Source organism: Myotis yumanensis, unplaced genomic scaffold, assembly GCF_028538775.1.
Source record: "Myotis yumanensis isolate MYYU_CA2020_CCGP unplaced genomic scaffold, mMyoYum1.0.hap1 SCAF_10, whole genome shotgun sequence".
In the NCBI taxonomy this organism is placed as follows: Eukaryota; Metazoa; Chordata; class Mammalia; order Chiroptera; family Vespertilionidae; genus Myotis; species Myotis yumanensis.
The window spans coordinates 54,649,015-54,937,372 of NW_027223761.1; the positions used below are offsets into that span (position 1 = coordinate 54,649,015).

At 44.4% G+C, this 288,358-nt stretch overlaps 2 protein-coding genes, 1 non-coding gene and 1 pseudogene across 3 annotated transcripts; 2 read left to right on the forward strand and 2 right to left on the reverse strand.

Annotated features, from left to right (window-relative positions):
* The first annotated feature begins 4,014 nt into the window (after nt 1-4,014).
* On the forward strand, nt 4,015-34,947 carry CCDC81 (coiled-coil domain containing 81). Its single transcript, XM_070425815.1, has 15 exons — nt 4,015-4,159; nt 8,360-8,421; nt 9,693-9,846; nt 11,899-12,155; nt 14,682-14,761; nt 16,391-16,512; nt 17,967-18,090; nt 21,127-21,220; nt 21,607-21,753; nt 22,603-22,707; nt 25,727-25,899; nt 26,508-26,586; nt 26,815-27,035; nt 32,847-32,972; nt 34,498-34,947. Exons 1-15 carry the CDS (start codon nt 4,081-4,083, stop codon nt 34,637-34,639), a joined length of 1,965 nt encoding a protein of 654 aa, XP_070281916.1. The 5' UTR covers nt 4,015-4,080; the 3' UTR covers nt 34,640-34,947.
* On the forward strand, nt 20,036-20,142 carry LOC139019203 (U6 spliceosomal RNA). Its single transcript, XR_011473081.1, has one exon. It is a non-coding gene; the product is annotated as a U6 spliceosomal RNA (small nuclear RNA).
* A 9,101-nt stretch (nt 34,948-44,048) lies between the features above and the next one.
* Nucleotides 44,049-219,271, reverse strand: ME3 (malic enzyme 3). Its single transcript, XM_070425814.1, has 14 exons — nt 219,053-219,271; nt 138,884-139,017; nt 135,921-136,070; nt 107,065-107,140; nt 96,383-96,544; nt 86,211-86,314; nt 65,817-65,926; nt 52,299-52,396; nt 51,655-51,768; nt 49,896-50,001; nt 49,157-49,299; nt 48,455-48,628; nt 47,088-47,186; nt 44,049-44,291 (listed from the first exon to the last, which is right to left on the reverse strand). Exons 1-14 carry the CDS (start codon nt 219,233-219,235, stop codon nt 44,130-44,132), a joined length of 1,815 nt encoding a protein of 604 aa, XP_070281915.1. The 5' UTR covers nt 219,236-219,271; the 3' UTR covers nt 44,049-44,129.
* A 57,134-nt stretch (nt 219,272-276,405) lies between these two features.
* LOC139018229 (large ribosomal subunit protein eL18 pseudogene) lies at nt 276,406-276,933 on the reverse strand (annotated as a pseudogene).
* Nucleotides 276,934-288,358: the final 11,425 nt, after the last annotated feature.

Here is a 288,358-nt window from a genome sequence, read left to right on the forward strand (position 1 = left end):
GGAACCCTTGAATCCGCAGGCTGACGCTCTATCCACTGAGCCAAACCGGTTAGGGCGAGAGTCTTCTTTCTTACTGCTGCATAGTATTCTATGGTACAAATGCACCACAGCTTTTTTATCCACCCGTGAACTGATGGGCACTTGGCCTGTTTCCAGATCTTAGCTATTGTACATTGTGCTGCTAGAACATAGGGGTGCATACATTTTTTTTATTGGTGTTTTGGGTTTCTTAGGATATACTCCTAGAAGTGGGATCACTGGGTCAAATGGCAGTTCCATATATAATTTTTTGAGGAAACTCCATGCAGTTTTCCATAATGGCTGCACCAATCTGCATTCCCACCAGCAGTGTACTAGGGTTTCCTTTTCTCCACATCCTCACCAGCACTTGTCATTTGTTGATTTGTTGATGGTAGCCATTCTGACAGGTGTGAGGTGATACCTCATTGTTGTTTTAATTTGCATCTCTTTGATGATCGATGACTGAGCATTTCTGTATAATGCTCATCTGTATGTCCCCTATGGAGAAGTGTCTATTTAGGTCTTTTGTCCATTTTGTAATTGGATTTTGGTCTTCCTTTTGTTAAGTTGCATGAGTTCCTTATATATGTTGGATATTAACCCTTTATCAGATGTATCATTGCCAAATATGTTCTCCCATACAGTGGGCTCCCTTTTCATTTTATTGATGGTTTCTTTTGCTGTGTAGAAGCTTTTTGTTTTGATGTAGTCCCATTTGTTTATTTTCTCCTTAAAAGAGGAGAAAATGTCTGTTTAGTTTCCTTTGCTCTAGGAGATGTATCTGTAAACATATTGCTACAAGACATGTCTGAGATTTTGCTGTCTATGGTTTCTTTTAGAATTTTTATGGTTTCCCGACTTACATTTAGATCTTTTATCTATTTTGAGTTTATTCTTGTATATGATGTAAGTTGGTGGTCTAGTTTCATTTTTTTTTTTTTTGCAGGTATCTGTTCAATTTTCCCAGCACCATTTATTGAAGAAACTATCTTGATTCCATTGTATGCTTTTGCCTCCTTTGTCAAATATTACTTGAGTGTAATGGCTTGGATCAATTTCTGGGGTCTGTGTTCTGTTCCTTTGATCTTTATGCCTGCTCCTGTCTCAGTGCCAGGCTGTTTTGATTATGGTGGCTTTGTAGTATAACTTGATATCTGGTATCATGATTCCTCTAACTTTGTTCTTTTCTCTCAAGATTGCTGTGGCTTTTGGGGGGTCTTTTTTAAGTCCATATAAAATTTTGGAGTATTTGTTCTAGGTCTGTGAAATATGCTGTTGGTATTTTAATAGGGATTGCATTGAATCTGTAGATTGCCTTGGGCAGTATGGACATTTTAATGATGTTAATTCTATCAATCCAGGAACACAGTATATTCTTCCACTTGTTTATTTCTTCCTCTATCTCTTTTGTCCTGTAGTTTTCTGAGTACAAGTCTTTTACCTCCTTGGTTAAATTTATTCCTAAGTATCTTAATTTTTTTGTTACATTGGTAAGTGGGATTGTTTAGTTTTTCTTTTTGAGAATTAATTATTGGTATATTAAAAAGCCATTGATTTTTGGGGTGTTTATTTTGTATCCTGCTATGTTGCAAAAATCATTTATTAAATGTAGTGGTTTTTTGGTGGAGTCTTTAGAGTTTTCTGTGTACAATATCATGTCATCTGCAAATAATGAGAGTTTTACTTCCTCCTTTCCAATTTGTATGCCTTTTATTTCTTCTTTTTATCTGATTGCTGTGGCTAGGACTTCCAGTACTATGTTGAATAAGAATGGTGACAGTGGGCATCCCTCTCTTGTTCCAGTTCTTAGGGGAAATGGTTTTAGTTTTTGCCCATTGAATATGATGCTCTTTGTAGGTTTGTCATATATGGCCTTTGTTATGTTGAGATACGCTCCTTCTATTCCCACTTTGCTGAGAGTTTTTATCAAAAATGGGTGTTGGATTTTGTTGAATGCTTTTTCTGCATTTATTGATATGGTCATGTGATTTTTGTCTTTTAATTTGTTTATGTGATATATCATGTTTATTGATTTGCAAATATTATACTAGCCTTACATCCCTGGAATAAATCCCATTTGGTCATGGTGTATGATCATTTTCATATATTGCTGGATGCGATTTGCTAATATTTTGCTGAGGATTTTAGCATTTATGTTCATCAGGGATATTGGCCTATTGGAATTCGGATAATGCTGGCCTCATACAAAGAGCTTGGAAGTGTTCCTTCCTCTTGGATTTTTGGGAATAGTTTGAGGAGTACAGGTGTTACTTCTTTGAATGTTTGGTAAAACTTGCCTGTGAAGCCATCCGGACCAGGGCTTTTGTTTGCTGGGAATTTTGTGATTACTGCTTCTATTTCCTCAGTTGTTATTGGCCTATTTAGATTTTCTGATTCTTTCTCATTCAGTTTTGGGAGGTTGTATTTTTTTAGGAATTTTTCCATTTCGTCCACATTGTCCAGCTTGTTGCCATATAGTTGTTCACAGTATTTTCTTACAATCCTTTGTATTTCTGTGGTGTCAGTTATTACTTCACCACTTTTGTTTTTGATTTTATTTATTTGGGTCCTCTTTGTTTCTTGATGAGTTTGGCTAAAAGTTCATCAATCTTGTTTATTTTTTCAAAGAACCATCTCTTGGTTTCATTGATTTTTTTTTTTGGTATTGACTTTTTAGTCTCTGTCATTTATTTCTGCTCTAATCTTTATTTCCTTCCTTCTACTTATTCTGGGCTTTTCTTGATGTTCTTGTTCTATTTTTAAAAAAATATATTTTTATTGATTTCAGAGAGGAAGGGAGAGGGAAAAAGAGAAACATCAGTGATGAGAGAGAATCAATGATTGGCTCCTCCTGCACACCCCCTACAGGGGATTGGGCTGCAACGCAGGCATGTACCCTTGAGTGGAATCGAACCCAGGACCCTTCAGTCCTCAGGCCAACGCTCTATCCACTGAGCCAAGCTAGCTAGGGCTCGTTCTAATTCTTTAGGTTGGTGACTACACAGCTAGGAATCCATGGAGGCGGGACGGTCTGCAGACATGCAGCCCACTGACCTTTCCACTGCATTAGGCTTTGGGAACATGGTTTTTGTTCATATTGCTTAATAATAATTTATTCTGTTTGTATGCCAGTATTTTGATTGAAGATGATCTTTTATAAAGTCAGGGAACTTATGTTTAATTGTTGATATTAATATCCATTTAAAGCATATATGTTATTCTATAATTTACACAGTGGGCACTTATCCCCTTTTATTATGACTATATATGAGCTACAGTATTCCTGCTACTTGGTATTGTATTTAAAATACGGTTTTGAGTGCACAGACTGTTTTGAATTTGAAGTCAAATAACTAAAAAAAAGTCAACTCCCTCCTCAATCCTCCAGCACTCCTTTTCCTCGGAGGAGGAGCCCAGGAAAAACCCAAACTGGGAAACAAATTCCAGCTCAAATTTAAACCCTCAAACAGATCCGGAGATTCAAATGTCCATCACTAGGGCAAAAGGTAGTCCCTGAGTTGTATAAGGTGATTACAAAAAGAACCAAGTTTCTTTGCTGCCCAGGGTAAGAGGGGAAGGAAACAACGTTAAAAATACATTCCCAACCTCGCTATCTGGAGCTCCTGAAATCACTGGGACAACCTGGGGGCTCATTTTAGGGGGCGGGGCCAAGACCCTAGCAATGGAGCGACCCTTTGTTGCATCCTAGCAACGCGCCCCTCCCTCCCCTAGGTTGCCCTGTCCCTCCGCGGCTGAGGCTCTCGCCTCTCTGTGGTGCAGAGTGCTAGCAAGGCTTTGCACGCGCTCATTCTGGTGCTTTTTAGCTCTGGTTTTCCTGCGGTGGAAGCCGCTCAAGGGAGAGCCAGGGCAGGGGGAGGGACAGCGAGGAAAGACATTTAAGAGAGAAAATTTTCAATATTTGGTAATTTGTATATTTAAGGATTATCCAAGGGTCTGGGAAGAGAGGACTGGCGGGTGGGAAAATCACTTTTGTATAAGTTCCAGAAGGAAGACAAAAGACCGGTTGAGGACCCAGCAAGAGCCGACTGAGGAGTGGAGATGCTGGACACCATCTTCCCTTGCCTGCAGGGCGTGGGCAAGAATGTGTTGCCCACACTGCCCTTGCTGAGCCAGGAGGGTAAGCGACTTGAGGTGGGGGCCCTGGGGCTAAACCTTTATCTGCTTGTTGGGGACCAAGTGAAATACCTCCTTCTCTATCCCCTAAAGTGGCCATGTCATCTTGGCAACCACCTTGGCATATCAGGCTCAGGCTGGATGCCCAAAACAATTGTATTGACTGCCTTAGTAAGGGACAGGGGTCAGTTAAGGCTTTTGATTGAATAAGACAATGTCTATACAGCACTTAGCTCCAGGACTAGGGCAAAGTAAATGCTCAATAAATGTTAGCTTATAACAACCACCCCACACCCACTCCTCAAAGTTCATGCAAAAATACAGCTACTTTTTTTGTTGCCCTTGATATCTTGGGGTTGTATTAAGGAAGTGAGATGATCGTAAGAAGAGCTGGGTGTTAGCAAGAGGACCCAGCAGCTTTCCATAGAAAACGTACTAGGCTTGGTTGAAAGCATAGTTTCTCAGAAGAGTCACCCTAAAGCGACACTGAGATCATTCTGTAAGAAATAGGAGCCCTTGGGAAGAAAGGTGCTCCAGCAATGGAATTTGGGGTTACTATCAGTTCATTGTAACTTAGTGATGTTGGCTAGGCTTGAACCAAATCATTTGAGGAGACAAATAGATGAGTAGATGCGTCTTCTTACTCTTTCCTCTGCTTCACTCCTATTTTTCCCTGTTAAAATAATTCTAAAAGAAGCATTAAATACTATGGTTTCAAAAATATTTGCCATATTTATAAGTTTATAGATAATTTATTCACCCAACTAATTGTTTATTTTTAAAAATACATATATTTGTATTGATTTCAGAGAGGAAGGGAAAGGGAGAGATAGAAACATCAATGATGAGAACCATTGATGGGCTGCCTCCTACATGCCCCCTACTGGGGATTGAGCCCTTCAGTTCACAGACGATGTTCTATCCACTGAGCCAAACCAGCTAGGGCAGCGGTTTTCAACCTGTGGATTGCGACCCCTTTGGGGGTCAAACGACCCTTTCACAGGGGCCACATAAGACCATCGGAAAACACATATATAATTACATACTGTTTTTGTGATTAATCACTATGCTTTAATTATGTTCAATTTGTAACAATGAAAATACATCCTGCATATCAGATATTTACATCACGATTAATAACAGTAGCAAAATTACATTTATGAAGTAGCAACGTAAATAATTTTATGGTTGGGGTCACCACAACATGAGGAACTGTATTAAAGGGCCGCGGCATTAGGAAGGTTGAGAACCACTGAGCTAGGGCCATTCAAGTAATTTTTAGAACATACTATGTGCTGGGTACTAGAGAACTGCTGGTGAACAGAAACCTTGGAATTCATAATCTACTGGAGAAAGATGCCTGTTAATCAAATATTCACAGAAAAATATAAATTTATACTTAGCAAGTGGTAACCAGTGTCAGAGATGACAGGAGTCAGAGAGGTGAAAATTAAACACGCCCATTGAGTTTGTTGACAAGGAGGCCATTTGTGACTTCAGCAAGAGCTTTATTGGTTGAATGACAGAAGCAAAAGTCAAATGACTACTTATTAACTTTCACAAATGCCCCGCCCTAATTTCAGCAAAACACATAAATTAACGTGTATGTATGAAGTCCTGCTGCTTCTGTATGTTTCACCGGTTTAATGTTATGCAATTATAGTACTTAGAAGGACAGAGGTGAGCTGGTGAAACTATTGGTGACTACACAGCTAGGAATCCATGCAGCCCACTCAGCTTTCCACTGCATTAGGCTCTGGGAACATGGTTTTTATTCAAATTGCTCAGTAATAATTTATTCTGTTCGTATGCCAGTATTTTAATTGAAGACGATCTTTTATAAAGTCAAGGAACTTATTTTTAATTGTTGATATTAATATCCATTTAAAGCATACTAGTATATGTTATTCTGTAATTTACACAGTGGGCACTTATTCTTTTTTATTATGACCATACTAGAGGCCCGGTGCATGGATTCACACACATTGAAAGGAAATTAATTAGAAGGTGGCCAGTGGGGCGGGATTGGGCAAGATAGGACGGACACACCCTGGAGCCAACCTCCCCCAGACCCCAACCTGGCTAGCCACACCTGGAGCAGCACTGGGATTTGAGACGCATCTGTGGAGTGAGCAGGGGTCCCTCTGGCAGGTGGGATCCCTTGGCCTGGTCTGCTGGGATCGGGCTGAAACCGGCAGTCCGACATTCCCCAAGGGGTCCTGGAGTGTGAGAGGGCACTCTGCAAAGTTGCTATCACTCGGCAGCTCCTGCATTGAGTGTCTGCCCCTTGGTGGTCAGTGCACATCATACCTACCGGTCAGTCAGCCGGTCGCTTAGCCTTTTATATATACAGATATGAGATACAGTATTTCTGCTACTTGGTACTGTATTTAAAATATGGTTTTGAGTGCACAAACTGTTTAGAATTTGAAGTCAAATGAAGGTTGAACTGAATATAGGGATTATTTCTTTATAATAGTGATTTTTGGTATTTTGGTGTTAAAATAACAGCTTTCCTTAAAATAACAAAGTAGCATATTATTTAATTTGCTTTTTAGATTGGATTAAAATTATTTTTGTTCTGATATTTGGGATATCAGAGAACTCAGAGTTAGAACTCACAGTCTGTAAAATTTCCAAATCTATTCCAATTGAATTGCAGGGGCCAAGAACTATCTAAAGAGGATGATTTGCATGTTTTCCTTTTTCTTCAATGAGAAATAGTAAATTTCAGTTTAGAATAATAAACTGCTCTTATATAAGCTTACCCATTGGATTTTATAGAGCAGCGGTTCTCAACCTGTGGGTCGAGACCCCTTTGGGGGTCGAACGACCCTTTCATAGGGGTCGCCTAAAGACCATCGGAAAACACATATACAATTACATATTGTTTTTGTGATTAATCACTATGCTTTAAATATGTTCAATTTGTAACAATGAAAATACATCCTGCATATCAGATATTACGATTCATAACAGTAGCAAAATTACAGTTATGAAGTAGCAACGAAAATAATTTTATAGTTGGGGATCACCACAACATGAGGAACTGTATTAAAGGGTCGAGGCATTAGGAAAGTTGAGAACCACTGTTATAGAGTAAAGCAACAAGGGTGGACTGAAATATCAGTCAAGTCTTTTCACTAGGGTTTGGTTGCAGGCGATAGAGTTTCTCCTGAGCCTAATCAAATCATTTCCCTTTGGTGTAGATTGTTTTCCTGAAATTTGAGCTGCATATCAGGAGTCTAGGTGAAAGACTTAACAGTTTTGACCTAATAACATTAAAAAAAACAACATTTTTATTGATTTCAGAGAGGAAGGGAGAGGGAGAGAGAGAGAGATAGAAACATCAATGATGAGAGAGAATCATCTATCAGTTGTCTCTTGCACGCCCCACCCTGGGGATCAAGCTGGCAACTGGGCTTGTGCCCTGACTGGGAATCAAAAGGTGACCTCCTGATTCATAGGTTGATGCCCAACCACTGATTCGTGCTGGCTGGGCTTGACCTAATAACTTTGAAAGGCCTCCATGAGACTGGATACAGAGATTCTGTATTATTAATGAATTGATGTTTTCGGTCACGATATTTTTAATTTAGTGTACAGTTGGGACTGGGTGAAATACCTTACTTCTTAGAAGCTGGCAGTAGACTTCTTTTGTCTATGGGTGTGGGGAGGAATGGGGAAAACAATAGTATGGGAAGAATAAAGGAAATACCTAATTATAGTATACTGTGTATCCATGATACAGATCGAAGGCGGCATCTTGACATATCGGGACGACACCCTTGGCTTTATTCCTGTGTTACAGAATGGTATAAGAATGAATGTTCACATGAATCAGATGGCACAGAGTCGACACTCAATTGTTTGTTGAATGGGTCAATAAGAAAAGGGTAGATTGTACTTGGTTAATTTTATCACATCAATAGAAATATGTGACAGAGTTCCCTTCATTCTGGAAAGATTTTCTTTAAAACTTCATTATACTTATTATATTTCTAATTACATTTTTGGAACTTCAAAGGGTTAGTTACCTGGAAAATTAATTTTGGGAAATAACCTTGTTTTCTGTTAATTTGAAATTAATTGGGAATCATGGTTATTTGATCTGCATTTAATATTTACATTTTTATTTATTAGCACTAAGGTACTACCACATGGGTACTTAAATAAATTATTTTTGGTTTCTTTTGAATTACAGATGTCTCTACTATTTGGGAGCATGTATCGGAATTTGTGGAACGGCAGCTATCCCTACACAAGGTAGGAGTCCAAAGAATCCCTCCACCTTAGTCCCATGTAATTTTGCTGGGAGCAGGATAGCAGACTTTAGAGCCACCCGGTTTAACTTTTGGTCTTGTGATTTTATGATGCTCACACTTGGGACTTGTGAATATTTGAAAGTTCTGCTCTTCTAGGATACACAGTATATCACTAATCAGCCTGTGTGTGTGGAGAGCAACTAAATGAATTCTGCTTATCTGTGATCCGATAGTTCCTGGCTTAGATCTAGAAGGATATAATAATGCTTCGTGTCTTTCCTCCTCGTAGGGATTGGATTTTAATTGCAATATAAGAAGGCAGGGACTGAACTCAACTTGCTAAAAATGAGAAACTTTTCTCAGGGCTGGATTAATTCTTCCTGACAGATACTTGGGGAGTTTGGAGGGAGCTTTGAGGTTGTGGAACTTTTATACCCTATGTGACAGCCCTTGGGCTGAATTCATCCTTCAACCTAATTTTGTTTGGTCTAATAATTTGAATTAGTCATCGCCACTTAAAATTGGGAGAGTGTATATAAAATTTTGGATTTTTTTTTCTCAAAAAATCAGATTTAACAATACCAGTTTTTCATTTGTGTGTGTGACAGTTGGCTGGAGCTGGCTATGGGCTTTCCCCTTTCAATGGGGCATGCTCTGTCTGTCCACCACATTCTCTGACTGCATAACTTCACTCACTCACTTGCATCCTTTCTTGGCCCCTGAGTTTGTAAACCTCGATGTATGATATTTCCAGAGAGACAGAGACCTAGTTTAAGAACCAGAGGTTGCCACACTGCACCATATGCCTTGGGCACTGGGTTGTCTGATTTTAAGGACAGGATATAACATTTCAAAGAAGGAACGGGAAAGCAGAAATTCTCAGGATCCCTTAAATTCTCTCCTTCCAATGACAAATGATTAAAATTTAAAATGTCCCACAGTTTAGGACAAGAATAATCTTAGATATACTAGTAGATTAAGAGCAGTTGTAGCACATGCAAGTTTTCTTAGTCCTCACAGCCTCTGAATGATAAGGAGATGAGGGATCTGATGTCAGAAAGGCATGATGGGTTGATATATTACATTTTATACTAAACTTATTTAAAGACATGGAGTCATAAAATGCTTTAGCTGTAAAGGATTGTAGGATCATTGAATTTTTAAGGGCTAAGGTTAAGTCTATTCATTTTTTAAAATAACAATACTATAGATTATATTTCTTCACTCCTTCAGTAAATTGTTGCTATGTTTTTTTCCTTTTTTTCCTTTCAGGGGGTTCAGATTCCAGGACTTGGAACTTTCACTTTCATGAGACAAAAATTTGATGTGGGAAACAAGTTTATTCTGTTTGAGAGGCCCGTATTTATCATGGCGAAGAAGTTAGTACAGCTCCATGGACTAAAACAAAACAAAGTATATACTCCTGGTAAATATATTTAATATTTAAGATTTTTCCAGAGGGTGACTAACCTGGGGATGAAAATGAAAGGGCAAAAATGTGGTCAGTTGGGGTTCACTTTTCACATGGTCCTTTTGGCAGAGGGGAGGGGCTAAAGTAGAAACATAATTTCCAGTCTTCCTGCAGGCCATTAACTGCCATAGGGAGTGAAGGAGAAAAGGCAGATCGTGGTGGCAAGTATAATACTGAGTTTGCTTTTGGACATGTTGAAATTGAGATTTTTGTAGGGATATTTAGGTAGAAATGATTCCAGAGTTCAGGAGCGGGGTGGAGACTAGAGATCAACATTTGGATAAGTTTACCCAGGAGAGAATATAAAGAAGAGGAGATAGCACAGGACAAAATCCTGTAAAGTAGACAAACCCCCATCTTATAAGAAATAGAAGAGGAAAAAAGCCAGCAAAGGAGACCCAGAAAGAGGAAACTGGAGAATCAAGAATGGCACCATGGATACTAGAAAAGAGAGGGCTTGGTTAACATGTTAAAGAGAGGTCATGACAATAAGATCTGCAGTGTATCCATTGGCTTGTTCATCATGAGGTGATAGGGCCCTTACTGAGACAAGTCCACCAGAGGACTGATTGCAGAGAGGCACTGGGTAAATGGGAGGGGGGAATCTAGAGGCAGGCAATATAGCTTCCTCTTTTAAGATACTTATTTTTAAAAATGAAATGGCGGGAGATGGTATAGAATTACCATTACATTGTGCAGGAGACAGTGGGCTAATATAGGGAAACTTTTAAAAACTAATATATTTTTATTGATTTCAGAGAGGAAGGGAAAGGGAGAGAAAGATAGAAACATCAATGATGAGCGTGAAACATCAATGGGCTGCCTCCTGCATGCTCCCTACTGGGAATTGAGCCCACAACCTGGGCATGTGCCCTGACTGGGAATCGAATCATGACCTCCTGGTTCATAGGTTGACGCTCAACCACTGAGCCACGCTGGCTGGGCTAGGGAAGCTTGTTAATCATTATCTAGCAGTATGGAGATAATGCTTGCTGAATGATTGTTTAGAATGTCGTCATCTTTTAAAAATGTTTTTCTAATTGATTTTAGAGAGAGGGGAAGGGAGAGGAGAGAGAGAAACATGGATGTGAGAGAGAAACATTGATCGGCTGCCTCCTATGTATGTACTCCAACCAAGTATTGAGTCCAAAACCTGGACATGTGCCCTGACCAAGAATTGAACTGGTCAGTGACCTTTCGGTACACAGGACAACACTCAACCAACTGAGCCACACTGGCCAGAGCTAATGTCATCTCTTTATCCCGTTCCTTTATCAGTGGACCTTTTTTGTTTATCATGTTGATCATTGCTATTTACCTCTTCTCTGACTTGTGGACCTTGCATAACTCTATATCTGTTCTAGTTGAAAGGACCCTGCTCTTCCTTCCAGCTAGGTATAGTCATATTCCTTTGCAATGTCATTTGTGGGACTCATTAGAGAGGAAAAGCTTTCTTCAAGTTATCCTCTGATAAGACCCAATATCATTTGAAAGGTAACTTCTAGTGAAGATGACTATCTTTCAAAATGCTTCATGTTTGTAGATATTTACAATCATTAAAAAATTATATCATAACTGAAGGAGAGAGAAATATTGCTGCAGCATGTTCTAAAAGATAAGGGAGCTGAAAAATTCAGAAACTGTCTGATGAAGAGAAACATTTATTACTATGTCTCTAAGAGGAAATCTAAATTGTGTCTAGAGTATTATTTAGAAAGCTAATTGTTTTTATTTTGAGCAAAAAAAAAAATTAAAAAAAACAAACCACACACACACTACATTTTTAGGGAAATTGTACTGATTTGTACTGATTAATATCTATTAATAACCAGTTGTTAGTTGTAGGAATAATGTTACATTGGGTACAACTAAAGGCTTCATAGTGACAATTTTATTTTCAAGTATTGAGAATCAGATGATTATATGTAAGTGTATATGATATGTCTTTGTTGTAATTTCCACTTCCTTCCCCCCCCCGCCACCCCCAACTGTCTTTTTCTCTTCTAGGTGACATCCCAGTTATTCCACTAAATTTTGTCATGATATCCCTGGAGGGTTCATTTAACAGGGATACAGTGGAAGGATGTGTGAAGGAGACGTTGCTTTTTTTATCACGATCCATTTCAATCAAACAAAATGTGGAGTTTACATTCAAAGGAATCGGAGTCCTCATGATCAAAGACGGCAGAGTGAAGATGAGGTTTTTGAAGGACTTCCTTTGTAAAATGGATGGGAGCGGGACTTTGGCAAAAGCCCTAGCAAATGTAAATTAACGTTTTCCTTCTCCTAATCCCCGTCCCCCCCCCCCCCCCAGCTCTGAATCATCTGTGTGTCATTATTAAGGAAAATTCAGGCTGACTGTACTTTAAAAAGCAGTTACCTCAAGTGCAAAACAGTGCTTATTTATAGATGATAACGTTGACAAAAAGGTTAGAAGGGTAAAAGAACTTTAAACCAAGTTTTGAGTCCATACCATTGGAAAAATATAGGTAGTAATAGAAACTCTTATAATTCTGAACGCTTTATAGTACCTTATAGCTTATAAAGTTCTTTCCCATGTATTATTTCATTTGCATCTCGAAATGTTATAAAACCAGCATTATCATCATCTGATTTTACAAATGAGAAAAATGGGAGCTCAAAGAGGTTGCTTGGGAAGCCTGAAGGCGGGGTGCTGGTAAGTGGTAGAACTGAAATTCAAGTCCAGACTTTCTAATCACTCTTTTTTTTTTTTTTTTTTTCCCCTTTCTGGTTATACTATTCTACAACAAAAACATCTACATAAAATCTATAACAAAATCATGGAGGTGGATCTTTAGTTTTTAATTTTCTGTGTTGTAGAAGAAATTTTTTAGTTGATCACTGTTCACGATGGTGACCGTTGTTCACCATGAGGTAGCTGGTGTGGCCTTCATGGAAAGTTGTACATAGAGTTTAAGGAGGCAATGAAAGGGTCATTCTGCAGGACTCCCTGAATACTTAGTGTGCTTTAGGGGCACCTCTGTGAACTAACATAGTTGGTGTGAATGAATTGGATGATCACAAATGTTATAAAATCCTGTGTCCCTTTAGAGAGCAAAAGCCTGACTTTTAAATGAAAAATCTATAAAATGAAAGGCTATCAATATGGTCTAAATTTGCCCTCTACGTTCTCCTCTCCTGGAGCTCTGGGGTGTGGATTTAGGTGATGGCATTGTGCATTATGTGTCTTTAGTGTCTTTCCCACAATCTGGCTTCCATACAGGATTGTTAAGAGGGATGCTGGGCCTGTGGGTGGAAAGTGGAAACATATACAGCTGTAACCCTCTCTTTTCCACAAAAATGTGAGGCAAGGTCTGCAAAATCAGAAGCAAGGCCAAAGCACTGGCCCATCTTGAACCTTCAGGGATTCTGCAGAACTTTGTGGTTTCGATAGATGTTTTCAAAGGGGGGATAATGTTGTAATTGGCCTGCTGCACGCTAAGACACGATTTTTAAGGGACATTTTCTAAAAGAACTAGTCCTGAGAGATGTCAGAGAAAAGGGTTTGGAGGCCATCGCAGATGGGGAACTGCTGCCTGTATCATCCTCAAGGACAGAGCATGGTGAAGGAGCTGAGAAGTCTGGACAGAAAGAAGCCGCTTTACCTGTCTGAACATATTTAATCATGGAACTTTAGGTTAATCCAATACTTGTTAACATCTCTAAAACACACTTTGGGAAATTGCTGTAAAGTGGCAAGATCCCCTCTCCCCCACCCGAAAATGTTCCTTGCTTAACCTGAGTGTTTTCCTGCCCATAATTCCCCTGGGAAGCAGCTGTCTGCTTGCTTCAGGTCAGGGATGCTGCTTTTGCTCAAAACATTTTTAAAACCTTTTCCTGGGAATTCCCTTTGGAGCCTTTTGTGAGCTATATCATTAATCCAAAGAAAATAATTGCATATATTATTCTATATTAGTATATGTGATAATGTGATGCTTTTATAATGTACTGATAATTATAATAGCTGCTGTTTCTTGTGTGCTTACTATGTGCTGGCCACTTTCATAAAGTGCCCATAAAAATCCTATAAATTAGACCCTATTATTATCCACAGATACCTGTGGTCTAAAGGCTACATAGTGGTTAGCAGTGTAGGGATTTGAATATGAGTCCACCTGAATCCAAACCCTTCATTTAAAATCCAGAGCTCACCCTGACTGGTTTGGCTCAATGGATAGAGCGTTGGCCTGGGGACTAAAGGGTCCCAGGTTCGATTCCGGTCAAGGGCATGTACCTTGGTTGCGGGCATATCCCCAGTGGGGGGTGTGCAGGAGGCAGCTGATCAATGTTTCTCTCTCATTGATGTTTCTGACTCTCTGTCCCTCTCCCTTTCTCTCTGTAAAAAAATCAATAAAATATATTTTTAAAAAAATAAATAAAATCCAGAGCTCGATTTTAGAATGACCTGGCTCAAGAGTGAATTCATCAGTTTGCTCATTTTCCTGACAGTTTCAATAAGTCGGCTATGCTCTTAAAGATGGGTCAAAGAAGCTGTCAATTCCAAAGGCCATTTCCAAAGAGGAAGTGGTTTGAGAAAAGGCAGCATCATTGGGACTGTTGTGTGACATTGTTTTGTGATTACCCAGGAAGACAATTTTGATAACTGAGATCCTTCCTCATTGGATTTTAAGCTCTAGACTTCGAGTACTAAATAAAAACAATAATAAAGATGATCATAGTAGCCTTGCCTCTGAGATGCCCTGTAGCTTTGCTTTGTCTGTGTCCTGGACCATAACTCAGGTGTAAGCCCTCTCTGCCCTGTCTTGCAGAGGCCTGGCACTGTGGACTCAGTGTTGTCTAGCAGAGAGTCCTTCAGGAAGCTGCCTAACAATGTGCTTGCATTTCCAAGGTGAGTGTTTTGGTCCACAAGCTCCTCCGGGCACCAGCAATCCTTGCTGCTCTGTTGACCTAACTGGGCAGTGTTTCTCAACCTTTTGTAGCTCATGCTCCTTTTAGTAATAGCCTTACCCCAGTGTTACTGGTGGCTGCTGCTGACAATGATTAAAATCATGATGATGACAATGAGTAAGACATCATCTATGAAGCCCTTACTGGATTCCAGGTACTATTAAGCACTTTCTAAATATTAATGTACTTAATCTTCACTACAACCCTTTCATATATGTATTATAATTTTATCTATTTTATAAGGGTGCAAAATTTTAATTTTAAATTAATCTTTATTATTGAAAGTATTACAGATGTCCCCCCTTTTTTCCATTGTCCCCCTCTATCCTAGTTTTAATTTTTTTAAACAAGTATAGCAACATGGTTCAATGCTGAGAACACTGAAGTAAGTAAGAGACTTGGGTTTTATTTCCATTTTGGTTACCACTCACTCGTGTGCTCTTAATCATGTTCTTAATTTCTGTGCCATAAACTACTATGCATTTCAGGTGGAGGAAGTTTGGGGAATAACAGCCAGCTCCCAAGAATATTATTTTCTTATGACTTGTTGAATCTGGGGCATCTTCTGTGTGTTGGTTTGGAACAGCTTCCTCTTGGAAGGACTGTATGACACACATCTCAGCAAAATCGGTGTGAAGGTCAGAACAGGCCCTAGAGAATAGTTGGTCCAACCCCATCATCTTCCAGATAAGATGGCCACACAACTAATTAGGGGCCACGCCAGGAATAAAACTATGACTCCTGACTGTTCCAGTGGTCTTCCCATTGCACCATGTTGCCTTACTCATTAAAAATCAATCAATGGGTTCAAAATAATTTTATGATTATATTTTGGAAGGCAAATTTGGGTGTCCCCTTGGACATATTTTCCAGGAGGGAAATAATTGCAGCGAGGCAAGGAAAATTAGAAATTCTAGAAATGGACACAAGGACTCAAATACTCAAAACAATTGCAGGTGTTTTACTGACTTGATGTTCGGCCCCTGATTTTACTGGAAGTTCCTTACCCCCGACACCCAAATTTTAATCCAACACTCTGTACCTGAGACCAAAGAAAATCTGCAATTACACACAGGAACTGAACAGACCCCTTCTCCCATTGTGCCATTGCAAGTCCCTCTGTTTTGCCTGAGGAAAGGATGGAGAAGTGGGGAGGAGAAAGAATAAGGGATATGATGGTTATTTCTGGGCATACTCTGCCTACCAGGCCCTGAACCCTTGCCTTCAAGCTTTTATTGGAGCATCCCTATGGCATCTGGTTACAGAACTAGAAAAGACAGACAAATTCAAACTAAAACCAAAATAAAAACTTAAATTCAGGCCTTCAAAGCATTTTCTATAAGACCAGCTTTTGAGTCCTCAGTATAGAATTGGAAGGTTTTGGTCAGCTCCCAGACTTAGCCTCAAAGAGTGTGAGTCAGTTTGTACTCAGCAAAGCAAATCACTCACCCCCTTGAGAGTCATGGGCTTATGACAGAATCAGCAAGCTAGCTGGGTTGCTTCTCAGATTGAGAGTTCACACAGTCACCTATTCAGGTCCAGAAGGACAAACATCTTGGCTCGTTCCTAGGATTGAGCTCAAGGAGATGGAGAACAAACCACCTATGGAGACCATTGTGGAAGAAGGTGAGAAGTATAAACCAAGGAAGTACAAGTTAAACAACTGGACAGACAAAGTAGAAGATGTCAGAGGTACGCCAATGGTATAATCTGTCACTCTTTACTGCTTAATGAGATCACCCATATTGCTTAGAACTCCTTTACCCAAAGCAAATAAAGTTAGATTCACGAATAATCACTGTATTCTTCTCTCAAACACCAATTCCTAGAATCTATATCTTAGTTTACTACTTTTATAACTCTTAGGTACTTAGACTGTGATCTCTTTGCTGGCTCCCCATTGCTTAAAGAGGTCAAAACTCAGATGACTTGTATGAATGCTTATAAGCCTAACCAATGGACACAGACACCAGGGGGGATGAGGGCATGAGTGGGGCGGGTGGGGGGGGGGGGGAGGCAATGGGGAGATAAGGATCCATATGTAATACCTTAATCAATACAGAAAAAAATGTGAAAAAAATAACTCAGATGCCTACAGGGTCTGGGCAGGTAACACACATGTATAAAGTGGGATGGTTATAATATGATAAGGAGACATGTTAGCATAAATAATAATTTTTATGAAAAATGGTACGTGTATATCTTTGATACCTGGCTTATAGAAGATAGTGGATTCTCATATCTGGGTCTTCATTTAATCTGTTGTGATAACATTGTTTTGGTTGAAGCATATGAAAGAAAACTAGAAAACTTCAAAGACTTTTCTAAAGGGGCTTAGGGATCCCCAGGGGTTGCCAGACTATAGAGGACTGTTCCTCTATCAGATTGTTGATTTGTGTAAATGTGAGCCAAGTGGTATCAAATTTTCTGATATTTTAAGAGAAGGAGAGATCCTGAAATCGATTGACTTTAAATATTGACAGCTACTTGACATTGATACAAAAAAGGATGATTGGACCAAACAAAACATATCAATGAGTAAACATTGGCTTGGACATGTTGGTTTTGTAATGTGGCCTATGGGATTACATATAGACTTTTAGTCTAAAATTCACATGTTTCATATTCTTAGCCTCATATGTCACTGCTCCCTACAGATTCCTTCTTTGAGCAAAATTGTCTATTCATGTTCTTCTAACATGTCTTACCCTCCCTTCCCTGACTTCATGCATTTGTTCACTTTTTTTCCTCCTGCCTTGAATGTCCTTCCTTTTCTTTCTTAAAGAAAATATTCTTATTGATTTCAGAGAGGAAAGGAGAGTGAGAGTGAGATAGTAACATCAATGATGATGAAAGCAAAAATATATACAAGGTGGGAAAAAAGTAGGTTTATAGTTGTTCATATGGAAAATAAGACAATAGTTAATAATACAAAAATAAACTCTGTTTCACTTACAACTATAAACCTACTTTTGCCTTAGCCTGTATTTTTAAACCACACTAGGGCAAGGGACAATAATTTAAAGGTAAGAAAATATATCTCATGTGAAAATTTTCCCTGGTAAAATTATGAGTTTAAAAATTTGTGTTAAGTACAAACCACCTATTTAAAGTTGAAAGGACACTTACTTTCATTTATTCTACAGATATCTTATCACCCAAGAAATGTCCAGACAGAAAAGCTTTCTACTCTGGCAAAGCGAAAGGCTTCAACTTGCCAAACAAGTTTGAGCAGAGTGGGGATAGGGAGAAGAATATGAGCTCTGAAAGGTAATGCATTGGTATTTTTTCTGTTACACTTTACTAAACATAGTTGTGTGTTTTTTATGGTTTTTGTTTTGTTTATTGATTTCAGAGAGGAAGGGAGAGGGAGAGAGAGAACTATAGATGAGAGAGAATCATTGATTAGCTGCCTCCTGCACTCCCCCTACTGGGGGATCCAGGCCACAACCCAGGCATGGGCCCTGACCAGGAATCGAACTGTGACCTCCTGGTTCATGGGTCTATGCTCAATCACTGAGCCACACTGACCAGGCTAAATATAGTTTTGAGTAATTTCTTGATGTAGGGAGTTTAAGTAAGTGTTCATTCATTCCTTCATCCAGTATTCTTGAGTACAGTTTATGTACTAGGTGACAGGGATAGTAGGGACAATCAGAGCTCACGATCTAGTGGGGAAGACAGATATACATAGAACAAAAATTCAGTAGGTAAAATGCTATGACACAGGTGGAAACAAAATAGCACAGAGGGGGAACATCTAACTTTTCTTGTGGATTTGGGAAAACTTCCCTTTTTGTTTTCTGAGTGCTTGGATATTATGACGTGACACAGTTTTATAGTGAGACCAAATTGGAAAGCAGTTTTGCCATACATGCTGACACTCAATAATTATGTTCTTTGAGTGAATGTATTGCAAGTTATGATGGCTGTGTCTTTTTCTTGTTATGTTATGTCAAAAAATTTCTACTTTCTTCTCCCTTTGAGTAGGATACTTTTCAAGACCACAAATCAGTCAACCATGTGCAAGTATTTATTGAGTACTTTTATGTGCCTTGTACTGTGCTGTCAACTTTCAATTTATTACTGTATCAGCTGTTACGAGTGCAATGTATACTTTTTGGGTTACTAAAGTCCTGTTCAAAACTCTAAGCATGCTTGTTTTGGATAACTTCACTGTTATTAAATATAATTGAGAGTTAAATGTCTAGGACTTGATAATTTAGTTCAATCCAACACATTGAGCACCATCCTGTGCTAGGAAGTTTTTAGACACTGAATATACAGAGCTATACGACATATAAAAGACATAAACCTGCTTTAATAAAACATATAGTCTTGTAGGAGGACTGACACTAAAGCAATAATGCATGTGATGAAAGTAACAAAAGAAGGTACAAAGGCTACAAGAGGGGAAAGTAATTGTTAGTGAAGGTTTCCTATAGAAATTGACCAACAAATGTTTTATGTACTGATTACTAAAATAATACATTCTTATCACAAAAATTTTGAAAGAATGAGAAAAGAGATATAAAAATTACCAATAATCCCAGTGTATTCTTCATTTTAACTCATATCTAATATATACATATATTTATATTTGCAACATATACACATATTTTAAATAAAACTGAGATTGTCTGAACCTTTGTTATACTTAACAGTAAGTGGTGAGGATCTCTATGGCTTTAAATATTACAAAACTTGAACAAATGATTGCACATCATCTCATTGATTAAACCTTTTGTTTAACCAATCTCTTATTGGATAATTTAGACAAGTTTCAATTTTTTAAATGATGTTGTGATAAATATAATTACACATAATTCCTTGCACACACCTGAGGATAAAAACTTTAAAGTGAAATTTCAGAGAGAAGGAAAGAGACCATTTTTTTATGCCTTTGTTGCACTTACTAATTATCCTCAAAAAGATTGTACCCAATTGCCTTCCTAGTAGCAATAACATGAGGGACTGCTGTCTTCTCTACAGCCTTGCTAATACTGGACATTGTATCCTTAGTGGCTTCCCATTCTCACCCAGGGCAAAAGCCAAAGGCATTACTATGGCCTGTGAGTCCTGCCTGATCTCTGACCTTCCTATAGCTGCACTGAACACAGGCATGCTCCCACTACAAGGACTTTGCATGCATTTGCTCTGCCTAGAATGCCCTCTTCATGAGATATCTGTATTACTTTTAAAAAATATATTTTTAGTGCTCGCTTCAACAGCACATATACTAAAATTGGAATGATCCAGAGAAGATTAACATGGCCCCTGCACAAGGATGACAAATATATATGTGTGTGTGTGTGTGTGTGTGTGTGTGTGTATGTATACATGCATACACATATATTGATTTCAGAGAGGAAAGGAGAAGGAGAGAGGTAGAAACATCAATGATGAGAGAGAATTGCCAATCGGCTGCCTTCTCTCCCCCCCCCTCACCCGCATGCCCCTATGGGGGGTCGAGCCCACAACCCAAGCATGTACCCCGACTGGTAATCAAACCGTGACTTCCCAGTTCATAGGTTGATGCTCAACCACTGAGACACACATTATTTTTTCCTCATTTCCTTCAGGTATTTACTCAATTGTCTCCTTGGTGAGAACTTTCCAGGCCATTCTAGTTATGGTTTAATACTCCATTCTTCCAGCACAATGTGGCACTTATCACCATAAAAAAACACTATATAGTTGCCCTGGTCAGGTAGTTCAATTGATTTGAGTGTTGTCCCAATATGCCAAGATTTCGGGTGCGATCCTCAGTCTGGGCACATATAAGAATCAACCAATGAATATAAGTGGTACAACAAATCGATGTTTTGCTCTCTCCCTCCCTTCCTCTCTCTCTCTAAATAAACATTAAAATACTATATAGTTCACTTATTTTTCTTGTTTATTTGCTATCTGCCTGTCCCCATCAGAATGTTAATTCCACAGGGATCTTGTGTGTGTGTTTTCTTCACTGCATCTTCCATGCCGAGAACAATGTACACAGTAAGCACTCAATACATTTTTTGTAGAATGAATAACTTTTATCCTCATTTGCAGAATTGGTAACTGAGATTTTATAAGACTACCCAGCTTGGCTAATGCTAGTCAGCTTGTAAGCAAAAAATCTGGTCAAGTCCACATTTATCTGACACAAAGCATAGGCTCTTAACCTCTATAGATACAGATGCTTTAAAGAAAACCACTGAGATATTTACTCTGTCTTTTATATTTACACTTTCCTCTAAAATTATCATTGCTCTCGATGTTGCACTGTGTTAAACATGGATTAATGTTGCGTTGTTTTTATAGCTTATCATCTTCAAGGTGTTGGAAAAGTGACAATGAAATGAAACCTAAAACTCCTCCAGCCAGTGCTTGCCACGATCATAATAAGGCAGGACAGGTACAGAGTTTCAAACAAAACTCAGTCAGAACTTTCTTCTGACTTCTGTTTCTCAGTGAGAGTTCCGGGAATCACTCTTTAACATGTGGATATGGCTCCAGTAGTCAGGACTCCAAATTGGACTGTCATCAATCTATCTACCAGTCAATCAACTAGTTAGAAATAGGGCTGGGAAACCTCTTACTAATTTTCAGTTGCTATTAAATGAGAGTTGAGTAAATCCTCTTGAATATTTGTGGGGCCCACTCTGCAAATCTCATTTTGCTAATTATCATTAACATATCCTTTTATAACGTCTGCTTTTTGATACACCTAACCTTTGGAGAGCTTGTGAAGGCAAAAAAGTAAAAGGTAAACTTAATTTGTCCTAAAACTTGGTATTGCAGGAGTTGTGTTACGTATGTTTGCAACGAGCACAACAAAATTCCCCATTGTACTACGGTGAGGAGAGGAGGAGGAGAGATATAGAAGAGGAGCGACTCATACAGCAGTATCAAATGTTGAAAGATCAAGATACTTTCTTCAAGCACCAGGTAATTCAATGCCTTGACGAAAGAGTGCTTAACATGGGACAGTAGACCATGATTATAAAAAGGCATTTAAAATGTCCTATCACATGCCTGTAATGGAACACATTTAATCACTTACGTACTGCAGGACTGCAACTTAGGTTTGTGTCCAAGTGTTCACTAATAATAAAGAACACTGGGATGAATATTCAAGCAGCTGATTTCTACCCCTTCCCTCATAAGGCCTGAGTTTTAAAGGTGGAATTCCTGGACTTATAATGGCTTTATTGTTCATTTCTGGTAAAACATAATCCTGGTCAATGCTTCCTTCAAATTCATGGCCTATGTCAAGAAGCAAAGACAGAATGGCACCTGTGCAGGTGCACTGTCAATAACTGGTCTGTGGTCACCAATAATTGACCCTTTCCTGCATTTGTGATATAAGGTAAGGAACCTTCCATTCCTTCTTATGTACCCTATAGAGGTGTTGCCTGAAGCCCAAGAACAGGGAATAAAAACTTTCCCCAACCATTGCCTCCAAAAGGCAGGTTCCTACCTTGGTTGGATTATTATTATTATTATTTATATATATATTTTTATTGATTTCAGAGAAGATGGGAGAGGGAGAGAGAGAGAGAAATATCAATGATGAGAAAGAATCATTGATTGCTGCCTCCTGTACACCCCACATTGGGGATCGAACCTGCAACCTGGGCATGTGCCCATGGCTAGGAATCAAATGGTGACCTTCTGGTTCATAGGTTGATGTTTAACCACTGAACCACATGGGCCGGGCTTGGGTGGATTATTTTAATGTAGTTGAATTAATTTTTTAAAGGCTATATTTTAATGTGTTTTTTCCCTCCTCTGAAGATGAGAAGTCTGGCTAATAGAGAACAGAATCAAAAAAATGCTGCCTATAATCTTGGAGTTGCTGAAGCTGTGCGAATCCACAAGAACGAGAAACCTGGATTTTATGTAAGGGTCTTTTTAGAATTTCTATTGTGAATACCTGCCCCCTCTGTGAATTTTGGGTTCTGTTGTCAACAAAGAATGTTCGGCCTATAGAAAAGTTTCATAAGAGTTTATTTGAGTCAAAAATTTGAGGCTATGCCCAGGAGCAAAATCTGAAAGGATTGAGAAAATGCTCCGGAGAATTGCAATTTTGTAGCTTATTTTACACTTTAGAATCAAAGGAGAGAGAACCTAAAGAAAGTTACATGAAATCCATTGGTAGTAAATTAAGGGGACAGGAAAGAAAAGCAAAGTGGGGAAATTTCTGGGATTAGATAAAAAAGCAAAAGAGAAAAACACATACTTCTTAGATTTGTGGGTAAAGGAGAGTTAATAATTAGCACAGCACATAGAGATGGTGTGTGGGGAACACGACAGCAATGTGGGGTTTGATGGTCTTGTGCTGTTGGTTGTGCCTTTGAAGAATAGGAAAAGAAAATTACTCTGACATTTCCTAGATGCATAAGAACAATAGAGTTCACAAGGTAAAGGGTGACCTTTGCTAAGGAAGCTATAGGCCTGGGATATGACCACCTGCTAGATGACCTGCCCAGGTGGAAATTTATAGTCAGAGCATCCTGTGTGGTTACTTTTGGTCACCGAGTCTGTAAGACCTGCCAGGTGGCTCCCCTGAGCATGTCAGGTTTAGTTTATGGCCACTTTTTCTTTCACACCGTATTGCAGGTTGTGCTGGTTTCTAACTGGCAGATGTGAAAAGTGGGCTGTGCCTCCACAGTGTTCACATTCAGCATACAGTCCTTATTTGTCGCTACAGTGCTTATTAATGATAGAAATTGTCAACCAGGAGCTGGGGTGGGTCACAGGGGACAGTTTACTAAAGTCCTGCCCCAGGAATAGCTGATTGAAAAGGAGAACCAGCGTTACCTGAGGGCTTGCTAGAAATGCAGAATCTAGGATCCCACCCTAGGCCTCCAGAATGGGAATCTACATTTGAATAAGATCCTTAGGTGATCTGTGGGTGCATTAAAGTTTGAGAAGCCCTGCTTCAAATGGAGGTGAGCCACCTGCTTTGTCGCTGATTTTAATATTTTCAATCATTATATGTCTACCTCTATTTCTGCCTGAATCTTTCTCCTTTCACTCACTATCTAAGTGGTAGGCTGACCCTCTAGACATCAATCTAATAAAATACATATTTTTTGTCCATTGTCAAACATTTATTAATGCATTTCTATGTGCTTACCACTTTGCTGGTGGCTAAGAATGCAAAGATGAATAAGACAAGGTTCCCTTTGAAAGAGGTCTGAAGAAGATAGTGGGAGAGACAGATTTAAAGAGTCAAGAGTGTGGTATGCCAAATGCTATGATAATCTTAGAATATGACACTATGTGGGCAAAGAGGAGAGTCACTTAACCCAGACCAGAGATCTGGGAAGACCTCCTGGCCTATAAGAGTTAGGAAAAGACCTGAATGGAAGAAGAACCTTCCAGGCAGGGATGGCGGGGAGGGAAGGAGGTAGAGCACAGTGCTTTTGAGACTTAGGCATGTTCTTTCTGTCCCCTTAGATATAAGTTGCGCATTATATGTATTACTGCCCACTTAGTATCTCCTATTTGATATGTCTGTAGACATCTTATACTTAGAAAGACCAAAACAAAATTTTTGATTCCCTTTCTCATCCTGTTCTCTCAGCTTTCCCATTTTAGTAAGTGGCATCACCAGGCAGACAGTTGCACACCCAGATTCCAGATTCCTCCTTCTCTGTCTCCCACACCCAACCATCTGCAAGTCCAGTTGCCTTTACTTCCAACATGGATCTAGCACAGTGATGGCGAACCTATGATACGCGTGTCAGAGGTGACACGCGAACTCATTTTTTTGGTTGATTTTTCTTTGTTAAATGGCATTTAAATGTATAAAATAAATATCAAAAATATAAGTCTTTGTTTTACTATGGTTGCAAATATCAAAAAATTTCTGTATATGACACGGCACCAGAGTTAAGTTAGGGTTTTTCAAAATGCTGACACGCTGAGCTCAAAAGGTTCGCCATCACTGATCTAGCATCTCTCCATCTTCAATGTTACCACCCTAGTCCAAGCCACATTATAAGGCCGAACTTCTGCAACACCCTCCCTAACTAGGCTTGCCTTTCTACAATCTATTGTCCACACAGCAGCCTCTCAGAATGATTAATCAAAACATATCTAATGGCTTCCCATTAAATTAAAATAAAATTTAAACTTACCTTGACCTGTCAGGTCCTACCCTGTTCTTTGAGCTCATCTACTTCTATTTTCCCTTGCTCACTATGCCTCTGCCACATGGACTTTTTTTTTGCTTATTAAACATGCCTAGCTCGTCTTCATAGTGTCTTTGCATTCGCTGTTCCTACTGTATGGGACACGGGTCTCCTCATCTCCACCGAAAAGCGTTCCCTAATAACCAACCAATTTAATCCTATTCCCATTCAGCCACTTGCCATGATAAGGGCTTCATAGCACTTACCACAACTGTAAATGATCTTTGTATTGTCTACTGATTCACTGTCTGTCTCCTGCTCCAGGGTGCCGGCTCAATGAGAGCAGGGTGGTTTGTGGGTCTCAGTTCTTGGTCACTGTTGAATCATTAGTGTTTAGAACAGCCAGGCCCAGAGCAAGGGTGCAGTTCTCCTGATTCCTGCAGTTCACCTCTTCACTGTCCTTGCTCATGCTTCTGCATTCTCAGAATTCCTTCTTATTTCCTTCTCTGTGTTGTATGCACCAGCTCTGGACCTACTCCATGAAGTCCTGTTTTATCTCAGACACTGGGCTTTGGTCTGTGCTGCTAGATTTATCCTTGAGTATATTCGTATTATTCTGTGCGTTACCTCAACACTAGCTGGCCAATGTGTTGAGGATTTATAAACATTATAAATTAATAACTACTTCCTGATTTATTTTAGCTTTCTGAATTATTACCTTTATTCTTTGTTGCTCTTTGGTATTCTAGAATAAATAAACTGCTTCTCTTTCATTCTAGAGATCCTTCCTATTTGATAAACGGCCATTCAGTCCTGAGATAAAGGCTTTAAAGCAAGAGGAACATATCCAAGGTCTCCTAAAACAAATTAATACTAGACGGGAAAAGGAAATAAAGCAAAGAGAAAACAAAGAGTTGATGGAACGCCTAGAACAAGTGCAACTCACAGAGGAGTGAGTCTAGCTAGATGCGCTCAGGAAAACAGAGCCGGAATTTTTAAAAAATATATTTTTATTGTTTTCAGAGAGGAAAAGAGAGGGAGAGAAAGATAGAAACAACAATCATTGGTCGGTTGCCTCCTGCACAACCCCTACTGGGGGTTGAGCCTGAAACCCAGGCATGTGCCCTGACCGGGAATCAAACTGTAACCTCCTGGTTCAACCACTGGGCCATGTAGGCCAGGCAAGATCACTTTTCTTAGAAAGGAATCTTATGATGAATCATTTTATAGATTATAGAGACACTTTTTGCTTTCCTATCTAGATTTTTTAAATGTACGGGGTGAGGAGCACTGCCTGCCCCCGTAGTAGTGCATTTGTATAATATGATCGGCATCTGCTTATTACCCTGTCCTGTCTGTCCAAGACATTGTCCACTAGGCTATGGATTTGAATGACTGTTTTCTTCCTTAAAATGAATGCTCCTTAAAGGAACGCTCACTTTTTACACACCAGGCTCTTGTTCCTAATAGTTATTAGACATGTTTTGATGATGCTAATCTGTATTACTAAATACTCAGTAACAAACTTTGCCCCCACCTTCCCTTATTCTTAACTGCCAGACTTGCTGCCCAACGAGCCAAATATATACAAGATAAGATGGAAGAAAAGGAGTGTTACAAGAGGGCTTTGGATGCACAGGTAGGGGAACAGTTATTAATTTAAGGATTGTACAGTGCTTCCGTAGCATTCTAAAATATGTCTAAATACTGTGATGTCATGAATCCCCTATGTGTTATCCATTTGGTGGTTTTGGGGCCCCCATTCCTTCCTGAAGGAATTGGTGTGTTACTACTGTGCTGAAGCCTCGTGCATGAAGTTTATTCCCTGGTGTAACTGTAATCTGCATTATGTGTGTCCCTGTTTCAGATAAAGAACAGATTCCCCCAGCTGCCTATATCTGAGCCCGACTCTTTTGAGCCCATCTTTGGCAGGGATGAGGCTGAGCTGATGGTAGAAACGCGAAAGCGAGAACAGAATTGCATGAGACAGCAGCAGGAGGCAGCTGCTAGCCACAAGAGGAAAGCCATCCTGAACCATCTGGTGAACCAAAAGCGGGATTTGCTGATGCTGCAGAAGACACAGCAACAGTAGGAGACCCCAGATCATTCTTCGTCTTCCTCCTCCCTACTTCCTCTCCCCTATCTTCCTTTCTCTCTCTCTCTCTTTCTCATACAACAGCAGAAAAGCAGTAAGAATAGTGATCACACTGAGGAGATACTATGTGCAAAATATTGTTCTAAGTTTATTGCATGCTTCATCCCCAAAATTCACCCTATAAAGAAAAGTTATCAAATTTTAAAAAAACACTCTAAACTCTCTTGATCCTATTTCTCTCTCCAGTTACCTCTTCATATTTTTCCTTCCCTTTCCAGTACAACTTCTTGAAAGACTTGTCCACATCAGCACTGCCATTGGAAATACAATGGGAGCCACAAATGTGCTGTTGTGCTCAAATAGACTCAGGCATGAAACTCGGGCCCTTTCTCAACCTCTGATAAACCCCTTCCTTCAAAGAACTGTGCGTGTAGTAGCTGTACTGATGATTGCTGGGGAGGGGGTGGTGAGGGTGACAGGGTAGGCAGAAGAGGACTTCATGCCATAGCAATGCAAGTACCTTTACATTCAAACACCAGACACCTAGTTCTTTAAAAGCCCTGATTTAGGCACCCTGCCAGTGGGGAGTTTTATGAAATCATCAAAGTGCTCAGGAGTTCCCAAAGGACTTTTCTTCAAAGGAATCTCCTCTTTTTAGAAGGCGGTTGTACTTAAAAAATAAAAAAGTTACTTTATTAACATTTTATAAATGGTCAGTGGGATGGTGCGAAGAAGTGTTAATGTTCTACACCAGGGAGGTGCACACATGAAAATATGAGTAGAACAGCAGGTTGAAGAAGGAGTATATTGTGATAAGGGCGGGGTTGTGTTATTAGGAGAGAGAGGTAGGAGTAGTTAAATGCTTGGCTTTTAGAGCCAAGTCACATGTGGGATAGTCTTGCATCTTCCCAGGGCAATATATATTTGTATGTCTATATTTGCTAAAATATTGAACTAGTCTTATACTTCTTGAAAACTAGCTGTTGCCTCAAACCCCACAAGTGCACCCCTGCTGCTCAGGCTGTCCAGCCCCTCCCTGGGGTTCCCCTCCTCCACCCCCCATGAAAGACCACTTCCAGTCCATTCTGATTGATCGATGTGGCTCTGCCATTTTACTGGTGGCATATTGGGCATGTTACACACCTCTGAGGGCATTGGGTTCCTTATCGGTTGTCAGGGATAATACCAGCATCTTCCTCCAGGGTGGTTGTGATTCTTGTAAAGAGGTTCTGTTTTGTAGCAAACAGCCGCCTGCTGTCCCATGGTGGCTCCGCCCTCCCATGCTGCTGTCCCAGCCAGCTCCGGCCCTTTGCATCTGTTGTAGAGGTTATTGCAGCTTCCTCCTCTGCTGCTAGCCCTCGGCCGCTCTGGCTGGTCTCCTAAACTTGGATTTAGGAGGAAAAGCTGTATGACGTGAGCCAAACCGCAGGTGAGGTCTTTGAGCCCCTTTCCTCCTGCAAAAGGACAACCCCACTTGCCCTCCTGTCCGGTCTGTGAGATTATGTGTGTGGAGGCTGTTGGAAACTGCAAGGCTCCGAACAAATACGAACTGTGGTCTGTATTTGATTATCTCTATGACCACAAAGTCATAGACCCGTTTTCTGTGTAAACCGGACCCTTGTTTTCCGGTTCTATATCCTTTAGTGGTTATTCCAGATTCTCCTACTTCTCTCATCTTTCCTAACTCCTCGCCCTCCGGGCCACCTCAGGATGTGATCTCAGGTCTTTGTGTGGCAAATAGAAGGTCATTTTCTTTCAGAGGGAATAGCTTTAACCTGTGCAATCCAAACAGGTCTGCTAAAGTATTGTTTTACTTTAAAAAAATCTTTTCTGTTTTTGTTTTTAAAGAAATGTAACAATTTATGCTGATTAAATGTTTATTGGTGGAGAGATTAAAATAAAAATGAATAATCTCCCCTGATCAAGTAGTCAGTGTCAAGGTTAATATGTAAACTTTTATATTTTCTCCTATTCTTTACAAATATATTAGAACAATGCACATTTATTTTCCCCTTCATTTTTGTAAATGAAAATAAGACCTATGAGCTCTTATACATTACTGCCCAACCTTTCTTGAACCTTCTAATGTGTCATTAATTTACAGTTATGTCAGTACATATATATAAAGTTCATTCTTCTAATTTAATAATATGGATTACTATAATTTAACTTCTGTGCCATTAATGAACATTCACTTTGTTTCCAGATATTTTGCTGTAACAAATTTGCAATAAACATTTTTAAAAAAATCCTCACATGAGGATATTTTTTCCATTGATTTTTAGAGAGAGTGGAAAAGAGGGAGAAGGGGGAGAAAGAGAGAGAGAAACATCAATGTAAGAGAGAGACATCGATTGGTTGCCTCCCACATGGTTCCCAACCAGGCTGGGGATTGAACCTGCAACTGAGGTACGTGCCCTTGACTGGGAATTGAACCCAAGACCCTTTAGTCCACAGGCTGATGCTACTGAGCACCGGCCAGGGCTGCATTAAACATTTTAAATATATACTGGTTTTACATATAATTTATATTTTTAAAAAATTTCTATTGGATAAATTCCTAAAACTGAAGTTGCTAGATCAAGCATATGGAACATTTTAAATATTACCAGGTGCTGACAGTTTGTTTTCTAGAAAGGTACCCTAGTTCGCTTCCACCAGCAGTCTTGTTGCCTCCCCTCTAACCCTACTTCATTCTCTTACTTTCTAGGCATTTAAATTAAACTGACTTTTTAATCTATATTTTCAAGGATAATATAAAAATGGCCATAAAGCATATGAAAAGTTGCTCATCATCATTAGTTATAAGGGAAATGCAAATGAAAACCACAATGAGATAGCTGCTCATTAACAAATGGTTTCCATATTCTGCGAAATGTGTGTGGTGAGCTTTATTCAACCACCAGCTATCATCATTTGCTCTGTTTGAAATAGAGGTCATTTAGCATTTAATTGTATTTTGCCTTTCCAAGATAAGAGATAGTTCATGACTTATTGAATATTTACTTATGTGAACCTGAGATACAGTGATTCTCTACTCCAGTGAGTAAAGATGGCAAGGTAGGAAGGTGAGATTTAAAATGTGTTTTATTTTTTTAAAACACATTTTTGTGACTTCAGAGAGGAGAGAAATAGAAACATCAATGATGAGAGAGAATCATTGATCAGCTGCCTCCTGCACGCTCCCTACGGGGGACTGAGCCTGTAACCCGGGCATGTGCCCTGACTGGGAATTGAACCAGTAACCTCTTGCTTCATGGGTTGACACTCCATCCACTGAGCCACACCAGCCAGGGCTGAACACAAGATCTTGAAGAGATATTTGCACACTCATGCTGATGTCAGCATTATTCACAATAGCTGAGCAATGGAAGCAATCCAAATGTTCACCCACAGATGAGTAGATAAACAAAATGTGGTATATACATACAATGGAATATTATACAGCTTTAGAAAGGAAGGAAATTCTGACACATGCTACAATATGGTAAACCTTGAGGGCATTATGAGAAGTGAAGTAAGTCAGTCACAAAAAGACAAATACTATATGATTTCAGTGTATGGTATTCAGAGAAGTCAGATTACGGAACAAAGTAGAAGGCGGTTGCCAGGGGCCAGAGGGAGGGAGAAATGGGGAGTAGTTTAATGAGTTTAGACTTTCATCTTTACTAGGTGAAAAGAGATCTGGATATTGATTATACAATGATGTTAATATACTTAACATCATATATCTGTACACTTAGAAGTGGCCAAGATGCTCAATTTTATGTTATGTGTTTTTGACTACAATGAAAAAAACTATAAAAAGAAAAAAAGGTTAATAAATTATGTATAATAGGTACCATTCAGTCATTGAGCTCCCATTATGTGATAGGCATTGATACTTTCTGTGTATTATTTCATTTAATCTTTATAATGACTGCTATGCTTGTTAGAGGAAAATGCTCTTAGAAGTGAATGAGCATAGCACATTACAGTGGGGCCTTGACTTACGAGTTTAATTCGTTCCGTGACGGAGCTCTTAACTCAAATTACTCGTATATCAAATCAAAAAGTGAACGAGTGAGACACGTGATGCTGGGCTGATGTTGTGGCGTTCAGCAAACTAACGGTGGAGTATCTGAAGCCGGCTCATAACCCAAATTTTAGCTCGCAACTCAAAGCAAAAAATAGGCCGAGAGACTGCTAGTATCTTGAAAAACTCGTTAGTTGGGACACTCCTAAGTCAAGGCCCCACTGTATTGCTTTTTATTGGTGGGTCCTGACACCTAGTGGTGGTTGCTATCTATAAGAAAGCCCTTCAGAGCTGGCTAAATCAATTGTCACATACCAGAGTGAAGTCTCTTCTAGACTTTATTGAGAGTTGATGGTAAGAGTTTGAGCTGGGCAAGAAATAGGCACATATAAAGAATTTTGTCTAAGGTGATTCATGACAAGCAATGACTATGCATTTGGAGACCAGTCATAGAAGCACTTAACATTAGGAATATTGGAACATTGTTCTTGAAGGAGACATTATACAGCAGTCACTTTGAAAATATGACCTTCATCAAACACTCCTTTTTTGTGTGTTTTACCTTCTTTACAATGTTAGATATTGTCTCGATCTCATTTTCTTTTGCCTAGTCACTTCTGTCTCTTTTCTCTTTTGCACACCTGGCTACTTTGTCTTGTAAAATGCCTGCAGCAACTGGGAGGCTGATTACTGACATCTGAGAGGCTGGAATAAAGGGAAAGAAGCATAAAGTATTGGAAATCCATTTGAGATGATTCTTCAGAGCAGTTAAATTAGCCTCAAATTGGGGGGGACGAAAAGAGATAAACCAAGGAATTTATATACTTACTAGTGACCCGGTGCACAGATTTGTGCACATTGAAAGGAAATTAGTTAGAAGGTGGCCGGCGGGGCAGGACTGGGCAAGATGGACCAGACACACCATGGAGCCAACCTCCCGTGGTCCCTCCCCAGCATCTACAGAATGAGCGGGGTCCCTCCAGCAGGTGGGGTCCCTCGGCCTGGCCTGCAGGAATCGGGCCGAAACCGGCTCTCCGACATTCCCTGAGGGGTCCTGGAGTGTGAGAGGGCACTCTGCAAAGTTGCTGTGGTACAGGGTGTAGAACACAAACACAAGTGTGCAGTAAACCAGATTCGGGGCCAATAGTGCCCCAGCAACAACATAACCCACAGCAAAGATGGAATCGTGCAGTGAGGAATCAGGCTCCCTCCTCTCTGGTTCCAGGGTGTATCACCTGAGAAACACTGCAGCTCGCAGCTCCTGCATTGAGCATCTGTCCCCTGGTGGTCAGTGTGCATCATAGCGACTGGTTGGACAGTTGGACACTTAGCATATTAGCCTCTTATATATATAGATATGCATAGCCCATGGACTTGGGCAATAGGGTAGTGAAGATCTGGGGGAGTGGGTAGGGGCTGGGAGGCAGGGGAGTAAAGGAGGAGGAATGGGAGATATCTGTAATACTACCAATACTAAAAATATATTTTAAAAATTAGCCTCAAAGGAAATTAATAGCTTTCAAGGCTGAATTTGCTAATTGGAAAACGGTTTCAATCCTGCTAACTTAAATAGGATTGAAGATGAAAGGTCCTAAACCCATACATTATTTGAGAGGTAGGAGTTTCACTGTGGTATTTTTGTACAGTGTTTATATCTTTCGGTACATTTCAAAGAAACAAAACAGAAGGTTTTTGTTTAATTTACCATAAAAGGAATGGGGCTCATGAGGTTGGTGTATATGCTTTCCCTGATATTGTGAACAGAATCAGACTATTCTGCTCTCCCCAGGCACTTGGCGGATAGAGATGCTGAGCTAGAGAGAGTGAACAAGATGAACCAAAGCTTACAGGAGGACTGGAAGCGGAGTGCTGAGATGAAGAGGCAGCGGGACTGGGAGCAGAAGGATTTTGAGCGGTAATACCTGACTGGAACCAGAAGTTCTGGGTTTGCAAAGAAAATCCCTTCTACTACTCGTTTACTTTCCTCTAATTGTGGGATGGCCAATAGATTTCAAGAGCCAACTCCAGTTGATCAGTAGTGGCTGCCTAGTGAACTTTATGGGGAAAAGAATTCTGGGTTCAGTGAGAAAAATAGCTTCAATGAATTAGAAACGTCTGCTGTGAATATGGGATTGGAGAATATTGTGCTATGTGTTATGTAGTTGCCATCTCTGCCCTAATCTTTGCCTCTGTACAGGGTGGCTCTATTTTCTTTTTTTGTGGAGGGTGGGGAGGCATGGAGGGAGAAGGGTGGGAATTATCTTTGGAAATAACTAGTTGGAAATAAGGAGACTGAGTTTCCATTGGAACACACCCAAGGCTTACAGAATGGTCATCAAAGAGCAGAGTCAAGGGGTTGTGGGCAAGATTGGCAACTGGAAAAATGAGAAACCCAGTATGGAACCAACCAAAAACATCTTCTTGGAATGTATCATTGTATCCCTGTTCCTCTCTGCAGCTACCTTTTTACATTCTAGAGTTAGGGAATCAAGCTTGGTTTTGAAAATTTAGCTCTCACTTTGCAGAGGCAGCTAATATGTTCTTATTTGTGAGATGGGGAAGTAAACACCTCCCTGGTGTTACTAACCCAAGAGTTTTGGGGTTCAAATAAGGAGGTGGAGAAGTACTCCTCTTAAAAATTAAAACACTTTACAAATGTAAGGTATGACTTCATAGAATGCTAAAAACTTGAAAAAACAGGTCAAGCCTATACAATCAAATGCTATAAAAAGTTGAACATACCCAAATAACATTTTAAATTGCGAATTATCAACTAATTGTTATCATGGGCAAAATTTGTCATAATGGATCTTGATCTGTAACTCTCCTTTTCATTTTAGATTTTCTTTTAAGGCATTTTTTTGGGCCTGTCTTTGTAATGTGCAAAACCCATATTTTGTGACAAGGAAAGTATGAGGGATGACATGGAAAATAGGTTCCCAAGTGGAAGTGGGGTGGTTTGATTGGTTGGAAGAGGAAGTAAAAGGGGAGTTGGAGATTTCAAGCCATTTTCTCAGTGTTGGGGGCAAGCAGATTAAGGCAGTGAGAGTAAGCACAGGGGGATTTGAGTTGGATTTTGGAAGCATGCTTGGCCAACATGGTGACCAAGGATAGAGGAGACACAGAAATGACCTTGAGTAGCAGGAGAACACAGCTGCTCCAAGGGCATGGCAGAGCAGACCTGTGTCCCGAAGACCTAGGCCAGGTGTGGGCAGGGACTCCAGCAGGCAGCAGGCAGGAAGAAGGAACTGGTTGGTTTGAAAGAGAAAACAAAGCCAAAGCAGGTGGGAGATGACAGGTGGGTGGTACGCTCCGGGAGGGCAGGGACCAGGGGTGACTTTCCTTTTGTATCCCTTCCACTGCCCTAGCTTCCTAGCGAGGCCCCCAGCAAGGACTCTGGGGACACCTGCTGATGGCTGCCTTTCCTCCCCTCTCCTCAGGGCCCCGGACAAGCTCTTCCTCCTGGACCAGTGTGACAAGTACCAGCGCTGCAAACAGTGCCAGCGCAGCACCTCCAACGGGGGCCACAGCCACCAGTGGCCGCTGAAGAAGCTCCTGCAGGGCTCCGGGCTGTTTGTGTGAAACTCAGAGTTTGGACCTGCACTTCCTGGTCAAAGTTCTTTTTTTTTAATGTCTGAAAAATTGTATTGTGCGGTTTCAGTGCTTTCAGGTAGCTTGCTTTTTAACCGCTTACCGAATTCACAAAGACAGGATCTCCCCTCCTGTCTTCCTCCCAGGCCCATAGAACCCTGCTGCCATTGGAGGGGGGATGGCACCCAGCTTTATTCTGGCTGTGAGGGTTCCGCTGACTCAGCCCCGCCACCCCCTCTGTGACTTTGTGTAAAACACGGTATCTTTCCTTCATATGTAATGAGTAATTTAGTCATAATAAATATTTTCTACATGCCTGACTGTGTCTAGCAATTCATATTGGTAAATTTAAAAATAATTGTCTTTATTGATTTTTAGAAAGAGAGGAAGGGAGAGAAAGAGGAGAGAGAGAGAGAGAGAGAGAGAGAGAGAAGCACCAATCAGCTCAGCCCGACGGGGAACTGAACTGGCAACCTTTTGGTGTACAGGACAATGGTCAACCAACTGAGCAACACTGGCCAGGGCTTAATAAACATTTTTAAAGGGTAGAGATGCTTTGTAGCTAAAACAATTTTAATTATAAAATTTCTGAAAATCTTGTTCTTTGCCATATCTGTTAGAAGCTGTTTATTAATTATTATTTTTATTTGAAGTGTGATATTTTTCCTTGTCTTCCTAACCAAAAAAGTGGGTTTCTACCAATGAATTGATTAGACATTTTACATGCTTTTTGAACTGTGTTAAGATAATATTTGCGTACTTGATACTTTATTTTATTATATAACTAGATGCCTGGTGCACAAATTCATACACCATTGGGGTCCCTCAGCCTGCCCTGAAGGATTGGGCCGAAACTGGCTCTCCAACATCTCCTGAGGGGTCCCGGATTGAGAGAGGGCGCAGGCCAGGCTGTGGGACCCCACCTGTGCACGATTGGGGCCGGGGAGAGACAGGGAAATTGGCCAGCCAGGGAGGGGTTGCAGGAGGGAGGGCTCCAGGGCATGTCTAGCCTGTTTCACTCAGTCCCAATTGGCTGGATCCAAGCAGCAAGCTAACCTACCGGTCGGAGTGTCTGCCTTGATGGTCAGTGCACGTCATAGTGAGTGGTTGAGCAGCCTTAGCATATCATTAGCATATTATGCTTTGATTGGTTGAATGGCCAACTGAACACTTAGCATATTAGGCTTTTATTATATAGGATTGCTAAAATGGTGATATGTTTAATGTTAGTTTAAACATATATTCATTCTGTCTGAAAACAGTTCTGCAGGAGAAATAATTTGTCATTGTTCACCATTCACCAGCTGGTATAAGAGCTTAAGCATCAAAATAAATAATGAAATTCAGGAGAGAGACTTAATTTAAGTAAGATGGTATAGTTGTGTCAATTAGTAAAAGTAGAAGCAAAGGCATTACTAAAGATAAGGAAAACCATTAAAGTTTCAATTCACCAGGAGGTTATAACAATTCCAAACTTCATGCATCAAACAACATTGGTCCAAAATATATAAAGCAAATATTGTCAGAACTACAAGGAAAATTGATAAGTTTACCACAGTTGTGGGAAATTTTACTGTCCTTTCAGAAATCTGTAAGAATAAAGATTTGAACAAAACAATTAACAAGCTTGATCCCATGAACACATAAGGGGCATTGCATCCAACAGCGAAGATCCATATATTTTTCAAAGTACATGAAATATTTTATTGAATTTGACTATAATAGACAAACATAAAAATTTCAGTAAATTTAAAAATATCTGAATAATACAAACACTTTTCTGACTACAATTAAGCTAGGAAAAAAGTTAATATCCATGCATTTGGAATTTAAAAATCTATGTTTAGAGACTTCTATTTATAGATAGGATGAAGTAGGTCATGGAAGCCCAGCATCCACCCTTTAACAACCAGAAAAATATGGATAACAATTTTAAATCATATGTTTAAAGACGTGGGAGCTGTGAAAGCAACCAAGACTAGGTGAATAGGAATTCCAGAGGAAGGAGCTGAAGTAAGTGGCCATTTTGGTCGCTGGCAGCATTTACTGATTCTGGTCTGGGATTAAAAAACAGGCTTGATCTTTGCAGTGGGTCTCTACTGAGGGAAAGAGAAACCCAGCAAGGCTTTTGGTGGTCGTGTGTGTGTGGGTGCAACAGACTGGAACATTGAGAAGCTTGGCCTGTTTCCTCCATATGTTGCTAGTTGAGTTCTTCAGAAAACAAGATACTGAATCTGAGATTTGCATTTGGAGGTTTACTGGGGAGTCCTCTCAGCAATGCCTGTGAGAGAGCTGGAGGACCAGCATGCAGCAGAAGAAGTTGAGTGGAGATACATGTAGTTTTGCAGCAATGGCTTCAGCCAGTCTTGCAGGGAGCTCTGAAACTGGGATGGCCATTTACAGATGTCCCCAATTGAGGCTGGGCCTCTGGACTTGAATCAAGTAGTCATTGGATGCAGGCTGTCTCCTGGGGATGAGGGCGTAACCTTGGATGAAGCATTTTCCTTCAGTCAAGTGTAATTCTCGGGGAGGGAGGATGCACCTGTGAACCTTCAGCTGCTGATACTCCTGACAGCTGGTGTAAGGAATGTTTCAGAGCAGAAGAGTGACCCGGGTGGTGCAACCACAGCACCCACCATTCTAAACGACACTTGCTGAGTTCTGAGGCTGAGAGAGGCCGGGGAGTTAGAATGCAGACTTAAAAGACAGACGAAATCTCCCTTAATTTCACTGTGCTTAAGAGACAAAGTCCTGCCAGAAATAGAGGTTACAATCTTCAACAACACTTACTTTGTCTTTAAAAAAAATTATAGCCATTCTGGTGAATGTGAAGTGGTATTCCATTGTGGTTTTAATTTTAGTAAGACTAACCATGTCTCCCAGTCTATTGCTTGTACCCACCCCGCCCCCCGTTTATTTTTCCCCATTACCATTTTTATCCCTCCTATACCTTCTTCACCTTCACCCATCCCCTACCTCCCATAATCACCACAGTGTTGTCCATATCCATGAGTTCTCTCTTTCCCCCCCTGCTCAATCCCTCCACTCTCCCAGCATCCTCCCCCTCAGCTGTCAGCCTATTCTCTATCTAAAGTCTGTGCCTATTTTGGATGTTAGTTCAGTTTGTTAATTAGATTCAATATATGAGTGAAATCATATGATATTTGTCTTTCTTTGACTTATTTCACTTCGAATAATGTTCTCCAGGTCCATATATGCTGTCACAAAGGGTAAATTTTTCGTATTTATTTATTTATTTATTTATTCATTTATTCATTTATTTACTGCTGAGTAGTGTTCTGTTGTGTATTCAGCTGTTTCATCCACTCATTTACTGATGTACTCTTGGGCTGCTTCCAGATCTTGGCTAATGTAAATAGCACTGCAACGAACAAAGAAGTGCATGTATTTTTTCATATTTGTGTTTCACGTTTCTTCAGATAAATTTCCAGAAGTGGAATTGCTGAGTCATAAGGCAGTTCCATTTTTAATTTTTTGAGGTATTTCCATTCTGCTTTCCACAGTGGCTGCACCAACCTGCATTCCAACCAACAGTACATGAGGGTTCCCTTTTCTCCACATCCTCACCAGCATTTGCTGTTTGCTGATTTATTGATGATTGCCATTCTGACAGGTGTGAAGTAATATCTCATTGTGGTTTTAATTTGCATCTCTCTGATGATTAGTGACATTGAGCATCTTTTCATGTGTCTATTGGCCATCTGTATGCCCTCTTTGAAGAAGTGTCTATTCAGGTCCTTTGTTCACTTTTTAATTGGATTGTTTTTTGGTGTTGATTTTTATAAGTTCTTTCTAATGTTGGATATTAACCCCTCATCAGATTTATCAGAGAGTATGTTTTCCCATTTAGTGGGTTATTTTTTCATTTTGTTGATGGTTTCCTTTGCTGTGTAATGACTTTTTAGTATGATTTAGTCCTATTGTTTATTTTTTCTTTTGTTGCCCTTACCTGAGGAGATATATCAGAAAAAAATATTGCTATGAGAAATGTCTGAGATTTTACTGCCTATGTTTTTCATGTGTTTTTTTGTGTGTGTGGTTTTGTGTCTAGCATTTAAGTATTTAATCCATTTTTAGTTTATCCTTGTGTGTGGTGTAAGAAGGTGGTGTAGTTTAATTTTTTTTGCATGTATCTGTCCAATTTTCTCAACTTATTTAGGGCTTTTGTTTGTTAGGAATTTTTTGATTACTGCTTCAATTTCACTAATTGCAGTCTGTCTATTTAGATCCTCTGATTCTTCTTGATTCAGTTTTGGAAGGTTGTATATTTCTTGGAAGGTATCCATTTTGTCCAGATTGTCCAATTTACTGGCATGTAGTTGTTTGTAATATATATATATATTTTTTACAATCCTTTGTATTTCTTTGGTGTCAGTTTTATTTTTCCTCTTTCATTTTTGATTTTAATTATTTGGGTCCTCTCATTTTCTTAATGAGTCTGGTTAAAGGTTTGTCAATCTTGTTTATCCTTTCAAAGAATCAACTCTTGATTTCATTGATCTTTTGTATTTTTCTTTTTAGACTATTATTTCTGCTCTGCTCTTTTTATTTATTTATTTATTTATTTATTTATTTTTAAATCTTTATTGTTCAGATTATTACATTTGTTCCTCTTTTTTCCCCCCATAACTCCCCTCCTTCCAGCTCCCACCCCACCCTCCACCCTCACTCCCCACCCACTGTGTTCATCCATAGGTGCATGATTTTTGTCCAGTCACTTCCCGCATCTCCCACACCCCTTTTCCCCCCAAGAATAGTCAGTCCATTCCCTTTCTATGTCCCTGATTCTATTATAATCACCAGTTCATTCTGTACATCAGGTTATTTATTCACTTGATTCTTAGATTCATTTGTTGATAGATGCATATTTGTTGTTCATAATTTGTATCTTTACCTTTTTCTTCTTCTTCCTCTTCTTAAAGGATACCTTTCAGCATTTCATATAATACTGGTTTGGCGGTGGTGAACTCCTTTAGCTTTTCCTTGTCTGTGAAGCTCTTTATCTGACCTTCAATTCTGAATGATAGCTTTGCTGGATAAAGTAATCTTGGTTGTAGGTTCTTGGTATTCAGCACTTTGAATATTTCTTGCCATTCCCTTCTGGCCTGCAAAGTTTCTGTTGAGAAATCAGCTGACAGTTGTATGGGTATTCCCTTGTAGGTAATTGAGCCTCTTTCTCTTGCTGCTTTTAAGATTTTCTCTTTGTCTTTTGCTCTTGGCATTTTAATGATGATGTGTCTTGGTGTGGTCCTCTTTGGATTCCTTTTGTTTGGGGTTCTCTGCGCTTCTTGAACCTGTAAGTCCATTTCTTTCTCCAGGTGGGGGAAGTTTTCTGCCATTATTTCTTGAAATAGGTTTTCAATATCTTGCTGTCTCTCATCTTCTGGCACTCCAATAATTCTGGTATTAGTCCGCTTAAAGCTGTCCCAGAGGCTCCTTACACTATCTTCACACTTTAGGATTCTTTTTTCATTTTGCTTTTCCAATTGGGTGTTTTTTGTCGAATCTTTGGTTTGATTCTTGAGCTCCTCTGGTCTGCTATTGGGTATAATATTCTTTATTTCAGTCCGTGTATGCTTACTTTCTAATTTCTTTATCGTAGCATCGAGGGTCTCATTAGTTTTCGTGAGGCTCTGCACAAATTTATGGCAAGCCCTCAAAATCGCGATTCTTAGCTCCATATCCTCCATTTCTGTCATGTTTTTTTGTCTCCGCATCTTTTATGCTTTCTTGGTGCACCCCCTTGTGGTCTCTGTGCGCAGTCTTGTTCTAGCCAAGCCTTAATTGTTGTAGTTAACACTAGAGGGATTTGACCACCAGGCCGACTGGCTGTAGGAATCAGCTGAGCGGAAAACGTCTGTCTTCTGGGGAGGCGCTAATCCAGCCTTTGCCTGAGGCAATTGGCAAATGGCTGTGCGCAGGGCCTGGGCGGGGCGGGCTCAACAGGGCGGGGGGAGGGAGCCGCTATGGCCGCTCTCAGTCCGTCCCCAGGGGCTCTGCCTCTCTGTCCCCACAACCGCTGCAAACCTCGGAGGGGCCGTAGCCAGACAGTCCCGCTTCTCCCGTTTGAGTCTGGGTCCCTAGAGACTCGCCCGGATCTGTAGCCCAGAGTCTGAGACTCACTCCTGATTGAAAACGACAACCGCGCCCTCAGCCGCCAGCCCGCTTTGCGCGCGCACCACCTCACCACCGCACCGCCGTACCTTTAAATTTTCCACACTACGCCTCCTCTGAGCGTCGGAATGCTGTTGTTTTTCCTTCTAGTTGAAGAGTCTCTCCTCAGCCAGCCTTCCTGTGGTTCTGGTTGATGTCCGTTCCGACTTTTAGTTGTATTTTTGAAGTGGTTGTTTATGGCGGCAATCTCTGGTGTTTACCTATGCCGCCATCTTCGATTCTCCTCTGCTCTGATCTTTATGACTACTTTTCTTGTACTCATTTTGGGCTTTGTTGTTCTTTTTCAAGTTCATTGAAATATAAAGTTAGGTTGTTTATTTTAGCTTTTTCTTGTTTCTTGAGATAGGCCTGTAATGCTATGAATGTCCCTCTTAGAATTGCTTTCCCTGTGTTCCACAGATTTTGAGTTGTTGTATTCTCATTTTCATTTGTTTCAAGGTATCTTTTAATTTATTCCTTGATCTTCCTGTTACCCATTCATTGCTTAGTAACATGTTATGTAGTCTCCAAGTCTTTGTGTGTTTTTAAGTTTTTTTTTCTTGTGATTGATTTCAAGTTTCATAGCATTATGGTCAGAGAAGATGCTTGATATGATTTCAATCTTTTTAAATTTATTGAGACTTGTTCTGTGTCCTAACATGTGGTTTATCCTAGAAAATGTTTCAGGTGCACTTGAAAAGAATATATATTTTGCTGCTTTTTTTTTCTCTTATTGGTGTGTTTCAAAGTGAAAAAGTTTTAAAATTTGATGAAGTAAAGTTTATCAATTTTTCTTTCATAAATCATGCTTTTAATCAGTCACTAAGATTTTTATGTTATATTTTCTTTTGAAATTTTATGGTTTTTAGCTCTTACATTTAGGTCTATGATCAATTTTGAGTTAATATTTTGTGTATGGTATAAGGTAAATGTCTAAAGTCTTTCTTTTCTTTTCTTTTCTTTTCTTTCTTTCTTTCTTTCTTTCTTTCTTTCTTTCTTTCTTCCTTTCTTCCTTTCTTCCTTCCTTCCTTTCCTTCCTTTCCTTCCTTTCCTTCCTTTCCTTCCTTTCCTTCCTTTCCTTCCTTTCCTTTCCTTTCCCTTTCTTTCTTTCTTTCTTTCTTTCTTTCTTTCTTTCTTTCTTTCTTTCTTTCTTTCTTTCTTTCTTTCTTTCTTTCTTTCTTTCTTTCAATATCCAGTTGTTTCAGCTTCATTTGTTCAAAAGACCATTCTTTACCTCATTGAATTATTTTGGTAGCTTTGTTGAGAAATCGAAGTATCATCAATGTAAGGGCTTATTTGTAAATTTTCCATTTTGTTCCATTGATCTACATGACACACAGTATTGATCACTGTAGTTTTATAGTAGGTTTTCAAATTGGATAGTGTACTTTGTTCTTTTTTTAAAAACTAGCAATTCTAGGTCCTTTGCATTTTCATATACATTTTAGGATCAGCCTATCAATTTCTACAAAAAATCCTACAGGGATTTTGGTAGTTACTGGGTTGAATTTATAGATAGTTTGGAGAGAATTGCAGCCTTGACAATATGGAGTCTTCAGATTCATGAACATAGTACACTCTCCATTTATTTAGATCTTCTTTAAGTTCTATGAGCAATGTTTTGTAGTTTTCAGTGTATAAGGCTTGCACTCTTAAAGTATTTTTTGGATGCTATTGTGAATAGAATTTTATTTCTATATTGTTTGCTGCTAGTATATAGAAATTCAATTGATTTTTGTATGTTGACCTTGCATCCTATGAACTTTCTAAACTCATTTATTGGAGGGGGATGAGAGAAGGAAAAAAGAGAGAAAGCTTTGGAGAGGGAGAGAAGTGCTATTCTATTCTTTGGCATCTTCTACACATAGGGGTGGACAGTGGTAGGTCCCTAATCATGGTTTATTGTTTTCTTTGTTCTACAATGAAGTTAGAGGTTGGAAACTACCATCCCAATAGGTTTTAACAATTTAGAGTCACTGATTGCAGGGGCTGCAGTCTTGTCCCCCGCTCCGTGGTAGACTCTGATGAACATGAGGATTGAAGGCTATAGTTGAACTCAGTTTAAGAAACACACAGGACAGACTGACACCATTCTAAAAGAAAACTGCTTGGTTTGCTGAATTATTTGAGTATGGAGGGTGGAAGAGAGAGTGTTCCAAAGCCAGGAAAATGAAATCAAGTCTTTCCCAGAACTCCCCATGGTGCTCCTCCCTCAGTACTTCACTTCCTTCTGCCTCCTTGGCTTGCTGACCCTCCGCACCCACATTTCTCTGGTTTTCCTTTTAGTAATAACCAAAAAGGAATGTGTATTACTCAGCAACTTACAGGGCAATTATCATTGCTGATTAGTTAGTGAACTGCCTCCAGCCAGTCAGCCCCCTCATCCATTGGCCACTCGAAGGGTGTGTATTCCTCCAACTGAGATTGAACTCCCTGATGGGTGGGTCACACTTTCTGGCCAGTGGCTGTCCCCACCATCCTTCATTCTTGGAACTTAGTGCAAACACTGCTCCTTCTAAAGCCTTTTCTTCTGCTCTCGTAGGAAGTATCCTCTCCCTTTTTTGAGCACCCTCGACCATTACCTGCACTTCTTTCATGGACTTACCACTTTATGCTTTGCAGCAAAATGAATTGTGTCCATATCTCATCTCTTTCACTAGATTTTGAACTCTGAAAGGCTCAAGAATATGGTAATGACAGTTAGCAAAATGAGATTTGCAGAGTGGGCCCCATAAGTATTCAAGAGGATTTATTGAACTCATTTGATCAGAAGTATCCATAGCAACTCAAAATTAGCAAGAGATTTCCCAGCCTTATTTCTAACTAGTCAATTTTGATGAGTAGATAGATTGATCACAGTCCAATTTTGGGTCCCGAGTACTGGAGCCATATCCACATGTTAAAGAGTGATTCCCAGACCTCTCATGGAGAAACGGAAGTCAGAGGAAGATTCTGATTGAGTTTTGTTTGTTTGAAGACACATACCTGTCCTGCCTTATTGTGATCTTGGAAAGCGAAGTTCTAGCAGGATTCTGGCTTTCCCACCAGGGCTAGACAATATAGCCATTGATAGACAAGGAAGTTTTTTGGAAAGAGGTCAGAGGAGGGTTATAGAAAAGTGAACTCAGGGCCTGTAGGGACAAGGCTCTCATTTACTATTTGCCGTATGCCCGGGCATCTCCCCTCACACCACAAAGTTCAAAGGAAAAACACAGTGACAAGGATGGCCATTTTGGAATCCATTTATATTATCAGTGTTATTTTACTCTGGGCTTCATCCAGCCCCACACCAGCCTCTGGGACTGCATCAGACTGTCTGAACATTCATGGCTTCCTTGGGCCACATGTAGGTGTCCAGTGTAAAGGAGTCATAGTCTGGAGTGTAGACCAGGGATCTTATAAAAGCCTCCTTGTCCTTGGGCTCCGGGTAGTAGGAGGCCAAATTGTGTTTGTACGCGAAGTCAAGAACCTAGGGAAAAAGATGTTTGGCTGAGGACCTGGATCAAAGGAGAAACCTGCCTAAGGACTCTTCTTTGGGGGCCAGTGGAAGGGAATATACCCTAAAGAACCAGGTGTGTGCTGCTCATGAGCTGGGACCCATGGAGCCACTGGAGAGGAAAGATGTTGAGTTTTCTGTTCAAACTATTAAGCTGGTTTGGCTCAGTGGCTAGAGTGTCAGTCTGCAGACTGAAGGGTCACCAATTTAATTCTGGTCAAGGGCACAGGCCCAGGTTGCGGGCTTGGTCTCCAGTGTGGGGGCAGGCAGGAAGCAGCTGATCAATGATTCTCTTATCATTGATGTTTCTATCTTTCTCTCCCTCTCCATTCCTCTCTGAAATCAATATCTATCTATCTATCTATCTATCTATCTATCTATCTATCTATCTATCTATATTAGAGGCCCGGTACACAAAAATTTGTGCACTCGGTGGGGGGGGGGTGGGGGGGGTGGGGGGGGGGGCGCCCTCAGCTCTGCTTGTGCCCTCTTGCAGTCTGGGACCCCTTGGAGGATGACCACCTGCTGGTTTAGGCCAGCTCCCTGGGGGATTGGGCCTAAGCTGGCAATCAGACATTCCTCTGGCATCCCGGGAGCCCTCAGGGGATGTCCACTTGCCAGCGAAGAGTAGGCCTAAGCTGCAGTCTGACATCCTTAGTGCTGCTGAGGAGGCGGGAGAGGCTCCCACCACCACCGCTGTACTGGCAGCCATCAGCCTGGCTTGTGGCTGAGCAGAGCTCCCCCTGTGGGAGCGCACTGACCACCACAGGGCAGCTCCTGCATTAAGCGTCTGCCCCCTGGTGGTCAGTGTATGTCATAGTGACCAGTCATTCCTAGTTGTTCTGCTGTTAGGGTCAGTTTGTATATTACCCTTTTATTATATAGGATAGAGGCCTGGTGCATGGGTGGAGGCTGGCTGGTTTGCCCTAAAGGGTGTCCCAGATCAGGGTGGGGGTCCTGCTGGGGTGCCTGGCCAGCCTGGGTGAGGGGCTGATGGCTGTTTTCAGGCTGGCCACACCCCCTTTAGGGTTGGGGGGGTCCCCACTGGGTTGCCTGGCCAGTCTGGGTGAGGGGCTGAGGGCCGTTTTGGCTGGCCAAGCCCGTCAGTGACAGAAGCTCCCAGCCTCTCCTTTTTTTCTTTTTTTTATTCTGGGATTTATTTACCTTCTATAATTGAAACTTTGTAGCCTTGACAGGAGCTCAGAGCAGGCCAGGGTGGGCAGGAGGGAAGCCTCCTGCTTACTCCAGCTCCGTGGCCACGGCCGGCTGAAAGCAGGTATCTGGGGTTTATTTATCTTCTATAATTGAAATTTTGTTGCCTTCAGTGGAGCTCAGAGCCAACTGCGGCAGGCGGGAAGCTTGGCTTCCTCCATCACTGGAGCAACCAAGCCTCCTGCTTGCTCCAGCTCCGTGGCTGCCGGTCGCCATCTTGGTTGGGTTAATTTGCATATAGTCACTCTAATTGGATGGTGGGCGTGGCTTAAGGTGTAGTGAAGGTATGGTCAATTTGCATGTTTCTTATTATATATATATATATATATATATATATAATAAAAAAATATATATATATATATTTTTTAAAGAAGTCTTACACTAAAGTCTGCCTCTGCTTCTAAATGCCCAAGGGCCTTCAGCAGTGACATTATCCTTGTGAAGCCTCAGTTTCCTCATCTGGAAAGTGGAGGTAAAGTGACACCACTTCTCTAGAGTGGTGTCAGGGTAAAGTTAGGTAACAGGTACAAGTGTTCAGTACCTGATACTACCCCCTCCAAATGGGGTGAACTGGACGAACAGCCGGGGCATTGTTCTTTGGGTTTGATACTTGGCTTCAGAAGAGCATTGTTAATCCAAATATCCCCAAAGGAAGAAACTGGACATGGGACAGCTGGACTCTGAGTTGGAATGCTGGTCATGAGGGTTGATTCTGGACCCTGCACTGGACAAGTCATGGGGAGTGACGCTATTGTGCAATGCATTTTCTGAAATTATTTTTAAAACTGATTAGAGAAAATGTAAAATATATATACTAATAGAAGTAATAGTATAATAATCCTCATGTATTCATCATCTAGATTCAACAGTTATCAATGTTGGGTCAATGTTCATTGCACCATGTTCTGATTCTTTGAAAACCTATCATCTCTGCATGGTCTCTAGGGTGGAACTTTTCCTTGAAATGTTCCATGAACCTGATCAGACCATGGCCACTCATTCTGAGAGAAAGGAAAGGAATGAACACCTACTCTGGCCAGGAAGGCACTGAGTGTGGAATTCTGTTTCAAAATTTTCCAGAACTCTGGGAGAGAGGAATTACTGGTGCCTTTGGAAAAAAGAGGAAACTGAGATTCAGGGAAGTGACATGATTGGCCCCAGGTGACTCTGCTGCTGATTGGAAGAGCTGGGACCCCACTGCTTGAGCTCTTTCCATGATGCTATGCAAGTTGACCTTTCTGTATAAATGGGTACTTATGATTCATTAAAAAAAAATTCCACCCACATTCCGGTCCACAAAACTACGGACTTTGATGGTCTTTCTGCCTGGTGTTTGAGTGGAAAGTCAGGATCATTCCCAGAACTGGCCTGAGTGGGTGTTGGGGGTAGGGCTGGAGCTGCAGGCAGGAGTTTGTCACTCAGCCTCTGGGCTGTATGCAGTGCAGCCCAAGAAGCTCGGGTTGTCGCCACGCCTGCCACCCCCTCAGTCCTTCTGAAGTCACAGAGACAGTGGATGAGCCTCACTACCCATATCGCAGGGAGTAGGGTTCTCCTTACTTTGATGGCGATTCTCAGAGACACGTCTCGGATGGTATTGAGTGGTGGGTACAGTCTCCCCTGGGACAGATGATGTTCAGAGACCTCGTGGGCAATTTTCTGGGGAGAGAGAACCAAGAGGAAGAAGCTCAGTTCCCGCCTTCCCAGAACAAGCCCAACCCATCACACCGAAGACTCCTCTCCCAGGTCACACAGGAAGGCTCTAGCAACCATGTTTCTGCACAATGGGGGGATTTGCTTTCAGGCAGACTTCAAGCAGGACCTGACTATTTCCAACCAGTGGGAGTTTCAAACAGCCCTGCCCACAGCCATAGGGCACACCACCACCACTGACTAGCAATGAGAAGAAACACAAGCACAGAATACGGGAGACAGAACCACAGCACAAAGCTGTAGCTAGTGTCACATAGTTTGGGGGAGGCTGGAAACCCTAGGAGACATCTCTGCATGGCTACACAGAGCTGACACTCAAAGACCAAGACATAGGAAGAAGAAACCTGGTGGTAACTGGTGGGACTCAGGAATGGGGCCAAGCAGGGCTGCATTTGGTCTCTCTCCAGTGCCATGGGGAGGGGGTGTGAGTGGATTCGGAGATCAAGTAGAGTCTTTGGAGCTTGTGGGCACAAACAGAGACATTTCTATGCCTCAGAGTCAGGTTAAATGTGAAGTGCCCAACATTTAGGAAGCACTTGATAAATAATAACTGTAACTGTAATTATCAGTGAGCATTATTATGAAGGGTGCTGTCATTCTTAAAGAATTCTTTCATTGTTTTCACTGTGTCTAGTAAAGATTGCTTCTGGGAGCTTTTCTAGGGAGATACCTGGAGCAGGGGCATCCCATGCCTCTAGATCTGTGCTCAAGATCCGGGTACTCAGAGCAGGCAAACCAGACATGCAGCCCATCCCCTTCCTTACAGACAGCTGCCCTAGTGGGGCTTATTCTGCCAGCAGTTTCCCCAGTGACGTGGCCCAGACCCGGGGCTGGAAGAACCCATTGCCTGTCATGGTTCACAGGCCCACAGTTTCAGACATCATAGGTGGCATCTCCTCTGTACTAGGCATCTAGACGGCTACTGCTGGGTGCCAGGGAGCAGTACAAGGTATGTCTCCTTACTGCCAGCGCCCCCTGTTGGCACCCCTCCCATTGACTATTTCCTTTCCCCCCATTAAAAACCCTGTGTGTGTTTAGAGAGAAGTTCAAGCCTCACAGTGGTTTTGAGAGAAGCTTGAGGTCCAGGCCCTTTGGTATCCATTGCCAGGGTTGTCAGCTGGTGGGCAGAAGAGACCAGAGGAGGAATCTTTGGGGGGCCCCATGTAAGACCTGGGGTAGACCATAGGTCCTATTGGGAGGATTGAGAGTGATACCTCTGCTGTCAGGAGGAAGATCTCATCTGGGATGTGCCGGATCCCGCCGGCGATGACTCCCAGCGCCACTCCAGGGAACACATAGGCGTTGTTTCCCTGGCCCGGAATGAAGGTCCTGCCATCTTCCAGAGTCACGTTCTCAAAAGGACTTCCGCTGGCAAAGATCCCTCGGCCCTGGAGGCAGGAAGAAAGTCAGAGACGAACTGGAGATCGGTTTCGGGCAGCAGTGGTGGCCTAGTCTTATGTCTCAATGCTGGGCCTTCCTTCATCCTCTCCCCAATGCTCAGCATCGTGCCGAGCACACTGCACTCATTCATGATATTAGCCCCACTGTTACCTGGTAGCCAAGAAAGTGCTGAGAGGTGAAAGTGTACCTTTTTCACCTGTCACCTCCTGGGAGGGCCAACCCAGGACGTGACAGTTATGTATGTGACCTTGCATTCTGGTCAAAGCTCTGTGTTATTAGAAGAACCGTGAGCAGTGTAGCTCAATGGGAAGAGTTTGGGCTTTGGAGTCAGACCTGAGTTTGAGGGTCAGCTCCAACTCCTTATTGGCTCTGTGCCCTTGGGCAAGTTACTTTGTCTTTCTGAACCTCAGTTTGCTCATCAGCAATGTGGGGACATTTTTTCACCCTCAGAGGGTTACTCATAGTTATTGCTACTATGTCCTCTCAGCCTGGGGAGGGAAGGACTCCTTGCTGACCTCGGTGACCTGGTAGCACTTCTCAGCTGTGCACTCGGCCTTGCTGGTGGGGTTGCTCAGGGCAAAGATGATAGGGCGCTCGTGGAAGGAGGCCATGTCCCTCAGAATCTGCTCCGTGAAGGCTCCTGCGATGGCAGCAACACCTACAGGGGAAAAGGTGGGTAGTGGGGATGCCTACTCTGTATAAACAGCCCATTCCCCTCCTGGTGGTAGGGTGGGGGAACGAGGTGCAACATGAAAGACTCATGAGTCTTGGGGATGGCATCTGACACAGGGATGGGGGGAGCAGAGAGAAAAGGGTCCTTCTGGTTGAGCTGGCTGAGACCTCCTGTTGATCCCTGAGGACCACTGGTCTACTTCAGGTCCATACCCAGGTAGGGTGCACCTGTGAAGGCATTTCTGGACCTTGTCCTTTATTGTAGGCTACTCCTGCCATACAGGGATGGATGCCAGGGTCCCCGCCTGAGAGAAGGAATGCTCATTTCATCCTGGTTAGAGAGACCAGCTCTGCGCTCTTCCACAGTACTGTACAACCGCATCTTTAAGCCCCTTGATGCCTTGGTTCTATGGTTTTTACACAGTAGTCACTCAATAAAAGACTTGGTATTGAATTAGACATGGGATAGGGGAAAGAGCTGTGTTTCCATGGGCCACTTATGCCTCTTTGCTGAGCCTCAGTCTCCACCTGCAATCAAGAGGGTTAGCTGGGCTGGGCAGTGAGCTGCCTCCCTCCTCCTACCTATGATGGCCGTGGGCTTCACCAGCCTCACCACCTCCTCCAGGGAGTTCACTTCAGGGTGGTCCTGGGCAAACATCTCCTTCTCATGGTTTAGGTGGCTTCTTCCCTGCAGGAAAAGGAAGAACTCGAAGCAGCTGTAGTGAGAACCTCTAGGGAGGGGCATGGATGCATTTGGAGACTTGGAGCATTTCCCGCTGAGCCCTGTGCTTTGGTCTGAGCCATCAGGAGCCTTGGGACCTGCCCTCTTGATCAGATTTCCTGGCAGAACTGAAGGTAGAACGTAAGGATTTTTAGTGTGTGTGTGTGTGTGTGTGTGTGTGTGTGGTGCTTTTATTTAACCCAAACCATCTATGGAGAATCTATAAAGCCCATCTTGGAACTGCTGGGTCCTGGCCTCCTGGGCCAGAACAGAGAAGCTCTCAGGAAATGCGTGAGTCTAACCAAGACCCCTGGCCCCAAGGCATCCAGCACCCAGGTCCAATTGACAGATGGGGCCTGAGGGAACGAATCTGCATGCATTTTATGAGCCATTGACCTCCCTGTGAACAATACCAGGCCAAGGTCCAGAACAGGCTTACAATGGCTGGCTACACCACCAGATCAGCCAGATTGCTTCCCTTTCACCTAACAGGAGTTGGTGGGTGACAGGCTGGTAAATGGGTACAAACGTTTCTGATGACTCGTTTGGGTTGCTCTCCTCATGAAGAGTGAAGAGATCAGCTTGAGAGATCTTTTAATAGGGGTGGCTCAGTGGGGTTAGCAAAATGATGTTGAAAGATGGGCAAGAGGGAAGTGAGGCAGCCTCTACCTGTGCCTAGATTATGCTTTGGAATGACCTGGGGTGGGAGGAGGTGTCTCCAGGCCTCAGTTCCTTTCAGCAGTAACCTGGCTCCATATGGAACAATAGGAAGGTCAGTTTATACTAAGGGGTCTCTGCTATTCTTGGTTGGTGGTCCCACATACTTTCCCTGTTCCTATCTCTGTTTTTTGTGTTTTTTTTTTTTAAATCTCTCACTGACATTCTATGTTAGTGACATTCTGGGAATAAAAACGTGGAACTCTTGAGTGAAGTCCCAAGGGAGGAGATCATCTGATTGTGCCCCTTACCACATCCCAGTCAGAAGCTGAACTGTCTCTCTCCCATTTACTCTTTCACTCATATGTCAAACATTAGTTATGCACCTACCATATGCCAGACATTGACGTAAGACTACAGAGACTAGTGGGGAGACAGACTAGTAAAGGGGCAACTGCCCTATAATGTGGTAAGTGCAATTTATGGGGAGGGGGCTAAATGAGTATAGATGTAGTAAATTGAGACCTAGATACTCAGAGGAAGTTTCTTGGAGGAGGTAATGTTTAAGCTAAACCAGCAGATTAAGGAGGAAATGGATGGGACGTGTGGAATTGAGAGTGGGTGTGAGGGAAAAGAGAAGGGCATTTCAAGCAGAGGAACAAAATGTGCAAATATGTGGAACAGAGCGTGTGTTACTTTTGGACATGATTCATTACGGCTGGAGGTTAGTACAGGCAGGGAGTGGTGGGAGATAGGGCCGGATGGGGCACACATACACACACTTGCACACATATTCAAAGCTGTTGGACAAAAGCGATTAAGGCTACTTTACAATGAGTCTTTTGCTTTGGAGTCTTTTGTCCTCTATTCTGTCTGAGCAGTTTGTCCCTTGGAGACCTCATCCCGTCTACTTCCAATAGCTGAAGGTGTCAGGAAGCCTCCAGGTCTGCAAACTGACAGTACCTTGACAATGAGTCCTTTGGAATCCACCATCCAGATCTTCTTCTTGGCCTCTGCCTTGGGTATGCCTTCTTTCTCTAGGGCCATGACAAGGAGGTGGGCGATGCCCATGGCTGCCTGGGAGGTATCAAATGGTGAATGCTCAGACATAGAGCAAACAACTACTCAGCATTTACTAGATGTTTCACCAAGATGCTGTCTCCTTCCCCCTTACTTTCAGGAGACCCAGTTAAGTCCTTGCCTCGAGTCATCCAAATGCTGGGGCCCAGGCCGCTGCAATGATCACAACGCACCTGTGATTCTTCCTCTTTTCAGAACCCCAGAGCACTTCCCGACTTGACACCCCACCACCCACTATTTTTTTTTCCTTAAATATATTTTTATTGATTTCAGAGAGGAAGAGAGAGGGGGAGAGAGATAGAATCATCAATGATGAGAGAGAATCATTGATCAGCTGCCTCCTGCATGCCCCACACTGGGGACTTGAGCCGGCAACCCAGGCATGTGCCCTTGACTGGAATCGAACCTGGGACCCTTCAGTCCACAGGCCAACACTCTATCCACTGAGCCAAACCAGCTAGGGCAAACCACCACCCATTCTTATTCTCCGACTGGAACAACAGTAGAGAGCCCCTGATGGCACCTACCTCACCTGCACCTTGGAAAACGAACATGTGATTGGAGAGCTTGTTCTTGGTGATTCTCAGAGCAGCCAGGATCCCTGCCACAGCGACGGCGGCTGTGCCTGCAACAGAATGGACTGAGGTCAACCTCTGATGACTGGGTTTCAACCCCCAAGAGAAGACTTGGCAGAGTTTCCCACGCCTAGAATTTGTGGTGGGACAAGCTGCTTTTCTTAGCCCTTATAGAAGGTAAGCCTGAAGGTATGAAGGGTTTTAAAGCAAATCCATGCCCTCTTTGGCAGATGATTGTTATTTTGAGAAACACCTCCTGATTGTTACTCAATCCTGGGAGAGAAGATCAGAGAGTCAGGTGCTGCTATGACCTTCATTTATAAATGAAATGACAAGGACAAATATAATGGAACCCACAATAAAGTGTAAGAAATTCTTTGTTTAAGGGTAAACAATAACCATATTAAAAACAAGGCCACAAACTAACTATGAGACATTAAGTGACCATATGATCTGAGCTGTCTATCTTACCCACCAAGTCATAAGGTTGGCTGGACCCAGAAGCATACCATCATCAAATGGCATGAGCAGCCCAGAAGATATAAGTTCCATGAGCAGGTGGCTCAGATTTGCTTGACACCTACTCCTGCTGCATGACTTCTTCTCTCTCAATCCATACCTAAGGCCCCAAAAGGAATTCCTCATGACCAGCTGACCAAGGAGAAAATAACTTGGACTTGATGGCAGTATATATTCTTAATGATCTGCTACTATCAACTAGAAGTGTATGGTTGTAGTTTCACAGCTCCAATATAAAGGTAGCCCTAAGGGTATTGGTGAAGGAAATCTTTCCTATGCACATGACTTCAAATCACAAACTTGGTTGTCCACTTTGGTCCAAGAGTTGGCTAGGTCCTCACTAGTTCATGGGCAGTTGCTAATGGTTTAGCTGGATGGTCAGGGATTTAAAAAGAACAAAACAGTAAGATTGGTGATGAGGAAGTCTGGTGTGTGTGTGGGTGTATGCACCTCTTGAAATGGGTACAGAGTGTGAAGATATTTGTGCCCCATATAAAAGGTAACCATAGGGCATAATGAGACTAGGTTCTTAATAATCAGGTGGACAGCATGGCATGTCCTGTGTATGTCAGCATCTTTCCCCAGTCACCTAGAGCTTGTTCAACAAGTTTATGTACAAAGTAGTCATGGTGACAAGGATGGAGGCTATGCATGGACTTCCCCTCACTACTGTGACTGCCAAACGATTAACCTGTCAATGGCAGAGACCAAGCTCCTGATATGGCACCATTCCCTGGGAGGACCATCCAGCTGGCAGCAGAATGATTTCATTGGACTCCTTTGATTATAGACAGGAAAGAGATTTGTCCTCATGGGATAAACCTGTATTTTGGATATGGATTTTCCTTCCCTGTCCATAATGCTCTGTCAGTGCCATCATCTGTGGATGTTTGGAATGCCTGTTCACCATCCTGATATATTCCAGACAACAAGGCTTCTTTCTAATCAAGGAATTCATTTCAGAGTAACAGAAGTGAAGTGATAGGCTCAGACCCTTGGATTCAGTGGTCTTGACATGTACTCTCTCACCCAGGAGCAGCTAGCCTCAAAGATCAGTAGAATGGGCTACTGAAGACTTACTTAAGACTTAGTTCAGGTAACACTCTATGAAGAAGGTAAGGTTCTGTTTTACAGAATGCAATATAGAATTTGACTTAGCAAACAATGCATTGTGCTGCTTCTCCCACGGCCAGAATGCTTGGTTCTGGAACTCAAGGGGTGGAAGTGGGAGTGGCTCCTCTCACCATTTCACCTAATAACTCACTTGCAGAATTTTTGGTTTTTCTTTTGTTAATCCTCACTTGAGGATATTTCCCCCATTTTATTTTAGAGAGTGGATGTGAGGAAGAGACAGAGTGCGAGAGCGAGAGCGAGCGAGAGAGAGAGAGAGGGGGAGAGAGAGAGAAACATTGATGTGAGGGAGACACATGCATTGGTTGCCTCCTGCACATGCCTGGACCAGGGCCAGGGATTGAGCCTGCAAAGGAGAAAGGGAGAGGGAGAGGAAGAGGGAGAGGGAGAGAGAGATAGAGACATAATTGATCGGCTGCCTTCTGCATGCCCCACACTGGGGTTCGAGCCCGCAACCCGGACATATGCTCTGACCGGGAATTGAACTGTGACCTCCTAGGTCGATGCTCAACCACTGAGCCATGCCAGCTGGGCTCATTCTTTTTTTTTTTTTATAAATATATTTTATTGATTTTTTACAGAGAGGAAGGGAGAGGGATAGAGAGCCAGAAACATCGATGAGAGAGAAACATCAATCAGCTGCCTCCTGCACACTCCCCACTGGGGATGTGCCCGCAACCAAGGTACATGCCCTTGACCGGAATCGAACCTGGGACCCTTCAGTTCGCAGGCTGACACTCTATCCACTGAGCCAAACCGGTCAGGCTGGGCTCATTCTTAAACTTGATTAACATTCAACCCCATAGGACCACATTTATTCAAATCAATTTCCTAAGTTTGTATATGAGGTTTATCTCCAGTCTTGTCTGTGTCCCAACAATAGATGGCAAATTTCTTGATTTGGGGAACTGTGCCTGCAACAGTCTGGGTCCCTCAGCAGGCAGACTCCATCAAGGGCTGTGGCTGGGAATGGCGCCTCAAGGATACACTGGCCACCTCTGCCATCTTGGCTTCTGATGGTGAGCCCCCTTTATATGTTTTAATGTAAAGATATTTATTTAATCCTATTTTTGCAACCCACACCCCCATTCTTTTGACATTGTTTCTGTAAATGCTGACTCTGACTAATATGTAGCTTGTAGATAAACAGCACACTTGCATTAGAATCCTACGAACTAATTGCAGAAGATACAGACTCTGACCTTCAGTCACCCCAGTTCCGGGAGATTTGCTGACCTTCAAAGGTAAAGGAGAACGTATAACCAGGATGACAAAGACCAGGATGACGCACACCAGACCATCACTTGACCAGTTTTGAGATCCTTATGGGAATGGACTATGCTGGCCTGCACATAGAGAACTCTACAATCCCGCCCATTGATTTCTTCGTTCTGCCTTCCCTCTCCCTCCCTGTAAAAAGCTCTGTCTGTACTGAAATGTTGAGATGGGCTTTGGACAAGAGTCCCCCATCTTCTCGAGAGGCTGGCACGCAAATGAACCTCTTTCTTTTTTAACCAGCACCTGTCTTACCAGGTTGGCCTTCAGGCAGTTGGACCTTGGTTCCGTTTTCACTATTGTCCCCATTTTACAGATTAGGAAAATGAGGCACAGAGCAGTTTGTTGAGTTGTTCAAGATCACATAACAGAATGAAGCTTCGAACCGAGGGAATCAGGCTCTAGGGCTTCTGCTCATAATCCCTGAACTACACTTCATTGAGTTAGTAAGAAGGAGGAAAACCTTAAATAGTCTATATATCATGATTCTAATTATAAAAAACATTCACAGAAAATCTGGAAGGAACTACAAAACATGAATGGTTGCAGGGTGGGAGTATGAGTGAATTTTCGTTTTCTGTTTTCCAAGGGGTTTGTTTTTGTTAGCTCAGGGTGGAGCCTTCTCCCAGAACATGGGTTGGATTTATGCCTGGCTTAGAGGCTGTGTGGTGGGCTGAGATAGGGGGCACAGCAAATAGTCAGAGTCTAATAAATGCACATTCATCATTGCAGATAGCAGAAGGCAGGACCCGAGACAGGACCATACTCCCCAGGCTCTCAGCCTTCACACACCTATGGCCTGGAGGGACTGCTGAAATGTCAGTAGGATCCAGAGCCACGGCTGAGGACCTCAGGGGCTTTCTAACACTGTCTGAAGGTCCCAAAGGAGCTCAGTGTGCATTTCATGAAGGCCTACCAGGCGAAGGCACCACCGTGGAAGACAGATGAATCAAACCTGGTCCCTGCACTCAGGTATCTCCCAGTTTATACAAATAACTATAACACAGAGGTCATTGTTTCAAACCACTGCATGTCTTCATTTATCGATTGAGCATAGATTATCTACCAGACTCTAGGGCAGTGGTCGCCAACTGGTGGTCCACGGACCACTAGTGGTCTGTGAGGTCTGAAAGGTTGGCGACCGCCGGTTTAAGGAAATCTTTGGAGGGTACTGAGGATACCATTGGTAACAAAATAGGTTCATTCCTGCTTCAGAAAGAAAGAAGCTACTAAATGAGTGTAAGTGTGATGACTGTTACAGAGTTGTTCATGATGCTCTTTTTGTCAGTTTACATGTAGAAAGGCAAACTATCACTATCAACCCACCTTTGCAGCTTCATCACTCCGCATGCACCCTATGTGCTAGTTGCATCTTTCACCATTCCCTAAGAGGCCACATCCATTTTTTCCACTTCTGTGCTTTGCCCCTGCTGTTTCCATGAGAGAGAAACATTGATTGGTTGCCTCACGCATTGATTGATCCCCTTCCTGGGATCAAACCCTCAACCTGGGTATGTGCCTGACTGAGAATCAAACTCACAACTCTTCAGTGTGCAGGATGACGCTCTAACCACTAAGCACACCTGCCAGGGCTCTGATATCTACTTTTAAAATATATATGTGTGTTTTAAAAAAAAAATTTTTATTTATTGCAAAGAGGAAGGGAGAGGGACAGAGAGATAGAAACATCAATGATGAGAGAGAATCATTGATCGGCTGCCTTTGCATGCCCCTTACTGGGGATTGAACCCACTACCTAGGCATGAACACTGACCAGGAATTGAATTGTGACCTCCTGGTTCATAGGTCGATGCTCAACCACTGAGCCACACTGGCTGCACTGATGTCTACTTTTATCTAAGCTGGGCTATGTCATGGCCAGGCTCATCACTGTACTGCATTTAAAAGGAACACCCAACCTGACATCCAAGAAAGCATAAAAAAGTGGTTTAGATAGTTATTTAAATCACTCACAGAGGTTGTGAGATTTGCATGGTACGACCGTCCTCCCAAGTCCCCAAAACCCCATTGTCCATCATTTTCTCAAAGTCCACTTATCGTGGTGGCTATTCCCCAGTTTTCCGTCTCCCTGCAAACAACCTCATCTGTCTTACTTTTTGCCTCTCAAAACCCACTTTCATTTGTCCTTCCAAGTCAGAGTCTGTAATCCAAAATATCTCCAGATGATTTACATGCCCATTTAAGTTCGAGACTCACTGAACTAGATGACTTCTCTAGGTGAAGTACTAGTTTCCTTCCACTGGACAGAGAGGGTGTTTCCTGCTCAGCTGATTCTATTTCTGAACTGCCTTCTGCCTTCCGAAAGGAGAAGTACAAAGCACCTGCCACTAGATGGCGCCAAAGATATTTCATCACCAAAGCTCCCCCAAACACTGCCATCTTGATGAGTCTTTTTTCCCTTGGGTGTTAAATATCTTTTGTGGTTAGAAGCTGCAGGTTGAATAATGGCTTACCTGAGAAATACAGAAGCGGCCTATTATGGAAAGGTGAATTTTCAGTGCTAAAATCCAGTGCTGGATGGGGATTGGAGAGCATGACATCCAACAATTGTACAGAAAAGGAAATGAGGCCAGAGAGAGGCAGTGGCCTGACTATCTGTCACCCAGTTGGAAGCAGAGCAAGGAAACCTAGGTGCTGCTTCAGGGTCTAGGCAGCTCAGACAGCCTTTCCTGACTCTAAAGTCAGGAGCAGCATTGATGGGGTTTCCCTGGAGGAGATGAATTTAGGCAGTGGCTATACATGTTCAGCTGTGACTCTGGAAGAGGCGGAGAGCACAAACCTATGGGGAAAATTCAGTGACAGGCTACCAGGCAATTGTCATTTAATGACCACTCTCACCGTGACCTCAGCTCTATGCATGTGCTTACCTGCATTTGCTCATTGAGTCTTCACAACAACTCTGTGAAGTTGGTTCTATTTTCCCCCATGTCCCTCCCCAAAGTGGAAAGTGAAGTTCAAAGAAAAGAGCAACTATCAGGAGAGAACTTCTGAATCCTCTCACCACCAAGTCTATAAACCCTGCTTCTCCAAGCCCATATGCTCTGCCATTCCTTGTCTTACCATGGATGAACTGCCCTGTCTCCTAGCTAATGCTGTCTCCAGGTCTGTCTGTTCGGATTCCATCATTTTTGCCCACTCAGGGAATTTGTCTTGTAGCTCCCTCTCCTTGTTTCTGCATCCTCTATTCCTCCCTATCTCCTGGATCACCGCCATCAGCATACAAATATGCCATAAAGCTCCATCCTAATAAAGCCTTTTCTTGACCCTGTAGTTCCCACCCTATTTCTCACTTCCCTTTATAGCCAAACTCTGCTAATGAGCAGAATTTACTCATTGACTCTGTTTCCTTTGGTCTCCCTGAAACCCAATCCAATCAAGTGACTTCTCACTACCTTTTGTCAAGTCATCAGCACCTCACCTTGCCAAATTGATTTATTACTTTTTTTTTTATAGAGAAAGAGGAAGGGAGATGGAGAGAGACACATTGATGTGAGTGATATATTGATTGACTGCCTCCTGCATGCCCTCTCCTGGGGGTCTAGCTGAAACCCAAGCATGTGCCCTGACCGGGAATTGAACTGGCAACTTCTTGGTGCACTGGAGGATACCCAACCAACTGAACCACACTGGCCAGAGCCCACCTTGCCAAATTTAGTGATCGGGCTGCAGCCCTCCTTGTCCTTGCTTTCTCTTAGCAGCATTTGACACTGTTGCTCATTTTTCCTTTGGGAAACTCTTGGTATTTGGTTTCTGGAACCCACACTCATGGTCACCTTTCTGGGCTCTTCCTCTGAGTCCACCCTCTGAAGTGGCAAGTTATCCTAATTACAGACGGAAACTCAAGAGGAAAACAGCAGTTCTTCAAGCCCATATTATAAAGGTTGGCAAATAAAGTTATCTCTGTTATTAACTTTCATTTTGGGGGACGCCTGGGTAACATGTTAGGGATTTAAAAACGGAGAGGAAGGAAGCTGCTTAGCTCGCTGGAGGAAACCCCCGGAATAGCCCCGGGGTCCAAGGATGTTTTGGAACTTGGCTTGTGCCATAAATGGCATGGGCAGCAGAAAGCATGCCTGCTTGTTCCTCCTTCATGATGAAAGAAAAACAAATCTTCCTTTTCCGAGGGAGCTTTCCATAATTGTACTTCCTGCAAGCTGGGAACTGGGGGCTGCAGGTTCAGGAAATGCACCAAGGGCAGGCTGAAAACGTGGTTTCTGTTCTGCTTTTAGTAGTCACACAAAGTTACAGGAGCTTCCATGCTAAACAACAGATGATTGGAGAAAAGAGAGAGAAGTGGCTGTTTCTCAGATGAGGCCAGGCTGTGAGCAGGATAAGGAATTAAGCTCCCTGGGGTCTGGCTGAGGTGGATAGGTAGGCCTGAGGCCCTGGGGCCCTGGGGCGGCGACTCCCAGGCCAGGCTTGCTTCCACGAGCCACTGAACTACCACCATTCACGTGTTCATTAGCAACTGAGTGGCAGTGCTGGGGCCTCACTGGGCTTGGCCTTGGGTATGTTGGATGAATGAACAGTTTTGTTCACAGGAAGTTCACAGTATAAAGGTTCAGAAAATTCAAGTTTTCCTTATTGGACATGAAGCAAAGGGCTTCTCCGACAGCCTCAACCCTATTTCTGTGTCATGAGGGGACCTTTCTGAAGCCCTCGACTCTCTAGAAGGTGCTTCCTGGCCCATGGAGAGGGTGGGGTTAGGCCTATTCTGCAGCAATTTGGAAGGAGCCAGAGGGAATAGTTACCATCTTCTCTGCTTCTTTGGGGATTTAATGGAATCAACAGGTTATGGGGGTGTCTCAGAGGAGCCAGGATCAGATGCAGGAGACTCATTAGAACCTTGGGACTGGGACAGCCTCGGAACACAGGGCTAGTTTCACTGTGGGGGAGAGAGAATAGAAAGGTAGGTGTGTGTGTGTGTGTGTGTGTGTGTGTGGCTGTCGCAGACCCCTGACAGCCAGAAATAACTCATAAACAGGACAAACCGGCTGAACAGTCTTCAGAGCTGGGCCATTCCTCCCCTTCCGCCCCTTTCCTACCGTGGCATCTGAGCCCTGCGGTACTGATACTGAGAAGCATTCTGCAAGGTGGGTGACCACTGCCTAATGTCACCTCCTTCTGGTCCTGGGGAAAGGTGGGGGCAGGCTTGGCCCTAGGTGCAGTGTCCAGGGGGTGGTGAGGCTTAAGTCCTAGGACAAAGAGAAATGAGCCAAGAGCAGAGGAGAGTTCTAGACAGAGGGGCCAGCACATTCAGTCGCAGAGTTGGCCCTAGCCGGTTTGGCTCAGTGGATAGAGCACTGGCCTGTGGTCTGAAGGGTCCTGGGTTCGATTCCAGTCAAGGGCACATGCCCAGGTTTCGGGATCGATCCTTAGTAGTGGATGTGCAGGAGGCAGCCAATCAATGATTCTCATCATTGATGTTTCTATCTCTCTCTTCCTCTCTGAAATCAATAACAATAAAAATATATCAAAGTCGCAGAGTTGGCAGAGAATTCACAGACATGGAATAATTCACTGGGCTATAAGGTATGTGTGGAAAGGAGAGAGCTGAGGTGGGGCCCTGCCTCTCTCCTCCTCAGGACTTCCAGTCCGGTGCTCACAGGGGTCCTCTCCTCACCTCCCCCAAAGCCTCTATGTCAGTTCTCCACCCTTTCCCCTTCCCATATGTAAGTGTCAGGGGTCTACTATGCACTAGGGGTCTTAGTGCCAGGTTCCTGCTACACGTCACTCCAGGCCTTACAACAACCTGGTGCCACAGACAGAGGGATGATAGAAATACTCAGTGAACTGGCATGGGCTGCAGCCAACAGCACAGAGCATAGCTTTGCAAAAGCATCCGGGTCATCCTGGCGGAACTGACTGATGACCAGATGTGGCTATTAATAATACATCTATTTTATGTCCATTTTACAGATAAGGAAAAGAAGGCTGCGTGGATTTAAGCCATTTGACCAAAGCCACAATGCAGAAAAGTGGGGATTGATCTAGGCCTGTCTCACTCCAATGCCTGACAGGTAAGCTCTATGGCTCACAACGGAAACTCGAAAACTTAACCGTGTGAGGAGGCGACGATGCCTGACATACCACATGGGCACCACTGGCCTTGGGGATGAGGCAGTCCTTGGGCAAGGCAGCCCACAGAAGGCTGGTGGGTAGGAGGGTGCTCTGGGGCTGACAAGCTGCTGGGTTTTCTGTCCCCAGCCACATGTTGTGGGCAGCTATTAGGGAGGCCAGGCGCCCGCGGTTACTGGCCAGCAGTGTCCTGGACCTGGCTCCTTTGGGAGGACAGGCATGGTCATTGCTCCTGCCCTTCTTCCTCCAGGTCTCTACCCTCCTCAGTGCAGGGAGGCCTCCCGGGTCCCAGCTGAAACAACAAAGTCACCTGTGGCTTTTCCAAAGTTCCTGAGGAGGCTGCCAGCGATGAGTCAGGGCTGCCGGCAGCCCTGGGCACCCGGAACCAGCCTGGGGCGCAGAGACTTTCCATGGGACGGGGAGCGGGGCAGGGGAGCAGGGGCAGCCCTGAGGAGCATCACCCTCCCGCTGGGGCTCCAGAGGCCCTGCCCCTGGTTGGCCCTGTGAGTCGGTGACCCCAGGTGTGTGTGTTACAGCAAGACTGGCTGAGAGACACTTCCAGTCCTGGGCCCGAGCTCCCGTTCAGCACCCGGCCTGGCCCTGCTCTCCTGGGCTCAGTCTGCTGGGACCCCGAGGCCTTTAGTCGCATCTTCCGTTGTTCCACGGAGGACACCAGGCGGGGCTGATGTGCAGAGCAGGCAGGACGGCCCAGTCTCATCGTCATCAGGGCAGCCTGACCCCAGCCCCTGCCCTGTGTGGGGGCTAGTGAATTCTGGCCACTGGTCCTGCTGGGGTGGCCTGGCCTGTCCCTAGCCACCACATGTGGCATGGTTTTGGTTTCTGATCACCCCTGTGATCGCGCTCTCCCTTTCTCCCAGCCCTCTTCAATTCTGTGCATGCCGGTGTTCCATTCCTAGTTTTGAGCAAGGCTGTGTAGTCTTACATTTCATTTTTTTTTTAACTTTGTATTTGCAGGCACTTCTAGCATGAGCTTCATCTTCTATGCTGCCCCATTAGTCCTAGAGCTCCTCACCAGTCCCCTCACTGCCCATTTGGCAATAAGAGTGCTCATCATAGGCTTCTAGCCCTGGGCCCCTCGCTAACCAGCTGGTGATGTGGGCGAGACCCTTGGCCTCTGTAAGCTTCATCTTTGAGTCTATAAACTCCGGGAGCAAGAGGAGGGAATGGGGAAAGGTGAGGTGAGCAGCAGGATGCCGGAGAGCAGTGATGCCCACTCTTAATCCTTAGCAAGAAGACTCACTGCACCACCTCATCCACAAATAAGAAGAGGCAGCCTGGTGTCGTGGAGAGAGGGTGGAGAGTTCCGAGTCAGAAATAACTAGGTTCAGTTACTATTATCCAGAAATAACTAGTCCCAGCTTCGTGCCTGTCTGCCTATGTGACGTGGAGCAAAATTCAACCCTTGAACTTCAGTTTCCTCATCAATGACATGAGACAGCAAAGGGGGGGGGAGGGGCGTGCAGTTTATAAGGAAGTTATGAGACAGCGTGAATGAAAACCACTTTGTACGCAGCTAGGGTTCTCTGAGAAGCAGATTCTGAGACACGTGGCATCCATGGGTGGGTGTGCTCATGAGAATGTCGATTTGCATGTGTAGACTTCATTCATTCATTCTTCAAACATGTGTGAAGCATCTTCGATGTGCCAGGCACTATGTGGGGAGCTGGGAAATGGTTCACGCCTCTCTTGGGGAGACCAACAACCGATGCAGGCATTTGGGGTACAATGTGGTAAGGAGACTGACAGGGGAGCACAGGTGTTTGTGGGAGCATTTGGTGTGCATCCAAACCAGACTGGGGAAGTAGGGGCTGATGTGGGACCTTCCCTGGGACAGGAGACCCTTGAGCTGAGTCTTGAAGGGTGAGTAGGAGTCTGTTACTCATGTAAATGTGATGGGGAACACATCCCAAGCTGAAGAACAGGACTTTCACATGCAGAGAGAACTGACTGAGAAGGGGGGTGGGAGGATTAAAGTAAGGGTGGGTCAGAGGTCAGAGAGAGAGAGAGATGAGTGGGGGTGGAGAGGGGCACAAGCCTTATCCTTCCAGGGAGGGAGGGAGAGCTTTCTCAGGAAGAGGATGTCGACAGCCACAGTTTCATCTCTGAGGTGCTCTGGCAGCAGTGTGTGTGTGGGGGGTAGGGGAATGGGGGCCGATGCACTGCCGGGCCTGGATGTGTCCCTCTGCCTGTGTTTATGAGGATGTACCAACACGTGGTGTGTGTGTCTGCACATCTGGAGTCAGTGCACCAGGTGTGCTGCCCACAGGGCCTTGTTTTCCGCTTCCACCCTTTGGCCTTGGCAGCCCAGGGGCTCAGGGGGATGGCTGTCCTGCTGCTGACTCACGGGTGGGTGCCATGATGGGGAAGCTGGTCAGGGGCTGGCGGCAGGTGTTTCCTCCAGGGCAGGCATGAGTGAATGCTCCCTCCCCCAGCCAGTGCTGCTGGACACCGATGCCCGTCCCAGGCCCCTGCATCAGGGCTGGGGCACAGAGTGTGAATGGCTGGGAAGTTGCATGGATTAGCTTTCCCTTCCTGGGTTTGCCCTCTCTGGGCACCCACTCTTCAGGCACTGAAGTCATATATATTCATCTTAATTATCTAAAATACTAGAGGCCCAGTGCATGAAATTCAGCCCACCCTGCACCCTCTTGCAGTCCGGGAGCCCCTGGGGGATGCCTGATTGCCATGGAGGTGGGAGAGGTTCCCGCCACTCCTGTGCTCTCAGCAGCCGTGAGCAGGGCTTCTGGCTGAGCAGCACTCCCCCTGTGGGAGCACACTGACCACCAGGGGGCAGCTCCTGCATTGAGCGTCTGCCCCCTAGTGGTCAGTGTGCATCACAGCGACGGGTTGTTCTGCCTTTTGGTCAATTTGCATATTAGCCTTTTATTATATAGGATGCTTAACTGTACTCTTGAAATTTGATAACCAATGCAAAAACAACAACAATTGACCGCATTTCTTTAGCCCTTTATGTGGACCACTGGGAAGGAAGAGGCATTTGCTTTTGCGAGTGTGAGATCTGGAAGCAGTATAGCCAGTGTCAATGAACTTGGAATTTAGAGTCCAAATTTCAACTCTCTGCTTACTGGCTATGTAAGTTACTCTCTGTGCCTCCCTTTCTTCAATTATCATCCAGAGATGATAATATCTTATAGGAGCAAATGTGTAATATGCTTATTACAATGGTGCCTAATGTATAATACATATTTAGCTGTTATTACCTGGGTTTGAATCCTCTTAGCTCATTTGATGAAAAGCTGTGACATGTTTGAGCCTCATCTGCAAAATGAGGGGTTGGCCCACCTTTTACTCCCAAAGATCAACACCTGTGCCCCACCAAAAGCAATAAAAAATAAATACCCTGCATGCCATTGAGGCTTTATAACAGCGGTTCTCAACCTGTGGGTCATGACCCCTTTGGCAGTGGAACGACCCTTTCACAGGGGTCGCCTAAGACCATCCTGCATATCAGATATTTACATTACAATTCATAACAGTAGCAACATTACAGTTATGAAGTAGCAATGAAAATAATTTTATGGTTGGGTCACAACATGAGGAACTGTATTTAAAGGGCCAGAAGGTTGAGAACCACTGCTTTATAAAGTACTAGGAATGGCTCACAAAGCTCCTTACTGGGAATGCCTGGATCAGGAGAGATGATCCCTGAGGGACCACCTCCGCCACTCCAGGTTCACATACTGGCATCTCCACAGCAAGAAGCAAAGGCCTTCATATATTTCTGGTCCATAGAACAGGTGGCCAAGTTGACTCTGAACTAGAAGATGCTTCCCATTGGCTTTTGGAGTGCTCTGGGGCCTGGGGCCCCGGGGCCCAGTGTCTTTCAGGGGCATCATTCCGAGTAGTATACATTCCAGCCAAGATACGAGGAGGGATTGTTCTGATTCCCTGACAGGAATACATCTTGTGTTTTAGAAATCCAAGAGCAAGTTATTGTGGCCGGGGAAGACCATTTTTATGACAGTCTGAAGCGCTGGTACTTTCCATTATATTAGCTCTTTAAATTTTCACAATAATCTTCCAAGGCAGTTATTATCCCCATTGAACAGATGACGAAACTCTGGTTCAGAGACTCGATCTGCCCAAGTTCAAGTAGCTAGGAAATGACAGTGTTGCTTAGTATTTATCTCAGATATTAAGTTATATAATTTTTACTTTCCTCTGAAGTAGTGATGATCTCCATTTTATAGATGAGGCAGCTGAGGCTTAGCAAACTTAAGAGACTTGTTTGAAGTCACAGAGCTAAGAATTAGCCACGTGGGAGTTGAAAGCAAGTCTAATGCTCTTTCTTCAACAGTTGTTGGCAGCAAACCAGCTACCAGATGCCCCCTCTTTGGCATCCAGGAGAGCCTTGTGAGAAGGCATTCATCCTCGGGGGCTTTGTCGGGCGGGGTAGAGACCTACCTTGGATGTCATCGTTGAACATGCAGTACTTATGGCGGTACTTGTTGAGCAGGCGGAAGGCGTTGGCATTGGCAAAATCTTCAAACTGGATGAGGCAGTTTATGCCAAACCTGTGGGGAAGGAGAGGAAAGAACTCGTGACTGCCTCCTGGGGCTGATGCCTAGCATTCCCCGGTCTGCACCGGGGGTGGGGAGGCTCCAGTGTGGCATGGCTCATTCACTGGGGTCTTTGCCACCCAGCTGGCTCCTGGACTCCCAGCTCTGCCTGCCCCATTATGGATGAGATGGGGAAGGGAGAGAGTAAGGGCCCTGGGCTTGGTGGTCAGTAGAGCCCACATTACTGTCTCTAATGAGGGCTTGGTGGTCAGTAGAGCCCACATCACTGTCTCTAATGGTGGCTCCCATGGGCCATGGATGGCAGACCCATGTGGGCAGAAGGGCTGAGATGGGACCTGCTCTCTCTGTGGCCTGTGGCCTGTGGCCATCTGGAATTCAAGCAGAAATCCTATTCTAAACTCAAGTACATGCAGAGAGCCCGGCTTCTCCAGCACCAGGGCCTGGGGAGCTGCTGTGGCCTCCTCATGTTCCCTGGGTGCATCCCGAGGCCTTAGGTTCTTCCACCAGAGACTCTTCTGGGTCCGGCACTGTTCCCGGAGAAGATGCAAGGGAGGTTGGGAAAGGCCACTGCATTAAGCCCCTGTCTTCTGCTCACTCCTCAGTGAGGGTGTTCTCCATCTTGAAGGTACAGAAGACTCAGTCTAAAATGCAGGTCACCAGGCCCGCCTTCCAGGGATTCTCACTCAGAGAGTTTGGGGAGGGGCTCAGGAAACTGCATTTTATTGTGATATACAAGTCCCCGTGAAACCATTGGCTCAGTCCAGCTAACTGACACATCCATCACCTCACACAGTTACCCCCTTTTTTTGAATGGTGGGAACATTTAAGATCTCCTCTCTTAGCAAGCTTCAAGTATCCGATACATATTAATTATTAACTATGGTTCCCACACTGTACAGGAATCTGAATTTTAGCAAGCACCCTGATGGTTCTGATCTGACAGTGCAGAGAGCTCCGAGAAACGCTGCCTTGGTGGGTGAAGACACGCCCACAAAGCCACCTGAGATGCCTTATTTATAATCTATGCCAGAACTACCTCCTAGATTCCGGGGTCAGGTTAAAGTTTGTGTTCCTTTAAAAATGACTAGACTCACAACCTACTTTTGCTGTTGACATTGTCTGTGAGAAAGGTGAGAGCTAAGATTTCTCTTCTTTGACAGTGGGTTCCCTCAGACTGGGTTTTCTGCATGCACCTCCCCCTGACTCATTCTTGCCCTTTGACCCTGGTTTTGGTAGTTTTGTTGTATTGTGTCTCTTATTGGAGTCTTTCTGGAAGCAAGAGTGATATGACTTATTAAAAATCACTCAATCCATGGACCAAACAGATAAAAAGACTTCATCTCATGGGTCAATTTGTGACGAATAGTATCTGAGGTCATGTTCATTGAGAAAAAAATGCCCGATTGATCAGCAAGGACTGTCGGGAGGCAGGTGATAGAAGTGTTCTGCCATCCACAGCCAGGTGTGGCCTAGAGGCTCGGGACCAGCTGGGACAGAAGGATTTATGACCATGCTGAAAAGGTGGGTGGGGCGCACACTTCTGTGTGGGCTTCCTGTGCTATGGGGGACATCTGTCTCTGATGAGGCTGGTGGCTATGAGGGGTTGAGTAGCACGGAAATGGCCCATAAAACATTTTTTGCAACCTCATACTTTTGTGCATGACACCCTGTATAGTAGAAATGAAAATATTTGCTCCTACAATGAGCCTTCCAGAACCTTAGTGATTTAGGGCTGTTGGTGGGGGATCGGGAGGCAGGTTCATGTTACAGAGGCAGAAACGGAGGGGCAGTAACTTGCCGCAGTCCAGGGCTAAGAGCTCTGGGCCGAGGTTAAGAGGCTTGTGGACTAGACCTGGCTGTGCCACATACAACTGAGTGATCTTGCACAAGTCATGTCACTTTTCTATTCTGCCTTGGTTTCCCCATCTGTCAATGGGCACAATAATATCTGCCTGGACAACTTCTGTGGGCAGTTTTGAGGACTAAAAGCTGAAGGTGGCTTTTATTTTTTTATTTTATTTTGTTAATCCTAACCCGGGGATATTCTTTCCATTAATTTTTAGAAAGAGTGGAAGGGAAGGGGAGAGACAGAGAGAGAAAGAAACATCAATGTGAGAGAGGCACATCGATTGGTTGCATCCAGCACACACCCCTACCAGGGCCGGGGATTGAGCTGAGGTACATGGCCTTGACTGGAATCGAACTCAAGACCTGAAGGTGACTTTAAATTATAAAGTGCTAAACACATGTGTCATCCTGGCCACAATTCTTATTCACAGCCGCATAGCAAGTGCTGATGGGGGTAGGAGTGGGGGCTCACTGTGTCTCCTGATCCACCTCCAGCTCCCTTCTTGTAGGATGAAGAGAAAGGATACATAAGACTTCCCGTGCACAAATATAGTGCTATGCTTGCCAAGCCAAAATTTACTGTGAATTTTTGTTGAGGGTGTGAATTTCAAGTATTTGAGTCGGGAGGGGGAACAGAATGTCTTTGGTTGCTGGTGACATTTTGCTATATATAATCCTCACAAGACTCCCAGTGTAACTCCGCAATTGGCCTGGAGCTAAATGCTGAAAAGGTCAGACAGCAAAAGAATGTGATACATGGTCTCCTTTCTCCCTCTCTGTCTCTCTCTTACACACACACACACACACACACACACACACACACACACACACTCTTGACCTTTAAATAGCACCACTTGGAGGCAAAAATAAGGCCAGAGTTATAAATAAGCACTTTTGTTCAGTGCACTGTTACTACTTTTTCGTGTTACATTCAGTTTTATATATGAGAACCTCTCAGGGAGCAATATGCTGAGATATTGAGTAAACCTTCATTAATTCAGGATGCTTTAACCCTAACTCGGGACTGCACAAAAGGCTATGTGAATCGCCCATCCAATAACCTAGACGGCATTCCTAGACCTGCTTGGACTTCACAACCCTATTCACCTTGGACACCCCTCCCCATGGCTGCTCCCTGACCTTTCCTCACCAGAAACCAGTCCTGCTCTAGCATCTCACACTGCCCATCTCAGTCTCTGAACTCAGCCTCTCTTTCCACCTCCCTCACTTCCACTGCACCTGTTCTTTGTCTCCACGGAGACCTTTGGCCCTTCATCAATGTCCTCCCGCCTCCTGCCCCCTCCTTTGAGGCTTTTCATGAGGCCGGACCACTCACTAGTCTGAATCAAGGGTGGTTGCTTCAATTGCTCTCTTAGCATCATCCAGCTGTCCACGTGTACATCTGTCCATTCATCCAAGCATCCGAAAGCATCTATTGATGCTCTAGGAAAGGGTATACATAAAGGAGCTGGTAAAAATGTAGCGTCGTGAGTTTGCCTGCCAACTTGTGAAACTAACTAAAAACCAATTAAGACCAGAAACACAATTTCAAAGTGAAAATGTAAATGGCTTCCTTGAAAAAAAAAAAGAAAAGACTTTTCTCAATTCATCCATGGACATCCAAATACAGGTAATGAGCTTTCAGCATAACATCAATTTAAATGTTAATTATAATTGACTTACATGGACTCATTAACTTGTCACTACTGACAACAATAGTAACAAAAATAGCTAAACTTCCCTGAGTGTTGATTACCTGGGGGGCATCTCCCTGAACTCTTTACCTGTTACCTCAGTTAACCCGCACGTGACCTTATGAAGTAGCCACTATTTCGGAGGAGTCCTGAGCTGTTGCCCAGGGGTTACTGATTCCATTGCAGTTGGAAAGTGGTGGAGCTGGAATCTGAAGCTGGCTCTAGCCCAGGGTAGAACTCACCTTAGTTTAGTTTTAACCCTTTGAGTGCCAACCAATATCCTAAGAACGATGCTCAAATTGCCAAGGCATTTTTGCTGATTTTACAGCAGTTTAGGAAAAAAATTACGAATCCCAAGTAAATGAAGTTACATATTCAGAAACTTAAGGAAACCTTTACTACACTGACATATTTATTAATATCATCATCACTAATAAAAGCAGACTTAGAACTGGACGCCATTTCGAAGCTTTGATAGCGCTCCTGGCACTTTTGGCGAAAGACAGGAGGAGCGAGATCGCGCTCCCGGGCACCCTAGGGGTTAATGGCGATGTAAATTTGTAAAAGATAAGGAAGTGCCCTGTGATGAAGAAAACACTGTCCCGGGAGAGAGGACAACTGCGTTTTCCCTCTGTCCCTGACATAAGCGCTGAGTCCCCTCTCTCTGGGTCTTAGTTTCCTGCTCTGAGAATGTTGGTGGAGCAGCGTGGGCTACTTCGGACAGGGTTGGAGTAGATATACTAGGAGCTTCACTCAGACATTTCTACAAGTCCAAACTAGGGATTGCTGATGATCCCGAGTAAGAGCAACACGTGACAGAGAAAGCCTGCGTCAGTACTGTAGAGTCCTTTCTGAGCTGAGACTCGCCAGACCGGCTGAGTGCCCTGGCCCGGCCAAGGCAGCCACCCACCCGGTGGGGTGGTGCAGCTGCAGCGGCAGGAGCCCCTCGGAAGGAACCCTGTGTAGGCCCCTCCTCAGGGCTCTGGGCAGTTTCCCGATTTTAGTGCTGGCAGCTACTGCTGACATCCTTGCCGGCCCAAGGCCGAAGGAGGCTCCTGCTTATCTGTCCCCTTCTGCACTTTTGAACTCTTCACTCTGAGCCTGGCGGGGGCTCAGGAACATCTGATGTGTCTGCAGGGGAGGATTCCTGCGACAGAGAAAGAGGCACCTCCCCAGCCACACACTGAGCTGACCGGATTTCTCCACCCTGGGGACTCGGCTGGGAAATGGCCTTGGCGCTGCCAGGGAAAGCAGTCCAAGGCCAGGGCTCACTTAGAGACTCCAGGCTGTGGCATGGGTGGATGTTTTCCCCCAGCACCGTGCCTGGGAGCCCTGGTGAGCTGTGTGTGACACTGTGACAAGGCCTCCTGGGCACCTGCCACCTGGGTGAGGAGACTCTGAGGTGCCTGCCCTGTCCTTCCTCCCAGCCAGCCAACCGGAGGCTGCGTGAGGGATGGGTGAGAGCAAAACATTCCAGAGGCTGCCGACCTGGTTTCTCTTTCCATAGGTCAGGACCCGCCATTCTTTCCAACACCTGGGCCCGACCTCTTTCAGGCCTGGACAAACACAAGGGACCTGGGAGGAGCCTGTGTCCAAACAGAATGACTAAAAAGTACCACTCGGATTTCCATGGGAGCCCACTCTGTCCCCCTCAACGAAAAACACGCATCCACAACTCCCAGGGCAGAGTGCTCAGTGAGAGCATCAGTCGTCACCCGATGCAAAGCGATTGCATTTATTTATGCTTTCCTTCCAGGAACTGGAGCTGACAGAATCATACAGCTCCGGTCTTTGTTTCTATTTTACACAGTCCATTAAACACAAGTCTCTTTTCAGCGGTTCTCAACCTGTGGGTCGCGACCCCCTTGGCGGTCGAAAGACCCTTTCACAGGGGTCGCCTAAGACCATCCTGCACATCGGATATTTACATTACGATTCATAACAGTAGCAGCATTACAGTTATGAAGTAGCAACGAAAATAATTTTATGGTTGGGTCACAACATGAGGAACTGTATTTAAAGGGCCAGAAGGTTGAGAACCACTGCTTTAGATGCTCTCAGAAAGCGTTTCCGTGGCTAACTCCATTAGGGAAACTCTGAATGTTACATACAGTATATGCAATGCATATTAAAGGCTCTGAAAAGTCCTGCATTAAGAAATTTGTTAACCCAGCATTTTCTAAGCTTATTTGACCAGAGACCTTACCTTCTGCGTCCCACCCTCCCCACCTGTGCTGGAGTGAACTTGGAGAGAAATGACCCTCTGCAGAAAGGACTTTACCAGGTGGGACGGGGTGGATCCAGGGCAAGGCCACCTCTCCCAGGGAACACTGCAATCGCCACTCTGGCCAGGATCTTGTAGTAACTGATCTCACCTCCTCCAGGTTTATTCCCCTCCCCCAATCCATCCTCCCTGTCTTTCTAAACACAAACCTGTGCAGGCCACTTAATTTCTCACAGTGCTTACAGGGCTCTCACTTCCTCTGGGATATGCCCAAACTCCTCAGATGGTGTTCACTTTGGCTCCAACCTCAATGCTCACCCCCTGCCCGTGCCTTCGAACATCTTTGGCTTATGCTGCTGCTTCCCCACCACTGTGGGCCCTTGCACAGCTCCACGGTTTCCTCAAGTGCCTAGAAGGCCTCCTTTCACCAGGCCAACTCCTCCTCCAACTGTAAGTCCAAGCTGAAGTGTCACCTCTTCTAGGAAGGTTTCTCTGACCCATCACTCTCTACCCTCAGGGTAGCAGCAATTCTCTCCTCTGGGCTGCCATGCTACTCTGGACACATCTCTATAATCGCACATATCACACTGCATCACAATTATTTATGACATTTCTGTTTTAAGTATTAAAGAAATGTATACGGCAGGGGATCCTCTTTGTATCGGGAGCTATCTTAGGCATGACATAAAACATCAATTCAGCAAGCATTCCTAAGTGTCCACTGCGAATGAGGGACTGTCTTACCGGCGGGATTACAAAGGCAAACACAAGAATCTCACAGTCTGATGGGGGCACAAGAATATGCAAAAGCAGCTGCAACATACTGTGGCAAGGGTCATAAAAAGGTATATGCTAGGTGTGTGGGAGGCCTCAAAGGCAGCAGGCAGGTCTGCTGCAGGGGAGGCAGTGAGGGCTTCACAGCCCAGGAGACCCAGGTGTGGCTTGAAAAGAGCAGAGGCTCCTGGGCAGACTGTGTGCGGCAGGGAGGGGGCTGGGTGTAGGGGGGGAGGGTGAGGAGAAGGGCATCTCAGGCAGAGGGAACAGCAAATGCATGTGGAATGAGACCAAGGGGCCTTCCTGGAGCTGCAAGAAAATCAATAGAGTCAGGGCTTGGGAGAGGAGTGTGAAGAAGGGGAAGGAAATGGGGAGAGATGAGGCTGGTGGAGCCTGGGGCCACCCTGTGTAAAGAGCCTAGATCAGCAGTTCTCAACCTGTGGGTCGTGACCCCTTTGGGGGTCCAACGACCCTTTCACAGAGATCGCCTAAGACCATCGGAAAACACATATATAATTACATATTGTTTTTGTGATGAATCACTATGCTTTAATTATGTTCAATTTGTAACAATGAAATTGGAGGTCACCACAACATGAGGAATTGTATTAAAGGGTCACGGTATTAGGAAGGTTGAGAACCACTGGCCTAGATAGCCTGGAGGGCAATGGGGGGCGCCTGAGGGGCTTTAGGCAGGAAAGTGGCATGTGTTTTAGGAAGTTCATTCGGGCAGCAGAGTGGCTGATGGGATGGACAGTGGGCAGGACATACTGGAGACAAGGAGGCGTGTGTGCCACCCCAGTAAGAGATCATGAAATATGGTACGAGGCAATGGGCAAAGAGCGAAAGAAGAGGGGCTGGGAAAGATGTGAGGGAGGAATGGTAGAGTGTGGAGAGCTTTGGGCTCCAGAGGGTCTGGCTCCCTCACTTACTAAATGAATCCAAATTTCAGTTTTCTCTGATAAGAGAAGAGGAGAATAATACCTTGCAGTCCTGTTGTGAGAATAAAATGAGATGCTGCCTATAAAAGGCTGGCACTCCGTAGGCACTGAGTCCACGGGAGCAATGGTTATCAAGGGCAGGCTTTCATAATGGCCAGATGTGGAAGATGGAGGAGGAGGAGGAGCAGCCCAGGATGAGGGATGGTGTGTCCACTGCCCAGTGAGCTTGGGGATGGGAAAGGACAGGCAAGCTTACTTGGTAAGACAGGTTTGGCGTGTGCTGAGCCTGAGGAGCCGAGATGCCTGAGGGATGTGCTCATGAGCAACAGACTCCACGGGGCTCAGCAGAAAGGAACGGGAAGTTCAGGGCACTGGGAGCCGCCCATCACGGGCCTGAATGAGGGTCTCAGGCTGCGCATGTGCAGCGAGCTGGGAGCAGGGCCAAGGACAGAACCCTGGGGAGCAGAGAGCAGGGCCAAGGACAGAACACCTGCATCCAAAGAGCAGAGGGGGCAGAGGAAGGGAGTCCAGCAAGGGAAAGCGAGCAGGACTGGCCAGGTGGAAGGTGGGCGGGCAGGGCAGGCGTGTCAGGTGCTGCTGAGATGTCCTGAGAAACAGGGATCTCGAGGTGTCTACGGGCATTGGCATTTAGAAGTGGAGTGGTGGGGAGGGAGTTATTCTTCAGGGGCTTAAAGGGTGACTGGAAGGGGAGGAAATGTCATTGAATTTTAAGAAGCTTTGCTATGAAGTAGAGGGAGGGTGACAGCCACTGGGGGATGTGGGACTGAAGGATGGATTGATTCATTTTTGAGATGGGAAGTGTGCATATGAGATAATGGAGCCCGTATGGATTGAGATGAGTAAGGATGGGGGTGAGCCTAAAGAGATGGGAGGAGGTGGGAGCCAGAGTCCAGTTAGACCGTGAAGAAGACATGGTCCCTCTTGCTAGGACCTCCCAGGCTGGTGGAGGGAAGGAAGTGGAGCCCTCATGCCCCAGCTCCACCATGGACAAGTATGAGGGAGGGAGTCAGGCTGCTGGGGCGGGGCTTGGAGACGATCCACAGGGATGACAGGGGAACTGTTCTGTAGGTGAGGAAACTGGAAACCATGGATTCGAGACAGTGGGACTATTGAGACCGAAAAAGATAACGTCAAGTGGAATGAAGTATAATCAGATCTTCAAAAAGTTGATGGACTGCTCTGTTTATTGGCCTGGGAAACAGCAGAGCCAACAGGTGGACGTCAGAAGGACACACCTTTCGGTGCCACATAAGGCAGAGATTTCAGACACTGGATGGGAAGGGGCTGCCAGGCCGTGGAAGTGATGCTGTGGTCCCTGAGGCTCCACTTGGCAAAGAAGTGGAGGAAGGGATTCCTGCAGGGGGTGGGGAGTGGGGGTGGACCCTTGAGGCCCTTCCTTCCCAGGCCCCTCACTGGGAGATTCCCCTGTGAGCACAGCTCCTGCAGCCAGACTGGCGGGCTCCCCTGACTGGCATTCTGGCCCAATGGGGAAAACTCCCATCACGTAATAAGATATTGACAGGAAGCAGCAACTTCTAAGCAAAAGTCCCAGAATAATGTGGCCGTTCCTCAGTCACTGTTCTAACTCAATCCCCGGCCAGACAGAAACCACTTCAGGAACTATTTGGATTTCCTCCGCAATCTCCCTGTTTGTCTGAGTTCCTGGGCAAGCACGCAAATGGCGCCAGAAATCCCAGTGCTGGGAAGAGGATGGTGGCTGACATGCTGACCCCTGACCTCTCAAAGGTCAGAGGTCGGTGCTGAGTTTTTCCTCTAGGACACGGCAAACTCACTCCTCAACTTTGTGCTCATAAAGCCTGTGCATGTTTCCCAGCCACCAGCCCACCAGCTGATTTGAGAGCGTCAGCATTTGACAGGTCACGAGGCCCCTGGTGTCTTCCATGAAGCTTCTCTGATTAGCTTGGTCCATTCTGATCTCTCTATTCAGCTGAACTACCCTAGCATTTGCATCATACGGTCTGTCATACAGTCACGCCTCAACCTCCCCTCAGAGTCTAACCTGCCCCTCGCTCACAGAATGGGCTAAGTCCCACCTTGAATGGCAGTGAGTCTAGGGGTGGAAGACAATAAAGTCGGAAAACCCAGTCTGTGTTTGTGGGCTTTTGGGACCAAAGTGAGCCCAAGTCACGATGGAGAAGAAAGGGGAAGAGTGAGTCAGGTTGGGTGACAGACTAGATCAAAGCAGGCAGGAGGCATGTCTTGGAGGGCGGGGGTGTGTCTCACTCACCATGGGTGGCAGGACAACTGAAGAAGGAGCTTTACAGGGCCCCTTTCCTGCCCTCTGGGCAAATCAGCTTCAGACACCCACGTTAAAACACCAAGCAGACAGGCTGCCCTATGCCCAGGCCCTACCCTAGCCTGGCTCCCTAGATATTGAACATAGGAAAACATGAATGAATGAATGAATGAATGAATGACAGAGAATAGTTCCACCAGAGGAGTGCCTGGTGGTGCACATCCCGTAGGACTTTACCCCTTTGAGCTGCACTCTCTTTTCCAGAGGCCACAATGACCAAGCATCTTTGTTTCACAATCACTTGGGCCATTTCCTTTACCCTCAAGGATTCAAGCTATTACAGATGAGCCACTGTGGGGAGGGCCGGGTGGAAGAGCAGGCAGCAGAGGGTCCATGGTAAACAACCTCAGGCTCTGGAGCCAGATGGGTTTCTGGTGAGTCCCAATCTTCCAATCTCTAGCTGGGTGATTTTGGACAAGTTGCTTAACCTTTCTGAGCCTCAATGCTTGATCTCTGAGGGTTGCTGTGATAATTAAATGTAAAGCACCCAGCACGTAGTAGGGGCTCTGTAAAAGTGAGTTGCTAGCTCTTTCCTGGGCAGATGACCATGACTTTTAAACCCAACCAAATGCCCCAGTCCCTTTGACCACCTTCCACCCTCACCAGCCTTGATCGACACACCGCAGGAAAAGCAGTTAACTAGTTGTGTGTTCAACCTACACAGACCCAGCAGTAAATCTTTTTTTTTTTTTTTTAAATATATTTTATTGATTTTTTACAGAGAGGAAGGGAGAGATAGAGAGTTAGAAACATCGATGAGAGAGAAACATCGACCAGCTGCCTCCTGCACATCTCCCACTGGGGATGTGCCCGCAACCCAGGTACATGCCCCTGATCGGAATCGAACCTGGGACCCTTCAGTCCGCAGGCTGACGCTCTATCCACTGAGCCAAACCGGTTTTGGCCAGCAGTAAATCTTTGAGCATGTCTCTTTTTCCCCTGGTCGATTGTAAGCTCCTGGAGAACAAAGTCTGTTTCTGACTTATCCCTATGTTCAGCAAATATCTATCCATTGGATGAATGAATGGATGATGAATACAAGAAGAAATTGATAACTCGATGCTGCCTTGAACCATTTTCTGATTATTTCCTGTGTTTATATCACCATTTCAGGGAGAATGGAATTCTTTAGGACAGATCTTTTCTTTTTACTGGACACACTCTGGTTGTACAGAGAAAGCACAGGATAAATACAGATAAAGGTTCCATGAATTTTGTGAAGGAGAGCAAACAACTGGACAGGTTCCCTTAATTCCCCAGTGCTTTTCTCATCTGACGGTGGGGAAATAATTTTCTCTGTCTCAGTTTCCTTATGTCTAAAGTGAGGGAGTTGGAGCAAACGGACAGGTGTTTCTTGCTCAGGTATTTTAAAACTGTGATATCTGAGTCCTAGGGAGGACCAGCTGGGGAATGAGGTAAGATGCAGATTGACTGACAGAAGATATTCCTGAAATTCAAATATACTGACCAGTGACCGTCTCTGCTGAGAAGGACTCAGAATGTGAACGCTCCCTTGAAATTTACAATCAAGGCTTAGAGTAAAATTTTGAAACTTTCTTTGTAGTCTGGATGCCATAGGTTGGGGGTTTTCCTTTGTTTATATCATTTTAAATGCAACAGAAGAAGCTTGGAGCCAAAGAGCCTCTCAGCTACACCCCCTCACCCTCCTGGGAGTGGGTTATACAGGGAGGGGTGGGCGTATTGTAGTTTGTGGAGAGGCCTGCAGGAGGTGCCTCACTCTGGAGAATGGAGGGTCAAGGGGACCACTGACCTTGGTGATTAAGAAGGAAGAACCATGTGTGTGGCTCAGTGGTTGAGCACTGACCTATGAACTGGGAGGTTATGGTTTGAATCCCCATCAGGGCACATGCCCAGGTTTCAGGCTCAATCCCCAGGAGGGGGTGTGCAAGAGGCAGCTGATCAATGATTCTCATCACTGATGTTTCTATCCCTCTTTCTCTCTCCCTTCCTCTCTGAAATCAATAAAAATACATATTTTTTTAAAAAGGAGGAACCAGGAGTGCCAGCCAACTGACCAAGATGCTGGCGGCTTTTTCTACCACAAAAAAGAAATTATAATTATGTGACATGATAGAGGTGTTAGCTAATGTTATGGTGGTACTCATATGGCAATATGTTAATGTATCAAATTAACATGTGTATATCGTAAACTTACACAAAGTCATATATCTATTATATCTTAAAAATACAAAATAAAAAAGAAGATGCTTTCCTCACTGCCAGTAGCTAGAGTTTTAAAAATGGGAGTTGATGGCTGGTCCCTCCAGAGCCCCTTTGATGGAGAAGCAGGGTGGGGCACCGAGCCTGCCCTAGAGCAAACTGGAGAGAGAAAACAGGAGTGTGCTGAGTAGGACACAGACGTTCTCACTGATCTTCCTTGTATCAAGAAGGTGTCTAGAATATGTTGAACTTTGCTTTCATGTTAAAAGAGCAGAAAGAGAGAGTATAGAGGGTGGTTTCTGGAGTTAGACCACCTGGGCTCACAGCTTGGCTCCATCATTTGCTACAGGTTTGACCTTGGACAAGTTCCCTAATCTCTCTGTACCTCAGTTTCCTCATCTGTAAAGTGTTCATTCATTCATTCATTGTTTGTGGAGAATCCACATTGCATCTGGCATTTTTCTGGGTGCTTGAGATGAAACAGCAGTGAATAGTTGACAAAGATCCCTTTCTGGAACTTCTATTTTGTGAGATTGAACAATTATTGCATCTACTTAATAGGATTATTGTGTTAAATGAGTCCATGTCTGTGAGTTGCTTTGTTGTCTGTAAGACCCCAGGTCAGCTCAGCACTCAATTCACCAGAGAGTGAAGGGTGAAATGCTTGCTTATTTTTTAATTATTATTTTTTAATGCAAGGCACAATTGTCTTTAGTAAAGAATGGCTGCTTAACTCATGATAAAAAATCCATTATTTTTTTAATTACAAAAGAAATGCCTGCTCACCAACAATCATACATTATAGAAATGAATGGCTTGGCAAACAAAACCCCCTGACAATCTCACGCCTCAACTGTAATCACTGTGAACAGTCGGGTGTATTTCTTTCTTTACATAACTTATCTTGATGGAATCATTTGTTTTCAGGAATTTTTTTCTAGTTACCCAACTTTATTAAAAACCAATGTGGTTGCCCTAGCCGGTTTGGCTCAGTGGATAGAGCATCGGCTGCGGACTGAAGGGTCCCAGGTTCGATTCCGGCCAAGGGCACATGCCCGGGTTGTGGGCTCGATCCCCAGTAGGGGGCGTTCAGGAGGCAGCCGATCAATGATTCTCTCTCATCATTGATGTTTTTCTCTCTCTCTCTCTCTCTCTCTCCCTCTCCCTCCCTCTCTAAAGTCAATAAAGAAATATATTTAAAAAAAACCCCAATGTGGTTAAGCCTACTAAAATGAATGCCGAATAAGATGAGACTGCGTATGCGTGTGTTTCAATGTGCAGGATACGGAGAAAGGGAGAAACAGAGGAAATGAGAGTGACTATACCAGGCCCTTGACTGTCCGGCATGGAGTGATCATGCTGGGATGTGGGGATTCCAGTCTTACCCAACCTCTCTTTCCCTCAAGTAATGCTGTTGCGTCAACAGCAGCTCAGAAGGCTCTTTCTTAGTGAAACATCTTGGTGTCCCAGTTCCTTTCTGGATAATCAGTAGCAAGAACGGAGGGTGTGCCGGGAACACCTGCAGGCGGGAATTGGGGAGGTTTTGGGTTTTCTGAGGGTGTCTTGCCCTCCCACTCGTGCACCCCGCTGGGTCTCCATGCCCATGCCTCACTTCAGAAGTTTCCGTCGGTTCTTTTTAAAAGTCTGCCTGACATTTTCTTTCCACAGTGTTGGGTACTTTCCTTATTACTTACTTCCTAGAAAAACATCTCTTTCACACATTGAAGTATAGCTGCTTTATAATCTTTCTCAGAGTATTTCTTTTTCTTGGGGTCCTAATTGTTCTATTGGCTGTGTATCTGCTTTTCCCACCGTGTGAACTGTTTCCGTGAATCATGACTCTATTTTCCTTGGAGCATTGTTTTTCCCCTCCAGGAACTGCACACAGCATGGGTGTGGGGGCGCCCCCATGGGGGAGTTATGCTTTTCCTTCTGCCCGGTTCTTCAGCCATCGCACTGGGAGGGGACAACAGTTCATACTCATTTCTTAACTTGGGATTTTTTTGCACCAGGCGTGTATGGTAAATGTGGACTTTAAATTTACATGTGGTGAAGGTTTGGTTTTAGTTTTGTCCAAGAAACATTTCCCTCTACAAGTTCCTAGTCGTTTCCCTATGTTGGGGAGCAGAGCCTCTTTCTTCTTCATGGGAGGGCAACCCTTTGAAGCTCCAAGATTTCTGCAAGAACCTCAGTCCCGATGTCCTGCCTTGTAGAGGCCCCAACACTAGACCCCCTGCCAGAACCCTGATACAGAAAGCAAGTAAAAAACAATAAAATGTTTCTCAAGCAGTTTCAATCTTATATGGCAGGTGGGAAAGACTTCATTTGTAGTCCCCCCGCCCCCCCCCCCCCGCCCTGCCCCGCCCATGCACCTCTGTAAATGCCTGGCGCTCGTGGAAGCTTGGTTTACAGACCCCTGGGTTAGATGGCTGGAGCCCTTTCTACTTTTGAGCTCTGATAATTAGAGCCGGTCTCCTAGCGTCCTCTGCATACTCCTTGCCTTTCCTGTGTTCTTGCTTTTCTCATGGTGCATCATCTGTATGGAATGTGTTTTTTCTTCTGTTGCTTATTCAGATTCGAGCCTAAATTATGTGAGTACTCTGACTTGCAATTGTCCATAGCGCATGGTTAGGAAAACGGTGGGGAGCCGCAGTCTCTTTGTGCTCTACTCTCTTTCCCTAGCCAAACTCGCCATTGCCTTCACCCTAAATATCATCTATGCTGGCAAATCCCAACTTTCTATTTCCATCCTAGAACTCGTCTTGAGCTCCTGGCTTATGTAGAGACGCAGAGGCTATGAAAGCTTAGAGGTCAGTTCTCAGCTCCACTAGATACATAACAACATCTTGAAATGAAAAGCTTGAGGGCGGGACTGTTTATCTCTTCGTGGATTTGCTGACTATGCCTGGCACAGTGTCTTGTATACAACAGATGCTCAGTAATGTTCATATTGATTTTTAAAAATATTTCTTTAGAGAGAGGAAAGGAGAGAGAGAGAGATAGAAACATTGATGGGAGAGAAACCCTACTAGGAATTGAATCAGCAACCTCTTGCTGATTGAACAATGCTCATCCACTGACCCACACCAGCTGGGCTCATTTTGATTTTAAAAAATTGACAGTAATATGTCTTTGTTATGGATTAAACAAGCTTTTGAAATAGCTATTTGTAATCTTTAAAACAATGTACTGAAAATAAGTCTTAATTTCAGAGTGTTATTATATTGCATTAAAGGAACGGCAGGGTGGTTATACAATGTTCTCTCTCATTTAGTTCTTAAGTACTTGCAAGTTCTTAAGAAAGCCTTTACCACCAGATGATAAAAATAAAACATAACAAGCAATTTCTTAATAAGTAATATCTTACAAATTACAGCACATTTAAAATAGCTTTAAATGTATTCTTCATAAGTAATTCAGCATATGTGTTTTTTTTTTATCATGTTCACTTATGCTTAAGAATTAAAGCAATTATATTACTCTGATGGAAATATGGGAAATCTCTCCTTCATGCAAAATACAGGGATATATTCAAGTTGAAGGGAAAAAATCCTACTCTTCTCCCACATGATCACAGCACAGTAGAGATCATTTATCCAGAGGTAGAAAGATGAAGAGACTCAAAAAGAAGAAATTTTCCTGGAGTTAAAAAGCAGATGACTTAAAAAAGAAGTCAGTTTTTAAAAAACTATCATTTCCCTTCTTCTTTATCACTTTTATCTCAGCAGCTTAGCAATTTCTTTCTTTAGGGATTGGGGTGCTAGAGAGAAAGGGGGTGGTTTCCTGGTCTACTGAAAGGCTGAAGCTGCTGCTGACATCAAATTTCAGTCCAACCCAGGCCCAGTATCAGACAGGCCTGAGCTCTAGGTGCACACCCAACAGACCATGCCCATCCATTCTACTGTAAGTAACAGAAATGAACAATGTCAGTGGGAATCATGGGGGAAAACTTGTCCCTCAGGTGCAGTGCTCCAGGTCCCACCACATAGCAGAGAAAGAGCAAGAAGAATGGGACAACTAGTCTTTGCCACAGAAACATCAAGCATTGTCTCAGCTGTGAGCAGGACACTCACAGTTACCTACTGCTACGGTTCACAGCTTTACATGGAGACACCCCTGCCCTGGTGGGTCTTCCCCACTGGCCAAACTCCAGGATAGTAACTGAACCATACTGACTCTTTGCTGTTGTTGTTAATCCTCACCCAAGGATATTTCTTCCATTGTTTTTTGAGAGAGAGTGGAAAGGAGGGAGGGAGGGTGTGGGTGGGGGAAAGAGAGAAACATTGATGTGAGAGAGACACATAGATTGGTTGCCTCCTGCACATACCCCAACTGGTGCCAGGGATCAAACCTGCAACCCAGATACATGCCCTTGAGCAGGAATAGAAACTGAGATCCTTTGGTTCGAGGCCCGACACTCTAAACCAGTGCTTTTCAACCTTCTGGCCCTTTAAATACAGTTCCTCATGTTGTGACCCAACCATAAAATTATTGTCGTTGCTACTTCATAACTGTAATGTTGCTACTGTTATGAATCGTAATGTAAATATCTGATATGCAAGATGGTCTTAGGCGACCCCTGTGAAAGGATCGTTCAACAGCCAAAGGGGCCGCGACCCACAGGTTGACAACTGCTGCGAGTCTAAACACTCAGCCACACCAGCCAGGGCCATACTGACTCTTTTTCAGCACCACCCCCCGCCCCCTCCCCCCCCCCCCCGCCCCAAAATCTTATAACACATCTGCAAGAAGAGGAGCTTTTTATTAGTAGGATGTTTGGAAAGAGGCAAGGATGTTGAAGGTAGGAGTCAATGTTTCCTAAGGTTCTTTCTTAAAATACATTGTGTTTGGCTTTGGGGCTGCTGACTCACCCAAGGCCGGGCATTCCATCTTGGGGCTACTATATTCCCCAGAGTGCCTGGAGAGACCAGCTCCTTCCCCACCTACAGTATCCACAAACATCTGTGTTAGCTTATTAGAAACTCAAAACAACCCGCTGTCAAGGACACATTCTTCTTGGCTGACTCATGGCTCTCCCCAAGGGTTCACCCCTGGACTGCTTGTGTGTCTGTGAGACCATAAGCTGACTTTAATGATAATTTGAAGGGCCTCTTACATCCTAATTTATGTAACCTTCTCACATGAATAACAAGGTTTCCCTGTGGGGAATCATGGAATGACTAGTTACTCATTAGATAAGCAGTGATCCCTGGAAACAGGAAGCAGAAGAGAGGCTCTCACAGCCCATGCCATTCCCTTCTCTTGTCATCCACAGGAACTCAGCATTGTAGAAAGCAGTCTGGCCTCAGAGTCAGCAGACCCAGGTTCAGTTTGCTGCTCTGCCAGATGCTGTGTGACCTGATACAGTTCCTTGGCCTCTCAGGGCCTTGGTTTCCTATTCTATAAAGTGACAATAATAATACCTATCCTGCCAGCCAGGGATCTTAAGCAGTCCTAATAGAATGCTGGGGTGGGAAGGCATCTTAAAGAGTATCTGAAGCTTAAATTTCCTCTTATAAGAGCACTAGCAACAAGTCATGCAACCTATTCTTGAACTCTTTCTGGGACAGGGAACTCATTCTCACAGAAGGCCCAGTGCTTTGAGCTGAAAACTGCCTCCTTTGGCATTTTACCAATTGGTCTTTCTCCATGTGAGGATACAGAAACAAGTCCAGTCCTCTTCTGGAAGAACAGCTTTCAGATATCTGGAGGAAGTACCATGCTGTTGATATAGACAGAGCAGTCCCTAAGTCTTCTCCCACCAGGCTAAGCCTTTAACTTCCTTCACCATCAGGCTTGCTGTTCTCCAAAGACACTTTAGGGAATTTATGATCCTCAAAGTATCTTGTCCAGAACCAAATGTGGTATTCAGGATGGTCTGAAAGGGGGGCGGGGGGATTAAGTGGATGTTCACCTACCTTGTTCTAGATGCTATGCCTCTATTGGTAGATGTAGCTGACCCTTAAATTAGCTGCTTTGGTGGCCACATCTCATTAGCAGCACTTCCCCCATAATCCCAGCTTCAAATACCCAATGCTCTGATTACTATATCCTTTCTTTCCAGCTCATTCCATCTAGTACCCTGCCAGGGCTGACCAGCAGGCCCTGAGCGACTGATGAATAATGACTCTGACATATGTTTCTGTGAAAGAGAGGCCTAAGGGACTGCCTGGCTAGAGAAACCAAACAGCCTCATTTACCTGTCTTCTTAGGTCTTTATTATAACAACTAGAGGCCCAGTGCATGATATTCATGCACTGGTAGGGTCCCTAGTGGCTGCTTGCTGCCGGTCAGTACTCCCTCCCTTCCCTAGACTGGCCCCACCCCTGGCTGAACTTCTGGATGAACTCCCGGTGGGCGGGACAATTTGCATACTAGGCTTTTATTATATAGGATAGCTTGAACTAAAATTAACTATTAGATATTATCAGCAGGGTAAGCATTCTTGAGAAGACATATGCGACTGCAGTGTCCTTTAAGCAAGGATGTCTAAAGACTAAGCATAAAGATTCCAGTAAACACCTGGGGACTCAGACTTGTTTGGAAAAGTCAAGGCAGGGGCAGTTGCCTTCAGCCAATTCCCCTGGAGATTCAGACCTTTTGGAATTTCTTCCTTACAGGCTTTCCAACCAAGGCCCATGCTTCCCAACAGTACCCAAGTCAATAGTTTTTTGGCCTCACCAGGACTTCCCATCCATTGACCATAGTGCTGTCCCTGACCTTTCTCCACCACTGTGTCCTCATGTCCCTTCTTACCCAGTTTAGACCTCATGACATATCGCTATAATCACACCCTTGAATACACTCCCAATTCCTTTCTCTCTCTTTTTCTTTCTTGCATGGCAAAATCCCAGCACCGATTAAATCCTACTCTCTATTTCTACACAGCACCCAGACAGTTGAAACTGGCTAGAGAAAAACACAGAAATAGGTTAACTGGCCCCAGTTAACTTCATGACGAGTAACCTCAAGGGGGCCCATGGAGCTGCCCAGTAATCATCCTCTAATTCCCCAGTCTGGGCATTCTAGGTCATACTGCCTCCATCCTTAAGCCTCCACCACCTCCGTTCCCATCTTTACTCTCAGCAGATGATCTTGTCTTCACCCAATAGGGATTCCACAGGCTCTGGATCCCACTGCTCTGCCCTCCCTCTGTTCTGCGGATGGGCGTCTGTACTCCCAGCTAAGACTAAGCACTAGAACCTTGCCCTCTTGCTTCATAAGGAACTTTGCCCCCACATCCCATACTCTATTACTAACTTCCTTTTTTTTTTCTACAGGTCATTCCCATCCTATATAACGACAATATCATTTTCTCTCATTTTAGGAAACAAAATAAAAAAACACACAAAACAACAAAATGTTGCTGTTCAGTAACCTGCCCAAGGTCACAAACCTAGAAGTGTGTGGTGTGTGTGTGTGTGTGTGTGTGTGTGTGTGTGTCAGTCTTCCCACCCCAAAAGCCCACCCAAATGTGACTTCATAGGCTGCAGACGATGGAGCAGCTCTCTCTCCAGCCAATGCTTGGTTTGAATGGCTGAACTCGGTAAGAGACCACTTCGCCAAAGACATCCAGACCAGCTGTGTCATGCCTGGGCACTCCAGGGTCAGCAAGCAAGGTTGCAGGTTTTCAAGTGAGAAGGGGACCTGCCAAAACTGCGGGGACCTGCTGAGCTGCTGAAACTCTATCTTGACTGACTTGCCTGTCAGACTAAGTGTGGGTGTGCAGGGTGCTGTTTCCAGAACTCCCTCCCAGCAGCACGCCAGCCTCGGCAGGGTGAGCCGGTAGCCATGATGGCAGACAGATGGGGCAGGAAAGAGTGCGTGGAAGCGCCAATATTGTGCACCCCCATGCAGAGATGACACCTCATAAATCTCACAGGCTTAGCCCACGGTGGCTTATTAATGCTGCCTGGTCCCCACTTAGAGGTAGAAAGTGACAACCACTCACAACATCCCTAATTATGCCGAGAACCCAGAACAACTCAGGCTAAGAAGGTTTTCCTCCTGAAACACCAGATACTTAACTATCTCCAGATCATAGGCCTTCACCCATCACCTCTCTCCCGTCCCCTCTCTACTCCCAAACCTTCTTCCAGACAATGAGCCCATCTGGCGTTGAGACTTCCAAGTACATGGGTCCAGTTGGACTTTTCAGACCACCTGGAAAAGCACACGTCTATCGCCTCTTTTTTGTGTATCTGCCAAAACCAGTGTTGACTTTAGTCATGTGATCTCCTGAGAGCCCTCGTTCAAAAGGGACAGATGAGCCACTTACTTGTCTGTCACGGCCTGCATGAACTCATCCAACAGCTCATCGTACTTCTCCCCACGCACACGCGGGTGCTTCAGGCCGATGTACAGGGGGTCTCTGAGCAGCTCCTGCAACAGACAGCATCCATATCCTCAAGTGTCCTGGTTTAGTGGGAAGGACCAGGGGGTGAGAGGGGAAGAGGGAGGAGGAAGCCAGATGAGCCCCAGGTATCACCTCCAAAAGGTCTGAAGGCTAAGCCCCTGACTGAGGGTGGACTCCCAGGTGGTCCCATTTCAGAAACCAAGGATGCTTTGAACAGGCGAGCCTCTCCCTGACACAGTCTTCCCACCTCTGGCTGTGGCTTTGGGTGTATTTCAGAGCTTCTCAGCAGTGGTGCTGTTGACATTTTGCCTTGGATAATTCTTTGATGTGAGGGCTGAATGCATATTGCAGGATATTTAGCACTGGTCTCTGATCTCTAGCCACTATAAGTCAGTAGCACTCTCAGCTGTGACAATAAAAACGTGTCTGTAGACATTGCCAAATGTCTTTTTGGGGGGGCAAAATGCCACTGGTTGAGAACTGCCATAGACAGCATCTGGATTGGAGTATTGGATCCGGTCCCAAAGCCACTGATCTGGTTTCAAATTAGAAAAACTCCTTCCCTCCTTTCCTCCCTCCAAAGTCTTACTGAATACCTACCATGTGCCTGGTTGTATGCTAGGCCCTGAGGATACAAGAATAGAATGATATAACCTGAAATTCTTGTTCAAGAAAGATGCCTACCTTAATGCTAGCCAGTGTTAGGTGAATCCCCCCGCCCTCCCCTGCCCACTCCACCTCTTGTAGCTCTTTGTCAGAGCATTCACACACTGTTTGGATACCTTCTGTGTCTGCACTGGTGTGATGACCACGCACACTGGCTGACTTCCCACCTCTTCTATACTGCCCAGCCCCCCTCCATAGAATCAGTGGACTCACTTGTGTATGACATGGTTACTGAGCATCTGTTACTGACATTGGGCCTCACAGGGTTTGTAGATGAGTGAGGAATAGTTGCTGCCTTTAAGCTGCTCAGTCTCTGGCAGGTGGCTGATGAGTGAACGCACAAACTCTGCTACAGGGTAGAGCAACATTGATTTCTTTGGAAGAAAGTGTGGCCCATGGCAGCAAAGAGAAGGAGCAAAGTGATTCCCACTGGGAATGGAGGGTTGCATCATGGAGAAAACGGTTAGGCATTAGAAGATAGAGACAGATTTTGACAGGTGGTCTGGGCCCTCCAGGCTGAGAAGTCAGCACAGAGAAAGACTGGGGGCTGGAGCAGAAGGGGGAAAAAGTACCTGTGTGTTTAGGAAATAGGAAGTCATTCCATGAGCTAGTCTCCAGGAATCATCTATTTTTGTGTCTATCTCTCAAAAATATCAGCTCATTGAGGACCAGGTTGAGTGTTATCTTCATCTCCATTTGAACTGCTGCTGCAGATTCAGAGGTAAGGGAGCCATGGGCTGTGCCCTCCAGGGGCTTGGAGTCAAGTCTCACGTCCACCCTGGCCAGCTGTGTGGCCTCAGGCAAACCACACCACCTCTCGGAGCCTTCCTCTCACCTGTCCAATGGGGACGAAATTGCGATGAGCGACTGTGGCACAGGGTGATTGTGATGAGTAAGTGAAGCCATACATGTGAAAGAGCTTTGTGAATTACAACACACACTGAAAACTAATAGCAGTAGCTTTAACTGGCGTAGTGCTTCCTATGTGCTGCATGATAGGAAATATTCTAAGTACTGACGCTCCCCTACAAGGTGTGGCCACGGAGATGTGCCCCTCAGAACTCTCCTGAGAGAACCTGCTGAGGGTGGGTAGTTGGTGGACAGCTTCCAGCCACCACATTCTCTCCAGGCTGCTACCAGCCTGTGACTGAGCATGGTGGGTGCTAGGGTGGGCCAGTCCTGCACAGCTGGCACTCCTAATCTTTGCTCAGGGATTCCTATTGGCCTGAGACTTTCTCTTAGGGCTGGGTTGCAGACAGAGCTCTTCTTATTGTTTCCTTCCTTCCTTCTCTCCTTTCACCAATGCCATACCTGCATCATCTTCTAAGGCCCTGCCCACCTACCAATGACTTTTGCTTCCTCCTTTTCTTCTTTCTACACACCGTTGTCACATGTTTCCTGGAGGACACGAATGAAAAAAAATGGGGCCACAAGCCACAGAGAGGCTAAACAACCTGCCCAGATCTTGGGCTAGTAAGCGCAAAAGCCAGGATTCAAACTAAGCTACCTGGCTTGAGAGTCCATGAGTGTAACCACCAAGCTCTTAGTCGCTCTTCTGCACATCAACCAGAATTGACTTATTTTTTGTTAAAGACCCCGCTCTAGGTCCACACTATCTTGATGGTGCTATGGAAGGTGGTTGGGCAAAGGTGTAGGGGACAGGAAAGAACAGGAATGCCTGCCTTCCCAGCCCCTCACCCCCAATCCCGAGTCCATAGAATCTTGAGGTGGGTTTAATGCCTTTTCCAAGGCACCAAAGTCTAACTTAGAAAGAGCGTGGGTCCTTACCTTTTCTTAACGTCCTCACCCCCTGGATGACACATCCTTGAGATTGTTTAGGATTCTGCCCTGGCAGGGGTGTGTGTGTGTGTGTGTGTGTGTGTGTGTGTGTGTGACTAAAGGATGATAGTGGCATACATATGGTGCCTACCATTGCACATGTCACTTTCAAAGTGACCATGTAAAAGCCACTGAAGGCAGCAATCAGGTAAGAGTGCACAATAAAGTAAATGATGGTATAACTACTTGATGGACAGCTAGACATTCATTAAAATGGGTGGTTTTTAAAAAATATTTTTATTTTTATTGATTTCAGAGAGGAAGGGAGAGGGAGAGAGAGAGAGAGAGAAACATCAGTGATGAGAGAGGATCATTGATCGGCTGCCTCCTGCATGCCCCCTACAGAAGATCGAGCCCGAAACCCAGGCATGTGCCCTTGACCAGAATCGAACCTGGGACCCTTCAGTCCGCAGGCCGATGCTCTATCCACTGAACCAAACCAACTAGAGCAAAATGGGTGGTTTTTAAGACTATGCAGCCGCCTGGACAAATGCAGGTGAGATTATTTAAAGTGAAAAAAGCAGGATACAGAATTGCTATCCTAATATGAATCGTTTGAAACACACACATATAGCCTGGAAGGGCATACAAAAATACTGATAAAAATAGTAAAACTCTTGGCATTTGCAGAAAATATTCACTTTTTTAGTTCTTATAGAGATGAAAGGGTCCATGTTAAGTTTCACTTTGTAATGTTGCCAAGCCACAGATGTGACTGGTGGTGGGTCAGGCAGCAGAGTGAATTTCTTAGTGCTGCATATGTGGTTTCTGGGGTGAGCCAAATTCTCTAGTGGTACTGAAGAATTTTAGGAGTTTCCAAACATTTCTCAGCATATCTGCATTTAACACGAAAGGTCAATCATAATGAGGTACCATTGAGCTATAAGGGTGACAATACAAAGCTTTAAAAGGTCCTTATATTTAATTTTATAATAAGATGTTTTATGCCTGAAATGCTTCAAAGGTTAGCATACAAAAATATTGTAAAGAAAGTTTCTATATGGAGATGACATTAAAAATAGCTTCTTATATTCGTTTAGAACTTTCAAGTAATCTCACTCCTTCGGAATCAAAAGTCATTTGATCCTTTGGTCTTACACATTCTCATCCCCGTTTGACAGATGAGGAAGGTGGAGCTCCAGGGCTTGAATACATTGCCCAAGCTGACACAGCCGGAAAGTCGTTGAGCTGAAACCGAGCCTTGCTTTGCCTGGGTCTCATGACAGTGCCTTTTCGGCCCCATCATTTGATGGCGTGGTGACCGGGGAGCCTGAGGTGGCTCCTCCCCTTCTGCCTGGTCCCCCTGTAAGAGTTCAGCAGTGGCTGGGAAGGCCCAGGCTGTTACCCCGCAGACCAGGCTGGGGAGCATGGGAGCCAGAATGGACACAGTCCGTGTCCACATCTCCGCCAGCCGGGTCTCCTTTGGCAGGAGGGGTGGAGCTCCCTCAGCTGTCTTAGCACCACGTGGAACAAGAAGTCCACGTTCTGCCCTGCGTTCCACTGAGCAATGTGTCTCTAAGAATGACTGCCCGCAAGGGGCTGGACCCTCTCTCCTTGCAGTCCTCCTCCATTCTGGACTTCCTCACATAATTGTTAAGAAGTTTCTAGCAGGCAGTATTGCCAGATGAAATACAGGAGGGCCAGTTAGATTTGAACTTCAGATGGACAATAATTTTTTAGTATAAATTTGCCCCAAGTACTGCATGGAATGTACTTATGCTAACAAATGTTAGCTATTTACCTAACATTTAAATTCAACTGCTGTTCTATATTTCTCTTTGCTAAATCCAGTAACCCTATCAAGAGAGGCAGAAGGAATCTTAAAGTTGGCAGGCAGGGCACTGCAGCGGAGAGGGCACTGCTGGGTCTGCTGGCCCTGGTCAGGATGGCCCCATGAGCACCCTCAGTATGGCCCCCATGAGCACCCTCAATATGGCCTGGCTTTAGAATCAGAAGGGGTTCTGGGCTTTGGAATAGGTGGGGTGTGAATTTAGGCTCTGTCACTTAACTAGCTCTGTGACTTTGGACAAGGTATTTAACTTCACCCTGGTTCATTTTTCTTCTTTTTTCTTCTGTGAAATCAGGATAATAATGATCCTATTGCATAACGCAAGCTCTTTGAGGGAAAGGTCCTGTATTCATCTGCGTCTCCTCAGTGATTTTGCACATAGCAGGCCCTTGAAAGGTGCTTACTGATTGAGTGGCATGAATTCTAGAACTGGACTAAGGAGATGCTGGATTAAGGACTACGAAGGTCTTAGAAATCACTTGGTTCAGCTTCCTGTACATGAGTTTTTAAGGCCTGAAAAGGTTAAGTGAGCTGCCCAAGGTCACAAAGCAAATTAGGTGGGACCAGCAGGGTGGAAAGGACAGCTTCCAGATCAGGGGTCTTCCCAGGAGGGACTAACTAACTCAAGCCTGGCTGCTTCCCCTTATTAGGTAGTTACCAAGGTTCGGAACTAAATAAATTTGTAACTTTAGGCTAAGGCCTTTATCCTAAGCAGGCGAGCCAGAACTTCCTCCTCTGCCATGGGAGTTGAAGGTGCCCTCTGTGGCTGTCTGCCCAGTTCTGACTCCTAAGGGTTTTCTTGCAGTTGAAATGCAATGAAAACAGAATGGCTTCCCCCTCCTCACTGCCATGCACTAGATTGAAGCTGGAAAAGAGATGAACCTCTGGTCTGGGAAAATCTTCATCTTGCACAGCGACAGGCACACAGTGTTACTCAGAGGGCATCTGGGGGCCTGGGGAGGCCGTGGCATTGGGTTCCCACTGGGGACACAGTTCATTGTCTCCCCTCCCTCCCACCCCGCTTGGGGAGGCAGTCATGCCCAGCACACATTTCTCTGGAAGCTCATTAAGCCCAAGGGTGAGCTGTACAGATCCTGGGAAGGGCCCCTCATTGGCCACAGGTGTGCAGACAGTGAGGGCCTCCACTGGCACCTCATGGTGATTGCTGATGATTTATTAGCTGCAAAAGGAGCATCTCGAGAGGCGGGGGTTTGGCGATCCCAGCTATTCAGTAACACCTAAGGCACCGTTTACCAGGCTCTGTTGATAGTTTGTTTCCATGTGTGTTTCCCCACAAGCCAACAGGCCTGCTCCCCCTTCCCACCCTCCCCTCCCCCCAACAGTCAGTTCCACAGAGATTCACACAGCATCTCGTTGGGAGGTGGATCCATCAAAACTCAAGACTTCTGCCAGGAGAAGTCCTCTAGGGCTCAGGGGCCATTTTAAAGTCACCCCCCCTGCCCCAGATTGCCCCATAGAACCCTTAGCTCAGAGCGGGATGAGCACGGGGGGCTTGGACTCAAATACGGTGGAAGCCATTTCTGCTCTGGGACCTCTTTTCCTGTATGAAATGATGGGGTTAATTAGAAGTATGTCAGGTCTCTTCTAACACGGACAGTCTGTGCCCCTGCTGTGTGTGGTTGAAGCAAAATGCACACCCCAGTCTGCACACAGCCATGCCGGAGAGCCGAGAGCAGGTGCACCGCCTGACTGGGGCTCCCTCCCCCTACCCGGTTGGACGGTAGTCACATGTCCCTTCTCACTGCCTCACATATTTGTTTTTCCAAACCTTCTGGATGGGTCAGGTAAAAGTGACTCAGAGTTTCAGGGCTGCGGACCCAGATGTTTTCCTTCAACAGGAAGCCTGGAGGTGTTTTCTCTGACTAGAGAGCTCCTGTGGCCCCAGGAGGTTTTGCAGAGACATACACACAGATGGTCCAGTTGTTCCGACACTACACACCGTCACACAGCGCCCTCCACGCACTGACATATTGCTCCGGCTTGCTCTGCGGGAGGGATGTGCCCCAAGACTTCTGGGCGGGAAAATCTTGCAAATTGATTCATTTCCTAAATAAGAACTGTAGTGTGAGAGATCACACAATACATCCATTTGAAAAGAGTTAAGTCACCATCTTCCCAATGGTGGTCACTTGGTGATTCTGGATTTTTGTGTCCTGAGTTTATCGAAGAAGGTTTGATGGGGGTTCACCTTTTTTTTGGAGGGGGGGTGGGAGACCATGGGAATAGCATGAATCATCCTGACTTGATCCTGAGGGTCTATGGACCCCTTACTATGTGAAATACCTACCCTCCCAGTCTTCTCTTCCTAGCCTGTAACCTGGCTTCTCTGAGCAGCATGCCATGGCAGACAAGGCTGCTCTGCAGCCAGAGACCCAGGTTCAAATCCCAGCTCTGACGCTAGGAGCTGTGAGACCTGGGGTGAGTTCTCAGTTAACAGGTTTGTCTCAGTTTTCTCATCTGTAAAACAGGGAGAACCATATCTCCTATAGCTGTTGTAAAAATTAAAAGAGATGAAGATACGTAATCCCTAGAACTATGCCTGGCGCACCACAGGTGCTGGTTTGGTCCCCGTGGCCTGGGTGGGAACAGCTCTTTCTCACTAGGTGTTGCAAGGGCGGGTCAGGCTGTGCTCCTCCTCTCAGCTGGGGAACACTCTGGTTCCTTCCGACAGGAGGGAGCGGGCCTGGGGGAGCTCTCTCCCTTCCACAACCAGGAAGAGGTGATTCAGAGGCCTGAAGCCGCAGGGGGGGAAGCAGACATTTTGAGCAGATGTGGCACATTAGCTATGAAAATGATCAATTAGGTGTCAATGTTGAAACACTGACAAGGAGGTATTCCACCCACGCCTGGCTCTCATCCGTCTCCCTCATGCCCAGCAGACTGCCTGACACCGACTAAACACTCAATAAATACATTTAATAGATAAATAAATGTCAAAGTCAATAAATAAATTTAACTTGTTCAATAAAGAGAAGGTATTCCCAGAATAATCTTCATTGAAAAATCTAGGACAAAATCATGGGCACATTATGATTACAACCAGGTAATAACTACATCTGTGTACAGTATAATGCATAGACAAAGATTAGATGGAGCGTTGTGGGAGAAATGCCATTTCCCTTTTCTTTTTTTTTAAATAAAGATTTTAAAGCAACTTTAGTAATAAAAACTCTAAAAATAAAAAAATGACCTTTAGTTATAAAACAACAGAAACCCAGGCAGGTGGTGTGGTGAGGACGAGGATCCCAGCCTGGCTGCTTTTAGCCGAGCTTCTCTGGGCCTCAGTTTACCCTACTGTGTAAAAAGAGGGCAATAATGGATGTTCTACTCACAGGGTTATTGTCAGGCTTAAGCGGGGTGGTCTGTGCACATGGCATGGCCACGGTTACTCATAGGGTCCTGCTATCTTTTCTGCTGAGTTTGTTACAGGTTGGGGCCCGCTCTAAACTTCAGCACATCATTGCTGGGAGCTGGACCTTCAACGCCAAAAGATTTTTTTAAAAAATATGTTTTTACTGATTTGAGAAAGAAAGGGAGAGGGATAGAGAAATAGAAACATCAATGAGAGAGAACCATCGGCTGCCTTCTGCATGCTCCCTCCTGGGGGTAGAGCCTGCAACCCGGGCCTGTGCTTTGACCTGGAATCGAACCAGTGACCTTTTGGTTAATGGGTCGACGCTCAAGCATTGAGCCAAACCGGCCGGGTAACGACAAAGGATCTTAATGCATCTGCTAGAGGCCACCAATACCCTTCTGGGGGATGCAATGGTTCCCCCCCCCTCCCCCTCCCTTTTTTTTTTTTTTTTTTTTTTTTTTTTTTGCTGAGAGCTAGCTTTTAGGAGACAGAGAGCGAAGGTCTATATTAAACCCAGCTGAAGCACAGCAGGAGGTGTCAGATTCGAATAGTCACTGAAACAAAGTGTGTTACATGCATGCATGGTTTCACACATGTTCCTTGTGGCTGAGGGACAATTTCAGTAAAACCCAGGCATCTGGCTCCGGGGAGGGAACCACAGTGCAGAGCCAACCTTGAAGGCTGTTGTTGACGAGCAACTCTAAATCTTGTGCCACCATCCGCCTCCTGTCTCCTAGGCTGGTGGGGAGGCATATGGAGAAGAGCTTTAGGGGTGGAAGAACACACAGAAACCTCCTGTTCCTGTTCCTTCTTGTACCAGAAGGGGAATCGAGTCTAGATTGGAACAGGGACTCACCCGGCTGCCAGGGGTACTGAGCCCAGCATCCCTGCCTCCCAGTTCAGTACTTCTCCCCCTCCCCTTGTCCTGCCTCCTGCTCCCATGATTTCCCAGCTCTGAAGCAACGTCTGCCCCTGTCCACTCATGGGTGGTATCTGTGGATGAAGCCTGAATAAGCATCATTCCTCATGAGCTACAGCGTGCATTCTGTTCAGAAGCAGGGACGTGTAGTGTCCAGGGAGGAGGAGGCCATGCAAAGTCAAGGCAAGTTTTCTTGAGAGAGGTCATCGCAGAATGCATATACATAAAACCTATTTGACAGTGTGAGTCAAGAATCTAAAAAGTGACCATTCCCTTTGCTTCAATATTTCCATTTCCAGGAATTTGTCTTTAGGAGAAACTCAGAGATGGAAACAGACTGAGCTGCAAAAATGGGTATCGGAGCACAATTACATCAGCAAGAAGATCAGAAACCACCTAAGCATCCCACAGTGGAGGCTTTCCTGTGAAAATTATGACATAGCTGGCAGCTCTGCCAATGACCTTGTGGAAGAATGGCTAATGACCTCGGAGAAAGGTGATGAATGACATTACATTTTAAAAAGCAGGATATAGACCTGTCTGTGCGACAAAATCCCAATTTTGCTTTTATAAATGTCTTGAGGAGATAAGGTTAGAAGGAAATGACCAAACTGTAAGCAATGATTGGTGTTGGTTGTGTGACTGATATTTTATTTTAATACTTCTTTGGGTTTTCTCAATTTAAAAAATATGAACATGCCCCCATTTTAAACTCAGAGATAAATGTCCTTAGGAAGGAATTCTTGGATATTTCTTCATGTTCACTGACAGACACACAGAGCTGAGACCACAGGCATGCACAAAGCCCATATCCCAGGGTGGTGGTACTCTCAGGGTGGTGGTACTCCCAGGGTGGTGGTACTCTCAGGGTGGTGGTACTCTCAGGGTGGTGGTACTCCCAGGGTGGTGGTACTTCCGGGGTGGTGGTATTCCCAGCTGCTTAAATCCTAAACCACCTGGGGCCCAGTAGGTGGATCTCACCCACAGCCTGGGTCAGTTTCTCCCCCTGGGTTTACAGGACCCTTAGTTATCTGGTCCAGGCCATGGCCCTGAAGTGTTGAGTTTTAACCCTTTCACTGAGGAAGCTCGCCTCTAAAATACTGAAAACACCCAGTCTGCAGCCACTTCCATCAGTGGCCTCTTCACGAATGGACCAGAGAGAAGCCTGAGGGTGTGGAGGCTGCCTGGGATCATGGAGAAAGGAAGCAGGGGAAGCCCAAACAGGGGCTGAGGGAAGAAGACCCATCGTGGAGAGTCTCAGGAGGCAGAGAAGCAGGAAGACCCAGCAGTGGCTGAGGGAAGAAGAGCTGGGAGGTTGGGGCGGGCAAGCAGGGAGGAGGACGGTTTCCACTCCACAGCTGTGTAGAGACAGAGTCCTGGCAAAGGGGACCCAGCAAAGAAATGGCCTGATGCTTTGTAGATACAACTGCCCCACGAAGGTGCTCCCCACCCCATCCCAGCTGCCACCTTCCGGCCCCCGATCTCCTGCCCACGTAGCATGTTACCTCGTTGTTGGTGCCAACGTCCAGCAGGACAGGGAGGCACTGCTGTGGGTTGACCCCTCCGCACGCTGTGTACAGGGCCAGCTTGCCCACAGGGATGCCCATGCCGTAGCAGCCCAGGTCTCCTAAGCCCAGGATGCGCTCGCCATCAGTCACCACCACGGCCTGAGAAACAAAGCAAGACACCATCAATCACCGGCAGCGCCTCCTGTGACCAAGTGCGGGTCTTGACAGCTCTGGCATGTCAGACTGACAGCTGACGCCCGCTGCCTCTGCTGGGGATGAAACAGCTTGTCTGGGATGAGGCCAAAGCTCCCTTCAGCTGCAGGTGGCAGGCTGGTGAAGAACCCCACTGAGAAGATGACAGAAAGACACCTGTCTTGCATTCAGAGGTTGGGGTGGGGGCTGCAGAAACAGCTGGAGGGAAAACACATCTAGTCACTCTCTCCCTCAAAGAAACCAGGCAGACAGGCTCAGCTTGAGATTTGAGGGGCAGGGAGGGAAGGACATGAGCAAAGGAGATAATGAAAAACAAGTGTTCATGCTGCTGCTACAACCCTAGGGCAGTGGTTGGCAAACTCATTAGTCAACAGAACCAAATATCAACAGTACAACGATTGAAATTTCTTTTGAGAGCCAAATTTTTTAAACTTAAACTATATAGGTAGGTATATTGTTATTAACTTAATTAGGGTACTCCTAAGGCTTAGGAAAAGCCACACTCAAGGGGCCAAAGAGCCGCATGTGGCTCGTGAGCTGCAGTTTGCTGACCACGGCCCTAGGGTTTAGAGACCCTGCTCTTGGCCCTGCTCTGGAATGCGATAAATCCAGTGTGCAAAGGACAGAGCTCCCGTGACATCTGCTGGGGTCACTTTTTCACAGGAAACCAGGATGGTTCTCAAGCTGTACTGGGATTTGCCTTTGTGTTTAGGCAAATAATCACTGAAGGGATACCAGGTCGTAGACATAGTGCTAGTTCAAGGCCTACCTACTGTGAATGAACAGATGCTGATGAAGCAGAGGATGGAAATCATTATTTTATGATGATGGATATTTATTTATTCGTCCCTTTAATACATATTTATGAAGCACCTACTTTGCATAAGACACTGTGCCAGATCCTGGGGGAAGGAGCTTTAGTTGCTCATCTGTGAAAACAAGTACTCAGGAGCCCAGCCCTGAAGAACTAAGGGGCCCAAAGAGAGATGGAACATGTACATTTAAAATTATGACTCTGGGAGGAAAGTGTGAGCACAGCAGAACAGGACAAAGGCAGCAGAGATGAGGGGACACATGTACCAGACACTGAACAGGTGGAGATTGTCCATCAAGGGTGTGGTTGGGAGAAAGGCATTTGATATAAAAGGAAATTAAGATCCAGGGTAGAAGTGGGGGGATGTAGGCTGTGTGTGTAAGGGTGCAGGGCATGAAAAGAAAGAATGGAAAGTCAGGCAAGAATCAAACAGTGCAGGGCCTTGAATGTCAGGCCAAGGAGAGCCCTTCCAAGTGACAATGAAGTTGTTTATAAGTCATCCCAACCTCCTCACCATTACTGGTTCCCTCCTTCTCTAAATGAGTTAAGTTTAGGGGCTACCCATCCTTTCATTGGAACTGGTTTTGGGCCAGACATAGGACCAGCTCTGAGCTATGGGTATCCTGGCTGGCCCCAAGCATGATACTCATAGGCACCACCCTATCTAATAAAGACAGAATATGCAAATTGACCACCACACCATCACAAAGATGGCGGTGCCCATAGCCACAAGATGGTGGCGCCCAGTCCCCTCAGCCCCACCAGAGTCCCCGAGTCCTTTCAGCCCCACTGGGGGTGGCAGGCCTGCGGTGTGGCCATGCCCGCCTGAGGGCAGGTCCAGCCGCTCCTCACACCTACCACCAGAGTCCTACAGTCCTTTCAGCCCAGCCAGAGGGGCGGGGGGGGGGGGGGCGTGCGGCAGGTGCATGATGTGGCCAGACCCGCCCTCAGCCCCCCAGCTGCCCAAGGCTGGCCCGAGGTGCAGGCAAGCCTTGAAGTCAGCTGCCCAGCCAACGCCCAAGGCACGGGCAAGCCTCAGATGATGGCTGCCCAGCCTCCCAGGGCCGCCCGAGGCTCAGGTAACCAGGCTGGCTGAGGCTTCCACTGCCAGCAGTGGCAGCAGCAGAGGTGTGATGGGGGCGTTGCCTTCCCCTGATGGCCCAGTAGCCTCCCGCCCCTGAGGGCCCCCCGACTGTGAGCAGGCTGGGCTGAGGGATGCTCCCTTCAGTGCATGAATTTTCATGCACCGGGCCTCTAGTAGGTACAATGAAAGTACAATGCTAAGCACTGGGGACAAAAAGATGAAGACCCATTGTTGTCCTGTAAGAACTTATGATCCATATCCAAAGGGTCCATGGCATCTCCTCACTTCTTTTCTCTATGTCTCCAGGGGTGAGCACAGACAAGGGCTGTGCTACCTTTTTTTAATTTTTTTTTAATTTTTAATTTTTAATTTTTTAAAAAATATATTTTATTGAGTTTTTACAGAGAGGAAGGGAGAGAGATAGAGAGTTAGAAACAACGATGAGAGAGAAACATCGATCAGCTGCCTCCTGCACATCTCTTACTGGGTATGTGCCCGCAACCCAGGTACATGCCCTTGGCCAGAATCGAACCTGGGACCTTTCAGTCCACAGGCCGACGCTCTATCCACTGAGCCAAACCGGTTTCGGCTGTGCTACCTTTTTTGTAGAAATTGCTGTAGAGATTCTTAAACACTCTTCCACTTGTGAAAAGGGGTCTCTGGAGAGTGCAACAGACCCACAAAGATGACCATCCCCCTTAGATTGCTCTGCTGCCTCTATGAAAAGTGCTCACAACCCACAGCTCACCTGACCCTCCCATGGCCCTCACTGGTAGGCAGGTCTGAGACTGTTATCTTCATTTCACAGGTGAGCAAATGGAAGCTCATAGACCTTCATATTCTATACAAGGCACTGGACTTGGTGTTTCCACATTAGTTATCTCAGAAAGATTAGATGACTTACCAAGGGCACCCTGCTTATATAGGTGGCAGGCTGTGATTTTAATCAGGCTTTGGGTTCCTGGCTCAGGGCTCCTTCTACCATCCCATTCAACTGGGCTAAGCACCTGTGCTCTTGGCAAAGCTCTGCCCTGCCTCAGGGCCACCCTCTCCACAGTCTCCCTCTGACCTCCCCCTGGCAACTCTCTCTGGTGGAACCTGTGCTCTCATGCTGGCCTGGGGTACCCAAACTCTGGTTAATTCTCTACCATCTCTTCTAATCAAAGCTTCCTTACTCTGGTTCCCATTCCCTTAGAATTTCTCTCTGCTGAGGGCCAGTGAGTGACATGGAATTAAAACAACTACTACTCCATGGTGTTAACTCTAGAACTCTGGGGCCTTTCAAGATGGTACCAGAAATGCCATGATGCGCTCCCAGTATGGAATGTCCCAGGACACTTGACTGCATCCCTGCTCCTCAGAGGGAGTGGCTCACCTCGATCTGTCATCTATCTCAATCCTATCATACTAATGGTTAGGTTATTGCAACAGCTTCACAACCAGAGTCATCTTTCTGCCAATCTCTCCTGCCAACTAATGCCAAATTCACTGTCTCAGAAGCCCATTTTCCTTATGCCATTCCAAAGCTCAAAGACCTCTAGTGACTTCTAACTGTCCATAAAATAGTGTTCGAAATGCTTAACTATTTAATGACTTAAATCCAATATACCCTCTGAAACGTATCTCCTGCTACTCATCCATACACAATTGTCTACTCCAGCCAAACTGGCCTTCTCACTCACTGCTAGACACACTATGAATTCACCAATAATCTCTGACCTCTCAGTCTCTAAATTCCCCTGTCCTAGAAGGCCCTTCTCCTTTCCCAGCCGTGCAAATCCCGCCCATTGCAATTGAATGTGCTTTCTCCCAGCACTTGTTATATCTACCCCATCCCTGGCCTCTTCACTCTTCCTGCCTGCCTTCCTTCCACAAATATTTATTAAGTACCTACTGCTTGCCAAGCCCCGCATTTACTATTTAAACATTCGATGGTGATAGCATTTGGGTTCTTATTTAATAATTTTAAAAATGCAGATTTTATCTCACCACATAGCCTAAAGATGAATGGCCAGGAATTTTGGAGTCTGATAACTATTATTTGAATTCAGGTCCTTTGATGAGTTGCCACATGTAATCTTGGGTCAACAGGTAACTTTTATGAATTTCAATTTTGCATAAAATGGGAATAATAACAATACCCAACTCATCAGGTTGTTATAAAGATGAAATGAAATACTATATCTTATTTTAACCCGGTGGCTTGTATAAAGGAAGTGATCAGTAAATGGTGCTGCGCTTAGAATTATAATAATGATTATTGGGGCAAAGATCATATACTAGAATTCTAAATTGTTTCATCTCTCTCTAGTTTAGTATTATTACAGAAAAAACATGCATGCAATATCTGTGAAATGAGTAAATGAAAGAGAAATGAGAGGGAGAGCTTGGAAAATACAGCTTTGCCTAAGTCTGGCCATGTGAAGCTCAACAGCATTCTTACCTTGACTCTGCACCCATTCCAGTGGCTTCTACTTGTCATCTCTAAGCAAACAGTCTGCTGGACTCTGACACTGGGATGTACAATAGTCTCCCACACTCCCCAAATCCTTAATCAAAGGAATTTGCTTTCCCTTTTATGTCTTTAAAACCTTTTACTTCTGCTGTCCTCACCCCATCTGTTACCCCCTATCTCCCAGGCTCAAAACGGCTCAGTCTGCTCTGACTCCTCTCTGTCATTAGTTAACCACAGCTAATTGGTCACCAACTTCTGCTGCTTTGACCTGCTCTATACTTTTCTCATCTGGTCCATGATCTTCATCCACACTGCTCCTGCCTTGGGTCAGTCCATCCATCCCTCACCTCACTTGTGATCTCCAGACTGGTCTCAATATTCTTAGAGTCTCCCTATTCCCTTTCATCCCATCTTTCCAAAGCACAGCCAGGTTTGTCACTTTCTTGCCCCCAGACCTCCAGTGGCTCCTGATGCCTATAAAATACAACGAACGTCTTAGACTTGCATTTAAGGCTTTCCATGGTCTACATCCAATCTGCTTTTTGAATTTTCCCTTTATCCACTCCATGCTTTATCCAAACTAAAATATTTCCTACCTTTTATTGGGTTTGTACTTTCTTGAGTACATGCCATTTTACTTCTCAATCCCTGTATCTCCTGGATCCAAATCCTACCATCCTTTATGTTTCAAGGCACCTCCCTCCATGAAGCTTCCTTCTGGAAGTTGTCACTCCCTTCTCTGAATTCCCATAGGATTTTACTTCCTCCGCCACCCGCACCTGCTGCTTTCTTGTGTTGCTTCCTAGTCTTTCTTAGCAGCTCTAAGCTCTTTGAGCAAGTACAAGGTTTTGTCATCTTTGATTCTGCAGCACTTGACTTGGTCCCTGCAAAGTGCTATGCATTCAATAAACGGTGGACAATGTGATAGAGCTACCAGAGACAGCAAAAGGTCTTCTCTGTGGGGCTGAACTCAGACCTGGTGTATGAAAAGTTCAGAGAGAAGAGGCTGCATCCTGTTTTTCATGACATCACAGGGGCCACTAGTGCTGTGGAGGTCGAAAGGCTGAGGGCAAACCCAAGTTACATCGTGGGGTTTTAGAGCCCAGCAATGACCATCAGTAAAGTACAGGACCACAGTTTCCTTGTTTGGATGGCTTTGACAACTCACAATTCCTCTGAATTTCAGATGACTAGGAACATGGTATGCCACATTCTTCTCTGTCCACCCAGCTTGGACCTACACTCAAAAGGGCTAACCCCAAACTAACCTGGGGATCAAGACTCCTTTCTCTGGCTCTGGTTTCCTTGGACTTGTATCTATGCTCACAGTCTGCCCACAGCACTGGGTGTGCGTCCCTCTCCTTCTCATTCTTCCTTTTCTCCTCCTCTTCTTTTCTCTCTTTCCATGGCATAGTTTGAAATCTTGGTACCATTCCTCACAAGCAAAGAATCTAACCTCCCAGCTTCCTTGTCTATAAAATGAGGATGATAATAATCCCTACCTCTGAGAGTGTTATTAGAAGGAGTCAGTGAGTTAATCTATGTAAAGCACTGAGGAGAATGCCATATGGGATGGGTATGGTGATGTGTTATAGACAGTCCCTTTGAGAAATAAAGGGGTTATTCTCCTTACTGTACCCTTAACTGTCAGCCCACTTTGGGATTTTCCTGAAGAGAGCCACCTTGACCAAAGTCATACTTCCTTCCAAGAGCAGCAACTAATGGCTGATGAATGCAAGGGATAAAGGGATATCTCTTGCCCCAACTCAGGATGACTTTGAAGGGCCATCGAGCTTCAGAGCCTCCGCATGGGCTTGGCTGAGTCTTTTTCAACACCTCACTCAGCCCACCTTCTCTCTCTGCTCTACCCTGCTTCCTGCCTTTCTAGAGGTGTCAATCCTGTGAGTACTCCCTAATATGCTCCCAATATGCTAATTTCCATCTCAAACTGTTTCCCAGAAAATGCAACTTCTGATAGTGAGTAGAGTGGGGTTTAGCACATGGTTGGCCCATACAGGGTAGACGGACATTTAGTACTTGTATCTGGTCCAAGTTTAAATGTCTCAGAGGCTGCTGCCCAGTGGCAAAGGATGCTCCCTCGGCTCCACTACCCAGAACCTCCTTCTGGAAGCTGCTGGGACTGGGAGGAGGGAGAGTTGTGGGGCCTTGGGAAAGCTTTGGGGAGGAAGGCTCTTCTCAGCTCAGCCTTCCTCAAGCTCGGGCAATGGCTGCTGTGGGAAAGAGTCAGAAGAGCAGTTCTCATCCCTCTTTGTGATTTATGCTGGGCAGCTCTGGGCGGTCAAGCGTGCCTCCTCCTCCCTGAACAAGAGAGGCCTACAGAACTTCATGTCCCTGCCCTGGGCTGTCGCCTCACTTCCCTCGAAGCCTACTTGTCTTACATCTCAGCCCGCACTCTGATTTCTGGCTGGGAAACCACTGAAAATCATCTTTTACCTTCCGAGCCAGTTCAGAAGCTCCTCTGAATCACCCCTTCCTCCAGCCAAGTAGCCAGTAACACCAGGGTCCAGGGATACCTGTGCCTTGAAAACCTCTGTTGAGCAGCAGGGCTCTGGGACTGCAGGCAAACCACTGAACCTCAGCTTGCTCATCTGAGCAGACTTTAGGACCCTGCCATGCTTTAGGACCCCATCAGGGGTTATCAGAAACACTCCTTACTCCACAGTGACTGTGGGAATGAAATGAAATAACGAAGGCGGAGTTGGCGTCAGATCCAAAGTACCATGAAAAGGATGATGAGCAGAAATTCCCTACCTAAGTAAGAGAAACTTTCAATTCTTCTTTTTGAGGCAACGGGAGAAAACACACCAATTAACAAGAAAGACGGCTGCTCAGAACAGTCTGAACCTTTGAAAGAGCAACCCTAGGTGAAGAGGAAGGATCCACCAGTAATCGGCTGGTGGATAGGGCTGGGCAGGGATTGGGATAAGCTAGGAGCAGCCCAATCAGCCTTAGTTAACTTAGTTTACATGCCAAACTATAGGCCCAATATTCAGAGTTCCTGGCTTATCCAGAGAAGCAAAAAATACAAGTGTTTTGTTTTTGAAATGAAGTCTCCTGGTTTTAGAATATGGCCTACAAGGTCAAAATTTTAAAAAACCACTGAGGGCCAAGTCAAACTTGTCTGGGGCAAAATTTGGACGGCTGTCTGTCTGTGGCCTGTGATTCCCAGGTAAGGGGCCCCTCCATGGCTGTGCTTAAGCCTCTGGTCTCTTCCCTGCACTACTTGTGTGGGCCAAAGCCACCTCCTCCTCCTCCAGCGATGACACCATCCACTCACATGCCCTTCAGTCTCATACAGACTTTATTGTAGTTAATCCTCCCGACACAAAAAACAAAGACCGGAGAGGTTCTCTCACCCACAGCAGGCAGATGGAAGGTAGATGAGAACCCAGGTCTGATTGCAAGGGCAAAGCTGAGTCTTCAACCTAGTTACTGGGACTGACCTGGAAATTCCTCCAAAGTGAGATGGGAATAAAGGATGAAGGGGAGGAGGGGCCCCCAGGCATTCACTCATCTACTCGGGTACCACAGGGCCAGTGGTCAGTCAGCCACGCCATCTGCTCCTCGTCCCCAGGCTCCTCTCTTAGGTAGCATAGACACAGTTCACTGTAATTGTTTCCAGTTCTCTCTATCTAGATTGGGAGCTCCTTGAGGTTGGGCCTGTACATCTTCATCCCTGAGCTCCCTGGGAACTCTTACGGAGTAGATATTTACTAAATGGTTGTTGACTGCAACTGAATAAATTGCACTGGCCCAGATGTGCTCATGTAACTTACACTTTCCTTAGAGACTCTGGGTGTCTCTCTTTATTTGAGGCCTGTTCGAGTCCCACCTCTTCCAAAGTGACTCCAGAGCCCCAGTTTCTCTTTGTCTAAAAATCACAACAGTTGCTGTCTCCATCCCTCTAGTAGTTAGCACTCAGAACTTACAAGGTTCTCAAAATATGTCTGTTGAAGCCAACAAATATTTAGCCGCGAAGGTTCTGCTTTGAGTTTATGTCTTGACTTCTGAACTGGAGTGAACGAACTTGGGGCCAGAGTCTGTGTTTTTCTCATTCTTCATCCTCACAGCAGGGCCCTGGGTGCAGTTCTGGAACCTGTGCCCTGACAGGAGGAACAATTGGAACCTGAGCCCCCGTTCCAACCTGGAGGAAGGAGTGCCTTTTCTTACTGGTTGAGGGGAGATGTCTTTTTGTCATTCTTTCTAATTCCTTGTAACTGGCCCAAAGGCACTGTGTCTGTTAGTAGAGACTGTGCCTCTCCTGGCACAGTGCCTGGCACTGTGTTCATTCAACTGAGTTTATTCAACTCAGCAAGCACCTACGGAGTGCCTGCTATGCCCAAGGTTTCGCCATGGTGGACTGTCCAGGAAGGCGGAAAGATTATTTGCAGGACCTCAGCAGCATGTCTCTGTAGGGCAGGCTGGAGTTAACTTTCCATCGAGTGAGCTGCCTTCCCTCAATGTCCTCAAGACTTTATTATAGATTCACCTTGGGCACACCCTGGAAACTTGCTTCTTCTGGGACAGGGACCAAAACCTGCAGGGCCAAGGCCTGCGTGTAACTGGAATCTAAGCAGATAAGCAGGAAGGAGGGGCACAGGTTGAGATCACAGCCAGATGGAGGGGATGAAATGAGCTCTTCATGGGGGTGGGACTGAAGTTTAAGGTCCTGCCCTACCTGCTCTGGTATTCATGCCACCAGTCCCCCAAGAGGGCCAAAGAGGGTGGGACACAAAGAGAGGTAGGGAGAGGGAAGCTGTACTAGTATGTGGGGCCTGGTGGAGAGAGGTGGGGTGGCTCAGGGAACTGGCAGGGACGGAGGGAGGGAGGTGCTGGCGAGGAAACACTGGAGTGTCCCAGCTTCCCAATGGAGGCAGGATGGTGCCAGCATTGGCCCTGAGAGGTGCTCACACTGGGCTCGTTCAGTCAGCTCCAGCCCCTCTCCAGCTCCTGTGCCAGAAATGCCCTCACTAAGCAGCCAGCAGATGTTTTGCATTTTTGCTTTACCCATTTTGTTTGTAAAAGTGACAATGACCTTAGATGCCAGAGCCCCTCAACAGGAGGCTACAAAGATGCAAGTTTCATATTTTTAAATTAACACAAATTTTGCATTCTATATTATATCCTGTTTATTATATACATTTTTTGAGTAAAATTGATATATTCCAGGAAGAAGTGGCAGGTTATATTGTTACTCTGCATATATATCCTCTCCCCGGCCCACTGCTGTCTGCAACCAGGTGCGAAGTTTTGTTCATCATAAGGTTTTTCCTTTTGTTGCAAAATACCCTCACCCTGCATCCTACTTTCTTCAATGACTAACTGTGCAAATGCTATCCCTCAATTCAAGACCCTGCTCTAATGTCACCTCTCCCATGAAGTCTTCCTAGATTCCCCTCAAGCTAAAAGTAATCTCTGCCTCTTTGAACACCACCAGCTCTTTCTGTGTGTCTTGTTTGCTTCTAATCAAATCGACCTTGTTAGTGTTTTTGCATCTGTTTTATTTTCCTCATGAAAAGTCAGCTACTTGAGAAGAGGGACTATGTCTGATTTTCTAATTGGCACTGTATATTCACTAGGTACTCCATACATGCTGAGCACATCTTCCGACTCCTGCTACTACTAATATTAATAACTAGAGGCCCAGTGCATGAATTCGTGCACTGGTGGAGTCCAACCGGGCCCCCCCAATTGGGGTCAGCTGGGGAGAGGGGCCATTGGGGGGCCAGAACAACAGGGCCAGATCAGGCCTTTAGCCGCTGCAGTGCACGTCATAGCGACCTGTCGTTCCTGATGTTCCCGTCATTCTGCTGTTCCATTGCTGGGCTTTTATATAGATAATTATAACATATTAATAATACACTAAAACAATAATAAAGGGCTGTTTCACATGGGTGCCTGGTCAATGCAAGCCTCTGCTCTGTGTGCATTTATGCTGAGCTGTGCCAGGTGTGTGGTCTGGGCCTGGGAAAGGCATGCAGTGTCTTGCCTTCAGTGTTGCAATGGCTCATTTTGTAGCCGGTAAGGACTCTGGTCCAGGCTGAAAGGATTCACCCAACCATAGAGCAACAGCAAAGAAAGCAGGATCATACCTTAATATTTTCTTCTGGCCAAGAGTTCAGCATTGTTGCAAGGTGGCCCTTGTCATGAATGGTGATAAACAGCCCACTAGGAGAAACAAAACACGGACACACAGAGAAGCCAGGCAGTCAGACTGGGAACATAGCAAAGACTGCAAGTACTGTGGATCATTGACACTTAATTTTGCCCATAGGGCTGGGCAAGAGGGCGCCCTGCCCAAAGCCCCAACAGTTTAGGGGGCTCTGCTCCGGTCCTCTTCCAGTTTCTCCTCTCTGCAGGGCAAGGAGTCCATTGGGCTGAGGGATGTGCCCACCGGAGCTGTGCTCACCAGAGCCTATACCCCCATCCTCCCTCTGGACCAGGACTACAGCACCCCAGAATTCTCTGCCCAAATGGCCCCAGTGCTGCTTTCAGGGACTGTGTGGGGCTCTTTTCTGGGTCCTTCCTTCTGAGTACAGACTATACTTCAGTGGGTGGACCCCTAAGCCTGGGGCTGTGACCTTGGACATGTGTGTTGGGGTGTCCAGACACATGTGCGTGAGGTCCCTTGCAGTGGGAGATGGCGCTGGGGTTGGGAAGAGGCATGGGCTGGCAGCTGTGAGCCCATTTTCTCTGCACCATTAGAGTCTGAGAATTCTAAATTTAAACTAGGTCTTTCAGACCATCATGAAGGTATATTTATAAAGGCAGGAGGCTGGGACATATTTTACTTAACAGTTTATTAGCTTGACTTAGAGCTTTTAATGTTTAGACCATGTATGTGGACCCGTCTTCTGCCCTGGCATTAGAGGTGGGGAGGCCGAGTGGTGCAGAAGATGGCAAGTAGTTTGTACCTTCTTGCAGGCACTTCAAACTTAACATGTCTGAAACCAAATTCATGATCTAATCTTCTACCATAATGACTCAAAGACAAGACAAAACAAAGACCCAAGACAACCTGAGCCTATTTCCTTTCTCAGTGAATATTACCTGCATACATCTAGTTTAACAATTCCAAACCCCTCTTCTCTTTTATACAACCCATTGCTCAGTCCTTCAATTCTACTTCTTTCATCTAGAACACCTTCCTAGTCCTAGATCTCTTGCTTAAAGTGCCATAGTAACTTGTGACATCCCCTCTTGCCTGTCTCCAGTCTGTTTTCTATACAGTAGAAAGAGTGATGCTCTTAAAATCAGTCTTACTGTGCTATCCCTTGCGCTACATATCCTTCATGTCTTTTCTTTTCTTTTTTAAAAAAAATATATTTTTATTGATTTTTTACAGAGAGAAAGGGAGAGAGACAGAGAGTCAGAAACATCGATGAGAGAGAAACATCAACCAGCTGTCTCCTGCACACCTCCCACTGGGGATGTGCCCACAACCAAGGTACATGCCCTTGACCAGAATCGAACCTGGGACCTTTCAGTCCACAGACCGACGCTCTCTCCACTGAGCCAAACCGGTCTTGGCGATCCTTCATGTCTTTTCATTATTCTTGGAATAAATACCAAAGTCCTGAACTTGGCCTACCTACAAGGTGCTGTGTGGTCTGGCCTTTGTCAACTTCTTCACTTCATCCTTACTTCATTCTCAATCATCAGCTGTCCTGGCCTGCTTCCCATTCTTCCATGTGCCATGGTTTTCTTACCCCAGGGCCACTTCACATACTGTTCCCTCTGCCTGGCATACCCTGCCTCTCCTCACTCTTTGGTTAATTCATACTCATTCTTCTGATGACTTAAGCTAAAGCTCCCTGTTACATATTCTTAAAGTACCCCACCCCTACACACACAAACTGACTACATTTATTTGTCTGGCCCTTAGGTCAATATCTAGCCCCCCACCCCTTATTATACTGTAAACTTCATGGGGCAAGGTCTGCATGCTGCTGTTGTTCACCCAGGATTAGTCAATAATAGATGCTCAATACCTAATTTTCGAGTGAGTGGAGAAGTGAATAAGTGAACTATGATACTAATGATTGAGGGTGAGGGTTGAGGGATGAGGGCGGAAAGCGTTGGATAAAGTTGGAGGGAAGGCACTTTAATGTGTGCTCTGTGGTATCATGCCCAAGGGATCATGGTGTTGGGCTGGGTGGTGCTGGGCTGGGCTGTGGCCATGGCTTGGAATGGGGAAATGAACATATGAAGGCAGGTGGGACAGGCCAGGGAGGAGGAAAACCTCAGAGCTTTAGCCTTGGGGGTTGTGGGCCTCTCTCTATCACACTGATGGGGGCACTGTGGGTATCTGAATTAACTTACTCATAATGTTTGTGAGCAAGGTCCAGGCATTTGCCATGCCATTTGGGAACGACTGTGGGGCATTCAGTTGTATCACACAAGACAAAAACTAAGCTTTGCATTGGTTTCTTGGAACTTGTTTCTAAGGATCATCGCCAGGCAATTTGAATTGGGAAAATCACACTGTGTCGGTAACCATGAACTTCAAGGACTGCCTTGGATGAGAAAAGCAGGCATGTGAGCTTCCTGAAGTTTAGATAAGGGTACTTGCCTTGGTGGCAAACAGGAGGGTAGTTGGCCAATGGAGCCTAATAAGCCTTTTAAAGAACCACCTTCTCTACCTCCACACCAGCTGCTGCTCTGAGGCACAGCCTGCAGAGCTTTTGATGGGGACCCACTTCTCCAGTTTCTATTTCCCACAGCTGCAGTGATAATATCCACAAGCAATTTCCCCAGGTCATCCTGAGCTAGTCACATGGAACAACGATGCTAACAAGGAAGCCAACTCTTTTGAACTGGAGGAAAAGATGCCAGCCCGAGGCTCACTGAGGACCCGAGTGACCTTGGGGAAGTCATTTACCCACACTAATTAATCCCAACGACATATTCCCAGCCTCCTGAAGCCCTTACCGGTAACACTGCCCTGTTCTGGAAATGCCCCTCACCTAAACAGCTCTGGTCCTCAACATTCCCCTTACCAGACAGAGGCTTAGTGGCACTTAGCAAAAAGCTCACAGATTAAAGGGTAAGATCCAGGCACTATTTAGAAGCAAAGTTCCGCTGAGGTTAATTCTAAACACAGGAAAAATGTGATTACAGAAATTATCTGGTACATTAAAATAGGCCCTCGTTGTCAAAGATAAGGAGAGGGAGGAGGGATGCTTAAGATAATTATTTTTTTATATTTAATTTGAGCTACTAAATTTCAAAAGACCCTTTTCCTCTTTTTTGCACATATAATTTTAAGCTTTGCAGAGATTATGCTGCAAAAATAACATCTTTTGAAATGTATTTAAAATTTTAATCACTTCTCAAAGTGCTTTTCCATCTATTATCTAAATTGCAGCTACAAATGATCCCAAAAGGATTGCCCCGGGTGGGGATGTTGAGATATCTAGTCCAAAGACCTCATTTCATAAATGAGAACACTGAAGTCCAGAGAGGTGAAGTGATCTGTCTGAGGTCACACAGCTCATAAGCAGCAGAATCTGCCTGACTCCAAGGTCCTGAGTCCAGTGCTCTCTCCATTGACCCAGACTGCCTGTTCTCTCTGGGGACCTAGTGCCCCACAAACAAACCAGAGGGAGTGAAATGTACCTAACAGATGCATCTTTGATGCGTGTTGAGGAGGAAGTAAAATGTGCAGAGTGAGGGATTATGATGATAAACACATGGATTAAGGTTCCAGCAGGATTCTCTTGCCCAGCTGCCCATTTCCTGGCAGAACTGCATCTAGACCAGCTCAGAAAGAAGATATTATCGGGAAAGACAACCTCTTAAATGCCCCGAGCAACCTGTTTTCAGGGTTAGCCACTTTTCACTCGGGGAACACTGTTTTGGGGGCTCTTATCTCTGCTTTCATGAGGTTCTGGTCCAGTGAGACATGCTGACATTCTTCTGCACCCCTTCTTAGTGGCTTCAGGAAGAACTCTAGGTGCTCAGGGAGGTGCTCCTACCTACACCTGCTCAGTCTCGCCCTGGGACTTCCTGACCTATGGGAATTCCTGAGGCTGGAATCGGATTGTCCAGTGATTTCCAACAATACAAAGCACTGAAAGCGATGAGGCTACAAGGGACTCAAGTGAAGCTTTAGAGGAAAGGCAGATGGAAGGTAGCACAGACTTGGGGTGAAATGTCTGTGCTGTGCAACCACAGACCTGGGCTCAAAGCCTGCCCTTGCTTCTCACTAGCTGTGTGGCTATGGACCAGTTATTCCCCTTCCGAAAGTTTCGGGTCCTCATTTGTAAAATGAAGAACATGGCACCTTTGTTATAAGAATTAACTAAGACAATGCATATGTAAGGAGTTGATTATGGTGTCTATTGGCACTCGGTGATTGGCAGCTCTTAGTGTTGCTGAGTTGGTGTAGTGGTTAAGGGTGCAGATTCTGGAGTCTTACCACCGGGCAAAATGCTGGCAAAATGCCCAGTGAGGTACCTGGCTCATGATAAGTGCTCAGTAAATGTTAGTAGCTAATTATCAATTCCTATTTTAACTAGAATCATAGCAGGTCTATGTGCATGTTTGTCAGGAGCCATTGTTGACAGTTATATGTGCTTTCTGTGAAACAGGAAGGCAGTCATAAAGTTTGGTAGAAAATCTTTCATTATGTGGGTCACTGAGTGGCGGCAACTTTGGTGATGCAGAGTTGGGATTAAAAAGTTTTCCATGTTCCCTGAAAGAGCTAATAATCAATGTGGGTAAGACCAAAGGCAACCTGAGAGGGAAAGTAAGTCACAAAAGGGCAATATTCATTCATTACCTAAATTACTTTTTTATTCATTTAGTCATTCACCCACTCACCCATTCAATCACCTATTCATCCATGGATCCACCAATCCATCCACCTACCCAATAGGCAGTTTTGAGTGTCTCTGTTTTGGGGACCCTTTGTGTACATTACCTCACTATCAGGTGGGCATCACTACCATTCTATAGATGAGATTAAGTGGTGGAGATGTGAAGGTAGAGGTGAGATTCAAACACAGGTCTCTTGGATCCCAGAAACGTGACCTCTTTAGGTATGTGATTTGGGGCAAGACACTTGACCTCTCCATGCCTTGGTTTCTCGTCAGTGGAATGGGAACAATGGCTCCTTCTCCGCTATGGAGCAACTCTGAGGATCAATCAGGGCAGAGTCATGAAAACTCTGTACCCTGTAAAGCCCAGTAGACGTGGGAATCTCAACATTCGCGTGAGCTGGCCCAAAGCCGTACGTCGGAGAGGAGGTGTTACAGTGAGGCTCTCTGAGAGGCTGCCCCTCCGTCTGGTTTCCTGGCGGCCCTTTCTGGATGCATGGGGGAGTATTTTAGGTGTCAAGGAGCTCTCTGTAGTCCACAGCTGGGTCTGTTTCAATCTTCTCTCCTTGAGAAGGTGCCAACCCCCCAGCATGAATGATGCCCTGTGAGGCAAAGCCTCGGACAGCTGGTATGATGCTATCTTCTCTGGGGCCCAGGGAGGCCGGAAGGTGGGAAGCTCCAGGAAGCCCTGGGCTTGGCTCCACTGAGGTGGAGAAACACTTCCAGCTTTGGAGCGAATTCCAGGCTGCCCCCGGGGACCCCAGAGCGCTGAGCATCCTGCAGTGAGCTAAAGTAAACAGGGCATCCGTCAGGGCTAATGACTCCTCTGAGTGATTAGAACAGAGCGTCCCTCACTGCTCCCGGTGCTGTGAAGATGGGCATCTGGGATGGGGCACTCGTGGGAGTCGCTCGCTCTTAATAGCTATTAACTGGAACAGGAAAAAAGGCAAAAATAATTTTAGCTACTGATGACTTCCCCTAAGTTTTTCTTGTTTACTTCAGGGAAACAATTTTAGAACTTGATGGAAGAAAAAGAGTATATATAATGAACATGGTAAGCTGCCACTCCGTGGAATCCAGAGCTTAAATGAATACACGCCCTGCTTTCAACAACACACAGCATATTCCTGAAAAGTTATGAGTAAATAAAATGTCCAAACCTAAAATTATATTGTATGTATACCTGGGAGGTTGCTGTTTAAAGAGAACCTACAGAGAAATTTTTTTTGGAACATAAATCTCTCACCTGATTTATGGCTTTCTCAAGTTTGGACTTTGCTACTTGAGTTTCGAGAAACAGAACACAGGTCTTTCTGAGCTGATGCACAGTCATTGGGGCCCATGGACCACAGCAGAGAAGGAGTGGTCAGGATGTGGGGCGGCTCCTCCTGCACGGAGCTCTGGGGTGAGTGCAGGAGAGAGAAGGCACAGATTCATGCTTCACAGCAACCACACTGAGCACCTACTCTATTCTTTCACGTACTTAACTCACTTGGCCAGAAAGTCATGTTTTTTATGGGCTGTTCCTCCTGGAACAGGTTGATGTGACACTTCGGGTGGAAGCATTTAAGGGCCACCATGTGATTCACCATCTTTTCTTTCTCCCTTGCCACAGTAACCTGTACAGTTCCAGATAAGGTGACTTCTTTAGCCGGGATCCAGAGGGAGGAAGACACAGAGAACAGCCCCCCACTGACCCCTCAAGGAACAGGATGTGGAAGCACAGAATAACCTTTGTTCTAAGCATTGAGATCTTAGGGTTGTTTGTTTCTCAGCATAACCTCGTCACTCTATTCAACAAAATCTTCCTGAGATGCCATATATATAAAACAAAATGTTGAAGCTCTGGGTTAAAGCAGAGGGGAGGACCCTGGCCGGTATTGCTCAGTGGTTGAGCATTGTCCCATGTACCGAGAGGTTGCCAGAACATGCCTGGATTGCAGGCTTATTCTCCAGTAGGGGGCATGTGGGAGGCAGACAATTGATGCTTCTCATCAATGTTTCTTTCTCTCTCTCTCAAAAAAAAAAATCAATAAAAATATATTTGAAAAAGGAAAGTAGAAGGGAGGACCCTCCTTTGAGGGTATTCTCACTACTTTTTGTCTCAGCAGTCATTACTCCTACAACAGATTTTGGGCAATGGCAGCAGAGGAAAGGAACCTCTGAGTGGAAACGGAGCTACGGTATTGCGAGTTAATAATTGGCACTTAGGAAACTGTGTCTTTAATGCATATCTCCTCCCACTAGACTTGATCTCTGAGGGCAGGACAGCTGTCTTATTCACTGCAGTAACCCCAGGGCCTAGCATAAGGCCAAGCACACAACAGGCACTCCCTATATGTGTTGGGTATGCCGAGTGGTTCAGAACATGGGTGCTGAAATCAGACAGACCTGGGCCTTCCTTTTCTGTTATAAACTGGGCATATCAAGGTGCTTCTGGGAGGATGGAATGAAATAATATGTATCAGGTACATGGAGTAGTGCTTGGCATGAGGTAAGTGCTCCCTAAGTGGTAGCTCATTTTGGTGACTTATGCTAGGCAATGATAGCATATCCATATATTTTCTGGGTGAGAGAAAAATTCCAAGCCAACTCTGATGGGTTGAATTGTGTCCCCCCAAAAGGTATATTAAAATCCTAAAGCCACGTGCCTGTGACTATTTGGAAATAGGGTCTTCGCAGACGTAATGGAGTCAAGATGAGGTCATTGGGAAGGGCCCTAATCCAATATGACTGGTGTCCTCATAAGAAAAGGGGAAGACGGAAACACCCAGGGAGAAGATGCCACGTGACGATGGAGGCAGAGGCTGGAGCGACGCATCTACAAGCCAAGGAACGCCAAGGACTGCTGGCAAACGGACGCTAGAAGAGGGAAGGAGGGATTCTCCGCTACAGATTTCACCCGCTTTGGGATATTTTGTTTCAGCAGCCCCAGGAAGCTAATATACCAGCTATCCAATGGTTGCGCAGTAGCTATGGGCAGTGGCGATCACAATTCCTTCTCTGTCCATTTCTGAAATCTCTGCCTGTTGGAATTTCATAAGGGCAAGCGCAGGTGACGTTCCCTCCATCTAACAAAGGCCCATAAATTACATCGCTATCTCCGGTTTCCATCAGGAGCCAGAAAAATCCTCTTGAATTTTAGACTTTAGTTACATGGGGGAGAAAGACAAACAGAGATAATGTTCACTTAGGAGAATGTTATTTCTTGAGAAAAAGACTCTTAACCCTTATCTCGGCCTGCAGAGGAGTGACCCTTAGACGTTTCCTAAAATAGAATTGCAAAAAAACACCTCTCTCTCAAACCGACAACATTCATTTAGGCTTCTTGGCACCAAGTCCAACCAAAAGGAGGACTTAATTAAAACGGGGTCAGTGACATTAGGCAAGCCACCGAGGCCAGGCGCAGAGGGAGCGACGTGCACTTTCAACTCTGAAACAAAGACTCATTGTGGCCGCGAAACCACCATTCCACACATTTTTGGCAGAAAGGGAACCTGTCCTCTGAAAACCCACAAGAGGCTATTTTTAAAGCCCCGATTAGATAGCACAGCAGGAGAGAGTAGGTGTGAGAAGTCCAGGGCCTCCACAGCTGGCACCTGGTGAGGCAGAGCCAGGCCGAAGACAGGTAACTGTCCAGGCCTTGGAGGAACTTAAAAATCACCTTCTTCCCCGGTTCTGTGAAAAGTCCTCGGGGGAGTGTGACTAAAGTGGGGGACGTGTGAGTGGCAAGTGGCTCACAATCCTTCTTTGGTATCGTTTTCTGTCTTGAGGAACCTTTGATTACTTGAACCCACTGAATAACTACAGTTAATTTCCTGGACCTCGGACAGTCCATCCTGCTTCCACTCTGTCTCCCTCTGAGGTGCGATGTTACAAAAGAACGGGGATGTGCCCCTCCATGCCTACTTGGAGGCCCCTTTCCTTCTGACCCTCCCACATAACAAGTGCTGAATTCTCCAGGCTTTGGAGTGAGGTGTAATGGTGTGGACAGTGGCGTCTGCTCATGTGACTATGGGTGGACCTCTGAGTGGGCTGGGCGTCCTGGATTTCTCATGTTTGAGCTGAACAACTGCCCTGCAGCCTGCACAGGCTTCTTGTACTCTGCTTTGTGCCAGGCACTGTGTTGGGCACATGGGAAACAGAATGACCAAGACTTTACCTCTGATCCAGCATGGTTTTCTGATCTAGGCAGAGCAGGAAAAAATACAGCACAGTTGGGTATAAAGGAGACATTATTGGAAGATGGGGAGAACCACAGAACAAGCACGTCCAGGATGAATAATGGCAGAGCAGGAGAGTACAAGCTGGGTAGGAAATGCCCATTCCAGGGCTTTGGGGCCCTCCCTTCCTACTTTCCTGCCCTCTTGCTGCTGTGGGACGGTTTCCCTCAAGTAGACTTGAAGCATCAGATGGGCAGTGACCATATCCTCTACTTCCATTGATTTCCCTGGATTCCCTAATACAGCCCTATAAACCTCATATTCACTTCAGAAAGATTTCTGAATAAATGGTCTATTCTTTCCTCTCCTTCCCTGAATGTGGAATAGAGCAGTTAGGCCAGGGAAGTAGAAGTTTTACCATACTATACCTCGCTTTGTGATTTGGGAAAGTTACCAGACCTCTCTGAGCCTGTTTCCTCATCAGAAAAATATAGACAGATAACCTTTAAAAATCTATGATTCTATGACACAATCTAGCAAGACCCATAGGTATCTGTGGAATAGCTGCAAGAGCATGAATCTAGAGCTAGACAGACCTGGGTTCAAATTCCAGGTCTAACCCTTATTCACTGTGCAACCATGGCAAATTACTTAACCTCACTGAGTCTCAGTTGCTTAATACTAAAGTGGAGCTTTAATAATTAATTTAATGATTAAATCCATCTCACTAAGTTGGTATGAACATTAAATAAAATAATACAACGTCAGTCACCAAGAGGCCTCTCATATATCTTAAGTTGGAACCCAAGAAATGTTTGTCACAGGAATGGATGCTAGATCCCCTCCATGAGACACAGAATTTCATGCCATGGTTCACAGGTAGGGTGACTACATATTTGGGTTCACCTCTATCTTGAAATAATTATTTGTTTTCCTTTTCACTTTAAAAAACTCTCTGATCTTCAGGGCCACTCCATTAAATTCAATCCTGCGAACATTTATTGGGTGTCTACACGGAAAGTCAAGCTCATCTTTTTGGTGGCATCATTTCCCTGTGTGGTCATTAATTTTAATCCTGCTAATGACACAAAGCATCTGTGAAGTGGCTCCTATCACCCATAGTCTTTTGCTCTCCATGACTTTTTGGAACAGTCTACTACCACTCTGAGCCAAACTCTGCAGAACTGGTGAAACCCAGACAAGGAATGGAGCCTTCCAGGTGTGAGGCCACAGACCTCAGGCCTGGTCTTGGCTCCTTGAGGGCCTGATCTTTGGCCTCAGGTTAAGTCATGTCATTGTTTCTCAGTTGTCATATATAAAAAGTAAGAAAGAAAGAAGCTACTAACATTTATTTAGCTCCTGCTATAGTTTGAATGTATCCCTCACTTCACCCCTGCCCTCAACTCAGATGTTGAAATCCTAATGCCCAGTATGATAGTATTTGGTGGTAGGGCCTTTGGAAAGGAATTAGGTCATGAGGGTGGGGCCCTCATAAATGGGATTAGTGCCCATGTATAAGAGCTCCTTCTGTCATGTGAAGATGCAGCAAGAAGTCTTCCATCTAGAAGAGAGCCCTCACCCAACCATGCCAGTGCCCTGACCTCAGACTTCCAGCCTTCAGAACTATGAGAAATAAATTTCTCTTGTTTATAAGCCATCTAGTCTGCGGTATTTTTTATAGCAGCTTCCATTGGGAAAATTTGCAAATGCTACACCATTCACTCATGACCATGTGTCTGGGAGGCAAGGATCCTTCTCACTTATACCTGAGAGTACTATTCTTGGTGAGATGAAACAATGCCAATGAGATGGGAAGTAACAAACTAGTGTAGGCAGCAGGTCAGAAGCCAGTGTCCTCCTCTCTCTCTTGTGGACGTGTTAGGAGATGTTTGTGAAACACGAATCCCTTTAGAAGACAGGCTTCCATTAACATAGAGGAAAACTGGAATAGGTTTCTAATTGTCTTTAGTATTTTTTTTCCTCCTGGAATTTGTGAATCTCATATATTGCTCTAGTGTCTTTGATTATGAGATACTTTTTGGCAGGAGAAAATTGTTCGAGTCAAATTCCAAGGGTTAGGGGAATGTTTCCATCTGTTCTCCTTGGGTAAGAATCCAGATAAGGTGTACAAATAACTGAAGAAGAAAGTGTACTTTTCGTAAAAAAGTGTCCCTATGTGGAAAGGCTGACCAAGGGTACTCTGTATCTCTATCACATCATTAGCTGACCGAACAATCTATAATCACAAGAAAAGAAAAAAAAGACCCCATGGAGGGAAATTTCAGCTGAAACTGACACCCCCTGTCCAAACAGCAAATCGCTCCAGAATCTGAACTTTCTAATTTTGCAACTCCCAGATGCTTCCCATTAGCACAGGGTTTCAGCTGTTACTTGAACATACTAAAATGTGCCAAGAAAACTCAGAGAGAGTTGGTACAAAAGGAGTTTCTTTTTCTACTGAACTATTTACTCCTCCAAAAATAATAATCACCAAGGCTTTCGGCCCCCTTTTCCCCGAGAAGTCACACTTCACACTCTTCTTTTATGGCTGTGAACACGGCCCAGACCCACACATGCCTCCACTTTATAAAATAAACAAACACCTTCCTGCTGTCTAGAGTGCCTCTTGTTAATCTGGGTCTCTGGGCAATAAGGATTTTGGAACGTGGCTCTGTTCTAACACGAACTTCTGAAACATCCAAAGCAAATAATCATCAAACCTGAAGTCACTACACCCCTGGCTCAGAGGCCCAGCCACCACGTGGCTTGTTTACAGGTACACGCAAGATAGGGAGAGAAACACATCCTGTTTGTTTTTCCAAAGCAGGTTTGAGAAGTAGTCACACCTACTTTCCCCCACTGACTCATAAATCTCATAGCGTCATTTTGAGAAATAGGTTGAAGCTCAGAATCGGATCAAGAGTCCCTGAAACAATAGGCCCCTACGCCAAGGCCAAGCTGAAATGGTAGAAGCTTGCATGCATTTTATGCTAACATTTATGAGACAGTTCGTCACGCAGGCCTCTGAGTCCTATCTTGAAGCAATTTGTAAGCGGAAAGCTCTGCCCACTTTAATTTATCATATAAACATTTCTGGAGCTTATCACTGCCTATTAGTCACGAAAGCTGGAATTTAATAAAGGAGATCAGAATGCAGTTTTCAAAGAGGACAAAAGTTCACTGGGAAAACATGTGTGCAAACTTTAGGGACCCTGGTCCCTGGGAGCAAACGTAAGAAAGAGACAGCTAAGTGCCTAGAACCAAATGTCGAAAGGGCCACTCGTTAGGTGTAGTTAAGCAAGGGGGTGTGGGGCACATTTGACTTAGTCCTTTTGACTGGGTTTAGGTCTAAACTATATAGCTCTTTAAAGGGAGAAATCTGAGAAAACTCAAGATTAAGACTGTTCAAGGCTAAGAAAGTATTTGCTTTGAAGTGGCTGGGGAAAGGTGTGTGCTTCTCTGGTCAGAAATAAGTCCCAATGGACCCATTCAATTAAAAACACCAGGGTTATTGTGAAGCTCCAGAGCAGGGGCTCAGACAGACTTAGACCCAGACCTCAGGTGTCCTAGTTAGCAGCTGAGTGACCTTCGCAAATGACTACATTTAAACATCAGTTTCTTCATCTGTAAGATAAGAATAGTAAAACGTTTCTAATGAAGTTGTATGTGACAAGAGATCATATATGGAAAGCAGTTAATAGAATGCCTGGCACATTTAGTGAGTGCTCAATAAACGAAAGCTATTTTCCACGTAAACTACCATAAAGAATCCTTCACGTCCCAGACTTGCCTTTAGAATGTGATGAGTAAAGCTAAAAAGTAAGTTGACTTGATCTGTTCAGGAGACTGACATAATTTGGGTGCTACCATGAAAATTTTTTTATTGTTATGCTGAGAAACATAGTAGGTCCGGTATTTCTTTTCTATGAGTTATGTATAGAAAGCACTCATTCATGAATTATTTCAACAATTGTCTATTAGACCCCTCTATGTAATGGGCACATATCTAGGCACTTGGGATATTTATTTCAGTGAACAGACAAAAATCCCCACTCTTATGGAGCTGATATTCATTCATTCATTCTGGTATTTGGCAAATGCCATACCAATAAAGAAAGGGAAAGAGCCCTAGCCAGTTTGGCTCAGTGGATAGAGCGTTGGTCCTTGGACTGAAGTATCCCAGGTTTGATTACAGTCAAGGGCATGTACCTGGTTGGGGTGCGTATGCGAGGCAACCAATCAATGTGTCTCTCTCACATTGATATTCCTCTCTCTGTCTCTACCCCCTTCTACTCTTTCTAAAAATCAATTGGAAAAATATCCTCGGGTGTGGATTAACAAAAAGAATAAAACTAAAAAAAATAAAGAAGAAAGAAAGGGAACGGACAAAGATACAAAGATGAAAAGACACGCTGTCTGATAAGCTCCCAGTCCAATAGAGCAGAGTGTAACTACTGGATTATTATGGAGTAAATCCTATCGGAGTATTAGCAGAGGCCACCGAGGACAGGCATCAACGAGGGAGCAAAATACTCTGCAAGTAGGGGAGGGAGGACAGAGACTGAGGAGGTGGCACGAGATGAAGACCTTTGTGTTGGATTTGAAGGGGGAGGTGGGAGTTTGTCATGTGGGTAAGTGGAGAAAGGCCAGCAAGCAAAGTGAACAACTGCTGGTTTCTGTCAATTAGTAAGGCATTTGGTAGAATGTAAGATGAAAAGAAAGTACTATGTATGAACTAAAGTAACATGTTTTGGAAACTCAACTGTTATCAATCACTAACTAATTAAACTCTGTTTTTTTGTTTGTTTTGTTTTTTAAACTAGGACTCAGTAGAAGACGGCCTTTATTTCCCCTAAGTTTTTCCATTAAGTGAGAATAGTTGAGTCAGGTCCAGTTTGAGTTTGATTTCTGATGCTCTGTGCTTATTGGAGTAGAGTTTATGAAAATATGGTCCATGCACAACCAGTGTAGTTCATAAACTTCTCACGGGAAAATAAGTTGTGGGTAGTTTTGTAATGGAGAATCTTGAGCCCCACTCCTGACCCAACAAATCCAAATCTTGGGAAAGGGAACTGGAGTTAGTACTTTTTAAAAAGTGGACTCTTAGGAAAGTTTAAAACCACTGGCCTAGGTAGAGGTTTACTCTCAAACACTGACCTCCCAATTTGATCATCAGAATAATTTAATTACCTATTTATCTTAATTATTCTATGCAGCGCCTTACCTGATTTTGTTTGACTATTATTTGAATCCAAATTTCCTGTACTGTCTTTGTCTAGAGAGAGAATTTCTCTATTCCTCACTATTGGTTACTCCCACACCTCCCCATACAATTCAAGGAGGTTCATTCTAGCTTCATTTATTCTTCCAATCGGTAAAAAGGTTACCATGGCAACTTCACATCTATGTCCCTCCCCTCGACTGCACATGAGAAGCATCGAGTGGCCCACACAGGGTCCATCCTGCACCAGCAGGCAAAAGCAACCTATTGAACCTTATTTGTGATGAGGACTCAACATTGTTCTTAATGCTCTGGAAGCAAGGATTCTGGAAATGCAGGTCATGATCTCATTCCACTCCAGCTATTGAGTTCTTCCCAACTGACAGGACTGGAATTGGGGATAAAGTTATTTTGCAAATAATGGATGAAGTCTGTTCTTTAATTATCACAGTAATGTGGATACTCTTTGCAATCATTTTTATCTCGTTAGCCTAGCTTTTAAATACAATTACATTCCAGAAACACATTTGAAGTGCCTACTGTGTTCCAGGTCCTATCAAGTCTTCCTGCTGAAGAGTCTTAAAGGGATCAAACCACTTTTACATTACCATTTGAAAATTTTAAGACAATGCATTTTAAACAAAGTTACAGAATTAAAGCTCTTTGTCTTTAAGTAAGTGGCCATTAATGATAGATGCTCACTCCTCTAAGATTCTATTAGAAGTTGTCAGGAAAATAAGTCTCCAAGTTTCCCCTATCCATTGATCCTATTCTTCTATCTACCAATCCTTCCAACCATCTTCCTTCCATCCATCTCATAAGAACCATACATATGCCAGGCTCTGTGCTGGGTGCTAGGTATCCAATAGTGAGTTAAAAAATATGGTTCCTGCCCATCAGAGGTTCTCAGTCCAGCAGTGGAAAGATCGTCCTGGATGGCAAATAGAAAGTTCCAAATTCTAGGTCCCATTCTAATTCTTACTCTTTGTACAACCTCAGGGAGTCACTTAATCTCTGGGACCCTCATTTTCTCATGCGAAAGGGGCTGCCCTGTGTGTTTCACAGAGCTGTTGGCAGCTATGCATTTGAATTCACTCTAAAACTTCAAAGTGCAATATAAATAAACATAAGTAATAACTATGAATTAAGTTAGATTAAAATGAGATTTGAACTGTGTCGAGCTAATTAATTCCATCTCTTTATAGACACAGTCCCACCTAAGGGGCCTGTGGCTGTTCTCAAAGTTCTCCAAAGTGGGAAAGGCCTCAGCCTGCCTTGGAGCCCAGCGTGGGAAGCTGTCTGGGAGTTTTGGGTAGCGAGCTGTAGGGGGCATACAGGTAACATCTGTGTTGGCGGCACAGGGTACTTTTAAAATGAGAGGACATGAAATATCCAGACACCAAATCAAGGGCGTATCATGGGAGCAGGAGCCGTGAAGTGCTTGGCATGTCATTGCTACATGCCTGAAGAGCTCTGTCTGTGCAGGTGTGAAGGACCTGCCAAGGGCAGGCCCTGGCTCTCTTCCTGAGACTCTAACCGGGCACCGCCACATGGCACTGCAAATCACAGCCCCGCCTCACCCCGTCTGCCCGCAGGGGACTGCAGCTGAGGCTGAGGCACAGGGGACTCTTGCTGGTATCTGTTGCCACTTTCACTAAGGACCGAGTTTGTCTTGTTGTTGCAGTTTTGGAGGACATATTTGTGGACACATGACTCAGAAACGATGCTGAGTTTGAGCACTGCAGGACAAGAGGGAGTTCCACTGTGGAAAGAGGGAGAAGCCTTGGAGTAGGGCAGACTTGGGTTTGAACCCGCCACTTGGCTCCAGGCAAGTCTCCCATCACCCTGAACTGCTCCTCTGTGACATGGGGACAACAATACATTCTGATTTCTCAAAGATACTAAAGGTCCCATGACTATCATGGTACTGGCCACTCAATGACAGGAAGTGGTCCTAGTTATTGTAATCCAACTCATTTCTGGAGTCCAAGCTCCGTGTTCTAGGACTGTCATCACACCACGACACAGTTCAAATCTCACGATTCTGCCTCTTACTTTCACCGTAACATCCAAGTTGTGTCCGTGTGCTGCCTACGCCTCTGTCAGCATCCTGCGTTTGCACCCTTCACCTCCACACCAATCAGGCTCTTCCCTCCTCTTGCTTCAGTTAATACAGCAGGTTCTAGTGAGTTCTCCTCTTCAGGCTTCTGAGAATTATTCTCTTTAAGAAATGCTTTGAGACAACACCCCTCTCAAAAGTGAGCCGTGATCCCTGACTCATGTAAGCCAAACGCCTCACTCGGTTTCATCAGCCTTCCCTTCCCACCTCGTCAGCAGAGTGATCTCCTCACACACCCTACACGTGCCTGGTGCCGTCGGGGTGGGGAGTCCTCTGTCCGGACTAGGAAGGACACAGCAGGCAGCAAAGGGGTGTTGTGGAGCCTGGGTTTGACTTGTGGCTCTATCAGGCGCTAGATATGTAACCCTTTTCAGGCTACTTTAACCTCAGCTTCCTCTTCATGACAAGGGCCTAGAGTACTACATACCACAAGAGATGCTGAGGGGCCTCAGAGAGCCAAGCACCTATAGACAGCCTGGCGCACTGGAAGCTCTGAATAAATAAACGTTTGCTATTGTTATATGACAGAGTGATTCAGGAAGGGGAATTGCTTTCAGCTGTAGGTAACAGAAAACTGTGACTCAACTGGCCGGAAAGAGGAAATTTACTTCAGAAAACAAGAAGTCCAGGGGAAGGTGGCTCCAGGAATTGTTTATTGAGTGGGTCAACAATGCCACCAAGGATGCAGGCTCCCAACACTGCCATCCTTGGCATTACAGGCCTGTTCCCAGGGCTGTTTCCCTCATGACTGCGGGAGGGCATCCCCGTTCCAGCATCCCAGGCAGACAGGAAAACGTCGGGAAAGAAGAAGCTTTCGTGTGATAAGAAAAACCTTCCCAGAAGTCCTCTGGCAAATCACCCTCTCATCTCTGTGGCCAGAATTGTCACTTGCAAGGGGACACTATCATTGGCTGGGACTTACTAGTACCGACTGCTTAGTGCTGGGAAGGGCCAAGTCTTCCTCTGGCATATGGCCATTTAGGGAAAGAAAGAGAACTGGAAAAACCCACATAAAGCTTGGGTTTTGTTCAAAAGGAGGAAGGGGCAATTAGCATTGTCTTCTACATCCCTAGTCCTGAGAGTCTGTGATTCCTGGCTTGTTCCACCCACACGTGTTGCTTATGCAGTCCCTCCCACTTGGAACCCATCCGATAAAACTTTGGATGCCAGGGTCTGTGCTGGGCCACTTTCCCAATGCAATTCAAAGTCTTTCTCTCAAGATTTTGATCAAGAACCAACAATTCAGTGGAGAGATTTCTTACCGTATTGAATTACCTCAATCGTTTCAAAGTAAACTAGACGATGCACACCACACTTTACTGACTGGCTTATGGCACCTTCACGCTGCTCTTCGCCTCAGTTGGGCTGTAAACTCCTCAAGGACAAGCAGCAAGAATAAACGATTCCATTTGGATCTTTCATGCACTAATGGGGGCCAATCATAAAGATGATGCTTAGTCAGTGCATGTTGAACCTAATCAGAAGAAAGTCTTTAAGTGCTTCCTCTGGTAGATGCCTGAAGGTACTGTGCTTGGCACCATGGGAGATCCAGGGGAGAGCAAGATAGTTTATTTCCCCCCTGAAGCTTGTGATCCAGAGAGGATCACCTATGATAAACCATGAGAAGTTGGAGAAGTCCATCTTCCACCACTTACATTACCTTTTTTCCTTTCAGCTTTTCCACTTGCTCCCCTCCAGTCACCTGCTGGACAATGTGGACACCACTTTGGAAGCCCTACCTGAGCTTGTTTCTATCGCAAGTACCTAATACAGGATCTTTGTGATCCATTCCTCTCAGCCCTCATCCGTTCAAACAAAAAGCCTATCCTTCCTAAGCCCCAATCCCTATGGTCTCAGGAAATGCTGGTTTAAGATGAGTCTCTAAGAAATCAGTTCATGCATGAAGTTTGCAATGCTACCCGTCCAGGGCACCTGGGAAATCTGGGAAATTCCTGTAGGTGCAATGGACTAACACAAGGACATGAATCTAATAATGGAATTTAGGGGTTGGCCAGCTGGTGGGGTTCTTTTCTGACAAGACGGTCTTTGCTTTTCTTCAAGAAATTCCACAACAACAATCCTTTATTCGTCCTCTAGTCCAGAACTGTTCAAAAACATTTGCACTGTTTGCAGCATCTCTTAAGAAGCAACTTTTTCTGGACTAAACTTAGTGTGAGCAAACACAAGCTCTCATGCACTGTACAGGTTAACGGGAGAGCGAGGTCACTTGAGGAGACGTCTACCCAACGCCTGCCTGTGTGGATGTATTTTCTTCTCAGTAAGGACATTCTCCCACACAGATTCCTTTGATCACCATGACTGGGATTGCCAGGGACAAAGGAGGAAACGTTCAGTCAGATAAAAAAGAAACAAAAATCAGTCTGCTTGCCCTAACCAGTTTGGCTCAGTGGATAGAGCATCGGCCTGTGGACTCAAGGGTCCCAGGTTCGATTCCAGTCAAGGGCATGTACCTTGGTTGTGGGCACATCCCCAGTAGGGAGTGTGCAGGAGGCAGCTGATTGATGTTTCTAACTCTCTATCCCTCTCCCTTCCTCTCTGTAAAAAATCAATAAAATATTTTAAAAAAAAAATCAGTTTGCTTAAATTGTCAGGGAAATCTGCTTTTGGCTAAAGGAAGTCAAACCCAGGGCAGTCTAGTCTAGATAATCAATAACCAGAGCAGGAAAAGATAATCCTTGCATCTGTGTGGGGCTGCTCAACCATTCTCACCTTCACTCTCAGCCTCCAAACGCATGGATGGCGAGGTGTGTTCTTGGACGTCCCCACACAGCAAGCTGCTCCTGCTGGAAGCTCAAGTCCCAGGCAGGGCACATGTATTAAATACAAACTCACTCATGTTCGTTTTTTTTTTTTTTGTATGTCAATCTCAAAACTCCCTCTAAAAAAGAATAAACCAATTACTTCAGTGATTGAAACCCATGTAATTCAGCCACAAAAACAAATGATCCTTTTCTCCTCCATCTCTCTGTCCCAAAGTGTTTCAGTGATGTGGGATCCAGATACAATTTAATTTACTCCACATGGTGACATTGGGGTCACAGAGCCGAACAACCTCACACTTTGGAAGGACTCCTCCTGCCACCTTCCTCAGATACATTCCAGTTCCCAAGCCATGGCACCGAGCAGTCCTAGACAGACCCTGGACTGCCCAGCTGGTCTGCCTGGGCAGGTGCCATGTGTGAGTCAGAGTTCTCAGCAAAAGTGACACTTCTGCAGATAAGCCTGCAAGCTTATTCTTGGCAGAAAATGAAAAGTACATGTCTTCATCTACTTCTGAATTTCCCTCCCTTAAATGTCAAAAACCTTAGAGGCAAATTTACAGCACAGTTCTCTAATCTGCTCAAAAATTACAGACTGTAAGGGTTGCAAGGAGCCCCTGAGCTCACCTAGCAAAATCCTTTCTTTTTTATAAATGAGAAAATTGAGGCCCAGAAAGCAGGGAGGGGGGAGGATTGACTGAAGGTCACCCTGATAAAACTGGGAGCAGGCCTCTATCTCATGACCCTAGCTCTTTCTACTCATGCACGGTGAAGCCTGGAAGTTTCTACTCCTGCTTCAGTCAGATGGGCTCTATTCATTTTTCTTTTTTAAAAAATATTTTTTTTATTGATTTCAGAGAGGAAGGGAGAGGGAGAGAAAGATAGAAACATCAATGAGGAGAGAGAATCATTGATTGGCTACCTCTTGCACGCCTCCTACTGGGGATTGAGCCTGCAACCCGGGCATGTGCCCTGACAGGGAATTGAACCGTGACCTCCTGGTTCATAGGTTGACCTTAACCACTGAGCCATGCCAGCTGGGCTCGATTCATTTTTTTCAGTGAGCAGCTTTTCACCAGCTTTTAATCTAATGGTTTTCAAAGTGTTTGTGCCCCCAGCATCAGCATCATGGGGACTTGCTGGATATGTCAGTCCTCTGGCCCCATCCCAGACTTGCTGAATCTGTGTTCATCAGCCCTTCAGGGGATTTTAACGTATACTACAGTTTGAGATGCCCTACTTTAATGTTAGCCCCACCCACCCGGTTAGCAAAGGGATCAGACCCACCTAGTTTCACAACTTTTTCAGTTTGGCTCTTCTAGTGACCTAAGGCAGAAGTTCCCTTAGTTACCTGCGAAGAAGGAGAGCTTATTGCAAATTTGTGGACAGGCGCTGGAGTGGAAGGCTATCATGGACCGAGGCAGCTCTAGGGCCCATCAGCGCTCTGCCTGTTTTCCCCTCGTTCTCTCCTACCTGTGCTGGGCTCCTCTCTCCACAGATCCATTCCTTTCCTTCCTACTCCTTTGTTCCTTCATAGCTGGTATTTGCCTTTGATCTACCATGACCCGACTATGAGGTCTGAACCGTTGCATCCTTTTGCTTTTCCCCTTCCTAACTGGAACATTTTTTCCATATAGCTTTTCCTATGGCTCAGTTCACATTCCTGCAAAGGGTGCCATCTGGCCCCGCTCATCTTTGGAGCCAGGCCCCATGGGTCAGATGCTCATCCAAATGACCGCCTACCTTTGGTCTGATGCCTTTTCCCATCTAACCAACCACTGGCAGGATGAGTGAGCCGCTTGGGAGAGGGGGGACTTCTGTGCCTGCTCCCAGTGATAGGGGTTTCAGGAGGAAATTGGGGGAGGGAGGAGGAAAGCACACGTGAGACTCCCCCGCACTGTCCCCCGCCACTACCCTGTGAATGAGACACGAGGGAACTCGGCAGTGGGGTGCACCAGCTTGTCTTACTGAGGGCGGAGTTGGAGGTGAAGGTTGTGTTATATTACATGACCCTACTCTTCACTATACTGCCAGGCTGGGGTGGCCTGGGAAATGTGGGCTGCAGGTTATCAAATCCCTAAAAGTCACAGAATACCCGTGCATGGGAGGCACTTCAGCCATCACCCAGCTTCGTGGTTGTCAGCCCTGGCTGCTCATGAGAATCCCTGGGGAGTTTCATTTATTTTTTGTTAATCTTCACCTGAGGATATTTTTTCCATTGATTTTTACAGAGAGTGGAAGGAAGGGGGAGAGACAGAGAGACACATTGATTGGTTGCCTCCTGCACATGCCCCGACCAAGGCCAGGCGTCAAGCCTGCAACCTAGGAACGTTCCCTTGACCAGAATCAAACCTGGGACCCTTCAGCCTGTGGGCTGACACTGTATCCACTGAGCCAAACAGGCTAGGGACCTGGGGAGCTTTTAAAATGAATACTGCCTGGGCCCTATCTCAGGGATTCTGACTTAAAGCTCCCCTCCCCAGAGTGCTTTTAATACACACCTGTAACCTAGACCCATGCTCTAGCTTGACCCTCCTAATTTTACAGGTGGGGAAACAGGCTCAGCTACATGAGGTGACTGCGGCTCCCTGAAGTATCTCATTTCTAACTTGGCTCTAGAGTTTGGGTTATTAATCATAAAGGGAGCTGGAAGAGATCCCCGAGGCCTGCACTCCCACCCTATCATTGTTGCTGAGACTAAAGAGCTAAGTGACTTGCCTACGGAGTCACAGTCAGAAAGGGGGATGCAGGGGCTCGAACCCACGTCTCCTGACTCCTAGCCCGGTGCTCTGTCCATCACACCTCGGCTGGAGGACAGAAGGGGCCAGATGAGGAGCTAAGCAGGCCCAGCTGCAGACCTCGTGCTCGCTCTGCTCGGGAAGCCCTGCCAGCGCACAGCTGGAACAGTTTGGCAGAGGAGCCTCGGCGTAATTGGACGTGGCGCAGGCTCGGCCAAAGGAATCAGCACTTTTGGGTCCTGAGGATGGGGAGGAGGCGGCTGGTCTGACAGGCTAATCTTTGTTTTCTGCCTGCCTCCCAGTTATGCCGAGTGTGTGTGTGCGTGTGTGTGTGGTGTTCCTGATGGGCTGACAGCTGTGTTGGAGTCCAGATTGGGAACCGTGCCCTATGTCAGGGGTCTTCTGGCATTTGCTGAGATAAGGTTGCCTTCATTTTCCAGAATAGCTTTGGTTAAGGTGTTGGCACCCATTTGTGATGTAAGTGGCTAGAAATAGCTTTCGTGGGCATTTAGGAAGCATAGGCCTGTGCCCAGGAGCCCCTTTGTGGGAGAGAGGGTAGTGGTGGAGGTGGTTGAAGATATAAGGGTTGCCATGCAGAAAAAGAAACAAACAAACGAACATGAGGCAAGGGCTCACCAGACATAGTGAGTGGGAGCCTTATCCCACGTTTTGAGGAGGTTATGGCAAGGGGGAGGAGATAAGAAAAGTAATGCCCCTTTAAGCTTGTGAGGAACTTTTCAAGTGATGAAGCATGTTCGCACACATTTAGCTCATCTGAGCTTCACAACAACTGCACAAGGTAGGCAGTTCCTGTGATCCAGGCTTGGGGAGGTGGGGCAGCCGGGCTCCATGGCCACACGGCTATTACAGCGGGAGCTAGCCCGCTCCCTCCGATTCCAGCCCCAGGGCTCTGTCTGCCATAGCATACTGTGTTTGCGCGCGCATGTGTGTGCATGCATGCCCCCCTCAAACGCACAGACAGGTCACACAAAGGAGTTTATGTGAAGGCAAGAATGCAGGTGTTGATTTCTGAGGTGTCATGGTTACCAGGGCCACAAGAAGCTGGACCGTGAATGCAGTAAACACAGGGAATTGGCTCTGGGTCAGCTGCAAAGTCTCAGATAAATTCGCCTTTGTTTTCATCTGGGTAGGATTGTCGTAGGGCTCAGAGATAAATACGTGAAGTAGGTAGCCTAGGGCCCACCATGAGCATCATACATGTTCACTAAATGGCAGCTGTTAATATCCTGTGTACGTGTTACTGGCCTGTGTGCAGCAAGCCACCTGTCTGCACATGACAGACAGCAGCCTGGCTCAGGGCCATCGGCTGCTGGCTTTGTCCAAATCCAAATATGCCTTCAGGTAGCAGCCTCTGATTGGTGAAACCAGGTCCCACGTCCTATCCTCACCTTCCTCACTCTCCACAGCTAAGTCCTCACAGGTAGCTAGGATTTGCTAGTTAAGCACAAGTACTGATCACGTAAGGTATGAAGCAAACAACAGAGTTTGGAGGCATTTTAGAGGACTGAGTTGCCCTGTTTATAGTTTAGATCAGTGGTTCTCAACCTTGGCCGCACATTAGAATCACCTGGGAATCTTTTTAAAATCCTGATTTCTGGGCCTCACCCTCCGGAAATTCTGTTTCTTTGTTATGGGGTGGGGCCACAACATTAGTAATGAATCTTTTTAAAATCCTGATTTCTGGGCCTCATCCTCCCGAAATTCTGTTTCTTTGTTATGGGGTGGGGCCACAACATTAGTAACAAAGAAACAGAATTTCCGGAGGATGAGGCCCAGAAATCAGGATTTTAAAAAGGTTCCCAGGTGATTCTAATGTGCAGCCAAGGTTGAGAACCACTGGTTTAGATTCTTGGGTGGGGTGACTGTGTCAGATGGCAGATCTTGGGGGTGCCGGGTCAGGCAGATCATAGCTGCTAAGCACCTAGATGGGCTGGGTCCTTTTCACGTGGAATCTCACAAAATCCTCACAAGCAGCCACTTGAATGGGCATTATTCCCATTTTTCACCTGAGGAGACTGAGGAGGTGCTAAGTTAATTATCAGAAGTCACCAGGAGCTGGGATTCAAGGCCAAGCCTGCTGGGTTCAAAATCTGTGTTCTTTCCACCACTTGCAACCCAGCCCTCGTCACCCATGAAGGTTGGGCTCCACACAGAGGCTGGGAAATGTCTCAGGTGTGTGCCTATTGCTGGGAGCCCCAGAGGACAAGGAGGGTGAAGTTAGAGCTGGTCCAGAGGGAGGCGGCCTGGGGCGGGGACAGTGTTTGCTCACCCTGGACAGCAAACTACAGTGCATTGGCTTCCTCCTTGCAAACCTTCCTGTTCCGTCCTGGCTTCCCACCCAGCCTCACCTCTGGCTTTCATCTCTTCCAAGTCACACACCAGGGGCATTCCTTCCCGCTAGGCTAGCCAGGCTCCCTGGCCCATGCAGAGGGTCTGCCAGGGAAGAAGCAGGATGGGCAGGGGAGGCTCCACAGAGCCCAGGGCCTTCTGCTATGTCTCCTCTGCCCAGGGATACTAGGTGCCCCAGAGACACTCCGATATCTCCCTCCTGAGGCGATGCAGAGCCCCAGGCTGGTTGGAGGTTCAATTTTAGCACCAGCTGGACCTAATTAGCGTGGGGGTAGAGGGGCAGTCCCTTTCACAGAGGACTCCATTGTTGCTGGGAAGCTGGCAGGCATGTTTATCATTTCAGAAGGAGCTGGCTCTCTCCATCTTGGCCTCAGAGCTGTCCTCCCTTCAGATGCTAATCCTCTGTAAAGCCATTCCCAGCCAGGCCTCAGATGAAGCTCAAGGCTGGGGTGGGGCCCAAACTCTCCTTTCCCTCAGGAGCAAGGCAGGCGTGGAATCAACACCTGGAAAGCGGCCAAGTGGAAACCTGGAGCAACAGCTCAAAATGTCACATGTCATACGGCTTAATTGGGTAAATCGCCTGAAGAAGGGTTCACAAAACACATGAGGGAAGTCTGTACCAAGAGTGACGAATTCAAGAGGATGGTTCCTTTTGCCTGAGCCTGCTTCAGCCCCACCCAGCCTGGGCCCAGGACCTGGCTGCAGCCTTCCCTCCCAGGAGAGGCTCTGGAAATGGCATCTAGCAATCCTCGCCTTAGACCCCTGGGCAACCAAATATTCCTGGGGCTGTAAGGACACCCTTGCCCAAATGCCCACCAAAGGTGCCCATTCCCAAACGACAGAAGGCAGCTAACTGGAGTGGTTACCTGTCCCACTCTGGCTCAGACTGCATGGGTTTGAGTCCTGGCTTTGCAGCTTATGAGCTCTGTGACTTTGGGCAAGTTACTTCTCTGTGACTCAGTTTTCTCATCTACAAATGGGATGATTATAGTACCAACTACTTATGGGGGTTGTAGTAATGAAATGAGTTAATACATTAATGGTTTTAGGATAGTACCTGGCCTCTAGCAAGCAGTTATCAGTATGCTTTTTTTCTGTTCTGGTTCCAGTTCAATTGTGGGTTCCATGTGGGTTTGCACCTCTGTTTTTCATGCTATGTGCCCAGCTCTTGCAGCAACCCCTCTACACCTACTCAAGGCTAACCAGATCCTCTGAGCTCAAGTGGTTGGCAAGGTCCCATTTCTATCCACATGGACCCCCATTCTGCCATGTTCCTCTTCATCTCTGATCCACTGAGAACCACCAGTGGGGCCTGCACCTGAGTCTGAAACAGCTCCCCATTAATCTACCCCCAAGTGGATGCGCAGAACCCCTGGTCAGTTCTCCTACCAGCCCCTCTACTCTCCTATTTCACCCACCGTGAGGTCCCAGAAGCCATACATTTTAGCAAGAGAGAGGTAAGGTGCTTGGATTCATTTTTCATGACCCAGATCTAACATCACCTCTTTGGGGTGGCTTTCCCTGATTCTGTCCAAATTCTGATTTCACCAATTGCCTGTCAATGGTGATCTTGGACAAGTTCCTCTTCTCTGGCCACCTCAATACCCTCATCTGTAAAATGGAGATACTGTTACTGAACTAACCTTACAGGACATTGGAAAGTTCCATTATAAGCCAATGGGTGTGGAGACCTAGCTCCCCTCCCCGAATCCTCCTTTTCAGGCGCAGGAGATGGGAAGATACCCAAGTGAGCTGACTACCCTGGTGTCTACACAGCCTATAAAACCAAGCCCTTCCCTGGAATGGCTGTTCCCTCCTTCTCTACACATGGAATTCCTAGTCAACCTTCAAGGACCAACCCAAATATTATCTCTTCTGTGAAGCATTCCTGCTGCCCAGAGGGAAAATAAATTTTCCTCTCCCTGTATTCCTGTAATTCTTTGTCCCTGTTATATCTCTTATTTCCTTATAACTCTTATTATATTTAACTTATATTATTATTACCCCCCCCCCCCCCATTCTGCTAGTAAATAGCTTGAGGTCAAAAACAGATTTCGTTCATTGGGATAACTTTACAGTGTCTACACGATGCCCAGCACCTACTAGCTGCTCCATAAATTTAGTCTGGTGTGTTCCCTGGATTGTGGAGTGGGCTCTGGAGGCAAATTCTACCTTCATGGGACTGTTGCCTATTCAGGTTTCTGACCCTTATACTGGTTTTCCTGGGACCAACAACAGAATCCACAATCTAGTGCATGGAGTCCATGGAAGGAGGGATTCCACACAGCCTGGGAGTGGGAGGTGGGAGGTGGGAGTGGGACGGCCTCACAGTTCCATAAGGTCTCAGCCGTAAGCCAGAAGAGGCAGTGATCCATGCCTTAAGGGCTAAAGGACCTCTCTAGGTAACACTGGGTTTTGAAAGAGCCAAATCATGTCTGTAGTTAAATGTGTTAGTTCATTATATGGTCAATGACTCTGCTTTCTTTCTACAAATTTAGAAGTGCATATGCATATCATGACTCTACATTTATTAATCCTTCCTTCCTTCTTTAATAGTTACTTAAGGAAACAGACACATACATTTATCCCAGGCACCTTATCCATGATCACATATTACCCCAAGAATGATCATTTGAGGTGGGTGGTATTATTACCTCTATTTCAAAAATGTGGAAATTAAGGCTGAGAGAGGATAAGAAATGTGCCCAAGGTCAAGGAGATACAACTCCCAGCCAGCACACAAGGCTATTTTCCCATCCGAGAGGCAATTACCTGCCAAACACTGGTCTCAAATACACAATGGATCTGACATGTTTCCTACCCCCCAAGAAATGAGTGTTCCAGGAAAGGAGACTGATATACAGATAATTAAAAACACAAGGTGAAAAAATAAAACTATGGACTAGAAGTATGTGTAAGAGCTCATGGCGGAGGCTGAGAAGGCAGTGATCAGCTCAGCGTGAGGTGACCAGGGAAGGCTCCACAGAGAAACTGACTCCTGGGCCTTGAAGGATCACCTGAATTTTGATGGGTAGAGAATGAGGACAGGAGAGAATGCAGGAGTTTGAAGCAGAGGGGACCACATCTGCAAAGGTGTGCAGGAGGAAAACACCAGGTATTCTTGGGCATGGAGAATATAGATCAGTGTAGCTAGAACATAGGATTTCTGACTATGAGCTGGGCTACGACAGGCTTAATTTTGTCAAAGTGTTGCACTTGTTTCTTGAAGGCCTAGGGGGCTGCTGATGGCCTTGGAGGAGAGAATGACTGGAACTGAGCTGCACTGTGCAGGAGGGAGGACCTGGAAGCACTGTTTCTGGGTAGGAACTGGGAGGTAAATAGGGTCCTGCATCCTTTAGAAATGTACCACGAGCTCCCCATGTCTCTTTCCTGTTGAAAGAGGCAGCTTAAACACCACGACTGCTCCGGGACCATGGTTCAGTGTCTCACCCCACTAGAGCTGCAGAAGCATGGCTGCTCTGAGTGGTGAGGACATGTCTGCTTCAACAGCTGGACACCCCCATCAAGACGAGGCCTGATACGATGTCTCTGCCAATGGTAACAGTGGGACCAGGAGAGGATGAGAACGGGCATTGGGGATGCCAGGGATCGGTGTGCAGTGCTCATCCTAAATGTTGGCTTTAGCCCTGGAGGACTGCTTTTCCAAATTCACAAGATGCTCTAGATCAGTGGTTCTCAACCTTCTGGCCCTTTAAATACAGTTCCTCATGGTGTGACCCAACCATAAAATTATTTTCGTTGCTACTTCATAACTGTAATGTTGCTACTATTATGAATCGTAATGTAAATATCTGATATGCAGGATGGTCTTAGGCGACCCCTGTGAAAGGGTCGTTTGACCGCCAAAGGGGTCGCGGCCCACAGGTTGAGGACCGCTGTTCTAAATCCATACTTGCATGTTCCTCACATGGCACATAATTTATAAACAGATTTATAAATTATCTATGAATGTGAATTACACATCTGTGCACAGTACATTGTATATGTACATATTCCACCACAGACTAAAACTATGTTCCATCATGTACGATAAACCCCGGTGGCTCTTGTATCGTTAGTGCTAGAATTATATATATATTGGTAATTACCAGGCACCTTGCACTGAAGACCTTTTGAAAATTCTCCCATGAAAAACAAAAACACCCAAGCAATCTCTTTGGAAAATCGCCCCCAAATTCTTTGGCTCTAAAAGAAAACGTAGTGCCAATTTTTTTTTTTTTTTTTTTTTTGCCTAACAAAATGACATTTTATGTGGAATCTGAGTCAATCCCAAAGGAAGGAATACTGGTCCTTTGAGTCAGCAAAAGAATTCACTCTTTGCTGTCCGCCACTCCATTATTCATTGGTGCGGACTGGCAATAGAGCTGTTGGTACTTTGGAGAGGACCAGAAAAACAGGGGTAGTGGGGGAGATGTTAGGTAGATAATGAGAGAAAAAAACTGAAATGCCTCTCAGGCCAACTCTGGACAACACATTGGGCATTTATTCTGAGGTGCAGAAGCTCTGCTATCCTCTTGCCAGATACTCTCTCAGCTCATATCTCCGCTCACGGGGTCATTTTCCTGAGCAAGGGCTTAAAATCAAATGCCTCCTTGTTGGGCTGCTTGCCCAATCAGGATGTTGCCTCCTGAGTCCCAATAACCAAGGGCAGCAGAAAGAACTGATTCCTCTCTAGCAGACATCCCCTCCCTGCGCCCTGGCCCCGAGGTGGCTCACCGGGGCCTGCGGAAGGTCAGGCCGTAGTGCTGACAGGCCAGCCCCACGGTAGGCGTGTACACAATGGGCATGAATTTCTCCACGTCCGACGTCAGCACGCGGTAGAAGAGCTTCTCATTCCGATCTTGGAGTGTCATGAGAATGATGTACCTTGTAAAGGGAGACAAGAAAGCACACTGTTCACATGAGCAGCCTGTGTGGCAGCAGGGGAGGCCGCTCATGCAAAGACCCAGGGCTCCCACTCAGCTACCTTCACAGGCAAGTCACCCATCTCCCCAAACATCGATCTCACCATCTATGGGATGTGAAGAGTATTATCTGTCTTATGGGTGCTTGTTACTATACATGGTGTAGGGCCTGTCCTAAGTACTTTACATTAATTCATTTAAAACTTCCAATGACTTGTGAGGTAGGTACTACCATGGTTGCTATTTGAGAGACAAAGGAGACCAAGGCACAGAGAAATGAAATGATTCACCAAGTGGCAGAGTCGGGATTTGAACCTAAGCAATCTGACTCCAAAGTCTGTGCTCTCAACCATTGTGTAAGAGGGTTAGTTATGTTATTATTATGTGGACATTAATGAATGAGACAAAACAGTAACATTCTGAGGGTGGAGTAGGGGCATGGGCACACCGGTGCTATGAGAACTGGCCTCTCCTATCACACAGGGCTGGTTCCTGTCACAGCAGAGTTCGCAAGTGGCCAAGGACCAACGGATCCCAAGAAGCACGTTCCTCCAAAATCTCTCTCTTGTTTATTCCTTGAAACCTGAAATCACTAAGCCCAGGAAAAGAGCCTTTCATTCACACACCTAAAAATGCAAAGCCTCTGGGAGAAACAAAAAAATTCAGGGCTTAGAATTCACAATGAGGTGTGAGTGATTGCTGATATCACAACCTTTCTGGACTGACCACAGTTTGGGAGAGAGTGTGGAGGCACTTGAGATCCTAGACTAGAAGGGGGTGAGATCCTGCAATAGGGGAATGACTTCTAGGTGTGAAGTCAGGGTCCTGGGTTTGAATCCCAGCTCTGCTGTTTACTAACTATGTGACTTTGGGGAAGTCTTGTAATATCGTGGGGCCCCAGCCCCAAGGCACTGGTCCAGAATGAAAAATTGTGTTTTAGAAGATATTTTGAGGAAGGGAGGGTTTATACCTAGAATAGCGAGGATCTCAACTCATTTCTAGTGTAAGAATTTCTTATGCAGTAGCCATTTGTACACATCTCTTCCAAGTTCTGTATTCAGTAATATCAAATTGATAACTTAATCTCAGTCATGGTGAGATTATTCACACCATGAAAATGGGCAAATACTAGAAATCAGGGCTTCCCCACCCCCACCCCAGAACCAGTTATTAAACATTTACCAGCACACCACTGCCCTTATCCAAAAGAAGCTGGGAGCCTCCTTAGTATTTCCTCAAGCACCTGCTGGAATGAGGGGCCCCTGGGAACGAGGGGGGGTCAGAGTAGTCAACATACCATGTGCAATAAGCCCTCTGGAGCTCCCAGGATCAGACACATCTCCTACCCCCAGCCTGGCGTGTCTTCACAGGCATATAAATGATGCCCATCCTGCTGATTTTAATTCTTAGAGTTGAATATCTTTAGGAGAGAGGATATCACTTTGGGATTTACAAATTCTTCTTTGTAAATTTAACAAAAGAAGGAGGTTCAGATTGTTCAAAGTTAGGACACATCTCACGTTGTTAGTTGGATTCATTGTGTACTTTCTGGTTTGCTCTCCAGGGTGACATGGCTAGACCCAGTCTGAGTGGGATGAACAGAGGAAGAGAATATCTGGCCTGTGCTGGAGTATATAGCCTTGGAGTTAATGTGAATAATACACATAGAGGTTAGTGCTTCAGGAGTCGGGGGATTATCCATTGCTGCTTAGAAGCAATGGATGCCATGGGAGGGAACATAGGCAGATGGGTGTGATGACCCTCACAAGCTGCTGAGCTCTGCCCCTAGGGGGACAGCCACACTCTTAAAGATTCAAAGTCTTGGCCATTGAGCTCTATAGATACATAGGGGGAACCCTTCCTGCTTCCTACACTTCAGCAAGGTGACATGTTTATTTAACACACTCTTACATAGTATGTACTATATGCAAGGCACTGTTCTAAGCACATCACAAATACTAATGTGTTTAATCCTCATTATAGCCTTCTGAGTTAGGAGTGACCCAGAGAGGCTAAGTAACTTTCACTACTAAAGGTAAAATGATGGTTTGAATTCATTCTAGCACTAGAATCTAGCCTCTTAGCTGTGGGGTAGCAGAGAGGTCAACAGCACAGATTCTGGAGCCAGCTACTTGTGGTCAAGTCCTGGCTTTTCCATGTGACCTGTGGTCACGATGTGGTCACAACCTTCTTTAGTAAAGCTGACCCTGTCATTCCCATTTGCCTCTTCATGTCTATGATCCCACTGGTGAGAACCCAGGAGGGTGGCAGGATTATTAACTGCTCCCCATAAGCCGCCAACATATGACATACCAGGTCCTTCCCAAGGTGTCCCTGTCCATTTCTCCTCTTTTCTACCATGTTCCCCTTGTTCCAGGAACCTGGGCCATGTACCACTTACTTAACACACCTGTCCCTATAGCTTTACTCTACTTGTTCTCCTATGAAATGCCATCCATGAACCCACTGCTGTCTGCTGTAGTCCTGTCGGTGCTTCTGGGGCTGACTCAGGTCCCATCTCTTCCCAGTGGCCCTCCCAAATTCCACTGGTTGGAATTCAGTTTCTCTTCCCCGTCCTCCCAGGACATGCCTCCATCATAACAATCCCTGTCCCTTAGGAAGATCACCACCCCTTTGGAAGGATGGGCTGGGTTTGGAATTTCTTGAAAAGGCTCTCAGTCTTTCCTGGTTGGAGAGTAAACAGAAAACACTCTTCGGACCACAGGAAACAGTGGAGCCCAGGTCTAGGCAGAGAGAGCAGATCTAGGCACTGACTTATCCAGGTCGCTCTGCTGCCGCTCGTAGGATTTCATGACCCGGAGGAGCTGGATGTCCTGGCTCAGGAAGCAGGGGGGGATTAGGCCATGGATCCCAAGCTGCATCCTTTCTTCAAGTGTAAAGGCCATCCCCTGGGGAGAACAAGAGTGAAACACAGACATATAAATGGATATGCAAGAAACCAAGGAACAGAACAGGTTTATCTACAGACAGGCCAAAGTCACTGTGACCCAACAGAACAGGCCCGGGACTCACACCCCACCTCTACCATTTGAGTGGTGGGGCAGTCTGTGCCAGTTGCTTTGACTCTTCTGAACTTCAGCTTCCTCCTGGAAAAATGGGGAAAATACCTACATTGTCGTTTTTTTTGGCTTGTTTTTGTTGAAGTTATTATCTTTTTTTAAAAATAACTTCAAAATTTATAGAAAGTTTGAGAAGATAATATGGAGAGTTGTCGAAGATCCTTCACCTGGTTTTCCATATTATTAATATTTTACATTGGCATGGTACATTCATCAGAGCTAATGATCCAGTAGTGATACATTCAGAATCATATAGACTGGCTTCTTCATTTAGCAATAGCACTTAAGGTGAAGAATAGTCTCTTTAAGAGATGGTGCTGGGACAACTGGATTTCCACATGCAAAAAGAAATAAAGTTGGACCCTGCCTCATATCAAATACAAAAATTAACTTAAGATTAATCAGCAACATAACTATAAGAGCTAAAATTATAAAACTCATAGAAGAAAACATAGGGGTAAATTTTCGTGATCTTGGATTTGGCAATGGATTCTTAGATATGACACAAAAAGAACCAGCTACAAAGGAAACATTAGATAAATTGACTTTATCTAAAAACTTTTGTGCATAAAAGGACACTATCAAGAAAGTGAAAAAACAACCCACAGAATGGGAGAAAATATTTGGAAATCATATATTTGGTAAGGGTTTAATATCCAGAATCTATAAATAACTGCTACAACTCAACACAAGAAAAACAACCCAATTAAAAAACAGGCACATGACTCAAAAAAGACACTCCTCCAAGATACACAAATGACCAATAGCACATGAAAAAATGCTCAGCATCATTAGCCATTAGGAAAATGCAAATCAACACTACAATGAGATACCATTTCACACCCCCTGGGAAGGCTGTAACTGAAAAAAACAGTAAATAACAAGTGTTGGTGATGATGTGGAGAAATTGAAATCCTTGTACATTGCTGGCAAGAATGTAATGTTGCAGCCTCTATGGAAAAATATTTTAGTGGTTCCTCAAAAAGCTATGACCCCAGCAATTCTACTCCTAGGCCTACACCCAAAGGAACTGAAAGCAAGGACTTGAACAGATACTTGGATGCCAATGTTCATTGCAGCATTATTCACAACAGCCAAAAGGTGGAATCAACTCAGGCGTCCACCAACATGCAAATGGATAAACAGAACATATGTACGTACAATGAAAGTTTATTCAAACATAAAAAAGGAATGACGTTTTGATACATGCTATTATATGGATGAACCCTGAAAAATTAGGCTAAATGAAATGAGCCAGATATGAAAGGACAAATGTTATGTGATTCCACTTATATAAAATAACTAGAATAGGCAAATTCATAGAGACAGAAAGTAGATTAGAGATTATAATAAAGTCTGGGGGTGAAAGGATTGGTGAGCTATTGCTTAATGGCTATAGAGTTTTGTTTGGGGTGATGAAAAGTTTTGGGAATGGATAGTGGTGATGGTTGTGCAACATTGTGAATGGACTTATGCCAGTTAATTGTACACTTAACATGGTTAAAATGGAAAATATTGTTATATATACTTTGCCACAACTTAAAAAATTAATAATGTGTTTAATACTCAAAACCACTGAATCATACACTTTAAATGGGTGTCATGTGTAGTAGTGAATTATAGTTCAATTGTTCATCTTCTGTAACACTCTCCTTGATAGTCACTTGTCCTCCCTAGAATCACTGTTGCATAAAAATCACCATATTCAATTTCTTTTTAAAAAATATTTATTTATTTTTATTTTTTAAAATCTTTATTCTTCAGATTATTACAGTTGTTCCTCTTTTTTCCTCCCATAGCTCCCCTCCACCCTCTGCCCTCCCCGCAACCCCACATCCCTTTCCCCCCGAGAATTGTCAGTCCACTCCCTTTCTATGCCCCTGATTCTATTATATTCACCAGTTTATTCTGTTCATCAGATTTTTTATTCACTTGATTTTTAGATTCACTTGTTGATAGATATGTATTTGTTGTTCATAATTTGTATCTTTACCTTTTTCTTCTTCTTCCTCTTCTTAAAGAATACCTTTCAGCATTTCATATAATACTGGTTTGGTGGTGATGAACTCCTTTAGCTTTTTCTTATCTGTGAAGCTCTTTATCTGACCTTCAATTCTGAATGATAGCTTTGCTGGGTAAAGTAATCTTGGTTGTAGGTTCTTGGTATTCAGCACTTTGAATATTTCTTGCCACTCCCTTCTGGCCTGCAAGGTTTCTGTTGAGAAATCAGCTGACAGTAGTATGGGTACTCCCTTGTAGGTAAACTAACTGTTTTTCTCTTGCTGCTTTTAAGATTCTCTCTTTATCTTTTGCTCTTGGCATTTTAATTATGATGTGTCTTGGTGTGGTCCTCTTTGGATTCCTTTCGTTTGGGGTTCTCTGCGCTTCCTGGACTTGTAAGTCTATTTCTTTCACCAGGTAGGGGAAGTTTTCTGTCATTATTTCTTCAAATAGATTTTCAATATCTTGCTCTCTCTCTTCTTCTGGCATCCCCATAATTCGGATGTTGGTACGCTTGCAGTTGTCCCAGAGGCTCCTTACACTATCTTCATATTTTTGGATTTTTTTTTCATTTTGCTTTTCCAGTTGGGTATTTTTTACTTCTTCATACTTCAAATCTTTGACTTGATTCTTGCGATCCTCTTGTCTGCTGTTGGGACTCTGTATAATATTCTTTATTTCAGTCAGTGTATGCTTAATTTCTAGTTGGTCCTTTTTCATATCCTCGAGGGTCTCACTAGACTTATTGAGGGTCTTACTAAATTTATCAGTGGTTTCTAGAAAATTCTTGAAAAACCTTATAACCGTGGTTTTGAACTCTATATCCAGTAGTTTGCTTTCCTCCATTTCTGTCATTTGTGACCTGTTTCTTTGTCTCCACATTTTTTATGCTTCCCTGTGTTAATAGAGTGGCTTTCTGTGCTAGGTGTCCTATAGGGCCCAGTGGCTCAGCCTCCTCAATTACCTGAGGTGGACACTCTTGGTGCACCCCTTTGTGGGCTTTGTGCACAGTCTTGTAGTTAAGCCTTGAGTGTAGTTGGTATCACTGGGAGGAATTGACCTCCAGGCCAATTGGCTGTGAGAATTGGCTGTGAGAATAAGCTGTGTCTACGGTGGGAGAACTTCTGTGCTGGAGACACCCTTATGGGGCAAGACTTGCTTCAGTGGGGCTTTGGTGCTCACTGAGTCTACCCCCTGAGTGTGTCCCTTATGGATCTGAGGAATTGTAATCTGGATGGTCCCACTCTGACTACTGGGTACACTGGCACTTGGATCTCTAAGGAGGTGCTAATTTAGCCTCTGCCTGAGGCTACCCAGCAGGAGCTATGGAGAGATCTGTAGGTTCCTCTTCTTTGTTTGGGGTTTGGAGGTGCCCAGGTGAGGCCCAGCTGTGAAGCAATGCAAGCTGCTGTGGGGCCTTGGGCCTTCTTTTGGATGTTCTGGGTCTCTCTGACCCAGCTGCAGTTTGTTAGGTAATTTTAGATTGCAAAGGGCCAGGTCATTCATATGCAAAAGCCTCTGCACACAGCTTGGGTGGGGCAGGGTCTCAGGGAATCAACAGGAGCAAACAGCTATGGCTGAACCTCAGCCCTTCCCTAAGAGTTCCCGGGTCTTAGTGTCCCGAGGTAATCCCTGCAAGCACCTCTGAGAGAAAGCCACCCTCGAGTTCCGCTCGCTGCCAGACAGTCCAGTTTCTCCCCATATGAGTCTGGGTTCCCAGAGACTGGCCCAGAACTGGAGTAGGGGCCGTCAGGAGCTTGTGACTCCCTCCCCATTAAAAAAGACAACCGCATCCTCAGTTGCCAGCCCTTTCTGTGTGTGCCTCCGTACCTCTGCACTTTACTTCTGCACCTCCTCTGAGTCTCAGTGTGCTTTTCTCTTTCCTTCTAGTTGTAGAATTTTCACTCAGCCAGCCTTCCTGTGGTTCTGGATGATGTCCGTTTTGTCTTTTAGTTGTATTTTTGAAGTGGTTGTGGGAGGCAGCAATTTCAGGTGTTTAACTATGCCGCCATCTTGGTTTCTCCATATTCAATTTCTTATCTCATTTTCTGCTTTTGAGAAATAGGTATGGTGGTAGGTATGACTGCTTGAGGGGGGGGGGGGCTGGCAGACTGTTAGAAATCTTGGTACAAAAATAATGTTTAAAGGAAATGATATTAATGAGTGTTAAATAAATAAACAACTTTGAAAAGCAAAAACAAAACAACAACAAAACAAAAAAAACCTGTCTTAAAAGAATTCTTTGCATGTTTTAAATACAAGTCCTGTATCAGACACGTGTTGTATAACTATGTCTCTGAGTATGTGCCTTGTCTTTTTATTCTCTTACCAGTGTCTTTCAGAAAACGGCATTTTCTGCTTTGGGCACTGGCAGGAGAGATGGGGAATGAATAGAATTTCATGGAATCTGCTTCCTGACCCAATTAAGCCCTATGGGGACAGTGTCTGCTGGCAGAAGTGGCAGGAACCGTCTTCATAAGGGTCACTGTGAGACATGGGCACACAAGCTGCCCCACCCAAAATGAGAAGGTGCCACACATGGTGAAAAAGAGAGTCCTTTTCTGTGTAGCACTCAGGTGGCTCTGCTGGTGTCAGGGCTGGTCTGGTACTGCCTCCGCTTACTCAGCTTTCTCACGAAGGCCCTGGCAACCAAGACAGTCGCAAGTCCCTGAGTGGCCCCTGGGTGGGGACATCAACAAGGAAGGGACCACAGTCCTGGGGGAGGGGAGCGGGATTGTGTAGGGGGCTGAGAACAGTTTTTAAATAGCCAACCAATTAACTAACTAACTAACTAACTAAACTAACACTATCAGTATGACTTCCATTGTATTCAAGGCTGATGACACTTAAGGCAACTCTGGGTAATGAGCTCCAAGTAATTCAAGGTTCCTCCTAGAAGTGAAGAAGGCTGTGTAGGTGATAGTGAGACCTGAATTATGCTGACTGGAGCCTAGCTTTCCTCAGATTCCCTTGGGGAGAGGAAGCTTGAAAAGGGAGGGAGCATGAGAACGCCTCTCATTCCTCCACCAGCTAAAAACTATCTCATCTACAATGATTATAGCTCTTTTACAGGGAGTTAAATAATGACAAGGAGATCCAGCCCATATATTGATCAGCCCCACCGTAATGTCATTGCTATCATCAGCTCTAAGGATAGGAGTCCGATGAGTATCTACAACCACATTGGGGGAGGTTTTACAACCACATTTGACAGATGAAAAGGCTAAGCAAGAGAGGTTAGGCGATGCTCTTGAAGTTGCAAAGCTATTGCCCATACTTATTGTTTCTTTAACCAGGATGCTACTTATTTAATAATTAATAAGTATATTTGATAATTTTATATATGTGATAATCCCTCCCCCCCCCCCCCGCCCTCCCCCAGATAATTTCTTTGACGAGAGGTAAGTGGCAGAACCAGGAATTGATCACAGGCTGCATTCCTGCCGCTACAGTGTGCACCCTGCCAGGGCCTTGGTGAGATGACCTCAGAAATGGGAGTTAGGAGGGGAGGGGGTGAGGAAGGAGTGGAAAAAAACAGAAATAGAGAAGAAACGTGAATAAAAGTCAGGCTCCTTGGCTACTCCCAATTTCCTGTTTGGTAACTTGGGGGTCCCTAAAGCTACAAATACCAGGCTCCTCTTGTGTTTTCATAAAATAACGACGATGATGACTCAGCTTAAGAAAATCCTGACGAATGGGTCCTCCTCTCAGAAGGATTGCTGGAACTGTAAGAAAGATCTAGCATCCTGAGACAGGCTCTACTCTGTTTGAACGTGTGACTCACAGAGGTTTCTCAAAGTACTCCCACACATAAAATTCCCACCTTTTTCCTCATCAAAGCCCAAAGTCAGCAGTTCATAAATCCCTGTGCTGGCCACCAGCTTCGCAAGTGGTGCAGCAGAGGCCCCTGGTCCTTCTGCAGGAAACCAGCTGGCCCTGGAGACTGAGCGCTTTCACTAGACACCGTTAGGCAGGTGAGTGTTCACTGGCTTAGTAAAGACTGTGATCCTGTCTCCTTGGCCCTGGGGATCCCAGGGCGGCCCAGGAATTTACTAATGACATCATCTTCGTTAATGACCGCTGTGGCTTTTCATAGCAGTCCGCTTCTCTCTCCAAAGCTAAGTGTTTCTCTTGGCTGGCTGCCACCAGCTTCTTTTGTATTTGAGGAAAAAGTATGACCATTTAGCCACTGGTAATTTCAGGAATTTTTAAAGAAAGTGCCATTAGAAGCTTCTTTTCATCCTGAAGCTAATGTTAGGGCTACTTCAGATTTACATGTTTGTAGAACAGCAATGCAGGCACTTTAGCTGTCCCCTGGCCTCTGAAATAGCACAGGCAAGGGTGATTCACTAGGGTGTAGGGGGAAAGTATTAGAACTTGCATTTCTCTACAAAGGAAAAACACTTTGCTAATTGACACTTAGGCTCTTGGTCTGTATGTCAACAGTCACAATTCCCATATCTATACAAGGAGTTCTAAGTCTTACAACATGGAGGAATTGACAGTGGGGCCCTTATTCTTACCACATTGAGAAATTACAGTTTCTGTGCGCCTGGTTAGATAGAGTTATGGATTATATTATCTGGTTTATTTATTTATTTACATTGTATTTGTATTGTTGACATTATTAAGGATATCCCTATTCCCCTCCCTGCTTTTCCCACTGCCACCCAGCCTCCACCACACCTTCTCTCGGGCCATCACCACACTGTGGTCTGTGTCTATGGGTTATGCATATATGTTCTTTTGTCTTAATTTTTTAAATTTATTTTTTATTTATGTATAGTTGGTATATATTCTTATATTGGTTACATTAGTTTCAGTGTACAATATAGTGATTTGACCTTTTTATATCTTCCGATGTGATCACCCCACTAATTCTAGGAATAATCTTTCACTGTGTAAACATATCACAATATTATTGACTATATTCCCCTTTCCTTTTCACCCATCCCTACACCCTCCCTTCTGATAATCTTCCTTTCTATCTGAAGAAAACAAAAACATTAATTAAAAAAGATATATGCATTCCTATGTCCATTGCAGCATTACTTACAATAGCCAAGATATGGAAGCAACCTAGGTATCCATCGATAGATGAATGGATAAAGAAGATGCAGTACATATACCCAATGGAATATTCTGTAGCAATAAAAAGGAATGATATCTTGCTGTTTCCAATAACCTGGATGGACCTAGAGCAGCCGCGGGCCAGATCCGCCCGTTTGAAATGAATAAAACTAAAAAAAAAAAAAAGACCATACCCTTTTATGTAATGATGTTTACTTTGAATTTATATTAGTTCACACAAACACTCCATCCATGCTTTTGTTCCGGCCCTCCGGTCCAGTTTAAGAACCCATTGTGGCCCTCGAGTCAAAAAGTTTGCCCACCCCTGCCTAGAGGGTATTATGCTAAGCGAAATAGATCAGGCAGAGAAAGACAATATGGTTTCAAATATATATGGAATCTAAAAACAAACAAAACAAAAACAGACTCATATATTATCTATTTTTAACAAAGATCTCAAAATAGGGCAAGTGGTTTTTGAAAAATGGCTAATTCTCTTAGTTATATTTCAACCTCATGCCCTAGTGGTATTCAGAGCATACCAGTAGGAACCTATTTTTATTGTTACAGAATCATTGCTCTGGCCACTCCCCCAGCCAAATGTCCCTCTCCACCAGCTCTGGCTTCTCCAGGGAATCTTTAGACCTCACAGAGGCAAAGTGGGTGACTTCAAGAGCCTCCTCTAGCATAAAGGCCCGGAACTGGTTCAATTGTTTTAATGCTCTACCAGTGTTAAACTTTTAGCTGTCACCTCTGACTTTACCTATTTCATCACCTTCCCTGAGTGATCATCTCTGGCCCAGTCACTGAACTCTACTGGTGGGCTGAGCATTGCCCAAGTTCCCAGGATAAATCTTATGACATTAGAGAGAAGATATTTGAATAGACCCTACCATCAAGTGGCAGGGCTCAGAGATAAGAAGTCCACCAGGCTGGGCCCCTGCCCCAGCCTCCCGCTTTTCAGAAACCCCGGCTTCTTAGCCCCCCCCCCCCCCCCCCCCCCCCCCCCCGCTTTTCTCATGACCGAGCTTTGCTGAGGGGAGGTTCCCCTATTCAGCTTGGTGATCTGCCTGGTGCCTCTGAATCCAGAGCCTGCTATACCCATGACAATATCTTCTCATTCATTCACAAGCATTTATGAGTTCCTACTGTGTGCCAGGACTACCATGTCAGGACTGGAGAGTCCCTAAAAGGGATAGGTGTTGGTCACTGCCCTCATGAGTCTACTAGACAAGACACGTGGATTAACATACAAAGGTGATCCTGGCCTCTGCCTTGGGCAAGCCACTGCTCCAACCTATAAAATGGAGTGTTGCCCATTTCACATGTCGTGGCACAGGTCCTGGAACATAGGAAGTACTCAGTGAATGTCAGCTGTTCTCCTTATTACTATTTTATCCTTAGGGCAAGGTGGCGCAAGAGAGCTCATTAGCAAATGTTGGAGATGAGCCCTGAAGGGTGGTCAGGAGCTAGTCTGGTAGAAGGGGGTGGGAGAAATAGGGGTGAAGTGATGTCACCACATCCAGCATAACTGCTTGACCAAGGCTGCCTCTACAGCCCCGGGCATTCTCCCCATGCTCCACCAGGCACACTCTTTCTGGCTGCCATGCTTTGACTCACAGCAATACCCCTGCTCACCATGCTCTTACCACTTCCCTCCACCGTCTTCCAGTCCACAGGCAAGGACTCTCCCCCAAGACACCCCATTTCACACAGCTACCCCCTTCTCTTGGTGTCATAAAGTTTAGCACATGAAATGTGTTTTCTGTTTGATTTATTGAGCATTAATTAATAGGTAGTAGAGTTGGGGTAGTTGGGAGTAGACACTCTGAAGCGGCTAACACAGAGTTGTAGCACAATAATACTAACATCATCAATAATAACAGCAACATCACCTTTTATTGAGCACCCACTGGGCTGGGCCAGGCACTGAGGCAGGCACTTTTCATCTCTAATCTTCACAGCAACCCTGAGTTAACCATCCTGTGGTTATTGTCCCTATTTTATGGGCTTGGAAACTGAGGCCAGAGGGTTAAGACACATGCCCAAGATCACAGCAAGTTCATGGAAGAACCAATAGAACCCAGGTCCACATGCTTCCAAAATTCACCCTGTTTCCTCTGAGTTAAACAATGGTTCCTGAGAGTTAACATGTTAAACAGGCTGCTGACTGAGTTGGCTTTTATTTGAGTAGAGAAAAAAGTTATTCTGCGTCTCCGTCTACAACCAGTTACTTTCATGGTTCAGCCTCTGAGCGCCAGGGCAGGCAGCCCATCTGCAAACAGGTGTGAGGTGTGCTTTTACCTCTGCAGTGATGTACATCAAGCATGTCGAGGGCACCCGTGTAGCCACGTTTCCTCTGACTAGCATCCTTACTGGGAGGATTAACAGGCACATGTGTAAGAAAAGGTTTATGATTCCTCCATCATTACGTCATGCTCTGAGCTGACTGCTTGTGCTGTAAGCAGCTTCCTCCATCAATCAGCTGTGACAACAGAGAGTAGCCATGGCTGGGACCGAGCTGTGGGCAATCAGCTCTGAAACTGCACAACTAGAGCTGATTAGCTGCTAGGGGACCGGCAGGCATTTCCTGCCCCTTTCGCATTGTACTTCACGACTCTGGGATTTTTATGAGTTAGGATGATGTGGACTCTGGCTGGAGACAGGAAGTGGGATTACTGTGGCTGCTGTTCTCTCGCTGAACCCCAGGTTTATGAGGGTCCCTAAGCACACTCCTGCGATGGATATATGGGGGCCTTAAAACACAAGTCTTGGCAGACATAGACCTGAGAACAGCCTTCCTTCCAGACATACTTCTGTGATCAGGTACAGAATTACAGATCCAGAAACACATCATAAATTCCCGAAAGGGGAGTGGATGACAGACTGTTCATTACTGTCCAGAACCAACCCTAAACCAGATTTGGGCTCTGGGCTGCAATGTATGGAGGCTGCCTCTGATCTTTCCGTCTATGGTGTACACAGAAGCTCTCGAACCAGCGTGAGATACAGTTCAATTCCCCTTCCAGGGGAAAACGGCCAGGACGGGTGGCGCTGCACTCACACAGCCAGTACAGGGCAGTGGGAAGGAAACTGGAAGACAATGTTCTACATTAGCTCCTCCACTGTCGGGCTGTGTGGTTCTGGGGAAGTTACTTCACCTTTCTGAGCCTGCTGCTTTCACCCGGTAGTTGTTAATAAAATGAGAACATGGATATTGCAGTTTCATATCCCTCAGGTTCAGGACTAAGAGCAATTTAGCAACTGCACTTTATAGTAGTGATTTCCCTTTGTCTCTCGTCCCTTCAAGACGGTAGGTTCCTTGAGGGCAGGGACTCTGTCTACATGAGCTGTGCGCCTCTTTTCCTTAGCACAGCGGTTTTCAACCTGTGGGTCGCGACCCCTTCGGGGGTCGAACGACCCTTTCACAGGGGTCGCCTAAGGCCATCGGAAAACACATATATAATTACATATTGTTTTTGTGATTAATCACTATGCTTTAATTATGTTCAGTTTGTAACAATGAAATTGGGGGTCACCACAACATGAGGAACTGTATTAAAGGGTCACGGCATTAGGAAGGCTGAGAACCACTGCCTTAACACATCTTGTTTCTAAAATGGTCTCATATGGTTCATGTCATTTGACCCTGGACAGGGCTGGTGTTATTATCCCCGTTTATAGAAGCGGAAATTGGGGCTCAGATTAGTCAATGACATGCGGGGGCATGTGGCAAGTACACGCTACTCAAAAGCATGTGAAAAAAAAAAAAAGACTATTCCAATGGTTCTGCCATTTTATGAACAGTTGTTGGGTAAGGACCAATATGGAAGAGAAATGAAAGCATCTTCTGAATTACTTGGCAACTGTAGGATTTTGTCCTGACCGAACCAAGGGAACAGAGGTGGATAGTTGGAAGGCTTGCAAATCATTTTCCTGGCAAAATTCCCCATGGCATTTGAATGCTCCATGACCTCTCTTCTCAAGAGACTATTATTTAAAAATTAAATAATATTGTTCTTGGCCCTGCGAAGCCCCTCTAACTCAGCTGAACCTCAAGAGGGTAAAGGGCGAGAGGAAGGTGCTGGGCAGGGGAGCTGCTGAGGACAAGAAAGTACCTCTTCCTTCCTCCAACAACACAACAGCTCTTTGATGGGCTCCGCCTGGGAGAATGGGGGCAAAGAGTGAACTATGACCGGTAGGAATAAAACAAACAGACACGTTTGGGAGGGTCTCTGAATAGGAGTTGTACATGCATGCCTGGTGCGTGCGAATGAGTGGGTGGGGTGCCAGAATTGGATGTGAGACCAACTAAGGACAAGTACATTCGACAGGACAACTGTCCAGTAGATTCCTGTTAATCTGTTCCAGCCCTGATGTTAACCCAGTCCTTCTCCTCCTGGGTCTGGACCTCAACTCTGCCACCTGATCAGGTGAACCAGGAAGAAGGTCATTTTGACCTGAAGACAGAATGACTGATGTGGCGCATGGGAGAAAAGAGTAACAAATCTCCTCTGTTGTGACATCAGGAGGCAGACGTTCTAGGTTCAGAGTCATTTGGGACTGATTTAATAACAACTATTTATAGCTGACTGCTTTCTTTTAGGTTTTACAAAGCAGATTTATTTATTTATTTAAAATATTTTTAAAATTGATTTTGAGAGAAAAGAAGGGAGAGGGAGAGAGAGAAACATTGATGTGAAAGTGTTGCATGATCAGCTGCCTCCTACCAGGCTAAATCCTGCAACCCAGGCATGTGCCTTGACTGGGAATTGAACCGGCAACCTTTTTGTGCATGGGACGGGCTCCAACCAACAGAGCCACACCAGCCAGGGGTAGAAGGCAGTTTTATTACTTTTGTTGTATTTAACAGTTACCTCAAAACAAAAAGAATAACCTTATGATAGTGGTTCCTAAACTTTGCTAGCGATTAGAACCACTTAGGGAGTTCACAAACCAATGCCCAGGTCATACCCCGTACCCATTAAGTCAGAATTCTGGGGATGGAAGCCTGGATGAGGAGTTTATTGAACTCGATTTCCTCATTGCTACAAGTGATTGCAAGATACAGCAAAGTTTAGGAATCACTGCACTATCATGTAGGTGGTGGAAGTGTCATGCCCATTTTGTAGACAGTAATGCTGAAGCTAAGAGAGTGTAATAATTCATCTAAAATCAAGGCCTTAGCAAGTTGTAGAAATGGGACTTGAACCTGGAATTCCGTTTCAAATTGTTGGTTCATTAATTCATTTACATAATCACTCATTTAATAAGTAGGTCTTGAGGACCAGCTATATACCCGCCACTGAGCATGCAGTGAGAGACCAAATATACATGGCCCCTGCCTCCATGGAGTTTCAATCCAGTAATCTTTTTATTCAAACCAGTGTTCTTTTCACTCCTTTACATTTTGGGATTAATTTGGAATTCTGCAGGCTAGTTTAGTGCTTGGCAGGCTGGAGTGCCCAGCAAAATAACACCAATGATATTTTTGCTGGAGTTCAGGTTTGCCCATGAGATGCCATGGAGGAGGTAGATCAGGCCATGGAGGAGGGAGATCTGGATTCAAATTGTGGCTCTGACCTCATCAGCTGTGTGGTGCTGGACAACTTCCTTAACTTCTCTGATCCTCGATTTCCTCATCAATGGAATGAAGAGTGTACTACCGTTTCGAAAGGTTGTCATGAGAACTGAAACCCCCTGCATGGTGTGCCCAGATAGTGGCTGGCACATCAAAGGTACTTAGTGAACACAGACAGCTGGGATTGGTCCTTACCAGTGGACACAAGGATTCAAGAACCTCGTGCTTCTGAGAGACTCAGCAGCTTAGAGTGTCCTTAGACTTTCTCATCCTCTGTTATCCATCCTCCCTCTCTAATATCTATCCTCAGTCCATTCTATTCATCTTCCTTGGTAATCACAGTTGGGACACCATTTACTTAAAACTTAAGGGTAAGTGCCCAATAAATTTTAACCGTTAATGGGGACCTAATGCAAATTTAAAACTAAGGAAGGAAACTCATAGGGGGCTAGACTGAATATTAAAAGTTCAAGTACTAGGAATGTATTTTTGAACTATATTTGCATTTTAAAATTAGATTTATATTAAAAGAAAGGGAAAGGAAATGTAGAGAACCTCAAACCATGTGAGCTTTTCTCTTTACCAGTGCTTAATTTATTTAGCTTGTTTCTTTATTCCCTCCTGAGATAGAATCTAATTCTGGCATTTAATGAATTTGGGAGTCTTTCTTCTCATTTCATAAACATGATTAGCTCTGAGGTCTATACGTGTCAGAACTACATGTTCTTAATCAAATAGTTCTTTTCTGTTGACAATTTTCTGAAGGGCCACTGGAATTCCTGCACACATGGCTATTCTAGATTGATCCTGTCTACCTTGAAGGAAGTGATGTTGACATTCACAGAGACCTGCAGGGTGACCTCTCCTCCAAATGTCTCAAAATAAACAACTCTACGCCAAAACCTGTATTTAGTGACATCTAGCTACCAAGCTCTTCTACAATTAATATTGATTAGCTATATCAGTGGTTGATTGATTGGGTCATTATTGAATAGTCTGAAAACTTTTTCTTTTACAGATGAACAGTCAATTTGTAGATTAGCCTATATTTTATAACTTACATTAAATTAATAAAGACATGAATACTATTTCTTTAGTGTCTACTAAGAAGCAGGCTTGTGGTAGGTGCTGAATGAACCAACACAATATTTTAATTTTATCCTTCCACAACATCCCTCTGAAGTCAAATATTGGCCCAAGATTACACAGTTAATAAGTTGTAGAGCTAGAATATGAACCCAGGTCTGCGTGAAGCTGAAGCCCATACTCATAATCACTATTTTGCACGCACTGTTTTGCATTGCTTTCTTGGTTGTGATTTTGAACATCCTCCAAACATCTTCTTCAGCCACATCAAAGACAAGATATGATCAGTCTACTGAAGGGAGTGTTTCCTGGCTGGCCTTATCCCACTCACCCAGCATTTCACCTTCTCCAGAAGGAATTTTGGAGAAGCATCTGATGTTCTCTCCCCAAAGCTGAGGAAACAGCAGGGGCTGGGAGCAGAAATGAAATACTCTGTCCAGGAGAATAAAACACAGCAGTGTGTGTCAAACCCAATTAAACTCTGGCAGTGAAATCAATTTAATAGGGAGCAACCAATATTTAAAAAAACGAAATAGACTTGAGTAGAGAATATCAGGCTGCCTCACATTCCAAAGGGTAAGCATTGTTTTGCTAAACTGTTGCTAAATTGCCTGTGTGAGTGTGTGTGCATACGTGAAATGTGTACCTATGTATAGTATCTTGTGATGTAAGGTGTACTTTCATCTGCAGGTTGTGGTTCAAATATTTTCAGAAACACTGTAGCATAGGGTAATGATTGAGTGATGGAGGCAGACTGCCAGTGTGACTCCCAGCTCTGACTTGGGACACATTACTTAACTTTTCAAGTTTCAGGTTCTTCCTCTATAAAACCAGATGACAATAGTACCTACTCATGTGTGTTGTGTGTAACAGAGTGTCTGACTCTTAGTAAGGACTCACTAACTAAATGCCAGCTGCTGTTATATTAAATAAAGCAGTTTGGGTGATAAGTTGGTGGCAAGCAAGAGCAATGCTTTGCATGATGTCCCCAGAATCATTTTAATCCCAGATGCATATATCTATCTGCTCCCTGGGCACCCCCATCTACATGCTTCATAGGCCTGTGAAACCACCACATGCCCCAAACCAAATTCATCTCCGGTGCCAAACCTCCCTCCCTGGGCTAATGGTACCACCCATTAGCCCAGGAGGAACTTAAGAGGCTCCCAGATACTTTACAACTCAACCCATACATGCAGTCATTGCTGTGATTTTCCAGTTCCTCAATAATTCTAATTTCTTCCTTTGTTATCCATTTTCCTCATTCTCATTGTTCTGTTCTCTTCAATACCAACATCCTCTCTGGTCTGCTGATACACTAATGGTCCTGCAACAGCTGGACTCTAGTCTTACCCACTCCCTCCCCACACTCTCATCGTCCTGCCCCTGCAACACACCTTTTAAAACCTCTGCCAGATGGACATTTTCCAAAAACCAAATTTGATCATTTCACTTCCCAACATATAACATCTTTCTCAGAGCCTCCAAGGCTTTTCATAAGCTGTACATCACTTTGGGCTTCATCTCCTGCCAACCTCCCTGGGTAGCCTTCAACACAGCAAATGCCTTTACCATTCCCAGGGAAGCAGGTGTGCTCGCGCCTCAGAGTGTGCAGGTGCTGGCTCCTCTGCCGAGAACGCCCTACTGTGCCTGTCTGCCAATCACTCCAGTGCACTGAAGGGGGAAAAGGTCACTGACTTAAACTTACATGTAAGTACCCTGATTCTCAAAATCCAGTGTACACCAGGAGCACCAGGGTTGCTGGCTTAAAATTCCAGTTCTAGGCCTCTACCTGTGAATGCTGCCTGCCGCAGAGCCAGCACTTCCCGGCTGCACTCCTGGTGATGCGGAGGAACTGCATCACCGGGGAGACAGAAGTTGTGCCCAAACTCCAATCCATGACACACACATTCAGGAGTAAAGATGAGTATCTTGTCTTTGGGAAATGTCTCAATAGAAATTCAGTTAGCAGAATTTCCTAAGGAGGGTGGGTGACTTATTAGTAAAGATATATGTTGTTAAATGAGCAACAATGACAGGAAGGGAAAATACTGCTATTTAATATTATTTAATTTCATAGATTTAATATAATTATCTATTCATGTTATTGCCTTAAAATAGGAAGACTGCATACCACCAAAGTGCAATGATGGTACCAATCATCATACACTGTGGTAGTGAGGTCTCTCTCTGTCCCTCGTGGAAACCCTTGATGAGTGTCCTGGCGCTGGGTGAGTGTGTAACAGAGAATCAGCTGCATGCCTATCGAGAAGACAAGAAGAGATCCCATCGAGACTGAAAGGGATTCCTCCATTATTTTCCATAGTAAGTGGTGCAGGGGGAGGTAGGACAGAAGCTTCAAGTTAAGTAGCTGGGCTTTAGGAGCAGTTAAACCTTGGTTAGAAGTTGAGATCAGAGACTGGCTTTTTATAGGGAACAAATCTCTGAAGTATTTTTATGGCTGAAAGTTAATGCAAACCAGATAGCCCAAGGCTTGAAGATAAGGACCATAGAATTTTTTTCTCAGTTGTCTCTGTTGAGCTGTCCACCATCATGCCTACCCTACTTTCTCAATCTAGTCATTCATTCATTCACTCATTCAATTAGCAGTATGGTGTGACATGCATAATTAATTCAAAGTGCAAGTGAAAGAGACATGAAAAAAGCCTGTCTCATATTCCTCTAGGGCAGCGGTTCTCAACCTGTGGGTCGCAACCCCTTTGGCCGTCAAACAACCCTTTCACAGGGGTCACCTAAGACCATCCTGCATATCAGATATTTACATTACGATTCATAACAGTAGCAACATTACAGTTATGAAGTAGCAACGAAAATAATTTTATGGTTGGGTCACAACATGAGGAACTGTATTTAAAGGGCCAGAAGGTTGAGAACCACTGCTCTAGGGGCAATGAACACAGATGCTATAAGATGAAATTATTTGTCATTCAAGCAACATTACAAAACAAGGTAATGCCATTCATTTGACAAAATTTTGTTGAGCACTAACCTTTGTGCAAGGTAATGTGAAGGTAGTGGGGCTATAGCTGTGAAAAAAAGAAGTTCACATTCCAGTAGGAAAGACAATTATTAAATAATTATCTAAGTAATTATTTCATGATAAGAAATGCTCCGCAGAGGATGCTATGAGAGCATGGAAGGAACTGGGAGCCCTGATGTGGTTTCCTTTGGGGGGGGGGGAGGGTGATTAGAAGAGCCTTCCTTAAGGAAGCAACATTTAAGGTGAGATAGGAAAGATAAATAGAGTTAATTAGGCCAAGTGCCAGGGTAGAGTTGAGCAGAGAAGCACTGCTAAGTGCAGAAGAAATGGCACGTTTAAAGGCTCAGAAAGGGGAAGGAGCATAGGCAGGCCCAAGATTGGGCAGCGTGTGGGTGACTTTGCTAAGGGCTTAGGTTTCAGCCTCAGGGCAATGGGAACCCACTGAAAGGTTTTAAATGGTAGGAACATAATTCACGTTGTGTGTGGTTTTGTTTGTTGGTTGGTTGGTTGGTTGGTTTCCTTCAAAAGATCACTTTGACTACAGTGAGAAGAATGTTTGGAGGGCAGTAAGAATGTGCTGATACATTAGGAGTTTCCTGCAATATGTACCTTACTTTCTAGGTAAAAGTACTGGCAGCTTGGTCTAGGACGGTGGAGTGAAGGTGGGGATAAGTAGAAGGATAAGAGATATATGGAAGAGATAAGCACAGAACCTGGTGATGTATGAGACTGGGGGTTGAGTGAGAGAGAGAGCGGTCAAGGGTCACCGTCATTATAACTGGATGGATGACTGTAGTGGCATCACTGAGATGGGACACTACACAATGGGGACCAGAATTTTGTGGGCAGGGGGTGCAATGAGAGAACTGCATCTCAGGTTGTACTTTATTCACATTGAGTTTGATGGCCTTTGAGACATCCACCTGAAGATGTCAGTAGGCAGTTGGATATCTGTAAGTCTGGGTCTTCCAGAGAGGGCCAGAGAATGAATTTGAAAGATGTTAGCAAGTACGTGGTAACTAGAGCTCTATGGGGAGAGTTTAGAGCAGCGGTTCTCAACCTGTGGGTCTTGACCCCTTTGGGGGTCGAACGACCCTTTCACAGGGGTTGCCTAAGGCCATCGGAAAACACATATATAATTACATATTGTTTTTGTGATTAATCACTATGCTTTAATTATGTTCAATTTGTAACAATGAAATTGGGGTCACCACAACATGAGAAACTGTATTGAAGGGTCGCGGCATTAGGAAGGTGGAGAACCACTGGTTTAGAGTGAGGAGAGAGTGTAGGTCTGAGCTCTGAGAAACTCCAGCATTTAGAGACTAGATAAAGGAGGATAAGCTGGTGGAGGAGAATGAGAAGGGACAGCTGAGAAATGGAAGGAGAACCAGAAAATGGGTTGCACGAGATGGCCAAGGAGTATAATGTTTCCGGAAGGAAGGAGTGGTCACCACTGCTGAATTTCTCTGAAAGGTCAAGTACCACTAGGACTGAAAACTGTCCACTGGGTTCAGCAAAGTGGAGGGTCCCTGTCAGCCAGTGATGTCTGCCTCAGAGAGACCAGAGTGGTCTGAAGAGAAAGCAGGAGGTTAGAAACAGCAAATGCACAAAATTCTTCTAAGAAGTTTGGCTACAAAAGGGGAGTGATTTAAGGTGGACAGACTTGAGCATGTTTAAACGCTGATAGACTGATTCCTCAAGAAGGGAGACAACGGGAGCCAGAGCTCAGGTGGAGGGGCTGGTGACAGACGGAGGAGGCCATCTCTCTGTAACAGGAGGGAAGGAGCAATGAACACTTGGAGGTGCTGTGTGTACAAGCTTGACAGGGAAATTATCTGCTGGGAGTGAGGGCCAGAGAGGTCAGAGAAGAGACGTTTGAAAGGGAGTTATGGGGAGTGTGAGAGCAAGGTGATTGGAGAAACATACGAGGTTTCTGGGCACTGACAGGAGCTCCAGTTGAGGTTGGTGATCATAAATGTGCAGTTGTACACCCTTTTCTCTCGCATATTATCCTCCAACATGGCTTGGCTGCCTGGAGAAAGTAAATCCTGGGTTTATTCAGGGTTGTAACTTTTTCAAAATAATTCAATACAAAGATACAGGAGCAAAAAGTTGAGGTTACTATCAGGAAGAGTGGGAATGATGGACCATGGAATCCAAGCTGGATTGGATTAGGTTTGTGGATGGGGGCGATGTCTGGAGTAGGGAAATGGATGGGTAGGACACAGCTGACCAAGCAGCATCTCTGGTCAGAGTGTGTTAGAATCACTGATTTCTATGATTCTGTGATTTCTATGATTCACATAGAGGAATTCCACACGATGCCAAGGTCCAGGGTGTGACTCTGGGAGTAGCTGAGGGGGAATGCAGAGGGAAGTATTCCAGCTGGGAGAGGCCAGGATGTTGGAGGAGCCAGCCATATTGATATTGAAGTCATCCGAGATGATGACAGGATTGGGGTGGAGAATGTCTATAGCTGGGCCAAAGTCCTCAATGAATGAAAGGTGGTAAATGATAGTGATGAAAAGGAGAAAAGGTCAGTATCTCTAAATAGCACACCTCTTAGAAAAGTGGCAGAGATGCAGACGTTATGGGAGTGTTCTAAAGTGGCCTTGGGGAGTAAAAGGATACCTACCTATGTCCTGATTTGGAGGGTTGAAGAGTGTAAACAGAAACATTAGAAGGGTTTGGAAGAAGCAGTCAACTTATGATGAGGTAGGATTTAGTTAATAGATGAAGATGGAGAGACTGTCCAGAAGGGATTGAAAGTATAAGGAAAGGTCGTTATTCCTGAAATCCAAGTGGGATGTGAGGTGAGAATGGAAGGCTGGGACAGGGGCAAGGGTGTACATACATGAAAGTTTGATGGAGAAATAGATGCAAGTAAGGGAGGAGTCGGGAGTGTGAAGAAAGGGGCTAATTGCTTGAGGTTACAAAGGAGGTGGACAGGAAGGTTTTGCAAAGGAGGCCATATCTGAGCCGACATCCAGTAGTTCTGTCGATGGGCAAGGGATTCCAGGTAGCAGAACCTGATGCAGAAAGACACAGAGGCCAGGGAACATGCTGCTCAAAGCCAGTGCAGTTTGCTTCAGTGAGGCTTCTGGGCAGAGCAGTGGTGGGTGACAAGGCCAGAGGCTTGGACAGGTGGACCCTGGTCACGGAGTCTGGCTGAGGAGCCTCGTGGCTCAGGAAGTTCTGCAGGCTTTTAAGAGGGGCCAAGGCATTCCCTGACTGTTCTAGACAAGTGGTTCTCTTTGCCCTCCCTGTCCCCCCCATGCTTTGGCTCACACTGTCCCGACAGAGTTCAGCCTCAATGTTTTAGGTAAATATTAATCATCTGCAAGGCCTAACCTAAATCTTAGCCCTGGAATAAGGCTCCCCATGACTACTCCAGTTTACACCTCTTCCTTTTCCACAAATGTTTTTATTCTTATAATCAGAATCACAGGCCCCCAAAATAAAGACAGTGGAAAAGGCCACCATTCACCATTTGTGTTAGCAAGCATTGTAGGACATAACGTTAATAATGATGAGAGAGTAACCTGCCTCTCTCATTTAGAAAGAAGGCAGAACAAGAGTTGTTTATGAGCACTGGGCAAAAGAATTCCTTCTCTTTTCTGTTTTACTATTTAAAAAAAGGGGGTGGGGAGTGCCTTCAGGTGCAAGAATAAACAAGCACTCAGTTGGAAAGCCCTGGGTAATTCTGTCTTAGTTAATGACTGGCTGTGTTGCCTTAAACAAGTCCCTCAACTTCTCAGAACCTCAATTTATGAATCTGTAAAATGGGTTAATAATGTCAAGTCCACAAGCTCATCAGAAGATCATATAAGATCATTTGTGAAGAACATGGAGCATATTTACTGTGTGCCCTACTATGTGCCAGCATTGTGTTAGGAGCTGGGCTATGGCAGGGCACAAGACAGGCACAGTCCTTGCCCTCCTGAAGCTTTCGGATCAGAGGGAGGGAGGGAGGAAAAGAAGGAGGGAGAGAGAGAGGGGGGGGGGAGAGAGAATGACAAATAATATCACAATAATTGCCAACATAATAATCTGGGGAGCCAGGTACCAAGCTCAGTGCCTGGTTCAGAATGCACCCTTACTCTACACATTAATTAGTTCCCTGCCTTTCGAAACTTCTTTCAGTCAAAGTAATGTAACAAGGGCTGTTTGCTAGTACACACTAATTATAAATTTCAGAAGTTTTCAGGGGCTCTCATTGAAAGTGGGTATTATCTCTGGCCTGAGTTGGCCAAACTCAAACACAAGAAGGGCACTGAGGAAACCATGACTAAGTTCATGTCCTCTCCAGGCTCCCAAGTCAGAGAAGACTCAGTAAAAAATGACCTATCAAGTCATCTCTCTCAACCTCAAAACCTTTGGCTCACTAGAGCAGAAAGAGCAAACACATCAAACTGCAGGATGAGTCACTGTCCCAGGACTCAGGCTCTGGGAGAGGCTCAAACGGGGCCTGGCGATGTGGCTACTGAGTGTGGAGGCCTGTACCTTTCCACAGCCCGTCCATCCACTAAAATATGAAGGGCGGGGGAGTGTTCTTCCTCCACCAATGGGCTCAGTTCATTTCTGGTGAATGAAAGCCTGGGCTTTCCTAAGGTTTACTCATGAGTGACAACACCATTTAAAGATCTCTGGGCACAAAGACTTTCCTGCCTCCCCAGTGGCCTAGGACAAAAGAATCAATCAGGCTGAGGCCCTGGCCCTGCTCATTGTGGGGCAGCAGCTGCAGGTCATGAGTGATGTGGAGATTTCCTCCCCCTGCCCTCCCTCACCTCCCAGGCCTGCCTGCTCTGTGCCCTCAGCACCACCGGGAGTAAGGGCTGAGCTGGGAGGTGTGGGTGGAGGCTCTTAGCATAAAAGCTTCTCCATTATTCCTGTAGCAGCAGTGCAGTGGGGAACAGATAGCACTGGCTTGGGCATTCAGGCGTCCTTATTTTGATCATGGGCTGGAAAATCAATTACCATCTCCTTTCTTGGTTACCTTAGTGTCACCTGCACAGTCCTGAGCTCTAAAAATATTTCTCAGATTTACAGCAAATGTTTGTTTATAAGTTTCTCTCTCCATTTAGACAATAAGGTTTTCTTATGGCAAGTATTGGGTCTTACTTAATTTTATCTTAGTGTTTGTCTTGTGGCAGAAGCATAATAAATGTTTGGATAAAGGGAGAAAGAGATAGAAGGAGACACAGAGAGAATATGAATGAATGAATGAATGAATGAATGAACAAATGAATAGATGAAGGAATAGATAAGTGAATATTGGTCTCTAAGGTTGGGCAACTAGATTAGGAATGCTAATCTTGATTTTAGAGAGTCTACTGCGTCCTCAGCGGTTCATTCCACAGAGGTGTCCAGTGGGGAGAGTCATGGAATAGGGCCTGTCTTGCTTCCCCCACTACAGTTTAACCCAGTTTTTTGCATCTGTTTTACACATTAGGCTTCCTTATTTGAGATTTTGTTTGAATAAAATGTTCTGTGGCTAAGATAACTGTTGGAAAAATATTGGGCCAGATTTGTTTCCCCCCTTAGGTCTCTTCCAGCTTTGCTGGGCAAATATTTGTATCTTTTCTGCTTTGACCACTGTCAGAACATTTTTCTGCATCTTATTCTTGGGAGGTTGCAGAAGGAATAACACGAATAAGGGAATTTGCTTTGCCAAGTATCTACGATGTGTTCTACTCGGGCCAGAGTTCGGACAGCGAAGTTGCCGTGCTTGGCCTCCGCATGAGGTGGTTCTCCTTACAGGTCCCCTATCACACAGATGAGGTGCAAAGACTCTTGAGGCAAGCGGTGTTTCTAGCTTCTCTCGCCAGCTCTATTTTCTCATGTCTAATTTTAACATAATTATACTGCACTTTACAGCACTTCTGTTGACTGTTCCAGACTGGTGACTGGGCCCACAGAGGACGGACATACTGCTGTACATGGGTTGGTAATGGACACGATCAAAGAAGAGTTCTTACTCAAATTGGAAAAGGACATCATCAGACAACCAGACAATCTCACAGCACGGACCACCAACAAGGTTATGAAGAGACCCCCATGACTTCATCTACGCACTCACCTAGCACCTGTATATTGAACACCTACTACGTGTGGGGCTGTGGGTAGTATGGAGATACGGAGATGGAGAGAGAAAGTTCTTTTATTAAAGAGACAAAGTTAAGAAAATGAAACAATTCAAGATGTGAAGCAGACACAGCAGTGTATCAAGCGATAGGATTACAGAGTAGGGCGAGAGCAATTCTCCTTGAGAGCTGGGAATAGCAGTGGGGAAGGCTTCACAGAAAAGTGGCATTTAAATTAGAGCTTGACTTTGAAACCTGGGGTCAGGAAAGTTCCTCAAACAGGGCAGGTGTGGAGCCCCTGAGGGAAGACTTAGGTGCTAGAACCTCTGGGGGTGGGGCTTGGAGGCAGGGGGACATTAAGCAGTCAGGGTGCAGGGATAGGGCTGACCAGGTTGAAATGGGCCCTGCAAGTTAATTCTATTACTCTGGAGGCACTGGGGAGCCACTGAAGGTTTGGAAGTATGTTCTCATGTGCCATGCTAAGGAATGCTAATCATTCTGTAGGCAGTGGGGAAGGTAAGCAAGCGGGCAAGTACTGTCCAACCTTCACATTAAAGAGCCTGTGGGCAGCTGAGAGGACTGGGGAAAGGCGGAGGCTGGAGACTATGAGGCTGTGTGTGATAGGCTGTGACCACAGTCCATGTGAAGGAGGGAGACGCTGTATACCAGGGCAGTGTGGAAGAGAAGGGACAGCTTCAAGGTACAAGTCAAAGGGAGAAAAGCAAGACAGGATGCCTCCTTGCATCCTGACCTATGTGGGGGGAAAGGTGGAAGACATGCAGGCCTTGGATGTCTCAAGCCTGGGAGACTGGGGCCAGTCCCCACTTCTGTTCCTCGGCACCACTTAGGCATCTCTGCCGGGGTCCTCACCATCTCGGTGACGCTTGTCCTTTCCTGGGGTTGATTAGCATGCCCGCCCCAAACCCCAGGCACGGGAGGAACTGCTGACGTGAGCCCTCATGGTTTGGACTGTGGCAGTGATCGTTCGATTCTGATTGTTCCTCTCTGATTCTCTGCAGGTTCCTTGTTACTGGCTGAATTGTGTCCTCCCAAATTCATGTGTTGAAATCCTAACCCCTGGTACCTCAGAATAAGACTGAATTTGGAGCTAGGGCTTTTAAAGAGGCAATTAAGTTAAAATGGGGTCATTACTGTGGATCCTAATCCAGTGTGACTGATGTCCTTAAAAAAGAGGAGATTAGGACACAGACAACACAGAGACTAGATGAAGACAGAGTGAATATGGCCATCCGCAAGCCAAAGAAAGAGGCCTCTGAAGAAACCAAGTCGGGCAACACCTTGATCTTGGATGTCTAGCCTTCAGAACTGGGAGGAAATATATTTCTATTGTTTAAACCATCCTGTCTGTGGCGTGTTGTTATGGCAACCCGGGTAGACTAATATGCCTCTAGTAAACAAAATCTCTCTCGGCTCAAGCCTGCCTGCATCCACCTGGGCAGGATAAGTGAAGGCTGGGATCAGGGACCATGTTCCCCCTGCCCCCCTTTTTTTTCATTTCTCCAGCCAGTCTAGCTTATCCACTGGCCTAGTCCATTATTACAGCCATGGGCACCATGGCAACAGATGGGCATGTGAGTTCAGGGAATTCAATTGCTTGAACAAGAATGGCACTGGGTTATTACCAGCTGCTTTGGTCTAAAGAACCAGTCAATTGGTTCACAAAACTGACAATACCCAGCTACTGGCACAGGCGCAGAGCTGGTTTCTTAGGCGTTGGGAGGGAGGATATACCACTTGTACCAGAATGGCTATTGAGCTTTGTTGAATAAATACCACTTGGAAGAACAATATAAATGGAATTCATCTTCAAGAGGCACGGTCTATTGGAGAGGTCAGGGAGCACTTCCCCAGCTGTGGTTACTTCATGACTAAACCCAAGGAGAAAGAAGTGTGAGGCCTGTAGCCCTAATTAGGCAAACATAGGGAATCTCCTGGTAACCAAAGGGAAGACGCAGCTTTCACAGACAATTGCTGGATGTGGCCAGCTCAGTCTCCACATCTGAGATAAGCCATGTAGCTAAGGGTTCCCAGTGAAACCAGTCACAAAGGAGAATTTGGCCCAACTCCTGTCCAGATTGGGAGATGTGGAGTTTTCTTTGTTTCTGGCTAGCAACAACAGAAAAGGTTAGAGAGACCCTGCCTGGAACACCCAGGAAGCCCCCACATTCAGCAAGACCTGCAGAATATACTGCCTAGTCGCTCCCATGGAAAGAGGCCCAGAAAGGCGGGGAGAGCACAGAATGCAGGAGCCAAAGAAACCTTCATTTGAACCCTGGCTCCAATGGGTACTGAAGAATGTGACCTTGGGCAATTTGCTTAATCTTCCATTGGCCTCAGCTTCCTCATCTGTAAACCTTGCACAGGGTTATGAGGACTCAGTGTGACCTTATGAAGAGGGAACACAGAAGCTGCGTGACAATGATAATGGGTTAGGTCCACTGCCAGGAGAATGACTCACTTCTGCACACCAGTGTTACAGTTCACTGGTACTCTGACAAATTAAAGCAGCAGATCAGCGATTCCTTAATGCTCCTTTACTTACACAGTAAAAGTTAGTAAGCACCTGCAAAATGCCAGGCATCAAACTATCCAAAACACACAGGGTGCCCCCTCCAGGAAATGAGAAGGTCATTTCCAACCTGTGGGGAATTTCAGCATCCATTACGAAAGGATCTTATGGTGCTCTGGACACCTTTCTCAACAAGTTCCCCCTTGCTACAACAGCTACCATTTCATAGTTTGGTTTTGTGCTTAATATTTTGCAAAAAAAACACAACACTTGCACATACTTGTATATCATATGAGTCCCGCAGAGTCTTTGGCATGTCAACACACAACCAGCAGGTTGCAGAGCTGGGCCACAAGCCTGGTCTCCATCTGATTCTAAGTTCAATATGAATTTTATAACATATATCCTTTTCCTACATTTAAAAGAATATGTTCACCCCCATGTTCACTGAAGTGTTATTTACAATAGCCAAGATGTGGAAGCAACCAACATGCTCATCAATAGATGAGTGTCTAAAAAAGCTATGGTTCATATATACCATGGATTATTACTCAGCCATAAAAAAGAATGAAATCTTACCACTTGTGACAGCCCGGATGGACCTAGAGCAGGGGTGGGCAAACTTTTTGACTCGAGGGCCACAATGGGTTCTTAAGCTGGACCGGAGGGCGGGAACAAAAGCATGGATGGAGTGTTTGTGTGAACTAATATAAATTCAAAGTAAACATCATTATATAAAAGGGTATGGTCTTTTTTTTTTTTAGTTTTATTCATTTCAAACGGGCCGGATCCGGCCCGTGGGCTGTAGTTTGCCCATGGCTGACCTAGAGGGTATTATGCTCACTGAAATAAGTCAGTTAGATGAACTGTTTACCTGGAATTTTCCACTTAATATTTTTGGACTGTGGTTGACTGCAAATAGCTGTGGAAAGTGAAACTTCAGATGAGGGAGGAGCTACTGCATAAATAATTTTAAGGCTCTTTAGGGATCTTGCCAAATCACTTTCAGAAAGGCCGGAGCAACCTACAGCCCCCAGTGTAGTACCTAAGTAGCCATCTCACTGCCTTGTCACCAGCACTGAGCGCCATGGTTTAATATTTTTTGTAATTTCATAACCTTTAATGGGGAGGTTGCACTCCTTAAGGACTTCCCCCTTCCATCTCTATCCCCACGTACTCACCAACTAACAAAGCACAAGTAAACTGCAGAGACATTTAAATTCTCATCCAAATGGCAAGTTTCAAAGTCACTGTACTTATCTCCAGGGAGACAACAATCCCCCACCAAAACCAGGGATGGCAAGAGTGGAATCACCTCTCATGCTTTGCAAGGTAGCCCTTGAAGGTAGCAGAACTGCTGGTGACAAATCTGTGTCCCGCTAAGACCTGATGTGTCTGGGACAGAAGTCAGTGGCAAGTGTCTCCAGCTAAATGCCAGCTCTCCTAGGGGATCCACCAGGACAAGCTGGGAAAGTGGGATCCCTGCAGGGGTGAGGGTTGAAGTCAGGATAAAATGAGACTCTTTCATGAAAGTACTTGGTCAGCTGAAGAGATTTTTGTTCTTTTTCATGGAGGCCTGTGAAAGGTGTTGAAGACTTTGATAGGGGCTTATAATATATATGGAAATACATAAAAATAAGTAAATAGCTCTAGCCGGGTTGGCTCAGTGGATACAGTGTCGGCCTGTGGACTGAAGGATCTTGAGTTTGATTCAGGTCAAGGGCACATGCCCGGGTTGCGGGCTACATCCCCAGTAGGGGGCATGCAAGAGGCAGCCGATCAATGATTCTCTCTCATCATTGATGTTTCTATCTCTCTTTCCCTCTCCCTTCCTCTCCGAAATCAATAAGAATATATTTAAAATAAGTAAAGTATAAGCAAGAAAATGAAAATATTATATATAATATTTTTGAGTGTTTATCATGTACAAGAAATTTTCAGAATATTCTCTTTATAATCAAGAAATATATCATGCTTACTATGTATCAGGCACTGTTTTAAGCACTTTTGGCTCCATTTGTGAAATGGAGAAACTGAGGCATAGAGAGGTTAAATATTTGTAAAGTCAGGATCTGATCGCAGTTACTACACCTTTCAAGCCTGTGCTCTTAAACACCATCTTATAAGGAGGAAACTGATTATCAAATCAAGTAAGTAATCGCCCTAGTTCAATGGTTTAGGTCAAGAGGGACTTACCAAGTGTCTTCTATGAACCAGGCACTGTGCCAACTCAGGGTCACAGAGTGCATGAGTGGGAGAGGGCTTGAATCTTGGATCTGGCACAAGGTTCATCTGACGTCCTCGCTCTTCCTACTGTCTCTTCCTTATGGGAAGATGTTTCCTTGTTAGGGTTGCTGTGTTCAGTGGCAAGGCATCCACAGGGCCCACTGCTCTTGAAACGAAATGCCACAGGTAGAGGAACAGAAGCACTCAGCCGAACTGTGCTTGGGAGCAGCTGTGTTGGAGAGCACATCTGGGTGGGCCCCTCTCTACACCTCTAGGCACCAGATACTCTAATATGGTCCAGGTGGTTCAGATGCCTCCATCTAATGAACAGCAGTTTTTAGGAATTCCAAGAAGTATTCTAACAATCCTAGGCCTTGGCCTCAGAATTAGTTGAACCTTCAGTTATTGAACATTCTCTTATATTCACCGCCCCCTTACCCCAACAACTCACACTGTACCTTGGACTGCTTTGATAGCTCCCTTAACAGTTGCATTCATATTTCAAAACCTATGCAATTACATATTTGAAGGGATTATTCATTTTTTTCCCATGGAAAGCACACCCCACCCCATAATGCTTTAATAATGATAACCAGATTGATTGAGGGGTCTTTGACATGGGGTTTCTTTAGCCAATTTGAGAACATACTGAATTCCAGCCTCTTCTAACTAGTGCAAAAATGAGCAGGCTGTAAAGTGCCCTAGAAATTTCCTCCTTATGTGATTTTAATACTTTCATCATAGCCAGATAAAATATATGCAGAGCCAACTCTCCTCTTTCTCCATTGGGAAGGCCTGGGTTTCAGGCTTTACTTAGCAAAGCCCAGGAAAATGTTTAACCAGAAGGACTGGAAACTCCTAAGTAGTCTCACTCACAATGTAGCCCATAATACCTCCCAGTTAGTGCTTATGCTTCAACCTCCTTATTCCTCACTCTCAAATGTCTAAGAAACTTTAAGGTTTCTTACCTACATGTAAAATCATAAGATGACAATACTAAAAGGGACCTAAACAGTCATCTGGTCTACCTATTTCAGTTACAGAGGAGGAAACGGAAGTTTCAGAAAGGTTCAGTGACTTGGCTGAGGTCATGAAGGTTGGGAGTGACAGAGATCAGGCTTGAACCTCATTCTAACTGTAATGTTCATTCATTCTATCACTTTGCCTCTCTCTTTTTCTTTCCTTCTATGGGGCCTTCTCTTCCTTTTCTTTATGTTTTTCCCTGTCAGAACCAGGTCTTGGATAAGGATGGGGTCAAACCAGAATGGATCAGGTTGTGGAGAACAGCCACAGCAAGAGAGCAACAGGCAACAGGCAACAGAAGGTTCTGGCAACAGTCTGGCTGACAAGTCCAGCAGAACGCAGAGGCCCAGACAGCCAGGTGGTATGTGTAGAGCAGGGAATTCAATATCAGGTACATAGAGGTGTAGTAAGCAGATTAGGTTAAGCAGAGACCCAGACTCATATATTCCTTTTCAGTGACAGGACTTGAATTCGTAAGACTTGAGGTATAGTTCCAAGGCAGGGATATGAACACAGGGTGCTAGTGCATGGAACTGGAAGCAGAATCTGGAATTCAGTCCTAAGGAGCAAGTTTACAAGGTCATGATAGAAGCAGCAATGAACTACTGGCCCAGAGTTCCTTAAATTCCCCGAGACCAGTGTGGAAGAAACAGTTAGTAGCTGACAACATGGTCTATGTATTTCCACATATCACCTAGCTTCCCTTGCAGCTAGAATGGGGCCATCTGACTATTTCTGGCTAAAGGACTATGAGGGGAAGTGGAGACCAAACCATGGCAGCCGCATATCTTGCTGCTGGAGGGAGAGGGAGGACCACTAGACATGTACTGACAACAGCCTGTTGCCAGCCCCATGTCCACCCCTTCCCAGCTCCATGAAGTCTACTCTGTGGGACATGTGTAGCCTCAACACCTCTGCTGCCCCTTGGAGCATCTGCACATACTGTCCCACAAGCGCTCAGAGGCTGGATATGCTTCTGGGTCAGGGATCTGAGGTGTCTAACCAGGTGTCGGTCCTGGGAAGCATCTTAGGGGCATGATGGGGAGGAAACTACTCTGGCTTTTGAAGATTTCTGTTGGGGGCTCAACTTTGTCACCCATAGCTGTGTGACCCCGAGCCAGCCTCTCTAGGCCTCAGCATCCTCATTGTTAATTAGTGAACACAGAGTTCCTTCAAGCCCTGACAGTCCATGAACTGGCATTTCTACCATGAACATGTACTTTTTTCAGCTTTATTGAGGTATAATTGACAAAACTGAAATATATTTAAAATGTACAATGTGATTTTATATACATATACAGATTTCCCTCATATGCTTATTTATCCTTTATTGTGTGTGTGAGAACACCTAAGTTCTACTCTCAGCAGATTTTAGTTATACATACAGTGTTATCAACTACAGTTACCTGATGTAGATTAGATCCTCAGACCTTATTCATTTTATAATTGAAGATTTGTACCCATCTATATTTCCCCCATACCCCAGCCTTTGGCAACCACTTTTTTACTCTCTTTTGACTTTTTAAAAATTCCACATATAAGTATTTGCATGAATGAGTATTTTTCATTAAATTACATTGAAGTCAGTGGTTCTTAGTAATAGTCATTATTCACTGATGTTTACTATTTTAGGTTCTATTTAACTACATTATTTTAAATCTCTGTAACAGCCCTTTAAAAATCGTGCCTGCTTTACAGACGGGATGGACAAGTAACTTTCTGTGGCCATACAGCCAGAGAGGAAGGAGTTAGCTGGGGCTCAAACCCAGACAGCATGACTCCAAAAGGCCAGATTTTTCACTTCAAATCTCTTCCTGCAGGACTCTTTGAATAATTTTCTCTTGCCTGAGTTCACCTCCCCTCCCTGTCCCTTGGGCCTCCCACAACTGCCCAGAAGGATTTGACTATTTCTCCACTGCACTGATTTTCTAAGAGCTTTGGAAGCCCATGTATGTCCCTCCCATTGAAGGATCTGGGGGTCCACTCTAGGCCACAGAGAGGACTTCACCTCTCTTCCCTCCCCAATGCTATCTGAGCTCATTTGAGAATAACAAAGACAACACTATCATGTGACCCTTACATAGCAATGACCAATGTATCCGTTGTTGTCTATTATCTTATGAGAAGGCAACAGCAATCCCGTAGGTTAAGTGAGGATTGATTTTATATATGAGGAGACTAAGGCTCATTTCCTCAGGCCTTTGACATACTAGGTTGAGCTGGAGTTTGGGAAGATATCTCAGGGACATGCCTCATTAAGGTTCTCTTTGTACACAGCAAAGGGAAAGGAGTATCTCTGGCCATTTATAGCCACACACACACAAGTGCCTCTCAGATGAAACCCCAGGCTTGACCCTAAAGAATCCATCAGTGCTGGCCCTTTAGGGAAACTATTCCAGGCTCCTTTTAGTGCTCACATATTCCACTACACAGGATTCCCTGTGTGCCCCCAAGAGCTTGACAGTCCCCCCAAATATCCCCAGCAAACCCAGTGACTGAAGTTCACCAAATGCTGCTCAGGCCTCATGTTGTCACACGGGGATGATGAGAACAGTCTCCATTACCCACTGGGAACTGACTGATATTCCACAGAGCTGATGACTGTCCCTGTAGATAAAGTGGGGGAATTTTGGTGGAATGACATGCTGACTTTGGTTGGTTGACTAATTTTGACTTGGAGGTCATTTGTCTGGCTTTGGATTATCTGATGCTTCCCCTCCCTGCCTTAATCATCCTACTTCTTTTTCTAATCCATGTGTCACCAGGGGAAAGACGTGTAAACATGTGAGGTTGCTGTTTTCAGCAAATTCACTCAGGAATCCATGCCAAGCCAGGCTTTGCCTGAAAACCAGTCTGGCACCAACAACAAGAGAAGGAGTTAGGGTTACATTTCTTGTAAACCAACAGCTTGATTTTCGTTTTGGCACATTGTGAGTTTTGTTGTTGTTGCTGTTCTGGACCAAAGGATAGGCTTATTTTTCATGGCTGGGTTTATGGTTTCATGAAGCATTGCTTCTTGAAACTTGCTGAATAAATCCTATTTAACTCATCACTTTCACAGTCATTAAGAATTTCAGCAATCCATTCTCCTCTCACCGTGATCTCTCTAAATTGCAATTGTGATTTGCTACTCCTTAGTTGGGATATTCTGGACAAAATGTCAGATGTATTGGTTGAACTGACATTTACCTGTATTCTAGCAGCTCTGTGAAGTGGCTGGTCTCCACTTTGATTGGCTTAGACCCAAAGCATACAGTTGAATAAGTATTTTGGATATCACCCCTACATATTAACTTCTACTTCTTATGGTGTTAACCATTACCCTTGTAATACTAAGTTAAGACACTCCAGAAAACATCTCTTGAATAAACCAAGATCTTTTATCTTCTCAGAGCTTTGCCTTGGAAGATCCCAACTTTCCCTAACTCTTCTCATCCTTCAATGCTCTCAGGTCTATGAAACCTTCCTTAATCCCTTCCTCTCTTTTGTTTCCCACCATACACGTTGTTAGGTATTCTTTCCTCTCTGGTTCCATAGCAGTCTATGACATCAGTGAGTTAAGAGATACAGCTTTCACTACACAAGAAAAATATCCCCAAAGAGTCAAGTCAATATCATTAGAAAAAGGGCAACATGGAAAGTAAGTTGAATTCCCATAAGAGATTTACAGCATCTTAGAGTTGGTCCTTCCCACCACCCTCTTCTGCAGAATCCTTGATAGATGTTTTTTTTCCAGCTTCCAATCAAGCACTTCTAGACATGGAAAAGTCAGAGTTTTTAAAAAAGCTTTTCTTTACACTGAACAAAAGTTGATATTGCAATGAACTCGACTTATATGCTGTTGGTCTGTCTACTGGAGATGCAGAATACATCTACTCCCCATTCTACTGATGGCCCTTCTAATTCTTGAGGAGGGCTCTCATATCCTTTCTGTGCTCCAGTGGACTGGGGTCCCAGAATCATTCTTTCTGGCATCCTAGGAAGAGGATTGTGCCATGACTGTACCTACAGGCCTAATACACCTATCAGGCTATTTCCCAAGTGTTTGGCACTAGGCTGTTGTTTTGGGGGAATATAAATACATGTTATTCAGACCTGATTAATTCTAGAAGAAGCAGTACACTCCTTAAATATAAGGTTACACTTGCAAAAAAGTAAAAATAACAGAGGGTATTTCTTAGACAAGAAATGTTTTAAGCCTTCTGCCATGTATGCAGCAGATTAAAGTTCAGCTGCAGCTCATTATTTGTGAAATGTTATGCCTGTTTCTTGCAGAGGGACAACGAGGCAGCCAAAAGATAAGGCCTATGTGTCCCTCAGAGTCCAGGCACGCTTGCTTAATTTAGGAAAAATTCCTAAGAGGGGCCACTGTGGGGAGCTGGAGACCACTCTGAAATGAAATCCAGTTCCAGTAAAATGAAGAATGCATGTGATGGAATCTATCTGGGCAGTGTCGGAATCTATTTTGGGAAATGATGCTGGAATTTTTCTCTGAGGATCCACTCGCATGTTTTCAGTTATGGTTTAAAGGCAGTTTTAACCCATAGGTTGAGCTATTGACTCACATACCACTAAGCTCCCTCTAGGGGTTCAAGTGTGCAGCTGCCAGCAGAGCTCCGGGGGTTGGCAGCCTGGGGGTGGAGGGAGCAGAGAGGGGAGTGGAGAGGAACACAGGGAGTTATCAGTTCTTTCTGTTAATTACAGCCAAATTTATGGGATGAAAAAATTAAAAAACAAAACAAAGCACCTCCATTCTTCTAAATAAAGGCCGAGATCAAATATATCGTGAACATACATTCATATAGAAGAGGGAGGAACTGGTAATATTCTAAAATGTCAAATTAGGTAACAGGCTGATGGTTCCCAGTGCAATGAAGGAAGCACAAGTACCGTAAAGACTTCCCGCTGTGCTGATTCCTAAAAGGCACAGCTCTTTTGGTTAATGGATGACATATTCAACATGATCATTATAGCCACCAGTTGTTCAGCACTTATTTGGTTCCAGGCACTGTGCTAAATACCTTAATTCAATTTCTCATGTAATTGCACAAGCCCCTTTTAGATAGATACTATTATTAGCACCATTTCCAGACCAGGAAGCAGGAACTTAGTGGCGTCGAATCCTTCGTACAAGTTCACGCAGTTCATATATGGTGTTGCTGGGACTGGTACTCTGGTGGGTGCTTTTGAACACAATAAAATATTGTGTTCTCATCAGCAGAAACTGAAGTCAAGATTAATCACTAGTTCCAGGCATCCAACTGGCAAGTGGTGCCATTGATGAAGGATAAGACTGAGAGTCTTACTCAAATATTCAGTGAAAACCTACTCCTCTGAAATGACCACCAATCCGACATGTCCTGAGAGTGTCTCCCAGAGAAGAGACCCGTGGGAGACAATCCATGCCGTTAATGTTTGCCTCCTGTCACCTAGACCTCTATGCTGCCTGTACTGGCTGCTGAATACGTATTTGCTAAGTGAATCAATGAATGATTGAAGGCCACTAAACCTGTCTTCTAAGAGTTTACAATCTGCTAGAAAGAAAAGATTTGTGCGCACGCACACACACCATTACAAGTCAAAAGTGATTTAAATATATTGAAGATACATACCAGCAATTCCACACTCTTCACATAAGTCAGAAAAACTTGAGACATGTGCAAGAATGTTGATGGCAAAACTGTTCCTCGTAGCAAAACCTAAATGAACAACTAAATGCTCATCAACCAAGTCGTGGAGAAGTATATTTAAGTTTACTGATACAATGGAATTATATATATATATATATATATATATATATATATATATATATGCTAGTATAGTGGTTAAAATAAGTGTTGTGATACTAAATGTACAACATGGATAAGTGGAAAAATACCAGTAATAGCTAACATTTATTTAACACTAAGTATCAGGCATTACCTTATGTGCTTTGCATGTGTTAACTCAGTTAGTCCTCACAACAACCTGTTGAGTGTAGGTACTAGCACCAAACCCATCACAGAAATGAGAAAGCTGAAGGACAACTACATTTGATGTAATTGCTAAGATGTTTAAACATACACAAACGTCTATAATTTAAGAAAATATCTCTATATATTAAAGGTATTAAAGCAAGCATGGAAATAATTAAACACCAATGTTGTTATACTGATTACATTGGGGTGGTGAAAAGGGAGGGTACATGATCAGGGATGGGAGCAGAGTGAACATCAAATGTATTTAGAATGTTTCCTTTCTCAAGCTGGGTGATTGGCGCATAGATATTTTCTATATTTATACATTTTCCATGTCTGAAATATTTCATAATAAAGACAGTGATTAATAAGCAGAAACCAAATACCTTAAAGGCTCAAAGGAAAGAAGTGTTCCTCTTGATCCTGCTCTGGGAAGGGGCATTTAAATGGGACCTAAACATCTGGGGTAGGACTAGCCAGTGTGGGGGTCAGAGTGTGTACTGGGCGAGGGGTGAGTGCACAAATGGGAGGTGCAGCAGAGCTCAGATTGCTAGAAAGACATGCCACTTTCCATTCCAAGAGTCCCTGGGAGGCCCAGCCTGGGGGACTCAGACCTTGGACTCGGTGGCTCCAATATCTACTCAGTCTCCTTTTTGTGGCCGTTGAGCAGGGAAACTGGGCCCCTCTCTGCCAGGGGTGGCCACAGGTGGTGGGAATGCTTGAATCAGCTGGCATGCTGTGTTCCTTTCAGACTGCATGGGAGATGGGCACTTGTCTGCTATTCTAAGCAGATTGGGGGCGGGGGGGGGATGTGGAAATCTGTGTTCACAAGTGTGAATAATGACTGACAGTGTGTCTGCTTTTGAGTGTTGGGGGGAATGATGAGGACTTGCTACAACTCAAAATCCAGACAGTGATGGGCCGACAATAAGAAATAAGTGTTTCGCTGAACAAAACAGAACCAACTGTTGGTCAGAAAGGCCAGGGCACCGTGAAAGACCTCAGACAGTCCAGTGTCAGGTAGCTGTGGTGCTGGGTCTGGGCTGCCCCTAACGCCGGGCACTGCACCAAGCCAAGCAGACTTCCCAGACGCTGTCCTGAACTTGGGCCTCAGTCTCTTCCCCGACCCTACGACCTGTAACTATGGGGACTCATATGCCTGGTCACACTTCTGGTTCATTCTCATTGGCCACTTAACTGCTTGTGGTCTGGATCAGAACCTGGGACGGCATAACTCAGATCCTAGACCACTTTGCCAGAGCCTCTGAGGTGAGTTGTTACCCCTTGGTTCCCAAGTTCACACTCAAAGAGAAGTAGCTGCTCAAAACACACTTGCTGTTTGGCTGATAGAAATATCTGGTTGGTGCTGCATTCAGAACAAGGCATACCTTGTCATGCAATCAGAGATGCTAAAGTTATGTCTGGAGATAGGGCTTTGAATGTTGGCTCTTCCTCTGCCTCTATAGGCCTGATCTTAAACAAACTACTCAGCTTCTCTAAACCTCAGTTTCCTCATCTTTAAAATAGGGACTTAACAGCAACCACCTCAAAGGGATGCTGTCAGGATCAAGAATAGTACACCAGCCCTGACCCGTTTGGCTCAGTGGATAGAGCGTCAGCCTGCAGACTGAAAGGTCCCAGGTTCGGTTCCGGCCAAGGGCATGTACCTTGGTTGCGGGCACATCCCCAGTGGGAGGTGTGCAAGAGGCAGCTGATGGATGTTTCTAACTCTCTATCCCTCTCCCTTCCTCTCTGTAAAAAATCAATAGAATATATTTTAAAAAAGAAAAAAGTACACCAATAGCTACCATTTCACTATGTGCCTAGCACTGTGCTCAGCCCTTTGAAACTGTGTCTCACCCAAGCTTCCCAGCACCTATAAAAAGGATCTGGGGAACAGACAGCTTAAGTAATTTGCCCCAGTCTTCCAGCTTATACATGTTGGATCTGGAATCCAAACCCAGGTGTGCGTAGCTCCATGGACGATTACACCACCAGAGGCGGTGTAAACGTTACTTCCACTACTCACATTGCAGTTATAGACTCATCCTCTCTTACACTGACCTGACTGGGGACTGGTTTAAACCCCAAACACAGAGGCTGGATCACGTCCTTGCTGTGAATTCAAGACCCTCTTTGCCCCATCTGAGTAGCCTGTTTTCCTTTCTGTCTGAATCCTCAGGGGGCCAGGTTGGACACCAAAGGCTCCCAAAGCAAGAACAACCTTCCCTGGGAGACCCAGGTCTCCCAATCCTAGGAGTGGTGCTCTTTCCTTGGACCTCAGTTCCATGTCTTCCCAGCTTCTTGGCAATGGTCACCAACCAAGTGCCTAAGTATGTTTTCTTGTAGTCTCCCCAGGTTAAGTCCTCAAACCCAAGTATTCACTTTGCTTGCCAAACACTTCCCTGAATTAAGTGCTCTGGAAATGAAGCTTTTCAATAGCTTCTCTGTATCCACTAACCTATGAACAGCTCAAGGCACTTTTCTTATTATTCTCAATATTATAATATTAAATATTAAGGGTTTGGCACTCCCAGTTCCATAGCACTTACCTCTTCAAATGATTTAATGAGCTACTTCTTTATAAAATGTCTAAAATGTTAAATCATGTCACACGTGGCCCCAAGAGAACATTTAGGGTTGTTGGCTGTAAGACACCGCCACTCTGGCAAGACCAAATTCTTCTTTTCAGCATGAGACATCAACAGCTATGGCCTTCAGATGGATGTCCTTTGGGGACATGCTTTCCTGACTTTCAGAAATCAGAGCTGGAATTTATATACAATTCGCCCCCACAAATGGGTGTTAGATTCTGGCTGCATTTGGACCCTACACATATTTTTCAGAGTCATAGTCTGAGAAGCTGTACCCTCTGGATAATTGGAATTATAACATTTCAGAGCTAGAGGTTACCTGAGAAACCATTTAGTAGAGGATTCTCAAATTCCTGCTGAATAGAAATCAATGTTCAATTATAAGCCACCATATTCAATACCATGCACTGAGTACCTACCAAGTGCCAGGCATATATTAACTTATTTTGTCCTCCCCCGAATCCTATAAGGTATATTCTGTTAGTATTCCCATTTAATAGATGAGGAAATGGAGACACAGAGATTTAAATGAACTGCCCAGGTTCAAATCCAGGCAGTGGGACTTCATTTAGCCACTTCTTTATACTGCTCCTTGATTCAAGATCACAGAGCTAGGAAGTACCCACCTCTGTCTCAGTCTAGAACAGTGGTTCTCAACCTGTGGGTCGCGACCCCTTTGGGTGTCGGATGACCCTTTCACAGGGGGTCGCCTAAGACCATCAGAAAACACATATATAATTACATATTGTTTTTGTGATGAATTACTATGCTTTAATTATGTTCAATTTGTAACAATGAAAATACATCCTGCATGTCAGATATTTACATTATGATTCATAACAGTAGCAAAATTACAGTTATGAAGTAGCAACGAAAATAATTTTATGGTTGGGGGTCACCACAACATGAGGAACTGTATGAAAGGGTCGCGGCATTAGCAAGGTTGAGAACCACTGGTCTAGAGTCAAATTGCTGCAGGTATGCACCTTGACTTCGGAGGGCCATTGAGGTGGGGAGTGTGTACATGCGGGGTGTTGATGGTGGGAAGCGGTGGAGTACCTCCTTCCTCTCCTCAACTCCCCACACCCAGGGAATGTTAGCATCCTGACCTTAGCTTAGGGATTAGGGACAGAATGGAGCCTAATTCATGTGTCTTGCTCTCAAGGATTCTTCTGTGTAATCACTTCTTTTTTTAAAAATATATTTTATTGATTTTTTACAGAGAGGAGGGGAGAGGGATAGAGAGTTTAGAAACATCGATGAGAGAAACACCGATCAGCTGCCTCCTGCACACTCCCCACTGGGGATGTGCCCGCAACCAAGGTACATGCCCTTGACCGGAATCGAACCTGGGACCTTTGAGTCCGCAGGCCAACGCTCTATCCACTGAGCCAAACCGGTTAGGGCTGTAATCACTTCTTAAAATTACAAAATGTTCTTGTAGTGGTTTAAGGGTATAATCCTTTGAAAATATTTTTTTTTAAACACAAGAAAACATACATCCTACCACCCAAAGATAACCAGTGCTGACATTTTGGAATAGTTTCTTCTAGACATTTATGGACAATGCACATATTGTTAGCTGTGACTGTAACAAACATGCAATGCTGTGGCTTGCTTTTTCCACTAAATATTATCTATACAATTTACCCACCTTTTACAAACATCATTTTAAAAGACTGTATAATATGCCATTATGGAGATATGCTGTAAGTTGAGGGTGAACATTCCTCTGTAGTTAGGCATTTATGCTAGTTTTTAAATATTTTATTATCATAAATAGCACTGAAGACATTTTTCTAAATAGAACTTTAGCCATATTTAGGATTGGAACGTCTCTTCACATGAAACAGCACTTCATTAGGAACTTCCCAGCGCTGACATTAATTACTAAACTGTCAACCTTCAATATGGAAAAAAGGAAGTCATCATGAGATTTTTAATTATATTATTTTTTTAAATGACCCCCCCCCCCCCTTTTTTCCAATTCACACTAGAGCTATAGTTCATTCTTTGATAGAATGGTAAATAGAAATAGGCTTCCCACCTGTAATATAGGTGACACAGTGTCAGGAAATGTTACCAGCAAGGGTTCTCTCTCTATGATATTCTTTTGAAAAACTCATAACCCCCGTCTAACCATGAGAAAACATCTGGGGGACATTCTAAAAAATACCTGGCTAGTACTTTTCAAGACTGTCAAGGTCATTAAAAATAAGGAAAGATTGAGAAACTGCCACAGACTAGACAGATTTTGGGTAGGGGGTGGGCATTGTAACCAAATACCATGTGGTACCCTGGATTGGATCCTGGAACCGAAAAGGGACCTTAGCAGGAAAACTGGCGAAATCTGCATAAAGTCTGGAGTTTAGTTAATAATCATTTTCCAACCTCAGTTTGTTAGTTTTGACAAATATACCATGGAAATGTAAGGTGTGAACACGGGGAGAAACTGGGTGAGGGGTATACACGAACGCTCTGTACTACCTCTGTAACCTTTCTGAAATTTTCAAATATTCTAAAATAAAGGTTTATTTTAAAAAGATGAAGAACAAGCGTTCTGGAGGCAGTCTGATTTGGATTTGAGTCCTGGATCCGACATTTATTATAGCTGAGTGATCTTAGAGACAAATTATTTCTTTGAGTGTTGGCTCTTCTATTTTTTTATGAAGAAAATTATCTACCACATGGGGTTGTAAGTCTTAACCATAATAATGCAGATAAAGCACTTTGCATTATTTCTGGCACAAGGTGAGTGCTCAACTGATGTAAGCCATATGATTATTTTATTAAGTTTGAAGGTTCTTCTTTCCAATTCTTATTTGCCTGTAAGGTAAGAAGCAATTTTTATCCACAGCTATGTAAAAAGTGGAACATTAAATAGCCTCATGAAAATGTCAAACTCAACGCAAAGGAAACAAACTGTTACATGAATCTGGAAATGGTAATAGATGTGAGCTTTTGGGTCATTGCTCTTGTTTTCTGCCTAGTTATTGGGTTGTTTCCTAAGGGTAGGTGTAGATGATAAAAGGTTTTGAAAAGAGACTATATTCTAGCATTGATTGCCCCAAGTAACCAATTTACAAATGCCCATTGTAAGACACAAGAATTCTTTGCTAGCACTGCTTAGAAAAACAGTCTTGTAGAGAACTGAAAATGGTCTGCACTTGGCCTTTACCCAAAGGCAAATTATTTTAGTAGGAACGTCTAAGGAAAATAATTTCACCACAAGCTATGTGAGTAGGAAAGAAAAAATAACCAAAGGATAAAGAAAAATACACTCTGGATCAAAACATATAAAATTTCTATTTTGGGTGCTAAGCTGTAGCACAGATGTGAGACTTGATCTACAAGTTAGGGTCCAAATGACAAAAGAAAAATAAATAATCCAAAATCTAGAAAAGATTCTGAGATGATATTAAAAACTAACTTCAGTAGAAGAAGAAGGATGGGCATGGCTAAAACCCATTATTCAACATCACTGGACCCAAAGTCCAGGACCTGAATTCAAATCCACTGTAAGATGTAGGCTCATAAGTTACTTAACATAAATCATAAATCTACTTAGCATAACGTCTATTTCCTCACTACACAAATTGTGGCAATAATATCTCCATCACAAGATTCTTTGAGAAACAATATAAGGATTAAATGATATAACCTGAAAAATGGCTTGCACAGAGCTCACATATAGTAGACAACGAATAAATATTAGCTGAATCGAAGTCTGAACACACACAACACTGACCAGGATGTGACCTTGTTTCTAATGTTAAGAAATTTTGAATCTTGTTGGTGAAAAATCTATTCATATGAATATTATAAAAATGCCACTGAAACTGCATAATAGAGTGTTAAATTGAGTGTTAAAACTATGGTTAAAACTAATGTCAGTTTCCTTCTGGTTGCCAAATTCGGCCTTACTTGTCAACATGCTACCTCTTGGAAGTGGAGAGAAGGAAGGGTTTGGATTAAATACCATACATTAATTCGGGCAGCAAATTTATCCCTTTGGTGTAAGCTTGATTAGCTGACGAATGCTCTTCCAAATTTGGGATTCATAATAATTCATAACAACGAATCACTGATCCAGGGGATGAGCTCTTCCATATAAGTATATTTTCCAGTATAATTAATCATCCCTTATGAAGTGCTGAGGTTTCAATATTTTTGAACATTTTAAAATAAAATTGCTTACAATATATGTTTCATTCCCTAGAGTACAAACATATCTTTCTTTACATCTCTAGCACTTAGCGCAATGCCTGACATCTACTAGCTGTTCAATAAATGTTTTACTCACTGCACTGTATGACATATTCCTACTTCTTCTAAGTAGCTTAATGAACATGATTCAATTTTCTTTTATCCTCACCTGAGGACATGTTTTCCTTCAGTTTTAGAGAGAGAGGAAGGGAGAGGGAAAGAGAGACAGAAACATCGATGTAAGAGAGAAACATTGATCGGTTGCTTCCTGGACGCCCTCTACTGGGGATTGAGCCTGGGCACGTGCTCTGACTGGGAATCAAATCTGTGACCCTTCGGTGCATGGGACGATGTTCCAACCAACTGAGTCATACTGGCCAAGGCAACATGATCCAATTTTATCTTTGTGACTACAGTGGTTATCTAAGCACAATAAGTACATATCATTTCATGTGACTGAAGTTCTCTGTAGCTATCTGCCTTCATAAAATGGTCTCAGAGATGTAACCTTTCATTTTTCCAGCTGTTTTTAAGTTTTCAATGTCCTCCTTATTGCCATGCTGTCAGCAATCATGCTAGCTGCTGTCATACTGCCATCTTTTAGGCTGTTCTATTTTCTAACATGGTTGTGAGCTGGGGAACCAGGGGCCTTTTGGTTGGGATGGTATCTAAAAATAAGAGCCAATAAGCTTTAGGAAAGGGACTCTTGGGCTGCCCTCAGAATAAAACAAATGAGTTGTGTTCCAGAGGCTTTTCTGGTTGTTTGGAGGCTTAGCTTTCATTTATCCATTTAAAAAATATGTATTGAGTGCCTTCTTCAGTGCCAGGCACTGTTCTAGATACAACATCAATAAAATATGACACAAAGATCTCTACTTTAAAGGGTATTCCATTTTGGAGACAGATAATACGTAATAAACACAACAAGTTAGCAAAGAGGTGTGTTAGTGGTAAGCGCTAAGGAAGGAAAGTCAAGTGGGATATGAAAGATCTGGAGTGTGACATGGGGGAGAACAGGTCATGGTATTGAAGAGGTTGGTCAAGGCTGGCCTCTGAGCAGGTGAGACTTGAAGGAGGTGGGGGAGTTTGCCATGCAGCTAACTGGGGGAACCAGGTTCTAGGCAGAAGGCAAAGCACAACAGAGCTGGTAAAGCAAGAAGGCCAGAGGTACAGCAAGTGTGACCAGGGTGGCAGGAGCAAGAGGAAGACCAGGAAGAGCTGAGACTGGCCTGGGAGAGGACAAGCAGGTAGGGCCTTATAGGCCAATGGGTTTTCCTTGTGAGGTAAATGGGGCAGCAGCCATGGCTTCATTTTACAGATGAACCAACTCAAAATCAGAGAGTTTAGGCATAAATTTAAGGCATCAGTGACCACTGTTAGCTGTTGTCATATTGCCTCCTTTTAGGGTCTTTTCTAATATGTTAGAATATATGTCTTTTCTTTGCTAATACGTCAGGCTTTTTGTAAGGGACTTTGCACAATGCCATGTAGTCACAGGAGTTGGTCACATGCAAGGCAACACCCACTTAAGGAAGCTGATCACACCATTCATTTGCACATTGATGCTGCTGCTTACAAAGGGAGTCACCTTATGGCACCTTCAACTGGGAATACACTTTGAGGAGTTAGTTTCAGCTACTTGTGTATCTTAATACATCTTTTTCTGGTCAAATATTTTATAATGCAGGCATTTTGCTAGTTCTACCCTGTAGAGTCTAGAGAGCCTCAGTCCAATTTCCCGAGGTTTTACATAATGGGCTACATCTGATCGAGGGCCACTAGTCTACATCTCCCCACCAAAGTAAGAGATTTCTCAGGCCTTGTAATTGGTTAAATAATGCAACACAGGGGTTGGCCAATGTCATGCAGTGATTGAGCATGGACCCATGAACAAAGAGGTCACAGGTTCAATTTCTGGTTGGGGCACATGCCCAGGTTGCAAGCTCAAACCCCAGTAGAGGGCATGCAGGAGGCAGCCAATTGATGTTTCTCTCTCATGAATGTTTCTAACTCTATATCCCTATTTCTTCCTCTCTCTCTCTAAAATAAATAAAAACACATTTAAAAAAATAAATGAAAAAAAAAATAATGCAACATAGTCCAAGCTCCTGACTAAGCCTCCTCGGAAGTTAGGTCTGGCTTTGGGTCCAGGGCACAGTTAATGTCAAGGGAAGTCTTCCAGGCCTCACAACAGAGCATCCAGAACCAAAATGTTTCTGTTTTGAGTCCAGATCGGTATCAAAACCATCTATTCAGACCAACTCCAGATTTCTCCATAATTGCTTTGGGAAAATTGTTAACCTACTTGAAATATTCATTTCCCATTCTGACACAACATTTTTTGAGGTTAATAAACGAAGCAGTATCATCATTTTCAAGAATTTCTACCCAGTTCAATGGAAAGAAAAACAATGTTTTCATTAGCATAGAATTCATGGGACTTGAGACCCAATAAGGGTCAACGGCATCATATTTTAAAGAGCCTCCCCCACCCCCCGTTAGTCTTAGCAATTTGTAAGCATGATTCTCAGAATTCTTAAACTAAAATGTAGAACTTAGAATTGTTTACTGTTGGCATGAGAATTTCTTTTGAGTAATCAACAGTCTGGGACTGATTTCATCACATCGGAAAGTTTTTATTTATTTTTTTCCCTAAAGTATTTTAAATTCAGGGCTTTCTTCACAACTCACCCTCCCTCCCTCGCTTTTTATTTTAAAATGGGAAATTTCTTTAAGCTTGTATGTGTGAATAGAGCTATCTTCAAATTCAAGCTGACCTAAAACATAAGTTTAAGGTCAAGAAAGTCTAACCTCTTAGCATAATTTAATAATGGAGATTTAAAGGGTTTTTAGGACAGCAACATTCAAATCATAATTATAATCTAGATTGGAGTAATTGGAAGAGGGAAGTTCTGCATGAGACAAAGAAGTCAGAATATTGAACTATTAAATATTAGAATATTTGTTGAATGAATTTTCATATAAATGAAAATGAACTCATTAGAGCAAAAAATAAAGTTAATTTTATCCTTTAGAGAGCTATGAATTTTCAGAGCTTACAGGAACTTTGTGGATCATCCAGTCTAGAGGTAAGTAAGTTTCAACTGGAAGCCAACTTGAAGCAATTGTTAATGGATGCCTGGGGCGCTGAGTGAAACATTGGGGAGCCACATCAGAGCGCAGCTAGGAGTGTCATGATCGAGCAATAATGTCGGCCATGGCCAGGGGAGGATGTGGAAGGTCACAGGACATGTGGAGGACGTGGGTGGAAGAACATGTTTCAGATAGCTTTCACCGATCCAGTTTGACCTAACCCCTTGATAGAGGAGAAATCTGAGACTGCAGAGAAATTGTCTGCCAATGGTCACACTGCTGTTTTGTGACAGAGCTAGAATTAAAGCGCAGCATTTTGGGTTCTCATTTTAGATCCTCCTGTCAATGGGAAGCATTACACAATGTACTGCCCACTTCTCTGCCATTGCATATAGATTAAAGGAAGACCCTATCCTATCCCGTGGTGCCTACAGGGTTGTGGGGTTGCACAAGGCTGTTTGCTGCTCACCAAGTGCTCTCATGAAATGAGAATGCCTCACGGTGTTTGTTAAAACATGTGGCTTTCTGGTAGATGTGATAGATTTCTGATTCAGTCCAGAGTGGGGCCAGGACAACTGCCTTGTTCTTAAGAGCTAAGGAGGTCTATGGACCACAATTCGGTAAACACTGAGATAGTGTTTCTTTTCTTTCCGCCAGTTCTGTTCTATGGTTTTCCTACTTCACACCGCCCTCACACCACCTTTTCTGTCTAGAGTCTCTTACTCCTTCTGTCCATATTTTTAATGTTTTCTTATCTCTCATCTCATTTCTTGGTGCAGCTTCTCTTGTTCCTGGCTCCAGCTGCCATCGTCAACTGAGAGAGAGGCCTTCCTTTTCATGTGGCAACTTGATCCATCACAGAATATCATCCTGGCTTTGTCTTTGGAGTCTTTCAGCTATTCTCATCCACTCCCTCTGAGAGCAGAGACTCTGAAGCTAGGCTGTTTGTATTCAAGCTCTGGCTCCACCTCTCATTAACAATGTGACCTGAGGTAGTTGGTTAAAAGGTTAACTGAATGAATAAATGTTTGTAAAACCTACCACTCTTCTGCCCCACTCTGTTAGTTCCTTGCAATTCCTCTGAGTGTCTACCTGGCATGAGACAGAGGAACAGAAGGGCCAATGGGCAGCGTTGGGGTCAGATCATGGAGTGCTCATACACGTGATGGGGATGTTGGTTTTACTACACAGCGAACACAAAAGGCACAGAGAGAAGAGAAAACGCAGCACATAGAGCCCGGTGAGTATTTGGACCATGTGGGGTAGAGAGGAGATAAGACCAGAGAGGCAGACAGGAGTTAAAGATGACGTGCTAAGGGGCAAAAATGTCCTGACGTTATGAGCACCATTCGATTTGCTCACATTTGCCAGAAGAAACACCATTTGTTCAGTATTTTAAAAAAATATTTTTCTTTAGTATGCTCATTGTAAAAGAAATCCAAATACTTGCATAGTATATGGAATAAAAAGTACAAGAATCCCTCCCCCGTTGCCAAACTCCTCACCAGACATAAGTACGGTTAGTTAACACAGTACATGTGAGAGAGCTCTGCTGGAAACCCCAGCTCCCTGGGCTTGGGGACTGTATTTACGGAGTACAGTGAGTTCTCTCACGCTGCATGATCAGGGAACGGGGAATTACAGCTGGTCACACAGTCTGGATAACTCTGAGACCACAAGGAACACTATCATTTGTTCAAAACACAGAGAGCGGGGATGAATTTACAGTGCCGCCAGGCCATCAGCAGAACCTCATGTATCGCTGGCTGACAAGCACTTGTCTGCCAGCTCGTGATGGGAAGAATATGGGCCGGGATTCAGACCTGGGTTTGAATTCCAGCTCTGACAACTGTTGGCTTAACTTTTTGCGACTCTGATTCCTCGTCCATTTATTCATCCATTCTGTGTGTCAGACCTTCTGGCAGGCACGGGGGGTCCAGTGGTCAGCAGAAAGAGGCCCAGTGCCAGCCCCCATGAAGCCAGTCTAACGAGAGAGACGCGCATTAAATCAAGATTCACAAACATTACACTAAAACTGAGGGGCAGCACAGGGTCAAGAACACAGTCCCTGGAACAAAACTAGTTCAAAGTCTCACTTTCCTACTTGCTAGTTGAATATGACCTGGAGTAAGTTATTCTGCTTCTCTGTGCCTCAGTTTCATTATCTGTAAAATGGGGATAATAGGAGTGTCTGTCTTTCCACGGGGGGCCTTTGTGAGGATTAAATCTTGACAAGTACTTAGAACTGTGTTGGCACATAGTAAGTGCTGTATTAGTGTTTGCTATTAGGATCACTAACTGTAGTAAGTGCTACGGAGAAAAGATACAATCAAGATACGACAGAGGGCACCGAGCCCATCCCGAAGGTCAGGGAGAGCTTCCTGTGTCATTATCTCTGCTCCAAACCTGCTCCTCTATAGTCCGTGTTATGATTTGGGGGCAAAACACACGTTTGCTTTGCAAACTGCCTTTATGTTGGGCTGTACCAAGAGGGTACAAGGGTGTAGGGTTTCTACTGCTGTGGAACCAGCTTCATCACCCCCACCTTGGGGTTTGGGTCTCAGTCCCTTGGGCCTCTTCGTTAAGTGTCTGAGTTTTAATAATTCCAACTTTTGTTCCCACAGAGGCGTAGCTGCCCCCTACATTTGCTACTGCTGTGAGGCCTTAGCACAGATGTCAAACTTTTTCTGTAAAGGGCCAGATAGCAAATATTTCAAACTGTGTGGGTCACATGCGATCTTTTTGTTTGTTTGTTTTTTGTCCCCTGCCCCCTCACAACCCTTAACAAATGTAAAAACCATTCTTAGCTCATCTGTTTTATACAAAAGCAGGCCATGAGCTAAATTTGGTCCATGGACCATAGTTTCAGACCCCAGCTTAGAGTTTTCTTTTCACTCCTTTTGTTATCTAGTTAATCACTTTGCACTTATTTAATAATATGTTATATTATATCCCCTCAGTTCAAATGGATGTGGTTTCAGCTTCCTGTCTGGACACCGGCTGCTACTCTTTGGGATCTGAAGGAAGAGAAGGAAGAGCAGGCTGGGGAGAGGGTGGGTGGGAAAGGGGTGCTCTGGAGAAGGCAGTGCATGGGTGAGTGCCTTGCTGTGCTTGGAGCATAAAGGCCAGGGTAGCCTGCGGCCCACACAGGCAAGACCTGGTGGACCACACCAAGGATCAGGTTTTCTATTCTAAGAACTCAGGAAAGTAAGCCACTGAAGGGCTTAAGCAGATGGATTATAGGCTCATGTTTTTATTCTGAAACGATCTTCATGGGTGAGAGTGTGGCAAATATGAAATGATCGATCCTTTACAAAACAACCTGTATAAGTGGATGTACCATAAATGTCGATTTCCAACCTCTATTCCCTTTCTGCATCACGGATACAAGGACTTGCTGGATTTCTGACAAAGCTGTGACCAGATCTGCTCGCCCTTTGTGATTTTCAATTCTGGGAGGATGGCTTTTTCACACTGAACGTTTCTTGGCCCGTATGCAGACCAATATTAAGGGTATTATTTTTTATTCTTGCCTGGTCCAAGACCACAAGTGTGATTTTTCAATCAGACACGGAGTGAAATTACCAAGATTCTGAGAACCATGGACATTTGGCAAATCGGCCATTTGGCAAGCACGTTCTTGGAAGCTTTTCTGCTGACTTGTGAAGTCTGCCCCCCTCTCTTCGCTCCGAAGGATTTAGTATCAACCTCAAAATTACAGCCCCCAAGACCCAGCGAATCTCTTTAGGCCCCTTTTGCCAACACCGTTCTCGCCAGCGCTGCCTTTACTGTGCAGCAGGAGCCTGTGTACCTGCTGAGGAAGAGCGCGGGAGGCCACCCTCCTGGCAGGAGGCCCCTGGACTCGCAGGGAAAGGGCTGCTTCAGTTACATCATGCCTAAGCACATTCCCAATTTCTGACACCAAAGCAGAGTGGCCTCTGGGATGAATTAACATGAGAATGTTACCATTTCCAGGGATGACCATACCTCTGGCTGAAGTTCCCAGATCATTCCCACCATCCTCTCTGCGTGCAGTCACCATATGTGAGGCCTTGTGCTCTGTAGCCTGGGATTGGCAAGAAGAACTGTAGGGCCTACCCTATAGAGATTAGCATTGAGTGAGGAAGTCTTTTGGATACTGGCGTCTCAAATTCCCAGGGAATTTATAATCCATTTGGCGAGTTCAGATTGAAGGCCACAAAGTAATTACAAGCCAGAACCTAGAGTCGCCCTTTGGCTCCTACAGTGATGACCATGGGGAGTAAGTGTGAGAGTTTGGTTCCCAGGCTTGGCTGAGCTCTGTTGCCCACCCCCATCTCCAGCCCCCCCACCACTGGAACCCCTCTGGGTCCTGCCCTGGGCACAGCAGATATTTAAGCAGCTCCAGCCTCACATTCCAAAATACCATTTTTGTCTGTGGGCCTTAATTTTGGCTGCACCTTTGAGTCACCTGGGGAGCTTTTAAGAATTCTGAGGCCCAGGTCCTACCCCAGACATAGCTTATCAGAATATTTGGAGGTAGGACCTGTCATTTGTGTTTTTAAGAATTCATCAAATAATTATAAAGTGCAGTCCAGATTGAGAAGCAGTGTCCCGTAATGGATCTGCCCCTGACCTTGTAGACTATTTGACAATATGACCTAGTCCTTGACCCAGTGACCAGCCCTATCTGGAAACTCTTCATCGTAATTCTGCTCTGGTTGCCTGCCTAGGATCCCAGGTCCTTTTTAGGTCATGGGTTAGGTAATCAGGACAGGAGATGGGAAAACAGACTGAGTGGATGCAGACCAGTGTTCCAACCCCTCCACTGTGTGGGCCTTGATTAAATGATGGGGCCCTAGTTTCATATTCTCAAAGTAAGGCCTATGACAATATAGAAGAAACGTCACATGGAGAGAAGCCTCCAGATCTGGTATTTCCCACTGGAAAAGAAGGGATAGAAAAATCAAACAAAGAAGGGGACTGGTTGTCATCTGATTAGCCCCAAGCACAGAGCCAGTCCACTTTTCTTCCTCGAGGCCCTACATTAACACACCCAATTGAACAGTCTCTGTAGAGAGAAACCCGTGGGCCACATGCATGCCCCTTGCTCCTTGGGAAGCTAACTGGTGATACAGAGAATTCAATGGGAACTGTCTGATGATTTGTCTTTGGGAGAAAGGAAACCCCGGCCTGGAAACTGGAGCCCTACTATCTTTCTCACAGGGGTCATGAGAACGTCTAGCATCAAAAGTTCATGTCCCTGGACTTGTATTCCTTTGTCATAACATTGAAAGCAGCTGGGCTATTCCCAGAGGTATGGCTTTGTCTATGGGGTTTCCAAATGCTCTTCAAGAGAAAGATACAGGGCTTGTACTTATCTATCTGTTTTCTTAAAGAAGACCTTAACTTCACAACAGTTTTAAAAAACTGAGGGGTAGTCTCTTAAGCCGAAGGAAGAAGGTTGACCAAATATCAAGCTTTAGACAAGACCCTTCCCTCCCAATGGATAAAGATCACCAGCTTTCTTGTTACCTATGGAACTGGTATACTAGTTACAATTTCCTCATCTCTCTTGGAGCCTTAGGCACTGTATAAAATTAAACTACTTTAAGCATTAGGATTCCTCTCAGACAGAAGAAATGTCGGTCAGTGTACTTTGCCTTTCAACCCTAAAGTCAGTGCGTAGTGTCCTGGTGTCTGCTGAGCCCCTCGTTGCCAGTGTTGCTTCCAGAAGTCAAACATGGCCCACCCCACACAGCCCATGGGTGTCTGAGTTTTGAGAGAAGCAATTATTCTCACCTAGAAAGGCAGCTCACAGAAATTACCCTGCTGGCTGGGCGTCCCAGCCACCCGCGGCTGTCAGGCGCCTCCCTTGCCAGCTTTGATGGGAGACAAATTGTGATTGAAGTTGGAGGTGAATAACAATCTAAATTTGAACTGTCAAGGTTTAATTCTGCTAACCCCATACCAGGACAATGAGGCTGTATGAAGCACACAGAAGAGGAAGCTGCGTCTGAATGACGCCCACAGGGCACTTGTCTCAGGCTCCAGAACTGGGGAACTTCAAAGGTTCTGCAAACAATGACTTACGTGCATAAAGACCCAAATAAATCCCCTGATGAAACTTTCATTGCTTTTATCTATTTTCTGTTTAGTGTTTCCCAAAAGAGCTCTTTTGACAAGAGAGTTCAAGGCTATGCTAATAGCACGTGAACGGAAGGCTTGAACCACCTTGACTCACCTCTGTTATTAATAAAAGAAATGAGCAAGCAGCACAGGTATGGATTTCTGATCATGAGCCCCTGACTGAGAACATTTGCTTATAGGGGTTTGCAAATGCACCACCCTGACTCTGCAGGCTCAAGCCTCCCACCCCAGATGCCTGAGAGCTGGGACCTGAGTGGATTTTGTCCCCAGTGACTCTCCTGTGACCCTCATCATGTTATGGATCACACTGTCCCTGGGATTTTGTGAAACAGACAAGAGTTTCAATGGCAACTCGGTGCTTTAAACACAAGCTTTCAAGCAAAAGCAACATTACAATTCTAGGTGCAAACCACATCTCTGGCAGTGGTTACCTCCAGCAAGTCCAAATGCCAAGACAAATCAACAGGATGAAGCAGATTGGATCAAATCGGGCCCATGGCCTGGAGAAAACAGGCTTCTTGGCCTCTTCTCAGAATACCAGCCTCCAGCATTTCTCCTCAGGAAATGTTGTTATTTCTTGAATAATCATGTTAATAAGTGTGACTCATCTGTCAGAGACCTGAGTCAGTACTTTTCAGGCCGAAGTTGGCAGCTGTGCACGGCCGCACAAGTTTGTAGGCACTGGGGACGCAGGGGACCTTTGACAGGGAGTGACCGTTAACCAGGAGCCCCGGAGAGAGACTGATTTCTGGCCCCCAGGAACCTGGAAAGGGCAGAGCGAGAGGCTATACTTTGGAAGGCGCCGTGGGTGCCTCCTTTCCAACCGAGGCAGCAGGGATGGCAGGAAGGACATGAATAGGGAAGATGCTAAGGAGGACAGACCAAGTCACCAATGAGCCCAGGTCTCTGAGGCCCTGGGAAACAGGGGGCCAGAAAACAGCTGGTTTGAGAAGGGGGGGGAAGGGAGGAAGGATGCTACATACTGAATTGCAAGTGCTGAGTAGAACAAAATGCTCCACAAGGGGTTTGAAATGGTGGTCCTGGGGAATGGCTTGGGGAGATCATGAAACTTGCTCAAGGTCACCCAGCCAGTAAATGAGAGAACTTGGATTTGAATCTGGGGATTTCCCATTCAGAACCCAGTGTTTTCTTTTTCTTTTTTTAAATAAAATTTTTATTGATTTCAGAGAGGAAGGGAGAGGGAGAGATAGAAACATCAATGACGAGATAGAATCATTGATTGGCTGCCTCCTGCACACCACCAAACTAGGGATTGAAACTGCAACCTGGGCATGTGACCTCCTGGTTCATAGACCGATGCTTAACCACTGAGCCATGCCAGCCAAGCAAATATTTTTTTTGTAAGTTGGTTTTTAGAGAGAGAGGAAGGGAGAGGGATAGAGAGATGGAAACATTGATATCGAGAAACATCATCGACTGGCTACCTTCTGCATACCCCCTACTGGGGATCAAGCCCACAACCCGGGCATATGCCCTGACCACGAATCGAACCAGTGACCTCTTGGTTCATGGGTTGACACTCAACCCCTGAGCCAGACCAGCTGGGCCAGTGTCCAGTGTTTTCCATTGCTGTGCTCTCCCACCTCCTGTGAGGACAGAGTCCCCTTCTCTGCTCATCAATGTTTGGTGGGAAGTAGCTCATTAAGAGGCACAGAAAAATTAGAGACCTCAGTTAATTTTCCAAAGCTGAGGCCAGCCCACCTACAAAACTGCCTTTAATTTGCAGGGAATGAAAACATGTGAAAGAACCAGGGCAACACTCATGACAGGGATACTGTGGGCGTGAGGGGGCTCTGTGCTCCCAAGTTCAAATACACCTCAGCAACTCCTTGGTGCATTTTTTAAAAAGTGCCCAGCCCCATCCCAGATCTACTGGGTTTCCATGAAACAGACAAGAGGCTGCGACGTCTACAAAGCTCCTTGGGTGATTCTGTTTTATCCAGGGCCACTGGCAAATAAAGACAATCTGAGAGAAAGACTTAAAAGTAACTGGTAATGAAAAATAATAGGGGCTGCATGTTGGATGCCTGCTCTATGCAGACACTGTTCTGAGGGCTGGCTGTCCATGATTTCACTTAATCTTTAAGGTGGAAGATTGCAGAAGAAATAGGGGCTCTGAGCACCTTGACCAGGGCCCCGCAGTGCCTGCCTGATGCCAAGGTCATGGTGGTATGACCAGAAGATGTGTCCCAGAGACACACGGGGCAGGGGTGCGGAGACCGAGCACCATGCCTTCGTGGGAGGGCTGTTTCCTGGACCTCAGCTTTCTGCTGAGAGGGTAAGTGAAGGAGTTAAGAAGCAGAGCCAGACAGCCTGGTAGAGTTGGGTGGAGTGGGCTCTGCTCAGCTGTGTACCTGAGACTCGCTCGCCTGTACCTGCATCTGCCTATTCCTCATACCACGGTCAAGCAGACCCATCCATTCACGTTGATGAAGTTTCCTGAAAAGAACACAGACTTGGAAATCAGTCCTTAGGGTTCCAGTCCCGACTGTACTGCTAACTATCCTGCTTCCCCTGGGACCTTGCTCTCTGTATCTGCAAAATGGGGAGCTTCCCTGGGCCCCAACCCCAAGGCTCTTTCCAGCACCACATGCACCAATTTGCTGTGGCAACTGCAGAGGTGGTAGTGAGGGGATCAAGGGCAGAAATGGGTGTCACTGGAGGTGTGAGTGATGGCAAAGCCAGGAGCGCGTCTTCAGGATAACCCACAGTGCTGTGCGGTCACATGAACCCCTCCTGGGCATCACTTCTCATTGAAAGTCCCAGGCCCTGGAGTACTAGTAAGAATGTACTGATGGGAAAGGAACCAGGAGCCCTGGGCTTTCAGGGTCCCCATCCCTCAACCCTCTCATTCATGCATCAGTCACCACAGCCGAATGGCAGCACTTAGTCACTCTCCACAGGAGCACCACACAAGCCCCAGCGCCCGGGGACGCAGAGTCAGGATGGCGCGGGCTCCCACAGAAGAATGCCGTGGGCCTCTGGCATGCATTCCAGTAATGACCACTGAGTCACCATCAAGGCTTGTGTGGCCTGGCTGAGGGTTCGGATACTTCTATTTTGGCCACAGAAACTCCTCTCTACAAAGTATAAAGTGGCTTAGTTGACACACAGAAGAGACATGACCAAGGACAGATGGAAATTTAGTCACCTACCCTGTGCCAGGCACTATTCTGAGAGCTTCATGACGTGAAATCACGTCATTCTCATAACAACCACAGGAGGGACACTGTTAACTCCATCTGATAGATCAGGAAACTAAGCACAGCATGCTTAGACCATCAGCCCGAGGTCACATAGTTAGGAGAGGCAAAGCCAGAATTTGAGTCCACACAATGCTGACTCTAGAGCCCTTGTTGTTAAATGCCATGTTCCACTGTTTACATTAAATAACTATAAAATAAGGGCAGGGAGGAGAATGTAATACAAAAAATAAAAGAGGTCCAGACAGAGCATTGAGACCTCACTGCCATGGGAGCGGTGGAAGTGAGGGAGAGGAAGATATCTGCACAGACAATTGGGATACAAATCCAGATTGAACTGAAACCCAAATGTATGCTCTTCCCCAGGCCAAAGGGCAACAGAAAACAGTGCTAGAGGCTCCCATAGGAGGCAGGGAGTATGTCCATCAGATGCATCATGGATGATTTTATAAGAAATACCTGCCTTGGGCCTTGGGGTTTCCTAGGCACAAATGAAGACAGGAGGTGGCCGGAGGAGGTCCTTTCTGGAGGTGGAATGGCTTGAACAAAGGCACTTTCAGGAAGAGTGAGGAGTTGTGCTTTCCTGGGTCACAGCATGTGTGAAGGGAAGTAATAGGGAAGCCAGGCTGAAAGGGTCTGATCACAGGAGACCTTAAATGACAGGCTAAGGAGGTTGGATCTTATTTGTCAGGCAGTGGGTAGCAGTTGGCCACGCATGCTGTCTTGGGGCAGGGTGGTGGCAGACTGAATTGGGAGAAGAGCAGAAAGCAGTCAGGAGGGTGCTGGGACAGACAGGCAATATGCAATGAGACTTGGACTGGAAAGGTGGCACCAGGAATCCAAAAGTTAGGTAAGGAATAGTCAACAGGACTCTGGGACAAGAGACATGGGAGGGGGAGGTCAAGGGACCGAAGAAGTCAACAACTCAGAGATGCCTATCCTGAGTGTCTGGCGGAAGAGGCAGGCGGGGGCTGAATTTCACCTGAGATAGTTTAGAATCCTGGAGATGGAGCAGATCTCGACGATGTGACAGATAAAAGGGGGTGGCATGGAGGCTGGGTGGCTCCCGGGAGAGAAGGCTGAGGCCACTGGACAAAGGGAGGCCAAGGAATAGAGGGGACAGGAGTGAGGCACTGTCTCCTCCCTCAGGACTGTGACCATGCCTCCTTCTGCTGGTAAGACTGTGGCTGGTGTTTACAGAAGAGAGGTTAAGAGCAGAGACTCGAGCTCCACCACCCATGAGCTGCTCGATCTCAAGCCAGTTTCTTAACTCTGTGCCTCAGTTTCAAAATCTGTGAAATGGGAATAATAATAGTACTTACCTCCAAAAGTTATTATGAGAGATAAAAGAATTAATACATGCAAAACGCTGAGATCAGTACTTGGCATGCAGAAAGTAATCTGACTGGTAGTTGATGTTATTACTAATGTAAGTCCTAACATAAACAGCACATTCTGGTTTTTCAAGCCATATTCATCTGTCCCCTCACTGGGTTATCATGGAAATGCTGTGAGGTGACATCCCACCATCTAGATGGGGGACCTGGGACTTCGAGAATTGTGGTGGGCACACCTTCAGCGGCAGAGCTGAGATGGCAGCAGGGCCATGGGCTCACTGCCTTTGGGGGTCCAAAGTGGAGGAATGAAAAGGAGCTAGAATTTCCTTCTCATACTTATTCCCTATTGACCCTGAACCATTCCATTAACTCAGTCCCCCAATCTCACCCCAAACACACACACCCTCTCCTTCCATCCCAATACACAGCCATCTTGGGCACGAGGAAAGAAAGGAGGAAGAAAGAGGTGGAGGAGGAAGAGAAGTGAGAGGGAGGTGGAAGACCTGAGAGAGGTGTTCAGGAAGTTTCTACTTAGTTAGTCAGAAGTGGGGGCTCTGATTTAAGTCCCCCCAAATGAACCAGGGAGCATGGGAGCCAGAGCTGGGGGCACATGCCTCTACATGTGAGTCACGTGTGAGTCACCTTCACCCCTGCCAGGCTAGCTCCTGCTGACTCTTAACCCCACCCCCCAGCAGCCTGCTTCTCACACCTGCATCCTGTCAGCTCATCAACTGCACAACCCTTAAAGGTTAGACTCCCCAGGTTTCTCAGCTCACAATCAGATCCAGTGCTGACACATCTCTCAGCCAATCTGTGGCTTTTGGTTTGAAATAAATGATTGTGTCTTTGAAAGTAAATTATCCAAACAAGAAAGGGTAATCACTAGCATTTTAGTCTCCTACCTGAGACGGGGCATTGTCTACTGTGCAAGAAGGCTCAGGTTAGAGAGGATCGCATTCATGGGTGGAAAATGGTTCTAGGTTTTGTGTTTGTCTTTTGTTTTTTATTCTGAAAAACAAAATGAGGGGCACAGATAGCAGCTGGTTTGTCTATTGTTGTCTCTCTGGGAAACCTTTTGGCAGGTCCCTTTGAACACTATCCTTGGCTTGCTCTCTTAGGACAAACTGAAAGGGTGATTGGTGATAAGGAACAATAAACGTTCATTCAGACAGAATTCTCCAAGGCAATTCTTGAGGGGTGAATTGTATCTTTGCTCCATCCTGGATGTCACCAGGCACTGTTAAAAAATTAGGAACTGCTCATGAACTTGAGGCATGAGAGCTTTGCAGGTGACCTTAATATGTCCCCCAAACTGGGAGGTGACTGGTCCAATAGTCCCCTTCCTCCTCCCCATTAACATCATGATGATGAAAATCACAGGTCAAGGGCTGTTATGCGTGTGTCCCACTCACCAAATACATATGTTGAAGCTATAACCCCAACATGATGGTATTTGGAGGTGGGCCTTTGGGAGATTATTAGGTTAAATGAGGGCAAGAGGGAAGGATTCTCATGCTGGGATTAGTGTCCTTGTAGGATGAGGAAGAGAATGCAGAGCATTTTTTCTCCGAAGGCACATGCCCCAGGAAAGGCCATGTGAGCACACAGGAGGAGGCCACCTGCAAGCTAGGAAGAGGGCTCTGCCCAGGACCCAGCCATGCTGTCACCCAGCCATGCTGGCACCCCGGACTTCCGGCCTCTAGAACTGTGAAAATCATTGTCTGTTGGTTAAGGCCCCCGTCTATGGTGTTTTGTTGTGGCAGCCTGAGCTGAGTAACACAAGGAATTCACAGACTAGAGAATTTGCGTCATTTCCCAGTGATGTCATCACCCCCATTTTACAGACAAGGAAACAGTCTCACAGAGGTTGGGGGACCAACATAAGCTAGTGAAACTGCAGAGCCAGGAGTGGAACCCTGGTCTTTTGACTTGATTGTCTCCTTCCCTGGTTCTTCTGGGGCTGCTTTATTGAACCTGGTTCCCATGTCCTAGAAAGGCTCAGGGATCAAGTTCCCACAGTGTCAGGCAGAGATGGCCAAGGCCACTTACCAGCCCATCATGATCAGAGGGAGAAAACCTGGGCCCTGGCAGAAGCCTGAAGCTGCTGAGGGGGTTGAAGGAACAGGAGGCAGGTCATGTGGGGATTAAGAGCATTGGTGGGGGAGATCTGCCCTGAGACTGTCTGGGTTTAATTCCCTGTAAGTCTTTTGGGATGTCTATTCAATTCTCGGCGCCTCAGTTTTTCTCACCTATAAAATGGAACTAATTATGGTATAGCATATGCCTCTTAGGGTTTTTATGAAGCATAAACTGAGATAATGACTGTGAAGTGGTTTTAGGATGCTACCTGGCATAAAGTAAACACTCATCAAGAGAGGGATCAAGGTCATGGCCCGGGATGGAGAGCTTCAGCTGAGCACGGCCTGACCACTGCAGCCAGCACTGGTTCAGGAGGGTGGGCATCATCCAGGTGAAAGGCCAGAATGATGACACTCCCTACAGCCAGAGACACGTGGCAACCTGCCCAGTCACCATGGCTCCCTGACCCCCCAACAGTCCTGAGGGACTGCAGATGGGGAAAGTGAGATTCAGAGAGAATACAGCAGTCAGGTCTGAGAATCGGAGCTGCACGGGGACCCTGGCTTTTCTGTTTGCTGTGCATGTGATCTTAGGCAAGTTGCTTAACTTCTCAGATTCGTCATCCTAAAAGAAACAAAGAATCGATAAATGAATGCCTCCAAAGGTGTTGTGGGGATTAAATGAGCAAGGTATATGAAGGCTGCCCCTTAAAAGGTTCGTTTCCATTTTTTCTTAAGTGCCTTTCTTGTAGTTACACAGCAGCTGGCAAACGGCAGAGTGGGGTCTAAAATCTAGGCTTTCAGACACCATGAGACCACAGGAGTGGACTGACAGAGAAAACGAGAAGCTAAAGATCTGTGGTTAAAGGACTTGCTGTTTGCTTGTCACTGTTCTTGTACCTACAGAAGGAATAAAAGACGTATAAAATGAAGTCCAAAGTGAGCAAATCACAAATGGTGCCCATATCCAGTCTTGGATTTCAAGAGTAACAGTGGCTGTATCTTCTCCATCACTAACGTCTATTCATGCGCTGTTAGTGAGTCTTCATGAATGCATTCAATCAACAAATATTATGCAGCATCTGCCATGTATGTGAAGCACCACACCAGACTCTTGAGGCTATAAAACTAATAGGACAGGCACTGTCTGTGGGGGATCAGTAGGTAAGGTGACACACACACACACACACACACACACACACACACACACACCACAAAAGTGTGGTAAGAGCCACAGCAGTGGAATAAACGTGGAGATACAATGGACAAAGCCTACATGTGGCCTGGAGCTGTCAGGGGGATTTCCAGAGGAAGGGACTGGAGGAGGAAGGGGTGAGCAGGCTCCAGGACCTGTAATGAGAGATGGCCTGGTGTGCGCTTGAAAACTGTGATGAATGAGTTGTAGCTGTGCATGGGCCACATGCGGGGAGTACAGACAAGGAGGCTAGATTGAGAGTCCCCTGGAGAAGGGCCCCGGACCTGGGGCGATAGAGTCTGAACTTTGTAGTACAGGTGTGAGGAAGCCACACAGCTTTCTGAGAAGGGGAGTGTCCATGTTTTTAAAAATTTCGTCTGGTGGAGGTTAGAGTAGAAGTTGGACTGGAGGTGGGAGAAACTGGAGATAAGGCAATAAAGAGGCTACAGATGAGAAAAGATGTGATACTCAACTATGCACGCACATGCACATGCAACTAGGTCTTCTGCCTTTACTGAAACACCTTGGCATGAATCACACCTGGCTTCCAGCTCCCACAGGAGCCCCCAGGCCTGGCTGCCTCCCCTGGGGTTACCTCAAATATACCCTATCCTCTTCCTTCTCTGCTGTGGTAAACCCAAATGGCCTTTCATTTCCAGACTAACCTCAAACCCAGAATTTGAGGTGATTAAATACTGCCTGTGAGGTTGTGGTGCTGGAAACTTCCTCCCCAGCGATGTGAGTGCAGGGAGCGCTGCGTGCCTGGACACCCACACAGCACACCCAGGGCTGTGCCGATGGGGAGCACACAGCTGCATTTGTTTCTACAATCAGGCCTTTAGGTTAACATGGCAATTACAGCTACCCAGGGCCAGAGAAAGCAGCATTTACTGTTGATTTTTATAAACAGATGAAGAAAATTCACAACCCACAGCACTCAGTGAAGGAAATAAGTAACAGTAAATGTGCCTTTGTTAAAATAAAAACTCGTACTGGAAAAAAGACAGAAGCCCTTGTGGAGGATAGGGTGAGGGCAGATGACACATTATTTTTCAAGTTTCTGGTGCTCTTACTAACATAATGTCAACACTGGTAAAAGGGTCAGGGCACTCACTAGCACTTACTGGGTGCCTACTATGTCAGATACCGGGTTAAGCGAGCACTTAGATACACACCCATTATCTCTTTTAATCCTCAAAATAACCTTGGAGGTTGGAATTATCCTCAGGGCATAGGCACGAGACTGCAGGAAAGAAAGATCAAGTAGCCTTCCCAAGATCACACAGCTAGGAAGGGGCAGGATGCAAACCCACATCCCTTGAATTCCAAAGCCTGAGCTCCTTCCGCTGTACTCCTTTGCCTGTCTCCCAATAGAGATGTGAACGGATGCATCTCCATAGCAGGCTGGAGAGGCCCTGAGGAAGTCACTCTCACAGAGCCCATTTCTTATGTCCAGAGACTGGGAGAATGGAGGGAGCCTTGGAAGCCATTGACTTCAATTGCCCAGAGACAGAAGCTCAGAGATGGGAGTGGGTCCCTTCCCCGGGTCCCACAGCTGAGAAGGAGGGCTGCTCAGTGTATATCTAGGCTCTCCCTCTCTCCCTGGCCCATGTTCTTTTCACCATATCAGGCGGAGGTTTCCTGTCTCAGGCGTTAATGGTTTCCTGCAAAAGTTGGTTGTTCTTGTTTTTTGTTCAATAATGAGATTCCTATCCTCACCTGAGTCTAAAGAGGAGCTGGAGGACTAATATCTTTTCCTAGCAGATTTACTCAATAGAAATGAATGAGCGGTCTCCCTAATGTACATAATCTGATTCCACCAGATCCTACAAGAAAATATAAGTGATTAAATCACAGAGAAATGGTTTTATTTACAACCTGTGCTCAGTGTTTTGAAATACAAACTTCCTGGTCAAATATTTATCCTAAGGATAAACATCTCCCCCACCCATTGCCATGTCTGATTCCTGCTGGCACAGAACATATATCTTGTCACCCATATCAGTATATACAGGATGCCGTCCATAAAAAAAGGCTCACAGGACACCCTTGGGTGGTGATTCCTGTCCTAGAATCCTGGACCTGAGCTTTCTATTGGGCTTGGATTCAAAACTAATTTTCTCTTAAAGGAAAAGAAGAAATTCATGAACTCAGTTATGCTGATCTCAATGATGTCTGGAACAGAAATAACCTCTATTTTCTACAGACTGAGATGCTAAGTGAAATAAAAATGAAGCTCCATATTAAAGCAGAGAACTTCAAAGTGAAAGAAACCAGAACACTTCCAAATTAAGCGATAAATGTAGTGTTGCTCCAAGAGTCATGTGATCTCTAAGATGGGCAGATAATTGGGACATAGTCTTCTCACTATGCTTGGCATCAGCAGGTGGCTGAGGGCAGGTGTGGTTAGATGCAGGTGGGAGAGAACTGAATGAGTGGAGCTGATGGGAATCAGAACCCACCTCTGGGTGTATGATCTGTGCGGGTGTGTGTTTCTCGGCATCTAAAAGGATTCAAGAATCTGGAGGAGGGCTGTGGCATAAATTAATCAAGAGTCCAGAGACGAAACATAATTTTGGAAGGCATTTTGGGGAGCCAGAGAAGACTTAGCTAAAGGAACCTAGTTCTGCTGTCTCTCTGGACCCCTTGCTTTTTATTAACACCAGTTGTCCTAAAGCAAGGTAGATATTCATATCAAAGGCCAAGGTTTAGTATAAAGCATCCATTTTCAGCTTGGGGGAGCTGCCTATGGCTGTTCAGGTGTTTGGCCAGCAGGAGGCAATAACATGTAGATTGAAATGCCCTCAAGCTGTCTGGCAGCAAGCAATTGTTTATGCATCCTTTTCAGGTTTGGGGAAATGCCTTTGGCCATTCCAATAGGGAATAACGTATGATTCTCCAGCCCTTGCTGAAGGCTCAAGGTCCACCAACCTTTTGATGAACTTCTTGCTTTTATGACCTACTGGAATCAGCTTCCACAGACCTGAACATTTACTACTAGGCAGAAAGCGTAGACATAAGGCCAGAACCAATGTTTGGCCTCAAGGCCAAACCTTAGCCTCCTGTAGTTTTCTGCCCCAGCCTCTACCATTCCCCTACTAGTAAGATGGGGGTACAGTTAAATGATAACCATTTGCGAGGTCCTTAAAATAGGAAGAAGAGACAACTAAACCAATACTGCACGATGGTGCTTAGGTCAGACTCCTGCAAGAATAGCTTCTGATACATTGGATCCTGCAACAGGGAGTTTGGGTTTGGTGGCGATCCACAGAGCATATTAACTTCGGGCATTAAAGGTGACCATAATATGGAAATAGAGTATGGAGTTTCCCAAGCTAGGAGGCCTCTGGGTCCTATTTCCTTGAACCTCAGGAGCCATCATACCCTTCAAACTGCAGCAGACAGGGCAACGGCCAGGGTCTGCAGAGCTGAGTGTCTATGACCCCAGTGTTCGAGGCAACAGCTCTTGCATGTGACTACCAGTGCTCAAATGACACAGGCTTCTTGCACTGACTGGCCAGGCTGCAGCCATGCAGCCCAGTTTGATTCTCTTAAGGAGCAGCATTACCTCTTTAAGAGACTCACCCAAACAGCAATGCTCCATAGGTACCCAGTAGTCATTCACTCTGACCTTGAATGATCTAACCTCACTTATTGCAGACCTCAATCTCTATTCTGTCTCTTCACTTCTCTTCCTATTTTCCATGCTATACCTTTAATTATGTTCTTCAACACGATACACAATCCAATTCTTGACCTCCATCACTGGCCCATTGCCCGACTCGGGTTTTCTTCTCTTCTTCTTAGTTTGGTGTTTCCACCATTGATACTCTAGGATACACCCCTTCCTTTCATATCAGCCCCCAGGATCTGATCTCTGGGATGCTTCCCTTTCCCCACATCCCCCAGTGAGCACTTAGTCCTGATAGAAAGAAATGGAAAAGAAAGTGTTTCTGATCCTCCTCCCCCAGGCTGACATCATCATGTTCAGCAATTGGGGAGCCAATTAAACACACATAATCTGGGTCTCTGTTTTATTGGGGTCAATGAAAGGCACACATTAGTACATGTCAAAAGAATGAATGTATACTATATATGTAAATGAATTACAATTTTTAGTAACCCTTCTGAAACGTTGATGGGCTAAATAGCATGTCCTGACACTAAGTAGAAAGTTGGAGAAAAGTCTTCTCACTCACTTGGTAAAGAAAAATGAGAAAGCAACAGTAAAATTAACAAAACAGGTTAAGACAGAAGTAGAATTAAAACACAAGAATCAAAGGAAAGTACCTCAGAAAAGGTTATTTGACCAAAGATGCTAAGTAGTACTTTCTGAGTGGACTCATGAGAACTACACTTCAGAAGCAGAGCCAATAAAACAAATGTCCCCGCCCCCTCACCCTGTGGAATATAGACACCTAAGAGTCCCTCAGATCTATAAACCATCAGCTAAGTGGATGCAAATGTGTTTACAGTCATCCTTCTTTGAAGCTGCAATATTACGAAATGTTTACAGTGTCAAGACCCATTGTGAAAATTCATTCTTTTGAAGAGGATGTGAATTAAAGATGACCACTGCAGTTTTACTACACAGAGTACGTTACCCAAGATCAAAGACTTGGGAAACCCACTGTGTAAAACCAAAGATTCTTTCACACTTCTGCAGGAACGGTAAGACCTAGCTTCCCAAGAACTTGTATTCTGGAAAACTTGTCCTCCTTATCATCAGACTTTCTATGATGTCAGTAGTTGTATGACTAGTATCATATCATGTGAAAGATAATCTTGCCCAGATGACACCAAAAAGATGTATGAAAAACAAGCGTGTGCTTACTATGGTATTCTTGTTGCTAGTTCTATTAAAACTTCACCTCTTTAAAAAAATTTTTTTTAGATAGCTTTTTACCTAGAAAAGTGGCTGATACTGGGTTGAATTAGCCAAGAAAATCATTCCTGCAAGCTTCTGAGTTTCTATTTTCCTCCTCCAGGAGTCACAGTTCATAAGACAAGCCAGGACTCAGCAGAGAAAGACAAGCTAAAATTCAATCCAGTGGAGAAAGTGACAACACCTTGCCTGTGGTGGGCCAAATTTGTGAGAGGCTCATATTGCATGAACCTTAAATCCTTGTTTCTATTCCACCTAAGTCTTCTCATAAGAAGAGAGAAGAGGAAGAAAAAAAATAACCAAAGGGAAGGAAATTCTCACCTAGAAAATTTACTTTCCAACCTATGAACATTCTTTCTATTTTCAATGGAAAGAATTATTGTTTTTCCAGAGGACTGAGGAAACCATAGGAGAAGAAGAAAGTCTCATGAGTTCCCATACGTTAAAACAGAGTCTTGGCACATCTTTATGATGGGGCAGTAAGGCCAGTTACTACACGGAGGTTGGGTGATGTCCCCATTGTGGCAAAAATGCCAGCTAACAGGACCAGGTACTCAGGGAGTCAGCACCTTCTCTCCAATTTGGGAGATAAAATTAATACCCGTGTTGCTTTGTGCAAACAGAACCAGAACCAGGATGGCTAGTTAGATAAAGATCAATGACACCAATATTAACAATAAAACACTTCGAATAAAGACAGCACAAGTCAGTAAATATTCAAATTTCCACCCTCCTCCCCATCCCAAGTACTCCTTAAAGAATTTCATGTTTTGAGAAATCTTGCGTTTGTACTAATTAATTTATTTTCCATTGTTTAAGACATATAACTTACAAGAAGAACTTCTTATACTTGCATGAAAGAAACAGTGTTAATAGTTTTACTTTGTTTAATTCTGGGCAAAGACAAAGGAATATGATATTCTGGTTAAGCTGTGTAAATTTTTTGATGAGTAAAAATAATATTTCCATTAGGGTTTTTATTGGAATATTGGCAATAAATCTAGACTCCTATTGCTGCTATGATGGAGCCCAAGGAATTCTGGGACACAACCTTCAGCTTCCTTAGCACCTCTCACATCTGTGTCCACCTCACCACCTGTCATGTCAGATCGCCCTCATCTCCCTTATGGTAACTGAATTCCTTCTTAACTAGTTTCCCTGAATCTGATCTTGTCCCCGCCCTGGAGCCAGAGTGGTCTGTCTACAGCTCAATCCCAGAGTGCACCCTCTCCCCTTCAGGATGAAGGTCAAACTCTTCACCCAGGCAAAGAGCAGCCCTAGACTCCCACTCATGTGGGACCCCCACCTTGCCCTCCAGCCCATCACTCCACACACTCCATCCTCCTTCAGAATCCCCCATGGCTTCTCACACAGCAGGCAGTTTTGCTACATTTGCTTGGAACATCTTTCCCCACCTTGTCTGCCCAGGGAATCCTGTATATCTTTTAGGTCTTTGCACTGACACACTGAGGAAAATAATTCGTTATCTCATGAGGGAGGTCAAAGTAAATTTCCCTTTTTCTTTTTTTTTAATATATATTTTTATTGATTTCAGATGGGAAGGGAGAGGGAGAGAGATAGAAACATCCATGATGAGAGAGAATCATGGATCGGCTGCCTCTTGCACACCTCCTACTGGGGATCGAGCCTACAACCCAGGCATGTGCCCTTGACCAGAATCAAACCTGGGACCCTTCGGTCTGCAGGCCAATGTTCTATGCACTGAGCCAAACTGGTTAGAGCCTCTTTTTCTTTATGCAACACATTATTTATGTAATTAATATAATAATCAAAGGTCACCCACTTTAAGAAACCTCACCCCCTTCTCTCCCCACCAGGGTAAAAATGACTCGGACATTATTAATAACATACTTTTAATATCATATAAACCTATTATACTGCATTACATTTATATGCTTGCAAGTCTGTCTCTTCCTCTGTACTCTTAATTTCCTTGGGAGCAAAGACCACGACTGATTCAACTCTTTAGTTTTCAAACCTAGAAGAGTGCTTGGAATATAGTAGGTGCTCAATAGATGTTTGTTGGATAAACCAGTGAATGGCCCCAGGGAATCTGGATTGAGTCTTGCTGCTGCCCCTTACTGTCTGGGAGGCCATGGGCAACTTGGGCTCTCTGGGCCTTAGGGTCCCCCATAAAACAAAGGTAATAATGCCTGTTTCACCAGGTTTCTGTGGGGCTCAAGTGAGATGACCAATCGGGAAGCACATCATAAGAGCCAAAGGTAAAACACATTCTGTTTCCTTATTATGATGAGGTGTGCTGAGGGAAGGACAGGAATTAATTGTACCTGTGTGAAGGGTGCGAGGCACCACAGGGGACAATACAGACCGAATCCCAGTGAATCTGAAGGAGGACACAGGAGATGCGCCCTGTCCATTCTACCTTCAAACTCCATTTCCAATCCAACCCTCTTTCCTTTGCCCTGACACCTTCCACACCCCAGCCACCACCTTCTCCTATGCCCTGGGCTGCTGGAGCCTCTAACTCAGTGGTTCTCAACCTTCTGGCCCTTTAAATACAGTTCCTCATGTTGTGACCCAACCATAAAATTATTGTCGTTGCTACTTCATAACTGTAATGTTGCTACTGTTATGAATCGTAATGTAAATATCTGATATGCAGGATGGTCTTAGGCAACCCCTGTGAAAGGGTCGTTCGACCGCCAAAGGGGTCGCGACCCACAGGTTGAGAACTGCTGCTCTAACTGGTCACCCTGCTCCCACTCTCGCCCTCCAATCTGTTCTTCATGTGGCAGCTGGAGAGACCATTCATTAATATAAATCAGACCACTTCCTTGCTTAGAACCATTTAATAGTGTCCTGGTTGTTTTTTTTAAAAAAAAAACTTTTTTTATTATTATTTCAGAGAGGAAGGGAGAGGGATAGAGAGATAGAAACATTGATGAGAGAGAAACATCATTGATTGGCTGCCTCCTGCATGCCCCCTACTGGGGATTGTTCCCAAACCCAATCATGTGCCCTGACGGGGAATTGAACCATGACCTCCTGGTTCATAGGTCGACCTTCAACCACTGAGCCACCGCATCTGGGCTTAGTGTCCTGTTTTTCAGAGGAAATAGCTTAGCCTGTATCCCACAGACCCCGAGACCCCACTACACAGGATTGAGACCCCTGAGCTCTCTGCACCTTGATTTTAGGCAATCCCCCCCTTTGCTCATCAAACTCCTATTGAGCTGCCTGTTGTCTGTTCCCAGAACCTGCCATGCTAAGCTGCTTGTTGCCCCCAGGCTTACATGTGCTGCTGTCTCTACCCAAAACACTTTCGCCTGGCTTTATTACAGCTGGCTCTTCCTTTAGGTCTCTTCTCAAGTATCACCTCTTAAGGGGTCTTCCCTTATGATTGAAGTAGACCTTCTGTTAGTCTCTCACACTGTCCCTGTCTATGTCTTCTCTACCACTAATAACCATCTGCATAATTTTGTTTGCTTACTTACTGTCTTTTTCACTAGATTATATGCTCAATAAGGAGAAGGGTCATAGCTGTCATGTTTTCCATGGTATTCCCAACACCTAACAGTGCCTGGTAGAGAGTAGATGCTCAGCAAATATTTGATGGTTAGATGGATGGACAAATGAACAGACTGACAGATGGATAGATGGGTGGGTGGATGGGTGGATGGATGGATGGATGGATGGATGGGAAGGCAGGGAAGTAAGTAAACAAGAGATGAGATCCAAGACAAAACAGAAATCTGTAAGATGAAAAGGTCCACTTAGATTGGCAGCCCTAGGAAGACTAGGCTACTCTGAAGATCCTCAGGATGCCAGGTAAAGAAATCTATAAGGAAGAGGAGACCATGGAAACAGGAGGTGAGAGAGCTGTGGGCAGTTTACCTTCTCCACAGGTTTTTCTCTGCTTGGGAATAATATATGTAAAGCACCTGTAAGAGTACCTGGCATGGTAGGTCTTATGTAAGTTTTATTATTATTATTTCTAATACTAGAGGCCCAGTGCACGAAATTTGTGCATGGGAGGGGGGTACCCTCAGCCCAACCTGCACCCTCTCCAATCCGGAACCCCTCAGGGGATGTTCCTCTTATATTCTGGGACCCCTCGGGGGGATGTTCCTCTCACAATCCAGGACTGCTCACCTGCCTGCCGACCTGATCACCCCTAACTGCCCCTCTGCCGGCCTAGTTGCCCATATCTGCCCCTCCCTGCTGGCTTGGTTGTCCCCAACTGTCCCCCTGCCGGCTTGGTCGCCCCTCACGGCTCCCCCTGCTGGCCTAGTTGCCCCCAACTACTCCCCCTGCTGGCCTAGTTGCCACCCCCCCCCTCCCCCCACCAGCCTGGTCACCCCACACAGCCTGCTGCTCAGTCATTTGGTAGTCCCTCACTAACCCCCCTGCTGGCCTGGTCGCCCCACTCAGGCTGTTCAGTTGTCCATTTGGTTGTTTCGGATGTGATGGCCCCTGGCTCTTTACATATATATATATTATTATTCTAGCAATTATGAGTCCCAGAGGAGGCAGCTGACTCTGTGTCCAGTTGACTGCTAGAAGGCCACAGAAAACTGAACAGCTTGGTTAACTAGAGAACAGCTGAGAGCACTTGAGCCTGCAGCCCTGCAGCTGAGGCTGGTTACTATTAGCAGGTCCATCCCTCTGCTTGGCAGGGCCTCCCTCCCGGTACCACCTGGCCACTGCCCAGCCAGCACCCATGCCATCATCTCCCACAGGCATGGCGAGGCAGACCCTGAGGCGTCTCAGACAGGAGGAGAAGCGGCTGCCAGCTCATGGAGTGTGAGAACAGAGGAAATCTTTCAGCTCTGACAGGCAGATTGCAAAGCCTCTTTCTAAAAATGGCCGTTAATAGTGTTTTCTCCACACCGTCTATCTTTACTCCTGCTTTATCAGGTGGCAACTGCATGGCTATTCCCTGTCCTGTGACCCGAAGTGATTTCAGCAGTCAAAACAAGTAGTTATGGGCTGGAAGAGACCAAAAATAAAAGAGATAAGAAGGGAGAGTCTGACATGAGGGCTGAGCGTTCTGTCAAATGGTTTGTGGACCTGTCTTCAAGATCATGTTACTGTAGAGAAAAAATAGAAAACCTGAAACGAAGCTAGGAGTCAGGAGCATGTCCATTCATCAGAAATGGACACATAGGAGTGACAGCAGGAGCTGTGTTAGCAGATGTGTAGGTTTGCAACATACAACAATGTTCAATATTAAAGCATCTCCTTTCATGGAGAGACTCAAAAACACTGTGCTTGTCCACTGAGTCGGACTCCGGTACTATTTCAGGATGGCAAGCAACTTGCTACCTTTCTTTTCTTTTTCTTTCATTTTAATCTTCAGTTTTATTTATTTAATTGTTTTTTTCAGGTGAGATTTTTTTTTAATATTTCAAGAAAAACAATTTTAAATGTAATAATATTACCAAAACTGTACAAGATGGTATAATATCACTCAAGTTGCAGGAAATATTAAAAATCTGCAAATAATAGGATTACTTCAATTATATTCTAAAATACTTTTTTCCCTCTGGTTCTATTTTTGTTCATCAGTTTATGTTGTTCATTATATTCCGCAAATGAGTGAGATCATGTGATATTTATCTTTCTCTGACTGGCTTGTTTTGCTTAGCATAATGCTCTCCAGGTCCATCCATGCTGTTCTTGCTACCTTTCAAAGGCAGTGGGTCTAAGAGATGAACACCACCCAAAGGGGGCGACAGTCAACGTCCACAACTCGCTTCCCAAGCAGGACCCTCGATCTCTCTGGGCCTCAGAAACCTTATCATAAAATAGTGGTAATATGTTAGGATAGTATCTGCTCGAAAACAAAGGGCTGGACACGATGACTTCATAATGGTCTCCTGGGGAATATTCATTCTGGCTTCTACCAGAGGAGAGATGCTCATTTAAAATGTGTGCATGCAAGTATTTAGTAATTACCCATGGAGATTGTAGGACTATCTTAAACTCCTTGCTGGGGGAAGTGGGCATGGCCAGGCCCTCATTAGCTAGATGTACAGCAACATTTTAACGTTTATGCTAAACTATCATAGCTGATATTCTCGTCTTGCTATTTTGCTATCATAATGTTATGAAATTAGGAGTGTCATAGTGATTATAGATAGACACACAGGTGGGGAGATAGAGATAGAGAGATAGATAGAGAAACAGATCAAGCTAAATTTGAATATTCTTTCAGCATTAGTTTTTAAAAACTGGGGTAGAATGTGCCAAAACGTTGGGGCAAAATCCTGAGATTCCTGTTGGGTATGATGGTAGCCACTCCCTTCAACACCAGTCTCAACTTCCTAAAATACCAGCTCTTCAAATGGCACTTGAGTTTTCCAAAGCTAGTGATATTTTTAAGTTTCTTTCAGACAAAAGTCTAGATCACCCTTAAACTCTATCAGGAATGGAAAAATTATCACTGAAGTCTCCAGCCAACTTGCTTCTTCCCTGACTCACTCCTCTCTTATCAAGTCTCTGCAAAATCAGATGTGTTCACACCCATAGAGAATGAGTTTGGATCCCACACAGGGCTTCTCACTGTGTTAGAAATGCAACAAAAGCTTTAGAGATGCGGGTTAGTTGAGAATTGAGCACTTACAATGTGCTTTATGTACATTAATCATTATAGCACCCTGTGAAGTAGGTATATTTTATTATCAATCCCATTCATAGATGAGGAAACTGAGGCTTAGAGAAATGAAGTTGCCTTCCAAAGATCTCAAATCTAGTGGATGGCAGAGCTGGAATGGGAACCTGGGGCTTTTCTGACTCTAAATCCCTAGATCATAACCAGTACGCTCTGCTGCCTAACACCTGGGCATGGGCTGTGCCACTGGGAGGTGGAGAAGTCACACATTTGGTTCCAGCCAGATACTTTCCTTCACCTCCAAAATCCTTTTAACCTATTGCTAGCAGTAGTAGGTCTAAATCTAATGTCTTTATAGCAGCCTGAAGGATGAGAATACACACTCTCATCATAAAGGTGCTGTTTTTTAGATCAAGTGCACCTGGTACAGCATCAGAGTAGAAAGCTCTCTTAAAGAAATGGATTCCTGAAATGTATATGATCAAAATAAAAGATGTATCTTGGCTTCAAAATTTTCCAGGCTCCATGGAAAGATCTAAATATAATTTAGATTTATAGGAAATAGAAGAGATGGCAGATGGGGCTGGGTATTCACAGTCTTCACCGTGGTGGTTTCTGGTCTGTGCAGGAGGAAATGTGAAAGGGATCATATAACTCATTTCCATTGAGGGTTTACTCGGAAACCCATGTGGTGCCTAAGACAGCCCTGGCTCTGAAGAAGACAAGATGGAGACACACACCCACTGTGAATGTACACTGAGACCAATGTGGAAAGAGCATGACTACACAAGCTAACCGCCAAAGGAGTGCAGAGGATGAACAAGTCACTCCCAAGTGGCATTATCAAGGAAGGCAGCATGGCAGTGGTGTCCCTGGAGAACTGCGCCCTCGAGTAGGCTAATATTTTTGATATGTGAGCCCAATGTGAACGGCGCCCCTTGGATTTGTACAACACAAAAGCAAGGAAAAGAACAAAATCAAAGCGCATGTCACAGCACTGGAGATACAGCATAAACTCTGAGTTAATGAGGGTTTATACTATTATTCAGTTCTCTGAAAATGGGGCCCCTGCACATTTGGCACAAATGGTGCCTGTTCTCAGAGAAAAAGCTGTTGTCTTGCATGGTGTGATCTAGACGGCTTCTCCTCCACCATCTTCATCTGCCATGTTTTCCTTCTCCATCCATGTCAGCACCCACAACACTGCACAGGGAGTGTGTCTGCACCTGCTGCCTCGCTCCTCTAGCCCTGGGGCCTATACTCCTCTCTTCACACCAACCTATTGGACTGAAATGCCTGCTTACTAACTGGTCCCTACCTGTACCCCTCTATTTATTTATTCTTATTTTTTATTTTTTTCCTACCGGTACCCCTCTTACATGTTAACTCCTTGAAGGCAAAATAAGTGTTGCTTTCACCATTGGGTTTCCACTGCCTAAAATGTAACAGGTACTCAGCAAATGCCTAGTGAATAAATTTAATAAATAAACCAATGAGTCGGGAAAATTACACTTATTTAAAGGGTGAAGAGAAGGCATCCAGTGATCTTTAAAGTTCCCTTTAACTCTGATTCTGTTAGATTCTGATTCTAACAGACCATGGATGTGATGACAGCCCAGAACATCAGACTCCATGCACTAGCAGCGAGCCAGAGGGCACCTGCACACAGGGAGTGATAGCAGAGCAGAGGGGCTTAGGATGTGGGCCCTAAAGCCAGATGGCCTGGATTTAAGACCCGGCGCTGCCACTATGAGCCTTGTGCAAGTAGCATGACCTTGGGCAAGTAGCTAACCTCGCTGGGCCTCAGATTTGTCACTATGACACTATACTTCAGAAGGTGGTGGTATTGTATTAACTTAGTTAAGGTATAGAAACTGCTTAGGACAGTTCCTGGCACACTGTATGCCCTGAAAAAATGCTAGCTCTTATCATTAGCATTTGAATTCACTCCATAAGGCATTCCCCTACCGAAGGAAATTCAGTAAAATGGGAATCTGTTTTGGAATCCTCAACACCTCCCTCAGATACCAGAGGAAGGGGGATGTCTACAGGGTGAGGAGACCCAGCTCCACCTTAGTTATGAGGGCACCTGCAGCCTTTCTCCCACTGGGGAAGTCACCGGACAGCTCAGCAACTCAGAAGGGATGCCACCTTGTGAGCAGGTGTTGGCCCCCCCGCTTTCTGTTTTGTGAAAGAACCAAGTAAAACAAAACCAAGGGAGTAACACAGTCTGCCTTCTCCAGAGTTCCACACCATGCGGGGTGTTTCAAGTATGCAATGAGCTCCACATAGATGTACCACCAAACAGTACAGAGCCCAGACAAAATGCTTTCCTAAAATAATATTCTCAAGTTGCTCATCATTCAACCCAATCCCCGAAGGTCCCTCTAGCTTTCAATATCACTTTGAAAAGCAAATCCAGCTTTGATTTTCTCTTATTCAAGTTCCTCAAAAGCTGATGATCTTTCCATCAAAAATCCCTCTCCTCAAATGACTGCGTATGTTTTTCTCTTTACTGTGTCCTTTTGGTTAGAGTCGTGTTTTAACCAGGCTGCTAGGCAACCATTTGGGTACAGAATAAATGCATGCTTTTAACTGCTGACCTCTGCATCCCCAATCGTAGGATAGCCCTCAGATTTTCATCGCACCATCATAGAGCATCTTTTGTGCTCTGCACCGGAGAGGCAGCCGGACACCACCCCAAAGGATTTCCCAATGCCCTTTCTCCACATCAAAGTGGGGGTTCAGAGGCTGGCTTTAATCCATGCCGTTGCGAACAGAAGTGCTGCACATTAGTGACCCCTTTGCAATGGGCGTATGAGTCAGAAGGCTCCCCCCCTCCCCACTCTGAGACTGGCATTTGCAAAGAAGAGGGTAGATGATATAAGAAACCTCTGGGAGAATTGACAAATATGCACAGTAAAATGAAGCCATAACCCCCAGAGTCAACAAAAGCCCAAGAAGATCAAGAGAAACTGGAAACAGGGAAACTGAACATGAACCTGAAAAGGTGTCCACAGAAACTCCATGGAGAGCCCAGACTCCGCCTGGCGTAGGTGCCAGTTGGCCCAAGTCTGCGCCCGACAGCATGCACTTCTGAATGGGATCTGTCTCCACGCAGCCGCTTACATAATCTAGATACTGTTGTCTACAACTCTCTTTAGAACAAGCAGCAATTCCTATGTTAATGTTTTATTACGTGAATCTAAACTATCACCTCTAGAAGATAACTAGTTACATGCAGGCAAATCTTGAAATAAGACCATTTTACAGGAATTTCCACTGGATAAGAAAGCCACCCCTGTGTTACAGAAGGGTCAACTTGCAGAAGTTGCTCTGACTGTTATTACCTTGGTTCTAGAAACTTAATTCCCAACAGAAACTGTAACCTAACATTGAAAAGACAATGGAACATTAAAGAAAATGATATAAAGAGAAAATAGATCTCCCATAATTCCACAGCCCTAACACAATCATATTTACACTTTTATTCCCAAGTTTTTTTACAGTTACATCTTTTACAGTAACACTCATGGTTATAGATTCCACTTAGTACTTTGCATTTTGAATTAAGCATTCATAAACATAAGCCAGCATTTCTGAAATCTTCATAATGATCACACAAATGCTAATCAAAGGCATAATATACTTTCTTTGGGGATCAATTCAACTGTTCATAACAACATGTTTACAAGAAAATACTCCCTGAGCATCAACTTCGGGTTCCAAGAGTAGCAAATCTCCCTCCTGCGATCCTGGCATCCCATCCTACACTCCCCAATTTTTTGACCCCTTGGGAGATGAGGAGTATGGTGTCTTGGTCCACTTAGGCTCTACAACAAAATACCATAGACTGAGCAGCTTAAACAATAGGAATTTATTTCTCACAGTTCTATAGATTGTAAGTCCAAGATCAAGGTGCTTACAGTATAGTGGGGAAATACAAACAATTAACAAGAGATATAATAAGTGAGGAAATTAAATAGTATGTTAGTAAGCACCAAATACCACGGGGGGAAAGCAGATCATGTTAAGGGTGGCCAAGAAGGTGGAAAGGACTATTTACAACTTCACATGGGGTGGGCAGAATAAGTCTCCTTGAGAAAGTGAGGAGCCTTGAAGAAGATGAGGGTGTTAACCACATGGCTATTTAGGGGATATGTGTCCCGGGAAGGGGAAACAGTTAGTGCAAAAACTATAGGTAGGAGTATGCTTAGAGTGTCTGAGGATCAGTGAGGAGGCCAGAGTGGCTTGGGCAGTGCGTGAGGCTGAGGAGTAGCAAAGATGAGGTCAGAGAGGGTCAAATCACACAAGGCATTGTAAGGATGTTGACTTCGCAGGGTTCTGAGCTGAAGAGTGACATGATCAAACTTAGTTCTAAAAGGATCGTGCTGGCTATAGTGTGGAGAATAAACTAGAGGAACGTAAGTGGAAGCAAGGAGACCAGCTCAAAGGCCACTGCCGTCATCCAGCAGAGAAATATTTGTAGTTTGGGTCAGAGTGGGGCCCGTGAGCAGGGCTTGGATTCTAGATTTAGTCTGAAGATAGAGCAGGAAGATAGAGCAGGATTATCTGGAGGATTGGATATATAGGGTCTGAAAGAAAGAGGGTGGTTAGGGATGTGTGCAAGGTTTCAGCCTCTTAAGGTGTGGTTAACAGTCACAGAGCAGCGGTTGAAAGAAACAAGCCTGGAAGATGAGAGACCAGTGACAAGGCTCCTGCATAATCGAGACATGAGATGATGACGGAGTGAACAAGGCTGGCGGTAGTGGGGATGTAGAGAAACTGATAGATTTTAAAGGTTGGAGTAAAATTTTAAAGGTCACAGTAAAAAAAAATTAAAGTTTCACAAAAATTTCATGTCAGTTCCTCAATATCCATTCTGTCATTCGTTAATGGGTAGAATTTTTTTGCTGAAGACATGGGTGTCCTGCTAAAGGTTACATTTTCCAGGTTCTCTTGCAGCTAGGTGCGGCATATGACCAAGTTCCAGCCAATCAGATGTGAATGGAAGTGATATTTGCAATGCCCAATTCATGCCCTTCAAAGACATTTCTCCTTTCCACTGGCTTTTAATAGCAGAGGCTAGAGCAGCCACCTTGGACCATGAAAAATGTAAATACAAGCTGATGAGGGAAAAGCAACAAATCTAACCACATACCAACCTGCGACTGCCTACCCAGACTTGTTTATAAGATAGAAAGACACTTCTATTTTTTTGAGCCTCAGTATTTGGTGTTCACGTTGTTACAGTTGCCTAACCTTTAGCCTAACCAACACAAGTTCTTTTAGCTGTTCCAAGTACAAAGCTCTAATACCAAATGCTATCAATTCCATGAATCCAGGACAGTATTTGACAGGAAAGGATTTCATTCCAACCTGCCTCTGCTTGTTTGTTCTTAAAATATGTGAACAGTATCTGAGCTCCAGTGGACTGAGTCCCTGCAGAAGAGCTCAAATCTAAAGTAAACTGCTGGTTATGGACCCAATGTTTATTTAATAATCCATTGCTTCTCTTTCTATCAGAGGCCCAATCCAACATCACATCAGAAACAGGTCCTGGGAAGACATATTATGTTATCTGCCTTTAGGGCAGAATAAGCATCATTCACAAACTTCTAATTCTCCGCACAACCCAGCCATCATCTCCTGACTGATCAGTGAGCCAAGTGTGTGATCACAGAGCCCCCCATCAAAAGGAGGCAAGATCAAGTTCTAAGCTGGCACCGAACAAAAACATATACTTTAATCAAAGGCAAATCCTAGCTGTGTGGGAGTCTAATAAATCACCACCGGATCTAAAAGGGAGTGACTGAAGCCAGTGCAGCCTCAGACGGGCAGCCAATGCTGCAGGGCTGGCCACCAAGCCTTTACGGGTTCAGTGATCTAAACACATCCAGTCCATGTGGGAAGGTGGTCACCTGCGGTGCTCTGCAGTTCCTGGTGGTCCCACTGCATGAAATGTGCTCGTCCTTAATCAAAGGGACTTGACCAAGCACCCTTTTCATTCCTTTTTTCCAAGACTTTTAAGATCAAGAGATTGAAAAACGACAAGGGAAGAGTCCATGGAATTTTATAGGGAAAATCATTGTTGGTGTATGGGTCCAAAGGAAAGGCTGACACACTCTGGGAAGTCACATACCCCTTCAGTGAAACACCCTGAAGTTTGGGAAGATTTGGGTCAAGTAGGTGCATTTCCTCCAATGGGCTGTTTATCATCCTTTCTCTGGGCAATGAGAGCATTAGGCCAACGGTAAAAGTGGCAATCAGGTCAATGAAGTTCAGAGAGCAGGGGTCATCAGCTGATTGGGTCACTTAAAGATCAAATATTTATTGAGCATCTCAAGTCAGAGAGAGTGTCGGGTGACAGGACAGAGCTTCGGTCCCTAAGGTGCTCAGCCATGATAACAGGTGCTCACGCCAAAAGGAAATCAACACAGAGTGATAAGACGAACAGGAGGGGACTCGCATCCAATCTGGGGAGTGGGAAATCGAACAGCCCTGCCCAAAAGAGGCTGTAGGTGAACTGGGGGGGCAGAAACCGTTTGGGGATGATACCAGCCGATGAAGATATCCGTATAAAACAGGGTTGGTAGTTGCGTGTTTAACGTAAGTAAAATATGGCTGATACCCTGTAATATGTAATCAAAGACCTACTCTGTTGCTACAATCTCAATGAATAGAAGAGGTCATTACATAAATTTTAGGAGAAAAGCAAAATATTAATAAAAAATGAAACAGAAGTAGATGTACTGGTGAATTTGCATCATTCAGAGAATCTAGACTCCGGGAGGGAACTTGGAATCATCTAGTTCCAATTCTGTTGTCATAAAGAATATGCTGAGCCCGGCCTGCATGACTCAGTGCTTGAGCTTCAACCTATGAACCAGGAGGTCATGGTTGGATTTCTGGTCAGGGCACATGCCTGGTTGCAGGCTCCAGCCCAGCCCCAGTAGAGGGTGTGCAAGAGGCAGCTGATCAATGATTCTCTCTCATCATTGATTTTCTATTTCTCTCTCCCTCTCCCTTCCTCTCTGAAATCAATAAAAATATATTTTTAAAAAAGAATATGCTGAAAAAAAGAATATTAGATCGCATGGCGAGGACATGACAAAGCTGCGACAGACTGTCATTGCACAAGCGCAGCTAGGTGTGGCCTGCTCACTGGCCCTTCCTTCTCAGAGAACCCCACCTCCTGACAGCCCTCTGCCCTCAAGCTTCAAATGAAAGGCCTCTCCTGATCTGTCAAAAATGAACATATTCCAAAACCATACTGTTAGTTTTTATGTCCATGCCCTTGCTAGATGCTTCAGGAGCGACCTCCTGCTGGACACAAATGCATGAAACCAGTCCCTGCCCTGGAGGAGTTCATAGTTTTTTTTGTGTGTGTGTTGTTTTTTTAATACATTTTATTGATTTTTTACAGAGAGGAAGGAAAGGGATTGAGAGTTAGAAACATCGATGAGATAAAAACATGGATCAGCTGCCTCCTGCACACCTCTTACTGGGAATGTGCCCGCAACCAAGGTACATGCCCTTGACCGGAATCAAACCTGGGACCTTTCAGTCCACAGGCCAACGCTCTATCCACTGAGCCAAACCAGTTAGGGCAGGAGTTCATAGTTTTGCAGGAAAAAAATGTTCTCAATGGTAAATGCAGGTGCTCTGTTAATTGACAGTGGGAAGCTTCAAGCCTTCCTCAGAGACTCTGAGTGCCGGAAGTAAGCAGGACAGCAATAAAGTGGCACTCCAGTGGGATGAAGGCGATTCACAGCAGCTACCAGGCAGTGCTGCTGCTCCATTGCTGTCCGTCTCTCCCCACGGGTGAATGGAGACCCCAGTGGACTCTCCTGGCACCACCCTAGAGTCCCTCCTCATTCCAGACTGGCATCAACTGACTTTAGGGATATACTGAAATGTTTTAACATCAGGAAAAGGTAAAGTCCCCTAGATTTATGTACAATGTCCCATTTATATAATTTAGAAGGAAACAGGGACAAGGGCAAGAGTGCTTTTAGGGAGCCATAAGGCTAAGGCTAAAAAATAAAAATTCCAGGCATTTGAGTCCTTCCTTTATTTTTTTTAACTATTCACAAAGCAGTAAGTGCTGACTGGTAATATGCCAATACTTCAAAGGCAATTACTGTCAAAATGATTGGAGTCTATAGTGCAGGTGGCAGCTGATCACTGCCTTCCAGCATCCATCTCTTCTCCCTCTGATGACAGAACACAATTTTACTGTGGGGAGACCACATCCCCTTTATTCTAAATCCATTAATGTGGGTGGCCCTACCTTAAATGCTATCTTTAACTCCAGGGGTGGGCCCTGACTGGCTTAAGTTATGGTGATTGGTTTGGGAATGGGAAGGGGATCCAATCAGAGTCAATGAGACAGAAGGATTATTTTTCTGAGGCTTCAGAGTAAATGTCTTTTCCATAGGAGCTATAGAAGAGAGTGTCTATCCCTGGATGGTGTGAAATAGGAGATGCAGGACTATGGCAGCATCGAGGTGAAAGACTACACTGAATGGGACCTGAAGATGAAGGTGACATTGCATTGGCAGAGCAAAATACCAGAGAAAACCTTCATCCTTAGGGATGCCATCTGGACTGCTGGATCAAGCCTTGCCTGCAACCCTCCCTCTGGATATTTTTAGTTAAAAGGCACATTTTGCTTGAGTGCGTTAATTTATTTTCTAACACTGGCTACCAAAGTAATTCAAAATCACAAAACATCTTAAATACTCCTAAGTAGGAATATTTAAAGGATATAATATAATATAATATAATATAATATAATATAATATATAGACTTAGAAAGAAAGACTTTTTCTTATCTTCTTCTATTATTTCTGCAGGGAACAATCACAAGACTTAGCATCTACACAATTGTCCTTATATCTGAAAAACACATTTTCCACACTTGAATTACACAATCCTGACAAAAATAAATTGTTACAATTTTTATTTTGCAGTAATTACTTATCAAGGGCTTCATATAATTTAAAGTATATCAAATTCAGCAATTCATTTGATTGTCACAATAACTAAATGAGGTAGAAATTGTGAATCTGTCATAATATCCCTTCTAGGCCGGAGAAAATTGAACCTTAGAGAAATTTAATTTGAGAAGGTATAGGGTGACAGGCATCAAAATCCGGGTCTCTTGCTTCCTGGGTTTTAATACTCTTCCGTCTTCCTCAGCTCAGTCCTCTGAACCAGTGGCACTAAACTCTATCCCCAGAAACAAACGTGTGTGCTGTAAGCACCACATTAGCAGTGGCCTGAACTTGACCAAAGTACCAGAGATCCAGATCTGGGCTCCTGTGGCACAGCTGCCAGAACTAACTAGTTGGTGACCTTGGGCACGTTTCCTTTGTCTTATTTTCTCATCTGTAAAAGGAGAGGCTGGAGTTAAGATGTCTGATTCCTCTTCAAGGTCTAAAAGTGTCTATAACTCTAGACTTTCCCTGGTTCACGTTCATTTTTATCTCAGAATAATAACCTCAGTTGACATTTGCTCTCACTGGGTGTCAGGTACTATGCAAAGAACGCTACCTCCATTTTCTCTTTAAATCTCACCACACGGAGACAACTGTCTCTCTTTTACAGATAAGGAAACTTGGACTCGCAACTGCCCAAGATCAACAGAATTAATTGTTCTGTATCGAGGGGAGATCTGACACCAGGTCAGACTGGCCACGAAGACCTTAACCCGGACTATATTGTTCTCACAGAAGAAACTGGGCTCCCTGCGTTACTGGTCACCTCTTTCTAAGCAGAAGAGGGATGGGGGTGGGGAGGGGCGGGGGAGCCAAACCCAGATAAATCAAGCCCCTGCAGGGCAAAAATGTTAAGTCGCTGGAAGGGCGCCTGGGAGGATCCGTCCCAGGCCCAGGAGGCGGGGCGCCGCCCTCCGCCGCCGCAGGATCTCCGCTTGAGCCATCCTACCTTGCAGGACCGTTACCTTGTTGAGATGCGGGTTCCTGGTGACATCGTATCCTCGCTTCTTCAGGGGCACGGGGCGCACCGGGCCGGGCTTGGAGTGGCTGCAGCGGGCGGGTTCCGAGGGCGCCCAACGCGGGACGGCGCCGCCGGCCCGACTGGACAGGAGAGCCAGCCTGGGGCCCGTGCTCAGCGCGGTGCCCATGGTCCTTGAGCAGACCTGGCACCGGGGAGAAACCAAGGTCAGGGGCGCCTTCCGGCCAGGCAGGCCCGCGCGCGCTGCAGGGCGCTGTGCCTGGGCCCCGGACACGTCCTCGGGAGCAGGGCTGGGGTCCCGGAGGCTGAGAGGCGCCGGCCCCGCCCCTCCTCGGCGGCCACCTGCGCGCGCTCTCCGGTTGCGGTGCGCAGGCCTCGCCAGGCGCAGGGCAAAGCGAAAGCAAGCCCAGGAAGCAGATCTGTGCGGGTGACGGCCGCGTCACCCCTGCCCTCGTTCCCGGGAAGAAGCGACCGCGCGGCGAGGAGTCCCCAAACCTGCGACCGCGCTCGCCTGGGTCCCCTCCGTCCCCAGCCCACCTGAGCCGCGTCCTGCGCCTGGAGCCGGTGTGTCCGCGGCCCCCGCCGCGCGGCAGGCTGGGCGAGGCGCTGCAGGCCCTTGTTTTTCTCCTGCCAATGGCTGGACCGCGCGGTGGCTGGCGGCTGAAGAGCTCCAGGTGGTGCGTTCCAGAAAGAGTGGTCCCCGAGACCTTTGTTCGCAGTGCGGGGGCTCCCCTGGGAGCGCGCGCGGAGCGCCTCATAACCGCCTGCGGGTGCCTCCCCAGAGATAAAATGAAGCGCAGAACGCCGCCCCCCTGGCCCTCTCCATCTTAACAAGCTGATCGCAGAGGGTTAGCATGTAGGGGTCCACATACCCTCTGAAGCTCCCACTATTGGGGGAAGGCCCTGGCTCCGCGAATCCGAATAGAAATCCTCAGACATCCAGTGCTCAGTGTTGCATCGTGCCATCCAGTACCATAGCCATTAGCCACACGTGGCTCTAGGAATTGAAATGAAATAAAGTGAAAAGTCCAGTTCCCCAGTCACATTAGCCACGTTTCACATGCTCGAGCCACTTGCACATGGCAGCTACGGGATTGGACGGCCCAGGGACGAACATTCCATCTTTGCCGGAAGTTCTGTTGGGCAACGCTGATTGATACAGGGTCCACAGCTACGAAGAGGGCTTCTGGGGACCCCGCGGAGCCTGCCATGGGCTGTTGGGGCCAGACAGGGACCTTGTGTCCATCTAGTCCTGAATTTAATTTTACACTTTGTCCGCTCAGTATCCAGAAGATTCATTTTAAAGCAAGCATTTCATTGTGTGTGGGATAAAATCCACTCTTTTGGGTGCTTACAGGTTAACCCATAGCCTGGCTCCTGCCAAATTTTCAGATTTATTTCACTCCACTCTCCCCCTCACTGAGTTTTAGTCACACTTCCTCCTTCCAGTGTGTCCACCCCACTCAGGCCCCTCCCACCCCAGGGCCTTTGCACCTGCTATTGCCTCTACTTGGAATGCTCATATTCTCAGGTCTCCACTAAGTTGTCAGCTCAAAGGCCTTTTCTTTGCTTTATCCAATGTTGGCCTCCACTAGAAACTAAAGAGTTTTTCCCTTCAAAGAACTTAGCACAGCCAGTATTAACTCATTTTTCTAACTGTTTACTGTCTGTCTCTCCCTAGAATGTGAACTTCATGAGGCAAGGCTCTTTGCCTGTAAGCCCTGTATCCTCATTGCCTAGCTAGCCCAGTGCTGGATACATAGTCGCACAATAAAGGGTGAATGAAGGGGTTGTGAACCCTCAAACTGACGACCAGACAGATGGCATCATCCTCTACTGACTCTCCTTCGGAGCTCCCCAGGCAGGCAGCCTTCAGAATGTGCGCTCCGGCCTGTTCTAAGTACAAAGCGGATATCACAGTGCTCAGGGATCCCCTCCTGTCCCTCAGGAATGACCCTCTCCTCCTTCAGGCTCTCCCCTTTCCAGTCCAATCTCCAATGTGCAGCTCTAGTGATCTATATAAAGTAGTGCTTTCTGACGCAGAATCAAAATTACCTGGTTGTGGGGGGATGGTGTGGGGCTAAACACAGATTTCTAGGCTTATCCATGAAGATTCTAATTCAATAGGGTTTAAATGCCTGAAGTCAGGCTTACTCTTGGACTGTATATTTACATAAGGCCATAAGTGATTTTTTTTTCTTCTTAAACCAGTTTGAGTCAACTTGAATATTAACTGATACTTTCCTCTCAACACTGTTTTTATATTTGCACATCTTCCTACCAGTTGACAAACATACTGGGGGTAGATTGTGTGTGTGTGTGTGTGTGTGTGTGTGTGTGTGTGTTCCGTCTTTGGTACCTTTGGTAATTGTCAAGATCTATTTGTTGAACGAGTCTGCCTTTGTTCAACACAGTGACCTCCATCTCACCTGGAGGACACTTAATAGGTAACCTAAGTCATTTAAAATTCAGCTAGAAACCAGGATGTGAGCAACACAATTTCCCAAACAAGCCAAGATAATTTTTATACAGTCTGTTCACTAAAGCACATACAGTTTACGTATGAACATCTTGCATGTCCCCACCCGTGGCTTATATTCTCTTAACCCAGACATAATTCTAACTATATATTTTTTCTTTTGTGCGTTTGATCTTTAGCCACAGCAGAGGAAAGGTGTGAAAGGCAGGTTCAGGTGCAGCTGCAGAAGGCAGGAGCAAGGGGAGGTGACTGCTCTTCCACAGAGCTGTCCAGGGACTCAGGCTCTGTCTCCAGGCTGTTGTTCTCTCCACAGAAGCATTAAAAGCCCATCGGCATCCCAGCCAATGGGAAAAGGGAAATAGGAAGGGGAGGGCAAATAATTCTTTAGGGAAGTGATGTGGAAGTAGCACACATTATTACTTCTGCTCAAGTTCTGTTGGTGAAAACTAAGTCACGTGGTCACATCAAGCTACAAGGGACCCGGGAAACTATTGTCTCTAGAGGGAAAGGCATGCATGCACTCTGCTAAAGCTCAGTGGGTAGTCTCTTACCAAAAGGTAGAAGAGAATGGTTCCTGGGGAACTGCACGTTCAGATATAATGCTCATTTTATATGAAAGTGCTTGGCATGGAGTGGATGCTCAGAAACTGTTGGCTATTATTATTGGCATGTATGGTTTATCTCTGGTTTCATGGCAACTTCCTTACTTTTAGAACAGATCGCAGGATCACAGAGGCCAGGTTCAGAGCCATGAAAATGTTCCAGAAATTTTTCTAACTCCAGACAACTTTAACGTCCTTAGCTGTCAGCCCTGTGGTCTGGTCCAGCACTGTGTGGAACTAAAAAGTCTCCATTGTTCATTTTGGCCCTTTTTACTTCACATCCCACTCACTGACTTCTGCCATAGTTGTAGTGTTGCTTCTTGGGGTGGCTGGAAAGGAATCCCATTCCTATCCTCTCTGGCCAGAGCTTCCATATTCCCCTCATAGAGCACCTTTGCCTTTCAATTCTGACTACAGAGATTTGCATATCTACCTGTTGCCCTACTAGGTGGAGTTCCTTGAGGACTGGAACCCCTATTTACATGTCAATGCATCTCCAGTACCTGGGACAGTGCCTGGAACCAAGAATGCACTCACTTCGTTGAAATAAATAAAACGGATATGAATCAAATTTGAATATAACCTTCCAAGAAGTGGACTTGATTGAAACCAAATGTTGTACATTGCTAAAACAGCATCAAGTAGCTTCAAGTTAGAGTTTTAATGCCGGCTATTTTTAAACAAGACTATTTGTTTTCTGTAAGCATATTTTAATGACCCTACATATGGGTTAAAAACAATGGAGGTGCATTAACAATTCATTATATTTTGGTTAATCCTATTGCTTCACAAATGCATAACATTCTACACAAGATGTATATTTATGATTGCCCTCAAAGAACTCTTTAATTCACATTGCTACTACTAATATCTGGAGATACTTCAACTCTATAGTTTGTCTACCAAAGGAGAGTGGCGGGGAGCATATATTTCCTCCTTATCCACATGCTCACCACTCTGATGACATGCCCTGCACTCTGGCCTTGGCTCAAGCTGTTTCCTCTGCTCGCAGCACCTGCCAGTCGCAGCCCTGTCCTTCCCTCCGAACTCCACTCATCAAGTCTTTCCAGATCCCCAGCCTGCAGCAGCTTGCCCCCCACCCACATGCTCCCCAGAGGCTGTGGTTTGTACTTCTCCTGTTGCACTTTCACAGTCTGTCTCTCTGTGAGTGATTTATTGTTGTGCCGGCTTTCTCTGAGCCTCAAAGGGGCTCTTGGAGGTTAAAACAACAGCTTTGCATTCAGACAGTCCTGACTTCACCAGTGATGAGCTTGTGTGACCTTGGACATTTTATGTGACCTCTTAAAGCCCCCTCATCTTCATGGATAAAACTGGGATTTCCATTTACTTCCCACATGGGTTCTTGGTGGATTAATGTATTTATTTGTGCTTTTTAAAAGTGCATGCGAATGCACTTACTACATGGCAGGCACTATTCTAGGGGGTTATAGATATTAACTCAATCTCATAACATTTTTATGAAATACTGGGCTGGTTAGTAAGCTATTTCTCTCAGCTCCAGATATACCTTCCGATTCTCTGGTTTATGGCTGGAGCTTGGACTCTGCAAACTAGTTCTTCCCAAGCAGGTTTCCTGTTAATTTCTGCCAATAGGGGGTACTAGAGGGAGATTGAAGGCTGGAGAGAGGGCATTCTCTCCTTTCTGTTGGCTTGCTATTATTTCCTTTCAGCATTCTCAGGACCCAGTCACAGCCCTTTGCCCACCATCAGCCTCTGGTCCCAGCTTCCTACATTCCAGAACCAGCCTCATCAGGCCCTGAAAACTTAGCAGTGGGTCTCTTCCTCCATGTGTCCAGCTTCTGATGGTCCCAGCCTCTTCCCTTTGTTCCTCCAGCCTGAGAGATGGGAGCTGCTTCCTACGCCACTACCTGAGGTTGCCTTAGCACTCCCTTCTCATTCAGCCCCCTTGCACCTACTGAGCCAGTTCTTCCTATTACATTCTTTTTGTTGAACTATACCTAATGTGGCCTAGTTTTCTTTTTCTTTTCTAATATATTTTATTGATTTTTTACAGAGAGGAAGGGAGAGGGATAGAGAGTTAGAAACATCGATGAGAGAGAAACATTGATCAGCTGCCTCCTACACACTCCCTACTGGGGATGTGCCCGAAACCAACGTACATGCCCTTCACCAGAATCGAACCTGGGACCCTTGAGTTTGCAGGCTGATGCTCTATCCACTGAGCCAAACCGGTCAGGGATGGCCTGGTTTTCTTGACTGGATCCCGCCTGATAGGTTGGTACTATTATTATCCCCATTTTGCAGATGAGGAATCAAAACGTGGAGAAGTTAAATAACTCATCTGAAGTGGGCTGGGATTTCAAGCCGCTCCAGAGGCCTTACCCCTGGGAAGGGCTAAGCCAGGGCTGGTGCAGGGTGAGCACCAAACACTCAGTGTTATCTGATCTGCCATCATCATCCTCATTGTGACTCACAGCCTTGCATCCTACCTGGCCCCGAGCACAGGGCTGTGTGCAGTAAGTGCCACTGAACTGAATTTGATGCTCCCGACGAGGGAAGGACACAGTGGCACAGAGGGGCCTGAGTTAGAAAAGGATGTGCAGGAGCCAGTGGGGCCACAGAGCCTTTGCATTCGGTCCCTCTGACCCCCTTCCTTTGGAGCTGTTTCCAGGGTAACAGATTTTCTTTCTCTTCTTATCCCTCTTCCCACTTCTCTGCCATCCACCCCCGTCCCATTAAGTGGGAATAAACTGTTCTCTGGAGTTCTGAAAATGCCACAAAGAGAAATGAAACAGAAATTGTGTTGGGTAGCAAAAAACAAACATGTTTCTCATTTTATTACTGCATGTCTTTCTATTTCTCTATTCTTCTGTTGCGTTGCCATAATTTTTTAATACCCATTTCGAACAACAAAAGCATATCTTTGAAGTAACCACATTTCTCATTAGAGGTGGCCACCACACTCAGTTATCCCTGCGTACTGCTGTCACACAAACACTTTGAAATCTGTTTAGAAACTCACTCAGGCCTCTACTCGTGTAATTGTTGTACCAAACATAATTGCTTCCAGAAATAAGGATACAACCTATTGCATTACTTTCTCATCAGACTTCCTGCCTGATTCTCATTTAGTTCTGCACTAATCCTCCGCAGGCGCGCGTCCCTTCCTGGCCTGGCCTACGGGCCAGCCCTTATTTTCATGGCGGGCTTAGACACCAATAATTTATAATCCATTTCATACATGCCCCGCTTCCGCCTTGCAACAGGAATTCCAAGAGGAAAATGCCCGTGATCAGAGTGACCGGAGAGAGAATGAATAACCGGCGCTTCTTGTATGTTTTGTAGGCCTCTGGATTTCCCAGAGATTTTTTTAAAAAATCTATTTTCTGCCCCTCTTGTAGCACTCTATTCAAGCACTCAGTCTTCCAGCAGCCACCAAGCCATCCTCCCCCTCTCTGCTCCTGGCCCCCTCGGCCTCCTCCCTCCTCACACAAAAGTTAGACAAAAAGGCAACTGTTAGAAAAAGGCAAGACGCGGAAACAGAAATCTGTGGCAGCAGCTGCTGAGCTGAGCAGCTGATAAGGGGGAACAAATTTGTGCCCTGGGTGTTTGTTTGGAGGTCAGGGCGGTGGCCCAGCGGGGGAAGGGGAGGGCTCTTTGTCCACAGTGTGACCTGCCCATCTGGCCCATTCAGCTTCCCACCCCCATGCCCTGACCCTGTCTCTCCAGCTCCTTCCCTCCTTGGGCTCCGAGGTTGTTCAACTGTAATGAGCATATCCTCCCGCTTCCTCATTGATTTTGCAACAGTCCCGACACGCCTCCATAATGGGGAAAAAAGAAAAAAACAACAACTGGTTTCCCCCATCGACAGTCTTATTTCTCCGTGGGGTAAAAATCATCAGCTTTCTGGAGGAATCCTGAGGCTCCCAGGAGAGCTTGGGTTGTCTTTCATTGCCATGTTGTAAAAGTCTGTTTTCCATATGCATAATTGGTGAGATTGGCAGGTATTCCCGGTGAACCTGGGTGCTCTTCAGCTCCTTCTCACTTCAATTGGCGTTTCTCCCCTACTTACAAGATTTAACCACTCAACTCCTCCCTTCAGCTCAGATTCAGCCTCAAATGCCCTGCCCTGTTCACCCACCTCCCTCCAAAGAGATGTAATTTGTTTCCTTTGTGAATTCACAGGTTAAAGCTTCAGCTTGTACCCTTGTTTTTTATTGCACTGGGTGTTATCTGTGTCATCAGGCAGCCCACAGAGCAAGCATTCACTGGGCTGTGAAACCCAGGGGTTTCTCCCTCCAGGCCTACCAATGCTCCCTGCAGGCCACCTGTTATCAGGACTCTTCTCGCTTCTCAGAGCAGGGGGGTTTAGTTCTGCTTCGTTTGAATTTGGAGCTTGTTTTCAAATCCAAAAGACTGGCTCACAAAGGGTAGACGTGGAGATTGAACAAGCGGCATCTAAGTGATATGGACGGGAGAGACACCTTTTTTCCTTTCATCAGAAATTAGCTGCACATCTTTTTATTTTTTCACAAGCTCAACCCTGAGGTTGCAAAGCAGGTTTTGAGACTTGAGCTCCATCAGCATGCTATTTAACACTTTAATTCACACAATAAAAGAAGGGATAGACACCAACATTGCCATTTCAGGTTGTCATCTTCAATTTTTGCTATTATTCATGTCAAGTTCTTTGTATAGCAGCTAAGAGCGTTTTCTTTGGAGTCAGCTACAGATACCTGGGTTTGAATCCCTCCTTTGTCACTCACTAGCAGTGTGGTCCCGAGGGATCCACTTGATCTTTACCAACCTCAGTTTTCTTACCTATAAAATGAGGATTGATAACAATAGTACTCAAAAATAATTGCTGAATAAATATTGGTTAAATCGCACTTAAATGAATTTTCAAAGGTTCAGCTTTCAAAAGTTCAATGTGAAATATTGGTATAACTCCAAGGTGGCTAATGGTGGAGGCTGAATGTTCAATGAGTTTTGGCCGGGTATTAATTATCATAGAACACACACACACACACACACACACACACACACACAGTGAATCTTTTAGACACTGTTCCAGATTCTATTAAAACAGGAGTTTTGTGAATGTCCCCGGGGTGTCCCCCGCCCATCTCATGTTGCAGTAAGAACACCACTGGTCTCTAGTTTCCTAGATCTTCCGTCCTCCACTTAGCAAATGCCAGGACCTCAGCTCACCCCAACTTTGTGCATATCTAGGAGTCCGCCCAGCAGAGAGGCCGGTTTTGTCATCTGAGCTCCACCCGTGGCTCCTCTGTGCCCTCCTGCTCAGTGGGGCTGTGGCCACCCATCCCCAGTCCCAGTACTGCTGAAACTCTGCTCAGATCCCTAGTGGCTGCTTTCTCAGCCACTTGAAACTCTTGGCTATTTCTACTATCTCTGTATTTCTGTGGTTCTCACTTTTTCTCTCCTTTTGGAGACTCTAGAGTCCAGCTCTCCTGGAGGTGGCAGAGGAAGGTAGAAATGAAGGTCTAGGACTCCTCTCGACATGGTTCTCTCAGGCTTACATCCCCTTGGAAGAGGGCAGGTTCCGGCAGAATGGCCTGGGCCTGTAAGGATTCTGCCCTCCTCAGAGCATACATGTTCCTGGGGGAAGATGGGGCCGAAGCGGATTCCAGGACAACCTCACACTGTTCCCTGAATCTCTGCTTCCTCCTGTCCCATCTTCTAATTCTAGCCTGTCCTGCAAACATCCTTCATCTGACATGGTTTTTCTAGAGGAGAAACATTTTTCCTTGAACTTCAGTAGGCCCACCAGGCTTAACAGACATACCTACCAGTCAGTGGTAATTAGGCTCAAGTGTCTCTTCCTGAGCCTCCAAGGCCACATGCAAATCAGCCATGTGCCCAGACAGCGATGGAAATGTCCAGAGCATCCTGTGATATTGAAAGCATTTGTCTGTGTAGAGTGTACCTAGGACCTCCAGTGGAAGCTGTGTAATTCAACAGACATGTGTCCAAATCTGAGCTCTTACTCAGTCGAGATGCCCTGACACAGATCTTCAAAAACCTTTGCTTGAACAAGATGCATGACAGGAGGATCAAAGTTTCTTATAAATCTGGAGAAGTATTGAAGATGGGTTAGGAACTTTCTAAAACACCCGGTAAAACCAGAGCACATGAAGTTGCATAGTTCTAGTGTTAGAAGGGACCTTAGAGGTGATCTAGTTTATAATAAATCAGTGATGATGCTCAGAATGGAAACTGCTCCCTGAAGACACTCAGCATCCCTACAGTGGTGGGATGTATAATAATATGAAGAAAACTCTCTGCTTTGAGGAAGAAAACCATTCTTTATGATTAAATAATAATGATCACACTTGGCTGCCTTATCCCCCCCCCCCCCCCCCCTCTTATTTTCTAGTTTTTCTTTAGCCTCATGCTGCAGAAAGACATTTTCTCCTTTATAAGAAGGAAGTGAGAGACTGCACTGATGGACTAACACACATGCTGAGCACTGGAGCTGGCTTGCACCGCGGGAAAGTTCATGGCAATCAGCAGGCTCAAAGTTAGGGATTTTTGATCAAATCAAAAGCCCTGACCAGTTCTAACCAAGCCAAGAAGATGAAACTCTTAGAGAGAATAAGAAGTGATTGATAGTAGATGAGACTAGCAGAGAAGCTCTCAAGTTGGAACAATATGTTTGCATTTCTAAAATCTTGCTTACTAGTATATATTTTTGTATGGCAAGATATTGAATGGGATTTTTTCTTATTTTTTCAGGATTTCAGCTAAAGCCCCAAGGACAACAGGTGGTACCCACATTCTATAAAGAAACTAAGGAGCCATCAGATGTGGCCTCCAGTGCTGTAAGAAGTGGCCAAACAAATCCTCCAACTCTCACCCCCTTTAGCAGAAAACTAGAGCCCAGGGCTTTGTTGTTGTTGTTATTGTTGGTAGACATAGAAAGAAGCCTGGCAAGGGACCACACCTGGAGATGAACACCATTGGGAGTGTCTTAGTCTCCGGCAAGATGGTTAGGGAGCTGCGCATCTCAGTGGAGCCACCAGGGTAGAGCATCATGAGGCAGCTCATGAGAGGCCTGACCCATGGCCCTGGGAGGTGGGAAATTCTGCAGCCAGAGGCTGACTGGGGGGAGTCAGTGATGGTGGGAAAGGAGAGAGATCAGTTGCAGGGTGGGGGTAGCCTCCTATTTTTCACACCAGTCATGATGAGTGGACATTCTTGACAGCTAAGGAAATACCACAAAAAGTAGCTGAGCCTGAGCCATGACACCCATGAGGATGGCCAGTTTAGGGAAGGGACTGTACCAAAAAGGGGCTGTGGGGTTTGCCATTCCAGTCAGGGAGCTCTTCATCCAAGTCAGGGCTCCCTTAAGGGCCTCCAAGAAACACCTGCTCTTGATGAAGAGGGTAGTTGTCTACTTCAACTATTAAATTTTTTTGAGATTACAGACCATTTTTAACCTAAATACCTTTCAATTCTCTCATGCCTTTTAACTGTGATTTTGTTCATTTCAGCTCATGTTCTCATCTTGTTGCAATCTTTATAATGCTGACTGTTACCCAAGTGTTAGCTCTTACTCACAGTTTTGCATCATGCACACATTCCATAAACTGGCATTCTGGGACTGCATTAACAGGAACTGTGGGACAGGCCAGAGCTCTGTGGTGAACCTGGGGAAACCACTGAGCTAGCATTCAGTCAGAAGCTCTCATTTAGTTACTTTTGCAGCATTGGACTTTTTTAAAGAAAGAAAACATCAACGAAGTCAGAAAATATCAATCGATAAGAAAAACTTACATGGTAAGGCTGGACTCAATAATATCCTGTCAAATTCTACCTGGTAAGTACAGGTCTGCAAAGTGAGGGTTCCTGGTCAGTTCAAAGACTTTCATATATTTCAAGGTAAAAACAAAACAAGTGGATTAATTCATTTTCATTAAGAAGTAAAAACCCAAAACAACCCAATTAATCCTTAGTTAACTGGAAAAGTCAGTTGTCAGCAGAGCTGCCTCACAGAGATTGTCAAACTGCAGCGGGAAGGCTGGGGAGGGTTGGGGGGCAGGAGGGAGGGGGGTAAGAGATCAACTGAAGGACTTGTATGCATGCATATGAGCATAACCAATGAACATAAGACACTGGGGGGTAGGGGAAGCCGGGGTATTGTCAAGGGTGGGGAAAAAAAAGGAAACATATGCAATACCCTTTGTAATGCTTTAAGCAATAAAAAAAAAAAAAAAAAAGAATCCAAAAAAAAAATAAATAAATAAATAAAAACATAAAACCATAACAAAAAAAAAAAAAAGAAAGAAAAGTCAGTTGTCTAGTTACCACTATCCTTCCGATTTTTGATATAATTAACCTAATTCTTTTTTTTTTCTCTCTAAATGATGGCTGCAGATAAAATGGGAAAGGAGTGGGAGGGCTCGGAGAATTTAGTAAGAGGGAGAACTGACCAGAGAAGCAAATAACACACAAAGTTCAGAAAGGAAGCAATTCTGGATCACAGTCATCTAGCTGGGTAGCTCATGAGCCAAATATCATCCCTCTGATGGAAAGCTTTAGCCAAAATAAAGGATGCTACCTAATTAGATGACACACCTGAACTAGAAAACCAAAGTTCTGTAACCACCTGAGTCTCCCATTGTGTAGAGGGGTCACCCTAGAAGGCTTGGATCAATTTTAATCCCTAGGAAGAAAGTGAATGTTATTATCTAATTTGGAGGTGTTTAGGCTTAATTACATTAATACTACATCATGACACCAGGGAATTAAAAAGGATTATTTAGTACTAGAGTCCTGGTGCACGAAATTCGTGCACGGTTAGGGTCCCTAGGCCTGGCTGGCGATCAGAGCCGATCAGGGTCTTCTGGCTGCTGGCCAGGGCCTTCCTTCATTCCATACCGCCCCCTGGTGGTCAGTGCACATCATAGCGACGAGCGATCTAAACTCCGGGGTCTCCTGGTCGAAACTTTCAAGGGGACAATTTGCATATTAGGCTTTTATATACATAGATAGGAAAATACAGATTTGGATTAAGCTTTCCTATGTGTTATGTCTCACACTTGAATCTCATTCAGTAATCCATGCCAGGCGTGGATCCTCTTGACTCACTATTCTTTCTTTCTTTCTTTCTTTCTTTCTTTCTTTTCTTTCTTTCTTTCTTCCTTCCTTCCTTCCTTCCTTCCTTCCTTCCTTCCTTCCTTCCTTCTTTCTTCTTCTTTCTTTCTTTTCTTTCTTCTCTTTCTTTCTTTCTTTCTTTCTTTCTTTCTTTCTTTCTTTCTTTCTTTTTCTTTCTTCTGTTTTATTGCTGGTATAGCTTTTATTATTAACAGCCCAAAGTAGTAGATGCCTTAGAAACAGGCATGAGATATGGAATAGGAAATACGCTACTTTCTACTGGCTTTGGCATTGACAATCTCCTAATGATCTTTCAAGATCAAGATGTCTGCAATTTTAGATTCATCAAGAAAGGGTGTGTTGAAAAATGTGTTTCATGGAGTGTGTTCTCTGAGGCAGGAACACCATGCGTTGAGGCAGCCCCTCCTACTCAGATTACCCTTTGTCCTTCCTGCTTTTGTTACGCTGTTACCCATCCTCCTGGGGCACCTTTACTCACCGATGCCTAAATCATAGATGCTCTCCAGCACCTGCTTCATATGCCAACCTCTACCCTCCAAGCTTTGCCGAGTACATCTTTCCTCTCAGAACTCCCCTCCCTCCCCCAAGGTCTTGGTCTGTGCTGCAAGTGCGTGATTTCCCAAGTCTTGATGCCCCAAGACCTCTTCTCCCGTCCAGAAATTCCATGTTTTGGAAAAGGTGTGTCTCCCAAGTAAACAGTATTTATTAAGAAAAAGTTCATCTATTCAAACAAGTGCCTTTTGCTTGAACAGTTATTGTGTAACTATCAATAATGTCATTTGAATTTAGTATTATGAATTTCATAATTACATGAGTCACTCTTATGGTTGTCGCACTAATGATAATAATGAGGGAAGAGTTAGGTCAGCAGCTAGTGGCCTAACTCCAGCTGCTTGGGCTAATCCTTGTGTCCAGGCTCTGGACATGTTCTATTGGAACTGAAACTACCAAATATGTCCCTGTCAAAATTCCAACGATGTCATCGACAGGTGATCAAAGCTACTGATGAGCATGAGGTAAGCAGTGTTGTTAACACAGAGTTAATATTGTTTCAGCCTGAAGAAACCTGACCTTTTTATTTTCCCTGGTATGATAAACTTTCCATTTCTGCAAAGCTTTAATGTTGAAAATAAAACTTTCTAAAACCCCTAAGGTTCTGGGGAAGCTAACGTGAGAATGAGGAGCCTCTATTCTATGCCTCTTTGACTTTTTTTTACTAAACTTCAGCTGTATTCAATACCACTGTGACCTCAAAGGTTCTGGTTTCAGAAAAGCAGTGATCATGGATGATTGTCTACAATGTAAAATATTAGCTATTAAAGGGAAAGTTTCAGAGTTAACATAGTGTCCTGCCTTTCCAAATATATACTTGGTTGAGCTTGGAAGTTATGTTTCTTATAGCCAGTCTCATAGAAACAACCTTTAAAGAGGGAATTATGAGTTATAATTGCAGTCCTACTGTGTGCGAGGCACTGATTAAGACACTTCACATTCACCTGGCTGGTGTGGCTCAGCGGTTGAGCATTGATCCAGGAAACAAGAGATCACCCACCAGTTCGAGTCCGTTCCAGTCAGGGTGTACAGGAGGCAGCCAATCGATAATTCTTTTCTCTTATCAATGTTTCTATCTCTATCCCTCTCCCTTCCTCTCACTCTCTAAAAATCAATAAAGGGAAACAAATTTTTAAAAAGACACTTCACATTTGTTGTCTCTATTTCACCAACATTTCTGAACGGTGGGTTTTATCTTCTCCAGGTAATGCATGTAGATTTTTATTTCCACTCACTTAATTTTTTCCTCTTTAAGCCTGGTGTCCTTCCTTTGTTCAGACTCGCCGTTGACACTGCTTATTCAAAGTCTAAAGTTATTACAGTAGAAATGAAAAGAGAATCAAAAGAATATGGTGCTTGTCTATAAAGTCTGAATAATAAACTTGAAAGGACATTTTCAAAGTCAATTTTGACCACAACAGAAAGATACAAATTCTTGGGCTAGAAGAAAGCCATAAAGACAAAGAGTTCCTAATTTCATCTTCTTATAAAAGAGTGAGCTGTTTCTAGTTTACCCTTACTTCTAGAGTACAGCCCCGTGGGCACCAACTGAGGAGCTGGAATATCTACTAGTGTCTCTTCTCTTTAAACAAAAACTCTAGTTTTTGTCTTTCAAGTAGGGCAAGCTCATCTAGGCTCCTCAGCCCCCACCAGCTGCTTTCTGTTAGAGGCCAATTAAGACTTGGCAAATGCCTCAAGGACCCGCTTCTCTACACTTTTCTTCCCTCAAGATTCTTGGCCCCTCAAGTCCTATATGACTTAGGGACTTAGTCAGATAGGGCTTCTATTGCAAATATACCACAGACTGGGTGGATTAAACAACATTTATTTCTCATGCTTCTGGTGGCTGGAAGTCCAAGAGCAGGGCGCTTGCAGGGCTGGGTTCTTGGTGAGGGCCCTCTTCCTGCTTCACGGATGGCTGTCTTCCCACTGGACCCTCTCCTGGCAGAGAGAGAAGGAACAAGCTCTCTTGTGTCTCTTCTTATAATGGCACTTCATTCTCATGACCTCCCAGAAGCCCCAGCTCCAAATGCCATCACATTGGGAATTAGGGTTCAACATATGAATTTGATGAGGGGGCGGGGGGGGTGGAGGCGGTTCACAAATGTTCAGTCCATAGTACTTGGTAACTTTAAACTCTAATTTTTAAAAATATGTCTTGTCCTAACCAGTTTGGCTCAGTGGATAGAGCATCAGCCTATAGACTGAAGGGTCCCAAGTTTGATTCCAGTCAAAGGCATGTATATCAGTTGCAGGCTCCATCCTCTGCCCTGGTCTGGGTGTATGTGGGAGGCAATCAATCGATGTGTCTCTCTCACATTGATGTTTCTCTTTCTCTCTGTCTCTTTCCCTCCCTTCTGCTCTCTGAAAAATCAATGGAAAAATATCCTCAGGTTAGGATTAACCAAAAAAATATATACATAAATAAATAAAAATATTTCTTTATTGATTTTAGAGAAAGGAAGGGAGAGGGCTAGAGAGATAGAAACATTAATGAGAGAGAAACATCATGTGCAACCCAGGCATGTGCCCTGACCAGGAATCAAACTGGTGACCTCTTGGTTCATGGGTCGACCCTCAACCACTGAGCTACACTGCCTGGGCTTAAACTCTAATTGTTTAATGCTATTTCCATAAGACTCTCAAAGCTTGGCTCAGCTGCTGCTTTCTGCTGAACTTTCTCACATCTCAATGCTTGTGAATGAGGAAATGTCTCAAAGAAAAGGCAGTATGCAGTAGGACTGTGGCACAGGCACAGTTTTCACGGCTCTGTGTTGCTTGGTGAGCAGCAGAATTTTTCCCCTTGTGCTACAATCAATGTGGCACCAGCTGCTGGCAGACCTGATGGACTAGGGACACAGTAACAAATGGAGAACAAGGACCAATTGCCCCATGTTTGCCCCACCCATACTTCAAGGCCTCATGTCTCCTTAAACCCACAAGAGACAAGAGAAGAGCAGGTAGAAAAACTGAACTGAATAGGATTCATTTCTTATCATCAAGATAGAACTTGGGAACTCCAGATAGCACTTAAGTTCAGCCATAAAAAAATAGAGGTATATATATATATTGCACATCTGCATTTGTGGCCCATGAAAGGCACTTCTGCTAATGGAATCATACCCTAAATATGTTCTTTGACTTGCTTAACAATATATAAATATGCAAAATTTCCCCAGATAAAATGTATAGACTTACCTTTTCCCTTTAATACTTGCATAATATTCCTTAGTAAGGTTGGATGTGAATGATTCCTCCATTCTACCACTAATGGGTGTCTAGGAGATTTTTCATTGTTTCTATTATAAACTACACTAGAGGCCCGGTGCACAAAAATTTGTGCATTTGGGGGGTTCCCTCAGCCTGGCCTGTGCCCTCTCGCAGTCTGGGATTCCTTGGGGGATGACTACCTGCTAGCTTAGGCCAGCTCCATGGGGAATTGGGCCTAAGCTGGCAGTCAGACATCACTCTGACAGCCCCAGAGCCCTCGGGGGATGTCCACTTACCAGCAGGGAGCAGGCCTAAGCTGCAGTCAGACATCCTTAGCACTGCTGAGGAGGCTGGAGAGGCTCCTACCGCCACCACTGTACTGGCAGCCGTCAGCCTGACTTGTGGCTGAGCAGAGCTCCCCCTGTGGGAGCACACTGACCACCAGGGGCAGCTCCTGCATTGAGGATCTGCTCCCTGGTGGTCAGTGTGTGTCATAGTGACCAGTCATTCCCAGTCTTTCTGCTGTTAGGGTCACTTTGCACATTACCTTTTTACTATATAGGATAGAGGCCTGGTGCACAGGTGGGGGCCAGCTGATTTTCATTGAAAGGTGTCCCGAATCAGGGTGGAGGTCCCGCTGGGGTGCCTGGCCAGCCTGGGTGAGAGGCTGATGGCTGTTTGCAGGCTGGTCAAGACCCTCCCAATGGGGACCCTCACCCCATGGAGGTTTGGCCAGCCTGGGTGAGGGGCTGATGGCTGTTTTCAAGCTGGCCACACCCCCTTTAGGTTGGGGAGTACCCACTGGGTTGCCTGGCCAGTCTGGGTGAGGGGCTGAGGGCCCGAGGGCCCTTTTCAGGCTGGCCAAGCCCCCTGGTGACGGAAGCTCCCAGCCTCTCCTTTCTCTCTTTTTCTTTTTTTTAATTCTGGGATTTATTTACCTTCTATGATTGAAACTTTGTTGCCTTCAGTGGAGCTCAAAGCCGACTCCTGCTTGCTCCAGCTCCATGGCCATGGCCAGCTGAAAGCAGGTATCTGGGGTTTATTTATCTTCTATAATTGAAACTTTGTTGCCTTCAGTGGAGCTCAGAGCCAGCCAGGAAGCTTGGCTTCCTCCATCACTGGAGCAACCAAGCCTCCTGCTCGCTTCACCTCCGTGGCCGCCGGCCGCCATCTTGATTGGGTTAATTTGCATATAGTCGTTCTGATTGGCTGGTGGGTGTGGCTTAAGGCATAGTGAAGGTATGGTCAATTTGCATGTTTGTCTTTTATTAGATTAGATTATCATGTTCTCATGCTTTTACTGATGAATTGTTGGAGAGCACTTGAGACTTGGTTGGAAAGTTTGTAAGGAGGACATTCTGAGAAAAGGGAAGTGTGCCAAAGGCTGCCCACCCTGTTCTGACTTAGGGGAGTGCTGAAGGCAGCACCCCTAATTATTCCTTGACCTTTTCAAACAAGTCTCTGCAGTTGCAGACCCCTGGGTGCTTACTGGAATCCTTACACTTAATCTTTGGGTGTCCTTGCTTAAAAGACGCTGGAGACACATGTGTCCTCCCAAGATTATGTACCCTACTGATTGAATTTAAAAGATAAACTTATCTCAAACTGCTGTTACAATAAAAGCCTGATGAGGCAGGCAATCGAGGCTACCTGGTTCCTTTAGCCAGGCTGTCCCTTAGCAGTAAATGTTGTGTTGGAGTAATCCATTCATCCGTCGCTCAGGGTCTGCTGGTCAGCCCCGGCAATGAATGACAAAAATTCTAGGAGTAAAAGTGCCAATTTAAAATATATCCACACTTAACATTTTAACAGATGTTACCCAACTACTTTCCCCAAACTTATAGCAATTTGTGTTCTCATCAATGGTATACAAAAATGCCCTCTTTCCATGCTCACAAAACATTGATGCTATCAATCTCACTATTTTTGTTGATCAAAAGGGAAACAATAATACCTTGTTATTGTCTTAATTTTTACTTTTCTGACAACTAGTGAGGGTGAGAATCTTTTTATATTTTAATATCATTTAATAATTTCGCTTCTATAAGCTATTTCATTGATTCATATTTCTCCTGCATTATCAAAAAACTTATAGTCCCTCTTTTTTATTATAAATTTATAATAGTCCCTTTTCTGCTACATAATAATTCTTATAGATGATATTTATTGAATGTTTATATTGCCAGAAACTGGACTAAATATGTTAAAATATTATTTCATTCAATTTTTATAAAACCCCCATATTATTGCTGCATTCACTAGAATGACTAAGATAAAAACCACTGACAATACCAAGTGAAGAAGTAAAGCAACTATCACTGGTAGGAATACAAAATGGTACAACTACTTTGGAAACCAGTTTGATAATTTCTTATAAAGTTAAATGTACACTTAATCATATGACCCAGCAATTCCACTCCTCTGTATTTATCCATGATAAATAAAAAAACATATGCTACAAATATATTTACTTGAATGTTCATAACAAGTTTCATGATAACCAAATAGCTCCAAATTGGAAAGAATTCAAATGTGGTTTTGATTGTGGTTTTATAAAATTCTCTATTTAGAAGAGTTTTTATCTTATGCAATTCACTGCTATTTTGTTCAATACATAAGTGTTTGTGCAGTTATATATTGTTTTTATCATTCAAAATGTCCTCTCTGACTTATTGAATTTTTTGCTCTGAATTCTACTCTATTTGATAATAATTTTGTCTCCTTGTTGTTGCTTGGTTTTCACATGTTGTATACATTTCTTAATGTTTCTTTGACAAGGCTAACAGGAAGTTGTTATTCACTGATGCACCAATATCAGTTGCTTATAGTTAAAAAAAATCTATTCTGATAGGTTAGTTCCCATCCATATTATTTAAGAACTTTATAATTTTTGAGCATTTTATTGTCTTTTTTCTTTCTTTAATTGATTTCAGAGAGGAAGGAAGAGGGCGATAGAAACATCAATGATGAGAGGGAACTATCCATCAACTGCCTCCTGCACATCCTCCACTGGGGATGGAGATGGAGCCCAAAACCTGGGCATGTGCCCTGACTGGGGATCAAACTGTGACCTTCGGTTCATGGGTCGATGTTCAACCACTGAGCCACACCAGCCGGGCTGCTTCTTCTTCTTCTTCTTCTTCTTCTCCTTCTTCTTCCCCTTCCCCTTCCCCTTTCCCTTCCCCTTCCTCTTCTTCTTCTCCTCCTCCTCCTCCTCCTCCTCCTCCTTCTTCTTCTTCTTCTTCTTCTTCTTCTTCTTCTTCTTCTTCTTCTTCTTCTCCTTCTTCTTCCCCTTCCCCTTCCCCTTCCCCTTCCCCTTCCCCTTCCCCTTCCTCTTCTTCTCCTCCTCCTCCTCCTCCTCCTCTCCTCCTCCTCCTTCTTCTCCTTCTTCTCCTTCTTCTCCTTCTTCTTCTTCTTCTTCTTCTTCTTCTTCTTCTTCTTCTTCTTCTTCTTCTTCTTCTTCTTCTTCTTCTTTTTCTTCTCCTTCTTCTTCCCCTTCCCCTTCCCCTTCCTCTTCTTCTCCTCCTCCTCCTCCTCTTCCTCCTCCTCCTTCTTCTCCTTCTTCTCCTTCTTCTTCTCCTTCTTCTTCTTCTTCTTCTTCTTCTTCTTCTTCTTCTTCTTCTTCTTCTTCTTCTTCTTCTTCCAGCCAGTTTATACTCAGATTTTAATTTTCTTCTGAAATTCACTTTTAGAAGTAGTATTCCAAAGTCTTATTGACTTGTACCCTCACAAAATATACCAGGATTTTATAATTGGCATACAGAGTTTTACTTAAATATTAATGAATTTCCCTTCCTCCCTGAAATCAATAAATTTAAAAATATTAATGGATGGTTAATGAAATTTTTATTTCCATGATGAGTTTTTAGTGTCAGTATTTTAAGACATACAAACATCTGGTACAAACAACATGCCACAACAGGTAATGTGTCCCTGGACAGATGAGGGGACAAATTGGGATGAGATGAGAAGTAGGTATGTTACTCGAGTCAGAAAGTTAAGCATGAGCAGAAAAATGAAGTCCAAATATTGAAGGACATTTAGAAAATTCAAAGGAGGCTACTGGAATTGAGTGAGGAAGAGTGAGAAATAAGATTCAAAAATATTCTGAGATCAGATTGTAAAGGGCCAGATTGCCAAACTGGGGAGTATGAACTTGATTCTTTCTGCAGAGGGCAGCCTGGTCTGTGGCAGTGGAGTGGGAAGAAGATGTAGGATGAGATCCCTTCCTCTGATCCAGGAGAGGTGCAGTGAGGCCTTGTGCATGGCAGTGGCAGTGGGATTGAAACCTAGGCCATCTACAGTGTTAGCCAAATAGGGTTCGAAGTAGGGTTTGGAGGAGTTTTGCCTCTAACTGTTTTGCATGGATGATCAGAGTAATAAACATGGCCATAAAGGCTGCTTCTGGGCAGGAACTTGCTACTTATTAAGTGGCAGGCTGGACGCCTGGGAATGAATTGTTTTTATAAAATCCCCATATGCTTGGCCTAATAAAAATCACATGAGCTACATGAAATCATATGAGTTAGCAGCAACAGTTTCCTAGGCTTATTTGCACTTTCATAAACTCATGTTTAAAACTTGAGATGTGAAATTTGGTAAGGCTGCAAATCTATATAGGGGTCAAGACCCTAATATTTTATTATTTATCCATAACAATCTCAGGTTTTCAAGATGAAAAATGTAGCTGCTTAAAAATTGAAACCCGATAACCTTCATATCAGAATTTTTATATATTTATCCAACTTTATTTCTTGATGTTTGCAACCACTGATAAATGAAGTTGTTAGTTTATAGATACCCACTCATTCATTATTTATTGGAAACCTTCTTTGTGCAAAGTATAAGCTAGTCTTTATATACTGTGTCTCATTTAATCTTCAAAATAACGTGTTGGGTCAGGTGGTGTTATCTGCATTTTACACATGAGGAAGCCGAGGCTCAGAGAGATAAGATATTTATTAGCAGAATCTCTCTCTCTCCCTCTTTCTCTCATTCATTCTTTGTCTCCCTCCCACCCACCACCCATGCTCAGGAACTGAGCCTCCATCTACAGAAGCTGGCCTCCGGAAGCTATTTTGGAACAGATTCTTGCTTCCCTTGTCATTATTGATTAGGATCAACAATAAACATATGATCCAAGCTGAGCTAATTTGATCCTTCTTCCTAGAAATTTGAAAGTCCACGCTTGTTGCTGGAATACATAGACTTGAGAGCCTGGGGGAGGCAGATTTCAATAATATGGTTGGAGAAGCATAAGAGGCAGAGAAATGAGGAAAACACTGTTGTGAAGAGAGAAACAGAGATGACAGAGTCATGATAGCCTTCAAGTGCCTCATTTCCATCCTTTCTTGAGCTCTAGTTGTATTCCTACCCTAATTTCTATGAGATACCCCTATATCCTTATAATAATTTCCCCTTTTTAGCATGAACTAGCTGAAGTTTGTCTCTGTTACTTGCAAATAAAGTCTTAATTAGTATGGCTAGTGTATGACAAAATCTGAACCCAGGTATAATTCCAGGCCATGTTTATAGCCACCACACTGTATTGCCTCTCTAGGCAAAGAATTGCTTAACTCTGGATAGTGTATTAATTCTGAGTGAAGATATGAGGATTGTTCTACTGACCACCTATCATTAATTTATTTCAATGGTAAAGAAGGATTTCGCGAATTTATACACCTACTCACATAGAGACTTAAAGAGGCAAAACAACTGAACAAGTTCTGGGGATGAGCTCACTGTCTCATCAGGAGCTCTGATGCATCAACAAACCTACTTTCATTATCATCATCACCACCACCACCATCATCATCATATGTTCGGCAAGCTAGGCTTTACAGGACCACATACCCTGGAGATCTCCAAATATTTTGTAAATTATCTGGTTTTAGATCGCTGACATGCAGTGACTTTAGGGACTATGGTAGACATCACAGGGTATTCACCAAACCCGTTTCTTCTTCCTCCTGGGCACAGAGTTTTATTACATGTCCCAGGCACCCTGGAAGTTAGTGTGGCCATAGGACCAGGTTGCAGCACATGGAATGTGAAAAGAAATGATCTGAGCTACTTGCAGGCCTGGCCCATAAAAATGCCTAATTGCCATCCCCTGTGCCTTTCCTCCCAAGTCAATGATCTTGGAACCCACGTATGGAAGATGGAGAAGCTCCAAGATGGAAGGAGCCTGAGTTCCTTAATTATTACTTGGAAGAGGACCAGCCTCTAAGTAGCAGCACCTATTTGAACTTTAAGTGAGCACGAAGCACCTTTCTATTTTGTTAAGCTATTAATATTTTGGAGTTTATGTGTTATAGCAGCTAGCATCACCTTAACAAGCATGATCGCTTTGGTTTATGACTAATTAACACATATTCCAAGGCATGAAAACTTCATTAATGAATAGGTCTCATAAAAAGGGAAAATTCTTGAGTACTAACAGGTCATGTTTAGAATTATTCCTCTTAAGCCTTAACTGCATGGCAGGTTTGCCATAGAAATAGGATGACTCTGGTTGTTAGCATCCTGGGAATTTTAAGTGATGAGAGAAGCCAGTGTTTCTAGCACTTACTTGATTAATCTCATTTACAACAAGAAAAAAATTTGTCTCTGGGTTTTTAGCCATAGAAGAAAAGACTCTCCCATGCCAGGAACCTACTAGTTGCTTTTGCAAGGATGAGCTTTCTCCAAAGACTTCAATTCAGAGATCAGGCCCATAAATAGCCAAGCAGGGATAGCTAAGTGTGATCAGAGTCAAACAAATCCTCTGATGGGGAAAGAGAGCAATTCTGTGGCTAATCTATTTAATGACATAGACCAACACTCCAGATAGTTTAAGCTACACAATAGATTATTGTTATTATGATGATTGTTAATTTATATTTTACAACCTGAGGGTCAATGAGTTCAATGGAGTATGCTGACTAGCAAAAACAAACAAACAAACAAACCTCCCCCCTCCTCCCCCTCCCCCCCCCCCCGCCCCCACACACACAAAAACACCTTTCTTCTCTCTGCTCCCTGTGTCCTTAATCTGGAGTATATCTGACTGGGCATCCTGGCCTGCACAGTATCAGTTCACTGGAGAATGCACAGCTCTGTGCTTGACTCCATCCTGATGTCCTTGGCCTGAGTAGGAAATCCCAAACAATACTAGGGATAAACAATGGGTTTCATACATTGAAATTCAGCATCTCAGGTGACACTGGATGGCTAAGACTAAAGTACACCCAGAATGAAAGTCTAATCAACCTGCTGGGAGAAGGAGCAGAGATCTGGGTGAAAACTTGGACATGTAGCTCAGGGGCCATTGTTGTAGCATAGACTTGACTATTCTAGTCCACAAAGGTTTGTAACAGACTTCAGGACCCCAGGCACTAAGTTCCAGGGGGTGTGGATGCAGGGAAGTGGACAAGAAGTCAGTCACTGGGTTACAGCCTCCTCGATTTCCCAGCCCCTTGGGCACATCCCTGCTCTAGCTTGTCTATAATAATAAAAGGGTAATATGCAAATTGACCAGATGGCCGAACAGTGGAATGACTGTCCTGATGACCTTCCGGATGACCTTCTGGACGAAGCCAAGGCTGCAAGGGCCGAGGCAGCTGCTGCCAGGGTTGCGAAGGCCTACTCTTGCATGAATTTTGTGCATCAGGCCTCTCTAGTCTTTTAATAATAAGCCCAAGGCCCAGAGCCAGAACTGTCTTTATTGCTCTTTAGTGCTCATTTTGTAGCTCACTTTATTGCTTATACAAAGTTTCGTGTGTACATTGGTTCTGAATCATGGATTATGAAAGTGTTCATATTAGAGAATATTAGCCCTGGAAGGCACCCTCAAGGTCAAGGTCATACAAGTAATAGATGACACAGCCAGGAAAAGAGCTCTCTCCACCTCCCAGTCAGGTGCATCTTCTAGGCTCTCTGTGGGTGCTCCTATCACTGTTAACTGATTGACTATGGATTTCTTTGCAATGGGTAACAGTTGTTTCTGGCAAGATAATCTTCCTACCCCCAAATGGGAAATTTCAATGCAGCCATCCCAAGACCACTTATTGACTTCTCAAATTCAAGATTTTTACTACTAATGAAAGTTTTCAGAGGGATATTTGCAGGTTTGATAGATCAGCAGTGTTCTCCTTGCTTTCAAAACCCAGTTAGCTTTCAGCAGTAATTATTCCTGGGATTACTAGCTCCCAGAAATCTGGCCTGGAGTGTTGTGAAACCCTTGTGTGTGTGCGCATGTCCACGGCTCCATGTCAGGTAACCTATAGGGATCCCTTACTGTGGGAACAAAGACAAAAGACCTAAACTGACAGTTATAAATACTCCACAGGTACAATCATGACATTTCCCCTGGAGGTTTGTTTTCCAGGTTTTAATGGTGAGAGAAAAGAGAGGCTAAGTACTTAGAGGATTGAGAATGTGCCAAACTCTCACTGGTGCAGAGATGCTTTTATGCAAATTAGCTTTCCACTTGCCTGGGGCTTAAAGTTCCTCCTGCATCCAGCTCTCAACCTGAGCACTTAGAGTGAATGCTTGTTTCAATTAAAGCGAAAAGTTAAACATTAAAAGGGTGGTGTAGGGTGTGTGTGTGTGTGTTATGCACTGAATGAACTTGATGAGGACAAATATTTTGACTAATGTGTATAAACAGTTCCTTTTATCAAATTAATCAGGTGCAAACAGTTTAATTAGACAAGTTAATTAAAAAGGATGCAGTCTCAAACTGAAGTTATGTTTACACTCAAATGAGTGTGGTGTTTTTCTTCATACTTGTGTCAGAGACAAAAGAAATGATTCAACTTGCAAATTTAAATCTTCTCTCCTTCACTTCCCCCTCCCCCTCTCCACCTAAGGATCCTTGCTTGCTGGATCAACTTTTTGGACTAGTGGGGATGGAGAAGAATTGGGGTTATGACAAAACTGGCAAAAGAAAGAAACCAGGAAGATGAACTTGATCTACAAAAGGAGAATTAAGATAAGGAAAGGAAAGAAGATATTAGAACTTAAATGGACTGAATTGGGGGGAATTTTGGAGCGCTTGAAGCAGGCAAGAAAAAGTACTTTGAAACAAATACCACATAGGACAGTGATGGCAAACCTATGACATGCGTGTCAGAGGTGACATGCGAACTCATTTTTTTGGTTGATTTTTCTTTGTTAAATGGCATTTAAATATATAAAATAAATATCAAAAATATAAATCTTTGTTTTACTATGGTTGCAAATATCAATAAATTTCTATATGTGACACGGCACCAGAGTTAAGTTAGGGCTTTTCAAAATGCTGACACGCCGAGCTCAGAAGGTTCGCCATCACTGACATAGGAGATGAAAAAAGGATATGAAATGGGAAAGAATACTATAAAATGATTTTTTATCATTTTCTGTTTAGTGCTGTAAGAAGCATGTCTCTATGATTCACCTTCATGTAAAAGAAAGAGCATGTGGCCAGGCGGTCACTGAATTTCCCCCAAAGCAAACAGGATGTAGGGGGTAGGGAGAGGGTAGGAGAGCTGTGCACATAGCTGATGGCACATTTTCCGGGAAGATTGCCCTAAACAAAGAGAGGCGGAGACAGCTAGAAAGGTCTCAGCCCAATATTTTAATGGCCCAATGGGAGACAGCAAGACCTAGGCGATGTATGAGGAAACAGGTGATCTTATAGGATTCAGCCAATGAGGAACTGGAGGACGGACTAAATAAATAACCTATAGTCCCTGCCCCACGTGTGCTCCTGTGCAATGGGTGCCTGTCTCGAGAGTGTTATTAAAAGTCTCATTTTCGCCGTGTTTCTGTTTCAATTATTTTGGATTCAGGACTAAATGTCTTTCAATATAGCTAAGATGTATGCAAAAATGGCATGACTAGGCAGTTGAAATTTATATGGATTATGTGGGAAGGGACAAGATTCTCCTTTCTCTCCTCTGGTTCTTTTGACCTGCCAATTAAGCAAATCAACAGAAGGCAGATCGACAAGAGAAAATCAAATTTCGTCTTGTGCATATGGGAACCTCCCAGGCATGAGTGAGTCAGACTCAGAGATATGCAGCAGGAGAGGTTCAGAGATAGAAAGGAGGATTGAGGTATACAAGACATCCCGAGTTAGGGGTGAGATAATGCATCTTGGGGGCTTCAAAGGGTCATTGCAGGATGATAAGAATAGACATGTAAATAGAAGTGTGCCCTGCCTATGGATACTTCGAAAGAAGTTATCTCTGATAATCCCTTATTATGGGCAAGGCCTCTAATTCAAGTTGTTATAGGTAGTTAAAAAGTTTCTCCTGAGCCTGAAGCTAAAATTACCTTTAGCTCAAAGTAATCCGAATACTAGTTAGGCACATCTTAGGGTGGCTCATTCTGGACCCCACAGTTCTGTACTGAATGTTAAATAGCAAGCATCTTGCCCTGACTGGTTTGGCTCAGTAGATGGAGCATGAGCCTGGTGACTGAAGGGTCCCAGGTTTGATCCTGGTCAAGGGCATGTACCTTGGTTGCGGGCACATCCCCAGTTGGGGGTGTGCAGGAGGCAGCTGATCGATGTTTCTCTCTCATTGATGTTTCTAACTCTCTATCCCTGTCTCTTCCTCTCTGTAAAAAATCAATAAAATATATTTTAAAAAAATAAATAGCAAGCATCTTTTTCAACATTAGCTGCCATGTATACATCCATATGCTTTTGATAGGGGGGATTTATAATCTGATAGCTAGAGCACCTGAATTAATCAGAAACATAATCATATTATTTTGAAATTCTGAAATACATATACACATAGGAATAAAAGATTAAATTTCTTATATGGGAACAGAGGGTTAAGTTTTGTTCTTTCCTAATTTCATTCCTCAGGCCACTGCACCTACATACTCCCTTTGATCCTGAACAAAGTGACTGAGGAGGTCATTCAGCTGCAGAAAATGTATACTGTACCCAGCAAGCAAGCAGAGCTGTTAAGCATAATCAGGCCAACTCCACCAGGAGCCAAGCCATCATCTCATTGCCTGACAACCAAGAACAATGGTTGAATTCTGCTGACCTCCAGGCCTGCATATAATCGCATTCTGTTCCCAACCTCATCCCAGTCCATTTTTCCTATATAATCCTGTTCCCTATACCTTGCTGTAAGAGGTTTTGAATACTTGTAAGTTCCCTGTCTTCTTAGTTTACTGGCCTTCTCAATAAACACCTTATCTGATTCAACCCTGCCTTTGTTATTGGACATTGCGACAGGCAACCCGAGCCCACCCGGGGGTTTCCCGGTAACACTTTCATGTATACACACATTATTTAGTCTGATCAACTCTCCAATAAATGCTTACTAATATTCAAAGGGAACTGACCATTGAGAGTGATTGTGCTGGAGCAAGACTATCCTTTCTACTGGGAGAATAAAATCAAAATACCACCTCTACACTATATCGCAGGAACAAAAGAGAGCATTCTTATACAGTGGTCTCTGCCTCTTATCTAACATTCCCCTTTTTGCAGTTTCAGTGACCTGTGGTCAACCACAGTCTGAAAATATTAAATGGAAAGTTGCATAAATAAACAATTAATAAGTTTTATATTGTGCATCATTCTGAGTATCAAGAGGAAATTTCACACCATCCCTCTCCATCCTGCCTGGGACAGGAATCATCCCTTTGTCCAAGGCATCCACGCTGTATACACTATCCCCTTACCACCACCTGCCCCCCCACCACCCCGCCTTCATTAGTCACTTAGTAGATGCCTAGGTTATCAGATAGACCAGTGGTTCTCAACCTTCCTAATGGCGACCCTTTAATACAGCTCCTCGTGTTGTGGTGACCCCCAACCATAAAATTATTTTCGTTGCTACTTCATAACTGTAATTTTGCTACTGCTATGAATCATAATGTAAATATCTGATATGCAGGATGTATTTTCATTGTTACAAACTGAACATAATTAAAGCATAGTGATTAATCACAAAAACAATATGTAATTATATATGTGTTTTCCGATGGTCTTAGGCGACCCCTGTGAAAGGGTTGTTCGACCCCCAAAGGGGTCATGACCCACAGGTTGAGAACCGCTGAGATAGACTGTTGCATATAGACTGTGGAGGTATCACAGTGCTTGTGGTCAAGTTACTCTTATTTTACTTTTAATAAATGGCCCCAAAGCTCAAGAGTAGTGATGCTGGCAATTCAAATATGCCAAAGAGAAGCCATAAAGTGCTTTCTTTAAGTGAAGAGGTTTGTATGTATAGGAAAAAGAACATATATATATAGGGTTCAGTACTATCCTTGGTTTCAGGCATCCACTGGGGGTCTTGGAACATATCACTCACAGATAAGGGGAGACTACTGTATAATATCAAGGGTATAGATAGAATACTTATACAGACTAGCTGGAAATTCAGGTAAATATAATCTGTTGGGAGGGTCTATGGGAGGAGCTAGAGCTTATGGAAGTTCTCATACTCTACATAATCATGAGTACCCTACCAGTTACATGGAAGAACCCTGCAGGAAGAACTCTAAGTTTATAATAAACATCTATTGTTCTAACTTCCCCATTCCCTTTTCTCCCTTTTCCTCCTAAGAATACCCCCTTTATCGTGGCATGCAGACCTGAATGTACACATGGCTTGCCATGTCTGCATACACTGGGTTACAACCCTTTCTTTTTTCTGAATAAATCCTCTTTGGTGATGAAACACAGTCAATATTCTTCAGTCAATAGTGCTGGTGACAAAAGACTAGACTTAGACAATCTCAGAGCGAGAGAAACATGTGAGTCACAAACATCGACCATGTAATTTATGTCATACTCTTTTGTAACACTACATTTACATAGAATTACTACAATATATCCAGCTATACAGTCTCTATTCCATGTAGTGGGCTAGTTATGCCTCTAGAAAGTTCTACAGAAGTGATCTTTTTTTTTTAATCCTCACCCAAGGATATTTTTTCCATTGATTTTCAGACAGTGGAAGGGAGGGAAGAGGGGGAGAGAGAGAGAGAGAGAGAAACATGACATGAGAGAGACACATCAATTGGTTGCTTCCCACATGTGCTGACAGGGGCGGGATCAAACCTGTAACTGTGGTACGTACCCCTGAGGAATTGAACCCAAGAGCCTTTGGTCCGAGAGCTAACACTCTAACCACTGAGCAAAAGTGGCCAAGGCTACAGCAGTGATCATAATCTTTAGTAAGATTAAGAACAGAGCCAGGAAACAGGTTCCCAGAGATGGAGTTACGTGCCCAAGACAGCCGCGGCTCTTGGGACAGACACAGACCCTGACCAGGGTAAGGAGTTCCGCGGGTTTGCTGGCGCCAGGAGATTTGAGATTTGGATTTTGTGATTGCGGAGAACTGAGACTAAAGGGGGCATCCTGAGGAACTGATCAGACCATGCAGTGCCCATAAGAGAGGAGCGTTTCCCAGACCATGCAGTGCTGGTAAGAGAGGAGCGTTTCCCAGACCGCAGCTGTACGTGAAGCCTCCCCCCACCAGCCAGAAGAGCCAACACAGCTGTGAACAACACCCACCAGAGAAGCTGCTGCCAACTGGAAAGCAGCTGCTACCGCAACCGTCTGAGCAGCAACCACAACCCAAGGAGCCCCTGCCACCCAGGGAGCAGCCACTGAACATCTCAACATCTACATATGTCAGCGAGATCAAACATGGGTAGGCAAAGAAACCCCCAAAGGAAAGAAAAGGAGGACTCGCCAGAAAAGCAGCTAAGTGAGACAGAGATATGCAACATGACGGAAAAAGAATTCAGAATAAGGTTCCTAGAGTACATGCACCACATGTTCAAGAAGCAAGAAGAAACAGATGAAAAACTCAACTACTTATGCAAGAAGCTAGAAGAAACAGATGAAAAAATCAACAACTTAAGTAAGTCCCAAGAAGAAATGAAGAGTGACATAGCTTCAATAAAAAACTCCATTGAAAGTATCAACAGTAGACTGGGAGAAGCGGAGGGCCGAATTAGTGAATTAGAAGACAAGGAAGCAAAACACACTCAAACTGTACAGCAAATGGAGAAAAAAATTAAAAGACAGGAGGAGAGCCTAAGGGAGCTTTGGGACAACATGAAACGAAACAACATACGAATAATAGGGGTGCCAGAACAACAGAAAGATGAACATGGATTAGAAAACCTATTTGAAGAAATAATATCAGAAAACTTCCCTGAGGTGGGGAAGAAAAAAGTCACACAAGCCCAGAGAGTCCCAAACAAGGTGAACCCGAAAAGACCCACACCAAGACACATCATAATTACCATGGCAAATGTTCAGGATAAAGAGAGAATCTTACAGGCTGCAAGAGAGAGACGGAAAGTAACATACAAGGGATCTCCCATTAGATTATCAAATGATTTTTCAACAGAAACACATCAGGCCAGAAAAGAATGGACGGAAATCTACAAAGTGATGCAAAGCAAAGGACTGAATCCAAGAATACTCTATCCAGCAAGGCTATCATTCAAAATTGAAGGGGAAATAAGAAGCTTCACAGACAAAAAAGGGCTAAGGGAGTTTATCACCACCAAGCCAGCCATGCAAGAAATGCTAAAGGGACTGGTGTAAAAAGAAGAAATATCAAGCTCAGAAAGAAAACAGCCACACACACACACAAAAAAAGAAATGGCTACAAACAAGTACCTTTCAATAATAACTTTAAATGTAAATGGACTAAATGCTCCAACCAAAAGACATCGAGTGGCTGAATGGATAAAAAAACATGACCCATACATCTGCTGTCTACAAGAGACCCACCTCATTAGAAGGGACTCACACAGACTGAAAGTGAAGGGATGGAAAAATATCTTTCACGCAAATGGAAAGGAAAAGAAAGCTGGGGTAGCAATACTTATATCTGACAAAATACATCTCAAAGTGAAGGCCATAACCAGAGATAAGGAAGGCCACTTCATAATACTAAAGGGATCAATACAACAAGAAGATATAACCCTGGTAAACATATATGCACCCAATGCAGGAGCACCCACATACATAAGAAAACTTCTGGAAGATATCAGGGGAGAGATCGACAACAATACAATCATAGTAGGGGACTTTAATACACCACTGACATCACTGGATAAATCCGCTAGACAAAAACTCAGCAAAGAAACAGCAATCCTAAATGACTCACTAGATCAGATGGACTTAATTGACATCTTCAGAACACTTCACCCCACAGCTGCGGAATATACATTCCTCTCAGGTGCTCATGGGACATATTCAAAAATAGACCACATATTGGGTCACAAGCAAAGTCTCCACAAATTCAAGAAGATTGAAATCATAAAAAGCTTCTTCGCAGACCACGATGGCATAATGTTAGAAATAAACTACAATAAAAACAACCCAAAATACTCAAACACTTGGAAGCTGAATAGCATGTTATTAAATATTGATTGGGTTACCGATGACATCAAAGAAGAAATTAAAAACATCCTGGACACTAATGACAATGAAAACACAACAATCCAAAACCTCTGGGACACAATGAAAGCAGTCCTGAGAGGAAAGTTTATAGCTCTACAGGCCTATCTCAAAAAACAAGAAAAAATGGTAGTCAATCATCTAACTCTACAACTCAAAGAATTAGAAAGAGAGCAACAAGAAAACCCCAGAGTGAGCAGAAGGAAGGAGATAATAAAGATTAGAGCAGAAATCAATGAAATAGAGACCAAAAAAACAATACAGAAAATCAATGAAACCAAGAGCTGGTTCTTTGAAAGGATAAACAAGATTGACAAACCCCTAGCCAGGCTCACCAAGAAGCAAAGAGAGAGGTCCCAAATAAACCAAATCAGAAATGATAGAGGCGAAATAACAACAGACCCCACAGAAATACAAATGATTGTTAAACAATACTACGGGCAACTCTACTCCAACAAACTAGACAACCTGGAGGAAATGGACAAATTCCTAGAAAAATACAACATGCCAAAACTCAATCAGGAAGAATCTAAAAACCTCAATAGGCCAATAACTATGGAAGAAATTGAAGCAGTCATCAGAAAGCTTCCAGCAAACAAAAGCCCAGGGCCAGACGACTTCACAGGGGAGTTCTACCAAACATTCAAGGAAGAACTAAAACCTACCCTCCTCAGACTACTACAAAAAATTCAAGAGGAAGGAACGCTTCCAAGCTCATTCTATGAAGCCAGCATCACCCTAATACCAAAACCAGGTAAAGACATCACAATGAAAGAGAATTACAGGCCAATATCCCTCATGAACATAGATGCCAAAATCCTCAACAAAATCTTAGCAAATCGGATCCAGCAGTACATCAGAAGGATCATACACCATGACCAAGTAGGATTTATCCCAGAGATGCAAGGATGGTACAACATCCGTAAATCAATAAATGTGATACATCACATAAACAAATTGAAAGAAAAAAACCACATGGTCATATCAATTGATGCAGAAAAAGCATTCGACAAAATCCAACACCCATTTTTGATAAAAACTCTCAGAAAGGTGGGAATAGAAGGATCATACCTCAACATAATAAAAGCCATATATGACAGGCCCACAGCCAACATCATACTCAATGGACAAAAACTAACACCATTTCCCCTAAGAACAGGAACAAGACAGGGATGCCCACTCTCACCACTCCTGTTCAACATAGTACTGGAAGTATTAGCCATTGCAATTAGGCAAGAAGAAGAAATAAAAGGCATCCAAATTGGAAAAGAGGAAGTAAAACTGTCCTTATTTGCAGATGACATGATATTATACATACAAAACCCTAGAGACTCCATCAAAAAGCTACTAGACTTAATACATGAATTTGGCAATGTAGCAGGATACAAAATTAACCCCAAGAAATCCAAGGCATTTCTATACACCAATAGTGAACTTTCAGAAAGGGAGATCAGAAAAACAATCCCATTTACCATCGCACCAAAAAAATTAAGATACCTAGGAATAAACTTAACTAAAGAGGTTAAAGACCTCTACTCAGAAAACTACAGGACATTGAAAAAAGAGATAGAGGAAGACATAAACAGATGGAAGAACATACCATGTTCTTGGATTGGTAGAATCAACATCATTAAAATGTCCATACTACCCAAAGCAATCTATACATTCAACGCACTTCCCATTAAAATACCAATGGCCTTCTTCAAAGATCTAGAACGAACTCTCCAAAAATTCATCTGGAATAAAAAAAGACCCCGAATAGCTGCAACGATCCTGAGAAAGAACAAAGTAGGTGGGATCTCAATGCCAGATATCAAGCTGTATTACAAAGCCACTGTTCTCAAAACTGCCTGGTACTGGCACAAGAACAGACATATAGATCAGTGGAATAGAATAGAGAGTCCAGAAATTAGCCCGAACCAATATGCTCAATTAATTTTTGACAAAGGAGGCATGAACATACAATGGAGCCAAGATAGTCTCTTCAATAAATGGTGTTGGGAAAATTGGACAGACATATGCAAGAAAATGAAACTAGACCACCAACTTACACCATACACAAGAATAAACTCAAAATGGATAAAGGACTTAAATGTACGACAGGAAACCATAAAAATTCTAGAAGAATACAAAGGCAACAAAATCTCAGACATATGCCAAAACAATTTCTTCACTGATACAGCTCCTAGGGCAGTTGAAACTAAAGAGAAACTGAACAAATGGGACTACATCAAAATAAAAAGCTTCTGCACAGCAAAAGAAACCATCAACAAAACAACAAGAAAACCCACCTCGTGGGAAAACATATTTGCCAACGTCATATCTGATAAGGGCTTAATCTCCAAAATTTATAGGGAACTCATACAACTTAACAAAAAGAAGATAAACAATCCAATCAAAAAATGGGCAAAGGATCTAAATAGACACCTTTCAAAAGAGGACATTCAGAAAGCCAAGAGACATATGAAAACATGCTCAAAGTCACTAATCATCCGAGAGATGCAAATCAAAACAACAATGAGGTACCATCTCACACCTGTCAGAATGGCCATCATCAACAAATCAACAAACGACAAGTGCTGGAGAGGATGTGGAGAAAAAGGAACACTTGTGCACTGCTGGTGGGAATGCAGACTGGTGCAGCCACTATGGAAGGCAGTATGGAGGTTCCTCAAAAAATTGGAAATGGAACTCCCATTTGACCCTGTGATCCCACTTCTAGGAATATATCCCAAGAAACCAGAAACACCAATCAGAAAGGATATATGCACCCAGATGTTCATAGCAGCACAATTCACCATAGCTAAGATCTGGAAACAGCCTAAGTGCCCATCAGTAGATGAATGGATTAGAAAACTGTGGTACATCTACACGATGGAATACTATGCTGCTGTTAAAAAGAAGGAACTCCTACCATTTGCAACATCATGGATGGAACTGGAGAGCATTATGCTAAGTGAAGCAAGCCAGTCAATGAAGGAAAAATACCACATGATCTCACTCATTCATGGATAATAAAGACCATTACAAACTTTTGAACAATAATAGATACAGAGGCAGAGCTGCCTCAAACTGATTGTCAAACTGCAGTGGGAAGGCCAGAGAGAGTTGGGAGGCAGGAGGGAGGGGAGTAAGAGATCAACCGAAGGACTTGTATGCATGCATATAAGCATAACTAATGGACATAAGACACTGGGGGGTAAGGGAGGGTAGGGGTTTGTCAAGGGTGGGGGGGAAAAAGGACACTTATGTAATACCCTTTGTAATACTTTAAGCGAAAAATAAAAAAAATATATATATATATATTTTTTAAAAAAGAGCCTTGCTGCCCTAGCCGGTTTGGCTCAGTGGATAGAGCGTTGGCCTGGAGACTGAAGGGTCCCAGGTTCAATTCCGGTCAAGGGCATGTGCCTTGGTTGCGGGCACATGGCCAGTAGGGGGTGTGCAAGAGGCAGCTGATCGATGTTTCTCTCTCATCGATGTTTCTCTCTCATCAATGTTTCTAACTCTCTATCCCTCTTCCTTCCTCTCTGTGTAAAAAAAAAAAAAAAAAAAAAAATCAATAAAATGTATTTTTTAAAAAAGGAAAAAAAAAAAAAAAGATTAAGAACAACTTTCAGACTCAAATGAAGGCTATGGACTCATCCTAGGAAAATGCACAGACATAACAGATGCATATCACTTTCAACTTTATGGGTCCATGGATCTTCCTGGAGACTGGCTTAGAAACTCCTACATCTTTCTAGACCTGCAAAAGCCTGTCCTACCATAAGGCTTACGCTGGCAAAGCAATGGGATTCTTCTTTCTTCATAACAATACTATCATACACAAGACAGAGAGGAGAAAGTTCTTGGACAGATTTACTGATCACCCAGTTCTCGTAAATGTTACTAAAATCAGGACCAGTTTTTCAGTGGTATAGCATTTTGAGTCAAAGAAAGACTCATTAGCACTCATAAGTAATTAAAAAGAGAAAAACATGGCTCCCTTCCCTACCCTACATGGGAAGAGGAAGCAGGCCAAAAATTATGAAATAACATTTGTGTGTCTTTAGGGTTGCAATTAATTATTTCACTGAAGCTTTCCAATGCATACTTCCCATTGCATAGCCTTAGGGAATACTTAAGCAAATTCTGTGGTTATGGATCAAACTACAAATCAGCAGCAGAATTGGGTATTGCCAACTGAATTTAAACATGGAATTTTTTAATGGAAAAATTTTATCTTCATAAAGTTGAAATGTATAGTCCTCCACTTAGAATGTACTCTTTGAGTTCAAGCATGAAGAAGCCACAACTATAATTTGAGGTGTATCTACTGGCTCTACCAGCAGAAAATGTTTGTTATAGGATTTGAATGGGATACTGTATATAAAGCTTGTAGCAAGGATTCAGCATGCAGAAAGGGCTTAATCAAGAGCCATATTAGCAGGCTTTCTTAAAGCAGGACCCTTTATTTCTGCTGCTCTTCAGATGTAGCTACCACTGCAGAGGATTTGTGGTGACTTGGTTGCCCAATACAGACCCACACTGAAGCAAAGAAATCCCTGAATGCCAATGTTTGTTTAGTCACACCACTTGGTGTCTGGTCAAAGCAGGAAGCACATAAAATGGTAGCAGGGCCCTATTGCTCCACTTTCCTAGTTGAGAGAATGTTTTTATACAGCTGAAGGAAAAACTATTTCTCTACTAACAACACTTCTGACACCAACTGTGTGGGTTTTTTCCTACACCAGCAACAAATACTCCAACTCTCTGAACAGACCCCAACTGCATGTCTAATGATTTGATTTAATCCTGACACTAACTATCAGGAGTTAGTGGAGACTCCAGAGGTTAAGGGCTCAGTCTAACAGGACTGCCCACCCTTCAGATGCTAATCAGAAGCCCGGGCCTCTCATATTTGTCTGATCAACCGGCTATAAGTTGGGAGTTCCCAAAACCCTCTCCTCAGGTTCAAGAATTTGCTAGAATGACCTCATGGAGTTCAGGGAAACAGTTTATTTACTATTACTAGTTTGTTATAAAGACTACAACTTAGAAACAGCCTGATGGAAGAGATGTATAGGGCAGAAATTTTTACAATAAAAGATAAACTAATAAATAAAAGTGTCCCAGACCATGAGAAACAATAAGAAGTAAGGGTCAGTACAATGGACCCAGGTGTTTCTGGAGATGTAACCACGCAGAAATTTCATTTCTTTAATATGACCTTTTCCCCTTAATCATTAAGCCCTCAGGACAATGAGGTTCTGGTTGGCATCAAATAATCGTAGGAACAAAGCCATGGGTCTGTTGACCACAGAGACAGAGTTTCAGTCAAACTAGAGATAACTTCTAGTCCTCAGTTGTGTCTAAGTTTTAGATCCAAAAAAGCAGAACGATCCCATCGACCACACCTTGAGAAACCAGACAGAGTGATGCCATGGCTGACATCAGGACCAGATGGAGTGATCATCCCTCTTACCCTAGCGCCAACCAATCCATAGAGAGCATGACCCTAACCACAACCTTCACTCCCTTAGGCCCCTATATAACCTATCTCCAGAAGCGATTGGGGAGGCAGGTTTTGGAACACTAGTTCACCTGTGCCTCCAGATTTGATGTTATTTCCTTAAATAAACCTTTATTTTCTTTGTTGCAAACTCCTCCATTCATTGGACTTTGATACATGCAAGTGAATGAACCCTTTTAGTGTATTAACAAAGAGAGAACTACCATTCTCTTCTCTGAATAAGGTCCATCTTTCAACTAGGGGCAACACTCAGTCAAATTTAATAAAGTTCATACACCCCCACCAACTGTTCAATTGAACATCTCTTATTTTTGTTTAGATGAGTCTCGGCAGTAAGAGAGCACCTTTGTAAAGTGCATTTACCACTTGTGATTTGGCATAGATTTATTCCCTGTACTTCTGCTGCCAGAATTCTGGCCAACTTCATTTAACTACCTCTTTGCATTTGAATGAGTCTACTTAATAGTTCTTCTTGAGTTTTGGTGCAAACTCTTGACTATCTGTCCTCACATTGTCTAATCATTTGTTGAGTTTGTTGTATCCATTTTCTGCATGTTAAATTGTTGACATGGGTTGTGCCCTTTCCTTTCCTCCTAGAAAAACATTCTTTCGTAAAGTTTTTTCTTTCCTTGTGTCTCCCTTCCCTGTACAGATGCTCCTCTATATAGATATTCCTATGTGTTAATAAACACATTTTTAAGATGAAAATATCCCAAGTTGAAAATGCAAGCCAAGCATCATAGCTTAGCCTCACCTACCTTAAACACTTACATTAGCCTACAGTTGGGCAAGTATCTTGAGTTTCATCTCAAGAGCAAATTACCTTCGTCTTCTCATCGGAAGCAGGAGACACAGGTGGGCATATTATAGACATGATGGGATGTGAAAACCCAAACAATATCAAAAAAATGCTGGCAACACAGTACACTGTAGAGTATCAATTATTTACCCCCTTGACCATCTGGCTGACTAGGAGCTGCAGCTCATTGTCACTGCCCACTGTCACAAGAGAGTATCATACTGCCTATCACTAGCTTGATAAAAGATCAGAATTTGACATTCAAATTATGGTTTCTACTGAATGTGTATGGCTTTTGCACCATTTTAAAGTAAAAAAAAAAATTGCTAAGTGAAACCATCATAAGTCAGGGAACATCTGTAAGTATATTTGGCTTTTCCTAGGACCCTTGTTCCAGTACCAATTTTATCTAGTCCTCACTGAAAGTATTTGGGCCAATGTTGGCTCTTCTACCATACATGTTGCTGTCACTGTGTATTAACTGCCTGTGTGCCATTTGAAAATGTGTTTTCTTCTAGAAATGATTGATTTCCCCAAGATGAAGTTATGTGAGTGTAAGTCACTCCTAAATGTATCTCAGTCTGAGTGTGCCAAAGAGCTTCTCATAGCCACTCATGGCAAATGTCAGGGATTTCACTTGTGAGTATATGATCTAGTGTGTTAGTCCTAGCCCTACATTTCTTTTGATTTCCCACTAAGATTTTCCATGGTTGAATTCCACCAACCCATTGCATTTTGTACCCTATCTAATTATGGGGTGGTTAGTTAAGGCTTCTTTGACCCTCACCTCACCATGTGCTTCCATAGCATCTAAGCTTCCATAGCTTCCATAGACTCATCACAATACTTTGCCCACTTGAAATCATTTAATTTGTTATTATACATGTAATACTTTGTTTAAGACCTGTCACTACTGCTAGACTTTAATCCCAGTGAGGATAAGGACTGTGTTTTTCTCATTCATAACTGCATCTGCATCTCTAGGGTCAAGGGAAGTGTCAGAGGCAAAGTCAACGCCCAACAAATGTAGGGTGAATGATTGACTTCATTTTCATGTCCCTAGATAGTAAAAAGGGCTCATGGCATTGACCATCTCAAGAGTAGTACACTGTTGTTCTGCAGATCACATCTGTGAACTCTGCAGTGATCTTTCATAATGAATTTTCTAAAATCCAGTTATTTGGAAGACTAGGCATACACATAGGCTTCCAAAAAGGAGAGTTTATAGGGTCTTCATGCCTAGAGACCACAATCTTGTCATCATCTGGTTTTTGCCCACTTTACTCAAATTCTCTTTGCAAAAGAATGTTGCCTTGTCTTCTCATGTGTGTACAAGAGTACCCATCAAATGCTGTAATTAGTTTCAAGGCTTTGGGGATTGTTTCTGGAATTTCTTCGAGCCTGCAAAAGACAAAGAGCAAATTTATACTCCTCTACCTTGGGCAAACCCATGAAGTGGAAAAAACAGCATTGTTGATGCTGCCTCCTGACCCACCCTGTAAGCCACCTCTCTTTTGGAGGGCTCTCTCTCTACTGGGTCATCTTCACTGTCACCCTTGGTGGTCATTCTGATCCTTGCCTCTCGTATCTCTCCACATCCAATGTTCCATCCAAAGCTCTCTACTCCAGAGGCACCATCCTTCCTAAACTGTCATGGTCACTAAGCACTAAGGCAGTGGTTCTCAACCTCCTGGCCCTTTAAATACAGTTCCTCATGTTGTGACCTAACCATAAAATTATTTTGTTGCTACTTCATAACCGTAATGTTGCTACTGTTATGAATCGTAATGTAAATATCTGATATGCAGGATGGTCTTAGGCGACCCCTGTGAAAGGGTCGTTCGACCGCCAAAGGGGTTGCGACCCACAGGTTGAGAACCGCTGCTAGAGCCTGACAGACCTGCAGAGGTGGGCACCCTAGCGTATTTGAAACCTGGAGCAGATAACTTTTTAACAGTTTTCTCCATATAAAAAAATGATTTGCAATTAATAGCTTTAAATTAGTCTATTTTTTATTCTTTATTCTTTAATCTACATTTGTCTACAATAGAAGTGAATCCAGAGAGCCCCTTAGTTTCCTAGCAGCTCACAATCGTTTGAGCACACTGTGGGTGCTGTTGCTGTTTCCAGTCCCTTTGGGAGTTCATATTCCCTCGTTGAGACAATAGATTCTGAATAAACAATGAAAGCACAGTCATTGGAAGACAAAGAAGCAGAACTTGAGTCACTTCAAGTCTGTCATCCTATGTGATCATTCGGAATGTTTTTCTGTCTAATATTTAAACCATGGAAACAAAGTGGCTGGAGTGATCATTTGAAAAGTATGCTCCCCTGACTGCGATCTAGGGCAAGCTCCCTAGTTTACAGTGTGTGTCGGAGGCCACCGTGGCTTTCACATACAGTATTAAAACTCAGCAGTAACCACGGGGCAATTGTTTAAAAATTCTTTGCCCAACGACAGATATTGACAGGAGGAATATTTTATCAATGACCATGTTTGGAATTCTGCATGATTGAAAAAAATAAAAAGCAGACCAACGTTAATTCAGGTTTATTATAGTTTTTAAATTCTCTACCGAACTTTTAGCCCCTCCTTTCTGGCACTCAGGGCATGTTACTCCCACTGCTGCTCTCTCTGGGTGTTTACTGCACACAGATGGGGTCAGATGCACACTCTGTCATTTACTGCGCGATCTTAAGCAAATTGTTTAAAAGCTAATTTCTGTCATTACTGAGTGCTTACAATGTGCTGAAATGAAGTTAAGGGCTTTGAATATACTGCCTCATTGAATTCTCACCACACCCTAATAAGTAGGTACTGTCATTATTTGGGACTGTCTGACTTCAAATCATAGGCATTGGATCTAATATCTTTAAGCATCACTTTTGTCATCTGTAAAAAGGAATAACATTGTCTCTTTCTCTCTCTCTCTCTCACACACACACACACACACACACACACACACACACACACACACGCTCACTTCTTTATTATGTGATTCCTGTCCTCTCTCTGGCTTCATTTCCAAAATCTCCTCAGCTCCCACTTCAGGAACTGGTGAGACCACACTCCCTTACCCTTAACTCCTTATCTTTATTTGGTCCTCTCCTACTTACTCTTTAAGACTCAGCTCAGACACCATTCCCAATAAGGATTTCTTGACCCCCTTTCCTTGCCTGCACCCAAGCCTGGACTGAGCAGCCCCCTGAATTGTGCTTGCATGGAGCCCTGCACCTACATGCCCGATAGAAATGTCTGTCTATGTGTCTGACTCCCCAGCCAACCTGCATGCTTCCGCAGAGATTGTGTCTTCATCTTCATTCCCCACCAGCACCCAGCACTGTGCCTGGAATATAAAGGAAGCTCAAGAAATGTTCAGAATGTTCTAGAAACACTATATCTCAGTTTCCCTGACCTGGTAGAGTTCCTGAAACCTTACCGTATGCTTGGCTCCCTCTACAATATGTTGCTCCCTGTTTCCTGGAAAATCATTACTTCTCACGACAGACAGAACTGTGAGAAGTGCTTTGTATATTGATCGTCACCTGTATCTTTGTAACCTACAGAATTAGCCTTTTTGTAATATTGACCATTCAAATGTATTTAACCAATCCACAGATGATGTTATTTTCTTTTCTTTTTTAAAAAAATATATTTTTATTGATTTTTAGAGAGGAAGGGAGAGGGAGAGATAGAAACATCAATGATGAGAATCATTGATCGGCTGCCTCCTGCATGCCGCTCACTGGGGATTGAGCCTGCAGCCTGAGTATGTGTCCTGACTGGGAATCAAACCGTGATCTCCTGGTTCATATGTCAATGAAATGAGCCATGCCAGCCGGGCCACTTTCTATTTTAGTAAATAAAAAACCATGAGGACTGAGGGTTCTATCTCTTCATAATCAACTGCCTACACTCAAGATTTTAGTACCAATCAATCAACAATCACTGAAGAAGTCAACTGTGTATTAATAGATTCATTAGCTGGGGTGGGTGTGAAGATCATGGAGGTAGTGTGTATTGGTAAATGGTGGCAACGAATTTCCTCCTCTTAACTCATAGAACCCTTATTGGAGGCAGCCTTTATCTAAGGAAGTACCATGGAGTTCCCCTGGGCAAAGAGTCCCCCAGTTTCCCTTTGTCTAGATTTCATTAGTCTGAGTTTTCATTAGTCTGAGCGTTGCTTGTGGACCTCAGTGGTTAGAAGCAACTTGATTTAATATTTGTCTTTTTTTCTTTTAACCCAGCTGAGATCAATGTCAACATGCAAGGTGTTTTTATCTTGTTTGCCCAATTGTGATATAGCCAAACAAAGGCCTCCCAAGTGGCTTTCACTGCTCAAATTGTCGTCCAGGCCAAAATCAGTGCAGCAAGTGTCTGAAGGAGGCAGATCTGGCCTCCCAGGTTCCTCCTCGCACCTCTCCAGGGAACCGGATGTTCAGATGGATACATGTCTTGGTGTGATCAGACTTTCTCCAGCCCCATTCTCCTCTCTGCCTCTCAGAGCCATGTTTGTTTTGCTGTGTTTGCTAGGAGAGCTCTGTGTATCAAGCAAACTTTCTAGCCTGTGTATGCCTAGGGATGTATTTGCCCTGCTCTGTTTCATATTGAAGGACTATTTACATTCTAGTCTTCAGCATTTCTGGGGAATTGGAAATGGCTATGAGCCCTGGGCACTCTGGGCTGCCAAAGCTAGTACTTCCTGTGGTCAGGACACGGAACAATTGCTATAGTTGAGAGCTAAAATGAGAGCATCTTAGAGCTCCTGGATTCACAATATTCTCTTAATTTTGGAAGCCAGCAAGGAATCCTGAGTAATTGGCATAAAATGCTTTAAAAAATTAACAATGAATGGGCCAAAGCAAAGAGCTCGTCAGTGTTCGCATTTCTTCTGCCACCATGCAAACGAGAATCCTGGCTATGCCGCTTTCTTGCTGTGAACCCTGGGAAAGTTCCTAAACCTCTCAGTGCTTTAATTTTTCCACCTCAAATGGGGCTAATAATATCCACTTTTGGGGAGATTGTGACTAGCAAATAAACCAATAGCGGTAAAGCATTTCCTAGCATTTTTAATAAAGTAGTAATCATTGTTATATTGTTATTGGCTATTTCTTCTAATTTAAAATTCTCCCTTAACACCAAAGTTATTTTCCTCTTTCTTTCTGATATTCTTCTGCTGTAGCAGAATACAAAGCTTCTTTACTGTAGTATATTTAAACACTTGATCTATAATTTTGACTATGCAACAGCACTATTAGACAAAAATCTTCCTATAGCATATTGCTGGCAATCATCTTTACATTGCCATATCCAGTAAATGTAAACTTATATAATATTAAAGCTAACAGTTCTACCATTCTGCTTTTTTCTTTTTTTGTTTCAAGGGATTTCTGTTTTACCCAGAGGCCTGTTTAGATGCAGCAATATGGACTATAGAGTTCATACTTCAGAGAGGAGTAAGTGAAGTTATTTCACCTCTCCTCATGAAGAAAGCAGGAACACAGGAAAGCATTGCCAACTAATACTGAAGCCCAGCCAGGTCAGAAGCTGTGGATTTGTCATAGCACCAGCCGGCATGGTCAAGGGATCCTCTCTAGCAGCACTTGCAGGGCTAGCTGGAAAACAGAGAAGGTGAAACGTAGGATTAAGCTGAAGCTCAGGTTTTGTGAAGATGGGAACAGCAAAACCATAAGCCTACTGGAATACAGAGGGCATGGCAAGAGCATTATTAGAGATTTACTCTGGAGAGCGAGGTCTGGTCTGGACAAGAGTGAAGCCTTGAGGAGAAATGGCAGGACTTGAGCTCTTGATGGGGACTGAAATGTGAACATGGCATCTGTTGACAAAGGACTCGTGCCCGTCCACTGCCCGTGGGGGGTGTTTTCCAAACAATGCCTGGGTGTTTGGTCAGTATCATGGGGTGGGTAACTTGGTGGGTCTTCACTGTCGTACCACACACCTTGAGAAATGGTGGGGTCAGGCAGCATTCTCAGTTGAGGTGTCATGACACAGAAGTGGATTGTTCTCTGTGGACATCATCACAAGTAATTTATTAGAAATAATAGGTAAATGTTTGCAAGTTTTTCTTAAAAAATACATTGCAGTAGACTTAAGTTTCTGCTTAGAATAACATCACTGTCACACAATAGTTGACTGATATGCTTTCTTGAGTCAAAAGAAAGAGGTCGGGCCATAGTTTGTATGCAAGGAATTGGGTGTAACCTTCGATGTATTGTGGGAGAGTGTCACACATTGAATTTCATTCATCATTGTTTGAATACATAGTTGGGTGACCTGAGGTGAGTCATTTGACCCATGCGATCAATATTTTGGATTGTTTATGTTGCTTCTCTGTCTGGCTCTCCCTCCCCAAACCCTGGTGTGTTTCGATCTCACTGTACTGGAATTACTCATTGTAGGTTATGCAGAAAAGTAAAGAAAGAAAGTTCCTCACCCCAGTGTTTTGTTACACTCTGTCAATCCTGTGGATGACATGAAGGACATGAAAACAGTTTCTGCTGAGGACAGATAGAACAACAGCTCTTGGGCCAATCCCTCTCATACCCTGTCATTAGTCTGCACGGATCCATCTATCCACCCATCCATCCACCCACCCATCCTCAAGTTCATCCTCATGTCCACCCTAAATCACATCCTAGTCCTGTGATGGCGAACCTTTTGAGCTTGGCGTGTCAGCATTTTGAAAAACCCTAACTTAACTCTGGTGCCATGTCACATATAGAAATTTTTTGATATTTGCAACCAGAGTAAAACAAAAACTTATACTTTTGATATTTATTTTATATATTTAAACGCCATTTAACAAAGAAAAATCAACCAAAAAAATGAGTTCGTGTGTCACCTCTGACACACGTGTCATAGGTTCGCCATCACTGTCCCTAGTCACTAACCATCCAGACATAAAAACTTCCTTCTCTTCTATTTCTTTGTACTCCCCAAACCCTTGTAAATCCTTTGTAACTCAAAATATCCTTAATATTCAACATTTGTATCAATCATCTTTCCATGTACTTTACATATATTATCTCTTGTAATTTTACAACACTTTGAGGAAAGTACTAGCCTTAATCTCAATGAACAGATGAGGAAACAGGCATATAGATTTTAAGCAGTTTGCTCAACATCACCCTTTTGTGGTCAAATTCTCTGCTGAACACTCCTTGTAAGGCCAAGCCCGTTTCTTGAGCTCCTGTGCAGCCCCAGCTCCCATCAGTGCTTAGAATCTACAATGTCCTTGACTCATGCATAACAAAGTGACCACACACATACAATGCCACACAAAGTTCCTAGAAAAGGAAGGAAATCAAGTAGAAGTGAGATATTAAGTGAATTAGAAAATCACCATTTTCCTCAGACATTCTTTCCTTGCCAGTCATCATAGGGCTCCTCCTTCTTATAAAGATTAACCCTGGGTTTTTTTTTTTGGTGAGAGAGAGAAACATTTTATATGTCATTCTCCCCGCCTAAATTCAACAGAGTATTGGGTCCCAAGTTGGCCATTTAAACTCCTGCAAGCACCAACAGCGCAGCCTGTCCTCAAGGTGATTCTATCTTTAATCCAGAGCTCAAGTCGATTAACATATAAACATATGTGGGAACATGCCCTACACCCCAGAGCAAAGCATATACTCTGCCCAGAAAGAGGACCCGGATTATGCAGGTGGCTCTGAGGCTTGCACAGGTTCACAGCCTTCACAGCCCATGGAAGGAATGATGATGCTTGTTCTTATGAGGTATAGCAACAATCCCAGAAAAGAGACTAGCATCCTGAGGTCTGTGTACTATTTAACACACTCTTCTTGATCAATTGCAACCCAGGGTCCTAAAAACTTTGGTGCCCAAGAGGCTTGAATAAAATTGATATCGAAGGATATGCCATGAGGATACCTGGGTGGGATACCTCCTGTGAAACATGCTGGAAAAAAAATCCCAGTGACTTCATGGCCTAGACATGCATGAAAAACCCAAATGTTTCCCTCTGGCCAAAGGTAGACTTATCAAACTAGTGAAAGGCAAGCTTCAGATGGCTCTGCACTCGCATGGGCCCCTTCCAAGGTCCCAAGAGCCTCTCTTCATCTACCAATCTATATTATAAAAGGCCTGTGATTGTAACACTGTAATGACCAATGACCAGACTCACCAGGAGGTGCATTGATGGGTTCCGTGGGGTCAGTGGGCAGGACTCCGGGGTCCCACGGTGGCGGCAGGAGGGAGTCCAGGGTCCTGCAGCACAGGGAGGTCTGGGTCTTATGCGATTTCGTGTGCTGGGCCTCTAGTTGTATCATAATCATCCAACCCCACAGAACTTGGGTCTGCCCAGCCCTAGGTAGGATTTTTCTGCCTAAAAAGCAAAGTTGGTCTTAGAGGATTATGGTTTAGTCTAAATCAATGATTAGGAGTTAATGATTTAATTTGAAGGTTATCTCCATCCCTCACCCACTTTGTTTTCACCCTCTGATACTTCTGACACTCCTTTTAGGAAGCAACTGACAGTATGCCAATGGTGGAGATGGAGCCTAAGCAGCAGGGCTCTTTCCCACACTGAAGGGTCAGCCAACAGATGAATTTCCTATAATTTTCTTAGTAAACAGGTTTTCCTGAGATCTCTTTGCCATCACCTAGTACTCCAAAGTCATCCCAACATATTAGAAAAGGAAGACAAAGAAGAATTCTCTACATACTTTTCACTCTGCCCAAAGTCCCTCCATTTACATAAAATTCCTACCATTCATCCTTTAAGAACCAGCTCTTATGCTTTGGAGGGAAGAAAATACCTTTTGTTCATCTTTGTATCATCAGTACCTGCCATTTTTATAAGCATTTGATAAAGTTTGACTGTAGACGTGAATGAAAAAAATGAATTAACCAATGAAATGTGACATGAAATAGCAGGAGAGGAGAAGGAACTGGATGTGTAGAGGAGAAAAGAAGTAAAAAGCTAAGATATGTAATCAAGATTTTGATCTAAAACAAAATCTAAACCTACTATTAAACAGATATGATTTTCCCTCTTTTGGTGTAGAGGAAAGTACATAGGTTTCTCATGAATCTTGGTTAGAAAAGGTATTTTGAACCCCTGAAGGAGGCAGCTACACTGTCCTTTATCTTGCCTGTGGCTTTTTATCTGCTCAGAGAGCTTCAGTGCAGTAAGAAAATTTTACAAATAGGGAAAAGTCAATATTGACCTAGAGACAGGCCTATATGTTTTCTTGTGCCTGAAATTCATCCAGTCACTTTAACTAATTCATAACTTGAAGGCTTTGAGAATTAGTTCAAATCAATCCCTTAAATAGAGCTATAACTAGCTTAAGATAAACACCAACAAAATAGAACTGGATTACATTTCCCTTTTTACCTCCTATTCTCCGGTGACACAGAAAATGGGATTATTATCTCCATTTTTATGCAGTGTGAATGTTCCATAAACTTGGTACACAAATATGATCACATCACTTTTATTTTTACAATTAATACTGTAAATATCCACCTGCCTTATTTGCTGGAAGTCCTATTTCCTCAACTGGCCTTATATTCAGAGACTGATATACTACAAAAGGGGTGCGCCATTCTAACTTTCATGGAACTGGAAATCTAAACACTGGAAGAAAAAGCAAAAACAAAGAAAACTTTGAAAAAGTAATTAAAAACAGAAAAGGGGAACTGAAAAAAAAATTTAGACAGAATACACAAATATAAAAAATAAATTCAATTTTTATATAGAATTTATGTAAATTGTATATAAATTCTGGCCAGTGTGCTCAGGTGGTTGAGCATCATCCCAAGCACCTAGAGGTCACCAGTTCAACTCCCGGTCAGGGCATGTCCTAGTTGCGGGTTTTGTTGCCAGTTGGATGGGGTGTGGGCAGAGGCAGCTGATTGATGTTTCTTTTTCTCTCTCTCCCTCTCCCTTCCTGTCCCTCTAAAATCAATAAAAATATATTAAAAAAATAAATTATAACGTATTTGTAGTGATAATGCTATTGGATGATTACACAAGTGGGATTCCTCTGTTGCTAGTGGGAGTGGGATTCTGGGGCTGCACTGGAATGAGCACTTCCGGAGGCCCCCATGGGAGGATGAGATGTGGTAAAAGGCTCTATTTTTGTGGAGTTATATTCCTCCGGTTATAAAGTCCCATGCCCTTTAACCCAGTCCTGAAAAAGGGGCAGCTGGGCCTTAAGTAGAGCTAAAAGTAGGGCCAGTGCCCAGAGTTTTTATTCCATGATGGAGTTGGGCCCAATGTAGCATTAGGCTAGATTTAGTCCATCAGTCCATTGTGTGGGTCCCACATGGCTGTGAGCCATGTGGGCAAATGCAGGGGAGTGTGCCCCTTGCAACGGGAGAACAGGCAAGCAGCAAGAGCCAAGAGAGACAGGGCTCTTTTGTTCAGGAGTTAAGTATCTCAGATTTCACTCCCTGGCAGTGGTCACCCCTATTCTAGCCACTGACTCCCTTCCAGGTGTGACTGACAGCTGACCATCTTCCCATATCACTCAGACTTTTCAGTGCATCTATTGCCCAGTCTCTTCCCCAAGCGATCTGCAGGAAACAGGCTTGGAGAATGTTAACTGCAGTTTCCTGGCAAAGTAGATAAATGGCATGCCAATGTTATCTAGTCTTCCCTTTAATCCTTTTCTGTTAATAATAACCAGGTTATTATAATGATATCAATCATATATGTGATTTTACTAACTTTCACTATTAAAAGACAATCCTAATGAAATTCTAGCTGCCTTTTTTTAAATAGAAATTGACAGCTGATCCTAATATTCAAATGGAACTGCAAGGATTCAGAAAAGGCAAAGCAATCTTGAAAAAACAAAGTTGAAGAACTCATACTTCCTGATTTCAGAACATACTACAAAACCACAGCAATCAAGACAACAAGGTACTGGCATAAGGTAGACATATAGACCAGGAGAATAGAATTAAGAGTCCAGAAATAAACCTTGATCAGCTGATTTTGACAAAAGTGCCAAATTATTCAATAAGGAAAGAATAGTCTTTTCAACAAATGGTGCTGGCACAATTGGATAGCCACAAGCAAATGAACTTGGGCTCATATCATATACACATTGAATTCAACTGGTTTAAAGTTTAAAATGTAAGAGTTAAAAATGTATGAACGTTTTAGAAGAAAATATAGGCATAAATCCCTGTGACCTTGAATTAACCTTTTCTAGTTCTTACACCAAAAGTATAAGCATCCAAAGAAAAAAATAGAAAACTTGGACTTTGTCAATTAAATTCTTACTGCTTCATGTAATACTATTAAAAAGTGAGAGGACAACCCACAGAATGGGAGAAAATATTTGCAAATCATGTATCTGATAAGGGACTACTAACCAGAATATATAAAGAACTATTACAACTCAATAAGAAAAAGGCAAACTATCCAAATAATAATGGGCCAAGGACTTATATTCCATTCCTACAAAGAAGATGTACACACATTACTTCCACATGCATCCCATTCTCAAGAGATACCTACACAGTCACACTTAATGCCAGAGGCCTGGGAAACAGGCCCTGTTGAGAAGCCCGAGTCCTACACACTGGAAGGAGGAGCACAGAGTTTTGGTGGGGACTTAGCCAGGTTGCCCTCAGTAGCAATTGTTAAGCACATAACACTTCCATTATTCAAGGCAGAAAGTATGTAATGCTTTAAGAATCCATTCAATCTCAAGTTCTCTCCAGTTGGGGGAGGCTGACCTTTGGCCTCTCAGTGTTCAATGTGCAGTCCTTGAAACCCAGAACTCTTATCATCCGAGGCGCTTGGCAGGGTGGTGACACGGGGTTGCCTTTTATCCCATATGGAATATGTAAACTCAGAGCAAGAAAAATATGTGCATTATATATACCATTTGTACATAAGTCGTTCCCCCTCTTGGCAGCTCTGCGGCTAATGAATGAGACTTTTTTCCTCTCTAAATACTCTTCATGCTTCATGAACTGTAATGAAAAGGAATGGCAACCTCTGAATCCATTTGATGCACGTACATGCAGATTGAATGTCTTGTCTTTAATTACACTTTTTGATTTGTGGTCACCCCTGTGATAATAGCATTTCCTTTTATTCTGAAAAGAAAAGCTTGGGGTGGGAGGAAGAGGAGAGCAATGTACTAGTAAAGACTTCCAGCCAAGTTTGGTTACATTTGGTCTCCTTTGCTCTGTGCTGATGCCAGTAATAAAAGATTGACCCAAATACCCAAGCAGGCAAGCACACAGAAAGTTATTTTCAGAGGGGGTTGTTCTCAAATATGTTTGTTTCTTGTCCCCCCAAAGTAATTAATACATCTGATTCTCTGAAGTCAACAAATAGATAATATAGCTGCAAAGCCCTTTGCAGCCAGGCACATAGCTCTCATATCCCTTATCACAGTATGACAGGATACATAGCTTCATTCATTCACTTAATATATATTAGTGATACCTACTATGTGTCAGGCACTGTCTTAGGCATGAGGATTTTTATTTCCGTTATGGGGAAATTGAGATTCAGACATTAAAGTGGTTTGCCCAAAGTCACAGCCAATGAGCTTAGAATCTACTTTTCTTAATTCCAGCTCCTTGAAAACAATAGTAGGCTAGAATAGTAATGGTTGATTATATACATGTGTGGAGCAAAGTAGTAGGAACTTTATATACTGTATCTCCTCTAATCTCGTTATCAATCTTGTGAACAGCTATTGTTTACCTCATTTTACAGACGAAGAAACTAAGGTTCAGTGAAGTAAGGAGCTTTTGCCCAAAGTCATAAGAGCCATCAGTGGCAAACCTGACATCTATATCTAGGTCTGTCTGTGGGGACCCTCCATTGCCTGTACTGCCTGTACGACTCTTCCTCCCAGTTGATTGGCTGTGTTCACCAGACCCTGTTGCTGTGGCCACAGCTGATTGGGTAAGGATGGCCACCTGACACCAAGGCAGCTATCCCAACTAAAGCCAGTGCTCTGTGTGCCAAGTCACCCCCAGACATGTTTCTGGGGAATCGATTGCTGCCACCGACCTCACCTGTTCCAGCTGGGCACTGACCTCTGCCTGGTTCTATTAGGTTCTAAAATCACTTGATGGCTGCCCCGTCCCTGCCCTAGAGTCACTCCATTCTTCCTGGCTCTTTCCTGCCAGCTTGCATTTCTGAAAGTGAGTCTTTGGGTCAATTCTCCCTGGCTAGGACCAGAAACATAATTTTCAAGTCCCAGTGCAAAATTAAAATGTACGGTCTGTATCTTGTTTAAAAATGCTGAAGAATTTTAATTCATTATTAGTAGAGCATTCAACCAACCAGGAAGCCCTTCTGAGTGTGGGACCCTGTGCCAGTGCACAGCTCACGCGCCTATGAAGTCAGCCCAGTTTTTATTGCAATTTTTGATATGACCCAGATTTTTATCACAGATTCTCCCTCTGTTTCTGCATCCCATCTCCCTGCTCTACCCTAGAATGAGCCTGCCAACACCGTGTCCTATTGACCCTTCCCTCCATTTGTAGCTCTGTTCCTCATTTTCCAAGTAACCCACCTCAGTAACCCACCTCCTCCCCCAGACCAGTCACACCCTGACATTCTCATGGACACAGCTCACCCAGGCAATGACTTGGCAATGTGTACAGACAGGGGACTGATAGGGAGAGAGAAGAGGCTGTGTATGCTTGGCTCTGTATTTGTTTATAACAATTTCTGGCATCTAGAGTAATTTTTGCTTCCTATTAAATATATCCCTGCATTCTGTAGCTGGCTCTCGCTTGGCCTGAGCTTCTTGGAGGGTGGGGTGGTGGTGTGTGTGGGGGGGGGGGGGGGGGGGGGGAGTTGGGAATGTTGCCAAACAACAGCACAAAGCTTCATATTTACGTTTTCAAAGCCAGCAGTGTCATCCCAGACAACTTCCTTCCTTCGTTGGAACAATTTTCAGAAAAACAGATCACAGCGTTATTCCATACAGTAAACGGCACCCTCCACCCCTTTAACATTATGGACAACAAGGCAGAGCATGTAAGGCAGATCCAAATGGAAAGCATTGGCTCCAGGGCATCCTGTTGTGAAATCTTCAAGCGTTGGGTTACTGACAAGGGGAAAATTAAGAAACATCAAAAAGGGAAAGAAAAAAGATTCCAAATGGAGAAAGACGAAAGAGGGAGAAGTTCAAAAGGCAGCGGGCCACAATGTGCTGTGTATGCCCAAGACTCAGTTCTCTTAAATGCTAGCAACACTGGTCGATAACAGCAACTATGTGCCATGTGCAAGGCATGGGTTGATTAGATATTATATTTATCTGGGCTTCTCAACAGCCTTGTCAAGTAGGTATCATTTCCCTCATTTTACAGATAAGGAAAGTAAGGTCCAGAGACATAAGGAGTTTTGCCCACGGTCACAAGTCCTATAAGCAGCAAAGCTGGAATATGTAGCTCGATATTCTGGGTGTTGACAAACCTCCATAGTCTATACTGCTCCCACTCCCTGCTGATTGTCTGTGGCCTGGAGACCCTGCCCTGTGGCCATAGCAATTGGATAAGGCCTGGGCATCTGACACAAAGACAGCTAATCCTTGGGATGGCCAGCAGCCTATGTTGTGTGACCAGGCTCAAAAATGTGACCTGGGCCCATTTGACTTGTCTCTTACGATTTTAGAAGCTGGAAAAAACACAGCCAGTTCCTTCTGGAAGCTGAGCTAAAGGTTAAGAAGGACTCAATACAGGGGCAGCCATTTTGGACCACGTGCAAACTACAGTGAGGACTGTGGGCAGCAGAGAGGGGAAGACAGCAAATACACAGAGGGAAGCAGGGATGTCAGAGAGAATGAGTATAAAATCAGAGAGAAACATCAAGAGACAGAGAGTGAGAAAGAGATCAGGGGGATCAGGGGCAGGAACACAAAACCAAAGAGAATGGAGCCTGGAATTGTTACTGGTTCTTGAATGTCAGGTTCTTTTATTATTATTATTATTATTATTATTATTATTATTTATTTCAGAGAAGAAGGGAGAGGGAGAGATAGAAACATCAATGCTGAGAGAGAATCATTGATCAGCTGCCCCCTGCACGCTCCCTACTGGGGATCCAGCCTGCAATCCAGCATGTGGCCTGATCTGGAATTGAAATGTGACCTCCTAGTTCATAGGTCGACACTCAGCCATTGAGTCACATTGGCAGGATGAATGCCAGGTTCTTGAGTCTTAATGTCATAGAAATGAGCCCTGAACTCAGTATAAGATCAATTCTATAGAGCTTATCGAAAGAGCTTATACACTGGGGAGTTGACCAGAAAAGAGAAGTTGAGCTCCTGAAGGGCTCTGTGGATGGCTTATGTAGGGGCTTTGGGGAGGGTGCAGGGCTTGGGAATGGGGATGAGGTCAGTTTTCTTGTGATTGTCATCTGGTGTTTTCCTAGTCACAGATGTTTTTCATGGTCAGTGGACCCTTCAGATACTTGCACAAATATTCTAGTTACCATTTAATTGACAAAACAACTATTTTGCAGACCATGATGTTAAGAAAGGATGTTAGCATCATACATTCATTTTTTAAGGATGTGACTAGGTTAATTTCAATCATGAAATTTTATTGAAAGCAAGGAGTCTGGCCTTTAAGATGGTTGGGGTGTAGGCAGAGGCAGCTGATCGGTGTTTCTTTTTCTTCAGCCAAGATGGAGTCAGTGTTACCCCTATACTGTCTCAGAGCTAGCCCCTTTGGCTCCTGACAGAGTCCTGATTTTAGGCCCAAGGAGTCCTGGCTGCATATGGCCCACCTATCCTTTGGCCCCTGTGAGGTCTTTGAATCCCACAACAATCCTTTCCTTCTGAGCTTGAGTGAATGGGCCCGTTGCAGCCAAAAAAGTTCTGACTTCAATAGCCTGATGCCAAAGCCAGTCTTACTACACCTGACTACATGCCCCGCCCCCTCATCTCAACATGGATGGCAATATCATGTGTTCAAGGACAGCTGAGAAGCCAAAGTATCTTGACTCTGTTGCTTTGGTTAACCTCCCACTACCACCATCCTTGAGTCAAGATTGGGTCCTGTCCTGGCTGCCGTTACTCAATGGTTAGAACATTGGTCCACCCATTGAAGTGTCTTGGGTTTGATTCCCGGTTCAGGGCATGTACTTGGGTTGCAGGTTCAATCTCAGGCCCCAACTGGGGTGCATGAGGGAGGCAATCAATCAATGTATCTCTCTCACATTGATGTTTCTCTCTCCCTCTTTCTCTCTCCCTCTCCCGCCTTCTGTTCTACTCTCTTTATTTTTTTAAAAAATATATTTTATTACTCTTTTACAGAGAGGAAGGGAGAGAGATAGAGAGTTAGAAACATTGATGAGAGAAAAACATCGATCAGCTGCCTCCTGCACATCTCCCACTGGGGATGTGCTCGCAACCCAGGCACATGCCCCCGACCGGAATCGAACCTGGGACCCCCCCCCCCCCCCCCCCCCAGTCTGAAGGCCGACGCTCCATCCACTGAGCCAAACCGGTTTTGGCTGTTCTACTCTCTTTAAAAATCAATGGAAAAAGTACCCTTGGGTGAAGATTAACGAAACAAACAAACAAACAAAAAAAAAGATTGGGTCCCTGCCTTCAGTCCATTTCCTACCAGCAACCTTTTCCTCCAGGGCCTATTCTAGGCCTCCTGCCACCATGGTTGTGGCAATTATCTCCTCAGGTCACTGATCTGGAGCTCAAGGGACACCAAGGAACAGGAAGTCAGCCCTGAACATTGTCTCTTCTCTCATCCCTATAGATCTTCTCTACCCCCAATACTCAGCTGTGGGTTTTTTCAAGTCTAGGGATTAATCTGGACATACAGTTTTTTTAAAAAAATGGAGGCAGTATAGTCAAGAGACTAAGACGTGAACAAAAGATCCTGGCTTTTGTCTAACTTTTCTTTCTGCTTGTGTCATCTTGGGCAAGTTGGTTGACATTTCTGAGTCTTGGCTCTCTTATCTATATAATGACAGGGAGGGCGGATGATGTGAGCCGAGGCTCTTTCCATGTCTGACTTTCTAAGCTTCAGATGTAAATGTCATTCCCTTTGGTTGGTATTTAGAGAAGGGGACCATGGATTCTTTCTGAAATTTGTGGTTTACCATCACACCTGTTCCAGCTGCAAGTATCAACAAGAAGCACCTATAACAGTGATGACCAGATTGTGGAAATTAGGAGGGAAGATATGGAAACATACTAACTGAAGTTTCAAGGAAAAGGAAGGGGGATCTCACGTCTAAGATAAAACATCACACCAGGAACTTGTGGGCAACTCTGTGAACAGCAGAGGTAAAAAGGCATGTGCACTGCTGAATTAGCAAATTTCTAACTCATCTATCACAGTAGGCTGGGCTTGCAGGCTTTATTTAGGTAAAACTCCCCATTGAGCTTCAACTCCCAGGGCCCAGTCTGACTCAGAGTTTCAGAATCTTGGCATGCAGAGCGATGAGTCATGGTGATGAAATTTCAAGAGAAAAAAACATTCTTAAAATTAGCTTTGAGACAGCAACTGGTTTTGCTTTTGCTCTGCAAGTGCCTTTTCCAGGTTATTTTAGTTGGTGTCCGCTGGTAAGGGGACCTGGAACAGTTGGGTGAATTCTACCTCTCGTTTGCCTGCCCTCAGGTCCTCAGACTCCCATCACTTCAGGGCCTCTCTGTGCTTGTTCCTTTCCAAGAAGCAAGCAAAGGACTGGGGCACTGACCTCAGGCCTGGTCTGACCTTCGTCCTTCCGCCTGTGACCTTGTTGTGGTTCCAAGTAGGGATGGGGTTCTCAGCAGAGCCCAAGGCTAGGGCTGGGCTGGCTTGGGCTCACCACCCCTGTGCTAGAAGTTCCACGACGGAACAAAGATGAAGTGTGAGGGTCTCCTCTTATCCAACCTCACAATCCGTCTGCCTCTGCACAGGCCCACTTTGTGCCTTTTGACCAAGTCTCCTCCCAGGGCAGGAAATCAAAGCTGACACTGAATTTGCAGTCAGAACATTTCTACAAAGAATGAGATGTAGATGAACAATTTCTCCACTGTTCCCTGTACAACAGAGGGTTCTGTTGAAATTGAGCAGGCGTGGCTCAGCTCCCATTTTTTATTTACCCTGATGGAGAGCTTGTCCTCTCCCATGTCTCTTTCCCTTCTTAGGGATGTGCTGTCTCGTGGATATAACTGGGATTCCCCTGAACAAACCCAAGTGGGCAAGGAGCTACTCAGGTCTTCAGGGAGCATGATTGGAGCTACAAGTAGAATCTATGGGCACAGCCCAGCTGGTGAAATTTTGAGATCCAAAAAGTTATAAATACAGGATGGGACAAAAAGTAGGTTTACAGTTGTGCATATGGAAAATGACGCAATAGTTAATAAATAATAACACAAGAATAAATTCTGTGCTTCATGTACTCACAGCCGTAAACCTACTTTTGCCTCACCCTGCAAATGTCTTCCTTTTGCCAAGTTCTTTTTATCAACATGCATACATTCATTTAACAAGAATTGACTGCATACCAACCACATGCCATCACTGTGCTGGTTTCAGAGAATATTACCATGAATAAGATACAGTTCCTGCCCATAAGGAAATCATCTCTTAATGTGAGGAATACTGGTAAGCAATCAGTTGTAATACAAGGTGGCATACTATCATAGAGGCTGACACAAAATGTTGAGATGCAGAAAGAAGGAATGGAAAAGTAGGTATATGGTCAGGCTCCAAGAGAAAAGTAAAGATGTTTATTAGTAAAGATGTTTGAAAATAAACAAATGAAAAACAGGCAACACCTTTTCTGATTTATGTAACTAGCATGTTGAGTAAGTATGACTCATGGCATAATAGAAATGGGACTTTATTGTTGACTTCTCCTATCCTGATTCTTCTCTCTCTCTCTCTCAAAGCCATGGCTGGAAGGAGGAGTAAGAGGATAGGACAGCTTTGGCCTGAGCCTGGCCTTTGGCCAAAGAAAGCACCCTTTGGTGGACCAAGGCAAGACACTTCTCATGGGGTCAAATCCTGGGATTTTCCAAGGTCCCCTTCTGGGACCTGCAGTTCCCTTGACACTCATAGACATGACTCCATTTCTGCTGTGACTTGAGGCATGGGGGGAGGAGGATGCAGCACATCTTGTCTTCCTGCCAAAATCCCTTCACTCCTCCTACAGGCACTTTCGGACAAAGTCTATGATGACCCAACCACATGATGGTCCTCTTTCTGGTATGGCTCGCATGTTGTGCGCAGGAAACAATTGCATCCCTTCCCTAAAAACTCTGGAAACACAATCCAAATCCACCCAGCACTCTCCTGGTTCCAGCACCTAGATAGCAAGTCACTTTCTCAGGCATGGCTAGGACACCAGGTCTCTGTGTCTCCCTCCTACAGGGACCATTTTTCAATGTTCTCCTGCAGCGCCTCTAGCCTCCCCTGAAGGCAGAGAGAACTAACAGCTCTCTCCAAGGGAACCTCTTCTCCATCCTCTCCCTGTTGTGCCCTCTCTGACCTTTTTCCCTATTCTTGGTCTGGATGAAGGCCAAGACCGAAGGCACATGAACCTTTTCCCTTGAAAACCTGCACCTTGGGGTGTGCTGTCATACTCATTTTTTAATCTTATATATATTTTTTCAGGATCCAAAATCTTTTTAATGACAAAGTAGGATGAGGGGTTAGTTCTTGCAGCTGCGGCTGGCACGTTGGCCTCTCTGCACTCAAACCTCTGACTTTTGGAGCATAGGTAGGGTTTGGTGTGGCTGTGAGGGGTTCCTGGGGCCTTACTGAAGTGCCTTTCACCGCTTGGCCCTTTGGAGGGCCAGAGAGTAGGATGGTGCCACAGCTCTGTGGGAGTCCAGGGCCAGCTGGCTGAAGGTGAGCATCTTGCCCCTGGTACAGCTGCTCACATGAAGTGCACACACCTTCAGTTGGGCACCTCCTGCATACACATCATCAGGTATAGACCCTACAACCACAGCAGTTTTGCCCTCCCGGCCAGGCAGCTTCATCTTCCAGATCATCCAGGCAGCTGCTTGGTGCAAGTCATGAACAACCTCTTCAGCATCACTTGGTTGATGGTGGAGTTGGTACGTCTGACAAGAAACCTGTACAGCTTGACCAGCATCCTTAGGTAGATGTCCTGGCTCTTGGGGTTCTTGTGCCCCACCTTTCTGGCCCTTGTTGTGGTGGATGTCCATGAGCATGATGACTCCTCCTGCTCCAGGTCAGAAAGTTCATTTTTGAATCTTGATGGTTATCATATTGGGATCTCAGGTGACCTGAGTGGCAAGAAAAATCTCATTCCAAGATCTCGTTATGTCATAACAGCCTGTTCTGGGAATGGCATCTTCCAGGAGGCTCAACTGGGCTATGTCCTGCTCGAAAAAAGAGGCAGGGGACCGCTTGAGGACCCATTATTCTCAAGATCTAGTGTATGGTCCTCACCAGCTAAACTTTTGAGCCCAGCACATCACTAACCTTATGCCACCTCATAGAAATCTGTTCCCGGGATCTGAACAGTCAAATTCCGAGCCTTGTGTAAGACATGAAAACTGAGTCACACAGTGGTGACTCACCAGTGAGAGGCCACACAATGAGTCAGGCCTGGGACAAGCTTTTTAAATCTGAATTCTCTAGACTGCTTCTCGAGAACCACCCTTACAGGGGAGAAGGCGCCAGGGCAAATGGGTGGGAATGCAGGTCAAGACGCCACACTCAGCATCTGAGAACGATGATGTATGTTGGCTTTTTGCACAGCTCATCTATTGCAAAAAACTTTGGGTTTTTTTGCAATTGATGCTAATGTTGTTTAGTAATTCCCAACCCAACTTACTGATAATAAATTCATCAATCCCAGCAGGCCTGCTGCCTGCCCTCGGTGACTCACCCTGGTCATTTCATTATCCTCTAGCAACGGTTTGCACTTCAGTGTTTATGCAACACTGGATGCAGGACTGTCAGGGGAGGTGGTGTGATATAGAGCAATGGCTAAGAACACAGGCTTGCTTATTACACAAACCTGGGTTTGAAACCTGACATCACATTTGATGGCACCTTGGACAAGTCACTTGCTTAGTTTTTCCATCATTAAAACAGAAATAATGGTGCGCTTGAAGAGTTGCATGGAGGAGTAAATGAGATGCCATTTATAAATGGCCCAGAAAGTAGTACATGCTCTGTGATTGGAATAACATTATAATATATATTATTTATTGAGAATTTGTGTTTCCATTGATGATTGCTTTCCCTCACAATTTTGTTATTTAATTACAAATCACTTGGGGACAGAAAAAAATTTGTGCCAATATACAAAAAAAATCAAACATCAGAAAAACTCTAAACCACTCACAGCACACACAATCCTCGAGAGAAGGCCCACAGTTGGTCCATTTTATATCAGCAGGTCCTGGCAAAAAGTGTTTGGAGAGCAGTTACAAATAAATAAAAGGCCGAATAATGTGTATGTTCACACTATACATTGTTGATTTGTGTCATGCATATTTGGACGTGTTCATTCATCAGGGAAGAGTCTGTGTGTACAGCTCTGCACCAGACATCGTCTGAGACACAACTTGGCTGTCCACACACAAAACAACAGAAAAGCAAGCACACCCTCCGGTGCAGAGGGATCCAAGGCCATAAAGTGACCAGTAAGGTTAGGATGGTCCTGAAAAAATGTTTCTGCAGCAGAACCAGGAAGTGGGACTTGAGAGAATTGGTGGAATCTACCAATAGGCAGGATGGTGGAGGCGGGGGGGGGGGGGGGGGGGGGGGGGGGGGGGGGGGCAGGCAGGGAGGAATCAGGAAATGGGAGAAGCCTGGAGGCCACACATACCAGACAATGGAGGGAGGGCAGTGAGGCCACTGGCCTGCCTGCCTGACTGGGTCGGGAGGAGTTTGTGAGAGCTGAAGGGGAAAAGTGAAGACCTCGGAGAGAGACCATTTTCACCATTGGAGACTGTTTTGCTGCCATGCTGAGGCCCTGGGGTCAGCTTTCCCCTTCCTGGGAGAGGAGCAAGCTTGCTTGGCCCCTTGCTGAGGGGCCTGAGAGGGACAAGACAGGGGTGGGATAGATGGGGCTATTGATCAAGGTTTTATGACCTTGGCCCAATCACTTCCCCGCTCTGAGCCTGAATCCCCTCGCCCATGAAATAAAGGGGTGGACCTGAGCGGATGTTCTCACAGGTTAGTGTGTAGATGAGTCGCTGAGAGAATGTGTCTAAAATGCAGAATTTTGCCACCCCCCCCCCCCCCACTAGATATGTCTTCCTAGATTGCAGTGCATTTCATATGCGCTCCCAGATGATTCTAGAAAATACAGGTCTAGAGGAAAATGTCACAACCTTCTTTGAATGTGAGGATGCCCTTTTTTACATCAAAAAATGTTGTAAACGTTCACTATACAAATGTAAATGGATTTATATGTTGGTTGAGAAAATAGTAACAACTGAAAACTATAATAAATTCAGTAACATTTTGAGATGCATTTGTAGTTTGTTCATCTCAACAAGGGCATGAATGTTTGGAAATAGTATTATATGGGATGGGGATGTACTATTTATTCAGAATCTAGACAATGTTTGGATTCGAGTATTATAATCTACAGATACTCAGGTATATAGCTCACAAATTGAAAGCCACTGGCCTAAGTTATCTGTAAATCCCCTTCTCAAACTAATAATCTACAATTCTAATCCAAGGCCTTATGGCTAATTGGCTAAATACTGGTTCTTTTTGCCTGTCCAAAAGAAACCTAATAAGGAATCTTGGTTGAGCAAGAACCACGGCATCAAGTAATCCTGGCAAAGAGGAAAAAAAGGAAGTAACTTTGTTCCTTTTCCCCATACATCCATTTTTATCCACTGATTTGCAAGAGGGCTGGGGAGTTCAATTAGAGATGGAAAAAAAAGGGGGACTTGAGTCTTATTTTCCTGTGAGGTTTAAATACAATACATAGATAAGAACCAGTTTTGCCAAGAGGAATTATGGATTCTCCTGAACTGAATCATCCATCACAGAAGAGGGGTTCTGCAGGCAGCCAGACCCAGCACAGCCAGGGCTGGAGGGAAGCCACGCCTCCAGATCTACTCTGTGACCTGACCCTTAGACCTTGGCTGCCCCTCCCCTCCCACGATGCACAGCTGGAAGAGGAATCTTTTAAACAGGTCTTTTACTTAACATACCACCTCTGAGTGGCTGGAGCTGTGGAGCCCTGGCTGAGAGTGACGCATAGAAGCTTTCTCTTTCTCTCTTCATGAGGGTGGGGCAGCACCTGGCCTCAGGCAGCAGCTGCAGTGTTTGGCAAGAAACCAGCATCAGTACTGATTCTTGGAAACATGTGAGCATTCTGGGCTCCTAAGAAATATTTCGGAGGGGTTTATGTCAAAGACTGGTCTTCGTACATTCAAGCGCTAGAAACTTGGGTAGCACACATAAATGTGTTGCCTTGGTGATGTCAGGAATGTTCAGATCATCTCTATATATAAAGGGCTAATATGCTAAATGTCCCTCCACCGGTCCGACTGGTCGCTATTACATGCACTGACCACTGGGGCAGAGGCTCAACACAGGAGGTGCTGTGAGGCGCACAGAGAAATGTCACCACGGACCTGGTGCCCACAAAGCAACACTCGGCTTCTCCCAAGTGGGACACAGGCCCTGCCACCACCCCGGAGCAACAGCCCACCAAATCCCAGCCAATGCTGCTGAGACGCCATGGTACAAAATGTGGTCCACAGCTCAGCCCGGCCTGGAAACGGTCACTGTGGGCATCTGGTAATGGCGTCACATAGCAATGTCCAGCTTCCTCTCCCTAGCGACTAGGCTTCTTCAGCTCAAGAACACAACTTGCTTTATAGCCAGGTGGGAACATTTTACACTTTAACCAAATGTCTCTGAAGGGTTTTCCTTGCCTTATCTCATTTGATCCTCACAGATGTCCTGGAGTAGGTAGATAGGAGACTTGGTAGAATCCTATTTTCTTTTCATTAGCCGGAAAACAGAGACTTTGTTTAGAAACTTGACCTGACTGAAAAGAAGTAAGAAATGGTGGACCTTAAAAATGACTTCAGATTTTCTCACTGCACAGAATATAGTCAAACACTGCTGCAGTTAAATATTTTACCCTTTGTTCTCCCTGCGTGATCTACAATAATAATCTGCTTTGTGTTGATATTTACTGCTGTGTTGCTGACAATTACCTGAAAGAGAAGTTGGGGTGCTTCACTGGGCTGGAAAAAGTTTAGCTACTGTAAGTCAGAAAGCAGGTCTAATTAAGCAAGTTTATCTATATATATAAAGCTCTTGCTGGCACCAATGGCACACATGTGTGTTGTTTTTTTTTAATTTTGTTTTATTGCTTAAAGTATTACAAAGAGTATTACATATGTCTCCTTTTTCCCCCCCCCTTGACCTTCCCCCAGCCTCCCCTAACCCCCAGTGTCTTGTGTTCATTGGTTATTCTTATACGCATGCATACAAGTCCTTCAGTTGATCTCTTACCACCACCCCCAACGCTCCCCGGCCTTCCCACTGTAGTTTGGCAGTCTGTTTGATACTGCTCTGCCTCTGTATCTATTTTTGTTCATCAGTTTATAATGGTCTTTATTATCCATAAATGAGTGAGATCATGTGGTATTTTTCTTTCATTGACTGGCTTATTTCACTTAGCATAATGCTCTCCAGTTCCATCCATGCTGTTGCAAATGGTAAGAATTCCTTCTTTTTTACCGCAGCGTAGTATTCCATTGTGTAGATGTACCACAGTTTTCTAATCCATTCATCTGCTGATGGGCACTTAGGCTGTTTCCAAATCTTAGCTATGGTGAATTGTGCTGCTATGAACATAGGGATGCATATATCCTTTCTGATTGGTGTTTCTGGTTTCTTGGGAGCACGCAAGTGTTTTGATCTGTCATTGTCAATTGTGAATTTGGTTGACACTTCTATTATAGAGAAAGGGCAAATAGCAATATCAAAATATTTCTTCTAATTAATTTCCTTTCAATGTGCATGAATTTGTGCACCGGGTCACTAGTAGAGATATAAGGTTGGGAGCAAAGTTCATCAAAAGGCTGTGACTTTGTTCTTTAGGTTCCTTTTGGTTTAATGGTTGTTCACTATGGTAGTAACTGGACTCAGAAACAAAAGCCTGGTTCTCATGCCAGCCGTCAAGGTACTCATAGCTGCTACCTCTTTTTATGTCACTCATTCTCAGTTCAGGTGATGGAGGTGTATTCAAGTGAACCTCCCCTCTCTAACGCCCATGACCTCTGCAGATGGCTTCTGGTTCCCTGGGTAACGACTGGTGTTTAGCTTCGGAGCTGCAGGAGAGACACTGGGGATTGATGGCTGTAGACTCCACTGAGCTCAGAGGCATCCTCTCTTTCACTCTGCCAACTGGGGTCCACCCAGGCTTTTGGTGAGGGTAACTACAAAATGTGTGCTGTGGCTGCCCAGAGTACTCTTAAATTCCTGCCACAAGGATGTCAGGGAGGCAGCACAAAATTGATATAATGCAGATTCTGGAACCTGAAAGATGTGGCCCTGAATCCCAATTCTGACACTGACCAGCTGTGCAGACTTGCAGAAATCACTTAACCTCTCTGAGCTTGGTTTCATCATCTGTAAACTAGACTTGATAACCCCTACTTTACAGGGTTGTTATGAGGCTCAGCTATTTTGTATTTTAGGTGCCTGGCACAGTCATTGCTCAGGCAATATGATGGTGTTAGGATACCAGACAGGGACATGTATTACAGAGCTTGCACCACCCAATGTGTCTGTTTTCCTTCATTCTCATTATGCTAGACAGCATCTTGGCACTTGGATATAAAGATGCATGAGACTCACCTCCCGTCTCATTTCCCCTCCCTCATGCTGGGAGCCCAGTCCAGGGACTGATCAGTCTCCTTCCTGGTGGCACAGACTGGGTGGAACCCTTTCTGTCTCTGAGTAGGGCCCATTCTGGATGCCTCAGACTCAGGTTGTCCTGGGAATTAAGGTAACATGGCCATGGGACATAAACAACAGATTGGTGTGGGGCTGGGAAGCCATCAGCAGAAATGTGAGAACAAGATCTTGGTTGAATAGCTGTGGCCAATATTCTTGAAACATCCTTCTCTGTCCTTAGAGTGAGGAGGAGGAGTTCTCACTCCAGATCGTGAGGGTGGAAAAATCCGATCCTCATTGGGGGGCACTGTGTGCAGAGGGACCAGCCTTTCCCGGCAACCCAGGCTGAGATCAGATCTTCCCAGCACTCTGAACCAGGCTCTGGGCACCAGAGGGGCTGCCAATTGTTAATAGAAACCACTAGATCTTTCTACCCTCTCTTCCAGGCAAAGGCATGCTTGTCCATGTAGAAAGCAAATACTCCTCCTCCTCATAGCCACATTTATGGAACACCTATTCACTAGATATTGGGCTAAGAGCCACCAACATTCAGAACCAATCTTCTCCCTGGTCTAAACTTCATTCCCCCTTCACCTGATTTCTTGATGGATCTTTTATTGAGAAAATAGATCTCATCAGACAAGTGTGTTTCACTCACTGCAGAAGTCAGAGTCCAACCAGAAAACAGCTCTCTAAGTATTTAAAACAGAGGGGATCTAATTCCAGAAAATGGCTACGGAAGAGAAAGAAGAAGGAAGACACCACACAGGAGGTGATGAGGCCACCCAGAGATGTGGAATTAGAAGGGGGGAGGGAAGAGGTGGCATTCCCCAAGCCGAGTTGCTGGTGGACATGCCTGAAGGAAGCTGGTGCTAAGGAGGGTAAGTGGCTGCTCTGGACATTTCACCTCAAAAAGGAGGGAGAAGGAATACCCCTGCTTCTCCCTTCCTCCTACCCTACAATCTCCCATCAGGAGCTCCCATTGACTACACCCAGATGGAGGCCAGCTGATATGGGAGCTGGGAAATGCAGACTGTGTCCCATGCCACATAGAATCAAGCAGAGGGAAGGCACGGTGCCGGGGTTTTATCTGTCTTTACTAGGGTTCAGGAATCTGGAGAAGGGGTTGCAACGTAAATTAATAAAGAGACTAGACATGAAATATAAATTTGGGAGACATTTTTTGGGAGCCAGGCGAGGCTTAGCTTTAGTAACTAAGCTCTCTGAATCTCTGTACCCAGGGCTTTTTATTCACACATTTTGCCCTATAGCAAAGCAGATATACATATCAAAGGTAAGGTTTGGTAAACAGTAAATGATATCAGGTTGGGGGTACTGCCTTCAGCTGTCTGGCAGCAGGCAATGGTATATGCAGATCTTCAGCTCTGCTGAAGCCCCACAGTTCATCAGCCTTTTGATGAACTTCTTGCATTTTATTATGCCCTGCTGGAATTTGCTTCCAGCACATGGAACACCATCAAGGGCAAGCAGACCCGGGACAGGAGCATTTACATCTATATATATAAAAGCCTAAGCGACCTAATGACCAAACGACTAAACGACCTGGTTGACTGGTCGCTATGACATGCACTGACCATCAGGGGGCAGACGCTCAATGCAGGAGCTGCCCCTGGTGGCCAGTGCACTCCCACACCCAACCTCCTACGGCTTGCCAACCTCCAGAGGACCCTTCCCCCGGCCAACCAACCACCCATGCCCCCTCAGGCCAGCCCCCATCACCCCTGATCATTGGCCAGGCTGAGGAGTCCCACCTGTGCACGAATTCGTGTACCAGGCCTCTAGTTATTTTATATAGTCCATACATACACAGTCACCCACACAGGTCGGAATTACTGTTATCCCATTTTCCTGATGAGGAAATTAAGGTTTCAAAGAGTTCAAAAAGATTGCCCCTGGGCCCTGAATGCAGACACATTTGGGCATCTGACCCTGTTTAAGTTCTGCCCAAGATTTAAATTCTCAAATCTTGTTTTCTCTCCTGATGGGAGAGCTGGGTAAGCTTTTATGAAAGTTAGCCAAATATATCTTTAGAGTAAATAAGAGGTTTTTAATTTAATTTTTGAAAACCACAATTAATGGGAAATGCATGCATTCCAAAGGGCCATCAGCTAACTAAAACAAGCTGGTGGCCTGTTGGAGCTTGACAGCTGGTCAGCCTTGGAGAATAAGTGCAGGGCCTCCAGGGACCAAACTGTAGCGAGGATGGAACGCCATCAGGGTCAGCTCTGTGTCCGGCCAACTCTACCCGAGCTCTCACCAAGTCATATGAACATTTCTGTCCATGTCCCTGCCTGGCAACATTGCCCTGGACTTCCCACAGCTGTGTTAGTGATCCATGAAGCTACATGACACCACGAGCCCCTTCCTCCTGGAAGCCTTCTCTGACCCACCCATCAGGCCATTTGAGATCCCTCTCCTCTCCTGTCAGCATTCTGGGCTGCCCTGATCATGGAAACTGATGCAACACTGCTTTGTTGTGGTCCATGTTCTCATTTACTGCCCCAGTGGGTTGTGAGCCCCGCCAGAGTACGGCCCTGGATTTGCCCTGTGCTGAGCACAGCACGGAACACATGGTAGACATGCAATGGAAACTTGAGAAATGAATGAGCAAAGAGACATGTAAGAACCCAGGATATTCTTAGCAGCGTGGTTCACCGGAAAGAATGTGCAGTCAAGTGTCCACTCAACTTAGAATTCATCCCAGGTATGCTCCTCACACAATGTGCAATCTTGGTAATCACTTGAACTCTATAGTCCAGTGTTTTTTCTAAAAAATGGGATTTAATGTTACCTTCTTTACCGGGTTACTGTGGCTGCTGTTTAAAGAAAGCCTTGCTCAATACCTATCATTTATATCCTCCCTCGATATTTTAAGAGAGTAAGTCCTCACTTGACATTGATAGGTTTGGCAACTTTTAGCAAAATAAGTAAAAAAAGGATATTAATTTTACCATAGGCTAATTGATATAAACAAGAGTTAAGTTCCTGTGGCATCTCATCAAGTTATAACAAAATGACTTTGAATGAAACAACGTTGTTTGAGCATCTCTTCTCCCCTAAAATGATTATGGGTAACCATTACGGGTAACAGAATTAACCATTAGCACATAATACTGAACTTTTGCTTTAGTGGACAATCTTACTAATATAATGATGCAATATGGATTGACTACTTACTGTGCAATAGTCAGTGTTGCAAAATGGCTAAGAGTGCGGGCTTATAGTCAGATTGCCTAGATTGAATTCTGATTCTGTCTTAACTTCATCTGTAAACTAGGCATGATAATCTTACCTATGTAATCATATAATCAGAAAGTACCTGGCTTAGAGTCAGCATTCAAGGAAGATTAAGTAGCATCATTCTTATAAGCCAAGCAATTTCCCAAATATTTTCCTCACATAATCTCATTCAATCTTCACAACAGCGTTATCAAGTAGCTATTGTCATTCCCATTTAACAGAGGAGGAAACCCTCTCAGGGCAGTTATGTAGCTTCCCAAAGGTTAGCCAAGTCGGTTATTGGCAGAGCTCACAGCTCTAGCCATTAGCTAAACTGCGTCTTCTTTACTCTTTTTTTATTTTTAATATATTTTTATTGATTTCAGAGATGAAGGGAGAGGGAGAGAGAGATAGAAACATCAATGATGAGAATCATTGATTGGCTGCCTCCTGCACGCCCCACACTGGGGATCGAGCCCGCAGCCCAGGCATATGCCCTTGACCAGGAATTGAACCGTGATCTCCTAGTTCAGAAGTGGATGCTCAACCACTGAGCCATGCTGACTGGGCTCCTCTTTGCTCTTTGAAGTAAAGATAGATTTGATGAATTTTTATAAATGGCCACAATTGTTTTTGTTCAATTGTAATAACAGGAATAATAATAATCCCTTAAAATTGTGCGGAATATTACAATTTACAAACTGCTTTCTCATGGCAGCCTCACACTAGAATGCTGTAATGTGTATTTGTTTGAAAATATTTAATTCTTCAAAAGAATAAAACATATTAGATAAATGAAATTCATAAAAATATATTAGAAATGATGTCTATTTTAGTTTATTATAGCTATGAATATTATAGCATATGTATATTTAACATAGAAAGGGATGGAAGGACTAAGAGATACATAATATTTATGAGGCAACATCATAATGACACCTGTGCCCTGAATCTATGTATGCATGAGACCGATGAGGCACTAAATATTCTGGGTGCACTAAATATACAAAGGCAATCAATATTCATGAGCCTTGATTCAGCCATACACTGCGGACACCCATCTGGCTCCATGTGTCCTCTGCCAACTCTAGGCTGCAGCTCATGGCTGCTCAGCAGGCTCATTGGCAAACTACAGCTATGGGCCTGGTATTCTCCTCCCCGTGTTTCCCCAATACAGCAAGTGTGTGTTCTTGGCCAGGCAATCTCCATCTGCAGACTCCTGAGCTTGAACCTCAACTCTGGTTCTGTAACCAAACCATCAGTAGAGTAGGCTGGTGTGGCCAAGAGAGACAACCCAGGATTCAGGTAGCGTGGACTTCCAGCCCACTTGCACCCTGTCACAGAGTGCTAATGCATTTCACCTGCTTCTCACTGTGTGTTTTCAATTAATTGATAACCTGTGTGATGTAAGCATTTTGATTTGGTTAGTGGGCCTTTCTATTCTGTGACCTCTGGTAGGGACTACCATCTTGCCAGGTAGTGACCTTTGGAGGCTACCATGGCATCAAGGTAATTTCCCATGTGATAGATGGTGGGAGGTAGAGAGTCAAGATCCCTCGTTGTAGATAAAGAAATTAAGAAACATAAAGGGCATGTAATTTGTCCAAGGACACACAGCTATTAAATGGATTAATTGGAATTCACAAATAGGTTTCTCCAACTCCAAGCCTAGTCCTTTTTATTCTAAACAAGATCCTCAGGCCAAAAACAGATCAGGAGGTACTATAAAAAATGAATTGAATTTCTTTATTGGACCTTGAAAGGCAGGAAAGAGGAATTTCGAGGCTGTTCTGAGCAGTGGTGTCTGGGCAGAACAAGATGTCACTTTAGCAAAAGCCTTATTTTGATTGAGCCACACTCACTGGGCATGCCCATGCTTGGAATGTCCTTCAAAGGGGTTTCAGATTTACAGTCAGCCTTCCTCTGTTCCTCAAGAATTCTGTAAACACTGTCTCCTTATGGGCAAGGTCCAAACCAATAGACACGTAGAGACTCTGGCACTGTTAGGAATTAAGTCCAGAAAAAGGGAAGGCTTGAGCCAGAAAATGTTCCATTGTCTTCATGTCCTTCCTAAAGCTGGATTCCTTGCCAGACAATGTCACCCTCAAAGATTTGGCTGGTGTGTTTTCTCTGGCTCTTTTAACTGTTGACTCTTGGATAGACTCTAGGTTGGCTTGGATATAAAACCTGCTTTCTCCAAATTAATATTTAACTCGAATAAGCACTTTTTGGTCTTTCTCCCATTCCCTGCTTTACTACCTTTCAAACCATGTGCACATTGTGGGCTGTGACCAAGGCCTTCTAGAGAGGGAAGGCTGTCTAGGATGGGCAGGACCAGACACCCGATTTCATTTGTGTCAATGCTCAAGCTCTTGCGGAAACATCAGTCTTTTCAGAGGAGGAAATGGGTCAGCTTCCGCAGAATCTTGCAAATAATTTTTAGTAATCATTAGGTTCCCAACTGTGTAACTTTTCTGCACATTTACACTGGCTTTGCTC

Bases quoted from the DNA above. Each gene is read 5' to 3' on its own strand.
- CCDC81 (XM_070425815.1), top strand. From the start codon at position 4,081: ATGCTGGACACCATCTTCCCTTGCCTGCAGGGCGTGGGCAAGAATGTG. The intron at 14,762-16,390 runs GTGAGTGTTTTG...GCTCGTTCCTAG, and splicing joins AATGTGCTTGCATTTCCAAG to GATTGAGCTCAAGGAGATGG. The intron at 26,587-26,814 runs GTAGGGGAACAG...TCCCTGTTTCAG, and splicing joins AGAGGGCTTTGGATGCACAG to ATAAAGAACAGATTCCCCCA.
- ME3 (XM_070425814.1), bottom strand. From the start codon at position 219,235: ATGGGCACCGCGCTGAGCACGGGCCCCAGGCTGGCTCTCCTGTCCAGT. The intron at 86,315-96,382 runs GTAACATGCTAC...TGTCTGTTGCAG, and splicing joins ACGTTGGCACCAACAACGAG to GAGCTGCTCAGAGACCCCCT. The intron at 51,769-52,298 runs GTAGGTGCCATC...GATACCTCCCAG, and splicing joins TTTTCCAAGGTGCAGGTGAG to GCAGCCATGGGCATCGCCCA.